This window comes from Ostrea edulis, chromosome 7, assembly GCF_947568905.1.
Source record: "Ostrea edulis chromosome 7, xbOstEdul1.1, whole genome shotgun sequence".
Lineage (NCBI taxonomy): Eukaryota > Metazoa > Mollusca > Bivalvia > Ostreida > Ostreidae > Ostrea > Ostrea edulis.
Genome location: NC_079170.1, coordinates 17,077,826 through 17,288,226, shown reverse-complemented (window position 1 = coordinate 17,288,226; position 210,401 = coordinate 17,077,826). Strand labels below are relative to the sequence as shown.

At 35.7% G+C, this 210,401-nt stretch overlaps 5 protein-coding genes and 2 long non-coding RNA genes across 12 annotated transcripts; 1 reads left to right on the top strand and 6 right to left on the bottom strand.

Moving 5' to 3' along the window:
• Positions 1-4,568: 4,568 nt before the first annotated feature.
• Positions 4,569-114,912, bottom strand: LOC125663541 (uncharacterized). 2 transcript variants are annotated; one of them, XM_056143533.1, is made up of 10 exons: positions 114,683-114,912; positions 112,144-112,302; positions 101,777-101,898; positions 101,413-101,557; positions 100,736-100,855; positions 100,457-100,630; positions 6,575-6,690; positions 5,903-5,990; positions 5,731-5,815; positions 4,569-5,180 (listed from the first exon to the last, which is right to left on the bottom strand). In XM_056143533.1, the coding sequence occupies exons 1-10, from the start codon at positions 114,732-114,734 to the stop codon at positions 4,763-4,765; spliced, it is 1,479 nt and encodes a 492-aa protein (XP_055999508.1). In that variant the 5' UTR covers positions 114,735-114,912; the 3' UTR covers positions 4,569-4,762. The 2 variants fall into 2 exon arrangements, with proteins under 2 accessions (XP_055999508.1, XP_048751751.2); XM_048895794.2 differs by lacking the exons at positions 100,457-100,630; positions 100,736-100,855; positions 101,413-101,557; ... (1 more) ...; positions 112,144-112,302; positions 114,683-114,912 and adding exons at positions 7,875-8,060; positions 8,166-8,285; positions 8,851-8,995; ... (1 more) ...; positions 25,079-25,237; positions 26,661-26,896.
• Positions 56,528-90,470, bottom strand: LOC130047875 (uncharacterized). The gene is made up of 11 exons (XM_056143518.1): positions 90,352-90,470; positions 90,178-90,265; positions 78,371-78,523; positions 77,836-77,951; positions 75,415-75,556; positions 66,215-66,334; positions 65,889-66,071; positions 60,589-60,710; positions 60,123-60,372; positions 58,157-58,247; positions 56,528-57,992 (listed from the first exon to the last, which is right to left on the bottom strand). The coding sequence occupies exons 1-11, from the start codon at positions 90,391-90,393 to the stop codon at positions 57,482-57,484; spliced, it is 1,818 nt and encodes a 605-aa protein (XP_055999493.1). The 5' UTR covers positions 90,394-90,470; the 3' UTR covers positions 56,528-57,481.
• LOC130047876 (uncharacterized) lies at positions 61,352-65,765 on the bottom strand. The gene is made up of 2 exons (XM_056143535.1): positions 63,347-65,765; positions 61,352-62,760 (listed from the first exon to the last, which is right to left on the bottom strand). Exon 1 carries the CDS (start codon positions 65,046-65,048, stop codon positions 64,137-64,139), a length of 912 nt encoding a protein of 303 aa, XP_055999510.1. The 5' UTR covers positions 65,049-65,765; the 3' UTR covers positions 61,352-62,760; positions 63,347-64,136.
• A 5,850-nt stretch (positions 114,913-120,762) lies between the features above and the next one.
• LOC125655769 (uncharacterized) lies at positions 120,763-145,513 on the bottom strand. 3 transcript variants are annotated; one of them, XM_048886283.2, is made up of 11 exons: positions 144,864-145,513; positions 140,612-140,682; positions 140,216-140,374; positions 139,227-139,333; positions 138,812-138,962; positions 138,006-138,140; positions 126,784-126,975; positions 126,238-126,341; positions 123,421-123,562; positions 121,833-121,926; positions 120,763-121,581 (listed from the first exon to the last, which is right to left on the bottom strand). In XM_048886283.2, exons 2-11 carry the CDS (start codon positions 140,655-140,657, stop codon positions 121,164-121,166), a joined length of 1,548 nt encoding a protein of 515 aa, XP_048742240.2. In that variant the 5' UTR covers positions 140,658-140,682; positions 144,864-145,513; the 3' UTR covers positions 120,763-121,163. The 3 variants fall into 3 exon arrangements, with proteins under 3 accessions (XP_048742240.2, XP_048742239.2, XP_048742241.2); XM_048886282.2 differs by having other exon boundaries at positions 126,232-126,341; positions 144,864-145,510; XM_048886284.2 differs by lacking the exon at positions 138,006-138,140 and having other exon boundaries at positions 126,232-126,341; positions 144,864-145,511.
• Positions 133,159-137,183, bottom strand: LOC125661578 (uncharacterized). Its single transcript, XR_007364986.2, has 3 exons — positions 136,753-137,183; positions 135,811-135,877; positions 133,159-133,537 (listed from the first exon to the last, which is right to left on the bottom strand). It is a non-coding gene; the product is annotated as an uncharacterized LOC125661578 (long non-coding RNA).
• Positions 145,514-152,819: 7,306 nt separating the features above from the next.
• On the bottom strand, positions 152,820-207,734 carry LOC125655765 (uncharacterized). 3 transcript variants are annotated; one of them, XM_056143530.1, is made up of 11 exons: positions 207,545-207,734; positions 204,867-205,041; positions 204,583-204,732; positions 166,030-166,151; positions 164,607-164,748; positions 160,957-161,082; positions 156,687-156,881; positions 155,474-155,586; positions 155,330-155,369; positions 154,196-154,283; positions 152,820-153,935 (listed from the first exon to the last, which is right to left on the bottom strand). In XM_056143530.1, the coding sequence occupies exons 2-11, from the start codon at positions 204,979-204,981 to the stop codon at positions 153,434-153,436; spliced, it is 1,593 nt and encodes a 530-aa protein (XP_055999505.1). In that variant the 5' UTR covers positions 204,982-205,041; positions 207,545-207,734; the 3' UTR covers positions 152,820-153,433. The 3 variants fall into 3 exon arrangements, with proteins under 3 accessions (XP_055999505.1, XP_048742224.2, XP_055999506.1); XM_048886267.2 differs by lacking the exons at positions 204,583-204,732; positions 204,867-205,041; positions 207,545-207,734 and adding exons at positions 166,267-166,416; positions 166,552-166,723; positions 168,934-168,989; XM_056143531.1 differs by lacking the exons at positions 152,820-153,935; positions 154,196-154,283; positions 155,330-155,369; ... (3 more) ...; positions 164,607-164,748; positions 166,030-166,151 and adding exons at positions 181,563-182,250; positions 188,465-188,546; positions 194,271-194,310; ... (3 more) ...; positions 203,498-203,648; positions 204,348-204,463 and having other exon boundaries at positions 207,545-207,696.
• On the top strand, positions 178,537-182,272 carry LOC125655792 (uncharacterized). Its single transcript, XR_007362883.2, has 3 exons — positions 178,537-178,664; positions 180,632-180,774; positions 181,145-182,272. It is a non-coding gene; the product is annotated as an uncharacterized LOC125655792 (long non-coding RNA).
• Positions 207,735-210,401: the final 2,667 nt, after the last annotated feature.

Sequence of the window (210,401 nt, the reverse complement as noted above, 5' to 3'; positions counted from 1 at the left end):
TTTATTTTGATATGATGAAAGGAAACAAGGAACATTAAAACATCAAAATATCAACAGCAAAAAACCATTGTAGTAAACCAGTGACAGTATAAGAATTAGATTAGGTAATACAGGAATACGTGCACTGGTTCCAGCTGACAAAGTTTGTAACAATATCGTCTTCGTAACATTCATCATTACAACAGTATTCTATGAGAACTTCGTTTTAATTCCACACTTGGTTCCCAATCTATATCAAGCGTTCCCTCTCAAAGACGAAATTTTTCAAAATCACGCTTCACTTTTAATTAAAATATCCCAGTCAATAAATCGACTGAATATGTACTGGATGCCAAAAACTTCACAAAACCCCTTACGAACAGGGATATATTGCAGTATTGAATAAATGTTCTACCAAGCCATTATATCTACTCCTTAAGAAGATATTTTAAAAATGTGAAGGAGAAATTACAAAGTATGTGAAATATTGTTGTTAGATATTAATGGGTTCTCAAAAATTCCAAAGATCTTTTTGTAAAATTGAAATCAGAAAATTTTCAAATATCACCATCATCAAAACGTACGACTTTTCAACACTTTACAGCAACATTCTTAATGGTGAATTAAAACTATGCTTTTTCGACATCATAGACGGCTACTTCAATAAAAATAAGACTCGGAAATATCAATACATTTTGATCACTCATCTAGAATCTTACATTGTTAAACATCACTCTGATGTCACGATAAAGTACTCTAAAGTTTTTGGAAAAAAAGATACTGGAATTCCTCATTCACCAATTGAAAATATTTATACATGCTTTGGAAATTAGGTATTCCATCAGTCGGTTGAAATCCCCATGGACATCCATTGTGCTACTTTTTTTAGCTGATATGTTTTATTTTCATAACGGGGTATTTAATCAAAAGATTTTACATGATAAGAAAGTAATAGGTTGCTGTGGCCTACAACTCCACATTCAGATGCATCGACGAAGTGTTATCTATAAACAATATTCATTTTATTCATATGTCCATTCGATATCTAAAAAATGAACATTGCTTTTGAGATGTTCATGGTCAGTATGAACGGATTTGGATTTCGCGCTAACGATTCACTAAGAATTTGCCTCAAATCCAAATCCGTTCATACTGACCATGAACAGCTCAAAGGTGATGTTCATTTGTTATATTTGTATTTATTTACTGATTCACCATTTGTTTACATTGCTTCTGTAAGTCATGAAATATTCCTCGGGGGGAGGTTACTTATTGGTACAGCGTCATGGAATGTGAACTTGCACGTCAAAATATAGTGCACATAAAATAAAGAATATGCATTGTTAATTCAGCAAATTTAATGAGTAAGTGATTTCTTAACTTTAAGGAATAGCATTTTAAAAATGACTTCCAACAATAAAAGTATATTTGATATTACATCCCAAATTTTAATGACTGGGTACTGTGTTGTTCGGTTTCAAAAGCGTGGATGTCATTTAGAGTCTACCACGATGCTAGGCTGGCTACTTGGAAGTGAGGTTGAAAGTATATCCCTGAAAAGAAGAGTTGGATAAAAATCCTGGCTTTGCGATGAAGTTGTTATTAGTTTCCATTGAAAAAGTGTCAGTTGTCGGAATTACGGAATCTGCGAAATTGTTGGAAGGGGATGTGGAGACAGGGACAGATTGATTTTCAACGGCTTGTTCGCACATGGTAGACAGTGTGTGACTCAGGGATTTTTTCTGAGAGGTTGATACAGTTCGTGTGTAAGAGCGAAGTGAAGATTCATTCTTATGGGAAGACATAACCATTATGTGTCGTGATTCGTATCCCTCGTCGGTTAACAACTGAATGGCCGTTGCACGTAAACAATGGGGTGTGTAATGATTTTCAACATGTGCGGCTTTACAGATGTCTGGGAGGAATTTTGTAAATGTGCACTTAACAAGTAGTTTTGTTGTAAACCTTATATATCCGAAACCAGGGGATGTCCCAGTGATTCTTTCTTGAATTGTTTAAATAAATGTGTGGCAGCAGGGTCAGTTTTATCCGTAAGAAGACGGAACATTTTCAATTGACAGAAATTCCCCCTGTGGCATACATTCGCTTTTGGAAATTGCATTCACCTGACTGGATACCGCCTTGGTAATTTTTCTGCTGTCATTGCGAAAATCGAACGAATTTAACCGAAGTTGATGGTGGAACTCCATACCTCTGGAAACAAAGTGCACTGGCGGAGGATATTCGGGGAGGAGGCAGCATTTTGAAAGTAAGCTGATGTTTTTTTTTCTAAATCGTGTTTATCAATTATAGGTTTATGGTTTGTAGGTTTAGAATCCCCGTTTCTCATACGCTATTTTAGTATCCCGTCCAGGACTCCGTTTGCGCATCTAAATTCTTTATCTCGCACACTATCTACAGGAGGGTTCCTTTGAATATCTTGCAGGTGTCGATTTATTGCACCCCAAATGTTAATGAGTGTGTTCTTGTGGTAGAGACTGGCTTTTTTGTTTTCGTTTGGTCTCGCTTCGCAATAAAATTTCTTTAATACACCTGCCACCTGGGACGTTGAAATTACATCCCGTAAGTTTCAGTCTACAAGAGAAATGAAGCAAGGTGTCTGAATAATGAATGGGATAGCTTTAGGCTTGCTTATATATACATGCAACAATTTGCATATTTTGATTTATATTTTATTCAGACTGACAATATCAACAAGGAAGTTATACGGGAAAATGTTTGTTTGTTTTTTACCGTGAAAGATTTTTATTCCCCGGGCCGTGTTTTTCGTTGTGCTTTTCGATTGTCTTCTCTCAAATAACTTCTGTATCGATTCCTCGTCAATTGCTTCAAAACGTTTAGATTTAGGCCTACTTGCAGTTGAACACAGAACTAAAGGTGGGGGGAGTTCTACCATGTCAGTGACGGGTAATTTCATACATGTACATATTTCGCTATTTTCTTGGACGTATGGAATGTTGAAGTTGTTGAAATTAATTTCGCCCAAAATGTTGTTTAAATTTTCATTGTTGAAATCTTCATCAAAGTAAATTTCCATAAATTTTGACATTGCATTGAACTGTCCGTAATCGGCCATATTTGCAACTGTGCAGACGCTATGCAGCTGTGCAGACGATTCCGGTACGATTTTGATATTTATCATGAAGAACAAAATGTATAAATACGTTTCAAATCTATTCATTACTGTGAAACATTTTTATTTTCAGTACATTCAGTACATCATTTTCAATTTTTTTGTTTTGATTGTTAAGTAGTTCCGTTACACCTGTTGTATTTCCTGAATTATCACGCCCCAATTTCTGAGATTCGCGTGCTTGAAGCTAGTTCATAATCCTTCATAGTCAATATGAACAGATTGTGCTGCGCGCTGAAATTGGTTGGTTCATAGAGGAAAATATGATTTGTAATATAAATATATCCAACTGAACTTTGAAAAATTATAAAAGACGCCACAGAATTGTCATTATCTGCTTTTATGTGGGTGTTATTAAACACAGATTTTAAGGACAACTCGCATCTCAACTTAATGACAAACATGATTACTTCAGCTCATCAATTTTGCATATCTATGGAGCTATAGTCCATCTGCATACAGTGTTTATTTGTTTAATTTGATTTGATAAACGAAAGCGTGCTCTGCGTTTGGTTGATTTCCACAACGAAACAGGCTACTGGCAAATACGTGTATTTTACCGGAGTTTCAACAGTTTTGTTCAAAGTTAACATTTCGCAAATGCAATAGTGCATGTGCTAATAATGATTTAAATTGCAACAGGCACGAATTGTTCTCCTTTGTTAGCTGAAAAAAATATTTTGATGTTGCAATATTTTATTATCACCTACATGTGGTATTTATATCTCTCATCTGATTCGATACGCAAGAGCTTGTTCTGCGTATGATCAGATTTTAAATCGAGCAGTCTACTGACAAATAAGTTGATGGTGCAGGGGTTTCCACAGTCTCGTTTAAAGTCAGCATTTAGCAAATTCTATGGTCGTTATCAGAACCTAGTTTGTCAATACAACCCAGAATTGAATGAAATGCTGTCTGACTTGTTTCATAGCGATTGGTAGGTCATTCTTGACACACTGATCTTGTCTTCTTTACCTGATTAAGATATAGGGCTCACAGGTGGTGTGACCGGTCGAGAGGGGATGCTCAGTCCTCCTACACACCTGATTCCACCTCTGGTATATCCAGGGATCCGTGTTGCTTATAGGAGTACTGTGATTGATCACCGTTCATTATCTTTACCTTGCATCTTTCGAATCTAATTTGATTTTTTGCTAAAGTCAATTATTCTTGTTAATATTCATACTAGACAAGCCTTAGAAAGCAGCAGAGGAACGATGATAAAGTGTCTTAAAAAATCAGTTATTTATTGGTGTGTCCAGGGGTCCGTGTTTGCCCAACTATCTATTTTGTATTGCTTGTAGGACTTATGAGATTGATCACTGTTCGTTATCTTCACCTTACTACTTCCACTGAGAATATTAACTTCGGTAAATATTTTCATTCACAGAAGCCATCTACAAAATTTCTAGTATCTTAAAGATGATCATGATATTTTAAGAGCCACTTCATGGACATTTATTTTATACCTAATGTCCCGGTATTTGTGAATAGAGAAAAACTGTATTATCAGTAGAGAACATCACATACAAGTTCACAGCTTAAAGGTTGAAAAACTAGAGCAATGGAATGGCTTTGAGGGTTATGAATCTAACTAAATTACAATGTCTGTGGTATAGGGTTTATTACTTATGAGTAGTCACTATTTGTCGGTTTCAAAACTGTTTTAAAAGTTTGTTCGTAACGAGTTGAAAACACAGCATGATCGTAGCTATCATCTAGGTTGTCTTCATTCATTCCAAGACTGATATCGTATTCACGCTCTTTAACAGTCGACGTTTGGTCATACGTGTTTTCCTCCTTATTTGTCATTACTTTGTGATTCTGTAGATGATCGTAGACCCCTTCTCTGAAGTTGGTTTGCATGTACGCATTAGAAGATTTGTCTTTTTCACTATTCGAATGTTCATACACTTCCGCCTGAGGTGCAAGAATGAAATAATTCATATTCGTCGAACGATCGTCATTTATATCAGCATAGTGGGGTTCTACTATTCTTGAAGCATTGGTTTTTCGGTCTCCTTTGGTCGACTTTTGTTTCCACCTCCTATGGAAAATACAAATCAATGATACTGTATTACGTAAAATCTCTGTTCTTAAAGTTCTAGTAAACTAATTGGATTCTTTGATTATTTGCGTAAAACAAACTAAGTGATTGCAGTTTTAAAAGACGTTGTTAATGATATAGAATGCAGTAAGTACCACAGCATGATTGGCGAATGTTGTCTTGTTTTGTTTGTTTTTCGTCCCATTTGAAAATTTTTCCCTTGTGATACACGCATGACCAACGCCACTAGATACTGTCAGACATTTGTATCAAATTCAGGTATACCGTATTTGTTACAATATGACAGAAATATGTGCTGTAGAAGTACCACTTCTATTTCATCAATATTAGTTTAAGGCTGATTTCATACATCGTTGCAACAAAGTACACATATGGCAATGTGTCTGTGTAAAGCATCGTGACATACAATATATCAAATTATATTACGTACTCATGCATCTTATTCATTGAAAATTCCCTTCGATGAAAACAATCGCATACGTCTTTTGAATCAGATTGAAATAAAAATAAAGATAAGTGTCCCACATACCGAATCAGCAGAAAAACAACCATTCCGATACAGACAATGGACACAGCAATCACGGAGACCATGATTATTATCAAATTGTTAGAGTCTAGAAAATAGAACAATGAAATGAATTCTATTTATATATAGGTTTAGAACACAACTGATATTCAATAGCGTCAATTATGTATCTTACCTTTCGGGGGATTTTGGCTTTTTGTTGTTATTGATGACCTTATGACGGGTGTGGAGATTTCGGATTGTCCAGTCTCCCCTTTCAGCCCCTAAATGTCAAGAAAAATCTGTAAAAACTCTATTAATTTCTCATAGGAATGGACCAGGTTCGGATTATTTCGTAAGTAGGCATTAGTCGTGTATATACATTTATAAGTATGTGCCGCAACATACACGTGGTTGTCAAGCAATCGACTAGATACTAACATGCTCGATACATTTATTTGTGTAGAAAATGGGTAATATGATGCTAGAGCTTGAATGCCCTAGAGTTTGCCTTCTTTGGAATGTTGTCTGATATTGTTAAAGTGAGTAAACGCTGTTTCCGTCGTTACATGCTAGTAATATAAAGCATGATTGGTTATCAATGAGGAAATGTCTTCATGATCAGACTTGCATACTTTACTAGGTTATTTATGTTGCGTAAAATTAACCCCAAAAGTTGAAAAGTTTATCTGATACACTTGCGACTACGACAAGTAGTGGTTTTGAGACGGTTTATAGAATGAAACTGCTCAGATGATTGATTGGTTTGAAAAATATAATATTTTTCATTGATATGTGTATGTATGTTGAATTTCAACTGCACTATTCCATTCCATGAAATTATGACATAAGGGAAGCCAGTGTTTACCTCTTTACAATATAATGAATTCAATCTTTCATTGCACTCGGTAAATTCACATCCTGTGCTGCTACATTTTTGACACTGATGGAAGATCTGTCTATCATTTTTGTCTATATCAAAACCTGTATAGAGAATATATGTTTTATCAAAACCACAAAGAACGACTACAACGAACTAGCAATATACATTGATTTGTATTAGATTTGGGATTAGTAAAGCACCAATCTAAATACAACAAAGAAAATTTACATCTTAAAAAAAGTAAATTCTCCGCGAAAATCGAACATTTTATAGTCATCCCTGTGTCCCAATACTCGAATACGTCGTTATGCTACTGTGAATTCCATACAGAAAGTGGTTGGATTCGTATTACTATTTTATTGGATTATAGATAAAGTAGTTTGAATCATAATGTCGTTCTAATACGGATACTAGATGTTATTGAAGGACCGGGATATTTAGAGTTTAATTAGCTTCTCCATTACGATTTGCTTTCTTATGACAATATGATATACTGAATATATATGCATACAATTTAATGTGGAAAAATAGAAACATAGAACATGTTCTACAGATTGCTGGCTCTATATGTAGTGTTCAGTTTCTTGAGTTACGTTTCTTCTCCCTATTTTGCAATCAGAGTCTTATGTGTAACCGGTCGACAGGGGATGCTTTCTCCTCCTAGGCACTTGATCCCACCTCTGGTATATCCAGGGGTCCGTGTTTATCCAACTCTCTATTTTGTATTGCTTATGGTAGTTACGAGATTGATCACTGTTCGTTATCTTCACCTTTCATGTATTATATATATTTCTTAAAATGGAAAACATCCACTGTATGTTTCGTGCTCTTGAAAAAAAGGGCATCGTGTATAATCCAATAATGAATCAAAACATTGCATTTCTTGAAAATATCAATCTCTTCTTAACACACTGAGGTACAATGTAAATTTATGATGCTGTAGAATCATTTACATTCGTGGGGACCATTTTTTGTGGATTGCTGAATTTTTACCGGTTCGTGGGGACGTAATTTCGTGGATTTAAATATTTGATATATATATATATATATATATATATATATATATATATATACATAATATCTATTGTATATTCGTTGAGGATGTAAATTCATGGGTGAGGGGTACCCACGAATTCCACGAAAATTGAACCACCATGAATTCTAATGATTCCACAGTAAGCAATCTGTCAGAATGGAGAGCAAATGGCACAAGACGTCATCTTGAATTTATTGAATATACATACAACTACTATAGTATCTCTCTCTTGAAATAAAGAAGTTGTACCTTTATCTCTTCCCATGTATAGCTCGTTTGCGATACCAAGCCAGAAGGAACCATTTAATACACTGCTTAACGCCTGGCATGTAGATCTAGCGTCACTCAACGAAACGTTCCCTTCTAGATAGGAGGACGGTGATAATGAATTACATTCCTGCATTGATGCAATCCAACCTTGTTGTGTAGGTATATCTATGTATAAAGAATTATATTTCCAAACTTAATAGAACATATTGAATACTGTATATCAACATAGACTGAGATGTTCGTATGGACGTTGAATTTAAATAGGCTTACCAGTTGTCTGACAGACCGCCTGATATGACAATGAACAGTCTTCTTGAAATGTAAATGCTACATTCATTCCACATTGCATGGAGACACATCTGTCTGCTGGAGTTACTTGCCCGTTAAAAACTGACACATTAAAAAAAAAAAAGAAAACTCGTCAATTATTCAAAATTGTTTAGTAATTAATGAATGAAGATACACTCTATTTACAGAAAATTACGGAGATCAATCGCATGTTGCGCACTTGTGATTCATAATTTGTTTTTGTAAGTTAATATCCTTGGTTTTGTTGTTGTTAGTTTTTACGTTGTTTGTCGTCCTGTTTGAGAATTGCTGAGTCATGTAGAGACGTCACCAGCTGTATTTGAAGTGCCACAGTGTTACATATGGATGGACCTTACGGACGTGGTAGCGAGGATTTGTCATCGCGCATAAGTATAACATGGCATAGGACCACCAATTTCATGATAATATTCACGTTCATAAAACTTGAACACTGTATACACGTCTACGAATGTATGACGTCATATTGCATGGAAACATACATGTTTAATAGTGTAATCACAATAATATTAGGATTTTTGGAGAATATCGCTACTGATTGGAATATATTCTTATCACTTTTATGTTTTAATACAAGGTATATATCAATGTATGTACATAAGAGCTCGTGTTACTCTGACACTCCTACCTGATTTATATAAGGTAAATGTTTTACTCCCTCCACATTCTCCAAAGCGTTCTCTCTGTGTAGATTTCGGGCATGCTTTATCACAGTCAACTGATGATACCGGAGCGACTGAAGGCTTCTTTGGAAAACATCTACATGTGTTTAACTGATGAAAAAATGGTGAGAGCATCAAATCATTCCATGTGTGTTAGAGCAAAATTAAGATTAGATTGTCTTGAAATAATGATGCAAAACCTCGTAGAATAATTAAAAAGTTTTTCCCCTAATTCAACTTTGCATGAAAGTATTCATATTTATTTTAATCATGCATGTACATGTTTATTTTAAGTAACTGGAAACTGGATTACCGGGACATATTTCTTACTTGGATGCCAAATATCTCTGAGTCTACTTTGGAACATAGCTCCTGACAAAGTCCTGCTGATGGGTGACTCATATTATAATCCGTCACTTCTCTTTGCTCCTTACCAGTATACTCGAAACACCCTTTCAAAATTTAGAACATTTTTGTAGTCCATAAAACTTGCGTGGAATCCAATGCAATCTCAATTATTATAACAGTCATATCAACATGCAGTTGGTTATCTCTCCATTTTAATAATGATATAAAATACTATTTCAAGAAATCAGTTTTCTCTCTTTTTTTGGCAGTGCTAAACAGAAAATACTGTAAGTGGTTTTAATTTCGCGGTGCTTAAAGTTCGCGGGTTTTCATATTGTTTTAATTGCAGTGGTTTTATTTTCACGAAATTAAAATTCTATGACAAACATAGGCAAACTCTTTTATAATAATGTGAGGTTACATTTGTGTCAGTGGCAAATCCAAGTTGTCTCTGCAAGAAAAGGTTATTACAAAACAATTTGAATCAAATGATTAAATAATTGATGTTAGACAATTTGATGACAATTGAATTGATTGAACAATGGAATGATTATCTTAATCATAAATGTATACAGGTAACATATTACGAAATAAGTATGTGCAAATAAAATGTTAATATTGCAAACGTATTGTGTCACACTTGCAAAGTGATTGCGGTTGTTTTAATTTCGCGTAAAAATCCCCGACCGCGAACATACCGAAATCAAAACCCCCGCAATCATTTCCCCATTTACAGTACATATATTGTTGGTTGAAAAATGTCTTTATCAATGACGATTGTAAAAGCTGAAACTTATTTACAATAGCTATGATAGGGCGATCTCCAATAATCCAAAATACACCTCAGACGGCTGACACTGGGACATTCACTGTTTGTTATCTTCACCTTTCACTGACACAGAGACAAATGAAATTGTAGAAAATACGGATAATTCCTACTCTAAAGTTTGGAGCCTTTGACATTCCATTCCACTTATGAAGGAGAAATCAGAAAAATGGTACCCCACCCCCGGTATATCCTGGAGTCTGTTTTTGCCCAACTCTCTGTCTCGCATTCCTTATGAAAGGCGAAGATAACGAACAGTGATCAATATAGAAATTATGAGATTGATCACTGTTCGTTATCTTCATATTTCATTCATCTTAATTTGAATAAAAACAATGTGCCTTCTTTTTATAGAGAACTAGATGCAGCATTTCTTTTCATTCAATTTTATATCTGATAACTGTCTAATAAAGGAACAATCTAATTAAAATCAGACTTCTTAGATCCGTGACGTATACTTTGTGTAAGAAGATCTGACATAACTCGACTAGTGGGTCATGTTCAGGTGAACTTTGTGTTAGCCAATCAGTGCGTCGACAATAAAATCGTCGGTGTTCATAATTCAAGGAAAATAGCTGCGATTATTTGGTTTGAAAGAAAACACATCGCAGCTAGATGTAACATCAAAATGGACTGTTTACGTCGATTGGCGTTATATTCCTCGCAATAGTTAAGTAAATCATCTTGAAAACTATGCAAATCGTACCCATCCCTATTCATACATAGATCGCAATTCACAATTAATTTAATAAGGGTGTATTTTATATCGTATGCTTTGTTGTTTCTATGAACGGAATAGATTAGGCATTATTGCGAAAGTTTGAAATTCCTTGTGTGAGAATATACAATTTTATAGTATGAAAGATTATTCAACTTGTTTACGAATTGCCGGGAACCATCTAAATAACCAGCATTGTCTGTATGGTGCAATCTGACTGGCTGAAGGTCTTTATGAATATTCCAAACGAAAGGTCATGCGGATGTGAACCCATATAGGATTATGTCAGATCCTATTGTAGCGATTGTGAGAGTATTTTAGGATCTATTTTTAATTAGATTGATAAAGGAATAAAAGTTGTATTTTACGGTTTCCATCTTATGCAAAGTGCTCATTGCCTGGTCAAAGTTAAGTTCAATTTATTAACCCGTGCAGTGAATTTATTTGGTAAGGTGTATAGGATCAAGTTCGGGACTCTTCGGGAAAAGTTCGGGAAAAGCGTTCTCGGGAGCTGCCATGAAAAAATAACTATAATTTTAAAAAGAAATGCAAAAAGATGTGAGGGGCCTCCGTGGCCGAGTGGTTAGAGCATCGCGCTCAAAATCACACGGCCTCTCACCTCTGTCGGCGCGGGTTCGAATCGCGCTCGCGCCGGTAAGTGAGAAAGTTTCCCAGTTTACTTTAGGAAGGTCGGTGGTCTCTTCCCAGGTACATTGTATCTGGATTCTCTCTTCCACCAATAAAAACTGGGCGCCACCATATAAGTACAAAATTGTTGAGTGTGGCGGAAAACATCAATCATCAAAAAGATGTGTAAGCACGTGTTTACAGTGCTATAATGTAGCTACGCCACTGGAAGTGTTTATCTGATAACAAGAAACGATTGTTGGTCTCAGGAGGGAGCCTTTGTTGAATAATATGTATATAAGTGATATAATTATAAATCTATCTTTATAGAATGATAAATATGGGCCTAGACAATACTATTAAAAGTATAACTAACACTGAACACCTACACAATTATATGCTGATCATGCCGCATACCAGTCGCAATTTATCGGCTTACCAGAAAGGCCCGATAATGTGCGATTGGTTGTAGACCTAAGCCCCGCTTCGTTCTGGCAATTTCCATAAGGAGGTATTCTACATCGTCATAATGGCTGACTTCCTTTTTAAACATAGATGAAAATATAAATATCAGCAACATCTGTCTATTAATTTCATAAATTCTCGCGTAGCTGAGTAGCTGAGTAGGTTATCACATCGACTGCTGAACTGTAGATCGTGTGTTGGAGTCCAGCAGGGGTTTTAAAGAATCTGATTCACAAACCCCCAAAATATGGACATTAAAATATATGAAAATGGAAGTAAATTTTGAATAGGAGTATTGGTGTTATAAATATGTATCAGAATCTGGGGTTTTAAAAAACATGTTAGATTTTTAAAATAGGAGCACAACTAAAGCTGTATACATACTAGAACCGGATATGGTACCGTATTTTTGTCATTTTTCACCCAAAACTGATTACTCTGTATAGGTTTTGCAATACTGGTTTCATCTCGCCCAAAATATTTAAAGTATTTTTATAATACACACCTTGTCAATTGCCCATAAATGCAAAAATATTTTAGGACGAACTAGGAGCACTATTTTTATTTTTCAAAAAACGATATTCCGGATTGTTGATAAATATTACGGTTATAATGCACTGGTGGAGGTAAACTTGAATTTTACAGATAATATGGCTGATTAAGTATCGTATGGAGAAACAAACTACGTTTTATATTTCGTGTCATGTATAGGTCACTTTACTTCGGTGTTTATTTTTAAAGCAAGGGGAATTCCCTCACCTAATAATAGTTTTCGGTTGCAGCTTATTTTGCCCTTTTACTGTAGATGTTCAGTTTCAATACCTAGTTGTTTTCATCTTTTAAAGTCGTTCACAATAGGATCTTCATTGCATCGTTGCTTAAAAAACTGTACAATTTTGGTAGTTTTATATTATTATCATACACATTATCATTAAACGAAACGACAGTTACCGAAACTGTTAGGCCTAGTGACTGAAAGGTACATGGCGTCTTCTTTCACTTTGGGATATCGGAAAATATTCAGGCTTCACGCAAGTATTCTTGTATGGTACTGATATCATATCGAATGATTTTTGCTTTATTTATCTTACAAAATTGTTACTACGCAGCTTTAGACTGTTAACATTCGAAATAACTGTTCTATTTAACCTACCTTTACGTAGATTTACATTGTTTACAATATTTTTTTTAAAAGGATCAGGTCCTTTGATTTACAGTATCCAAGTTTCGGGCCTGGTCAGGAAAAAAGGAATTCAAAATAAATGAGTTAAACTACAATATGACTTACCATAGCATGCAGCATTCTCGTCAATTAAATCCGACACAGTAAATTATGTAGGCAATTCATAGATAGCCATCCACCTGTTATCGATGAGACATGACGTCATCTCTTTGTGAGACATGTATGACGCATTTTATGCTTGGATTTAGGCGGATCAAGTAACCCCCATAAGAAATAGCAATTTTGCAAATACCCGAGATACCTTTTTTTTTTATTTCACATATGATATCGTTGTACATGTCAAGAGTTTTTTTTTTTTTTTTTTTTTTTTTTTTTTTTTGTTGTTGTTGTTGTTGTCTTTTTTATGTAACTTTACTTGTAAACAAAGACTGCGTTTGGTTTTTGTTTTGTTTTTTTGTTTTTTTTTGGGGGGGGGGGTCGACAATACAGTATTTATTGTGCACGTTTAATTCCGTTGATTTTCAATTTCATGGCCTAGTTCGAAGGCCTATCAACGTATCAGTGTTCCATTGTCCAATGTAAAATTAGAAAAAGGAAAAGTAGTGTCCTCTTGATTGTCAAGGTGGTGTGTCCCCATACCAAGTTACATTTATACAATATAAACAAATATTTTTTTCCAGCGCGCTCAACAAATCAAATTGCGTGTTACAGGTAAAATTAAATTAAGACAGACGGACTGAATGCTGTATTATATGTGTTTTGCCAATTAATAAACTGGACATGTGTTGTGCTAGTAAATATATCTTAATTTAATAACCCAGCCTACAATAGCAACAGGAAATGGTGCTTAAAATATGTCCAATCTTAAAAAAAAAATTGTGTACATGTGTGTGGTGGAGGTGGTGGGTGGGTGGTGGTCTTCATCAAACTGTCCCAATCCCCCTCCCGAATTCAATTTCTTTTTAAGTGTGCAGTGGATATGTCGCCACATGGACCCATCCAAGTCTACTGTAAGGATGCATGTTTTAAAATTTCGGTGTCAAATGCAACTACTTCACCAAAAAATATATAGACAATTTGCATTTTAGTTGCTTCTATTCATACACGCTATACAGCAGTACTGAAGCTATAACATATAACATCGTGTGTGTGTGTGTGTGTGTGTGTGTGTGTGTGTGTGTGAGAGAGAGAGAGAGAGAGAGAGAGAGAGAGAGAGAGAGAGAGAGAGAGAGACAGAGAGAGAGAGCATCAGTACATTGTATACAGGTACGGAAAGTTTAATCGAATCTTGAAATGTACAATATATTCTTCTTGTTAATTAACCATTCCACTTCATTCTGATATATTTAACTTCCCCTTTTTTACCCGTGTTAAATTTTTCGGCTGGCACGAGTTAGGACCCGCCCCCCTTCTTAAACGATGTTACATGCCTAGCTATTTAACGCCCTCTCAGTCAAAAATAAAATAAATACAAAATCTATATTACTACGTCTTCATTGGATTTAATAGATTTTTTTTTACCACCGTAATACATGTTTATGCAAGCGGACAATCTAGACATTTTTAAAATTATTTTTTCCATCTTCACTAGCAAATGGTATTCAGTTCACAAAGAGCACAATGGACCCAAAACCCATGGCAAGCGAGGATGATTTTTACCCCCGGTTTTCGGGTGTTATAACTGACCAAAAAATAGTATGTTTGTTTTACAACTTTCATTCAGAAGACGGATAAGTTCGTGAGTCACTGAATAAACAAAAAATCGTCCGCATTCTTATTTCAATCGTCGTCAACTGTACACTTTGTGATGTTTCTACACTACCTGGAAACATGTAGACAGCGGATCTAAATCATCTAATATTCTTAATTACAAAAAAACTTATAATTATATACATGTAATATATCATTAAATGATATGAATGTATACAAGTCGCCTTTTTATACGTTTTAATTTTCACCCACTATAATGTTTCGCTTAGTATTTATTTCTTTTATTTCTTTGTTTTTTCACACGAAGGTGCACGGTGGCACAAAGGAGGCACAGGTGTCAGATATCCACGGCGATCATACCTCGCTCAGAAAATTGGGAGTTCAGAGGTGCCGACAATTTTAATGGTCCACCGTGTTTTATTAAAAAAGATATTAGTTTACAAGGGAGATGTTTAAAAAATCCATTTTTCTAATTAGTTAGTTTAAACAAAATTATAGAGTTATCTCTCTTTTTATCGTCAATTAATATCAATTTTAATGGAAATTGATACGAATAGATATGCAACTTGAACATATAAACTCGTTTTTGAGATAGACGGTAGAACAATATTATTTGCTGTGGTCCTTTCATCGCATGGAAGTTTAATTTTTGATCACGATTTTTCAATTATGTCCAATAAAACGAAAAAAAAATCAAAAGTGTTATGTGTGTGTGTGTGTGTGTGGGGGGGGGGGGGGGGGGGGGGCAATATAGCATAGTACTTTTAACAGTTGTGATTTACAACCAGAATAAGCCCCAAAAATATACATATATATTAACCCATGCGTTCATTTTTTGTGTATTACACTGATTTTCATAACGTCAAAAGCATGACGTAAGCATCATGACGTTATATAGTTTTCCTGTTGAAAAACAACATAAAGTTTAAACGACTGTATAACGAAAACTAGAAAAGATATAGTTATAAAATAAATTGTTCTATAACCTATAAATCTTAGAGCATCAACTGTGAAAGTCTCATTTATTTTTGGTGAAAGGGCTAATTTTAGTACTTTGTGGCTCAGATTGCTTTCAACTGAAACTGCAATTTTTGACGAAATAAAATTTTGAAAGTTTTCAACTTTAAAACATTGTTGTACATATCCTCCACTTTTCATCTATATCATTTGTATTTGGTGTGGAACGCCTTCTTAAAAACGTTCTGAAAATTTCTATCAGGCTGATTCAAGACTAAAGTCACGGACTGAAGAAACAAACAGGAATATAATTATCAAAGCTTACTTCTTCTGTAATATCAAACTCAAGTATCGATAAACAACGAATTTACTTCATATCGTATCATCATTAAGTTGTCATTAAAAAACTGGCTTTGATCCGCCAAGCATGTTCGCCCCTCTACTCTCTGTTTGCTATTTCGGGGTAGTTCATCGAAAACGAAAGTAGGTTTTTAATCAATTTTCCCATGTTCACTTTGTTAGTAAGCTTCTAATATAGCTTACAGACTTCACCTCACATATGAAGCAATATTAAAGGTGCAAGCAGTAACTATGGAGCAAGCGTTTAGGAGTTTATTGGGACAATTTGCTAATTTATAAGTATAGATGGATCTTTTTCACACACGTCAAAGGTTAAACAGAACTCATCAGAGCGAATTTACCATTAGCTTTGAATTAGCTCAAAATTATTGGTATTTCTAGCAATGAAATCTATGTATTCTCCTTTTGAATTTTGAGTCCATACATGTATCTTCTGATTGTTACGCCATTGCGGATTTAGTAATTAGGTCTTTCCACCTTTCTGTGGAAAGACCTTTTGATATTGTTCTGTTTATTATTAGGGCTTTCCACCTTTCTGTGGAAAGTCTTATTGTTATTGTTCTGTTTATTATTATTATTATTATTTTCCTGCCGTCCAAAAAAATGTTCGTCTTAAGACTTATCGAAAAACTTTAGAGTCCATCCTATAGCACTTCTTGAGAAACGAATACATTTCACCCTGCGTCATGGAACTTTGACCCCTTACAGAGTTATCGGACCTTTTAGCAGAAATCATTGTTATCGCTACTCCTTTTCAACCGTAAAGGATAAGAGGATGAAACCTTTGCTGAAGCATAGAGGTCAATTAGTAGAAGCGAAGAATTTCAAATGAAGGGATTCGGTGTCCCCTAAAGGGAGTTAATGCCCCCTCATGTTTTGCGATTTGTCCCTTACAAATTGACGACTCCTAAAGTCTTCGTCGTAGAGAGACGGAACCCACTGGAACGGGTTGGGTGACCTTGACCTTGAAAAAGTAGGTCAATGTCAAAGGTCAAGGTCACCCAGAATGGCCAGAAAATGGCACTTTTTATACGCTCTTTCACGCTTCAGATAGCATCGAAATATCACATGGGTCAGCAAGGAATTTTGGACCGGTCTCGGCATCACGAATGTCAACTCTGAACTTTGACCACTCTGCGAATGGCGGCGACTTAACGTCGAAAAGCCCGTTATCGCTACTCTCACTAGACCGCAAGTCGTGGAGAGGCGAGACCTTCGCCGACGAATTCCAGATGAAACACTCTCGCACAGAGAAGTTGACCGAGGGAAACCGAGAACCCCGAAGCACGGTTCTCGCCCCCGAAAGTCTCCGACGTCGTCGTTCGAGCCCACAACTTCTTCACGGATGTAGATAGAGACGCGGGAACACTTAAACGAAGCCCCGTGACCTCTCTGACCTTCAAAATCAGGTCAAGGTCAAAGGTCAAGGTCACACTTTCTCCCCCATGGTTTTTGAAGTTTGACCTTGAACGTGGGTCAAGGTCAAAGGTCAAGGTCACGCATCCAGGGGCCAGTCTCCACGAGTAAGGCCAACCCACCCATCACGCCTGTCGTCCCCAAGGAAGAAATCCCCCACCCTTCAAGTGATCTGTCTGTGATCAGCTGTTTCAATACACTATTTTGACCGGTCTCATGCCATGCAACAATTACAGGATTCTAGCTAATCTGACCTACACCTACACATCTGACCTACACCCATTTCTTCCATTTCTTGACTGTCTTGTCAATCAAACATGAATTCCATTTACATTCATGAAAAGACATAGGCCAGATTCAATTGTCTGCCTGCATCAACATAAAGACTAAGTTTTTTATGATAATGATGATGCAACTTTACTTGACAGTTGAACTCATTGACATTCCATCCCGACTGTCATTGTAAACAAATAAACACTTACCTGCAGTACTCCTATTCTCCATTCAGATATCCTACATGCACTCAGACACTTTCTAATTCACCGGCCGCCATTTTGGTTGTTTGTTGTCAAAGCCTATACATCAGTATATGCATGCCTCCTTGGGTGAAATGACTGAAAGACATTGTCTCCGTGAATTAGAACACATAGGATGAGCAATTACAAACTGTATATTCAATTCCACAATCCACAACACACACGGTAAAATCCAGTGCATCTTCACAACATCTGACAACATGAGGGTTGTAGACTCCCAGCATGCACCAGCAGTTACTACAATCTAGGAAAATGGCACATCCGGTTTCTTTGCACCTCCAAATATCACATCTAACAGGTCTAAAGTCACCCCAAACACCTGCACAAGTCCCATTACACTTTTACCTGATATGTGCATATGTGCTGGCTACCCAACACCCACACCCCTTTTCTCCCTCAAATTTGACGGGTACTTAATGCGAAACCAAGCATTGAACACACCTCAACACTCCAATTTAGGCGGCAAATTTGAATTTCTTTTCTAGCCAAATCAACTTTTTTTTTTGGTGAGGGTGGGGTGGGGTAGGGGGGGGGGAGCTTTTAGCATTTCAACACTACTGAAAAACCGCTAGAAGGTGGGAAGCCCTCTAATTGTTCGCGAACAATTAGGATCACTAGTTAGGTCTTTCCACCTTTCTGTGGAAAGACCTTTTGATATTGTTCTGTTTTTTATTATTATTATTTGTCTTCTTTTCTTTCCGCCGCGAGAAGCTCTTGACGTCTTAAGACTTATCGAAAATCAATGTAGACCATCCTTTTCGACATCTCGAAACATGCTCAGATTTGACCCTGCGTAACTGAACTTTGACCTTTAACGAACTTGGAGGACTTTACGCGAAAAACCCTTGTTATCGGTTCTTCTCGAAAACCGTGAATGATAGGAGCATCCGACCTTTTCCAGAACATAAAGGCGACTTGGTCCAATTGACATGGGAATTCAACCAAAGGATTCGAGGACCCTTTCAGGAAGTTAGTACCCCTCGTGTTTTACGGTTTCTGCGTAAGAAATTGTCGACTCCTAAAGCATTCGTCGTAGAGACACCGAACCCACTGGAACGGGTCGGGTGACCTTGACCTTGAAAAATAGGTCAAGGTCAAAGGTCAAGGTCATCCAGAAAGGCCAGAAAATGGCACTTTTTATACGCTCTTTCACGCTTCAGATAGCATCGAAATATCACATGGGTCAGCATGGAATTCTAGACCGGTCTCGGTATCATGAATGTCAACTCTGAACTTTGACCACTCTGCGAATGTCGGCGACTTAACGTTAAAAAACCCCGTTATCGCTACTCCTGCTAGACCGCAAGTCGTGGAGACCCGAAACCTTGACCGACGAATTCAAGATAAAACACTCTCGCACAGAGAAGTTGACCGAGAACCCTGAAGCACGGTTCTCGCCCCCGAAAGTCTCCGACGTCGTCGTTCGAGCCCACAACTTCTTCACGGATGTAGATAGAGACGCGAGACCACTTAAACGAAGCCCGTGACCTCTCTGACCTTCAAAATGGGGTCAAGGTCAAAGGTCAAGGTCACACTTTCTCTCCCCATGGGTTTTTAAAGTTTGACCTTGAACGTGGGTCAAGGTCAAAGGTCAAGGTCACACATACAGGGGCCAGTCTCCACGAGTAAGGCCAACCCACCCATCACGCCTGTCGTCCCCAAGGAAAAAATCCCCCACCCTTCAAGTGATCTGTCTGTGATCAGCTGTTTATACACTATTTTGACCGGTTTCATGCCCAACAACAGGATTCTAGCTAATCTGACCGACACCTACACATTTGACTTACACCCATTTCTTCCATTTCTTGACTTCCTTGTAAATCAAACATTAATTGCATTTGCATTCAAGAAAAGACATCAATGTCTGCCTCTGAGCTAGTGCATCAAAATAAAGACTAAGTTCAGTTGTTGTTGTTTTTTTATGTTTGACCTTGAAAGTGGGTCAAGGGCAAAGGTCAAGGTCACGCATCCAGGGGCCAGTCTCCATGAGTAAGGCCAACTCACCCATCACGCCTGTCGTCCCCAAGGAAGAAATCCCCCACCCTTCAAGTGATCTGTCTGTGATCAGCTGTTTAAATACACTATATTGACCGGTCTCATGCCATGCAACAATTACAGGATGCTAGCTTATATCTGACCTACACCTACACATCTGACCTACACCAATTTCTTCCATTTCTTGACTGTCTTGTCAATCAAACATGAATTCCATTTACATTCATGAAAAGACATAGGCCAGATTCAATTGTCTGTTTGCATCAACATAAAGACTAAGTTTTTGTTTTTTTTGATAATGATGATGCAACTTTACTTGACAGTTGAACTCATTGACATTCCATCCCGACTGTCATTGTAAACAAATAAACACTTACCTGCAGGATCAGATGGGATGCAGTACTCCTATTCTCAGTTCAGATATCCTACATGCACTCAGACACTTTCTAATTCAGTCCGGCTGCCATTTTGGTTGTTTGTTATCAAAGCCTATACATCCGTATATGCATGCCTCCTTGGGTGAAATGACTGAAAGACATTGTCTCCGTGAATTAGAACACATAGGATGAGCAATTACAAACTGTATATTCAATTCCACAATCCACAACACACACGGTAAAATCCAGTGCATCTTCACAACATCTGACAACATGAGGGTTGTAGACTCCCAGCATGCACCAGCAGTTACTACAATCTAGGAAAATGGCACATCCGGTTTCTTTGCACCTCCAAATATCACATCTAACAGGTCTAAAGTCACCCCAAACACCTGCACAAGTCCCATTACACTTTTACCTGATATGTGCATATGTGCTGGCTACCCAACACCCACACCCCTTTTCTCCCTCAAATTTGACGGGTACTTAATGCGAAACCAAGCATTGAACACACTTCAACACTCCAATTTAGGCGGCAAATTTGAATTTCTTTTCTAGCCAAATCAACTTTTTTTTTGTTTTTGGTTGGCCTCATTTGACCTACTGAGGAATGGATCAAGATCAAAGGTCAAGAAACAAATCCAGAAAAGGTGGAAAGACCTCTAATTGTTCGCGAACATTAGGATTACTAGTTAGACCTTTTGTTATTGTTCTGTTTATTATTATTATTATTCTTATTCTTATTATTATTATTATTTGTCTTCTTTTCTTTCCGCCGCGAGAAGCTCTTGACGTTTTAAGACTTATCGAAAAACAATGTAGACCATCATATTTGACATCTCGAAACATGCTCAGATCTCACCCTGCGTATTTGATCTTTGACCCCTAACGAACTTATGGGACTTTACGCAAAAAACCCTTGTTATCGGATCACCTCAATAACCGTAAATGATAAGAGCATGAAACTTTCACTAAATTCTTTAGTCCATCAAGCTGAAGCGTTGTAGTGTTTACTTTTAAGTTTTCGGTGATCCCTAAAGCGAGTTAATGGCCCCGAAAGTTTACGATTTTTACGGAAAAATTCAAAACTCCTAAAATATAAGTCGTAGAAAGACGGAACCAACTGGAATGGAATACTTGACCTTTGACCTTGAAAATCGGGTCAAGGTCAAAGGTCAAGGTCATCTGGAAACTTTAAAAATAAGCACTTTTCATACAGTCTAAAGCATAGAAAGTACGGATAAAGTGTTGTATGCACAAGTAGTCACAAACCAACTTATTCTAATGCATTGCATTACGACTCTGAACTTTGACCTTTCCTTCAATTTACAGCGATTTGCGTAAAAACCATTGTTATCACTACAGTATGGAAACCGTAAATGGTACGAACACGAAATGTTCACTAAACTTATTGCCTGATCAATTGTAAAAGATGACTTCCTGTTTTTGATGGTTTCTCGATCCGTAACGGGAATTAATGCCCTTGAAAGTTTTCGATTTCGCGTAGAAATTTACAACTCCTAAAGTATTTGTCGTAGGAAGACAGGACCAACTGAAGTGACATCCCTGACCTTTGACCTTGAAAATTAGGTCAAGGTCAAAGGTCAAGGTCATCTAGAAACTTTGAAAATAAGCAATTTTCACACCGTCTAAAGCATATAAAGTACAGATTAGGTATAATATGCACAATAAGTCAAGAACCAACTTAAGTCAATGCATTGCATTACGACTCTGAACTTTGACCTTTCTTCGATTTACAGCGACTTGCGTAAAAACCATTGTTATCACTACAGTATGGAAACCGTAAATGGGACGAACACGAAATGTTCACTAAACTTATTGCCTGATCAATTGTAAAAGATGACTTCCTGTTTTTGATGATTTGTTGATCCCTAACGGGAATTAATGCCCTTAAAAATTTTAAATTTAGCGTAGAAATTTACAACTCCTAAAGTATTTGTTGTAGGAAGACAGGACCAACTGAAGTGACATCTCTGACCTTTGACCTTGAAAATTAGGTCAAGGTCAAAGGTCAAGGTCATCTAGAAACTTTGAAAATAAGCAATTTTTATACCATCTAAAGCATATAAAGTACACATTTTTTTGTATTCAGAGACATTGTTTGAATGTCTGAAAAGGTGGAAAGACCTCTAATTGTTCGCGAACAATTAGGATTACTAGTTATTATTATTATTTGTCTTCTTTTTTTTTCCGCCGCGAGAAGCTCTTGACGTTTTAAGACTTATCGAAAAACAATGTAGACCATCATATTTGACATCTCGAAACATGCTCAGATCTCACCCTGCGTATTTGATCTTTGACCCCTGACGAACTTATTGGACTTTACGCAAAAAACCCTTGTTATCAGTTCACCTCGAAAACCGTAAATGATAAAAGCATGAAACTTTCACTAAATTCTTTAGTCCATCAAGCTGAAGCGTTGTAGTGTTTACTTTTAAGTTTTCGGTGATCCCTAAAGGGAGTTAATGGCCCCGAAAGTTTACGATTTTTACAGAAAAATTCAAAACTCTTAAAATATAAGTCGTAGAAAGACAGAACCAACTGGAATGGAATACTTGACCTTTGACCTTGAAAATCAGGTCAAGGTCAAAGGTCAAGGTCATCTGGAAACTTTAAAAATAAGCACTTTTCATACAGTTAAAAGCATTGAAAGTACAGATAAAGTGTTGTATCCACAAGTAGTCACAAACCAACTTATTCCAACGCATTGCATTACGACTTTGAACTTTTACCTTTCTTGAATATACAGCGACTTGCGTAAAAACCATTGTCATCACTACAGTATGGAAACCGTAAATGGGACGAACACGAAATGTTCACTAAACTTATTGCCTGATCAATTGTAAAAGATGACTTCCTGTTTTTGATGATTCGTTGATCCCTAACGGGAATTAATGCCCTTAAAAATTTTAAATTTAGCGTAGAAATTTACAACTCCTAAAGTATTTGTTGTAGGAAGACAGGACCAACTGAAGTGACATCTCTGACCTTTGACCTAAAAAATTAGGTCAAGGTCAAAGGTCAAGGTCATCTAGAAACTTTGAAAATAAGCAATTTTTATACCGTCTAAAGCATATAAAGTACACATTTTTTTGTATTCAGAGACATTGTTTGAATGTCTGAAAAGGTGGAAAGACCTCTAATTGTTCGCGAACAATTAGGATTACTAGTTCATTGATTTATTCATCGCTGAAGTTTTTGTTATTATAATTGGCTGTGTAAATTTTGCGAATTGGTCAATAGAACATATTTACCCCCAGATTGGTATTATCAAATGTTACAAAACTTTCTTTGTAAACCTTGAAAATGATGAAATATATCTAGCAGGTACATGTACAATCTTACAGTCAAGAACAACAATAAATCAAAGAGTATTGTTAGGCCTCGGAAAACCCCATCCCATTTTTGTTACTGACATTTCTTGGAGGTGATGTTCTTTGCTTGTAAATTGTTTTCTGGCTGATCCACCATTTGAAAAAGAATACAATGTGCCTGTTCAAGCTAGTGAAACATGTTTATATACACAATTTATAATCTTATGTTATTTTCCCATATTCTGATAAAAGTTCATGTGCAATGTATTTAATTCCAGATGCAGAAATGAACGTGACAAATATAGAAATTACAAAACTTTAATGAAAAACTTGAATATTACAATTTTTTGTGGAAATTATTTGTCACAATCCACTTATATAATGTGTAAGTTCCCAAGACGGAAACCGATAATCACCAAATGCCTCCCTCAACTGGCAAAAGGTGCACCCACAGGTGACCGTGATGAGCGGGATCTCCTGGTACATGTACCACAACAACAGAGAATATCACATTTTTGGCGTCCTCCTTGATCAAGCGTGAAACCGTTAATGATTGAATCGGGTTCGGTTCAGGCTTTGATTGCACGGACAATGCGCTTTACATTCTTGGTCTTAAATACGTTTGCGGCTAAAGGTTAAAGTTGCAGGAGTTACTGCGCCTGCCCCAGAATTAAAAGCTTTCATCGAATACAATTGTTAATAAATGCTATTATAAAAGAAACGAAATATCACATTTAATTATGAAAGGTGAAGATAACGAACAGTAGTCAATCCCATAACTCCTATAAGCAATACAAAATAGAGAGTTGGGCAAACACGGACCCCTGGACACACCAGAGGTAGGACCAGGTGCCTAGGAGGAGTAAGCATCCCCTGTGAACCGGTCACACTCGCTGTGAGCCCTATATCCTGATTAGGGAAACGGAGTTATCATGTAGAATAGTACTCTAGTTGTTATAGAAAACGTTCCTATATGCTAGTACTACTTTAACACCTTAAACAGCTCTGCATATGATTCCGCCAGCCTGCATTTGAGGATAGCTGGTGTTCAAAATTAAAACAATGACGTGTGAAAGAATGACTATACCTTAATCAAAATGGTGACACAATTTAAAATTGTGTACCATGAAAGCTGAAGATCTATCTCATAACTCCTATAAGCAACACAAAATAGATAGTTGAGCAAACACGGACCCCTGGACACACCAGAGGTAGGATCAGGTGCCTAGGAGGAGTAAACATCCCCTGTCGACTGGTCACCATGCACTGCGAAAGAACTTACTCTCGTTGTATAGAACTTTTACACTATCAAGTTGCACATCGTGATTATGAGCGTCTTACCTAAAATACCTATCAACGATGAATATCTTTGATAGAATCCCGTCCAATATTCTTCATTTGGTCCGTTCAAATCACTCGATTTAAGTGTGTCTTTATTAGCTTTACATTCCTCTTGCGCCTGAAACCAGTTCCATGATTTTTGTGATAAGATAGTGATATCTGTAAGGAAAACAAGAACGGTGAATATCAACTAAGAGGACCTATTTTTTCTATTCAGTTTCATGTCAAAATTCCTGTAAATGTTCAAAATAGCATTACGGAATGTTTACCCTATCAGGACAGGGTTTATTTTGTTTTCGTAAGATCATAAATTGTGACATAATTTTATCTATTAATAAAAACTTGTCAAAATATTTATATTTTTGTTTGCCATTGATTGAGTAACACTGAATGTGAATAGTCATCACTTTGTAGCCATGATAATTCACGGTTGCATAGAGAAACTGTAAGCATCCGGTAGCAGTATTCTGGTGGTTAGGGCGATCACTTCACAATCAGGAGACTAGGGTGCGATTTTCGATCCCGGTACCGCATCAAATCTATGATAATTCCAATGTTATTTATTGCAATTGTTTTGATAGGACAAAAATAAATCTAAGCGATAATTTACACATCAATCGATCCAAACACGCTAAATTAGTTCATCTTCCTCAATCCCTACCTTCACCCGCCTGTTTATGTACCAACTATTTGCATATTTATGTAAATATTGTGACATATATACAATAATTGTTTCATTTGCTGGGATAAGACTTCATTTCTAGTCGTCCTTATTTTGCAATTATGTAACGCAAATTTTGTCATATTACATGTTCTTGCATAATCTTATCCCAGCCTTTACTTTGTTTTCAAGTCATTTGTTTAAGAATAAAGGACCAAACCTCACTCTAATTTCATGTTGTCTATTGTATAGAAGTTCATCTTATAGGAAGATGCAAAAACAAGCTGCGTCAAACTCAGATAGCTCAAGTTTTCAAATAGTTGTGGATATAGATAAATCCAAAAACGCTATATATACATACGCGCCTGAAAACAAATAACATAGTGCGTGAAAAGTATTCAAATTCTTGAAATTGATGGTACAGAGAACGAATTGAAATTATATGTATAAAAATCTAACATACTGTTTGAAGAATTTATCAATGTGTAAATTCTGGACATTTTACTCACAAACTTAACATTAAAGTGCTTCGAACTTTTATTTAATGTAGTTCTATAACATTTAACACAGGGAGTGGTTGTTACTTCCCTACACGCCTGGCATCAGAAGTGAAAGTCATGGTCATTGGTCTCTCAGATTTGACCTTAAAGAGGAAGGTCCTGTATGACATGATAAAGAACCCTCACTGTTGCGAACTAAGCACCATGTATTTGTAAACATTTGCGGTATTTTACTTAAAGCCGGTAATATCTCTACATGTGTGAACAATTACCGAAGAGGACGTATATGAATTATACAAAAGTTGAGGATTCATACATGTCTGATACATGTATGTTAACAATTTAACCATCTGAAAGCGATGTGTAATTATAGAGCATATGTGATCAAGATCAATCAAATAAAAAACATATATATACATACCTTTTACTGAGAGAAGACACAAGAACACAAAAATAGACCTCTTGTTGTCCATCAGTTTTCTTTAAATGTATACGAAGAAATCACAAGGTCCCTAAAATTCTTTTAAATTAATACCGTGCGTTTACCACATAATACGTTGCAGTAAAGGAAATCGTGTTATTGACGACACGACACTTTCTTGCAGTTTAAAAAAGTCATTGGGTATATGTTATTAATCACCTTTGTTTTTTCAAATGGCTGTGTGAACTAGTCATAATGAACGTGACAATGAAATGCAAATGCCCGTATAAAATGACGGACATCTAATAGAGATTTGTTTTTAAAACATAATATTGTGTTTGTAAATAAATTCTGCATCTGATTTCAATCTACCGGTTTGTTCTTCAATACATTTTCCAACTCATTTTATCAGTTTTAGAGAACCTATGGAACATCAGATACAATGTTTTGTATGAAAATTTGAAATGATATTTATCACACAGCTGTGAAAGGTGAATAAGAAGAGTTGAATTAGGAAGTCATTGTGCAGAACAACATCAGTACTTGACATACATTTGTGTTTATACGGAAGTTTTCTTACACTGTTCCTTCCGGTTAATAATCATGAAGCTGTACGTGTATTTCATTTGTTTTGTACTTGTTACTTAATATTTTCCACATTCTCTGCATATTACCTTACTTAATGAATTATTACATGACAGCATACTCATTACAAGTCCTTCAGTGTGATAGGTTAACGGTGAAACTGTCAGGGCGATCGCAACAAAGGCGAAGTGGCGATCCGAAGAAAAGAAATAAATGTTGAGCAGTGCGTTTTCCCTTAAAAGGAGTTGTCAAAAACTAGATATGGCACATACTTATGTTTTTGTTAATGTTTTGAACTGGAGGGGGAGTGCAAACCTTCTTTAGATCCGCCACTATAAGTTTTAAACATAAAGGCATCGCATTGGTTAAAAATACACTACTGAAAGGAATTTCCGATAGATCTGCCACTAAAAGTTTTAAACATAAAGGCATCGCATTGCTTAAAAATACACTACTGAAAGGAATTTCCGAAGTTGCTGCGACCAAATATTGATTGACCCATAGAACCATATGCAGAAACAATTTAATCCATAAAACAAGAATTATTGTCACATTTATCAGATACTTTCAAATTTCTATGTAGGGACACACCATTGGAGAAACAAACTTTTTTAGAGGCCCTGGAGTAAAGTGTGGGAGTTTCTTCTGTTCAATATACTTTTTGTGCATCAATTAGTGAGGGGCAACTTATAATTAGAAACTGAAATTACCCGCAAAATTATATTTTTGAACCAACGACATCAAGGAAAGGAAGAAATGAAGATATTGGAAGTATGCATGTAACACAATTCACGTCAATTTTTGTCGGCCAACGAAAAGTACAGAAAACACCAATTTTGGCTGTCCAAAATGTGGTTACACATGTACATCAACAATCAACTTCATTTGGTTTAAGATGTGTTTCTGAATGACATTTATTGAAGAAAAAATGATTACGAGTGCGGTATCATTGAGAATATGTTATGGCAAATGCTACCAGAACCATGGTAAGATGTATATCATTTTTTGCAATATGATGAAGATTTATATGGTCCTTAATAAAGGTGTCAGGCAACGCCTTCCCCAAACTGATTAATACATTGCTATAATGTTCTTGCAATTCGTAAAGCTAAAGCAAAGTTTACTGTTCACTTGATTTTATCTTGCTCGATCACGTAAACCACAGGGATTAGTTCAACGAAAACTGATGAAACCACGATATATTGAAGTAAATCATTGATTTAAGAACGGAAGCTAAACCTACTTCCTGTACAGGATGTAAAACAGCACAATTTGTGGCTCGTTGCTATATTAAAAATACATGTTTTAAAGTATTTTTATCAAAGGTATTTATGTGTAAAACATTTTCATAGCATCTTTTTCCATGCTATCGATACTAAATTGAATATGGATGATTATTTCGAACGATCACATTGCCATTTACAAAATTGTAAATTTGATTATTTCAAAGATAGGAATTTTGTTCCAGAATAGGATTAAATTTGCATGATACCATTGTAAGCTTGTGTTTGATAACCATATCTAAGATTTTTGGTACTGGGCGACTTTGGGACATGTTATCCACTGTACTTGTAAGACTTCTGCACCCCAGATCCTTAATGAAGGACAAAATGAAGGACAAAACTTGTCATAAATTGACCAATACTCAAACATAATTTTTACAACCAAACGTGTAAGAAACACTAAATGATCGTCATTTAGAGAGTAAAGCCTCTATCAAAATTGCAAATTTCATGATCCCCTGACTGAACTCAGCTTGGCATATGATATTAATGCGTAAAAGATTTAAATTACATAATCCCCAATGCCCTTAACATTAAATTGAAACTAAATTGAAACTTGGAAAGAGCTGGTTGATCTTTATCAAAATTGTAAATATCATGATGCAAGGCAGGGACTTTGGTACCAGGGTGGGCTGAATAGGTGTAAATGACTAATGTAGGTGTTAACAATTGAAGAATAATCCATACAAAAAAAAAAAAACAAGTTACGATTGTGAACATAAAAAGGCCCGAAAAAAGTCTCTGTTTAAAATGTGTCTTGAATCACGCTTGATCTTTGTATTGAATAAGTTAGATACATGTATATGCTAAGTATCTATCTCAACTTAAATCAAAGTTAGTTTTTATTTGATAGCATTAGTATGTCACGAATAAGAGTTTTCCCGCCTTTTTAAAAAGATCTTGATATCTGTTAGGATTCATTCAGATTATTGCTTTGGAAAAAATGTCCATCCGTCGAACGAAATGAAATAATATACAGCTGTATATAGTGTATTAATATAAGATGAAAAATTAATTTGAATATCAATTTGCTCGACGCAAAAGCTGTATGTTATCTGAAAGGACCCCCCCCCTCCTGAATTGATGCTTTTTTCCATTGATTTTAGCATTTTTGACAATTCTATGCCAGCGTCACGCCCCTGTTATACAACACAAAGTAATTTTTTATCACATTAAACGTAGTTGGATTTATTTATACACTGTATGTTCCTTATTTGAACGTCAGATTTTGGGACTTCCACTGAAAATCATATATTTTCAGGGCCAGATGACTTTAGAAACTGTAACTACTTCTTTAGTACTTTGGGACAGGGGGATATACATTTCACATACCAATACTCCTACACCCGTGGGACCTTATCATATTTTTATAGGACTCACGGCCGGTGTTACCCGCCGAAATGAGATGCTTACACCTGATCCAACTTCTGGTATGTCCTAATCTTAATTTTGTATCCCTTATAAATAGGAGTTCTGAGATTCATAACTATTTCTTATCTTCACCTTTTCATATTTAGAAGGACCAGGTAGCTCTTTACCAAACTGGTCATATGGATTGTTAATGTTCTTATGGTTTGATTAATTTTCCACATACTACATAAAATCAAAATGCATATCAAAGAAAATCAGAAAGGGATGTTCCGAAATTATGAATCTCGCAATCACAGGGTCCTGACTGTACGGCCGGTCCAAAATAGTCACATAGTACCTTAACTCTTTCATCAGTATGGACACTTTGTGGGCATTTCTGTTCAAGAACACATCTTGTTTTATGAAAGGTGAATATCAGAATTTAACTTTGATATCAATGGATATATATGCTTTAGTGTTAAACACTTTTAATATCCCAGTCAATGGAAAGGAAGAATATCAGTTACCGTACCTATACTGGATTCCTAATCTTCACATAAACTCCTACAAATATGCTTTGCTGATTTCAGTAAATGTAACAAGCCTCTATTTATACTCCTCGCGAAACTATTAGCACCTGTGAAGGAGAAGCTGCAAATGCATTTTTGCGCAACATGTGGCCGAAGTGGTGTAAATCAAATATGGATTCTAAAAAATTCTAAAGAACTTTTGATAAATTTGAAATCACAAAACTTTTCTCAAATCAACATCAAAAGATATGGCTTCTTAACACTTTACACGATCACTCCTCACGATGAATTAAAGACTAAACCTTTTGACATTATAAACAGATGTTTCGTTAATAAAACCAGGAAAAGGAAATATTCATATCTAGTGATCAGTCCTTCAAAAATTACTTTATTAAACATCTCTCTGATTCTACGCTCACGTACTCTGAAGTTGGTGTTAAGAATGTGCTAGAGTACCTCATTAACAATATATTGGTGGTCTTTGGTGATCAGGTATTCAAATAGTCTGTTAGAATTACCATGGGCATAAATCGTGCTCCTTTGGTAGCTGACCTATTTCTATATTTCTATAAGGCACATCTTATTTAAAAGCTTCTACACAGAAGGAAAACAAATTTCTTATTAGGACCTTCAACTCGACATTTAAATATATCGACGGCAATTTTTGTTGTTGATCTATTGACGATAATCATGTTCATTCATGTGTCGATTCGATATATCTGAGTGAACTCAAAATAAAAGACACCACAGAATCTTCCACATCTGCTTCGCACTTCGATATTTTATTGAACATAGGTATTAAACTCAAGTGTATGATAAACAGGATCACTTCAGGATACTGACAAGTTGAAGTTACAGGGGTTTCAACTGTCTCGTTAAAGATAAGGATTTCACAAATTCTACGGTGTTTATAACGATCTAATTTACAAACGCAACCAACCTGTGAATAAGTCGATTGCTGTCTGATGTTTTTGATATCAATTACATTGATTTTGATTATGGATTTCTACGTTTACCATGCAGGGCTCACGGCGGGTGTCACCGGTCAACAGTGGAAGCTTACTCATCCTAGGCATCAGATCTCACCTCTGGTGTGTCCAGGGTTGTGTGTTTTCCTACTTTTAATATTGTATTCCTCACAGAAATTTTGAGATTGATAATTGTTCGTTATTTTTACTATTTTATACACTCAACGATGGTGGCTATAAAAGTCATTGTGAAAATGAAGAAAAACCATATCATGCTACATGGAAGTTGTTCAAAAAACTGAAGTAGACTCGAGTAATCCGAACTACTTGACTGATTGGAGTAGCTTTCTATGTTGTACATTTCGTGTTCATGCTACTGAAGTTTATTGAAATAGCTTATATTTGTTGTTTATGCATTTACGTCCGATTGAAAATATTTTACTCATATTGAAACCTCATCAACTGTAAACTACGTGTTGCAAATTTAGGCCCATGCTTAGGTTATCCCACAGCTCAGTAACAGTGAGGGTTATTTAATGTGTCAACGCCTGTTACGACACAAGACTTCCCTTTTAAGTCATATCCGACAAACCTGTGGAACGTATGAAGATCACTACATAGGGGTGCGTCTTATTTTTGACACGGTCAATAAACGAGAAGGACTGGCATTCAACACTTCCTGTTATGAAGCGGAATGTAGATAGGTATGTGTATCTCTGCAGATAAAAAGATACGACTATCGACTAAAATTTATTACAACATGGCTAAACAAATCATACGCATATTTGGAACTAAAATCTGTGATAAACAGATTCAAAATATTTGAATATGCAATTCTGTGGAATGAAACAGGCTATCATTTATTTTTTATTATGACACTGTCATACATCCTTTGTAGGAATTAAAATTAGCTTCCAAAAGAAGAAATCAGAAAAAAAATCATATTTCAGTAAGGTTAGAAAGAGTTTTTGAAGGTACTTCTCATTGAGCATTAACAACAACACCATTTCTCTGAAGGATATATATTGTATTTTGGTTTTTATGGAACTAAGCATTTATCACAATATTTTCAATAGTACTCAATTGAATCGTCATTTTCACACATATTACACATACATGTTGGAAATCATATGATATTCTGAGGAAATAGAAGCCCCCACTGCAGGGGCCCTGATATCTGCCTGATCATAGGCGTTGTCATCTGAGGTTTTCGTGCATGAACCAGATCGGTCATAGATGTTGTCAATACGACTCGTTTGTACCTCATTCATTTCAGCGTAGTTGGATGTAACAATGGTATCATGGTGGTATACATCTTCGGTTTGTTTCCGTTTAGCTTGATTGTTTCTGAAGTGATCATATACCCCATCCTCGCCTTTACTATATGGGCTCTATTTCTCAATGTCCCTCTCACTTTCTAATTTGCTAGACTCTCTTCTTGATCTGACTACATTATAGATAGTTGAGGTTGCTGTCATTTCTGTATTGTTGTGAACAATCGCCATTGACCTCTGAGGGTGGCTCTTATTTTGTCTTTGTCTTGCGTTCCTCCTGAATGAAAAAAAAATGTTGTAGAGTATTTTGTACAGTAATAATCTATTATTAATTTTTCGAATGCTAGTAACGTTTGTATAAACAAGATAGGAAGTGTACAATATCAGGATCATGATTGCACTTGCTTTTTCGAGCGAAAAATTACTTTATATTTCAAATAAAAAGAAGTAAGTAAAAGGTATATTTTAGTAATAGCAACTTCATCGCTAGTTTAATGCATGAATTTCCAGAACAGATACATGCATACCTGAAAAGTACAACAAGCAACACCAATGCTATCACAACAACAACGACTACAACAGCAATGACTGGAAATAAAGTTGCAATGGTTGGTGAATCAGCTACAATGACAAATGTATAGGAAGGTGAGCATGATTTAATTCAATGTAATAAACCATTAGCTTTATAGATAAAGGAAGAAAAAGTTCATTAGGGGAAAATAATTTACATCGGAAATGTGAATATAACCAGGACTGAATTCAAAACTGTTTGTAGCAGTATTTGATGACATTAACCCATTTTTCATGAACATCTATCTATAAAATTTTATCCTGTCTTTTCCGTTTACATGTTCAGAATATTTACATAAACTCCCACTGTGCCATTAAGGTTTTGTAACTATTTCCAGAAAACCATAAAAGATATCATTTTGCGTATTTCTTTTAATACCGGTAATGTCATTTTCATTCTTTTTAAGGGTACACACACGTTGGTGCTTTCATTTTTTCATTGATAATGCAAATGGTATGTATTTGTCGGTGACGTAATGACGTCATGATAAATCAAAGAGTTAGTGTTGGGGAACTCAAAAAAAAAGATATCTTCGTACTGATCAATTATTAAACATGAATAATTTTGACCCCATATTGTAACATAACCTCAAATGGTCACGACATAACAGTCTACTTTGATCCTCATCGAAAGGTTGATAATTTAAATAGAATTACTTGAACAGAACTTTGGAACGTTTGCATTTTGATCTGATTGGTATGGTCCTGCTACTCTCTAAAAGAATTAGCTTTCATTAATTTCCTGTAAATCCCTATCAAATGTTTTTGATTTCCTATTGTGGCCCTACATCTACCAATTGGCGGATCGCCGAATTTTTGAGTGACGGGAGCATTAGCCAATCACAGAGCTCAATTTACAAGCGCTTTCTAGAGCTATGGACGCGACGCCATTTTGCCCGACATCCGACAGATAGTTAGATTGTTTACCTCGGATCGAATTTGGTGAATATATATGGAAATGGGGAAGAGTTGTTGTTTGGGAACATGTAACACAGACAGCCGATATTCCGATTGACTTGAGGAAGGTATTGTATTTATGCCATTTCCGAAACCCGGCAGAAATCTCGAGGAAGCGAGGAAATGGATAAAACTCTGGAAGGCCACGCTGCACTGCATTGTCAGTTAAAGAAGAAATTCTGAAAGTCGAGGAAAAGCCAAACAGTTTTATGTATGTTCAAAGGTAGTATAATAATATAGGGCCTATTTCACATGTAATTACATAGTTGTATGTGTAATATGAATCTAATGCATCTGTGTAAAAAAAAGAGCTCCGTTTACAGGCTTACATGTAGGCCTATGGTAAAGTTCTAAGTAAGTTTATTCTCTTTAGAAAAACGCACAGGCGTAACCTATATCCGTTTTGGTTATTCCTGTACACTTCTTTAAAAGAAGAAACAGGAAGGTGTGGTGATAGGGTGTCTGCAATAAAAAAAAAACCCACCACAGGACAGTGAGGCATATATGCCTGTATAATCAAGACTTGAGTAGAAGGGAGGGGGGGGGGGGGGTAGCCAGAATTGTAGAAAAAAAATTAAAATCGCAAATTATAAAATGAAATAGAATATCTCATGATTAATCAAAGAGATTTATTTAATGATTAGTATAAGTCATCATTTTTTAGATAATGTTACAGCACTTTATAAATGGTAAACCCTCTGAGAAATACCCTGACCCAATTCCAGCCAGCAGCTATAAGGTTCTAACACCTTGCAAGTAACAACCAATTGAAAAACCATTGGAATTGGAGAGATTATCTGCTTTGGAATCCAAACACAAAAATTTGTCAGAAATTTCATCTAATAAGTACAATGTAAGTATCCCATTATCAGTATTGCTACAAGGTTTTACAGAACTTTTATATTATATCTATATTATACACATGTACTATTCATACATTTATATATATAATATATTGTTGCATCATATTTCAAATTTGGGGTTGGACAGTCGGAGAAGTTGTTTATAATTGTCCAGTATTCTTGCCAAGAAAATAGGGGGGGGGGGGTCAAACTTGAAAATCCTAGATCATGGGGGAGGGGGCACATTCATCCTTTACTGCATGGGTTCAATACTTAAAAATTTGAAGTTGACGTTCGTGCCATTTCATGCTACTATGAAAGAAAGTTGGATGGGGGGGGGGGGGGGATAAGCTATTAAACCTTGCTTTGAAAAATCACTAATTCTACATGTAAAAGCAACTAAAACTGATGTTCTCATAAAAGATATATGCCTGATATTTTTACATTTTCTTATGAATTCCATAAAACAATTTACGGATGTATGATAGTGACATCTTGTTATATAGAAATGAAGAAGATGAATGCAGTAGAACACCACTAGATTCCTCTGAAACTGCCCAGGGTTGTTTAGTATCCAATGAAACACAAGGGAGTGATGACGCAGGCTACTTAGATAACACAATGCGCAATTAAATACATGTAAGTTTAATAACAATACTAATTTCATGTTCTTTATAATATATGTGACCAATTAATAATTCATATGCATCTGATAAAAAAAGAAATCCTCAAACCGCTCCTTTGTTTTCATGTCGCTGAATAGAAAATTTATTTGATGTTTCAATCATATCTACAAAATTACAGGCAAGTAAAATTGAAAATATAGAATGGTTGCAATCCAAGATGTTCACTCTGTCCTTGTGTTGACTTCCAACTCGCTTGCCTCACTCTGTGTTATGTTAAGGTCACTCTTGTGTTTGATGTTGAATATATGCAAGGTTATGTATAGGTAGGGTCTTGGGAAATGTAGTTTCTCCACAACTATTTGCTGCACAAGGCTCTGTAATTGGTTGTACCGGTGGTGCCTAAATAGAATAAATACACAAAATGTTGAAAATGTCCTTAATTCTAGAACACATGATATGGGTCATAATAGGTGACGGTCTATTAGAAGAACTGCAAACTCGACCTATAATATTAGTTATGTAGACAGTTATTAGGCATAATATCGTTGTATATAGTAGTGGTTTCAGCCGATGAAATTCCAAGATTTTTATCAGAGGCAGGATATTATTTATTAGGATATATCAGAATGAAGTATATAATTATACTCTGATCCTTTCATTCATGTAATATGACTCGGCGTTACTGTACAAAAATTGTTACGATTTTTATATGATACATATATTACAGGTGTCTCTCAACCCAGCCTTTTGGCCAGTGTTGCTAAAAACAGAGCATTATTGGAAGAAAGAGAAATAGCTGCTGTAGATTTACTGTGATATTCAACAACTGTTACATGTCTTAAAAGAAAAAAGCTGTAGGGGAGGAGATTTGGATGTCAAAGTCTGAATGACAAAGATTATCAGTATTACATAGGTTTTTCTAGGGACCAATTTGATGCTGTATACACATTTCTTGTACCAACAGCTGAAGATACTATCAAGTGCAGCAAGACAATTTTTAGTGCCAAATCATTGTTGACAAAATATCAAGTTCTAACTACTTTGATGAAACTAAGACAAAATTTTGACTTTCAGCACATCGCACATTATTTTGATATATTAATTCTCATAAGACTCTAGTGCAATTTTTAATGATACGCGCCATGTTGTTTATGCGTCGAATGTCGACTAGTTACCGTCGTCATGGTGGGCGGGGCTTACACGAAAATCTGCGATCGGCCAATTCCTAGGGTCCTGAATTGAACAACCTTGAATGTGATCGACCTAAAGGTGCTTCCATATGAATATGATTAACTATGGCTTTGCAATGAAGATTTGTTAAGATGTCTCATTATAAATATGTCATGTAAAACTTCAATCCGCTATCGCGGCCCCACTCTACTCCTGGATACCATAATTTAAATAAGATTAAATCTACACAACCTGGGAACACGTGCATATCAATATGAATAATGATGGTGTTGAAGTTATTGAAAGGAATTTACCTATATATTCCCATGTAAAACTCTAAACTTGTAGGGTGGACCCATCCTATCCCCCAAAGGCATATTTTGACGAAAAAATCATTTTAATTTACTCTATTTCAGGACAATTTTATGTAATTTTTTCCTGACCCACTGGTTCTCGATATGACTTTTAAATAACCGAAGGTAGTCATGGATGTTTCGTCGAAGAGTGCTGTCCTTTCTTTAAATATTGACCGGTCGCGGTACATGTAGCTCAGTGGTAGAGCGTTTGCTTCGTAACCGGGAGGTTGTGAGTTCGAGCCCCACTCGTACCATGGCAGCGTCAAACTTAAGGTATAAGATTAGGCAATGATTGCTCCATCGCCAAACGCTTGGTATTCAGAAGTGAGAATCACGGGTCTTTCGGATGTGACCTTTAAAACGGAGTTTCCGTGTCGCGGCAATATGAGTGAAAAATTCTCAACGAGATGTAAAATCAATTAATCCATCAATACTTGGTTCTTAATTAATTTGGTCAAATTATGTTAAGAATATCGTTCAGGTTCTTAAGGACAGAATATTAATAAAATATTCAAAGACCAGAGTTGACTCGTCCACGATTTCCAACAAAGGGAGGGGTTATATACACCTCTGGTGTGTCAAGGGGTCCGTGTTTGCCCAACTATCTATTTTGTATTGCTTGTAGAAGTTATGAGATTGATCACTGTTCGTTATCTTCACCTTGCATACAGCCCGTCATATAATCTTCAATTCTGAATCCTTAAAGTATGGTAAAACAAACTGTACATGTACTCCTCCTGGACACCTGATCCCATCTCTGGTGTGTCCAGGGGTCCGTGTTTGCCGAATTAACTATTTTGTATTGCTTATAGGAGTTATGAGATTGATCATTGTTCGTTATCTTCACCTTGCATTACGCTTAAGTAGATAGATATGGCATTTCAACGTAACGAACTTGGAACATGACACATCGGTTTGAGGAATTTACCCATAAAAACTTCAAAAGTTGTTTGAATATAAAAGTTCATGATCAAATGTCACTGTCCATGGTAACCAGCCCATCTGCATGGGATGTTCACTTATCGGTACATGCCAAATAGCAAAAGCCTGTCGCAAAAAAAAAAACAAAAAAAAAAAAACAACCCAGAAACAGCCCGTACACAATTTGTATTCTTTTTAATTCTTCATATATCGTGATCGCTCTTCCTTCGTTTTGTTTACATGAAGTATTCTCACAAAAATGTACCACATGCGTATGTAAATGATTTTAACTCGTTCGTTGTTTATTCATTTAAACAAAGCAAATATAGAATTCGTTAATTCATTTCAGATATATTTTCGTCAGAATTCTGCTAGAATAATATTAGTTCAAAATTGCCAAATGATTTATTTCCACAGAAAGTTAAATGGATTATTTCGAAGTCCTTATTCATCTTACCCAATTTATAACCCCTCCTTATATTCATGCGCGATTACAAATATGATTTTGATAGACTTCATAAGTCCTTCAACATTATTGTTTCACTAAAATTTGAATATGTCATTCATAAATTTATCAACCATGTTAACAAATATTAAACTCAATGAAAGACATGCAGTGTCTGTTTTCATATCTGCAGTCTCATATTCTCTCAACTGTATTTAGTTGCAGACATGCTATGTCGATGCTCGATTCCAAAATATTATCACATTCTTTCAAATGCTGTCTGACGTTTTTCATACCGATTGTTAAACCGTTCGTTTAACACTGATTTTGACTACGGATAACTCCGTTACCTGATCAAGATATATGGCTCACAGCGGATGTGACCGGTCGACAGGGGATGCTTACTCCTCCTAGGCACCTGATCCCACCTCTGATGTGTCTACATGGATTTTGTATTGCTGATGGATATATGAGATTGATCACTGTTTGTTATGTTCACTTTTCACAAACAGTGTGTGCATTCTATTGAAAATATTAAGAATTTTATGTTCACGGCAATGATATTATTTAACAAATTAATCAACATAGACTGCTACTCAAACTATATTCAGTTACAAATGAGTTGGGGGGGGGGGGGTAGTGAAGCCGTGAATTCGCAGGACGGACCTGATGCTAAGCGAGTCGACTTAAAAAGCAATTAATGAAAAATGGTTGCTCTTTTAAAAGAGATTTGACTTTGTTGTCGGAATTCCATTAATTGTTGATTGCAAATATAGCGCTTTACATCAACTTGGGTTTATATATCTATTAAATATATTCATTTATCGATTATATATTTATCTTTATATCTATCTATGCATGCATCCATCGATCATTCAACAATCATTTAACACAAAGAAAACCCGAAAGATAATATCGACATTAAACGTAAGAAATAATATCATTTGAACAATATCATATGCAAATACTCTTAACCTAAGATAAAAGTGATTAATTATTAGAGTACAAATACCTTCACTCTCCGGTATCTCCCATGTCTCAGTAATAGTAGAAACATGTGTATACAATGTGGTGAGGTTTCTACTAGCACCCTGGAATATTTACATATTGCTAAATTATGTTTCGATGATTTCGTACATTTTTACAGATATCGGTTTCCTTGCGATAAGTAACTAAATCAAGAAGAATTATCAATACTATGGTAAATTTGAAAAAGCAAAGCCTTTCTCAAATCAACAACACAAAATGTAAGTCCTTTCAATAGTTTACTCGACCAATCTCTACTATGAATGAATGACTAGACTTTTTGACATTGTAGTGGCACCGGAATTTATTCCGGATTTGGTTCGGTTATTAGATTGTTTACAGATTGATCTGGCATAGGCCATGCTTGCTTGTTTTTATACGCAAAAGTTGATTTGTGTTTTGGTGTTTGTGCCCCTAAAGAGTAAGTACAGTGTATATTGTTGTATATTTGTTGTCATATAGCATGTAATTAGTTATAACACATATGTATTTATATTATTAGTTAAGCTCATGACAGTTTTCATGATTTGAAATGTGCGTTATTATTTTTGTTCGAGTATGGTGTGCAATGAATGTCATTATTTTGTTGTTTTGATATTCAGCGTTAGCGTGTTGATTGAATACTGTCTTGTGATATTGTAATATGTAATTAATATTGTTCTTACATGTATGTCTCACTTTCCACCCTCGGTGAGAGAGGTTTGTGAGCACTGACTGACCAATAAACATTTTCTCAAATTTGGTTGTGTCATACGCTCACAGTGGAAATCTTCGGCACAGCTTTGCTCTCTCTTTACCATGGCCGACGGCTTTACTACAGAAACCAATCCAGAGAAGTCCCATGACATACGGAAAAATCGAGAACTCTCCGAACTCAGATCAGAACAATACAGGCAAACTGTTCAGTCATTTACCAAGAAACTATCAAAGTCCAAAGGTGAAATTGATAACATTTGCGAGTTTGTCACACAGAATCCAGTGCATCTTATAGAAGTGAACAGCATCATAAGCAAACTGGAACAGCACGTTAGTGAGTTAGAGAAAGCATATGTAAAATTCAGCACTTATCTTCAGAAAGTAAGAACACCAGACAGCATAGAAGAGAACTCTAAATGGAAAGCACTTGTAGACAGTACAAAGACTCAAGTATGTGATGTTATCAATCGTATTAAGGTTCCAAACAAGCCTCTGTCTGCTAAGACATCTGGGCGACTCAGTCAACACTCAACGTTCTCAACCTTTCTCTCACAGGAAGGCACTAAACATCTAGGTGAAGCTGTGCTGAAACATTCGGAACGCCTCTCCACCAAAAAGGCTCGGCTCAAGCTTGCAGCAGACGAAGCCACACTGCTCACACAGGAGGCAGAACTCAACGCTAAGAAGATGATGCTCAGCACGAAGCGTGAAGTTGAAGAAGCCAAGTGCAATCTTGAAGCGTTATATGATATGTCAGATCTGGGAGGGAGCTATGATCCACCGTCCATTGTTGATGACAACCCATCTGAGACCGACGCTGGACTTCAGTGTGTAGAATCTTACATTGATTCGCAGCAAGATGATACATGTGTACCAAGTCAAGACCATCCTCCTGTTGAGGGTGTACGTGAAACTAGACTACCCCAAAGGCAGTTGAACGTAGAAGCAGAGCCTTATAATCCGCAAGTCAACACAGCATACTCAACTTCTTATTCAAGTCCTTCTGTGAATGGTGACCAAACAAGCACCATGAACACCACACAGTTCAATCAACAAACATCACAGATAGGGCTTACCGATGTGAACACATTTTTGCAAAGGTCTTTGCTAAGAAGGACTTAGTTGCAAAGATACATGTCTTTGATGACAATCCAGAGAACTTTTCCTCGTGGAAAGCCTCATTCAAAAATGCAGTGAGGGAACTTAGTCTCACACCTATGGAGGAGATGGACTTGTTAATTCAGTGGCTTGGAAACACCTCATAAGCGACTCAGGCAAAGAACATCAGAAACGCTAATGCAGCAAATCCAGACCGTGGGTTGCAGGGAATATGGGATCGTCTTCATGATCGCGTTGCCAATCCGTATGTTGTAGAGTCTGCCATCAAGAGAAAACTTGCAAAGTTCCCTAAGTTAGGAAACAAGGACAACTTAAAGTTATATGAGCTCTTTGATATTGTGTCAGAGATTGATTCCTTAAAGGAAAACCCTACCTACTCAACATTGCTCGCCTATTTTGATTCATCATCAGAAGTGAATCCCATTGTGGCCAAGTTGCCTCACTACATCCAAGAGAAATGGGTGACCGAAGCGACAAATTACAAACTGCATTTTGGATGTCCATATCCGACATTTCCTGTGTTTGTCGCATTCTTGGAGAAGATCACGAAGATGAAGAATGACCCTAGTCTACAGTTTGACACCTCAAACGACACTAACAAAGGTGAACAGCTGAGGGTGTACCCAGCAAAGCTATCATGCCGTAAGAGCAACTCTACAGTGTCTATGTTTAAAACACAAGTGCAGAGTTCTGAAACTTTACTTAAAGACAGTGTTTCTATTTTGGATGGGTGTCCTAAACACACATTGAATGAATGTCATTCATTTCGCAGCCGACCATTAGATGAGTGGAAAACATTCATAAAGGAAAATGGCTACTGCTTTCGTTGCTGCGGGCCAAAGAAACATATGAGGTCAAAGTGTCCTGCGACTGTCCTATGTTCTATTTGTAAGGGCTCTGATCACCCATCAGCCTTGCACAAAGATTTCCGTAGTGGTCAAGAAAACCCATGAGGGGGAGAAGCTCCCAGTTTTTAGTTCTAGCTGCACTCAGATCTGTGAGAAGCCATTCAACACCAGCAAGTCTTGTGCGAAGATTGTGAAAGCCATCGTGTACCCGCAGCAGAAACGCGACCTTGCTAGATATATCTACTGCATCATTGATGATCAAAGCAGCAACACTCTCGTCACCTCCAAATTCTTTAATTGTTTCCATGAATACGCTCCAGACCACCTGTATACACTGAAATCATGTTCCGGTGAATCTATAAACAGTGGACGTAGAGCCTGTGGATATATGATAGAGTCCTGTGATCGATCTAATATGTTTAGATTACCAGATATCATGAAGTGCGACGAAAATCCGCAGAATCGGAATGAGATACCATCTCCAAAGGTTGCAGCTAGCTACTCTCACCTCAGTGATATTATGGACTACATACCTACCATTGATGATGACATTTCTATTGCACTACTGATTGGTCGTGACCTTATTGACACTCATATAGTGCTTGACCAACGTGTTGGAACCCCACTAGCTCAGAGACTACCCCTCGGATGGGTCCTGATTGGTAACCCATGTCTCGGAACAGTTCACAAACAGACAATCGTCACTGTCAACAAGACCTCCATTCTAGCAAATGGTAGGACAACCTATCTGGAGCCCTGTGACAGTTCCTTTCATGTGAAAGATGACCATGTGTTTAAGCAAACAGCATACGACGAATGTGAAGGGCTGTCTTTGGAAGACCAGGCTTTCTTGGATAACATGAACTCAGGATTCCAAATGTCTGGGAGTGGTGAGTGGACAGCTCCTTTACCATTTCGGACCTGTAGACCCATTCTACACAACAACCGAGAAGCTGCAATGAAACGAGCTATTTCATTCAAGAACAGTCTTACGCACAACCCGACCAAGGCAACACATGTATGTGAGTTTATGCAGAAGATACTAGATAGACAACATGCTGAACCTGTTCCCGAAACAACCAGAATCACAGTGAAATGGTACTTGCCGTTATTTAGTGTCTTATCATCCCAAGAAGTCCAACAGTGTGAGGGTGATCTTCAATTCTTCTGCTAAGTATCATGGCTATTCCCTGAATAACGTTCTACTGAAAGGACCTCCCCTCTACAACAGTCTTCTAGGAATCCTGCTTCGATTTCGGAAGGAAACAGTTGCTGTCACTGCTGAGGTTGAGCAAATGTTCCATAACTTCCTTGTTACAACAGAACACAGAGATTTTCTTAGATTCCTCTGGCACGGGGACAATGACATTTCTAAACCTTTAATAGCCTATCATATGAATGTTCACGTTTTTGGGAACAGCCCATCCCCAGTTGTAGCCACCCACGGGCTACGCAAGGCAGTCGAGAAAGCAGAGACAGATATCCAGGACTTTATTTACAGGAATTTCTATGTTGATGATGGTTTGATTTCCTGCCGTACATCTTAAGAAACTGTTGGTCTGCTTGTTCTGACACAACGCACCTTGCATGATAATGGGAAACTTAGGTTTCACAAGTTTTCATCCAATAACAGGGAGGTATTAGACTCATTCCCACAAAGTGAGCTAGCCAAGGATCTCTGCAACCTTGATCTTTGTAACGACACATTACCAATGCAGAGACGTGTAGGACTCTCTTGGACATTGAAACTGATCGATTCACGTTTTGTACATGTAAAGACAAGAAGCCATTCGACAGACGTGAAATATTGTCTGTGATAAATTGATTTTACGACCCATTGGGCTTTGCAGTCCCAGTCGTTCTGAAAGGCAATCTTCTGATGAAAGAAATCCTGTCCAGTACAATCTCCCTAGATTGGGATGACCCAGTTCCTGAGTTGTTTAAAAAACCCTGGGATGTGTGGGTACAATCCCTAACTAAACTAGAACAAGTGTATATTCCTAAGCAGTACTCAGATCACTCATATACAGATTCCAATGTTCGTCTCGTGAATGTTTTCTGTGATGCATCCAGAGATGCAATTGGTGCTGTTGCATATCTGTGACTCTTCGGACCTGCTGACTCAGAGTTCACTCTCAGTTTTCTACTTGGAAAGGGAAAACTTGCACCTAATGGTGGCAGCACCATTCCTTGGATGGAACTGTCTGCTGCAGTTCTTGGAGTCGAAGTTGCAGACATAATCAAGGAATAACTAGGTATTCCATCAGAATGTTTTCGATTCTACACAGACGGCCAGATTGTCTTGGGTTATCTGACAAACGCTACATGCAGGTTTTATGTTAATGTGTCAAACAGAGTGAAACGCATTCATTCAGCTTCATCCCCAAGACAATGGACACATGTTGTCACAGAGCACAATCCAGCTGATCTAACAACGAGATCAGTAAGTGCTACTCAACTTTCGAACATTATGTGGTTGACTGGACCTCCATGTGAGATATTGACTAAAACATTGCCAGAACCACTCTCATGTTTTCCGTTAGTGGAACCACAAAATTATTGTGAGATTAGACCTGAAGTTACATACATCAAAGTTCAGACGGATGATATGAAACCTGTTAATCACAAGATCGGGTCAGAGAGATTCTTAAGGTTCTCAACATGGGAATCTCTTGTTCGAGGAATCAAGATCCTGAAGCAGTTCATATATAAATCTTTGAAACAAAGTGGCATTGACTCTAGTGAAGCATATCAACAAGCAGAACTTTTTGTGATACAGACATGCCAAGTAGAAGCATATGGTGACACCATAAGATGCATAAAAAATGGACGTCCCCTGCCGAAAGGACATTCACTAATTGCCTTATCACCATTCATCGACCAACATGGTGTGCTCCGTGTGGGAGGTAGACTCGACAAAGGACAGAAGTTCAGACAAGGAGACGGCGATCATCAGCCTGTGATTATGCCCAAGAACCATTATGTCACCAGACTACTTTTGCGCAAATTCCATCACGAAGTGTTACATCAGGGACAACTGCTGACAGAAAGCGCACTGCGTTCCGGTGGATTCTGGGTAGTTAGTGCCAAAATCTCATAAGATCTGAGATCAAGTCCTGTGTCACATGTCGCAAGCTAAGAGGAAGTTCTGGATGGCAGAAAATGGCTGATCTACCCGAGGATAGAATGCAGCCAGCTCTACCTTTCTCTTATGTAGGTGTAAACACCTTCGGACCTTGGCTTACCAAGCAACGACGGACCAGAGGGGGAACCGTGCATCAGAAGAGATGGGCTCTGATGTTTATATGTCTTGTATCACGAACAGTTCATTTGGAAGCAATTGAAGAGTTGTCCACTGCTTCATTTATCAATGCGTTACGCAGGTTTATTGCGTTGAGAGGTCCTGCTATACAGTTTAGGTCAGATCGTGGTACAAATTTCACTGGAGCCGTGCATGAACTGAACATTCCCTCTGACCTGGTGGAAGACCCGGTATCTAAAAGGTATCTTGAAGAAAACAAGGTTACATGGGTATTCAATCCTCCCCATGCCTCTCACTTTGGTGGGGCATGGGAACGGATGATGGGTGCTTCAAGGAAAATCTTGGACAGCTTACTGTTGAATCATAATGAACCTTTAACACATGAAGTTTTGACTTCCCTTTTTATAGAAGTTAGTGCTATCCTGAATGCTAGACCACTTGTCGCAGTATCAAATGACCCAGATGCACTACAGGTACTTTCACCTGATATGCTATTTCATCAAAAAACCGTACATACGTCACAGTTAGACATTCCGGTGTTTGGGACTAAAGACGCCCCCAGGATTTCCTGAAAGCAGGTACAATATTTGACGGATCAGTTTTGGCAAAGATGGCGCATAGCGTACATGCAAAGCTTACAGATTTGTCAGAAATGGTTGTCAGAAGGTAGAGAGTTCCTGAAAGGAGATGTAGTTCTTATGCGTGACGATTCGTTACCCAGAAACCAGTGGTCCCTTGCGACAGTGATCAAGACCTTTGAAAATAGTGACGGACGCATACGCAAGGTGAAGATTTTTTGTTGTCGTAACAGAACATCTTATGTGAGACTTATTTCTCAGCTGTGCTGTCTCATTGAAGTTGGCTGAGAAATTAAATGTCTCTCCTTTCTTTGTATGGTTAAGTCATTGTGGATTTTCGCTTGATCTTTAATCCTGAGTCAAATTGTATTCATATGTTGACACTTGCACATGCATATCAATTCTATGTTGCATCATTTGTATACACTTTAGTGTTGTTAGATAAAGCATACCTTATTTGAAATGTAACACTTTTTTGATTTTAAATTTGACTTCTTCGAAGCCAGAGGGAGGGGGGGGGTGTAGTGGCGCCGGAATTGATTCCGGATTTGGTTCGGCTATTAGATTGTTTACAGTTTGATCTGGCATAGGCCATGCTTGCTTGTTTTTATACGCAAAAGTTGTTTGTGTTTTGGTGTTTGTGCCCCTAAAGAGTAAGTACAGTGTATATTGTTGTATATTTGTTGTCATATAGCATGTAATTAGTTATAACACATATACATTTATATTATTAGTTAAGCTCATGACTGTTTTCATGATTTGAAATGTGCGTAATTATTTTTGTTCGAGTATGGTGTGCAATGAATGTCATTATTTTGTTGTTTTGATATTCAGCGTTAGCGTGTTGATTGAATACTGTCTTGTGATATCGTAATTGGTAATTAATATTGTTCTTACATGTATGTTTCACTTTCCACCCTCGGTGAGAGAGGTTTGTGAGCACTGACTGACCAATAAACATTTTCTCAAATTTGGTTGTGTCATACGCTTACAGACATCATAGACTGTTGTTTCGTCAACAAAAATGGAAAAAGGAAATATTCGTATCTAGTGTTCTGTCATCCAAACATTACTTTGTTAAACACCTGATCACCAAAGACCACGAATATATTGTCAATGAGGAACTCTAGCATATTTCTTATTTCAACTTCAGTGTACACTGTACTTGTGGATGGAATTAGAGTGGTGTTTCAAAAAGTAATTTTTGGATGACTGATCACTAAATATGAATATTTCCGTTTTCAAAAAGTCTAGTCTTTAATTAATCGTCTTGTAAAGTATTGAAAAGTCATAGGTTTTGATGTTATTGATTTGGGAAAAGTTTTGCGATTTGAAGTTTACTAAAAGTTCTTTAGAATCTTTTAGAATCCACTTTTAATTAACACTACCTCTTGCACATGTAGTCGCACAGTACGTTTGAAGTTTCTCCTTCACAGCTGTTACTATTTTCGTGAGGAGTAAAGATAGGGGCTTGGTAGAGCACTTACGGGATCCAGCATCGTATCTTTATTTGTAAGGGTTTTCATGTAGTTTAGGAATACAGTATAGGTACAGTAACTCATATTCATTCGACCCATTGACTGGGATTTTAAATGTGTCTAAAACTGAAGCATGATTTTGAAGAATGTATCTTTTCAAAGGGCAGTTGGAGTATAAATACGATTACAAAAAGTGGAAGTGATGCCAAGTTCTTTTAAAATACAGTTGTAATAATGAACGTTACAAAGAAAGACACTGTCGTTACAAGCTTTGTCAGCTGGAACCGAGCATATTCTTCATGAAACCTATCTATTTTTTATCACTTCTAGTTTATTAAACACAGAAGGATAGATGATACGTACTTTTGTTTTAATATGTATAATGCGGAATTTTTATATTCCTCTTATGCTTTTAACCCATGATGGCAATGTATCAAGTTCTTCTTTTTCATATTTATCCCATCGTCTGGCATAAACTTCGAAAGCATTCATAATAGAGATGAAGTTCTGTCTCCAATTGAAAGACCGGGGTTCTCTGTATTTAGGACATCTTAAAATAAGTGATTTGATGTCCTCATTTTCAACTATATCAACATCACCAGTTATGACGTATCCAGCTGGACTCTAGTTGAAAGAAGATGAAGAAGAAGATCATGTAGGTGGATTAAGTATAAGATGACCTTTATCTAGGCACTACAAAGTTTCTTTATAATTAAAAAGTTTGGATGCAATAGTAGAAATACATTTGTAGGAAATACAGGGTGTAGACTTAAGCTTGAAGTAAGTTGGGATACATGATTGAACCCTTTTATGACAAATAGTGTTGCTTATGTTGACGACATCTATTCAATTGTTTGTAAATTTGAGCTTAAGAAACTGGCGGCATGATTTGGAAGGAATATCATCCATGACCCGTGGTGGTTAAAAGAGCTTGTGATTGACAACATCAATAATCATGGAGTTCAGTCAATATCCAAGTATAGACTAGCTGTGGCTTCTTCAAATAACGTATGTAAAACTCTCAATGGAACAGCATAAATATGTACGAATATGATGTGGAACCAATTGTCTGTTGACGTAAGGCAAAAGAGAATCAAACGTGACATCATTTATACTTGGTATTTTATATGAATGATGTCCATGATTGCGTTTCCGTCTTTGAGCATTGGTAAAGAGTCCCATCACATTCAGGCTATTTCCTTGTGGACTAGTCAAATTTCCCCACTTCATATACATTATCATTGCATCCATCTGGAAATGCAGTGCCTAGGGTCCGGATCCAGTGATCTCGTTGTCTACGAAAAGGAGTACATAGTATTGGATTGTTTATGTGATGGTAATCCCCCCCAATCCTTACCTTCATGGACAATATGAAGTGGTCCAGTGAATCAAACTAATTGTAAAGAAGATTATTTATTTGAAATATGTGCACCGATATTCTTTTGTTAAGTAAACCCTTAGTTTCTCCCACATAAGTTAAATCACATAGGTTACACTCAATAGCGAATATAATGAAATACCTCTAAGTTGTACGAGTGATACATTTGTCATCGTCAGCATGTACATTATTTGCTATTTATCAGCATTATTTGTCTGTATATTTTAGCGAGTAGTGCTACTGTCTATCAAATATATAGAGATTGTTCAACAGCCAATTTATTCTGGGAGTAAATGAAAATTGAGTGTTCTTAAAGCGACATTGTGAATCATCAATAAAGCTGAAAACTTAAATATACACCTTTGCACATGTACTTTCCCGTCGTTGAACAGTTTACAAATCAGCATGAACTATTGGAGCATTCCTGACATTCCAAGATACCCTGGTGTTTTGTATGTAATTCTGAAAGCAAATGAATGCAAAATTAACTAATTAATATTCATTCACCGTTTCATACAGTATTCAGAAGTAATAGCACAAGGCTTTATCGAGATATATGTGCAGTAATGTAATTTTTTTCGAAGTCTGTTCATATGCCCCAAGTGAGAAATCTAAGAAATACTTTGAAATAAAACAATGACATCAAAGCATAATAGGTTTTATTAAAATATTTTTAAACAAACTAAGCAGGTGTCAATGTGTTTTTCTCTTAACTCTATGATATGAATGATTAATTTAAAAGATGAACAATAAAAACACAATTTCAATGTGAACATTTCGTGCTAATTACAGTATCAGAGCCAGAAAAACTATGACCTTCACCAGACAAATTTCAAATGTAATGAATTTTATAAATTAAAATACTAAGGACATAAAACCAGCAAGAATGTCACACATACTCACCTTTATAAGAACTGCGAAGACAAATTCGATTTGCTATTCGAAACCATGTTCGATCAAATATCGTTTTATTGAATAAACGACATCCTTGAGTTACATTTCCCATATGAAAATCCCCAAGTAGATAGGAAAATGACCGGGCGGATTTACAGTTTTTCATTGGCGACCTCCAACTGGATCCAGAACGTCGACTACCTAATCATAAATCATAGAAATATTCATGTAACCATAAATAAATCATAGAAAAGAAGACTACGACCTCCCGTGGGAATCCGGGTTAGAATAGCTCCCCAGTACTCCTTGCTTGTCGTAGAAGGCGACTAAATGGGACGGTATTTCAGATGAGACTGCAAAAATCGAGGCCCCGTGTCACAGCAGTTGTGGCACGATAAAGATCCCTCCCTGCTCAAAGGTCATAAGCGCCGAGCATAGGCCGCGATATTGCAGTCCCTCACTTTGCGTGCCGTCTCTGTCACCCTCTGAAATCGATTACGGACTGTGAGAGACGTATGCCTCTATTTTGACGTCGCAATGAAAGGTGAAGATAACGAACAGTGATCAATCTCATAAGTTCCATAAGCAACACAAAATAGATAGTTGGGCAAACACGAACCCCGGACACACCAGGGGTGGGATCAGATGCCTAGGAGGAGCACGCATCCCCTGTCGACCAGTAACGCGCGGGTGTCCGCTCCTGAAATGGTCCACCAGTCTCCCTATAGATATAAGACTCCCAACTAATCGGGATATTTTTGTCTCATGAACATCATATTACTGGGCTACATGACTTTGCAAATGCCTCAGCGTTATCACAGCAGTGGCCCTGTCCCCAATCGACTTCATTCAACAGCTGCATTTTGCTCTACAATCGCTTCGAAACGAAATGTTGTGTAGCTGATCTCTACTGTTCCAATATTCGATTTTTAATGATTTACCAACAGATATAGTGCAGAAGTATCCCATTTGCACGCTTTCGTGAAATTATTTTCTGAAATGCATGCAGCGTCGAGTGGGGTTGCGGCCAGCTGAATCATTAATAAAGAACATTTTCACAGTGCACGGAGGTAGCTCAGTGTATAATTTAAAACCGAACTCTAAATATATACATCAACTCCCCATATCTATGTATCAATATTCAAGAGCTTGTTCTGCATATGGACACTTTTTTAAATCGAGGCAGGCTACTGACAAACAAGTTGATGGTATGAGGGTTTCAATAGTCTTGCTTAAAGTCGGCATTTCGCACATTCTATGGTCGTTAAAACGATCTAGTTTGCCAATAGAACCTATCATTGGGTCTTGCGTGTTTCATACCGAATTTTAGGTCGTTCTTGGCACATTGATTTTGAATATAGATTACTCTCTTTGCCTGATCAAGCCATAGGTCTTACGGGGGTGTGACCGGTCGACAGGGAATGCTTACTCCTTCTAGGTATGATTCCACCTCTGGTTTGTCCAGGGTCTGTGTTTACCCAACTCTTCATTTTGTATTCCTTGTGGGATTTAAGAGATTGATCGCTGTGTGTTATCTTAATCTTTCGTTTTTATATTTTATATCAGCAAAACATCTCCATGACTTGCCTTTCCGTGTCCGATTGATGACATCACCAATGACGGTTTCTTAAAATGGTCTAAATTCGATCAATAATTCTCAGAAATAAATCCATTCACAATCCAGCTTTGAAATGCTATGAACACTTGAATATATATAACTTCAGAACTTTAGCATTCTGAAAAAATCCGTTCTGGGCAGACCAAAGAGCCACAGATCCGCAGCGGTAAAGCGTTGATTTACAGCACAACTTCTCACAATTTAGAGGTGGTCTAGAGGTACAGCTAAAGAACCCTCACTGCTCAATGACAGTAAGTGCCGAGCATAGGCCTAAATTGGAAGCCCATCACCGGTCTTGGAGACGTCTACATATGAGTGAAAATTTCTAAAGAGGGACGTTAAACAAGATACTAGCAAACCTTTAGGTCTTATATACCTGTATTTTGAGACATCTAAAACATTTAATTTCGAAAAATTCTTAACATACCTTTCCATCATACCTGTGTCATATCTATACCATCAAACATTCATTAAATGCAAAGTGAAGATAACGAACAGTGATCAATCTCATAACTCCTACAAGCAATACAAAATAGATAGTTGGGCAAACACGGACCCCTGGACACACCAGAGGTGGGATCAGGTGCCTAGGAGGAGTAAGCATCCCCTGTTGACTGGTCACACCCGCCCTGAGCCCCATATCCTGATCAGGTAAACGGAGTTATCCGCAGTCAAAATCAGTGTGCCAAGAACGGCTTAACAATCGGTATGAAACACGTCAGACAGCATTTGACCCAATGCAAGGTTGTATTGACGAACTAGATCGTTATAACGACCATAGAATTTGCGAAATGCTGACTTCAATCGAAACTGTTGAAATCCCTGTACCATCAACTTGTTTGTCAGTAGCTTACCTCGATTTAAAAACTGATTATACCCAGAACAAGCTCTTGCATATCGAATCAGTTGAGATATATAAACACCATATGCAGGTGATAATGGAATATTGCTACATAACTGTGGGAAGTTGACGATGGAGAAGCTGAAATCATCCCGTTTGTCATACAGTTGAGTTGTTAGTTTGCCGTTAAATCCCATTCGAAATAAAGACCCAGACCCCAACAAGCTTCCAAATGTATGACAACGGATGGATCCGAAACCTTATTGTGCATCTTCAAACTAAACACACCATTAATGTGAGTTTTTCTTTAAAGGGACTGATTCATAATTTTCCCCAAAATTTTCTTTTTCACTTTTAATGATCAGAATCTATTGTTTAATGTGTTTAAAAAAGTTCACATAGAAATTAAGGTTATGCATTATCACAGAAGCTCATTTTAGAGAGTTTATTATGTGTTTTGTAAACAGAGATTGCAGTATGTTATTGTTTACGAAATTTTCAAAAGAAATGGATATCGATCTGAATTTATTATACCTATCACATTTCATGCATTTTTGGTGTAAATGTGTCATCTAAAAGTTAAAATTTGTGACAATGCAAAGTTAAGATGCTTTATATTACAAAATCAATATTTCACCTGTTTGTTTGTATACATAAAAAGACTCGGGTTTTTGTTTACATAACACAAATTTAAGGCTGAAATATTATTTTTATTCTTGCATTTAGAAGGTCAAAATGTTGTCCATATCAAATGAGTTATATTTTTAATGTTTATTTACACTATCTGAAAGTTTATTATCGCAAAGGTACCGTTTCGCTGGCAATTCTTGTGGTATGGTAACTTGCAGTTATCAACGTATAGGTATTTGGAATCGCATCCACATTGGGTTGCTACACATGTGTTGTTTTGTTCTGAAGTTACAATTCCGTTTTTAGATGGAGTGTCTGTAGAAAAAAAAAGAATAAAATTGATAAAAGGCACGATAAACTTTCAGTGCAGTAAAGTAAAGCGTAGTCTAAAAGGTCACGGATAGACATAGTGACCAGAAATGTTAATAAATTTAACAAAAAAGGGGAAAAGGTGGATATTCCGTCGTATTTTTTTCAAACCGAATTCTTTGTTGAATCTTAGATGATAAAAAGGTGAAGATATCGATCAGTGATTAATATACACTGTATGTTATAAAGGAAACAAAATCGATAACAGGAAAACACGGACTCAGAAACACCAGAGGTAGGGGCAGGTGCGTTGGAGTAAGCTTCCCATCTTGACCTGTCACATCCGGCATGAGCTTTATATCTTTAGGAGGTACCCTACATCATCATAATGACTGACTTCCTTTTAAAATATGGATGAAATAGATGTATAAATATCAGCAATATTTGTCTATCCATTAAAAAAAATTCTCGACTAGCTGAGTAGCTCAGATATTAGCACGACGACTGCTTAACTTTAGATTGCGTGTTTGAGTCCAGCAGGGGTTTACATTTTTCTCAGATTGCTTTCAACTAAAACTGCATTTTTTGTCTAAATAAGTAACTTTGGAAGTTTTCAGTTTCAAAGTATATTGTGCATATCCACCACTTTTCATCCATATCGAATTTCTACTAAGACAATTACCTGATTTATGCATGTTGAAAGCAGATGATCCACCACATTTATTGAAAGGAAACATGTTCATTTTTGTTTTTTTTGGTACAGTTATAGCTACAGTTCTCCGGAGACAAGGACACTGTATCACTAGGACGTTCTATACAAATACACGTATTCATCTGCAAAAAGGATGCGGTTAATGAACTATGCCTTCACTCGTTTACTGCAAATTGAGCAATTAAAAAAAAATTGGATTCAATTGATTTTCGGCAATATGCACGACAGTTTCAGTAACTGACATATTGATCGGAATTTGTTTCGTCAGTACCTCAAACTGATACAGAATTTATAAGTCATAGATACAAAGATGCAGACATGTTGAAAATTTCTTTAAATTTGAATAAGGTTTGCATTTAGAATAGTAATCAATATTTAGATAAGAATACCTGAATACCAAATGTAGATACATTCTTTGCTGTACAAAATGTTTGACACTCTCCAAGGGCGGAGACACTCCGCTTCATTTCGGATGAAATATTGACATCGTAGCACCCCTAAAAGTTAGTGAGCGAAGTGTGAATATGCTATTCCATTTGCAATGCAAGTGAAATTGCAAATAGAATAAAAGATAGAAGAATACACTTCCCATCTCAAGGGAGGGATAAAAGTAATACCGGTGACTTAATAAAAACCGTATTTATAATTGGTAATTCCTCGCCAGTCACCATGAGTCAACAACTCTACGAAGATACCTCTGTATCTTCTTACTTGATGAATAAAGTACGGAAAAATAGTTAATGAAATTTATTTGAATTTCAATTTTTTATATTAAAACCTTTGTATGCCTGTAAGTACCATAAAAGTTGATATTTTGCATGAAAAGTTTACAGTAACTGTTCTACTACAAATGCGTGTATTATATTTTATTTAATATATTTGAAATTTTCTGAACATTTCCATTTCATATTTATCATAGATTGATTAAGAAATGAATTAAGGTGTACTCACTTTATACGATGTACACCAAGTTAAACCATCGTAGGTAAACCGCGAAACAGTTTATAAAAGAGTGTAAACTTACTTTACAGATGTATATCAGATAAAATGAGACGAAATTACTTTTATTCCTTGTGATTTAATTCATAGAAATGTTTCCATGTATTTCGATGAATGATGCTAAAGAAATAATTGTATGGATTTTATATTATACGGGGCAACATTGCAGCTCCAACAAAAAGGAACTACGAAACGCATTGTGACGTCAGTGTTTGGAGGTCATTTGCCGTAAATTGACAATAACGTAGCATTCAATTTCTCTTTTACAAATCAAATTAAACCATTCATTAATGGATTATTAATTGGATTGCTGTATTTGAGATATCTTTAAAATATCTTATCTATAAGTAAGTTTCTCTCAAATTCACCTATTTTTATTCATGAAGACAATCTTTTTTGATAAGCAGTCCATTGATAAAATCCATCTGGTGATTTTGATGGCTTGATTGGTAACTTTCCACCCAACATTTGACAATTTGTTTGAGCTTCAAACCAGGTTCCATTGAAAAATCCTCTACAGCCTTCTGTAATTAATTTTAAAAGCATTTTCATTACATGTAAATATTATTACTTATGATCAATATTATCTACATGTTATATTTGATTTAGAATATACTTAACTTTTAAAGACGTATCTTTACGTCTTGCAGTGATAACACTCTCGTGAGGATTTTTTTTTTCCATATCTGTACACCATATTGACGACAATTGTTCTTTGCGAATTCTATGTAGATGTAAGTTAGTAAACGTATAGTAATATACCTGCATATGGTGTATATGTATCTCAACTGATTCGATACACACAATCATATTCTGCACATGAACAGTTTTTAAATAAAGGCCTGCTAATGACAAATACGTTAATGGTACAGTCTCGTTTAAAATCTACATTCGTCATAACGATATGATTTACCAATACAAGTTGTTATTGGGTGAAATGCTGTCTGATGTGCTTGTTCTTTAAACAGTGATTTTGACTATGGATTACTCCGTTCAACTGATATAGGGATTGCGACGGGTGCGACCGGTCGACAGGAAATGTTTACTCCTCCTGGGTATATGACCCCACTTCTGTTATGCAGTGCAGTTAATTTTGTATTCTCTGTAGAAATTATGAGATTGTTCACTGTTCTACATTTTCACTTTTTTCATCAGATAAACTTTGGTTGCTGGGGCTACTACCATGAATTTTATATGCTTGCTAGATATCTACTGATCGATCACAGAAATGTCGCACTGTTCGTTATTTTCACATTTTCATGTAAAGAAGGAGACTTTCACGAGTTAAATTATTTTCACTATACGATCCACGTAGCCCCATTCTAGGAGTCCGAACTCTTGTCACAAGGACCAATAATTTCACATTGTGGAGCTCCAACTTAATATAAATGATTTGCTAGTTTTAGTTATAGATGTTCAGGAGTTTAAAAGAATTTACAAATGTGATGATCTTTCATTGTTGGATCCAAATAAACCAGATCTGGGTTAGAGTCTCTTTGACTCTTGTGAAACATGATACTTGTTCCTATCTATTTCAAAACGCGTTTTTTATTCAACGTTCTAAGAAATATAGTTAAATATACAAAGGGCATAAACATCTAAATCTTGGCATTTGGAATTTATTGATTATATTGAGCAAAAATGATATTACAAATTTTCAAGTAACTTGCGTAGGTCCTTCAGAAAATGACCGTTAACCTCATCTTGATAAAAACAACATTATTATAATAATCATATTTTAAGAATGAATCAAGTTGATATGATTCAACATAAAAATAGGAACTTGGCATACAAATCGTGGCGTGTTGTTTATGTGAAATTCCAGCGACTGCGCAATGGATATTCATTTTTTGAATAAGAGACCAAATTATGTTTTGCGCGCAGGTTCCATTCTTTTCACTTATATACTACTTATATATTATGTTGCACGCCCTTATAATTATATTACTTATATTTTACTGAAATGAAACTTGGATATATGAAAGGTGTAATGTTACATTCAGTAACTTTGCTTCAGATGTTATAGTTGAACTACATCCTTTGGTTGAGTGACCTTGTTAAATTTGGGACTTAGTAACCATACATTTTAAGCGATGAAACTTTCATAGATAACTTCATTCATTCTTGATTAAAATGTCGCAAGTGACTGATATTATTCAAACGAATGACGGTAATTTGTATAGGTTAAATACAATGAAACTTAACTATATCATATAATGATGAATTAAACAAAGATGATACATGTTATAGTGCGTTCAATGGCACTATCTTCATGTGAAAAATACATTAAAGTCTTTGGCTTAACAGCATACACCAGGGTGTGAGTATTTATGTCTTAAGGATTTTATCTATTTACATAACAATCTGACGACCCACCCCTCTCTTATGACACATTATCAGTTTAGCGTATCCACCATCTATCTCTTCAATAACTTGATGATGTTAATTGTAATCATAGAACAACGTAGCATGATCGTAGTCATTGTCAGAAGTGTGTTCATTCATTCTGTCATGAGCATAGTGCTCTACATAGTGCTTTCACGACCCATCCCTCTCTTATGACACAGTAACAGTTTTAGCGTATCCACCATCTGTCTCTTCAATAACTTGATTATGCTGTTTGTAATCATAGAATGACATGGCATGATCGTACTCAGTGTCAGAAGCTTTTCCGCCATGAGCAGAATAGTCTTGTTCTGCAGCGTGTGGTGCGTGATCGTAGTGATTTTCCGCTGTGGATTTTCCAAATTCTGTATCTCGTATATGGTGATAGAGTCTCCCATCTGTTTCCTTATACGGGTTACTGTAGTTGTATTTACCATCCTTCTCATTTCTTTTCCTCGATTCTTTATCTCTAAGATGGTCATACACTCCCTCTGCAGTGTCCTTGTAAGGATTGCTTTCATCTGTCTGGACAATATGTGAACTGCTATAATTTGTTTCAGACTGTGGTTCGAGGACAAAATAATTCTTATTCTTCACATCAATATCAATGTCAGTATAGTTATTGTCTGTGTCATTGGGTTCCAACTGCTTGTTGTTTTGATTCTCCAGTATTTTCTTTCGTCTGTGAATAAAGATATGGTAGTTAATTTTTATCCAACTAAATGAATAATTAGTATACGAGTTTTCCCTGTTTTGTGAGATACAAATATTTACATGTATGCTTGAGTGTAAAAAAGCAATGAATTAGACATAATATTTAAAGTTCCTCATATTAAAAATCTATACCGTATATATAGAATTGTTCCTGTTGCAAAACATCCGATAAAAATTGAAGTCATCACCAAAGGAAGAACTATACTCAAAGTATCACTTGAATCTGAAAATTACAGTTATACAACATCATTGCTTGAAATTATTATTATTAATTGTAAATGGTGTTTATATCTCTCAACTGATTCGATACGCAAGAGCTTGTTTTGGGCATGATCAGTTTTTAAATCAAGGCAAGCTACTGACAAACAAGTTCATGTGACACGGGATTCAACAGACTCGTTTGACATCAGCAGTTTGCAAATTCTATAGTCGTTATTATGATTTAGTTTGCCTATACCATCTATTACTTGCTCAAATGCTGTCTGCATTGTTTTATACCGATTGTTAGGCCGTTCTTGGTACACTGATTTTGACTACGTATTACTCCGATTACCTGATCAAGACATAGGGCTCACGGCGCGTGTGACAGGTCGACAGTGGATGCTTATTCCTCCTAGGCACCTGATCCCACCTCTGGTGTGTCTAAGGGTCCGTGTTTGCCCAACTATCTATTTTGTATTTCTTATAGGAAAGGCGAAGAAAACAAACAGTAACATATCTCAGGAGTTATTAGATTGATAACTGTTCGTTATCTTGGCCATTCATATACCGGTATACGATGAGATTCCATTGGCCACGATGTCGACCATTCTAAATATTTTATTTGTCCAGTAAATCATTGCATGATTTGTCATTTCTTTCACAATGAGATGTTAAGGAAATTGTTTTATTAATGAATTCGGATTTACTTTTACTACCATATAAAATGTATTTTCTGCGTTTGTCAAGCTTTTGCAAAAAAGATAAATGTGGAAAATTAACAAAAGAAAAATATTCCAACATAGTTACTCAGTGGTACGTCATTAAGTCAAAGTAGGATGAATAAGGGCTAAACCCTTACTAGATTTTAAGCTTCATCTAGACCTACTCGTCTGATCATGTCCCCAACAGTGGTACTATGACAATTTGTGAACGAAATTTTTTTCTTTTCAATTCTGTTTACAATCAGCCCCCCCCCCCCTTTTGATTACTTTGACCTTCATAACCAATTCCTTATATGTAAAACCCTTTTATCAGTGTCCATGATTCTATGTTTTTGCACATCTACCCTAAACATGATCAGTACAAGAATGTCTGATTTTGATTCAATTTCCAAGGCTGCTTATTCTTTGGTTTTTTTAGTTGGTCCACTCTGTTTACTTATTTATACTTATAATTCATATTATTTTCTCTCAAAGTTTTGTTCATTTCTTATTTCAGTTTTATAGTGTTCATTCATTTACATAGTTTATTTTTATTGTTAGTTTTGTTTTGTTTTGTTGATTTTTTTCTTATCCTTATCTTTTATAAATTATTTATTCTTAATGCATAGTTAAAATAGAATTTCTCTGGGTACGAGATCGCTGTACTATTTGTCAAGGTAATATGGTTAACTCGTTCCACTTGAGATTAATTGGCCCTATTTTTATAACTTCGTACATTTCGGATCAGCTTTCATGTCCTAATTCGCTCCGCTTTTAACATTGATTTGCATGCCTAAAAACCATGTAGTCTGCGTTGTAAATACGTTTGTAGATTAGTGTTGTTGTAGTGCTAGATGCATTTATATACAATCTGGTTGTTCGTGTCGTTGGTCATTTTTGTACTCTCTCTCTCTCTCTCTCTCTCTCTCTCTCTCTCTCTCTCTTTCTTTCTTTCTTTCTCTCTGTGTGCGTGTGTCAGTGTTCTATTCTTGCTAACAATAATTAATGTTTGTCGTGTTTTTATAGTATTTTTATTAATACAAATGTCTTGATAAAAACGCGCCATATATTAGAATCATACTAGTACTTGTGAATTCTAGGTGTAATTTCACACTATGATTATGGTACATGTACATATCAATATGGAAACCTTTAACCTAATTGCATATACATTTTAGCTATGAAGTATTGCTTACTTGTTACATCTCGTTTATTGGTGTGAAATACTGAGGAAGTTGTGGAAATAGGCAGCATGTCTTTTATAGATGTTTCTGAAGTGTATATGGATGTTTTCAAAATAGACGTAAACGTCTGTGTTGTTCGAGGTCTATTTCCGGCTGTGACAGACTCTGAGGTTTGTGTAGATATATCGGAAGACGGTGTAATAGAATGTGTTCCAGTTTTGTGTGGGGCTGTGGTAGGTTCTGTGGTTCTAGTACTGAAACCCTAAAATTCGCAAAATGGGTAATAAATTTAACAATATCGATAATGGTGTACAAAGACAAAAATAACTACACGCTACATCTCCGAAATAAATTCACATTATTTATCCCCTTTATTTCATGGGGCCTCTTTTTTTTTTTACATCAATATGTATGTTCTCAGTTCATTCATATGTAGCTAAGGCTAGTCTGTTTTAAATCATGTTAGTGTGATCTATACCTTTTCACAGAGAACAGCGTCTACACGTTCTGTACATTCAACAAAGCTACTACAGTCATGTCTGTAGTCACATTGACCACAGCCTAAAAATGATCCTGTTTCTTCTATGTGGATAGGGATGCCTGATGGTAAAAAAAAGTATCACTAATTAAGGATGTTCTCTCCTGGTTTGAATTTTTTCAGAAGTATCAAACTTTTTTGATAAACCATTTTAATTGATACATCTTTATCCGAAAGACATTTAAAACATAAAAAAGAGTCTGTTAGTGTGGACTTTAAAGAATTACAGCCTTCAAAGTTGCCCCTTTGCTTAAACTTAATTTTTCATGAAAATCACCAATTTTCACAAACAACACACTATAAAACAAATATTAAGGACAGAATAATCTTGGTTTTCTTTTATTTTATGAAAATTAAGCATAATTGATTATTTCAATAACTTTTACATAAAATATATCACCAATTCTACAAAAAATGAAGTATTAATTAACATAATTGTATAAAATATCACACAAATTTGAAGACCTATTTCATAAAAAAATTCAACCTAGGGAGAATATCTGTATCAAACTTTTTCTGAAATTACTAATGTAGATTTGAATCATATTTTTTCTTAATTTAAATGAAACAAATGTGTGGGGTAGTGTGCATTGGAACAAAGATTTGAACCATTTTTTGTCCCCACCCCCCTTCTTACACTGACATACATTCTAAACAATAACAATATACGTTTTGTTATGAAAGGTGTATTTTTCAATTCATATTTACAAATTTTATATATTTATTTCATTATATGATAAATAATCAGACAACATAAATAATATATGCATATATACAATACTAATTCATTTACAACTACAGAATGTGTAAAACATATGCTCCCGCATCGGCATTTTCTACTCGGGTATGTTAAGGCAGGTCATGCTTCATTTATGCACGTAAACTGCATCATTTTTAAAATCTGTCTTACACAAAAAGAGGGAGCTACTAACTCTTAAGAACTATTTTGGTTGTTTACATGAGAACATCTTGTATCATAACAACATGACAAACATGCGCTTCCGTATGACGTCATTGCATGACTGTTATAAATAGATCATGGAGGTGCCTTAATAGAAAATGTAAAAGTAACACATTATCCCAAGATTTAGATATTGGTCTAACTGGCGATAATGACGGTAGGATACCCATAGTATATCAGCATTACTGATAGAATCCTACCACTTTCAATAAGAAATAATTATTGAACATTTAAACACGAAACCATCTAGCCCATGTTTTACATTTTGCACTGATGCTATGCAGTTTTCCTTAAAAGTTTTCTTAACAGACGATTCTATCAGTAATTGCCGTGTACATTAGTTTATGACCTTTCAAACAGTGCATAAAAAGTCTCTAAAAGTATGCGACCTAATGTGCTACTTTTGCAGTTTTATTTCAGTGTGTGACAGAGGAAAATCTGATCGACATGCTAAATGGAATGTTTTCTCCTTTAAACAAAATTGTCAATGAATGATATCATCATACCTTCTTAATATCAATAAATTCTCATCGTTTCACATATATATTCCATATATCCCATGTCATATATTTCAAATACTCCACATTTTGTCGATATTTGCATGACACACATAAACAAATTCCTTGCATGTGTCAACGTCACTCGATGTATAGTCATGACGTCATCAGTTTACTTTCATATCGATCAGACAGAAATTACACAAGAGCAGTATAGCATTTCGAATTTCGTTGGATTTTAGTTGCTGCATGGTTTATTTTATGCATAAATAAAACTTAAATAAAAAATAAAATCGGAATTTCATATATACTTAGTGATATACTTATTTCAATTATGACGTCACATTGTTTCGCGGATTTTATCCCAGTAAAAATTTTCAGAACCTGCCTTAACGTACCCACGTAAATTCCATGCACTGTGATCTTAATCTTTGACCTTCTGATCCCAAAATTGATAGGCATATTCCTTTCTTTGTATGTATCTTTATGTCCAAATTTGGTTTGAATAGAATGCAAAGTACTTGAGTTATTATCCAAAAACTAGTTTTAACAGTCAGCTTCCATGTGGCCATGCACTTCCAGGTATGATTCTTTATATGATGATAGCACGACTCATCCCTCTCACTGTGGTTACCAAATGGATGTAGCTAAAAGCTAAAAAGCAAACATTGGAACTCAATTTCTATCAATACTGTAAATTCTTAACAATAGAACAGAATATACTATTAGCTTTACCACCAGACTGCTAATACACCAACTTTTTTAGATTATCAAAACTTTTTGACAATTACACTTTGTAGGAATAATTAAAATAAAATTTTGATAAAATAACTTAATTTTCCAGAACTGATTAGAAACAGATTATCGATTTAGTAGCCCCCCCCCCCCCCCCCCAAAAAAAAAAAAAACATATCTATACATGTATATGTAGTCAACAAAATTATCTTTTGTTTTAACTAATTTGTACACGAATGGCGCGCCATAATTCTGTAGATTGGAACCCCCCCCCCTTTCCCTTTGAACTCTTTTTAATGAATTAAATTCGCTGTATAATTTGACGATTTTTTTAAAACAATGATCTAGATTACACTTTTTAATCAAAATGATGCTTCAATAATGATACATTGAACGTTAGGAGAGAGATTCGTTCATGACCGACTAGGCGGGATCGGGAAGATCGCATATCAATTTAGGTACAGATCTACATTGTTTGTAGATTTTTGAATATTGAAAAACTTACGAATTCATACTATATCAGCAGACTTTGATTCGGGTACTACATCGCTAACATCCTTCTCGTCCGACACTATGTACAGTACTGTAGTGTGTCACCATGTGCGTGGTTGTGCCTGCTTGTCTGTAATTTTCTTTGTCTGCCACTCACTTGTGAGAATATCGGATGCAGACTGATCTATAACTGCCCTTTTACTTCATGTATGTTTCTGGACTGCTTTAGAATAGACTAAATGCGACATCATACAGTGTGCGTCTTCGAGCTCGAGTTTGTTTACAATCGCAACGTCATCGTGAATGTCGTAAAATGAGAAAATAAGTAAAAAATTGTCATGTTTTAACTAATTTTTGTAAGTTTATTAACATTACTTACAAATAAAAACAGATATTAATGTTCTTCTTTGTGCATACAAAATAAAACACACGTATTCCCATAGTTACGACTTTAAAAAGTATGGAGACTCATTTGCGGTAACAGTACCACGAGAGTACACCCTTAATGTACGATCAATTTGCTGTCTAAATGTAGTACTTGTAGCAAACTTTTTATCTTGATATAAGGTTCTCAGCACAACAGGTGTTACTATACGCCATACCTTTCACGAACCAAATAAATTGTACTGATGGGAGTGTACATTAAAGGTGAAGATAACGAACAGGGATCAATCTTATAACTCCTATAAGCATTACAAAATAGATAGTTGGGCAAAGACGAACTCATGGACTCACCAGAGATGGGATCAGGTGCCTAGGAGGAGTAAGCATCCCCTGTTGACCGGTCACACTCACCGTGAGCCCTATATCTTGATCAGGTAAACAAAATTTTCTGTAGTCAAAATCAGTGTGCCAAGAACGGAATAACAATCGGTATGAAACACGTCAGACAGCATTTGACCCAATGATAGGTTGTATTGACGAACTAGATCGTTATCACGACCATATAATTTGCGAAATGCTGACTTCAATCGAGACTGTTGAAACCCCTGTACCATCAACTTGTTTCTCAGTAGCTTGCCTCGATTTAAAAACTGATTATTCACGGATCGAACTTTTGCATATCTAATCAGTTGAGAGATATAAAAACCATTTACAGGTGATAATGGAATATTGCTACATAAATATGGGAAATTGACGACGGAGAAGCTGAAATCATACCGTTTGTCATACAGTTGAGTTGTCAATTTGCCTTTAATGTCTACTTTCAATAAAATATTGAAGTATGAAGCAGAAGTGGACGACTCTGGGGTGTGTTTTATTTCGAGTTCACAGGGATATATCGATTCGACATATGAATGAAAGTTATTATCGTTAATAGACAAAACGTCGTCGATATATCTAAATGTAGAATTGAAGTCCACAGCAAGAAATTTTCTCTTCTCACGTAAACGTTTTGGAATAATTTCTGCTTCGTATGAATATACAAACAGATAAGTTAACAAATGAACACAATTCGTGCCCATGGGAACTCCAACAGACTGTTGGAAGACCTGATTACCAAAGACCACGAAGATATTGTCAATAAGGAACTCTAGCACATTTTTTATTTCAACTTTGGAGTACTTGAGCGTTGAATCAGAGCGGTAATTAACAAAGTAAATTTTTGGATGAATGATCACTAAATATGAATATTTTCTTTTTCCATTTTTGTTGAAGAAACAACTGTCTATGATTTCAAAAAGTCTAGTCTTTAATTTATCGTGATTTGCCATATTTTCTAATAGATATCACAGTTGGTCGTGTTTGGGCAATACGGGTAAAATGAATATGCTGATGTATAATATATTTTTAATTGTAATTGACTCATTTTCACATTTAATGATTCTGAACCTTAAACACATCAGCTGCTTTGTAACATACCAGAGAGAACTGGTTGACTACCATGAATAAGGAACTAACTTCTAAGTTTTCTAGTGGCATTGCAGCAAAGAAATATCGGTTTTCAGGGGTCATTTGGATTATTTGAAATGTCGTACTTATTGTGAATTTTTCTTTACAACTCCTCCAAGGCACCTGATCCCATCTCTGGTGTGTCCAGGAGTCCGTGTTTGCCCAACTATTTAATTTGTATTGCTCCATGAAGGCCTAGCCCGCATATTTCATTTATTTGAAGAAAAAAACATGAAGTAGTAAACATGTGGTTTAGATGTTGTAAACTATCTAGGTACATTCTGTAGATGGTGCTGATAGATCAAGATAATAAGTATCGTTTGAAAGGTTAGTCCTTTGACTATTCGTGTGTGGGGTTTACAAAGTATGCGATGCATTGGTGATTGTATATTGTTTACCGTCCCTCTCGAGAATATTTCACTCATATGGAGACGTCCATACCATGTGTTTGAGTTAAATTATCATCGCTCGAATCGCTAGGTGTATGATGTTAGCTTTTGGAATCAATGACACTATTCCTATTGAAATGAATTAAATGTGTTACTTTCGTATTCATACAACCTTTAACATTTTAACCTATATCGAGCTGAAAAGTACATTTTATGTATTAAATATCAATTCGCAAATATGGCGGGTTTAAGAAATAATGAAAGCTATCTTACCGCGGTCATATCCGTAGTATACTTCTTTTGCGACACCTATCCATGAAGGGCTGGTCAATGATATGTCGAGTCTGTCACACGTCTGGTAAACGTCATTTAGGGAAACATTACCCACCAAATAGGAAGAATGTTGATCTTTACATATCTCCATTGATGACTTCCAGCTCTGATTGCTTTTTGAAACTTGAAATGGAAATATCATGGTAAAGACTTACTGGAAATACATGTAACATGTAACATGTTTATGTAATGCAGGGATCCAATAATCTATTTCTTACATCTATCTACATTTTCAATCAGAGTTATTGGTATTCTAGAGCTTTTACCCGCGTTTTTACAAACAGCTTGGAACGGCAACGAACAATCTGAATGAAAGTAGAATTGTTTCTTCTCCTGACATTGTACAGCAACACAGGTAGTTGCACCTCTTTCTGTGACGTTGAAATCTGGTACAGAAAGAAAGACGTTTAATATTCAAAACTGTATATGACTGTTGTTATTAATCTTGAGAGTAAGTAAATGCAAATAAGTGTGTTTCAGTACAGTTGAATCATTATCATTCGAAATGGTTCAATTTCTCGTGGGTTTCGTGAGTGTAATACATGTACATTTATGGTCTCAAATTACCTTCCCCAAAAGAATTTAATATGAGAAAATGTTGTCTTTCTTCTTTTTTACCAACTTATATTTTATACATGTAACTTGGTTTCAGACAGTTTGAGCATGACACACCGCTGTTTTGATATTGTTTACAAAAAATATAAATGTCGTCAGAAATACCATTATGGTAAAATTTTATGATACATAAAATTAATTCTTCATAATTCAATCACTAAAGATTTAATGGAATTTATTTCATCATATCAACACATAAGTCTGTTGACGTAATGCGGAACAATGTTTTATAGCAAAATATAGGCAATTTATACAGTGGCACATGTATGATCCGCAACATCGTATGACACGATTTACCTATTGATAAGTTCAGAGGTTGACTCAGGGTTATACGCAAAAGCATAGAAGCCATTTGTATTATACGATATTCGATAAATTGCAAGTAAGAACTAAAACATTGATAAGCAATAGTTAAAAGATGAAATTGTGATAGATACACGGATTTTATTTATAATACAAATATACCTGTAATTTGCGAAAATTGATCTGACTAAAAATAAAAAGCAGCAAATTTTGCAGTAACTATTAAAACATCTTTAGCGAGACGCCACAAAACTCGACAAACTTCCTCAGCACATGGAACATGTACTCGGCATTATAAGTAATACCTATGCTGCTAGAGAAAAATTGATTCCTTGAAGTTGAAAAAAAAAAAGAAAATCAACAGGAAGCAAATCTAAGTTTGAAAATCCACATACTGCCATTGTTTAGATTAGCATTTAGGTTTACTGTCAAATGATTGAGGATTATATACATACATGTAGATTTTTAAATCAACTGTAAATATAGCAGCTGAACCCAACCTCTTGATTGATTTCAAAGCAGAGATTTAAGGTAGAAGCAAATGAAAGGAAAGGAACATTGCCTTCAAAATCATCAATCATATGACCCGAGTAAATATTTGATATTGATACATGTGTTTATTGATCTTGATCCAAAGTAGAAATGATAAACATAAATCAGGTAGATGAAGATATGAATGATTTTATGAAACTATGACATGCCTGTACAACAAATCACCTTCTTGGAGAAATCCCCTCTGCTAGCGATTTTTTTATCAACCTTTTTATAAGCAATACAAACAAGTGAAATTGCTACACAGCTTTGTTCAGAAAAATATTAAATCCATGGTGAATGCTAGTAGTTACACATTCTCCACAAAAATCTCATTTTTTCTAATTCTTTTGGATTTTCGCTGTCATATCGTTTCATTATGTTTTAAGTACAATCAAGGTTCTTTTTACTTTCGTTCTAAGGATTTTATTTTAAAACTTGAATACCACCTGAGCTGTCATAGAGAAAAGATGACTAGGAACCGAGTTATCAACATACCGGTGTAAATTTTCGAATAAAGACTCTGAAAACAGGTTGAAATTGACTGTACTCACCAGGCACATCGGTGGGAGTTTTAAAATATAAAACCAAATGCCCACATACCTCATCGGTCAGCTGAGCATTATTTAAAAGTATCAATAGCCCTACGAGCTACAAAATCTATATTATTTTCCCTGTTTTTTATAATATTATATGGGCTAAATTTTTATATTCAGCAGCAGTATAAAACAATATGTGTGTTCATTAAAAACACCACAAAGGCCCCAAAAAGTGTTCTTACTGATGACAGATTTTACACAATACGTCATACATGAACGTTTGATGATTTCAGCTTTTCCATCGTCAACGTCCCATATTCATGTAGCAATATTTCATTATCACCTGCATATGGTGTTTACATCTCTCAAATGATTCGATATGCAACAGTTTGTTCTACTTATGGTCAGTTTTTAAATTGAAACGGGCTACTTACAAACAAGTTCATGGTGCAGGGATTTCAACAGTCTCGTTTAAAGTCAGCATTTCTCAAATTCTATCGTCGTTATAAATGTCTAGTTTGTCAATACAACCTACCATTGGGTGAAATGCTGTCTGACGTGTTTCATACCGATTGTTGGACCTTTCGTGGCACACTTATTTTGACTTTGGATAACTCCGTTTACCTGATCAAGATGTATGGCTCATGACGGGTGTGACCGGTCGACAGGGGATGTTTACTCCTCCTCGGTACTTGACCCCACCTCTGGTATATCCAGGGGTCCGTGTTTGCCCAGCTCTCTATTTTGTATTGCTGATAGGAGTTATGAGATTGATCACTGTTCGTTATCTTCGCCTTTCGTAACTATTTTGGATCCACCCTTGGATTGCAAAAATTCCCAATCTTTGTATACCTCTTTCTGCTTTTCCTAAATATGCCTTAAGTTTGCATACAGTATCACCAAAATTAAAGAGTTTTGAAATGATAAAGACATTCAATCACTTTGACCATTTTGGCTCCACCCTGGAACCATAACCCACTCCTACCTCTATGAAAATGAAATCTACAATTTTGATAAATGACAACCTCTCCTTCAAGATATCCATTTAGTTTCAATTTAGTATCAATGACGTTAAAGAAGATACTATTTAAATGTTTTAAGCATGAACAGTATTTGCCAAGTTTGGTCTCGCCTTTTAAGTTACAGAACATCTACTCCGGGAGCCTGAAATTTAGAAATTTGGCAGAAGCCTTCCTGCTCTACATCAAGTAGAATGTTATGCATTTAGTGTTTCATAAAGATTGTTGTAGAGAAGAATTTTTAAATTGGTCAATATTTGCACATCCGCAGACCCACTGGGTTCAGAAGTCCTGAAATTTATCATTTATGTCACCCTTTTCCCAAAGATATTTCATACCAAATTTCAAAAGATATTGGAAATGCAGTTATGAAAAACTGAAATTAAAAAGTACAATTGTTACGGACGATATGGATATGGACGACACGGTGACCAATTGCAACTGGTCACCCGAGTTTACTCCATGTTTTCGAGACATATACTGGTCAATTTGTTTCAAGAACTACATGTATCATCTCTTTTAAAGTTTTCAATTACTCTTTAAATTGCAAAATTGTCATCTCATTAATTGTTGATCTCTCAACGTAGTTCCACCCCCTGTGTCATCATAGATTTTGCAAAGTCAATGATTAACAAGATTTAGGCATGACGGAAACATAAATTTTGTTGGAGTCTTTTTCAATCGTTATTGTAAAAATTCCTGCTAATGCAAGGTGAAGATAACGAACAGTGATCAATCTCATGACTCCTACAAGCAATACAAAATAGATAGTTGGGCAAACACGGACCCCTGGACATACCAGAGGTGGGATCAGGTGCCTAGGAGGAGTAAGCATCCCCTGTTGACCGGTCACACCCGCCGTGAGCCCCATGAGCCCTGTCAGCTAATCATAAAACATTTCAAAAGTCTAAGTTATTTATGAATAATCAATTATATGTTTCAAAATATTGATTCCAAGGGCAATAATGCTGTTTTCATTAAGTCGTTTTATCAAGTCCATTCTGCGATATATTTCCTTTATTTTTCACAAACATGTTGTACATTCATTTAATTTCTTCTAATTGTGTTTTAGCGTTGTATTTCTTTTCTTACCTTGTAAAGTACCTTAGAATAGTTCTTTTTTATATAAGACGCTACATAAACTTTATTATTATAATTAATCTAATCCTGCAAATCATTTGATTAAAGTTACATCCCTTGTTACATCAATTGTTCAACCCTTGCAAATCATATTAATAATAGAATTGGCTACATGACCTTGATCTGGCCTGAGACATATTATAATTATTGGAGAAACTAATTTGACTGTAACGTATATATGTATACAGCACAGCCATTTGTGAGACATTTGACTTACTACCTGTATTGAATGTGACATTGACCTAATAATAGTATGATGAATTAACGAAGTAGGCATGTTCGCACTTAGCTTGCTGCCCTGTAATCCTTGATAAGCTGCTTAGCAGCAGGATTAACAAGAATGATATAAGTTTGAATATTTATTGAATTCATCAGAAACAGGATGCAACAATAACAAACATGGTGGAAAAGGTCGCATACAAAAATTTTGTGTGGAACTGGTGATGCGGCCAGTGCACCAGTTTAAGTACCAAAGTAGGGGTAAGACCGGGGGCCCTATGTGAACATAGGTACCCAGCCTGAACGGGTGATCACGCTCTAAGGGGGTAGATATCTCTGCGCATCTCACCTGGCTCCTGCGTGCTACCCGATTTAATTTGCAAGTGCGGAGCAAGCTTTAGACCCTCCTACAGTTGTCGCAACATGCACCAGCCTGTAGCATCCCCTCCCTCAGTAGGAGGTGGATGTGACACAGCTATGAACTAGCTGAGAACCCCATGAAATAAACTTTACCAACTTATTCAAGAAATTAATATTTTCATGAATATTGACTGACCTTTGACCTGTTTTAGTAGTCATCTGGAGGGTATACCTTAACTACCTGTCCCCTGCTTTAGTAGCAGGTGGGGTGAGCCAGTTTTGACGCAGAATTAGTGATCAACTACTCCAACGCACTCCCCAGTCCCGACCCCCCTAGAAAGATGCGACAAATAAACAGCTTTGCCCAAATTTTAGTATGTGGTTAGCAAAATGACGAAAATGGACATAGTGGTAGCATCCTGGCAGCATCTGAATACAGGCATGTTATCTTGTGGTAACACAGGAAATATGTCTGCAATATAAAAAATATCGCATCAATATCCGTCATACACAAGGCTTTCTAATAAAGCAAGAAAAATGAGTTTGGTATACATTACTTGTGCCCTGAATATGTGAATTTAAACTACTTAGTAAGCCAACCTAGGCATGTATGTGAATTACTGTTAAGAGTAAAAGTAAAAATTGACTGTCTAAGCCAGACCATGGAAATTAAAGGGTCAGTGAGGGGAATGGGTGCTGTTTTTATCTTGGGAGAGGAAATAATGTAACACTGCCTGTAGATTATTGAGAAATACGTGGTTTCCTAAACTGGATAAATGAGTGCCATCTTGACGGAATAACTGCATCTCTGAGAACTTGATATTATGATCATGATCTATATAAAAACCCCGAACTTCCTTGACCATGAACTTTAGCATTAGTTTATTAACCTTAGACGTTTTTTTGCTGATTTTGTGCCCGTCCTTTACGGGTACATGATGCCGATAGCGCTTAGCAAGTAAACCTGACCAGTTGAGTTTGGTTGTTAGCCACAGAACATCGTATCTATATAAAATGCAGGTGTTGGCCATAGAGCATTGTATCTATATAAGGTGCATTGAATCATGTTGGCAAGGGATTTGGAAGTGGTGATAGGGAGGGGGGGAGTAAGATTATTTGATCCCACATGAAAGATCAGGATGTCTGGAGGGGCATTATTGACGATGTTTGAGATTGTCTCTTGAACTTGATTCCACTTAAGGCCCCGAATACCGTTTCAAGTGATCCTTGTTGGTAGGTTGAGGTCGGAGCCCCCTGGTTTGTGCTGTGCCGCCAACCCAACCCGATATGAAATTGATGATCCGATTATCCAGATAGACACATCTGAAGTACTTGGTTTATTAATTGATTGATTATTGTTTAACGTCTGGGGAAGAAACGACAATCTTTACGCGTATTACAAGCAATGCAAATTTGTTTGTTAGAAGGTTATTTGGTTGGGGGATTAGGTTGGGCTTGTGAATTTTGTGTAGGTTGTTTGTTGCCAGCAGATACATGGAGAAGCCAGAATTCAGTATTGATCTCCCTCCCACGAGCTATACGGTGCAAAAACTTTATGAAGGCGGAATTGTTCATCGTATTTAAACCAAGAACTAGATCTACTGGCTGCAAGTCTGATATCCCTTGCGTATTTTAGTAGTTCTTGAGACTTTTCGGGATATTTTTTCTAACATCACGCTAGTAAGGATAAGAAATGCAGAAGTCCATTTTTCAATGTACTTGAAAGAATTGGGTCTCGAGTTTGATATGCAGAGTTTGCCATTTTGAATTCGCAGACTGCCCTGAGAGTCAAAATTATCGAGTTCAGCTGCGGATTTAAGCAGCAGGGAGAGGTCAATAAATTGACCCTCCCAGATCTTGAGCTTAAGTTTGTTCGGTATATGGCTTCCTAAAGCTTCATCAAAGCTAGATTGAGTGTTTGGATTGACTTGTAAATAAGGAATTTGATTAATAAAATTCAATGACTTACAGGGTTGACTTTGAAGGGGGGGTCGTTTGTCCAGGACTCTACTTCTATAGCCGTCTGAACGGTGGAAGAATGGATACCCTCGGCCTCGGGGGGGGGGGGGGGGGGGGGGGGGGGCACTGTGATGGTGACTCCGAGAGGGATTGCTTGTGAGTCCCTCTTCTACGGGATGGTGCTATAATGCCGTTGTCATGTTTTGTTGCCTTGTCTGGCATGCTGACATTGCCGACTGGACTGCTTCCCTCGGACTCGGCTCCTGTTAGGCCTCAATATGTGTCGCTGGACGGTAAAAAGGTGGGTATCTGATGGAAATAAGTCGATGTTATGACTCGATGGCAATGGACTCTCTCTGAATTTTTCCCGATGTGAACAGGGGAGATTTCCTGCTAAATGTAAAGTTAACTCGTTCCGCGTTAGGCTTGTGGTGAGATAGTTCGAACCAGGTTGTTTCTTACACTGTAAGAATTGCGTTGGCCAATCTTAATTAACTGTGGACTATTTGATATACATCAAATAATCTTGATTAATGTTTTATTTCTTAATTTTTCACTTTTGTAAATGATGTGAGATTTCATCTCTTGAATTCACTCATACTTTTAATCCATCCCCCCCGATAAGCAATACCTGTGTGCACCTCTCAAGTGCAAGGTGAAGATAACGAACAGTGATCAATCTCATAACTCCTACAAGCAATACAAAATAGATAGTTGGGCAAACACGGACCCCTGGACACACCAGAGGTGGGATCAGGTGCCTAGGAGGAGTAAGCATCCCTTGTTGACCGGTCACACCCGCCGTGAGCCCCATATCCTGATCAGGTAAACGAAGTTATCCGCAGTCAAAATCAGTGTGCCAAGAACGGCTTAACAATCGGTATGAAACACGTCAGACAGCATTTGACCCAATGCGAGGTTGTATTGACGAACTAGATCGTTATAACGACCATATAATTTGCGAAATGCTGACTTCAATCGAGACTGTTGAAATGTTTCTTGTAAAATGTTATACTGGGCATTAATATGATAAGAAATGCGTGATTGAATTATTAAGCTTTCTCACTTTTACATTTTATCTCAAATTGAAACGCTGTTTTTCTCTACTACATTTGCTCTACTACCTAACTACATGTACAATAACATATTTTTTTTTCTAATTCCACGGGACGTTGAAATATCCCAAACAATATTAATTTCTTTTAAAAAAAAATCTTTCTAGGGGAGAATATTTTTCCCAAGTGACCCGCTTTAATCATTCTTTCTAAAGCTGTGTTCCGTAATTTCAAGCTTCACACAAAATTGCTTTGAACAATCAATGTCAATATGTAAAAGATAATGCAACTGAATTTATACGGACGTGACCTACTTCAAATTGGTCAATAACCCCGATATCTATCCTGTCTATTTTTGTTTACCTTTTATTAATTGAATAACCGGTAACGGAAGGGACGTTAAATATAATCGACAAATGACGATAACTTATCGAATATTTCTTGATCTGTCAGCAACTTAGAACGGGATCAGCGTTTCTTCCCAGAATACTCTTCGAGGTAGATAAACAAACACACGTGTAGTTACTAACTATCGGATGGATACCTATATTGCGTATACAATGTAACCGATTTTCATTTTTTGTTTAGAATAAACCATAAAACAACGGTAACAGAAAGGGAGAAAATGCAACGGACCAGACCGGGATTCGAAACCGGGCCCCCTGAATCTCTAGTCAGGTGCTCTACTAACTGAGCTAACTGACCACCGGCGATCGAATACGGCTGACCGCTACATTCCTCTTTCCTTAAATGTCTTCACACCCAGGATCTGTATCCCCAGGCAGGCATTTTCACCTGTCAGTCCAAGGGGCTGGTCTACGGCACCAAATATAATGCGATCGTACCCGGCTGACCGCTACACGCCCTCAAAGACACACAACCCAGATTCTTTTACTCTTGGCAGGACTTTCATCCGCAAGTCTAAAGGTGGTCAACGACACCAAATGTAACAGGTAGGGAGAAAAATGAAACAAGCCAGACCGGGATTCGAACCCGGGCCCCCTCAATCTCTAGTCAGGTGCCCTACCAACTGAGTTAACTGGTCACCGACGATCGAATACGGCTGACCGCTACACAACATTGACTAATTGAAAGTTTTCTCTTCGTTAGAAAACATCTATATTCGGAATGAATTATTACATTACCCTATGAACTCTATTTTCAGAGCTCATGGACAAAGGTAAACAAATAAGACATTGGTAATTTCCTATCTCTTTATTAAAATTAACAGGGGCAAATCCTATATCAAATTTTACAGGAGTTATGAGTTGATCCCTCTTGTTATCTTCGTCTTTCATCTCAGTATAATGAAGTTGTCTATCATTATACATTGGGAGATGAGTTGGAAGAGAATATTGGCGAAATGAAAATCGTAGCAAATTCGCAGGTCCACCATTTGAAAAAGATGGTGACTATACGAGGTTGACTAGGTCACCTCATAAAACCTGTAGCACTTCACCGAAAGCTTCTCTACATGCCCACCGCTGAACAAATTTCGAATGGGGCGTAAAACAACATAAAAACATAAAAACAAACAAAAACACCCTTATCTCTATTTAAAACCAACATACCAGATATATTTGAGCTGAGGAATTGGTCATTGTTAGACGAAGGAAAATCACAAGTATTTCATTATCCCCCCTCTTAAACGCCAGTTTTTCATATTCTTTTTCCCTCTTTCTAGCTATATAATTGTACATGTATATGAATGCGTGCTTTTCTTTACCTGATTCGTATAAAGTGTAAGCAAATTCACCCCCACGCTCTGCAAATTTGATTTCCTTATCAGTCTGAGGTGTCACAGCACATTGTTTCTGTTTAACAGGTTTGTCAACAGGAAGCGTTTTGAAACATTTACATTCTTCATCCTTTAAGAAAAATATCGAACATTATTTTAAATTCATCATTTATCATTTATTATCATCATTATTATCATTTATTTTACCGATTGTTAGACCGTTCATAGTACTCTGATTTTGACTACGAATAACTCCGTTTACCTGATCAAGATATAGGGCTCACGGCGGATGTAACCGGTCGACAGGGGATACTTACTTCTCCTAAGCACCTGATCCCACCTCTGGTGTGTCCAGAGGTCCATATTTGCCCAACTATCTATTTTGTATTGCTTGTAGGAGTCATGAGATTGATCACTGTTCGTTATCTTCACCTTGCATAAGCACATATATGAAATCATAGTTTTTTTTATCTTAAATAAATACGTGTATCTATGGATTATCCTCAGTATACCTATGGATTTTTTAAAGTGATCAAATTGAATTCGCAATCGACCTCTTTTTTACTCTCTTTTTACCCCCCCCCCCCCCCACATACATACATGTCTAGCTACCGACAGGCAGACACCAAACAGACCCTAAAGCGTAATACTATACAACTTTTGAACCATTCCGTTCTGTTTCCACTGGAATTCCGTCCAGACTGTTCAGCGTTTTGTTTCCAGCCCAAAGCATTCCACATCAGTCCATTATTGTAGGTCAACATGGCGCTTAGTCAAGATGGAAGAACACTATCGCTGTTGATTCGACGCAATAATTGAAAGATGTACAAGTGTGGAATATTCTGCAGTTTAAATCCGTAAAAGTTTAAAGACAAACTACCAGTTCATTACGACACGACAGAGTATATGTTTAGTTTGGGGTAAAAGGCAAATTTTCTTTACCAAGGTTGTGAACGGAAATCAACTAACTGTGAAGAAGAATAAATGAAAAGATGAATGAATAACAATAATGTTACTGTTGATGAAGAGAAGAAATTCTTGCAGTAACATTGACTTCCTTGATATTCCTCGTAAATTCTGACAGGTGTCTTCAAATATTTTAATGTACGTGTGTCGAATTGGTACCATCAATCAACAAAAGTCACCATGATATTGAAAAATGCCTTTTTTTCCTATAGGACTTACATGTAAACGCAAAGGGAAAAAAATGTTTATTGAAAATAATCATTTTAGCGATTTTTAACTTTAAAGCTTTTATCATTTATTAATTATCAAATTACATGCACATATATCATTCTATCCATTTTGGCGACTTTTATTCTGAATAATAAAGCAGTCAAATGAACAGCGAATGTCGATTCATGAATCATTGTCACCCATTCAGTAATTTCTGCTCATAATGTCCGATGTACATTGAACTCGGAGGTCACTAGTTCAAAACAAATACGAAAGACAGACACTGAGCACATATCAGATTTGTAACATGCCAATTTTATAGAAAATCCACTATCAGAATTTCATTTGTGTGGCACATTTGCGTAATTATTACTTTCTTACACGTATAGCTCTCCTTGTAATTCACAAAACGATATGGTATTTTAAAACAAACGAAACACGCGTATAGTTACTCACGTAAATTTCCGTCTTTGTACATGACCTCGATCTCAGCAACCCGATTATGTTCGACAATCATCGTTCCCATGTCCGTGTACACGACGCAATGGAGGTTTATACGAAATGTTAATTGTAATTGTAAGTATGCTCTCTGTAAATGTAAATATCCCCATATGAAATTTAAGGCACGTATAACTGTATGTATTACTTTCCTTCCATTCCCCTTTCTTACATTTTAGAATATTCATAATTTTGATTAAATCAAAATTTTATTTTAATAATTATTTTCTCTCTTTCCTGCATGAATGAAAAGTAGTGAAAGTGTCTGAAGTGCAGATTTTGAGTGTGAGTGTAGGCCAAACCGTTCATTCCCATCTTGGACTTTAGTGTTCCGTTCTCGATGAGAACAATTCGTTCTCAATTTCAAAGCGTTCCGTTTCCAATAAGAACTATTCCTTGAGAACCATTACATTCAAACCGTTCAGCGCTCGTTTCCCCAATCAAAATCGTTCGTTCCCAATGCGTTCAGCAATCGTTCACCGTACCACTGTTGTAGTAATACGTTTCAGGGTCTGTGCTTACATACATACTTACTTACATCAATACACATTTACTTACATGCATACATACATACATACATACATACATACATACATACATACATACATACATGCATGCATACATACATACATACATAAATACATACATACATATATACATACAAACATACATACATATTGTATATTCATACATACATGCATTTGCATGCATATCGTAAAAAAGTAGTAATTTTACTTTAATTCCAAATATAGACGAATTCATAGTTGCACATATCTCCTGACAGAAGCCTGCCGATGGAATATCCATCTGAAAGTTCTGTGTAGCATCATTACTATGTTCCTTGTAGCAATCTATAATTAAGGGAAAATGTTAGCAAGTGCCAAATGCAATATTGTATTTAGCGATGGAATTCTCCATCTCTAAGTTATGTTTTAATATGGTATTGAAACAGAAATCGTTATGTGGTTCTATTCATGTTTTCACAGATTGTATAATATTTGATCACTGTTCGTTATCTTCGCCTTTCATGATTTAATTTCATAGGGTCAATTTTAAAAAATGATTTTAATGGTATATACATATTTGTCGGGGACTTTATTTCGTAATCATGTTTTTCTTCATTCTAGTTTTGTCTTTTTTCGTGGATGCTATTAGTTCGCGGGGTATGGAAATACCACAAAATAATATTTGATAGCATTATTTTCTAACGTAATGTTTGACAGTCATTCACTGAATATTACCCAGTATATCTTTAATAAATGTAATATACCTAAAATTTTGATCCTAAATGAATACCGTCGATAATCACCGGTCCAGTAGCTGTAGTTCCGTTTCGGTAAATTGTGCATACGAGGATTTAGTAGGCTGTCATTGTTTTCTCTACATAGTTTCTGTGCCTCAAACCAAGTCCATGCTTCTGCCGCTGGAAAATCAAATAATATTATAATCAGGGTTAATACATAATTTTCTTTAATGAAATGAGCTAATATTTGACAAACTGCATTTTCTATATGTTAGTTATATATCGTCTTTCTGTAATGGAACTGTTGCATTCGATTGTAATGTATTAATCATGATTGTAGCTGCATATTATATTGCAAGTCATATGCATCCTGTGATTATAGCTAATGTTCAACATTGATTAAGCATACACAATTAGATACTAGATAACTCCGTTTACCAGATCAGGATATAGGGATCACGGCGGGTGTGACCGGTCAACCGGGAATGCTTGTTCCTCCTGGGCACCTGATCCCACCTCTGGTGTGTCCAGGGGTCCGTGTTTGCCCAGCTGTCTGTTTTGTATTGCTTGTAGGAGTTATGAGATTGATCACTGTTCGTTATCTTCACCTTGCATTAATATATATTGATGAAAGGTGAATATAACAAACAGTGATCAATCTCTTAACCTATAAGGAATAAAACAGATAGTTGGATAAACACGGACCCCTGGACACACCAGAGGTGGGATCAGCTGTCTAGGAGGAGTAAACATCCCCTGTCGATCGATCACACCCACATTGAACTCTATATCTTGATGAAGTAAATGGAGTTATCTGTAGTCAAAATCAGTGTGCCACAAACGGTCTAATAATCGGTATGAAACAGGTCAGACAGCACTTGACCCAATGATAAGTTGTATTGGCAGACTAGATCGTTATAATGACGATAAAATTTGCGAAATGTTGACTTTAAACGAGACTGTTGAAACCCCTGCACAATCAACTTGTTTTGCTGTATCCTGCCTCGATTAAAAACTGATCATATGCAGAACAAGCTCTTGCGTATCGAATCAGTTGAGAGATATAAACACCATATGCAGGTAATAATAGAATCTTGCAACATAAATATGGGAAGTTGACGATAAAGCTGAAATTATCCCGTTTGTCATAAAGTTGAGTTTTTAGTTTGCTGTTAATATTTATTTTCAATACAAAATCTAGGTATGCAGCAGAAGAGGACGACTCTGTGGTGTCTTTTATTTCGAGTTCGCAGGGATATATCGAATCGTCTATAATACGAATGAAAGTTATTTTTCTTAATAGATAAAACGCCGTCGATATATCTACATGTAATTGTCGAATTGAAGGCCACAGCAAGATATTTTTTTCTGTTCACGTAGACGTTTTTTAATAATTTCTGCTTCATATGCATATATTTAAAGACAACTAACAAAGGAGCACAATTCGTGTCCATGGGAATTCCAACAGACTGTTGGGAAACCTGATCATGAAAGACAACGAAGATATTATCAATGAGGAACTCTAGCATATTTTCTATTTTAACTTCAGAGAACTTGTGCGTGGAATCAGAGTGGTGTTTAAGAAAGAATTTTTTTTATGACTGATCACTAGATTTGAATAGTTTTGTTTTCCATTTTTGTTGAAGTGGCAACTGTCTATGATGTGAAAAAGTCTAGTTTTTAATTTATCGTGAGGAATAGTTGTGTAAAGTGTTAAAAAGTCATACTTTTTGATGTTGTTGATTTGGGAAAAGTTTTGCGATTTCAAGTTTACTAAAAGTTCTCTAGAATGTTTTATAATCCACATTTGATTTACACCACTCCTGGCATATGTAATCGCACAGTAAGTTTGAAGTTTCTCCTTCACAGTTGTTAATATTTTTGTGAGGAGCAAGGATAGGGGCTCGGTAAAGCAGTTAATGGATCCAGCAATGTATTCTTGTAAGTTTGTTTTACGTAGTTTAGGAGTCAGGTATAGGTATGGTAACTTATACATTGCATTCATTCTAGCCATTTACTGGAATATTGAATTTGTCTAAAACAGAAGCATGATTTTGAAGAAAGTCATCTTTTGAAAGAGCAGCTGGAGTATGAATACGATTACCAAAAGTGGTATTGATATTACACAATTAAGATGACTACAATATGATGATATGAGGCATTTCGATAAGAATACATATAATACTGTAAATCATGACATTAGTGATGGATAAACAATTACTTGGATATACATTTCAGCTGCTTACATTTTATACGTCTAGAGCGGGAAAAGGGAGGACAGTTTCGAGGAAGGACACAAAGGACAATGGAAGGTAGCTGCAGAACTGTAGCTCTCTAAGAAAATATTAGGACAGATCAGAGAGCTACAGATCCTTCCTTATGAAATCCTTCGATTTACGGCGCACATAAATATGCGCACGATTGAGGCCTCCATCCGTTGTATTCTTAAATTGCCGTCTGATAAATTTAATATAAAAATATTTGTACTCAAATATATTTTCAAACATTCATTAAAACCACATACGACCGCTCACAGCTTCAAATGATTCGTTTGTTGACGAAGCCAGTTTGGAAGAGAAATATAGTAGCAGAACATTGGGAGGAAGACATAAGTGGCCAAGAAACGAATGGGAGACATGTACCTCGAAACATGGCACATGACCGCACGTGTGGTTTCGGAAGGCAGACTACCTCGATGCACAAGGCAATGCACATCTTTTGAAGGAAGCCCCATTTTATTGCATTAAAAACACGGCTACACAAGTGGTTGATATTGGACCTCAAGGATACAGTTATGCATCTATATTAGGATCGGTGAGCAACATGACTACCGATTGTTTGACACACATATGACAACAGCTCACTCGGTCATTACACTAACATTTATTTCGTTCTTGCAGAGCAGTGGGGTGTGGCCAGGTGAATTTCCACAGCAGTCCTACTGGTCCATCCAGAGAAGGAGGTATCAATGCAAAATGGTAATAATCGTAATGGTATTAGTAGAGGAGAGAATCATTCAACAAATTTAAGTATTGTAATAGGTTTTGGATAATGCAACACCTAATACTAGTCAAACCATGAACAGTCGTGTACTAACATCAATATGTCAGTTTCAAGACAAGAGCTCTTCTGTATAGTAGCTGCATATAGTGAACTTCGATGGCCTAACTGGAAAAGAGTAGACCTACAGTCAGTTTACATTTTAAATGTATTAAAAGCAGATTTTCTTTAAATATGTAAATGTATGAAATACAAAACATTATCAAAATGTTTGTTTGTAAGTTTATTTTACTTCCCGTCGAGAATTTTTCACCCATGTTCAGAGGTCACTAGCTGTAAGTGAAGTGCCAACAATTTTGACCCATGCTTAGCGCTCAGGGTCGTAGCAGTGAAGGTTCTTGAGTATACCAACGCCTGCTGCCATACGGGACCTCCGTTTTTAAAGTCGTATCCAAAAGGCTCGTGATTCTCACTTCTCAATGCGGAGCGTTTGCTGAAAGAGTAATCACTACCTATGTTAATGTCTTTGGTTTGACGCGGCCATAGCACAAGCGGGGCTCTCACTCACGGCCTCCTAGTTACAAAGCAAACGCTCTACCACTGAGCTATCGCGACCGGAAGAAATATCTAACTAAACTGGCAACATAAAACAAGTAATATTCTGGATGAAATTTGGAGACAACAAATATGATCAATCTCATAACTCCTACAAGCAATACAAAACAGATAGTTGGGCAAACAGGGACCCCTGGATATACCAGAGGTGGGATCAGGTGCCTAGGAGGAGTAAGCATCCGCTGTTGAACGGTCACACCCGCCGTGAGCCCTACATCCTGATCAAGTAAACGGAGTTGTCGGTAGACTTAATCAGTGTGCCAAGAACGGCCTAACAATCCGTATGAAATACGCCAGACAGCATTTGACCCAATGATAGGTTGTATTTCCAAACTAGATCGCTATAACGACCATAGATTTTGCGAAATGTTGACTTTAAACGAGACTGTTGAAACCGTTACACCATCAACTTGTTTGTCAGTAGTCTGTCTCGATTTAAAACTGATCATACGTGGAAGAACCTCTTGCGTATCGAATCAGTTGAGAAATATAAACATCATATGATACACACGAGCAACGAAATAATGTGACAAAATAAGAATTTAATGTATCTAATGACTTCCTGAATCATTATTTACATAGTTTCTTTCACTCACATGTAGACGTCACCATTGCTGGTAAAGGGCTGAAAAATTTAGGAGAATGCTCGATGCTTATTGCCTTTGAGAAGGGAGGGACATATATCGTGTCACACTTGCTGGACTTAAGCACCAAAGCATTGGCCTAAAGTTTGCAGCCCTTCAACAGCGATGTTAAAGTCTCTATATGAATGAAAAATTCTGGAGCGGGATGTTAAACAATATATAACCAAGCAACCAAACGACCAACCAACCAAACAACCGACCCATTTTTCTGGAAATACCAAGACTGGGTACATGCGTGCTATTATCTGATCACTAATTCTACGCTATAAATCTGTCTCTCCGGCTATAACTGTACACTTTTCACATTTTCGAAATCTTCTACAACTTAACAAAAATCATCCTTGGGTAAGGGGGTTCAAGTTAGTTGAAATGGAAGATAATCACAAAAATACCAAAATAGGGTGGGTCATTTAAAAATTTAAGAACCATCGGACCAGACAAGTTAAAAAATTACATGAAAATTTCCGAACATAGTGTAGATTTAAGTTTGTGAAAATCACAGCCTCTGAGAGTAGGATAGGTTTTTAAAAAAAACCATTGAGCGAGAAGAGTGGATAAAGATTTTTTGAAACAGGATCTTTCATTTCATATGACCTTTGATCTTAAGACCTTACAGTTTAACTTACTTGTAAGAAAATGTAAAATGTTAAATATCTTCGGAACTATTCAAGATAGAGCTTTCATATTTCATATATAGATTCTTTATGACAGAAACCTTGTGATGACATCGTGCTTGATCTTGTGACTGGACGTACTTCTTAATAAGCTGACCTAATCAATATCTCCTGAACTATTTAAGATTGAGCTTTCAAATTTTGTTTATGCATTTCTGATGGTACGATCTTTCAGTTCATACCATGATGTGTGACCATGTGAATTTTGTCTTCATCAGAGCCGCAAGGTTATTGTAGTCATTAAGAAATAAGATCATTTTTGAATGCTATTGAAATATGTCATGCAGTTGGTCACATGATCAAATTCTATAACGCCCAAAAGACTAAAAAACGATATTTTATTTCTTATATTTATATTTTCTATTTTGATTTGTGTTCTTACCGAGCTTCCATGATTATGTAGCAGATGACGGAAATAACGATCGTAGAACACAAAATATAGTTCGTTAGAGTTTTATCGATTAAAACATTAGGAACAATATCGAAGAGAATATAAGATATAGATATTTAATTGAAAAGGTTAAAAAAAAAAAGACGAAACAGGTGTAAAAAGACAAGAAGAGCGGAGTAAACTACATCTGTGATATGATTTGGTCGCTATCAGCGATGGAGAAACTGGCAATGGTCTAGCGTACAAAGTTGAAAACGCAATTATTAACTCTTTGCTTATCACGCCACCTATGACGTAACAGTAGCATTTGCTTTCGCTGCTGAATGATGACGTTACCCTTTTCCCCACAGCGCTTTAGAGTTGATTTGTGAAAAGTCGGAATTTTTAACACATTTCTTCACTACGTTTTCCATTGTTATATATTCTGTTAGTTTATCGCGGATAATTCTGTTAAAGGCTCATACTTTAAGACTGTCGAATCGGGAGTGAAAGCAAGTGAAAATTACGATAAATATGGGACAAAATATTTTCTTTTGAAAAGATATATAGTCCAAAGTTTGCCATTTTTAATTATTTAATTTATTAATTATTCTACATGTATGTTTGTACAACAAAGAAATACCACGAATGAATACTTTTTTTTTTATCTCCTAGTATTTTTAAAAATCATATCAATATACATGTATCTACATTTCCAATGGGTTTTTCCCCTTCGATATGTTCTGTATATATTATTTGTTTTAATTCAAACAATCTTATCATAAAATTTCATCTTGATTTCAAAGAAAAAAACGTAATCAATTCAATTTTAGACAAGGTTTAACATATTCATTTGTACTGACGACTGATTCAAAGTTTACTTAATAAAAATAAACGAATATAAGTATATTCATATAAGTATATATAAGTACTACATCATGTTCTGTAAATAAGAATTATCCTAAATAGTTGAATTTTTTTTTTACGCATGCATAAATTATCTTCAATGTTCAAAACAAGATGTGGAAAAAGCAAATCACTGCTGTATATTACACAGTCCGTATCCGTATGCCGCGCCCTACCTTTTTTGGGGAAGGGGTGTGCTTTAGAACAGAAATTACAAAAATGCACTGTAGCCACCTTGCAATTGTGTTTGTGGTAGCCTGCATGTTCCGATTAGGACCTGTGTCAGTGCGAGGCCTACAGGCACGTAGCATCGTCTTTTCCACAACATAAAAATGAAAAGGGGGGGGGGGCGAAGATGTCTTGTCTAAAATTATTGGCAAGGAAATAAAATTAGGGGAGGTTGTCCGAACTTCAGGTCCTAATTCGTGGAAGGGGATGAGTGTTCATCTACTAAAACTGCCTCAACCTCCGCCCGACTGCGATTAATTAGATAGTGTGTGTATGTCAAACATGTTAATGTCTCGAAAAAATGATTGATCTGAACAGAAATAAGAACATGTAGTAACTTATCACAACATTTGTAATTGTATTAAAATGAATGTAAAACTACACCTATTTTCCTTCTATTATAAAAATCGGAGGAAACGGCCCATGTCAAGCAGTCATAATGTGATAAAAGAAAATATGAAATTTATGATATAATAATAATTTGATAAATACTTACATGTACACATTGTACTTAACAACTGATCCCATGAACCACTCAATTTAAGTATATTGTCTCTCTACATTTAACATTTATGTCAACTAGCTAGTGTACCCACTCTTAGAATTGGTTAAAAGTAATGATTACATAAATTTGAACCAAAACTCAGTCTTTAGATGTTTGATAAATGAATCATCATAATTGAGTGACTTATGAGAAAAATAGTTCAAATTCTCGATGAATCTTCTCGTGTTTATTTTGACACCATTCATTTTGCAAATCATTTTATGCGCTGGAAGATGTGCATTTTACTGGTAATTGTATCTTAATTAAATGGTAGAATATTTACATATGTGTATTTGCCTTGTTACAGTGTATCTATGTATGATTGCGCACTATTTCCCGTCTACCAGTGCGCCCGAGTCTTGATAATTATATCCCGCGGTTCGCTAGTAAAAGCGGGACAATGCTGTATTCACGTTATAGTAGCGTGTTGTGATCAAGTTGTTTTGGTCCATTATGATACTGACCAATAGGGGGTAGTATACTGTCACGGGGAGTAAGCGGGTTTGTTAGACTGGTCACTTTCTAGCCGGCGTTCATGCAGATAGGACAACTTTTGCTATTTTCAGTTTTCATCTAGCATTTTATATATTTGTAAAGTGTGAGGTCCGTCACACTCTCCCTGCATCCTGGAGCAATGGCATCAGATACAGGTTACCTAGAGTTTTTCACGATTATTATCGTTTTATTTCTAGGTTTTTCCTGTCCGACTTCGGTGTTCATAAAGGGGATTAACGTACTAGGAAATGCAATTGTACTAGTATAATTGTGTATTTTCACTCACATTTGTGTATTAGTCTGAATGATAAATGTGCACGTCCTCCAGCGTACACGGCTGACTGTATGCTATGTACTTAGGTGTTGAGTTATATTAAACAGTGTTAAATACATGTAGGTAGTAAAGTTAATACTTACACGAGCTTTATTAACAATCGATACACTACATGTGGCCAGACTGGCAAATATATTTTATTGGGACTAAAATTGATGGGCTGGTGTTCTTTTCCTTAAACATATATTTCTTTTTATTGAATCTTCAATTTAAAAATAATAATAATAATAATTGCATATGTCTTAACAAAAACTCGACCAGTCTTACTTTCGTTTGTATCTTCTCGTGTTTTTTTTTATATAGCAGATTCTGTTGCATAGATCGTTTTATTCTTTGGAATATGTTCTGACAATGGTAAATGTAATTTTTTTTTATTTCATCCTTGGCTTTACTCTTCTCGTTACATTTAATTTTCATTTTATACATATAATTAAAACGTCTAGAGCTTGTGTTTTATAAGCAGTGTGGTTTTATGGTTACGTAATATTTCCTGTCTTCACGTACGTGTCCGATCCGAGTTTTAAAATGCACGGGTTTTACGAGGAATTGTCAGTTTGAAGTGGCATGGTTTATCTGCAAATTCTACCTGAAACTTGGCCAAATTCAAGGCGCACCCCCTCCCCCTTATATTAAGAATTGCTACTTATTCTGTCATTCATCTTTCATTTATTGCAAAGTAAAAAAAAAAAATCAATGAATTCACTTGGGAAAAATAACGATAAACAAAAAGAAAGATTTTGGGGCGAGATCAAAAGTTCAATGTCTGACAAAAAACTAAATTCACATATTTTTTTACCGACACCCCCCCCCCCCCCCCCATAAATTAAATATGATGACTGTTGAAACTAATCGATTAACAAGTAAGGTCAAACTAGTATAAATAACACTCTGTATACCCTTTCCACTGTTTATTCACAAAAGAAAGTGTACATTAAAACTATTTTAAAATGTTCATTAAAATGTGATATTATCATGTAGTTTTTACCAGACACTTGTTTTTTCTCTCTTTTCACTAATATCTAATTGATGTCGGATGACAGAATCCTACGAAAGTTTTCATCCCCCTCCCCTAAGCTAACTATTTGAATTTAGATCTTTATCCGACATCGCCCCTTGAATATATACTTCATTTTGCCAATCATTTAATTTAAAATCAATAAAGTGTTAGATTTCATGTCCATTACTGACTTCATTTGTTTTAGTAAATTTTTATGTAGTATGATTTTTTAAGGTTGCGTAATCTGTGCGTCCGAGTTTTGAAAGGCACGGTTTTGACTAGGGTCTCTTTATCAACACTACAAATGACCAAATTGAAAATGTACACACATTTACTCTCTCGTTTAGAATAAGAATGTTGTTGTGTCAATCTCGCAGAAAAATACATATACATATGTTTTTAAAAAAATATTTTCCCCATTTTCTTTTATACTTTGTTTGATATACATAACTTATGCATACCACGAAATTCATGATGTAAGTTGTGTTGGATTTTTAATCTCCACCCCCTACCCCCTCTTTCTGATGCTACTTTAAAATAAAATGGTCATTTTCCTGACGATCAGTAATATTCATAACCCTGTAGATTTATAATAAAATGAAATAATCAAATAAAGAAATAAAACCAAACATGAATAATTCCTCTACAATACCGCGTTAGATATTCCCGTCAGTAAACAATGGAGCTGCGTTGCAGTGGTGTATCCCCTAACCTATCTCTTTGCTACTGTTGGAACTATCAAATAAATCTGGCAAATCGCTCATTTTATCACGTTTTTTCTTACAACCCAAGATATTAAAAAAAACTTTTCACTGTATCAACGATAAAACGCAGTAAAACAAATGCGCATTGAAAGTGCGTTAAAGTGCGTGATTGTGGGGCAAAGGTATATGCGTTAAATTCGTGATTGTGGGGCAAAGGTATATGCGTTAGAGTGCTTGATTGTGGGGAAGGGGGTTAATCACAGATTTCGACAGAAATTCAAAGGATCTGGATTGATGGAGGATATGATGGGTCAAGTTAACGTTAAGCTCTTAGTCAGGTTTTTGGAAAGAAACAACGGCATGTTCATCGTTGGGACTTGCGGTTGTAGCCATGCAGAAGACGATTCGAGACAGTAGGACAGATATAGACGAAGTACAGGTAGGTTGCTTCTTTTATTTACCTTCAGTGCGTGTAAGAGAAAATAAAAACGAACTGACGGAGTTTTTGTTCATTTGAAAGATTTTTGCTGTAGGATTTTTATGAAGACTTGCATCAATACCCTGACATAAATATAATTTTTCGAGCCTTGAAACCAGCCTCGCTTATGATCATGTCGAGTCATAGGCATGATGGCAGTTGCCAGGAAACAACACGTTGACTTATCATCATAAAGTAAATAGGTTTATAACTCTGCCTACATTTTTTCGCTTTCAATATCATTGAACTTGCCATGCAGAAGTTGCAATTTAGGCCTAGTTGCAGATGGTATTTAAAACCTTTTGAAATGAAACAATTGAACGGCATGTCTTAGTGTTTCTGTTTTATAAATTGATGAAATGCTTGTTTGTATAAATATCCTGCTGTGTTTGTTTCTGTTATGATGTCATTGTAGTGGCGAATCCAGGGTTTATGAAAGGTTGTCTGTGAAAGGCAAGTATTAGCCAAAATACTCAGCCAATTTGTGTGCCAATCTGGACTTTTATTCACACTATTTCCATTACATGTATTTGAATTTGTAACAAAAGGAGGGAGTCTAAATCCCTCACTGCATTGCATAAGCAAGAAGCCAGGTGAAAGTACGGGAACTGGCTTTTGAAGCGGTGATTGTATTGATACGCAAGGAAAGACTGATCACTTGATCAATTTCATGCATGTTACACGAAATTGAATCTCAATTTCATTAGTATTATCATACATTGTATAAGGAAGTGCATTCGCAAATGTAAATATGTTGATGTATTGAGACATATCAGTGTCATATGAATTCATTTTCAGTTATGTCGTCAATTGCCACAATTTTGTATGGAAGGCGGGACGGGAGTTTCCGATCTTTGGTGGGCAATATCATTGTTGATATCATAGAATGGTTTAAACGTTTTTGTAATTCATATATATCTTGATTATTATTAGCTGTATTTACAAATACACATTATCTGTCCTTCACTGTTCGATATCTTCACCTTTCATTCACATTAATAAATGGAAATTTTCAACATCTGCATGAAAGGTCAAGATAACCAATAGTAATTAATCTCATAGACTTTATTATTCAATATGCAATGTATTGAGAAAAATATTTACATTTCCAATGTTTTCGCTTCGATATCGTTACAATTTGCAATAATAGCCTTTCCCTCATATATTTGTGAAACATGATAATATAACAACAGATTCCGACAGAAATAAAAGTAGAAATCAATTCAAGATTCTAAAAATATATTTATGATCCTTAGCTCAAAAGCACTAGCCAAGTGGACTGCACTCGTTTTTTACTCAAAGCAGGCAAAACAGAACAAGTTTGAGAATAGAAAATGTCATTTATTTAGTAAATGATGAAAAGTATATACAGTACAGGGGGGGGGGGGGGGGGGGGGGGGGGGGGGGGGGGGGGGGGGGGGGGGGGGGGGGGCGTGAAATGTCGCAGTTCATACCCTCGTGAAATTATAAACTTCTTACATATATGTAATGTATGCAAACATTTTAAAAAGGAAATCGTACAAGAAGAAAACAGTATTGTATCATTTGACATAACACAGATTAGCATATACTAGTACTTCCTTATTGTGAACATTCTTGATAATGACACTACAGATTACAAAATAAATCACAGTCATACGAAATTGTAAATGCTTATAATGTATGTCTTAACGTCTCCAGACAAACTGACCCAGAACCTTGGGCATGACCTATTTACCACCATCATAACCTTGTTTTTATCTCTTTTAGGTTAATAATCAACTAATTCCTTGATTTGGCATTGTCATTATATGAAAATATTAGATAATTTAAAATATTTTTACAATTGGTAAAAAGGAAGCAAACCATGTAAAACTGCAAGCGACAGCCATAACACAAGACTCCACCCATCTTTATTCGTATTCATTCTTTTTCTATCTTCTTCGGGGACACACTTTAGATACAAACGAAATTTATTTAATTCTCGTTATATTTTATAATCAAGCGACAAAATATATTTGTTTAACAAATCTTACTTACAGTATTACATCTGTGTGGTCGTTGATAATCTGAAATCACCATCAATTAAAATCATAACCGTAAAATTTTGTCAATTTAAATAACTTCCTTCTTTGTTACAGAGGACCCTTGTTTACAATGAAGTTTAAATTCTTAAGTTGAAATTATAAACCACAAAATACATTAACGAATTTTTAAAGGCCAGCACATGGCTATATAAAGATTTGCACGTTTAAAAGAAAATGTGCGGGTGTTTGTTACGGTCCATTTCTTATGAATATAACTTTTGCAAATAGCTATCATACAAATACTGGTAAGTGCATAAGATTTTTGCGATTTAATCCAATAATTTGTAATTGTTTACGAAAAGTATATAAAAAATAAACAATCATTTTACAACTTTCATAGGATATGGAATGGGACGGTCATATGACTAAATCAGTTTTAAGATGTGGTTATTAATTACTTATAAAATAATACGCCAGTTTCGAGATGAGAGCTCTTCTGTGTAGGGGACACATTTAGTGGAACTTTAATTGTTTGAGTGGGACAGAGTTTACCTACAGTCAGTGACGAAGACGATAAAATGTATGAAAAGCGGATTATCTTTAAATATGTAATTGTAGGAAACACAAAATACTATTGAAATATTTTTGTTTATTAACGTAGAATAAAATTAATGCCATATTTACAACTCATAACCTATATATGATACGTACGAGGATGATACAGTAAGAATTTCATGTAATAAATTACTCCCTGACTACTTATAATTTACTTAGTTTGTGTATCAGTTGAATTTGGTTGATAAAACTGCGTATGAGAAACTTACTGAACCCATTCACTTATGCAGTGATGAATGTGTGGTCATCCCCGTATATAAACAAGTTGTTTCACACCTTACTGTATATGTACGAGAGTTCTTAACAGGGAAATAACTGGGACGTATCTCGAAGCCGGCGTTTTTAGAGATAACTTATTAATAAAAGAATTGGCTTTATGGCCATGACCTGACCTAGGGTATGTTAAATTTACCTAGAGAAGCAATTGTGCTAAAATAAACTTAATATACAGCACAACCAGCCGCAAGACATCTGACCTACTACCTGAATTGAATAGTGACCTTAACCTAATATCTGAATAGACCAGTAGGTGTGTCGAAGCTTAACTGGCTGCCCTGTAATCCCTCATAGGCTGCTTAGCAGCTGCAATGACAAGAGTGATACAAATTTAATATTTATTAATTGGATCAGAAACAGGATGCAAATTTACATATATGGTGGAAAGGGTCGCATGCAAACTTTTTGTGGGGAACTGGGGAGGCGGCCAGTGTGCCAGTTTGACTACCAAAGTAGGGGCAACACAGGGGGCCCTATGTGGACATAGGTGCCCGAACCTGAACGAGTCCCCACGTTCTAAGGGAGGTAAAGATCTCTGTGCATCTCACCGGTCTCCTGCGTGCTACCTGGTTTAATTAGCAAGTGCGGAGCAAGCTTGTAGACCCTCCTACCGTTATCGCAACATGCACCAGCCTGGAGCATCTCCTCCCTTAGTAGGAGGTGGATGTGGCCCCAGCTATGAACTAGCTGAGAGCCCCACGGATTAAACTTTAGCAACTTATGCAAGAAATTAGTATTTGCTATGAATATCCACTGACCCTTGACCTAGTTTAATGGTCGTCTGGAGGTTACACGTGAAATACCTGCCCCCTGCTTTAGTAGTAGGTGGGAGGAGAGCCGGTTTTGGCGCAGAATTAGTGATCAACTACCCTAACGCAATCCCCAGTCCGCCACAGACATTGGAACAATGTCCCTCACAAAAATTGATATTTGTATCTTTGTTTCCTTTTTTCTTCATGCATACTTGAAATTGGAGGCACTTAAACAGTGAGGTGGGCGACGTTCACCCTCGTCATCGCCCAGGGCCCGCAGGCGCGAGGGGAGAGCATTTATCTCTACGCTCCCCTCTCCGAACCCCCTGTGCACTCTCAAGCAATGGTTACTAAGACCAAGTTATCACCAAATTGACACATTTCGGTAATCACTCTCAACTTGAAGATTAACTGCATTTCCTGTAATTTTCGTGGGAATATTCAAAACTTTCAGGATTTCCGACCAGTAATTAGATTGAATTCTGAAGTTGATCATTGCAAAAAGTGTAACCTCGAAGGTAATAAATTAACAACAAGGTCATCTCAATTCTGCGGGGTGGGCGACGTGCACTCTCGTCCGTCACCCAGGCCCCCTGGAGGCACAATGGGAGAGCGTTTATCTCTATGCTACCCCCTTCGAACCCCCTTGCGTACTTTCAAGCAATGGTGACTTAACCAAGAGGTCACTGGTATCACCAAATTGACACATTTTGATAGTGATTATGAAAGTTGTAAATTATTTGAATTTCCTGGATTTTTCAAGGGAATAGTTAAAACTTCAGGATTCCTGACCAAAATTAGACTGAATTCTGAAATGACCATTTCAAAATGTGTAATCTCAAAGGCGACGTAAGATTAACAACAAAGTGGTCGCAGTTCAGGCGGACTATAAGACTTGTCATCTCTGAATAACTCCTATGATGGAAAGCAAAAATTGGACAAAATTTCCAAACACCAATTTAGCAAACCATCTCCCAGCCCTACTGGAGGAAAATTACGCCCCATAACTGAAACTGGTATACCTCTAAAGGATTTCGATTGATTCTGAAGAGTTTCAGCAGAAAATTCTAGAATAATTTTGAAGTCTGAATTCCGTCAAAAAAGATCTAACTACAAGTCCCAAATACTTCCGTAAAAACTAAGGTAATGATAGCAGAATGGCACATTGCTAAATACCATTTTCGACGATTCCTAAGATAAAACAATAAACTGTAATGGATCAAACTTTTTCGACCGGAAATTCCTCATAAATTCGTCAAACTAATCCAAATGTTCCAGAACCAGTGAGAATTAACCCAAACTCAGCTAAGAATTAAAATTAAGACCGATTACTCGAGCCAAAATACGAAAATTACCCAGCCCATTAACACCCCTAAACCTCTACCCTCAAAGCCACGCCTCCTCGGAAAAAGTTGGATAACAAAACATGACACTTCCTGACGTGGTATCTCGACTGCTGGAACCATACAAACTCCAATAAATGCCTATTGAATGAATTATGGAAAGAGAAATTCAACGCCGAATACATCTGAGACAAAACCAGTCAATTACTTACATGAAAATGGAATGAAGTGTGATTGACTTAAACTTAACCAAACAATAACTTTTGGTTAGGCTTGACATTGAGAATAAACAACAACGAACCGATCAACAATCTGCAAGTCCGAACTTAAATTGAGATTGTGGACAATTATCGGAAACAAAAACTGCAATTAAATGCAACTAATGATATGGAACTAGGGTATCTGTGCTATGGAAATTCCTAAATATCAAAAGAACGACAAGGTGAGAATATACTGCGACTCGTACGCTGTGATGCTGGTTCTAGCACAAACCTGAAAAGTGTATACGAAATAGCATATAGCGCTCCACGTCACGTACGTTGTCGGAATCATCTGTAAACTACATAAAATAAAAAGAGGCAAATGGCTGAAATAGCAAGAATACCACGTAATTGCATAGGGATGTTAATAATAGATAAGTACTATGAAGTTAATAACTCTGCATAAATTGACCGGTGAGGTCCTTGGTACCTAAAATTGTGATCGTGCGTAATAAAAACCCGTGAACCCCTGAAACCGTGAATAGCAATGCCTACCCTGAAACTTGGGCCCAATAATGCCTAGCAAGTAAACCTAGCGAGATAATGTCGTGGTTGGCCACATTGCAAATTGAACCTCGTGGTAGGTTGAGGTCCGAGCCCCTGGTCTATGCAGTGCCGACATGGCACAATCAGGTATACCTGAACGTTATCCAGGTTCATCTGTGTATGACATGTAATTGAATAAATACAAGTAACGCGACATAATGAACTGATTACAGAATGGGACGAATTAAGAGTAAGCAAGCCTTGGAATTTGTAGCATGATCTGACTATCTGGTGCCCTTTGCTTGACCGACTCGCTAGCCATGCCTATGACAGATCATGAAACCTACGTTAACCAAGTACCTTGAATCATGAATGGCATTTTGGCCAAATAGATACAATCAAAATTGTGCCATAGGTTTGCCAATGGGATACATAATAATAGAGCACCGGCAATGGTATATTAGGTGGTGTAGGACATGACCAGGATATGAATTTACATATGGCGGCTGCCATAGGATACATACAGAAACTAAGTATGGTATCGCCCTATGGGCTATGTTGTGCGAGTGCTTTACGACAGCCGGTAGAATTTGAGCTAAGTGAATATTAAGGAATATCAAATAAATGTAGCGACTCACCATGTTGACCTTGAGAAGGGATGGTAGCCTTTGTCAGAGAGTAGACGACAATCGCGGGCTGAATAGGTACCTCCTGTCTTCAGGGGAGGGGGAGGACCAGCGTTGTCGTGCTTCACTGCCTGGCTGGTATGCCGTCCTTGTATCGAGCTCCAGTCCCGTGGAGATCCCGGTTAGAAAGGTCCGTGTGTGGTGGCACGATAAAAATCGCTCCCCGCAAAGCGGCCGAGCACAGGCCAAAATTTGGAAACTCATCGCCGACAGTGGTGACGATTCTATTCAGGTTGACCTTGAGAAAGGCGAGTAGCGTTCGCCCGGGATTAAATCTCCATCACCGGCTGAATGGGTACCTCCAGCATTTAAAAGAGGAGGGGGGGGGGGGGGGTGATCATAACGTTGCCGTGGTTCACTGCCTTGCCCTCCTAGTCTCGGACTCAAGTTCCGTAGGAATCCAGGATAGAAAGGTCCACAGCACCCATCGCAGTTGTAACAGGTCGTCAAATTAAACCGCGGGTCCGAGTCACAGGTGGCACGATAAAAATCGCTGAGGCTGAGGCTCCCCGCTAAGTGGCCGAAAACAACGCCTAACTCAGGCCAAAGTTTAGCAACCCATCGCCGACAGTGGTGACGATTCGATTGTTGGAAGATATGTTTTATTGTATTGCTTATAGGAATTAGATAGGTCACAGTTCGTTATCTTCACCATGGACAAAACAAATCAAAAACCAATCGATCGGTATTGCTTCTATCTGTCCCCCCTTTTTTTTGGCTTCATCCTGTTGCTGCACTGGTAAAGGATTGTTTGGCTGCGTATACGATTGCACGATGTTAATAAATTAGCTCGATGGCAATGGATTGTCATTAAGAAAAGCATTTTCCACAATGTGTTGAATCTAAGGTTTAAGCAGAATGAAAAGTTAACTCGTTCCCCGTCAGGCGGAATTGTAAGAGGCAAGATAGTTCGAACCAGGTTTATTTCGTAAACGGTACGAACTGTATTAGCCACTCTTAATTAATTGTGGACTATTTGATATGTATCAAATAATCTTGATTATTTTAAGAGATGGCACTAGCAATCTGCCCTATTTCATGATGATCGAAGTGGTGACCCAGTGATTTTGTGATCATTCAATTTGTAGTTGAGTTTTGTTTCCTCACTGAGAACTTCGGTCATCATTCATTTTTATGGATTGACTGGCTGGGAAGAGTTGTACTTCATCTCTGAGCTACTGATATTATCTTGTACGATAAACATTGGCCGTATATTTTTCATGATCGATGTACATTCTTCGAACTAGCGTTCATGGCCTTTGACCTCCCATAAACTTGATTGAAGCGATAATCTTTTGGTATTTCCTTTTAAAAATACCCAACACGCTTGTGTTTGCAATTACACGCATTACACATTGCATTCAATCTCATAATTTTTTTTTTATAGCAAAGTGCTTTAGCTAAAAAAAGCATAATTATTGTGTTGATACGCTACGTGTACCCCACTCATACAACCGGCAAGAATAAGCTTTCAAATACATGTATATAATTTAAGTTCAAAGCTATAGGCTTATGTGCAATAATTTGGAGAAATGTTTTGTCCAAACTAAGGTACATGTATTTGTGTCAACGAATAGACAATATGGTTTAATCTGTTTAGACAATACTGAATGACATGTTTGCAAATCTCTTGTGGTTAAAAAGTTTTATCCCCAAATCCTTTTTACCGTTAATTTATCAAATTACTTATTCAATTTTTACTATTTTGGGGCTGCAATCCCCTTTCTATAGTTGGCAAAAGTACTATCTGAGGTTGCACCTTCACTGGAATGGCTTTGGATAAGACCATATCAGCACATCTACTGTATAAATACAAAATGACCCCCGTTCGAAACATAAATTGATAAATAAACATCAGTTACATATTTACATTTGTCTCGATGAATTCCGTTATTTAGTTAGGTAGGTCACATGGTTAACGCATAATATTCTCGATCTGTAGATCGGGAGTTCGAGTCCTAAAGCTTTCATATTTTCCCCTGTGGCGTTTTACTAAAACAGCTCGTTTTCACTAAATAAGGTAAAATTCAAACTTTTCAGTTTTAAAATATCATTCTGTTTGACATTCAATTTTCATTCAATGGAATATGTTCATGTTATACCACCAGTTAAATGCCAAAATCTTTTAATTATAGGGTGCCTACATATTTATCATATGATAAAAAGTATAAGACAAACACGCAAATCTCTTATTAGACAAAATAAAAAAGATATCATCTATTCGTTTGTAGAGGAGATGGAAGGAATTAAATAGTAATGTATTTTAACTGGATTCTATTAGAATTTTGCTTTAATTCCATATTTGGTGATCCAAACTTTGCCAAACATTACCTCTTAAAACACAAAATGCTTTCAATCACATTTCACTTTTAACACATCTAATATGCAAATCAGTGGGGCGAATGAATACAAGATACCGTACCAATAATGAAATACAAATTTTATTAAAAAAAATCCTACAAACAGAAATACGTTGCAGGATCCAGTAAATGTTCTGTCAAGCCTCCATCTTTCTCCTCTATCAAGTTGATATACAATAGAAACTTCACACGTATAGTGCTACAATGATATAAATCAAATATTGATGTACAAACACTCCAATGGACATTTAGTAAATCTGAAATAAAAAAACTTTTTTCAATCTCAATAGCATAAACATATATGCCCTTTCAATGTTTTGCACTATCGTTACTCATGATGAATTAAAGATTAGGCTTTATGACATCATAAATAGCTGTCTCGTCAATAAGAATGGAACTAAAAATATTCATATCTACGAATGACTCCATTTATGTGACCTCGATATAGAGCTCTCGGCGGGTATGGACGGTCAAGAGGGGATGCTTAATCCTCCTTGGCACCTGTCCCTACTCTGGTATGTCCAAGGGTAAGAGTTTGTCCCACTCTTAAGTTTGTATTCTTTCGATCCCTTTAAAATCAGCATTTCACAATTTCTATGTTCATGATATGATTTGCAGATACAACTTGTCTTTAGTTCGAATACTGTCTGAGGGTTCTCATGCCAATTATTAGGCCGTTCTTCATACCCAGAATTTAAACACGAAATACTTTTGTTACTTGATCAAGATAAAAGGTTTACGACAGATATCCCCAGTCAACAGGAGGTGTTTACTTCCCCTAAGCATCTGATCTTTCGTATTTCCAATGATCCGGGTTCGTCTTGTTCTCAATTTGTATTTTTTCTGATTGGATTTATGAAATTGATCAGTGCTAGTCATCTTCACTTGTTCATACCAATTGACACAAACTTTTTTGTCCACATGATTTGCTAATTGAAATCAATTTGTCATGTTGATATTCAAATTTTGGAAACAGCGTATATTTGTTATAGATAAAAAACACCATCAAACATTGTGACTTTTGCTAAACTTTATTGAATGTTTTGTGTAAAGATCGCAAATGTGTTCTTAAATTCTTTAGATAGACCCTACAATGTAGCAGGAAAAAGAAAACAATAGAACTTTCAAAACATATTATATTAGGTATTTCAATTGAGTTCAATATTAGCTGTGGCTTTTGTATATATTTTCACAAACTCGTATACATGTACAAAAATTCTCCTTGCTGAAAAATAAACATGACATTCTATGAACCACTTTATGACCATGTATGTTACTCCTAGTGCCACCATGTTCATGAACGTCGCAGATGAGAGACAAACTATACTATCAGTCAGAACATCACATGTTGGTCTTGGGATTAGGTTCATGTACGATATCAACTGATATTTAAGGTAGAAAGACTAAAGCAATGAAAAAGGGTTCGAGGGTTATGAATCTACATGTAACTAAATTACAATGTCTGCGTTATAGGGTTTATTGCTTATGAGTAGTCACTATTTGTCGGTTTCAAAACTGTTTTAAAAGTTTGTTCGTAACGAGTTGAAAACACAACATGATGGCAGCTATCATCTAGGTTGTCGTCATTCATTCTAAGACTGAGATCGTATTCACGCTCTTTAACAGTCGACGTTTGGTCATACGTGTTCTCCTCCTCATTTTTCATTACTTTGTGATTCTGTAGATGATCGTAGGTCCCTTCTCTGAAGTTGGTTTGCATGTACGCATTAGAAGATTTGTCTTTTTCACTATTCATTCACTTCCGCCTGAGGTGCAAGAATAAAATAATTCATATTCGTCGAACGATTGTCATTTATATCAGCATAGTGGGGTTCTACTATTCTTGAAGAGTGGGTTTCTCCGTTTCCTTTGGTTAAGTTTTGTTTCTTCCTCCTATGGAAAATACAAATAAATGGTACTGTGAAAGGTGAAGATAACGAACAGTGATCAATCCCAAACTTGGCACAACACATCCTTGGGTGAAGGGAATTCAAGTTTATTCAATGAAAGTCCATGTCCCTTCAAATGGGAGATAATAACACAAATGCAAAAATAGGGTGGGGTCATTTAAAAATCTTCTCAAGAACCACCGAGCCAGATAATCTGCAATTTACAAAAATCATGACCCCCCCCCCCCCGGGTATGTGTGGGCCACAATAGGGGATCAAAGTTATACATGTAAGGTGAAAATAACGAACAGTGATCAATCTCATAACTCCTACAAGCAATACAAAATAGATAGTTGGGCAAACACGGACCCTGGACACACCAGAGGTGGGATCAGGTGTCTAGGAGGAGTATGCATCCCCTGTTTACCGGTCACACCCGCCGTGAGCCATACATCCTGATCAGGTATACGGAGTTATCCGCAGCCAATGTAAACCGTTGAATCACTTTTGTGGTTACTGTAGTCAGGATGTGATCAATCTCATAACTCCTATATGGAATACAAAATAGAGAGCTGGGGAAACACGGACCCCTGGATATATAACAGAGGTGGGATCAGGTGCCTAGGAGGAGTAAACATTCCCTGTCGACCGGTCACACCCACCGTGAGTCCTATATCTTGATCAGGTAAACGGAGTTATCCGTGGTCAAAATCAATGTGTCAAGAACGGCCTAACAATCGGTATGAAACATGTCAGAGAGCTGTATTATGTAAAATTTCTTGTCTTAAAGTGCTAGTAAACTAACTGGATTCTTCGATTATGTGCGTAAAATAAACTAAGGGACTACAGATTTAAAAGATTTTATTGATTAGATAATATACAGTAAGTAAAACGGCAGGATTAGTGGATGTTGTTTTGTTGTGTTTGTTTTTTCATCCTATTCGAGAATTTTTCACTCATGTAATACAGGCAACACCAACGCCGCTATATGCTGTCAGACGTTTCTATCAAATTTAGGCATTTGTTACAATATGGCAGACATCTGTGCTGTAGAAGCACCACTTTCATTTCATCAAGATTATATTAAGGCTTGTTTCTTACATCCTTGCAACAAGGTACACATATGGCAAGTTGTCTGTGTAAAGCAGCGTGACATCAAATTATGTTATGTATTCATACACCTTATTCATTGAAAATTCCCTTCGATGAAAACAATCGAATGCAAGGTGAAGATAACGAACAGTGATCAATCTCACAACTCCTACAAGCAATACAAAATAGATAGTTGGGCAAACACGGACCCCTGGACACACCAGAGGTGGGAATTCTAATGATTCCACAGTAAGCAATCTGTCAGAATGGAGAGCAAATGGCACAAGACGTCATCTTGAATTCATTGAATATACATACAACTACTATAGTATCTCTCTCTTGAAATAAAGAAGTTGTACCTCTATCACTTCCCATGTATAGCTCGTTTGCGATACCAAGCCAGAAGGAACCATTTAATACACTGCTTAACGCCTGACATGTAGATCTAGCGTCACTCAACGAAACGTTCCCTTCTAGATACGAGGGCTTACATTTCTGCATTGATGCAATCCAACTTTGTTGTGTATATGTATCTATGTATGAAGAATTATATTTATAAACTTAATAGAACATATTGAATACTGTATATCAACAGAGACTGAGATGTTCGTGTGTACGCTGAATTTAAATAGGCTTACCAGTTGTCTGACATGCCGCCTGATATGACAATGAACAGTTTTCTTGAAATGTAAATGCTACATTCATTCCACATTGAATGGAGACACATCTGTCTGCTGGAGTTACTTGCCCGTTAAAAACTGAGAAATTAAAAAACAAACAAACGAAAACTCGTCAATTATTCAAAATTGTTTAGTAATTAATGAATGAAGATACCCTCTATTTACAGGAAATTTCGGAGAACAATCGCATGTTGCACACTTGTGATTCATAATTTTTGTTTTTGTAAGTTAATATCGTTGGTTTTGTTAGTTTTTACGTTGTTTGGCGTCCTATTTGAGAATTGCTGAGTCATGTAGAGACGTCACCAGCTCTTTGTGAAGTGGCACAGTTTTACCTATGGATGGACCTTACGGACGTGGTAGCGAGGATTTGTCATCGCGCATAAATATAACATTTCATGGGACCACCAATTTCATGGTAATATTCACGTTCATAAAACTTTAACACTGTATACACGTCTACGAATGTATGACGGCATATTGCATGGAAACATACATGTTTAAAAGTGTAATTCCAATAATATTATGATTTTTGGAGAATATAATTGGAATATATTCTTATCACTTTTATGTTTTAATACAAGGTATATATCAATGTATGTAAATAAGAGCTCGTGTTACTCTGACACTCCTACCTGATTTATATAAGGTAAATGTTTTACTCCCTCCACATTCTCCAAAGCGTTCTCTCTGTGTAGATTTCGGGCATGCTTTATCACAGTCAACTGATGATACCGGAGCGACTGAAGGCTTCTTTGGAAAACATCTACATGTGTTTAACTGATGAAAAAATGGTGAGAGCATCAAATCATTCCATGTGTGTTAGAGCAAAATTAAGATTAGATTGTCTTGAAATAATGATGCAAAACCTCGTAGAATAATTAAAAAGTTTTTCCCCTAATTCAACTTTGCATGAAAGTATTCATATTTATTTTAATCATGCATGTACATGTTTATTTTAAGTAACTGGAAACTGGATTACCGGGACATATTTCTTACTTGGATGCCAAATATCTCTGAGTCTACTTTGGAACATAGCTCCTGACAAAGTCCTGCTGATGGGTGACGCATATTATAATCCGTCACTTCTCTTTGCTCCTTACCAGTATACTCGAAACACCCTTTCAAAATTTAGAACATTTTTGTAGTCCATAAAACTTGCGTGGAATCCAATGCAATCTCAATTATTATAACAGTCATATCAACATGCAGTTGGTTATCTCTCCATTTTAATAATGATATAAAATACTATTTCAAGAAATCAGTTTTCTCTCTTTTTTTGGCAGTGCTAAACAGAAAATACTGTAAGTGGTTTTAATTTCGCGGTGCTTAAAGTTCGCGGGTTTTCATATTGTTTTAATTGCAGTGGTTTTATTTTCGCGAAATTAAAATTCTATGACAAACATAGGCAAACTCTTTTATAATAATGTGAGGTTACATTTGTGTCAGTGGCAAATCCAAGTTGTCTCTGCAAGAAAAGGTTATTACAAAACAATTTGAATCAAATGATTAAATAATTGATGTTAGACAATTTGATGACAATTGAATTGATTGAACAATGGAATGATTATCTTAATCATAAATGTATACTGGTAACATATTACGAAATAAGTATGTGCAAATAAAATGTTAATATTGCAAACGTATTGTGTCACACTTGCAAAGTGATTGCGGTTGTTTTAATTTCACGTAAAAATCCCCGACCGCGAACATACCGAAATCAAAACCCCCGCAATCATTTCCCCATTTACAGTACATATATTGTTGGTTGAAAAATGTCTTTATCAATGACGATTGTAAAAGCTGAAACTTATTTACAATAGCTATGATAGGGAGATCTCCAATAATTCAAAATACACCTCAGAGGGCTCACACTGGGACATTCACTGTTTGTTATCTTCACCTTTCACTGACACAGAGACAAATGAAATTGTAGAAAATACGGATAATTCCTACTCTAAAGTTTGGAGCCTTTGACATTCCATTCCACTTATGAAGGAGAAATCAGAAAAATGGTACCCCACCCCCGGTATATCCTGGAGTCTGTTTTTGCCCAACTCTCTGTTTCGCATTCCTTATGAAAGGCGAAGATAACGAACAGTGATCAATATAGAAATTATGAGATTGATCACTGTTCGTTATCTTCATATTTCATTCATCTTAATTTGAATAAAAACAATGTGCCTTCTTTTTATAGAGAAATAGATGCAGCATTTCTTTTCATTCAATTTTATATCTGATAACTGTCTAATAAAGGAACAATCTAATTAAAATCAGACTTCTTAGATCCGTGACGTATACTTTGTGTAAGAAGATCTGACATAACTCGACTAGGGGGTCATGTTCATGTGAACTTTGTGTTAGCCAATCAGTGCGTCGACAATAAAATCGTCGGTGTTCACAATTCAAGGAAAATAGCTGCGATTATTTGGTTTGAAAGAAAACACATCGCAGCTAGATGTAACATCAAAATGGACTGTTTACGTCGATTGGCGTTATATTCCTCGCAATAGTTAAGTAAATCATCTTGAAAACTATGCAAATCGTACCCATCCCTATTCATACATAGATCGCAATTCACAATTAATTTAATAAGGGTGTATTTTATATCGTATGCTTTGTTGTTTCTATGAACGGAATAGATTAGGCATTATTGCGAAAGTTTGAAATTCCTTGTGTGAGAATATACAATTTTATAGTATGAAAGATTATTCAACTTGTTTACGAATTGCCGGGAACCATCTAAATAACCAGCATTGTCTGTATGGCGCAATCTGACTGGCTGAAGGTCTTTATGAATATTCCAAACGAAAGGTCATGCGGATGTGAACCCATATAGGATTATGTCAGATCCTATTGTAGCGATTGTGAGAGTATTTTAGGATCTATTTTTAATTAGATTGATAAAGGAATAAAAGTTGTATTTTACGGTTTCCATCTTATGCAAAGTGCTCATTGCCTGGTCAAAGTTAAGTTCAATTTATTAAACCGTGCAGTGAATTTATTTGGTAAGGTGTATAGGATCAAGTTCGGGACTCTTCGAGAAAAGTTCGGGAAAAGCGTTCTCGGGAGCTGCCATGCAAAAATAACTATGATTTTAAAAAGAAATGCAAAAAGATGTGAGGGGCCTCCGTGGCCGAGTGGTTAGAGCATCGCGCTCAAAATCACACGGCCTCTCACCTCTGTCGGCGCGGGTTCGAATCGCGCTCGCGCCGGTAAGTGAGAAAGTTTTCCAGTTTACTTTAGGAAGGTCGGTGGTCTCTTCCCAGGTACATTGTATCTGGATTCTCTCTTCCACCAATAAAAACTGGGCGCCACCATATAAGTACAAAATTGTTGAGTGTGGCGGAAAACATCAATCATCAAAAAGATGTGTAAGCACGTGTTTACAGTGCTATAATGTAGCTACGCCACTGGAAGTGTTTATCTGATAACAAGAAACGATTGTTGGTCTCAGGAGGGAGCCTTTGTTGAATAATATGTATATAAGTGATATAATTATAAATCTATCTTTATAAAATGATAAATATGGGCCTAGACAATACTATTAAAAGTATAACTAACACTGAACACCTACACAATTATATGCTGATCATGCCGCATACCAGTCGCAATTTCTCGGCTTACCAGAAAGGCCCGATAATGTGCGATTGGTTGTAGACCTAAGCCCCGCTTCGTTCTGGAAATTTCCATAAGGAGGTATTCTACATCGTCATAATGGCTGACTTCCTTTTTAAACATAGGTGAAAATATAAATATCAGCAACATCTGTCTATTAATTTCATAAATTCTCGCGTAGCTGAGTAGCTGAGTAGGTTATCACATCGACTGCTGAACTGTAGATCGTGTGTTGGAGTCCAGCAGGGGTTTTAAAGAATCTGATTCACAAACCCCAAAATATGGACATTAAAATATATAAAAATGAAAGTAAATTTTGAATAGGAGTATTGGTGTTATAAATATGTATCAGAATCTGGGGTTTTAAAAAACATGTTAGATTTTTAAAATAGGAGCACAACTAAAGCTGTATACATACTAGAACCGGATATGGTACCGTATTTTTGTCATTTTTCACCCAAAACTGGTTACTCTGTAAAGGTTTTGCAATACTGGTTTCATCTCGCCCAAAATATTTAAAGTATTTTTATAATACACATCTTGTCAATTGCCCATAAATGCAAAAATATTTTAGGACGAACTAGGAGCACTATTTTTATTTTTCAAAAAACGATATTCCGGATTGTTGAAAAATATTACGGTTATAATGCGCTGGTGGAGGTAAACTTGTTTTTTTTACAGATAATATGGCTGATTAAGTATCTTATGGAGAAACAAACTACGTTTTTTATTTCGTGTCATGTATAGGTCACTTTACTTCGGTGTTTATTTTTAAAGCAAGGGGAATTCCCTCACCTAATGATAGTTTTCGGTTGCAGCTTATTTTGCCCTTTTACTGTAGATGTTCATTTGTTTTCATCTTTTAAAGTCGTTCACAATAGCATCTTCATTGCATCGTTGCTTAAAAAAACTGTACAATTTTAGTAGTTTTATATTATTATCATACACATTATCATTAAACGAAACGACAGTTACCGAAACTGTTAGGCCTAGTGACTGAAAGGTACATGGCGTCTTCTTTCACTTTCGGATATCGGAAAATATTCAGGCTTCACGCAAGTATTCTTGTATGGTACTGATATCATATCGAATGATTTTTGCTTTATTTATCTTACAAAATTGTTACTACGCAGCTTTAGACTGTTAACATTCGAAATAACTGTTCTATTTAACCTACCTTTACGTAGATTTACATTGTTTACAATATTTTTTTTAACAGGATCAGGTCCTTTGATTTACAGTATCCAAGTTTCGGGCCTGGTCAGGAAAAAAGGAATTCAAAATAAATGAGTTAAACTACAATATGACTTACCATAGCATGCAGCATTCTCGTCAATTAAATCCGACACAGTAAATTATGTAGGCAATTCATAGATAGCCATCCACCTGTTATCGATGAGACATGACGTCATCTGTTTGTGAGACATGTATGACGCATTTTATGCTTGGATTAGGCGGATCAAGTAACCCCCATAAGAAATAGCAATTTTGCAAATACCCGAGATACCTTTTTTTTTATTTCACATATGATATCGTTGTACATGTCAAGAGTTTTTTTTTTTTTTTTTTTTTTTTTTTTTTTTGTTGTTGTTGTCTTTTTTATGTAACTTTACTTGTAAACAAAGACTGCGTTTGGTTTTTTTTTTTGGGGGGGGGGGGGGGGGTCGACAATACAGTATTTATTGTGCACGTTTAATTCCGTTGATTTTCAATTTCATGGCCTAGTTCGAAGGCCTATCAACGTATCAGTGTTCCATTGTCCAATGTAAAATTAGAAAAAGGAAAAGTAGTGTCCTCTTGATTGTCAAGGTGGTGTGTCCCCATACCAAGTTACATTTATACAATATAAACAAATATTTTTTCCAGCGCGCTCAACAAATCAAATTGCGTGTTACAGGTAAAATTAAATTAAGACAGACGGACTGAATGCTGTATTATATGTGTTTTGCCAATTAATAAACTGGACATGTGTTGTGCTAGTAAATATATCTTAATTTAATAACCCAGCCTACAATAGCAACAGGAAATGGAGCTTAAAATATGTCCAATCTTAAAAAAAAATTGTGTACATGTGTGTGGTGGAGGTGGTGGGTGGTGGTCTTCATCAAACTGTCCCAATCCCCCTCCCGAATTCAATTTCTTTTTAAGTGTGCAGTGGATATGTCGCCACATGGACCCATCCAAGTCTACTGTAAGGATGCATGTTTTAAAATTTCGGTGTCAAATGCAACTACTTCACCAAAAAATATATAGACAATTTGCATTTTAGTTGCTTCTATTCATACACGCTATACAGCAGTACTGAAGCCATAACATATAACATCGTGTGTGTGTGTGTGTGTGTGTGTGTGTGTGTGTGTGTGTGAGAGAGAGATACAGAGAGAGAGAGAGAGAGAGAGAGAGAGAGAGAGAGAGAGAGAGAGCATCAGTACATTGTATACAGGTACGGAAAGTTTAATCGAATCTTGAAATGTACAATATATTCTTCTTGTTAATTAACCATTCCACTTCATTCTGATATATTTAACTTCCCCTTTTTTACCCGTGTTAAATTTTTCGGCTGGCACGAGTTAGGACTCCCCCCCCCCCCCCCCCCCCCTTCTTAAACGATGTTACATGCCTAGCTATTTAACGCCCTCTCAGTCAAAAATAAAATAAATACAAAATCTATATTACTACGTCTTCATTCGATTTACTAGATTTTTTTTTTACCACCGTAATACATGTTTATGCAAGCGGACAATCTAGACATTTTTAAAATTATTTTTTCCATCTTCACTAGCAAATGGTATTCAGTTTACGAAGAGCACAATGGACCCAAAACCCATGGCAAGCGAAGATGATTTTTACCCCCGGTTTTCGGGTGTTTTAACTGACCAAAAAATAGTATGTTTGTTTTACAACTTTCATTCAGAAGACGGATAAGTTCGTGAGTCACTGAATAAACAAAAAATCGTCCGCATTCTTATTTCAATCGTCGTCAACTGTACACTTTGTGATGTTTCTACACTGCCTGGAAACATGTAGACAGCGGATCTAAATCATCTAATATTCTTAATTACAATAAAACTTTTAATTATATACATGTAATATATCATTAAATGATATGAATGTATACAAGTCGCCTTTTTATACGTTTTAATTTTCACCCACTATAATGTTTCGCTTAGTATTTATTTCTTTGTTTTATCACACGAAGGTGCACGGTGGCACAAAGGAGGCACAGATGTCAGATATCCACGGCGATCATACCTCGCTCAGAAAATTAGGAGTTCAGAGGTGCCGACAATTTTAATGGTCCACCGTGTTTTATTAAAAAAAATATTAGTTTACAAGGGGGGTGTTTAAAAAATCCATTTTTCTAATTAGTTAGTTTAACCAAAATTATAGAGTTGTCTCTCTTTTTATCGCCAATTAATATAAATTTTAATGGAAATTGATGCGAATAGATATGCAACTTGAACATATAAACTCGTCTTTGGGATAGACGGTAGAACAATACTATTTGCTGTGGTCCTTTCATCGCATGGAAGTTTGATTTTTGATCACGATTTTTCAATTATTTTCAATAAAGCGGAAAACAATTCTAAAGTGTTATGTGTGTGGTGGTGGTGATGGTGGTGGGGGAATAGGGGGGGGGGGGGGGGGTAGCTGCAATAATGTAGCCCTATCCAATTTTTTTTCATTCTGACGTTTTCGGGATAGGGCTACAATTCCATAGGATCTCCGTAATGGTGCAAAATAATTTTATGAATAACCGATTAATAAACTCTGTGTATTAGTCCCAAATGTTGTTTACACCAAAAGGAATACCAACTTTGTGCTCGGGTATGTCTAATAAAGGTGTTTTTCATTAAATATAATGTACAGCATGCAAAATTCTTCGTCTGCTCCGCCATGCTTGTTATCGCGAGATCTCGTAGGTGGATCTAATGAAAAACCTAAACATTGACAATCAGCGCGAAAATGTAGTTACTCGAGCCACTTCGACAAAGAAAGGAAAATCATATTGTTGCAGAAAGAATTTACACTCTGCTGTTCGGTTTTTAACTTGATATTAAATTCAAACCTTTTCAATACCGACGAAATAGCTTTCGCCTCCATACTTGTCCATTGATGTAAATACAACCTTATATGGCATATGCAAATGATTTGACAATCGGAAGTTGAAACTTCAGTACATCAAACATGGCGCACAAATATGAATCGAGAAATTGGAATTTATCGAAATTGTTGAAAACGGTAGAATAAAGCCTCACAAATCTTAAGTTGCAGGTTGTAAATTTATATATTGACCAAGAAACATAAATAGAATATCATTTTATTTACGTAAAAAAAGTCAGGAAATGTTTAGATTGAGCGCAAATGTTGCGGGAGTGAATCACTCCCGCATTTGCACCATTACGGAGATCCTAAGGAGTTGTAGCCCTCTCCCTGAAAAAAAAAATGAGAGGGCTACATTATTGCAGCTGGGGGGGGGGGGGGGGGGGGGGGGGGGGCAATATATCACCACAAATTTAAACATAGTATTTTTAACAGTTGTGATTTACAACCAGAATAAGCCCCAAAAATATGCATATATATTTTTTGTGTATTACACTGATTTTCATAACGTCAAAAGCATGACGTAAGCATCATGTCGTTATATAGTTTTCCTGTTGAAAAACAACACAAAGTTTAATCAACTGTATAACGAAAACTAGAAAAGATATAGTTATAAAATAAATTGTTCTATAATCTATAAATGTTTGAGCATCAACTATGAAAGTCTCATTTATTTTTGGCTAAAGGGCCAATTTTAGTACTTTGTGGCTCAGATTGCTTTCAACTGAAACTGCATTTTTTGACGAAATAAAATTTTGAAAATTTTCAATTTTAAAACATTGCTGTACATATCCTCCACTTTTCATCTATATCAAATTTATCTGGTGTAGAACACCTTCTTAAAAGCGTTCTGAAATTTCTATAAGGCTGATTCAAGGCTAAAGTCACGGACTGAAGAAACGAACAGGAATATAATTATCAAAGCTTACTTCTTCTGTAATATCAAACTCAAGTATCGATAAACAACGATCGATTTACTTCATATCGTATCATCATTAAGTTGTCATTAAAAAAAATGTTTTAGATCCGCCAAGCATGTTCGCCACTCTATTCGCTGTTGGCTATTTCGGGGTACATGTAGTTCATCGAAAACGAAAGTAGGTTTTTAATAAATTTTCCCATGTTCACTAATTTAGTAAGCTTCTAATATAGCTTACGGACTTCGCCTCACATATAAAGCAATATGAAAGGTGCAAACAGTAACTATGGAGCAAGCGTTTAGGAGTTTATTGACAAAATGTGCTAATTTATAAGTATAGATGGATCTCTTTCATACACGTAAAAGGTTAAACAGAACTCATCATAGCGAATTTACCATTAGCTTTGAATTACCTCAAAACTATTGGTATTTCTAGCAATGAAATCTATGTATTCTCCTTTTGATTTCCATACATGTATCCTCTGATTGTTACGCCATTGTGGACTTAGTAATTCATTGATTTATTCATCGCTGAAGTTTTTGTTATTACAATTGGCTGTGTAAATTTTGCGAATTGGTCACTAGAACATATTTACCGCCAGATTGGTGTCATCAAATGTTACAAAACTTTCTTTGTAAACCTTGAAAATGATGAAATATATCTAGCAGGTACATACAAAATCTTTCAGTCAAGAACAACAAGTGTTAGGCCTTGGAAAACCCCATTTCCTTTTTGTTACTGACATTTCTTGGAGGCGATGTTCTTTGCTTGTAAATTGTTTTCTGGCTGATCCATCATTTGAAAAAGAATACAATGTGCCTTTTCAAGCTAGTGAAACATGTTTATATACACACTTCCTATTTATAATCTTATGTTATTGTCGCATATTCTGATAAAAGTACATGTGCAATGTATTTAATTCCAGATGCAGAGATGAACATGACAAATTGTATAAATTACAAAACGTTAATGAAAAACCTGTGAGAATTATTTGTCACAGTCCGCATATATAATGTATAAGTTCCCCCGGCGGAAACCGGAGAAACCCCAAATGCCTCCATCAACTGGCAAAAGGCGAACCCACGGGTGACCGTGATGAGCCGGTTCTCCTGGTACCACAACAACAGAGAATATCACAGTTTTTGACGTAGCCTTGATCAAGCGTGAAACCGTTAATGATTGAATCAAGTTCGGTTCAGGCTTTGATTGCACAGACAACGCGCTTTATATTCTTTGTCTTAAGGCCCGGTCCCACTGGGGAGAGGAATAATTGCGCATGAATTGAGTATACACATTTCGGGCGTTCGTTGTCGTCCGGAACAAAATTGGCCAATAATGACAAATTTCTTAGTATGAATTACGGATATATTAATAATGTATAGCGAATATATGACGAATAAAAGCGGATATTTCACGAATAGAAAGTGAATGCGATTGCGGATGCTCTCCCATGAGGGATACAACTGGTAAATGACTGGCAAATATGTCGATTTCTGTCACATTTATATAGAAATTTGGGCTTACGTGAAGTATTTGTTATGCATTCGCAAATTGTTCGCAAATCAGATGCAAAGCAGACGTGATACAAACGCATTATTTGTGGGCAGTCTGTATACATTCACTACAAATTATTTTAGTTTGTGACGTGGACGTGATGGGCACGCTATATATCCGTTTTACACTCTGTTCCAGTCCGCTGACAAGCCGCAATACCCCGTCAATAGCGGATATCAGCGGATATACAGCTCATAAATTGAGTATGCATTGCGTATGTAAGGCGGAAGTCATCCGCAACCAAAATTTTGTGCAGCTCAAAAATCCTGGGAACGGAAAAATGTGCCTCTGCGGATAATTGCGAACGTGTGCGGATGTCGGCCGACTCATACAAGCATGTTTCACGAATATTGCGGATGTTTAGCGAATATAAACCAATTTTGTGCGCAATTCATACGCAAATCTTCCGAAAGGCCAGTGGGACCGGGCCTTTAAATACGTTTACAGCTAAAGGTTAACAAGGATGCAAGAGTTACCGCGCCTGCCCCAGAATTAAAAGCTTTAATAGAATACAATTGTTGATAAATGCCATTATAAAAGTAACGAAACATCACATTTACTCATGAAAGGTGAACAAACAGTGATCAATCTCATAACTCCTATAAGCAATATAAAATGCATAATTGGCCAAACACGGTCCCCGGGACACACCAGAGGTAGGATCAGGTGCCTAGGAAGAGTAAACATCCCCTGTCGACCGGTCACACCTGCCGTGAGCCCTACACTGTATATCCTGATTAGGGAAACGGAGTTATCATGTAGAATAGTACTCTGGTTGTTATAGAAAACTCTCCTTTATGCTGGTAATACTATAACACCTTAAACATCTCTGTATATGATTCCGCCAGCCTGCATTTCATAGCTGGTGTTCAAAATTATAACCTTGACGTGTGAAAGAATGACTATACCTTAATCAAAATGGTGATACAATCTAAAATTGTGTACCATGAAAGGTGAAGATCTATCTCATAACTCCTATAAGCAATACAAAATAGATAGTTGAGCAAACACGGACCCCTGGACATACCAAAGGTAAGATCAGGTGTCTAGGAGGAGTAAACATCCCCTGTCGACTGGTCACCATGCACTGCGAAAGAACTTACTCTCGTTGTATAGAACTATTACACTATCAAGTTTCATATCGTGACGTAGCGATTATTAGCGTCTTACCTAAAATACCTATCAACGATGAATATCTTTGATAGAATCCCGTCCAATATTCTTCATTTGATCCGTTCAAATCACTCGATTTAAGTGTGTCTTCATTAGCTTTACATTCCTCTTGCGCCTGAAACCAGTTCCATGATTTTTGTGATAAGATAGTGATATCTGCAAGAAAAACAGGAACGGTAAATATCAACTAAGAGGACTCATTTTTTCTATTCAGTTTCATGTCAAAATTCCTGTAAATGTTCAAAATAGCATTACGAAATGTTTACCCTGTCAGGACATTGTTTATTTTGTTTCCGTAAGATCATAAATTGTGACATAATTTTATCTATTAATAAAAACTTGTCAAAATATTTATATTTTTGTTTGCCATTGATTGAGTAACACTGAATGTTAATAGTCAGCACTTTGTAGCCATGATAATTCACGGTTGCATAGAGAAACTGTAAGCATCCGGTAGCAGTATTCTGATGGTTAGGGCGATCACCTCACAATCAGGAGACTAGGGTGCGATTTTCGATCCTGGTACCGCATCAAATCTATGATAATTCCAATGTTATTTATTGCAATTGTTTTGATAGGACAAAAATAAATCTAAGCGATAATTTACACATCAATAGATCCAAACACGCTAAATTAGTTCATCTTCCTCAATCCCCACCTCCACCCACCTGTTTATGTACCAACGTTTTGCATATTTACCTGGTATGTAAATATTGTGACATATATACAATAATTGTTTCATTGGCTGGGATAAGACTTCATTTCTAGTCGTCCTTATTTTGCAATTATGTAACGCAAATTTTGTCATATTACATGTTCTTGCATAATCTTATCCCAGCCTTTACTTTGTTGTCAAGTCATTTGTTCAAGAATAAATGTCCAAACCTCACTCTAATTTCATGTTGTCTATTGTATAGAAGTTCATCTTATAGGAAGATGCAAAAACAAGCTGCGTCAAACTCAGATAGCTCAAGTTTTCAAATAGTTGTGGATATAGATAAATCCAAAAACGGTATATATACATACGCGCCTGAAAACAAATAACATAGTGCGTGAAAAGTATTCAAATTCTTGAAATTGATGGTACAGAGAACGAATTGAAATTATATGTATAAATATCTAACATACTGTTTGAAGAATTTATCAATGTGTAAATTCTGGACATTTTACTCACAAACTTAACATAAAAGTGCTTCGAACTTTTATTTAATGTAATTCTATAACATTTAACACAGGAAGTGGTTGTTACTTCCCTACACGCCTGGCATCAGAAGTGAAAGTCATGGTCATTGGTCTCTCAGATTTGACCTTAAAGAGGAAGGTCTTGTATGACATGATAAAGAACCCTCACTGTTACGAACTAAGCACCATGTATTTGTAAACATTTGCGGTATTTATAACACCAATACTCCTATTCAAAATTTACTTTCATTTTTATATATTTCAAGGGCCATATTTTGGGGTTTGTGAATCAGGTTCTTTAAAACCCCTGCTGGACTCCAACACACGATCTAAAGTTCGGCAGTCGATGTGATAACCTACTCAGCTACGCGAGAATTTATGGAATGAATAGACATATATTGCTGATATTTATATTTTCATCCATGTTTAAAAAGGAAGTCAGCCATTATGACGATGTAGAATACCTCCTTATGAAAATTTCCAGAACGAAACGGGGATTAGGTCTACAACCAATCGCACATTATCGGGCCTTTCTGGCAAGCCGAGAAATTGCGACTGGTATACGGCATGATCAGCATATAACTGTGTAGGTGTTCAGTGTTAGTTATACTTATAATAGCATTGTCTAGGCCCATATTTATCATTTTATAAAGATAGATTTATAATTATATCACTTATATACATATTATTCAACAAAGGCTCCCTCCTGAGACCAACAATCGTTTCTTGTTATCAGATAAACACTTCCAGTGGCGTAGCTATATTATAGCACTGTAAGCACGTGCTTACACATCATTTTGATTGCTTGATGTTTTCCGCCACACTCAACAATTTTGTAGTTATATGGTGGCGCCCAGTTTTTATTGGTGGAAGAGAGAATCCAGATACAATGTACCTGGGAAGAGACCACTGACCTTCCTAAAGTAAACTGGGGAACTTTCTCACTTACCGGCGCGAGCGCGATTCGAACCCCCGCCAACAGAGGTGAGATGCCGTGTGATTTTGAGCGCGATGCTCTAACCACTCGTTCACGGAGGCCCCTCACATTTTTTTGCATTTCTTTTTAAAATCATAGTTATTTTTTCATAGCAGCTCCCGACAACGCTTTTCCCGAACTTTTCCCGAAGAGTCCCGAACTTGATCCTATACACCGTACCAAATAAATTCACTGCACGGTTTAATAAATTGAACTCAACTTTGAGCAGGCAATGAGCACTTTGCATAAGATGGAAACCGTAAAATACAACTTTTGTCTGATACATGTATGTTAACAATTTAACCATCTGAAAGCGATGTGTAATTATAGAGAATATGTGATCACGATCAATCAAATAAAAAACATATATATACATACCTTTTACTGAGAGAAGACACAAGAACACAAAAATAGACCTCTTGTTGTCCATCAGTTTTCTTTAAATGTATACGAAGAAATCACAAGGTCCCTAAAATTCTTTTAAATTAATACCGTGCGTTTACCACATAATATGTTGCAGTAAAGGAAATCGTGTTATTGACGACACGACACTTTCTTGCAGTTTAAAAAAGTCATTGGGTATATGTTATTAATCACCTTTGTTTTTTCAAATGGCTGTGCGAACTAGTCATAATGAACGTGACAATGAAATGCAAATGCCCGTATAAAATGACGGATATCTAATAGAGATTTGTTTTTAAAACATAATATTGTGTTTGTAAATAAATTCTGCATCTGATTTCAATCTACCGGTTTGTTCTTCAATACATTTTCCAACTCATTTTATCAGTTTTAGAGAACCTATGGAACATCAGATACAATGTTTTGTATGAAAATTTGAAATGATATTTATCACACAGCTGTGAAACGTGAATAAGAAGAGTTGAATTAGGAAGTCACGGTGAAGAACTACATCAGTACTTGACATACATTTGTGTTTATACGGAAGTTTTCTTACACCGTTGCTTCCGGTTAATAATCACGAAGCTGTACGTGTATTTCATTTGTTTTGTACTTGTTTCTTGGTATTTTCCACATTCTCTGCATATTAAAGGGACTGGTTCACGATTTTTGATAAAAATATTTTTCATTTTTGATGTTAAACATTAGAAATATAGCTCATTTAATGTTGACAGCCAAAATTTTGACCTTCTGAATGCAAGAATAAAAGTAATATTTTAGCCTTAAATATGTGTTATGTAAACAAAGACTCGAGTCTTTTTATGTAAACAAACAAACAAGTGAAATATTAATTTTGCAATATAATCCATCTTAAGTTTGCATAGTAGCAAATTTTAACTTTTAGATGACACATTTCACCCCAAAAATGCTTGAAATGTGAAAGATATAATAATACTTAGATCGATATCCATTTCTTTTGAAAATTTCGTAAACAATAGCATACCGCAATCTTTGTTTACAAAACAAATAATAAACTCTCTAAAATGAGCCTCTGTGATGATGTATAACCTTAATTTTCATGTAAAATTTTTCAAACACATTAGACAATAGATTTTGATCATTAAAAGTGAAAAACAAAATTTTGGGTAAAATCGTGAGTCAGCCCCTTTAACCTACTTAATGAATTATTACATGACAGCATACTCATTACAAGTCCTTCAGTGTGATAGGTTGACGGTGCCACTGTCAGGGCGATCGCAACAAAGGCGAAGTGGCAATCCGAAGAAAAGAAATAAATGGGGAGCAGTGCGTTTTCACTAAAAAGGAGTTGTCAAAAACTAGATGTGGCACATGCTTATATTTTTCTTAATGTCTTGAATTGGAGGGAGTGTAAACCTTTTTTAGATCCGCCACTATAAGTTTTAAACATAAAGGCATCGCATTGGTTAAAAATACACTACTGAAAGGAATTTCCGAAGTTGCTGCGACCAAATATTGATTGACCCATAGAACCATGTGCAGAAACAATTTAATCCATAAAACAAGAATTATTGTCACATTTATCAGATACTTTCAAATTTCTATGTAGGGACACACCATTGGACAAACTTTTTTAGAGAGCCTGGAGTAAAGTGTAGGAGTTTCTCCTGTTCAATACATTTTTGTGCATCAATTAGTGAGGGGCAAATTATAATTAGAAACTGAAATTACCCGCAAAATTATATTTTTGAACCAACGGCATCAAGCAAAGGAAGAAATGGAGATATTGGAAGTATGCATGTAACACAATTCACGTCAATTTTTGTAGCGCACATTGTCGGCCAAAGAAAAGTACATAAAACACCAATTTTGACTGTCCAAAATGTGGTTACACATGTACATCAACAATCAACTTCATTTGGTTTAAGATGCGTTTCTGAATGACATTTATTGAAGAAAAAATGATTACAAGGGCGGTATCATTGAAAATTTGTTATGGCAAATGCTACCAGAACCATGGTAAGATGTATATCATTTTCTGCAATATGATGAAGATTTATATGGTCCTTAATAAAGGTGTCAGGCAACGCCTTCCCCAAAATGATTAATACATTGCTATAATGTTCTTGCAATTCGTAAAGCTTAAGCAAAGTTTACTGTTCACTTGATTTTGTCTTGCCCGATCACGTAAACCACAGGGATTAGTTCGACGAAAACTGATGAAACCACGATATATTGAAGTGAATCATTGATTTAAGAACGGAAGCTAAACCTACTTCCTGTACAGGATGTAAAACAGCACAATTTTTGGCTCGTTGCTATATTAAAAATACATGTTTTAAAGTATTTTATCAAAGTTATTTATGTGTAAAACATTTTCATAGCATCTTCTTCCATGCTATCGATACTAAATTGAATATGGATGATTATTTCGAACGATCACATTGCCATTTACAAAATTGTAAATTTTATTATTCCAAAGATAGGAATTTTGTTCCAGAATAGGATTAAATTTGTATGATACCATTTTAAGCTTGTGTTTGATAACTATATCTAAGATTTTTGGTACTGGGCGACTTTGGAACATGTTATCCACTGTACTTGTAAGACTTCTGCACCCCGGATCCTTAATGAAGGACAAAAACTGTCATAAATTGACCGATACTCAAACATAATTTTTACAACCAAACGTGTAAGAAACACTAAATGATCGTCATTTAGAGAGTAAAGCCTCTATCAAAATTGCAAATTTCATGATCCCCTGACTGAACTCAACTTGGCATATGATATTAATGCGTAAAAGATTTAAATAACATAACCTCCAATGCCTTTAACATTGAATTGAAACTAAATTGAAATTTGGAAAGAGCTGGTTGATCTTTATCAAAATTGTAAATATCATGATGCAGGGCAGGGGCTTTGGTACCAGGGTGGGCTGAATAGGTGTAAATGACTAATGTAGGTGTTAACAATTGAAGAATAATCCACACAAAAAACAAGTTACGATTGTGAACATAAAAAGGCCCGAAAAAAGTATCTGTTTAAAATGTGTCTTGAATCACGCTTGATCTTTGTATTGAATATGTTAGATACATGTATATGCCAAGTATCTATCTCAACTTAAATCAAAGTTAGTTCTTATTTGATAGCATTAGTATGTTACGAATAAGAGTTTTCCCGCCTTTTTAAAAAGATCTTGATATCTGTTAGGATTCATTCGGATTATTGCTTTGGAAAAAGTGTCCATCCGTCGAACGAAATGAAATAATATACAAGTGTATATTGTGTATTAATATAAGATGAAAAATTAATTTGAATATCAATTTGCTCGACGCAAAAGCTGTATGTTATCTGAAAGGACCCCCCCCCCCCCCGAATTGATGCTTTTTCCATTGATTTTAGCATTTTTGACTATTCTATGCCAACTTCACGCCCCTGTTATACAACACAAAGCAATTTTGGATCACATTAAACGTAATTGGATTTATTCATACACTGTATGTTCCTTATTTGAATGTCAGATTTTGGGACTTCCACTGAAAATCATATATTTTCAGGGCCAGATGACTTTAGAAACTGTAACTACTTCTTTAGTATGAAGCATCTTTGGGACAGGGGGATATACATTTCACATACCAATACTACTACACCCGTGGGACCTTACCATATTTTTATAGGACTCACGGCTGGTTTTACCTGCCGAAATGAGATGCTTACACCTGATCCAACTTCTGATATGTCAAAGTCTTCATTTTGTACTCCTTACAAGAGAGATTCATAACTTTTTCTTATCTTCGCCTTCTCATACTTAAAAGGACCAGGTAGCTCTTTACCAAGATTATAAATTTCATGATTTGATTCTAAGGGTAGGTATTATTATAGTGGGGTGGGGCCAAATTTGTCATATTGATTGAGAATGTCTTTATGATTTGACCAATTTCCCACATACTACATAAAATTAGAATGCATATAAAAGAAAATCAGAAAGAGATGTTCCGAAATTGTGAATCTCGCAACCACAGGGTTCTGACTGTACGGCCGGTCCAAAATAGTCACATAGTACCTTAACTCTTTTATCAGTATGGACACTTTGGGGATATTTCTGTTCAAGAACACATTTTGTGTTATGAAAGGTGAATATCAGAATTTAGCTTAGATATAAATGGATGTATATACTTTAGTTTTAAACACATTTAATATCCCAGTCAATGGGACGGTAGAATATCAGTTACCGTACCTATACTGGATTCCTAATCTTTACATAAACCCTTACAAAGATACATTCCAGTAAATGTAACAAGCCTCTATCGATGCTCCTCGCGAAAATATCACCACCTGTGAAGGAGAAACTGCAAACGCATTTTTGCGCAACATATGACCCAAGTGGTGTAAATCAAATATGGATTCTAAAAAATTCTAAAGAACTTTTGATAAATTTGAAATGAAAACTTTTCTCAAACAACATCAAAAGGTATGACTTTTCAACACTTTACACGATCACTCCTCACGACGAATTAAAGACTAAACCTTTTGACATTATAAACAGTTGCTTAGTCAACAAAAACAGGAAAAGGAAATATTCATATCTGGTGTGTCCAGGGGTCCGTGTTTTGCCCAACTATCTATTGTGTATTGCTTGTAGGAGTTATGAGATTGATCACTGTTCGTTATCTTCACCTTGCATCTAGTGATCAGTCATTCAAAAATTACTTTGTTAAACATCACTCTGATTCTACGCTCACGTACTCTGCAGTTGATGCTAAGAATGTGCTGGAGTTCCTCATTAACAATATATTCGTGGTCTTTGGTGATCAGATATTCAAATAGTCTGTTAGAATTACCATGGGCATGAATTGTGCTCCTTTGTTAACTGACCTATTTTTATATTCTTATAAGGCACATCTTATTTAAAAGCTTCTTCACGAGAAGGAAAAACAATCTGTTATTGTGACCTTCAACTCGACATTTAGATATATCGACGGCATCTTTTATCTATTGACGACAATCATTTTCATTCATGTGTCGATTCGATTTATCCCAGTGAAAATAAAAGACACCACAGAATCTTCCACATCTGCTTCGCACTTAGATATTCTATTGAAGATAGGTATTAAACTCAAGTGTATGATAAACAGGATCCCTTCAGGATACTGACAAGTTGATGTTACAGGGGTTTCAACTGTCGCGTTAAAAATCAGCATTTCACAAATTCTGTGGTCTTTATAACTATCTAATTTACAAACGCAACTAACCTGTGAATAGGTCGAATTCGCTCTGACGTTTTTAATATCAATTACATTGATTTTAATTATGGATTTCTACGTTTACCTGATTAAAATATATGGGAGTTATGAGATTGATCACTGTTCATTATCTTCACCTTGCAGTGCTCACAGCGGGTGTGACCGATCAACAGTGGATGCTTACTCCTCCTAGGTACCTTATCTCATATCTGGTGTGTCCAGGGGTCCATTTTTCCCTACTTTTGATATTGTATTCTTCACAGAAATTTTGAGATTGATAAATGTTGGTTATTTTCACTTTTTTATACACTCAACGATGGTGGCTATATAACTCATTGTGAAAATGAAGAAAAACCATATCATGATGATACATGGAAATTGTTCAAAAAACTGAAGTAGACTCGAGTAATCCGAACTACTTGACTGATTGGAGTAACTTTCTGTTATACATTTCGTGTTCATGCTTCTGAAGTTTAATAAAATAGCTTATATATATATATATATATATATATATATATATATATATAGGTATTGTTGTTTATGCATTTGCGTTCGATTGAGAATATTTTACTCATATTGAGACGTCACCAGCTGTAGACAAAGTCTTACAGGCCCATGTTTAGGTTATTTCATAGCTCCGTAACAGTGAGGGTTCTGAAACATGTGGAGCGTATGGAGATCACTATCTAGGGGTGCGTTTTATTTTTGACATGATCAATACATGAGCAGGGATAGAACTCAACACTTCCTTTTAGGAAGTGAACACTCTACCATGGAGCTACCGTAAGCGGAATGTATATAGGTGTGTGTATCTCTACAGATAAAAAGATATGATTATCGGCTAAAATTTATTACAACATGGCTAATACAAATCATACGCATATTTGGAACTAAAATCTGTTTCAAAATATTTGAATATGCAATTTTGTGGAATCAAACAGGCTACTATTTATTTTTATTATGACACTCGTGACAAATGCTGTCTCTCTGCACGTCCTATCATACGTCCTTTGTAGGAATTAAAATTAGCTTCCAAAAGAAGAAATCACAAAAAAAATATATTCATGAAGCTACTTCTCATTGATCATTAACAACCCCACCATCTCTCTAAAGGGTACATGTATATATTGCATTTTGGTTTTTATAGAACTATGCATTTTTCACACAATTTTCAATAGCACTAAATTGAATCATCATTTTCACACAGATTACACATACTTGTTGGAAATCATATGCTATTGTGAGGAAACAGACGCCCCCATTGGAGGGGCCCTGATATCTGCCTGATCATAGGCGTTGTCATCTGAGGTTTTCGTGCATGAACCAGAGCGGTCATAGATGTTGTCAATACGACTCGTTTGTACCTCATTCATTTCAGCGTAGTTGGATGTAACAATGGAAGCATGGTGGTATATATCTTCGGTTTGTTTCCGTCTAGCTTGATTGTTTCTGGGGTGATCATACACTCCATCCTCGCCTTTACTATATGGGCTCTCTTTCTCAATGTCCCTCTCACTTTCTAATTTGCTAGACTCTTTTCTTGATCTGACTACATTATAGATAGTTGAGGTTGCTGTCATTTCTGTATTGTTGTGAGCATTCGGCATTGACCTCTGAGGGTGGCTCCTATTTTGTATTTGTCTTGTTTTCCTCCTGAATGAAAACAAATGTTGTAGAGTATTTTGTACAGTAATAATCTAGATTATTAATTTTTCGAATGTTAATAACGTTTGTATAAATAAGATAGGAAGTGTACAATATCAGGATCATGATTGCACTTGCTTTTTCGAGCGAAAAATTACTTTATATTTCAAATAAAAAGAAGTAAGTAAAATGTATCATTTAATGATAGCAACTTCATCGCTAGTTTAATGCATGAATTTCCAGAACAGATACATGTATACCTGAAAAGTACAACAAGCAACAGCAATGCTATCATAACAACAACGACTACAACTGCAATGACTGGAAATAAAGTTGCAATGGTTGGTGAATCATCTACAAAGACAAATGTATAGGAAGGTGAGCATGCTTTAATTCAATGTAATAAACCATTAGCTTTATAGATAAAGGAAGAAAAAGTTCATTAGGGGAAAATAATTTACATCGGAAATGTGAATATAACCAGGACTGAATTCAAAACTTCAGAATTTGATGACATTAACCCATTTTTCATGAATGTCTATCTATAAAATTTCATCCGTGTCTTTTCCGTTTACATGTAAGATATCATTTTGTGTATTTCTTTTAATACCAGTTATGTCATTTTCATTCTTTTATGATAAATCAAAGAGTTAGTGTTGGGGGAATTCAAACAGATATCTTCATACTGATAAATTATTAAACATGAATAATTTTGACCCCATATTGTGGTACTAACATAGCCTCAAATGGTCACGACATAACAGTCTAATTTGATCCATCCTAAACGAAAGGTTGATAATTTAAATAGAATTACTTGAACAGAACTTTTGAACGTTTACATTTTGATCTGATTGGTATGGTCCTGCTACTCTCTAAAAGAATTAGCTTTCATTAATTTCCTGTAAATCCCTATCAAATGTTTTTGATTTGCTATTGTGACCCTACATATACCAATTTCCAGGGCCCCTGACTTGAACAACCTTGAATGTGATCGACCTAAAGGTGCTTCCATATGAATGTAAAACTTATATGGTACCAATTTTGATGCACCAGATGCACATTTCGACAAATAAGTTCTCTTCAGTGATACTCAACCGAAATGTTTGAAATCCGAATGACAATGAACCTTTAGAGCTATTATAGGGAAAAACAGTGTGCCAAAAAGTGGAGTCAAATTCGTCTAAGGATAAGAGCTATGCGTGAGGGAAATAATCCTTAATTTTGAAATGAAATTCTAAATTTTATAACAGCAATTTAATATACATCCTTATCTTCAAGCTAGTAACGAAGTACTTAGCTACTGGGCTGAAGAGACCCTCGGGGACTAACAGTCCATCAGCAGAGGCCTCGACCCAGGGGTCATAATGTAAAAGTTATACGGTACTAATTTTGATGCACCAGATGCGCATTTCGACAAATAATGTGTCTTCAGTGATGCTGAACCGAAATGAGTTGGGGGTAGTGAAGCGGTGAAATCGCAGGACGGGCCTGATGATATGCAAGTCGACTTAAAAAGCGACAAATGAAACACGGTTGCTCTTATCGTGGTAAAAGAGACTGACTTTCTTGACGGAATTCCATTATTTGTTGATTGCAAATATAGCGTTTTACATCCAAGTGGGTTTATCTATCTATCTCTCTATCATCTATCTATCTATTCATTTAACGGTTATCTATTTATCTTTCTATCTATGCATTCATCCATCGATCCTTCAACAATCATTTAACACAAAAGAAACCGAAATATAATATCGACATTAAATGTAAGAAACCACATCATTGGAACAATATCAGATGCAAATACTCTTAACCTAAGGTAAAAATGATTAATTATTAGATTACAAATACCTTCACTCTCCGGTATCTCCCATGTCGCAGTTATAGTAGAAACATGTGTATACAATGTGGTGAGGTTTATACCAAAATATACTGTCGGTTGAATATTTGTTTTCACAAAGGCTCCTCTAGATGTCGGGCTGCTACTAGCACCCTGGAATATTTATATATTGCTAAGTTATGTTTCCATGATTTCGTACATTTTCACAGATATCGGTTTTCTGGTGATAACTAACTAAATCAAGAAGAAGAATACTATATTTAAAACAAGTGAAACGTCTAACGATAATAACAATATACTGATAACGTCATACAGTAATTTATTACGTCAAGAGATAATCAAATGTCACAATTGTACCAGTGCATTGTTATGTCGCAAGCCAGGCAAATAATGCACCGGTGTATTGCTACATATAAATGCATAAAACATATCATTTACAATAATATCACTTTATGCCTTCTATATGATAAATCGAGAAGTTAAAATATGTTTCCCGCAGCTAGTTAATTTTCATCTCAACAAACAAGCAATTATTGTAGTTGTAAAACTTTTCTCAAATTAACATCAAAACGTACGACTTTTCAACACTTTATTCGACCATTCTTCGCGATGAATGAATGATTAGACATTTTGACATCATAGACAGTTGCTTCTTGAACAACAATGGAAAAAGGAAATATTTGTATCTAGTGTTCAGTCATCCAAAAATTACTTTGTTAAACATCTGATCACCAAAGACCACAAATATATTGTTAATGAGGAAAACTAGCATATTTTTATTCAACTTCTGAGTACTTATGCATGGGTTTAGAGTAGTGTTTTAAAAAGTAATTGTTTGGATGACTGATCACTAGATATGAATATTTCCGTTTTCAAAATGTCTAGTCTTTAATTTATTATGAGGAATGGTCATGTAAAGTATTGTGAAGTCATAGGCTTTGATGCTATTGATTTGGGAAAAGTTTTGCGGTTTCATGTTTACTAAAAAGTTCTTTAGAATTGTTTAGAATCCACATTTGATTAACACCATTTCTGGCATATGTAGTCTCACAGTAAGTTGAAGTTTCTCCTTCACAGCTGTTACTATTTGCGTGAGGAGCAAAGATAGGGGGCTTAGTAGAGCACTTACTGGATCCAGCAATGTATCTTTGTTTCTAAGGGTTTTTATGTAGTTTAGGAATCCAGTATATTCATTCGACCCATTGACTTGGATATTAAATGTGTCGAAAAACTGAAGCATGGTTTTGAAGAATTTCATCTTTTGAAAGGGCAGTTGGGGCATAAGTACGATTACAAAAAGTGGAAGTAATGCCAAGTTCGTTTAAAATACAGTTGTAACAATGAGCCTTACAAACAAAGACAATATCGTTACAAGCTTTGTCAGCTGGAACCAAACATATTCCTCATGTAAACTATCTAATTCTTTTTTCACTTCTAGTTTATTAAACACAGAAGGATAGATGGTACGTACTTTTGTTTTAATATGTTTAGTACGTAATTTTAATATTCCTCTTATGCTTTTAACCCATTCTGACAATGTATCAAGTTCGTTTTCATATTTAGCCCATCGTATGGCAAAACCTTTGACAGAATTCATAATAGAGATGAAGTTCTGTTGCCCATTGAAAGACCGAGGTTCTCTGTATTTAGGACCTTTTAGAATAAGTGATTTGAGGTCCTCATTTTCAACTATATCAACATCACCAGTAATGACATGCCCAGCTGGACTATAGTTGAAAGATGAAGAACAAGAACATGTAGTTGGATTAAGTATAATATGGTTGAAATCTAGGCACTGTAAAGTTGTTTTATAATTATAATGTTTGGATGCAATAGTAGAAGTACATTTTTAAGAAATACAGGGTGTAGACTTAAACTTGAAATAAGTTGGAATACATGACTAAACCCTTTTATGACGAAGAATGTTGCTTATGTTGACGGCATCTATTCCTTTGTAAATTGGAGCTTAAGGAACTGGCGGCATGATTTGGAAGGAATATCATCCATGACCCGTGCTGGTTTAAAGAGCCTGTGATCTATAATCATAGAGTTCAGTCTATATTCATGTGTTGGAAATTCCAATTATGGCCTAGCTGTGGCTTCTTGAAGTAACGTATGTAAAACTCTCAATGGAACAGCGTAAAGTTTTGTACGAATATGATGTGGACCTAATTGTCTGTTGACGTAAGGTAAAAGTGAATCAAACGTGACATAATTTATACTTGGTCTTTTATATGAACGATGTCCATGACAGCGTTTCTGTCTTTGAGTATTGGGAAAGAGTCCCATCACATTCACGTTACTAGTCAAATTTCCTACATCATATACATTACCATTGCATCCATATGGAAATATAGTGCCCAGGGTCCTGATCCTGTGATCTTCTCGTTGTCTACGAAAGTTGGATTGTTTGTGTGATGGTAATCCCCCCCCCCCCCAAATCCTTAACCCATAAACAATGACTGGTCAGGTAAATCAATCTGCTTGTAAAGAAGTTGGGTACCACCATTATTTATTTGAAATCTGTGCCTCGATATTCTTTTATTAAGTTACCCCTTCGTTTCTTCCACATATGTTACACTCAATAGCGAATACAATGTATAATAAAATACCTCTAAATTGTACGAGTTATACATTTGTCATCGTCAGCATGTTCATTATCTGCTATTTATCAGCATTATTTATCTGTATATTTGAGCGAGTAGTGCTACTGTCTATCAAATATATAGAGATTGTTCAACAGTCAATTTTCTCTGGGAGTAAATGAAAATTGGGTGTTCTTAAAGCGACATTGTGAATCATTAATAAAGTAGAAAACTTACACGTACACCTTTGCATAGGTACTTTCCCGTTGTTGAACAGTTTACAAATCTGCAGGAACTATTGGAGCATTCCTGACATTCCACGACTTCCTGATATTTCGTATGTAATTCTGAAAGTAAATGAATGCCAAATTAACTAATAAATATTCATTCATCGTTCCATACAGTATTCAGAAGAAATGGCACAATACTTTATCGAGATATATGTGCAGCCATGTAATTTTTTCGAAGTCTGTTCATATGTTGCAAACTAGAAATCTAAGAAATACTTTGAAACAAAACAATGACATTAAAGCATAATAGGTTTCACTAAAATATTTTTGAACAAACAAATCAGGTGGCAATGTGTTTGTCTCTTAGCTCTATGATGTGAATGATTAGTTTAAAAGATGAACAATAAAAACACAATTTCGAATGTCAACATTTCGTGCTAATATACAGTATCAGGGCCTGAAAAGCTATGACCTTCACCAGAAATTTTCAAATGTAATAAATTTTATACAATTAAAATACTAAGCACATAAAACCACCAAGAATGTCATACATACTCACCTTTATAAGAACTGCTATCATAAATTTGATTTGCTATTCCAAGCCTTGTTTGTTCAGCCATCGTTTTAGTGAATAAATGACATCCTTGAGTTATTTTTTCCATATGGAAATTCCCAAGTAGATACGAAAGTGACCGAGAGATTTTACAGTTTTTCATTCCCTGCCTCAAACTGGATTCTGAACTTCGATTACCTAATCACAAATCAAAGAAATAATCATGTAGCCTTAAATAATTCATAGAAAGCAAGACAACGACATAAATTCATTTCCTTTTCCGAGGAAGTAGTGATTCAGATGGCCTAAGCGGATTTCCAATGAGGGATTTATTCACCAAACGAAGCAAGACCTAATTACCAAGATCACCCCAAGCAGGAAATGGAGTTTGGTTGAACACACCCTGCACAGAGGACCCAACAACATCTCACACCACACATTGGATTCGAACCCACAAGGGAAAGGGGACGACCATCACCTGGAGAAGAACTCTACAGGCAGAGTGCAGGTGACATAACATGGGGTGAAGCCAAGAGAACAGCCCAAGACAGAAAACGAACGGAACTAAGTAAGTAATACATATAACTGTAAACCAATATAAAGCCAAAAATATGAGACTTATTTTTGAAGTAGTTGCACTGCGCGGGTATGTTAAAGCAGGTCATATACAATGTATCCATGTAAACTGCACAATCTATAAAATCTGTCCTACACTGAGGGAGGGAGCTACTAAGTTTTAAAACTATTTTTGTGTTTACATAAGAACATTTTGCATCATACCAACATGTCAAATATGTGGTTCCGTATGACGTAATTACATGACTGTGTTAATAGATCATGTACCACAAGAAGATAATTCTGAGGAAAAGCATCAAATCGGACTCTAGAATTTTAGATATTCTAAACTATTTCCAAGGTAACACACAAGGAAATTGCAATATGGATATATTTTATTTAAAAACGGAAACAAACATCAACAAACAATTTAATTTGAATACTCACTTTAAAAGAGCGCTATCCATTTTTATATCATCATTTATGTAAGAACACTTAAGAATTTCTAAACAAAGATTATGAACATATGAACTGTCATTCTTAAGGTTTCAACATTAAATATGTCCGGTTAGAATTGCAGAATACCTTTCAAACATCATTTTAAAATCAGCAGGTGCCCCTCAAAAGGTCTTAAACTTACAAGTGCCACAAAATCTATATCAAGGATGTTCAGAGAAAACATATTAAAAATAGGGACGTCACCCAAGCCTGTCAATTAAAAGGATGCTATACGCAGGGAACATATACCTAGTAATGTGATCCGAAGCTTCACGTTTGATCTGATGATCTGCGCCTGCCAACTCGATCAAGTTACTGTAGTAATAACAAATTTATCATATATCCTCTTATGTATTTTAAATCCACGTTTATAAGATATTTTATGTTCGCAGTTTTGTTTGTGACGCGGTTGATATTTCCAATAAAAACGTTGCGTTGATGCATTGTGACGTCACCATTTTCTGAGGATTCTGTTACGGAATCCGAAAACCCGTGTCGTGATACGGAAAATCGGATCACATTATGTGAAATCAACCGAACAAAAAAACCGAAATATTGATGGTTATATAATAAAACAGCATTATCAAACATACGGAACGTTGACGCACTTCATAACCCTCCGGTCCAGCTCATTCCACAAATGCTCGATTTGGGACAAATCTGGACTGTGTGGTAGCCAGTGAAGAACTGGGACATTGCTTTGAGTCAGAGAGAAACGACATACCCTAGCATCATGCGGGTCTTGCGTTCTTCTGCTGCAACGTAAGGTTCCATTGATGGATAAGAGTAAGGGCATGTGATTGATTGAATATTGTTTAACGTCCCCCTCTACAATGTTTCACTCGTATGGAGACGTCACCACTGCCGGTGAAGGGCTGCAAAATTTAGGCCTTTGACCATTGAGCAGGGAGAGATCTTTATCGTGTCACACTTGCTGTGACACAGGACCTCGGTTTTTCCAGTCTCATCCCAAGGACCTCCCCATTTAGTGGCCTCTTACGACAAGCAAGGGGGTACTGAGGACATATATTCTAACCCGGATCCACACGGGACTGGAAGGGCATGTGGTTTCAAGACTTGATCAGATATGTTATTGCTGTAAGATTGCCATGGATAAGCACGAGATGTGTTTTCACTCCTTGAGATATCCCCACCCATACCATAACAGACCCTCCTCCGAATCAGTAGTTTTCCGTTATGCAAACGTCAGAATATCGCTCACCACGACGTGGATAGACGCATTGTCATCCATCTGACCTTGAAAGCGTGAGGCGAGACTCGTTAGTGAACAACACACGTCTTTAATAGGTCAAACAAACCGATTAGGTGAATGTGCAAGAAGCCACTGCATTCGACATTGAGTTCGCCTTTGCGAAAATGGTAGAACTCCCGCAACCGATTTCTGACCTTTGTTGGACACACTGCCAACCATGAGTGCCGACAACTTCGCGTGCCGTCCATGTCGTCGTCTGAAATCGATTACGGACTATGAGAGACGTATGCCTCTATTTTGACGTCGCAATGAAAGGTGGAGATAACGAACAGTGATCAATCTCATAAATCCCATAAGCAATATAAATAAGATAGTTGGGCAAACACGGAACCCTGGACACACCAGAGGTGGGATCAGGTGCCTAGGAGGAATATGCATCCACTGTCGACCGGTAACGCGCGGGCGTCCGCTCCTGTGACGGTGAACCAGTCTCCTGTAGTTATGAAACGCACAACTAAGCGGGATATTGTTGTCTCATGTACACCATATTATGAGGCTACACGACGTTGCAAATACCTCAGCGTTATCAGAGCAATGCCCCTGCCCCAATCGACTTCATTTAATAGCTGCATTTTTCTCTACAATCGCTTCGAAACGAAATGTTGTGTAGCTGATCTGTACTGTTCCAATCTTCGGTTTTTAATGATTTACCAACAGATATAGTGCAGAAGTATCCCATATGCACGTTTTCGTGAAATTATTTTCTGAAATGCATGCAGCGTCGAGTGGGGTTGCGGCCAGCTGAATCATTAATGAAGAACATTTTCACAGTGTACGGAGGGAGCTCAGTGTCTAATTTAATTGCATTTCGTCCACGTGTCTAAAAGTTATATTACAAAAACCGAACTCTAAATATATACATCAACTTCCCATATCTATGTAGCAATATTCAAGAGCTTGTTTTGCCTATGCCCACTTTTTAAATCTAGCCAGGCTACTGACAAACAAGTTGATGGTATGGGGGTTTCAACAGTCTTGCTTAAGGTCGGTATTTCGCAAATTCGATGGTCGTCATAACGATCTAGTTTGCCAATATACAACCTATCATTGGGTCTTGCGTGTTTCATACCGATTTTAAGTCGTTCTTGCCACATTGATTTTGAATATGGACTACCCCCTTCACCTGATCAAGACAGGTCTCACGGTGGATGTGACCGGTCGACAGGGGATGCTTACTCCTCCTAGGCATCTGATCCCACATCTGGTTTGTCCAGGGGTCCTTGTTTACCGAACTCTTTTGTATTCCTTGTGGGAGTTATGAGATTGATCGCTGTTCGTTATCTTAACCCTTCATTGCTTCGCCGATTTTGTCTCAGCAAAGATCTCCATGATTTGCCTTTCCGTACTCGAGTGATGACATCATAAATGACCTTTCCTTAAAATGGTCTGGATTTGACCAATAATTCTCTGAAATAAATCCATTCACAATCCAGCTTTAAAATACTATGAACACTTGAATATATATAACTTCAGAATTTTAGCATTCTGGAAAAAACAGTTTCTGGACAGACCAGAGAGCTACAGATCTGCACCTATAAAGTGTCGATTTACAACACAATTCTAACCATTTAGAGACCGCGGCAGTGGTCTAGAGGTACAGCGCTCGCCCTGCAAGCGGAAGGTCGGGGTTCGAACCCTGGCCGCGACAGACCTTAGTGGTTAAAACAGGTAGTGACAGTTCCATCACCAAACGCTCGGCATCAGCCATGAATGTCACGGGTCCTCGGAGATGACCTTAAAACGGATGTCCCGTGTTACAGCAGGTGTGGCACGCTAAGGAATCCTCACTGCTCAATGGTCGTAAGTGCCGAGCATAGGCCTAAATTGGGAGCCCATCACCGGTCTTGGTGACGTCAACATATGAATGAAAAATTCTCGAGAGGGACGTTAAACAAGATACTAGCAATCATTTAAGATCAATTCTATGTAAAAATCAAAGAAATCAGATAGGGTCTGGCCACTCAATGTCACAGATTTCTTTGATTTTCACAGTATTAACTTTACTTGCACCATCTTACATAATTTCAACCCCACCACCGAATTTCTACCATCCGTTGCCATGGAAACCGACAGCAGTCTATGAGGGCTAATTGAACTGCAAAATTCAGCCCGTTTTGCCCATGTTTTGTCCTTGTGGTATATAAAAAATTGAAAAAGACGACTAATTTTCTCCATAAATCTCGATTTCCCATAAAATTCCCTCCTTATTTATGATACCTATATCCACCTATGGTAAAGAGTGTGTTACTGACCGCTGTACCAATGTATTATAATTTGGCACTTTGCCAAAAAGTGATTTTTTGTTGGATTTCATTGATGAATTTAGATAATTTGGAAAATACATACAGCATAATCAACTGTCATCAAAGGATGTCCATATCAAAGACTCTTAATATATATAAAAAGCTTAATGGTGAAACGTAGTGCAATTGATCTGTAGTAACATGAAAACTGTACATTTGGGCATTTTGCCAAAATGGGATTTTTTGTTGGATTTCGTTGATGAATTTAGATAATTTGGAAAATACATACAGTATAATCAACTGTCATCAAAGGATGTCCATATCAAAGACTCTTAATATATATAAAAAGATTAATGGTGAAACGTAGTGCAATAGATCTATTGTAGCACGAAAACTGTAGATTTGGGCAGTTTGCCAAAACGGGATTTTTTGTTGGATTTCGTTGATGAATTTAGATAATTTGGAAAATACATACAGCATAATCAACTGTCATCAAAGGATGTCCATATCAAAGACTCTTGATGTATATAAAAAGATTAATGGTGAAACATAGTGCAATAGATCTATTGTAGCAGAAAACTGTAGATTTGGGTATTTTGCCAAAACGGGATTTTTTGTTGGATTTCGTTGATGAATTTAGATAATTTGGAAAATACATACAGCATAATCAACTGTCATCAAAGGGTGTCCATATCAAAGACTCCTAATTTATATAAAAAGATTAATGGTGAAATGTAGTACAAATGATCTATTGTAGTGCGAAAACTGTAGATTTGGGCATTTTGCCAAAAATTCATACTAATGACAAATAATACAACCTACACCATTTTCAGTTAAAATGAACAATATGAGCAATTGATATTTAAAGAATAAACATGGAGAAGTCTAACATATTATTAAAAATTAGTTAGAGTGATTAAAAAAAACCATGTAAACATAAACTGTAATCCAGTAGGACCCCCCCCCCCCCTCCCCAAACACCAAGTAGATTTTGCAATCATTTCCATAAACGAGCTATATTACATGTACTGTATTGTCATGTAAACTATTATCAATAACTATAAAAAGTCTTCTCAAGATATTGGGTAGATACCAATAAATTGTTCATTGTACTGCCTTGTATTTGTTGACCTTTGACCTGGAAATCATTAGGGTCATCTACTATTCATAACCAACCAACATATGAAATATCATAATTGAACAACAGGCCCAAGATATTGGGGGGACACCATTGCATAGAGTACTAGCTACATTGCACCTAGTCATTTTTAATTGATTGATTTATTGATATTTTCCGCCACACTCAACAATTTTTCAGTTTTCTGATGGTGCCCAGTGTTTATTGGTGAAAGTGAGAACCCAGATAAAATGTACCTGGGAAGAGACCACCAACCTTCCGAAAGTAAATTGGGAAACTTTCTCACTTAATACCAGCGCGAGCGGGATTCGAACCCGCGCCGACTGAGGCCGTGTCATTTTGAACGCTATGCTCCAACCACTCGGTCACGGAGGCCCCTGCCATTTTTAATCTTTTGACCTGAAAATCAATGGGGGTCATATACTACCAGTGACCAACCCCTGTATGAAATATCACTATCAATCAAAGGGTTCTGAAGAAACTGGTCAGACATCAATTGTACAGAGTATTGTATTGCACCTGGTGAACTTTGGACCAGAAAATCGATAGGTGTCATTTTCTACTGCAGAAACTGCATGAAACTTTAAATGTATTGAAGTTTGTTCAGTGTTACTGTAATCTATGTTGACATACCATTAATTAGTAAATTTATAATATTAACACAGAACAACTAATTTTTGCAAAGTTGTTTATTCAACAAACATGGATCACAATGTTATCCAAACAACACAATCATCTTTTTAAAAAAATCATTATAATAGTGATTTTCCTTCAACTGTTCAGTAATGAATCCTTATTCAGTAGGCTCACATAAGACACTTGCAGGTTAATTTTGCAATGTTTTAGTTACATTAGTCTTCTGACACCAAAACTTGATCTTAACTAAGTCATGGTGTTTCCTTAGAAGAACAGTTTACTGAATCAGGATGGACTTGTGTCGTGAGGTGTGTTCATTGACTGTAAAACTCGCAGTTTTTTTTCCATTCTCAAGAGCTCTTCTTTGTCTTCTATATCACATAAGAGTCATGGAATGCATCTTCTGCTCTTCAAGTTCTAAAAAATGTGTTGAACAAATATTGAAAAGTTCATCTTATTTTTCACATTTTCATACAGTACACACCTAATTCAATTTGATTAAACTAAATTTACATGTACAAGATCATTCCTGATGCTAGAATAGTAATTTTACCACTTAATTAATTACTTAGTTGATAGATTATCATGCCTGCCCCGTGACCCGCCCCTCAAAAATCATCTGTGAAATAACATAGATTTATATATCTGGCATTAAATTATGCACTTCTGTTGACAAAAACTCGTTTGTCATCAATATATTTCTCAGAAAATAAGAATTAAAAAATTGAAATCTTCCCACAGTCTGCCCCATACTTTTTGGTGACCCAGGATGATAATCTTACTAATTAAGTTGAATTGGCCTAAAGGATGTTATGTTTTGATACAGTTTGTATACATGTGTTTATGCTGTATTGAAGAACTATTAATAATGTTAATACTCATAAATTAACAAGATGTCCACAAACCTTATTGGTTACCTGAGTATTAATCAAATTTCAAAAAATTCAAAGTATCACTATAGCTCTAAGGGCTATGAAATCCATGTTATACACTATAAGACTCTTTTGGACCCACATTCACAACCCTGTGTTTTCGAAATTCGTAATTTTGGTACCCCTTTCTGTTTTTCCTTCATAAGCATTCAGCTTTATTTAAGGTAGTTCCACCCTCCTGTGACGTCATAAGATTTTGCGGAGTCAATGATTTAATAAGATTTATGCATACCATGAACATAAATTGTGTTCGAGTCTTTCTCAATAGTTATTGTAAAAAATCTTGTATAACCATAAAATATTTCAAACGTATATGAATAATCAATAAGCTACATTTTTCACAATGCTATACGAGTTATTTCCCCCTGATTACAGGGAGCGCGCATCACATTACTGTCATTCGATGGTGTCAAGTAAGGAATAAATAGAAAATTTGCAATTTCTGATTGCAATCAATTGCCAGTTAAGGAATTTTTCTAAGAATTAAGTGTAATGGCTTGAAAACAGTATAACTGAACAAAATGTCTTAGTCACTGATTACATGTATGTGGCCCATGTGTGTTTTTCTTGCAAGCAATGTATGGTCATGATGTAACAAAGTATGTAAATATTAACTAGTCCTCAATTTCTTTAGATCAGATTCATGATGTCCTTAGTATATCAGCAATTCTTCATTATCAATTTCTATCAATATTTTCAACAACCAAACACAACAAAACATGCAATAAGATATGCCTAATACACATGTACAATAAACGCATACATGTACATTATCAATTTATCGTTTCACAATGAACAACACTACTTGTTGCTAAATGTACACCAGATGCCAATAAACAAAGCATGTTAATTATCTTGAATTGGCATCTCTAGTGTAAAATTTTTGTTAAAATTTAATTGTTAAGAATTTTCAGGCATTATTATGAAGTCACCCCCCCCCCCCCCTTATCACATGTATGCTTTCATTGTGCTCTTAATTCTAGGTGTCTGTTGTTTTAAAAACAGACTACTACTGAAATCCTCAGTATTAATTGCATAATTTGGACACAAATAAATGTCAAATACACTTATACCCCCCCTCCCCAACTCTACAATTTAACGAAGTGTATATCTGAAAAAGTTTTCTCCATAAAATTGAAGAAATCAAACCCTGGTTCTAAAACAAAATTCTCAATTTTGGTATAGAGCATTTTTAAAAGTACCGTCAATCCAGAGTCCTTAGATTTACAATCTATGTTAATTCCCCCCATGTCCCAAAGATGCTTAAAAGAAATTTGAAAAGAATTGAAAGGGTGGTTATCAAGAAAAAATATTAATGTTCAATTAACGTCTTATGATGACTGACGCACACAAATAGCAACATGTAGGTCACTTGAGTGATTCTCAACATTGACCTAATTAGAATTAATCATTTTTACAAATGATACTGAGCTCATACACATGTGTACATATATATGTGCGTCATTGACAACAAAACAACTAGTCTTTTTGAGTATGCTAATTAAGTGAAGTAATAATTTTTTTTTAGGAAGTTGTGATGAAAACGTTTCAAGTCATCATGTTGCATAAAAAATGGATGATCTCCTGTGATTATTCTAGAGAATTCAGTTTCCATGCAGGCTCTATAACCAAGAAACTAAACCCAATGTACCACATTCCCCACATCTATTAATTTGTTTTAGGATTTATAATACTGGGATTCAAATTTGAATTTCAAATTATGTATTCAATGTGTATGTATTAATGCTGAATATTTACCTCCTCAAAGTCAGCAACTTGGTCAACTCCATCTTTAAGTGATTTGCACAGTATGATGCTCATACAGCTGAAACACAGAAAAGCACACATTAATTACATAAAATAGTGGTCATGTACTTTGGCCAAAATATGTGATTATTGGATGAAAAAGTAAGAATTTAAAAGTATTTGAATATTTACAATTTACATTTAATATTTTTTGATTTACTTCAGTTGACAGGACCTACATGTATTAAAATTTGAGGGCCCAGTTACAGGACCCAATTCAAAATCATCAATTTTTCATAATTTAATTTTTCCAAATCAAGTGTCCTAAAGTTCATAATTACAGATATGAGAAAACTTTAAATCATAATAGTATTTGTGTGATTTCTTCTGTAGATTAGAACCATCACATATTAGTGGGGGTTACCACAGGTAAACAAACTTGAAAGTAGCCTGGCTCACCAATATATATATGATTTTAACAATCTTTATCTAGAATGCACACAGGCATTCACATGTTTGTTTTTATTGTAAACTTGACAGTCAGAGAGAGAGAGAGAGAGAGAGAGAGAGAGAGAGAGAGAGAGAGGAGTCATCACTTAGTATTACATAAATTAAGCCTAGTCCTTTTGAAAATTTCAACATGAAACATGATTTTAAAAGTATTCCCCAATTTTTACAGATCCTGAACTATGTGTAAATGTGATAGGAAACTCCCTGAGTGAATGTTAGGTTGGGGACATACTTAACTAGTATTCTATATTGTACACCCATGCAGTAAATGACAGGACTACTTACAATGTTCAGTCTACATGTATACCACTATAGCTGACTAGCCTGGCTGGCAGTATAAAATAAATTGGGGTTCTCATATGTTTACTAAAAGCCAAATTTTCTGATACATTTTATTCAGCCTTTACTTTAGAATTTGGATTCTAAATCAAATAGAATACTTACGTCAATACAAGTTCCAACACGACAACAGGCAGGGCTTTTTCATATTTTCTATGAATATGTCTGTCAGCCTTCTGTTTCCTTGGTAATTTTTTTAGTCGGATGTGATGCAATAAAGCGTTAAATTCCACAACATTTACTTTTTCTACGAATACGTAGACGATATTGGATGCTAGAGTCCGGTGACTATGGCAAAGATCAAACGGATTTGTATTCCATGAAATAAACCGGAATCCTTTAGCACAATTGAAGATAAAGATCGTGGTAGTGAATTAAGTGAACAAAGAGCATCTGATATTGATAAACTTCTGAAGAACAAATTGAATAAAAACTCAATTTCCACCTCCTGCCATACTGAAAACAAATGAAGGCTGTTCATATCTCCAATACAAGAGAGTGTTACAAAGGGCAATAACTCTTTCTGGTGTATTTTGGTTTGTGCACCAGAGGAAACCACTGGTTTATGTGTTTACCTTTGGTTTCTCCACAAATGTGTTTTTGTACTTTTTTAAAGTAAGATTCAATACATTTTACTAGCATGTGAGTTTACACCAAATGACTGGGCAAATATATTTTATCCCTCTCTAAAAAATTACATATATCAAACCCTTATACATCATAAAAATAATTATTTCTATTGTTTCCAAGGATTAAATAAATACAAAAAAAATTCTAAAAGCTAGAACCTAGCTCAAAATAATTTTTACAATTGTTGTTTTTATAAACAATAGGTTTAATTTTTGATTATTCAAAATATAACATACATGTGCATATCTTGTCCAGCTGTTGTTAGAGGATCGGTTTCCATGGCAACCGTTGCTAAGTCAAACCTTTGCATGTCCTTTTTGTTTTATATCTATCATAATATTGTTACACACAAAGTTTCATAAAAATCTGTGACATACCGTGGCCACTGAATTTTGATAGTTACATAGAATCAGTCTTAATTCTTATATACCTGTATTTTGAGACATCTCAAACATTTAATGTCGAAAAATTCTTAACATATCTTTCCATCACACCTGTGTTTTATCAATATCACCAAACATTCATTAAATCCTATTAGAAATGAAGATCCCGACCCCAACAAGCTTCCAAATGTATATGAATGACAACGGATGCATCCGAAACCTTATTGAGCATCTTCAAACTAAACACAATATTAATGTGAGTTTAATGGATGTATGAATATATGTTTTGACACAGGTATAGTAGACATATTTACTCTATTTTAAAGTTCATTATCGCAAAGGTACCGTTTCCCTGGCAATCCTTGTGGTCTAGTAACTTGCAGTTATCAACGTATAGGTATTTGGAATCGCCTCCACATTGGATTCCTACACAAGTACTGTTTTGTTCTGAAGTTACAATTCCGTTTTCAAATGGAGTGTCTGTACAAAAAAAGATAAAATTGAAAGAAAAAAACCCACGATAAACTTTCAGTGCTTAGAGTAAAGCGTAGTCCAAAAGGTAACGGATAGGCATAGTGACCAGAAATGTTAATATATTTAACGAAAAAGGGAACAAGGTTGATATTCCGTCGTTTTGTTTTCAAACCGAATTCTTTGTTGAATCGTAGATGATAAAAAGGTGAAGATAACGAACAGTGATTAATATACAATGTATGTTCTAAAGGAAACAAAATCGATAACAGGGAAACACGGACTAGAAACACCAGAAGTGGGGGCAGGTGCGTAGGAGTAAGCACCTCTTGACCTGTCACATCCGACATGAGCTTTATATCTTAAGGAGGTACCCTACATCATCATAATGGCTGACTTCCTTTTAAAATATGGATGAAATACATGTATACATATCAGCAATATTGTCTATCCATTAAAAAATTCTCGACTACCTGAGTAGCTCAGTACGTTAGCACGACGACTGCTGAACTGTAGATTGCTTGTGCGAGTCCAGCAGGCGTTTAAATTTTTCTCAGATTGCTTCCAACTAAAACTGCATTTTTTGGCTAAATAAGTAACTTTGGAAGTTTTCAGTTTCAAAGTATATTGTGCATATCCACCACTTTTCATCCATATCGAATTTCTACTAAGAAAATTACCTGATTTATACATGTTGAAAGCAGATGGTCCACCACATGTATTGAAAAGAAACATGTTCATTTTCGTTTTTTGGGTACAGTTATAGCTACAGTTCTCCGGAGGCAAGGGTATTGTATCACTAGGATGGTCTACACAAATACACGTAGTCATCTGCAAAAAGGATGCGGTTGATGAATAATGCCTTCATTCGTTTACTACGAATTGAGCAATAAAAAATATTGGATTCAATTGATTCTCGGCAATCTGCACGACAGTTTCAGTAACTGGCATATTGATCTGAATTTGTTTCGTCAGTTTGTCAAACTGATACAGAATTTATAAGTCATAGATACAAAGATGCAGACATGTTGAAAATTTCTTCGAACTGAATAAGGTTTCCATTTAGAATAGCAATCGATGTTTAGATAAGAATACCTGAATACCAAATGTAGATATATTCTTTGATGTACACAATTCTTGACATTCTCCAAGGGATGAAACATTCCGCTTCATTTCGTATGAAATATTCTCATCGTAGCACCCTTAAAAGTTAGTGACCGAAATGTGAATATGCTATTCCCTTTGCAATGCAAGTGAAATTACAAATAGAATTAAAAAATAAAAGAATACACTTCCCATTTCAAGGGAGGGATAAAGGTAATACCGGTGACTTAAGAAAAACCGTATTTATGATTGGTAATTCCACGCCAGCCACCATGAGTCAACAAGTCCATGAAGATTCCTTTGTATCTTCTTATTTGATGAATAAAGTACGGGAAATTAGCTGATGAAATTTATTCCAATTTCCATTTTTTATATTAAAACCTAGTTTGTATGTATACCTGTAAGTACCGTATCACAGTTAATATTTTGCATGAAAAATGTACAGTAACTGTTCTACTACAAATGCGTGTATTCGATTTTATTCAATGTATTTGAAATTTTCTGAACATCTCCATTTCATATTTATCATAAATTGATTAAGAAATAAACATAAGGTGTACTCACTTTATACGAGGTACACTAAGTTAAATCATCGTAAATAAATCGCGAAACAGTCCATACAAGAGTGTAAACTTACTTTACAGTTGTATATCAGATAAAACGAGACGACATTTCTTTTATTCCTTGTGATTTAATTCATATTTTTCCCCCATGTATTTTGATGAATAATGCTAAAGAAACAATTATATGGATTATACGGGGCAATATTGCAGCTCCTACAAAAGGGAACTACGAAACGCATTGTGACGTCAGTGTTAGGACGTCACTTGGCGTAAATTAACAATAACTTGGTTTAAATTAAACGAAGCATTCAATTTATCTTTTACAAATCAAATGAAAATATTCATTAATGGATTATTAATTGGAATATCTTTAAAATATCTTATGCATAAGTACGTTTCTCGGATTATTAAATTCACCTAATATTTTTATCCATGAAGACAATCTTTTATGATAAGCAGTCCATTGATAAAATCCATCTGTTGATTCTGATGGATTGATGGGTAACTTTCCACCCTGATTTTGACAATTTTTTTGAGCTTCAAACCAGGTTCCATTGAAAAATCCTCTACAGCCCTCTGTAATTAATTTTAAAAGCATTTTCACTACATGTACATATTATTAATTATGATCAATATTATCTACATGTTATGTTTGATTTCGATGATACTTAACTTTTATAGACGTATCTTTACGTCTTGCAGTGATAACACTCTCGTGAGAAATTTTTTTTGCATATCTGTACACCATATTGAAGACAATTGTTCTTTGCGAATTCTATGTATATGTAAAATAGTAAACGTATAGTTCCATACCTATAAACATCATTATAATGAATAAACTTCTCAGCCATCCGGTCATTTTGTTTTCTCAGTATGTATACAACCTGTGAAGAAATGTCTATGATCATTTTTGTTAAAGAGCAGTGAAACCGACTATAAATAGAAGCTGTTTTTAAATATGCTTCATAAATCTATGGACGTTTAAAATTTTTAAGATAAAATAGACGAAAATGGAAACAATACGTATGATTTAAAAGTCGTAATATCACCAAACTCCATCTGTTAGAGTAATTTCATAAGAATTATCACACACCATGCTGATATCATATTCTTATAAAAAGTATCCTATCCCCTGGGGGTCTGGGTAAGAATAGATCCTTAGTACCCCTCGCTTGTCGTAAGAGGCGACTAAATGGGGCAATCCTTCGGATGAGACCCCCCAAAACTGAGGTCTCGTGTCACAGCAGGTGTGGCACGATAAAGATCTATCCCTGTTCAAAGGCCGTAAGCGCCGAGCATAGGCCTAAATTTTGTAGCCCTTCAACGGTAGTGGTGACGTATCCATATGAGTGAAAGATTCTCAAGAGGGACGTTAAACAACATAAAATGAATCAATCAATCAATCAATCAATTCGTTCTTATTCAAGGATGAATTCTTATCATCAGTCAAATAAATCAAATGATATGCACAATAGTCTTCAAAGTAAGAGGGTACAGTGAATTTACATGCTATGCTGAACTTACTAATCCGTGGGCCATTTTAATTGCCCTATTCCTAATGGGGAAAAATTTAGAAAAAAATATTTTCACTTTCTTATAAATGATGTTCCAAAAGATATGATAACATTTGAAGTTGTTTGTTTGTTTTCGGCTGATTTCCGCCACACTCAACAACTGGGAAAACTTTCTCACTTACTGGCGCAAGAGGGATTCGAACCCGCACCGACCAGAGGTGAGAGGTCGTCTGATTATGAGCTCAATGCTCTAATCACTCGGTCACGGAGCCCCCTCCTCCCCTATGTATTCGAAGTAACCTCTAGAAAGACGCACTTTCATCAACTCCTTTGACATATGTCTCGTCTGATAGTTGAATAAATGCAATTTTATAGCATCAAAGTGCTGCAAGAAAACGCGTCACTTATTTGGAATTTGGGATTCACAAAATTACATTATGATTTTAATAAAATTACCTTCCAATCAAAAAGTAGTTATGCTCATTTTAAAACTACATTACCAAACCCAATTTCCGGTTATTGTTATGAGAATTTCCCAAAAGAAAACCAAGTCACCAAGCAGCAAATTTTAAGGATAGTGAAGAAATTTGGGAAAACAGGATATATTCAGGACAGTAGACAGAGCAATTTAAACAGTCAAAATGTCTGTTAGAAATCGAGGGACGTCTCAACAGTGCAAAGGGTCATAAAGAAACACCGCAGAGGCATATTAGGAATTGTTTAAGGATGTGAGAAACAATACCAGTGTACCATGTAGTAGATCGAGTGTTCACGGAATTTTAAGATTTTATTTGCATATCGAATAACTGCAAGATCTAGATGAGGGAACAAAATGCATGTGTCATGGCATTTGGTTTTCCTATGCAGCCTCTCTCTAACTTGAAGGGATACAATACAAGAGGAATTTTTGATCTTGAGTTAGGGAAAACCAAATCTTTTTCTTGGCCATGGAAATCTTGGGCCTTCATGAGTTCTAAAGGGATAATTGAACCTTTTTGCATTCAAGATGGATTTATTGGTTCTGCTACATGACAGACCTAAATCGTTAAAACAGGTAATGACAGTTCCATCACCAAACGCTCGGCATTAGGTGTAAATGTTACGGGTCATCGGGGATGACATTGAAAACGGATGTCCCGTGTCACAGTAGGTGTGACACGCTAAAGAACCATCACTACTCAATGACCATAAATGTCATGCATAGGCCTAAATTTGAAGTCATGCACCGGTATTGGTGGCGTTTCCATATGAGTGAACAATTCTCGAGAGGGACGTTAAACACGATACAATCGATCAACCAATGTGATTTCAAGGTTCTTTGGTATGTAAGGACGGTGACCTTGAAATGACCTTGATACAAATCACGAACCTTGTCGCCCACTTATCTGTATGTCAAAAGAATTTAATGCATTTGTTGCATACAGAATATAACTTGTGCAATAAATTTGAGATGAATACATCCTTTCATTTCAAGCAATATACCCATTGGATGTGGAAATTCAAAGATCATTACTCCCAGACGGTTGTCTTAGCATTTTATAGCCCCAGTCATAATTCAATGTGACGACTTTTACTGTTAAATACTCAACCCAGCTCCATATTATCTGACAGAAAATATGCCATTAACGCTAACATTTATATAATGTTCGCTAGATGTTAACAGGAAGTGAAACCTAAGTTAAACTTCCGTGCAACTGGTTCAAGATTTAGAGTATTCCACGCCTCAAATGCGAAAAATTATGAACCGTGGCGTTTATATTCGTCATATGGAAAAACTCGATCACAAGAAAAATGATGTGTTCTTCAAGTATTAATGGAAAATGGAAAGCCGTGAATAAAATGTAAATATTTTACTGACGTTTTTCAAAGCGATTGTTAGGTCATTCTTGGCATATAGACTGATTTTGCCTACGGATTACTTTGTGTATTTTAATCAAGACACAGGGTTCATGGAGGGTGTGACCGATCGACAGGGGATGCTTACTCATCCTAGGCACACGATACCACCTCTGGTAATATCTAGGGGTCCGTGTTTGCCCAACTCTCCATTTTGTATTCCTTATCGGAGTAATGAGATTGATCACTGTGTGTTATCTTCACCTTTCATATACAATTTATTTATATCTTCAATTTTTAATATTCGATTCCTCATGTTAGCAATCTTTGAGTTATATTTCGTTCTTAATGCATGGTAAAAATGCATTTTTATGTATATAAGTACATCAGATTACCTTCCTGGTTCAGTGAAAGTAGACGAGAATGCATGCAGCGATAAAAGAATAGATCAGGGAGATAAACAATTATGTACATACAGTTTCTTAAAAGGGCATCTTCATCAAACGTACACCTAACAACACCTTTGTCACATTATGAACTGGGAGGGGGTGGGGGTGGGGTAATGCTTCTCTCAGCAATGAGGAAAACATTTTCTCTCTCTAATCAACACATTTATTCAAACAAAGAAATCAATTTAATGTATGATCTAGCAATGTAGGTCAAACGAATATTAATATTTAAAATGTTGCTAGATGACATCTCCAATATTGAGCACTCCCTAGCATATTCGTTTTTAAATTTGATTTCATAATCATCATACACATTATGAAATACAGGGGATGCTTACTCCTCCTAGGCACCTGATCCCACCTCTGGTGTGTCCAGGGGTCCGAGTTTGCCCAACTATCAATTTTGTATTGTTTATAGGAGTTATGAGATTGATCACTGTTCGTTATCTTCACCTTTCATACACGTATTTATGTCATTACTATCGGGAGAGTGTCATGATATGCATGTATTGATGTCATTACTATCGGGAGAGTGTCATGAAATACATGTATCGATGTCATTACTATCGGGAGAGTGTCATGAAATACATGTATCGGTGTCATTACTATCGGGAGAGTGTCATGAAATACATGTATCGATGTCATTACTATCGGGAGAGTGTCATGAAATACATGTATCGATGTCATTACTATCGGGAGAGTGTCATGAAATACACGTATCGATGTCATTACTATCGGGAGAGTGTCATGAAATACATGTATCGATGTCATTACTATCGGGAGAGTGTCATGAAATACATGTATCGGTGTCATTACTATCGGGAGAGTGTCATGAAATACATGTATCGATGTCATTACTATCGGGAGAGTGTCATGAAATACATGTATCGATGTCATTACTATCGGGAGAGTGTCATGAAATACATGTATCGATGTCATTACTATCGGGAGAGTGTCATGAAATACATGTATCGATGTCATTACTATCGGGAGAGTGTCATGAAATACATGTATCGATGTCATTACTATCAGGAAAGTGTCATGAAATACATGTATCTGTCATTACCATCGGGAGAGTTTTGAACTTGGGCCCGATCCCTTTGTAATTTTAATTTGTATTGCAATGAATACGTTCAAACCAAACCAAACCAAACCAACGCCATATTCAGCAGATAAAATCAATTTCAAGAATTTTTTAAATGATTTACACTGATGGAATTCCTTGAAATACGAGCTTAATGAAATTGAATATGAAAGCAGACTTACTGTAGTGGAATAGTTCTCCGATGTATTTACCACGTCTTTGTTTCCGATCGAGAGAGAATTTCCCCCTCGTTAATTCATGGGAAGTTCATGCTATAGTTAGAATTATCACAGTTCTGGATGACATCCCCTAAAATAACTATTTTAGGTACATGTAAGTACTTGACTATCACGAAATCCGAGAATCAAGGAAACATGGTTTCCCGTCTGATATGCGAGAAAATTATCTTAGTTTGTATGAGGAAAAAACAAAGATTTTCCAACGTATCATACTCAGTGTTTGGAATCACGGGCACTTATATCGCTTGGGGGCCTAATTACTATATAAGAGTACTCTTATATAGCTATTATCCTTGGACGAATTTGGCTCCACTTGTTTGGCACGCTGTTTTTGGCTATATTTAGATTTAAAACTTCATAGTTATTTCGGATTTCAAACATTTCGGTTGAGCATCACTGAAGAGACATTATTTGTCGAAATGCGCATCTGGTGCATCAAACTTGGTACCGTATAAGTTTTACATTATGACCCCTGGGTCGAGGCCTCTGCTGGTGGACTGTTAGTCCCCGAGGGTCTCTACAGCCCAGTAGTTAAGTACTTCGTTACTAGCTTGAAAATACGGATGTATATTTAATTGCTGTTATAAAATTTAGAAATTCATTTCAAAATTAAGGATTATCTCCCTCATGCATAGCTCTTATCCTTGGACGAATTTGGCTCCACTTGTTTGGCATGCTGTTTTTGGCTATATTTAGATCTAAAACTTCATAGTTATTTCGGATTTCAAACATTTCGGTTGAGCATCACTGAAGAGACATTATTTGTCGAAATGCGCATCTGGTGCATCAAAATTGGTACCGTATAAGTTTTACATAGTAATATAAGTGCCTGTGTTTGAAACTCACTGTAAAATTAGACATGCAGGGCTAACTGATTGTAAAAGTTATCAGCCCTGCCAAAGACCTACTAGCCTTGAGGAAATAACTGTCATTTCTAAAATTACTTTTCTTACTGTCTAATAATTAAGGACAATTCTTCAAATTTTGATACACTATGAAATATGCATCAATGAATTAAAATCGATGAAAAAATATACGTTCACCAACTTTTATTTTCGGCGGGGGTGCTTCAAAGTTAGGCAGTGAAAGATGCATGATTTTAAATAAGATAGTGGGAAAATTCCCCTGTACAATATAAAAGTATGGCAGCAAGAAAATATTTATCTTAAAAATCAGAAAAAAATATAGGTCGTCAGCATAGACTTTTCGGGGGAACCTGTTAAGGGGATTTGTGACCAATGTTCAAAGAAAGGAAAAAGATTCTTTACTTGCATTGTGGTTCCATACTTTTCTTTTATACTGAATAATATGGATTTGGAAGAAGGTTTATCATTTTGATATATATAAGTGTTAAATCATCTTATGACATTCCAACAGTGGTATCAAAATATATGATGTGTAAACTGTCACAGATATAAAGTATAGATATAGAGTATAGATATTGGAGCTTTAAACAACAGCTTTATGATATATCTAGTGTGCACATGTTTTTCCTTCTTTTCAATTTCATAATCTTTAACCTTTTATAACAACAAAAGGGTGTAGATTTTCTTTCATTTTGTTGTACATATGTACGGCAGTTTGATTCGTTTCACATGTACGGCTTTATGCACAGAAGCGAGAAAAAAACCCAAAAAACACTATTATATATGTGACAAGGACTCAGCTCACATGACTTCGATTCCAATCATACATTTAATTTGAAAAAAAGTTCTTTGGCTTGTTACAAATTCATTACCGGTAAGGTAATATATTTGATTCATTTAAATTTTATTAAGCGAATTTTTTTTTAAAACACGTCAAGTTGGGCGGCTATACCATTGATTGGTGGCGCCTAGTTTTTATTGGTGGAAGAGAGAACCCAGATACAATGTACCTGGGAAGAGACCACCGACCTTCCGCAAGTAAACTGGGAAACTTTCTCACTTACCGGCGCGAGTGGGATTCGAACCCGCGCTGACCTGAAGTGAGAGGCCATGTGATTTTGAGTGCGATGCTCTAACCACTCGGCCGCGGAGGCCCCAATGTCTATACCAAGACATTTGTTTGCCTGTGGTAAAATTTATGCGCCTCGGGCGGTCAGGCGCACGGTTATTTCACACACTGACACACTGTTCTTACAAGAAACAGCTCACCGGGCTTATTAAAACCTTACAAACATACAATCTTACCAAATATATAACTACATGGCTTGACAATGTAAATGGATTCCTCCCCGATAAGTTATCCTGGAAAAATGATATCCAGAAATACTGTATCATTGTATCACCAAGACCAGCGGCGATTGAAGATGAACAGTCCGGATTTTCATTTATTCAGACAAATATTTTCAGCCATAAAACCTGCGACAATTTGGAAATTAGGTAACATTGAACTTTGCAAATTCATATGCAAAATATACACATATATGCATGTAGCTGATCTTGTTCATTTGCGTCATTTATGTGGTAACTCGTTCACGAATGTTTTCTGTCATTCGTCGTGTTCATATCCAAGTACCGCCAACATACGAGAAGAGTGGTGGAACGCCATCGTTAATGGCTTCAATGTAGAACTGTGTGTAGAACTCTGTGGACTCTCGGAATTTGAATGGTAGCTTGTTCCTCTTGGTGGCCAAATATCTACACCTTTTAATCAGATGGATGCCACATCATTCCGTCTGCTGAACTTTAAGTTGGTGCGCATACTAATGTACACGATTACTGTCTAGAAGTATAACGCGGGAAATGTAAATAAGGCAGTCAGAGACAGTACTTTTTGACATCATAACAGCATAATGCAATGAAAGTATGAGCAAATTTGTCTGCTTATTGAAAAGGTTTGTGGTACTTTCCAAACAATTCAATAATATCTATTTTTTCCACGATTTTTTTTCTATCGATGAAACACTGTAGTCTTGTAGTCTTATGTGTTTATTCATAGAATCTCACGAACTCGTACATCTATTTAGTCATATTACTGTTTTCGTTTGGTCTATAATCATTTATTAAGAGCTATGACGATAATAATTATACAGATTACAAACTGAACACCAGTCTTATATTTTTGGCAAACCAAATATAAAACTCGAATAGCTGTTGTAACAACTAATGAATCGATTATTCGGAACTCCTTGTGTGGCTTCCTACAAAGTAAAACAACGACAGCTGGGAAATCAGATAGTTGAACAAAATTGCAGCTCCCACACGGCTCATATAACTTTCAGTGCACGGAGTTTAGCCAATTTTGTCTTTTTTCTTTCACATATGATACCTGAACGCATTACCTTTAGAACCTTGCCTCGAGGACGGACCTGCTCGCCCACGTTTTGCCCAGTGTAAAATTTTGGAAAGGAAATTACATATCATCTGTATTATAAGTCAATATATGTAGCTATTTTTAGCTCTAAAACTTCATAGTTATTTCGGATTTCAAACATTTCGGTTGAGCATCACTGAAGAGACATTATTTGTCGAAATGCGCATCTGGTGCATCAAAATTGGTACCGTATAAGTTTCACATACATACAGCGTTAAGGTGTTATATGTAAACAACGGATTCCGACGAAAATGAAACTTTTGGTATTCTGATAAACCTGTGAAACACAAAATGTTCTCTGCATTCATGCGAGATATCTGCAAAAAAGCCCACTCCTTGAGGACGACTGTCACAACAGCGATAAGTGACGCAATATTGACGTTAAGAACATAACTATAAATGTACATGTCAGATCATAAGTGTGAGGAATCCCCTAAATGTTGCTGCTGGCACTCTAGCAAAATGCTGAGCCATTTAATAATCATTGTCTTTTAATTGGAATACGTCAATGTTACAGTCAGTGCATGGGTATTATTCGATGATTTTTCAATATCATCACTGCTTTGCTATAAATACATAGCGATACCTGATTATCATTTTTTAACCAACTATGCGATTTTCAATACACTACCGATTGTTCCCGTTATCTGTTGAATTACGTATCATGATTCCATTAATACAATGTATTACCGAGGCTATGTCAGGCATCTAATATACAAATGTATATATGGAGGGATGGAGGGTCCAAACCCACCACGGCTAGGTTGCCGCCCTAATTGTAGCTCTGTCAACCTATATTATCATCTTAGAAAAAAAGACTAACACAGATCCACAGCTTCATGATTAGTTACTCCTAGTTGTTAAACACGAGTCGGTGCTCTGTACTGAATTTCTCAAATCAGCTGTCCTTTCACTTCGATCCAACCTGTCTATTGAAATTCACAAGTAGAAACGAATATAACTCTCGTTTTCAATCAATAAATGCCAACTGAATTACATATTTGACTCTTTGGCCCTGGCTCACTTTGCGTCTAGGGCATTGCCTCGATCATAGTGTATGGCGGATGGTTAGTGTCATAGTCTAAAATAGCCCGTTTGTCTTTAATACATGTGTAAGTAATCAACGATCGAAGCTAGTGTTGCGTATTGACGCGACGAACTGGCTTCAATGATTACACCTGTGAGTCACGTGTTTGCTTTTTGTCAGCTGAAAAATGATGGGGATTACCGAAAGTGCTCTGGAAAAATGGCACTGGCATTACGGAAATATCAAGTTTTCACTCCATATTCGTTTTAAGAATACCCTGTGAATTCTGTTGTTTTTTTTCGAACCACAGATGGCGTGTTATTAAGCTCTGCTACCGACTATAGCCAGCCCGCGCAAAGCTCTAGTGACAAAGCGCGCGCAAAAGTCCTAACTGGAGGGGCGCCTTCCTCTAGAAAGTATTTGTCACCAATCGCAGAAGTCCATTATCAAAACAGCTGAATATCTGTCACCAATCCCAGAAGTCCATTATCAGAACTGCTGAAGCAGTGATGGGTCTAAATTAGGAGTTGAAGGGTGAATTTAGTATGCACGCACATTGTGATGAATATCAACCGCTTATACGATGACAGAGAAATTAATTATTGTACAAACCCATACTGTGAACTACGCTTATGCGTGGAGTCCACGTTATCTCCAGAAAAGTTTCAACGAATTGTTTTAACTGACTGTCGTTCATTCAGAAACGTAGAAGGCGGAGTCTAGACATCACCTAATCGCTCAGCCAGAATTGCTGTCTTTATTTCAAAGAGAGAGATGCACTTACCATCGTTTCATTTTTAAGGGAGGAGGAGGGCAGTCGGAAGAAAAATTGGCTCTTCTCACTCAACTCTAAAAAAAATCTTGACATGGAAAAAAAATAAAAGAGGACGGAAAAAAACCCATCACACAGTAATCGAGGTATTTAACACGATCTTCAAAATTCAAAATTCTAGTTCGTTGAGGGGGGGGGGGGTCAATTAGAATTCTCTGCTGTGTATGCCTGAACAATTGTTTTTTCAGTCATCAAGGTTTTAAATCGTGCGGAATGGAGTGGGAAGTAAACTTTTACTATTAATTCTCATGCATCGCTTAATAGTTTCTATGGGCCTCAGTGCCCGAGTGGTTTGAGCATCGCGCTCAAAATCACACGGCCTCTCACCTCTCGACGGCGCGGGTTCGACTCCCACTCGCGCCGGTAAGTGCGAAAGTTTCCCAGTTTAGTTGCGGGAGGTCGGTGGTCTCTTCCTAGGTACATTGTATTTTGGGTTCTCTCTTCCACCTATAAAACCTGGGCCCAACAAGATAACTGAAAAATTGTTGAGTGTGGCGGAAAACATCAATCAATCAATTCTCGACATGATTTATCAATCAATCAATTCTCGACATGATTTGTAAGCTTACATTCCTCTCATTCACCACTGTTAAACAATAGAGAGGAGGGGTGGGGGGGTGTCATTCACCCAATGTATATTTTACTTGCATCATTACAAAACAGAACAAACTTGCATCTATACATGTAATTGCTAATTTCAAAGTTTGGAAAATGATTTGGTGAAATCTTCTTTTAGTTATTTTTTTAATCCGATCTGTATGTTCTGATTCTATCCCTGGAGGGGGCTATATACGTGGATTTCAAAGTAGATAAAAATGATTACATGCATTGCATACATGAAAAAAGGAGGAGGCAAACATAGAAATATACTAGCGGAAAAAAGAAACTGTGCATCATAAAATTTAGTATAATTTTTCTATATCTATTGTTAATATTTATAAAATCTAAACAATCGATAAAGGTGATGTTTTTTTAACAATATCGGATAGTACCCGACTCAGATGCACGAACTTTTTCATGCTTAGTGAACACATGTTGTTTATTGAAGTGTTCTTACGCACGAGGTTTACTGGCCAATACTGTTTGGAGTAAGAAGTGTAAAAGGTTTCTTTGGACGTTAAGGAAAGCACTTTAGTTTTGACAAAATTTACCCTTCTGTCATGCCACGACCCAGCGAAAACCAACGTAATCGTTCTATTGGGATGCTTCAAGCTGGAATGGCACAAAATATCGTAGCATGACACTTTGGAGTTCATCTGAAAACCATCCAGTTATTATGGAGACATTTCTAACAATCTGGTAACACTCAGGATTGACCACTTTCTGGGTGTCCTCGTGTGACGTCGCGTCGACGGGACAACCACATTAGACTTTTGCACCTGAGAAATCTTTTCCAGACAGCAGGTTTGACTGCTCGTAGCATTCCTGGACTTCAACCAATCAGTCCAAGAACTGTGCGTAATTGTCTGCGCGAGCACAACATCAGACCAAGACGTCCAGCGGTGCGCCCAATACTGCTTCAACGTCATCGTATCGCTAGACTAACGTGGTGCAGACGACATCTGCGATTCAGAATACAGGACTGGGCCAATATTTTGTTTACTGATGAATCCAGATTTCATTTAGATAGCAGTGACGGCCGTTGTAGAGTGTATCGTCGCGTTAGGGAGCAGTACCGGGACGCTTGTGTTGTGCAACGTCGATGATTTGGTGGAGATAGCGTTATTGTGTGGGGTGGAATAACAGCACGTGGAAGGACCCCTCTGTAAATTGTCAATGGAAATCTCACCGGCGTACTCTATCAAGACGAAATTATTCAGCACCATGTGATACCCTTCATACAGAGACAGCAAAATCACGTCACTCTGCAGCAAGACAACGCAAAGGCCACATGTTGCTGGTGTGGTCAGGGACTTTTTTGTTCAACAGATTGTCGATGTCTTGCCTTGGCCTGCTGTTCCCCCGATTTATCGCCGATCGAGCACGTCTGTGATGAAATGGAACGACGTCTTCGCCGTTTACCAAAGCAGCCAGTGACATTGGCTTATATAGGCCAGGCTTTAACCAACATCTGGAACAACATCCCTCAAGCATTTCTGAACACTTTAGTGACATCAATGAGGCGCCGTTGTCAAGCATGCGTGAATGCAAATGGTGGTCACGCACGTTATTAGCTTTGTAAACTCAAGTTCGAATACCAGTGTCTTTCGAGTGTGCTGAAATTGACGTTATTCGACGTTAACATTAATGGATTATGAAATGTAACGAATACATTTGTTAACAGTATAAACAAAATAAAATTTGTTCATTGTTATTTTTTATTATTTTTTCATATATTAAATAATGCAGTTTCCTTTTTCCGCTAGTATATAATTACTATTATGTGAATGATGACATGTATATTCAATTATTGCATGTTAAATTACTATGCTTCATTGCTACATGGGGATTATTAGATGAATTTTCAGGATAAGCACCGCCTTGCCATAGAGTTAATTGCTAGAATCGACCGAAACTGAAAGTAAATTGCCAGACATGAATTCTGACGGACTGTTCCGAGATTCGTTGAAGGCGCCAAGTTCAAATATTCAGCCCAGCCGAATCTCAGCCGAGATTACATGTTTTCATTTAATTTGATCGTTAGTTCCTTCTAATCTAAAGCACTGAAATTATCTTAAAATGAATTGCTTCCAAAAACTGTCTGCAAAGAAATTGTCCCTCTCTTATATGCATGCAAAAAGTGTTTTGACCTTTGTAGTTTTATTGCTTAAATTCCTCACAATTGAGTAAAGCCATTCTCACACACTATCTATTACGGAAAATGAGCAAATTCAACATGCGATGATAAGTGTACATAAAATTATATCAATAAATGTAACGCATTGAACGGTACATTGAACTTAGTATATATAACCCCAATAGTCTTAAAATGTCCACAAACACTTCCACAAAGTTTCAGTAATAACATACTTCTACGGATTTAATCTCCCTAATAAAGTTTCGTATAGAAGAGGAACATACTTTGATTCCAAGAATGTTATAAAATTCATTGATGAACAACTTTAGTTAATCGCAAAGCAAATACATTTGATTATGAGTATCGCATGATACAGCCACTCATACAACTTCCGTAATCGAACAAATAAGAGAAAACGATTGCTGAAACTTTGTCGAGGCCTCTGCAGAATTGGTAGAAACATTAAAGAGTTGCTATGCCTGGTCATTTACAAATATAATTTTATGTGCATGCATCACAGCTTGGTAAACGTGACACATCAATAAACATTACACGAAAAGAGATGTGCTCGGGTAACGTTGATATCCGTGTATAACGAGATGATTAAGTACAAAAATGTCTTAAATCTGCGATGCTGTGAAGGTTTTATCGTAAGGACTCTCTTCATTATTAGGTAACATTTTGTTGTATCCATATTCTGAATCTAAATTGTTCCCTCCGGTTTTATCATACATGTTTTCTGTTTCCTGGTCATACTTCCGTCTGGTTACGTCATAATCGGATGAATCTCCGACGTGCACATGCAGGGCGTGGTGATATGTGTCATCTGTTTCTTTCTGTCTCGATTTTGTCTCTCGGAGATGATCGTAATCTCCTTCCTCTGCGTCATTATAGGGGCTGCTGCATTCCCCATTATTCTCGTCTGCTACTCCATGATTTGGATATGATGATGCAAGATCAAAATAACCATCCCTTTCTGAAAGATCGTGACTTTCAGTATATTCTGCATTTTTGTTTTCAGTTCGTTTTGTTTCTACATTTTTGCACACTTTGTTTCCAGCATTATTAGAGGTATTGGGATATTTATCCCTGGTTTCATTATTTGTATGGTGTCGTTTCCTTCTGAAAGTTTAGAAAAATCAAAATTGAAAAATATCAGGTGATTTCATTTCATTTTACAATGAATATCTTTCATCATGGACTTGCTTATTGAACACCTCGCGAACTTTTATTTCAATGAACACGGAAAAAAATCTCGCATTTTAGAATGAATTATATTCAGCATAACAGACGCTAGTAAAGGTATGTTTAAATCTAATTGGATTTTGTTGAAACTGTCAATACTTGTTTTAAAGATACTGAATGATAATATACATATTTACCTTATATAGATAAACAACAATACACCTCCTATGATTCCAACAATAGTAATTGTGATTATTGGTGCTATGATACTTCCAAGTGATTCATCTAAAACAGTAAAGTGTTGTTATATGCCGTGGTCACAAGAAGAATCAAATTCGTATCAAGCCTACGTTGATTAAGAAATGTTCGCATTTTCGTGTATATGTTGCAGAATAACCTCCGAGGTCGAGAAATGTTGTTTTGAAATATAAAAGCCGATGTTTTTATATTTCGAACAACATGTCAAGACCGAGGAGGTTATCCTGTGTCATTTTACTAAGAAATACTTTACCTACAATGTATATAGCTACGAATTAAGTCACTTCGTGACGTCATGGCAGTTTCCGAAACAAACTAAACCTACATGATTTTGCTAACCAAAAAAAAAAAGTATACTAGATCAATTTGAAAATATATTTCAAGTATTTAGTTGTTGACTGAATATACATGTAAATCAACTGCTTTGAAAATTGAATGAATTGCAAGAAAATTGCATATGCGTGGGAGAGTTAACTTGTATGTGAAAGGTGAAGATAACGAACAGTGATCAATCTCATAACTCCCAAAAGCAATACAAAATAGATAGTTGGGCAAACCTGGACCCTTGGATACACCAGAGGTGGGATCAGGTGCCTAGGAGGAGTAAGCATCCCCTGTCGACCGGCCACACCCGCCGTGAGCCCTATATCCTGATCTGTGCATCGAAATGTTTTACATATATATCGATCTTGAGATGCGTGGATTGGTTTCTTTTGAATGACAAATGTTCTTCATTCATTTATAAATTTGTTTTGCAACATATGAAATTCTTGGATTACCGAGGGAAGTTCGGACGGGCCGAAGGCGAAACAAGGTAACATGTATGTAAAACAAATTGAGAAATTAATTCAATACGAACTAAACTTTAATGCGCATCTGTGTGAAAAGGGCACACTATTATACAAACATACAAGTCAAACTAAGGAAACTCTACTTCAGATAACTAACCAATTGCAATTAGTAAATGTGTGCTTTCCCGAGACGTATCTAAACACGTTGCTAATTTCTAAATATAAAAATTTAAACGCTAGAGTAACAAAACGCCCCCACAAATAGGTAAATGCATTAATTACCGTTTTCAGCCAAGCCTTGAGGTGAAATAGTTACTGTCAACTGTAAATAATACAAAATCGATTTACGTTTAATGGATTCTACATTGCATTTATTAACAAAATAAATGTCAACATTGGAATTTACTGATGAAATAAACTCCTTACCGTTTTACAAAATACTGTATTGTGTAATTTTTCGTAACAATTTGTGAATATACATCCATCTCTATTGCATTTTTGACACAGTAAGGCTCGGTTTTTGGATATATTGCCTGGTCCTGCAAAAAAAAAAAAAAAAAAAAAAACCAAACAAACAACATATTACAAAATGTTGATATATCGTATGTTACATTTACATTACCTAGCCCGCAACGAAATGACGAATAATCAGATTTATCAGATCATGAACTCGAAATGAAAAACACCAGTCTTCCACATCTGCTTCATACTTAGATATGTTCACGGTAAACTAACAGCTCAGCTTTCTGACAAACATGATTAATTCCACTTCTCCATCGTCAACTTCCCATATTTATGCATCAATCTTCGATCATCACCTGTATATAGTGTTTATGTATCTCAACTCATTCGATACACAAGAACTTATTCTGCATATGATCAGTTTTTAAACCGAGACAGTCTACTGACAAAAGTTGATGTTACAAGTGTTTTGATATGTAGTCTCCATTGAAGTCAGCATTTCGCAAATTCTATGGTTGTTATAAAGATATAATTTACCAATACAACTTATCTTTGATTCAAAAGCTGTCCGACGTTTTTCATATAAATTGTTAGCCCATTCTTTGACTACGGATTACTCTGTTTACCTGATTGAAAAACAGGGCTCACGGCAGGTGTGACCGGTCGACAAGGGGTGCTTCACCCTCCCACCTCTGATATATCCAGGTGTCTATGTCTACCCTACTCTTAATTTTGTATTCTTTACTGGAGTTATGAGGTTGATCAATGTTCGTTATCTTCACCTTTTTATCATGACGAGAAATACTTTTTCTTTTTAAATGTTTCACCATATTTTTTTTAAATGAATATTATATGTATAGAATTTTTATCATTTTCATACTCACCAAAATCCCTTTGGTTATTAAATATATAGTGCTTTGTAACGGAGCTCAAGTTAGGGCGTAAAAACTGCTATTTCATGTTGCACACACATGTAGTATTTACATATGACAAATTTCGATATCAGAATAGCATTGGTGTTTGCTTGCTGATGTGTAATGAAATTTATATTACTTATATTTTGCCTATTCTGTCTACTTGAAATCAAAATATGATAGATAACAGCATAAATGAAAACATGATGTAAGGATAAAAGAAGAAAATTTAATTGCGAAAGCTTTAACGTTAAGAAGATCACCTGATTTGCTTCTGTCTTCCGATTGATATTGCTCTCGCAGGACTCCTATCCAATTAGGACTTTCAAATGACATAGCTATGTTCCGACAAGCTGCTGGAGCACCTCTTATATCAACGTTTCCATAAAGATAGGCATTATTCCTAGATTTGCAGTTTTCCAATTGGCTCCTCCATCCACTATAGTTATCTCTTATAGCTAGAACATACGATTATAATACAATTAAAAATAATGATAAAATATTCATTCTATAAACTTAACATCGAACCCAATGCGTTTTATATTAGCTTTGCGCATGCACTCATCCACACGTGTTCACCACTGCATTACTGTAATGATCCTATCCAACTTTGTTGCAAGAAATCATGTATCCAGAAAGCATCGCCAAATACTTAATCAAATAAAACTCAATTAAACACAACCTGTAATTAGTATCTTCTTGTAAATACAATGTAAATGCATATTTATGATGTACAACTCGTTTGTTATAGACATAAAGAAAAATATGAACTGTGCAGTGGCAAATATTTTTCATATTTTTATCAGTAAAAGGATGTACTGTGTAATATTGTAGTGTATCACACCGATATTGTGAAATCTTTAAGGGGGGGGGGGGGCACTTTAGGATTTCATGACCGACTCACGGTCTAAGATATATAAAATGAAATAGTATATTTAGCTTTCATTCTCTAAAGGGCGTTATTACAAGTAGGAAAAAGTAGATTCCATGACCATAAAATGAGAATAGATGTAAGTTAGACATCCTTGGCCTCTTAGAATTAAGCAAATACTATACTGGCATTTTGAATCATATTGATACATGTATATGCTCTTGACATGAAATTTATCGACTTTTAATTATCAATACAGTTTAGTTACGTATCGTATAAAGCGTTCGTTTTGTGTACTAAGCGTGTGGAAAACGTACGACTTATAACATTAAATTATTGATACTGAAAGCGTTTTTGGAATCAAGTCGTAATAACATTTTGTACACTGTCCGAAGTCGCGAAATGAAGATGTCAGAAAACATCAAATGAAATTCGAAATCGTACCTTAACCAGTCCCTATAATCATATTTTCAGTTGATGTTGAATTTACGGTTAGGTATTGAAATATTTTGATTTTAAACTGAATCGGATGTTTGGACTAATAAATAAGTAAATAACCAGACCCCGAATTGAAAGTAAACCAAGCACGTTAGACTGACAAGAGTCACAAACTACAAATTGATGTTTTGCACTTTGAAAAGCCAAAAACGTTAACATTAGTATACGAGTACGACATGATTGCGGGAAATTTGCTAGGTTCATATATGTAGAGACTTATCACGTGGGTTTTGTCTGGCCAAATCATTGTGAACTCTGAAGCAATGCAAGATTTCACGTGGATTAGATCAATTTGAAACGTTTGAGTTACTGAACATAGACATTAATGGAAAAATCACAACTCAACTTTATCACTTACGGAATGAACTTCTCCACCGTCAACTTCCCATATTTATGTAGCAATATTCTATCTTTACCTGCAGATGGCAACTACATTGTATGTCTCTTAACGTATTCGACATGCGATACCATATTCTTCCTATTATCAGTTTTTATACCAAGGCTTGTAACTGATTGATGTGGAAGGGGATTCAATAATCTCATTTAAAGTATCAAAGATAGAGATGGGGAAAGACACTTGCGTGCTGAAAAATATTCAATGATAGCCATGCGTTTAGGTCTTTCTCGGAATACTGTATATACTGCAGTAAAACGTTATTTGACAAGGGATTTGTGGAAACGCCTTCAAGGTCTGGTAGGAAGAGAAAGCTTGATGCCCGAAATGGGCGACAACTTTTGCGTGTGACAAAACAGAACAGTGTGTTTCCGTGAAAAAAAAAACCCACATTACATACATGTATTCATTTAACCGGGGTAGATACTCAACTGTTTCATCAAGGACTGTTCAGCGCCGATTGTACGAAACCAACAAAAACAGAAGGGTCATTCGGAAAAAAATCAGAATCACTGCAATGAACCGGAAAAATCGTGTTTTCTGGGCTGGGGTAAAATCAATTTGGACATTGAAAGGACACTGGAATAGGGTGATATTTTCGGACGAGTGTAAAGTCGTAATTGGGGACAATCGTAGTGTTTATGTGTGGAGACATCCTGGCGAAGTTTGGTTACCACAGTGCATATGTCCTGGTGCTCAGGTCAAGGTCAGTTTGATGATTTAGGCGTGTGTAGCGTGGAATAGTGTGGGTATCTTAACTGTTGTAAATGATAATAAAAATGCTCAAAAATATATTGAGATACTGGATTCAGAACTGTGGCCCGTTGTTGCAAGGCATTTTTCTCTAAACAACCTTATTTTACAGGATGGCAATGCCCCCCATCCATCGGGCACTATGAAATACTAAGTTTCAATTACTTCATGTGACCACACGGCTGACCCCAAGAGTCAACAGTTGAAGAAATTTAAAGATACACTGTATTAATATGTTTACGCGCAAGTCTATTTTTTCTAAATGGGATTCTTGGGAAGATTTTGAAAAGTCCCTTCCTCTTCCACAAATGACCCCCCCCCCTTCAAAAAGTTACGGTATGTCAATCGAACAAACTTGATTCCACTTTACCCAAGTTTACACAAGACTGGCATACCGTCAACGAAAACCTGAATGTACATTATCTTACGTATGCTTTCAATAATTGGACACATGTATGTTTATGGTTCGTGACGGAAGTTCAAAAGATTTTCTCTAAATATCCCTTAAGAATACCATGATCCTTGTTCTGTATTGCGAAAAAATCTATTTCTACGCAATATGAAGATTCGTGTATATTGATATCATAAATTGTAATCAAGTATTAAAATATTGAGTGAATAGATTTATAAAGAGATAAACAACAACAAAAAGGGATAATTTCGACGTTAATACACATTTCGGGATGCTTCTTCTGTCCGCATACCCCCAAAATACAAGAAAGACGTTTTTTCCTTAATTGAAGGCATCTATCACAAAATCTCTGTTTGATTGATTGAGTCGTTTGATTTTTACGTCCCGTCGAAAATTTTTCACTCATAATGAGACGTCACCAGCTCTAGGGACCACAAATTTAGACCTACATGTATGCTTAGATCTCAGGGCCGTAGCAGTGAGAGTTCTTTATCGCGTCTCCGTTTTTAAGGTCATATCTGAACGACCCGTGATTCTCACATTTAAATGTCGAGCGTTTGGTGGAGGAACAATCACTACCTATGTTAACGTCTTCGGTTTAACGCGGCCATTGCACGAGTGGGGCTCGAACTCACGACCTCACGGCTACGAAGTGAACCCTTTACGACTGAGTTACCGCGACCGGTATTTTCTGTTTGAGAGAAATATCGGTCGACAGGGGTGTCTGGGTAGCGCAGAGGTAGCACTCTAGATTCTCACCGCTGCGACCCGAGTTCGATCCCCGTGATCGGCAGTGGTTGTATGTGAGAGGGTATGGCGGTCGTTCGCTCGGACACGTGGGTTTCCTCCGGGTACTCCGGTTTCCTCCCACATAAATGACCCCCTAGCGCAAACATCCGTGCATCAAAGGACCCCTTTGGAAATAAGCTATCGAGCTTTCATGGGTTATCCTTGGTATTTATCTATGTATGTTTGTCTGTATGTATGTATATACCGAATATATATTTATTTTATTTTACTTACTCCTCCTAAGCACATGATTCCACCTCTGGTATGTCAAGGGGTTCGTTTTTGTCCAACTCTATTTTGTATTGTTTATTGGAGTTATGAGATTGATCACTGTTCGTTATTTTCACCTTTTATCAAAATACCTTTAAAATGAACATAATTGAGTATTCAATTTCTGAATTTCATAGGGGAACCATCTATATATACTGATTTTAGTTGTTGAAGAAAATGCTTCACAGTGTAAGTTATTTAGATGAAAGTTGAATATAACGAACAGTGATCAATCTCATACATGTAACTCCTATAAGCATTCACCTGAATTCAAACGCATGGATATCACATTTGATGCGTTATAACCAATTGGTGAACAACAGGATTCAAAACTATTGGGAATGTAAATCACTTCGCTGTAAGTGTGAATTCAAAATAAGCGTGTTCGCTGTAAGCGTAGTTTGCTGTTAAATTAACGCGGGTTTCCATGTGTCCATGCATATATATATATATATATATATATATATATATATATATAAGCGCCCGACTTTTCTGTTACAAAAATTGACATAAACAATTGAAAATCAAATTAGCATATCTACTCACCAAGGTTTTCCCCACAAATAGCATGTAAAGCATCACTGCAATTTTCTGTTTTTAAGATTTTACTGCTATTGCCACACTCCAGGTTGAGACAATTATATTGTAATTGATCATGGAATTCCTCTTCACCTGAAAAATGTATAATAATATAGATAGAAATTATCAAATCAATTTGTGTGGTATTTCATTTTCGAAGTACAAGTAATATTAATATTTTGCATTCATTTTGCAATGACTGATTAACTGTGCTTTTTGGATTTACAAGTATTGTATAATGTGTAACTGTATCGCCTTTCATACATTAAATGGAAAAAAATTGCAGGGACAAACTAAGCATACATTCATGTTACTAATATGTTACTAAAATTAAAAAGGTGAAGTTACCAAACTGTGGTCAATGTAAAACTTATACGGTACCAATTTTGATGCACCAGATGCGCATTTCGACAAATAATGTCTCTTCAGTGATGCTCAACCGAAATGTTTGAAATCCGAAATAACGATAAACTTGCTAGAGCTATTTTAGGGAAAAACAGAGTGCCAAACAGTGAAGTCAAATTCGTCTAAGGATAAAAGCTATGCATGAGGGAGATAATCCTTAATTTTGAAATGAATTTCTAAATTTTATCACAGCAACAAATCCTACAAAGAATACAAATTCGAGAACAAGGCAAACACGAACCCCCGGAAACACCAGAGGTGGGATCAAGTGCGTCAGATGAGTAAGCAATGTTATCCGGTGTCACCCGCTGTAAGCCCTATATATTGATCAGGTAATATGTAGTCAAAACCAGTCTGCAAAAACTGTCTAACAATTGTAATTGTCAGTCACGCCCACTAACAGGTTGTCTTTACAAGGAAGATTATTATAAAGGCCATAGAAATGACAAAATGCTAACTTCAAACGAGATTTTTGAAACCCGTATGACATCAACTTCTTTATTGATAGCCTGCCTCAGTTTGAACATCGACAATAAACAGAACTTACTCTAGCGTATTCAGTCAGTTATGAGACTTAAACACCATAAGCATGTGATAATGGAGTATTAATTGCTACATAAACGTATGATCAGTTTTTAAATCGAGGCAGACTACTGACAAACAAGTTGATGGTACAGGGGTTTCAACGGTCTCGTTTAATGTAAGCATTTCGCAAATTATATGGCCGTTATAACGATCTAGTTTGCATATACAGCCTATCACTGTCAAGCCTTTCTTGTCAATAAAGATTTATATTGATTCTAATTATTCAAAATTGTTCGTTATCTCATAACTCTTAAAAGCAATACAAATTAGAGAGTTGGCCAAACACGGATCCCTGCATATAACAGAGGTGGGATCATGTGCCTCGGAAGAGAAAACATCCCCTGTCGACCGTCACACACACCGTGAACTCTATATTTTGATCAGGTAAGCGGAGTTATTCGTAGTTAAAATCAATGTGCCAAGAACGGCCTAACAATCAGCATGAAACAAGTCAGACAGCATTTGACCCACTGAAAGATTGTATTGGCAAACTAGATCGTTATAACGACCATAGAATTTGAGAAATGCTGACTTTAAACGAGACTGTTGAAAACAATGTACCATCTACCTGTTTGTGAGTAGCCTACTTCGATTTAAAAACTGACCATACGCAGAAAAACTCCTGCGCATAGAATCAGAACTTCTGCTTCATACTTAGATATTTTATTGAAAGTAGACATTAACGGCAAACTGACAACTCAACTGTATGACAAAAAGGATGATTTCAGCTTCTCCATCGTCAACTTCCCACATTTATGTAGCAATATTCCATTATCACCTGCATATGGTGTTTATATATCTCAACTGATTCGATATGCAAGAGCTTGTTCTGGGTATAGTCAGTTTTTAAATCGAGGTAAGCTACTGACAAACAAGTTGATGGTACAGGGATTTCAACAGTCTCGATTGAAGTCAGCATTTCGCAAATTCTATGGTCGTTATAACGATCTAGTTCGTCAATACAACCTCGCATTGGATCAAATGCTGTCTGACGTGTTTCATACCGATTGTTAAGCCGTTCTTGGAACACTGATTTGACTGCGGATAACTCCGTTTACCTGATCAGGATATGGGACTCACGGCGGGTGTGACCGGTCAACAGGGGATGCTTACTCCTCCTAGGCACCTGATCCCACCTCTGGTGTGTCCAGGGGTCCGTGTTTGCCCAACTATCTATTTTGTATTGCTTGTAGGAGTTATGAGATTGATCACTGTTCGTTATCTTCACCCTGCATAAATAAACACCATATACATGTGATCATGGAATATTGCTACATAAATATTGAGAGTTGACGATGTAAAAGCTGAAATCATCCCGTTTGTCATACAGTTGAATTGTTAGTTTGGTGTTAATATCTACTTTCAATAAAATATCTAACTATTAAGCAGACGTGGACGACTCTGTGGTGTCTTTTATTTCGAGTTCACATGGATATATTAGTTAAACGAGTCCTTTATGACGTCACTTTCGTCGCCATCGTCACACTTAATCCAAGAAATCATAATATCTTAAATACATCTAAACAATCCAACAATATGAAAAATGTTGTCAATTATTAACAGCCGATGTCAGGCACCATGCCTAAAATCTCCTAACTAGAGCCATTTTTCAATGAATAAGGTTAAATGCGTAAGAAAAACCAACAACACAAAAACGTAGTAACCCATCCTGCGGGATGTGCGAACACATAGAAGAGTGTAATTCCATAACTTTAAAATTCGGGAAAATATTGAAAGTCAATGCCATCATGAACTGCAAATCCGAAAATCTTATTTACTGTGCTATTTGCCCAAATTATGGAGAATACTACATAAGACAAACTTAGAAACTAAATGCGAGTGAGGGTGCATCAACAACAAATTAAAGATCCTAGTGTGCAGAAGACACCATGTAGTGAACATTTTGCAAAATGCAGGGGTGATCAATTTAAAGTGCTTTCGTTCTCCAAAATGTGGACTGAAAATGAAATAACTCGCAAAGTCAAAACTTTCTAAAACTTTTTAATCCAAGTCTGAACAGGACATAAATATATTAACAGTTCAACTACACTTTAACAATGATATTTTTACGAAATATGTGGAAATTATAGACAATAACAAACTCTACCTGTTAACGTTGTTGTGACGTCATAAAGGACTCATTTAATTGACGTCATAACAAAGACGTTGTTAAACAATGTTTGTATATTTAAACTATTTGATGAACGATGTAGACATGGAGAAAGCGCTCGCAGTAAATGTTTTTATGGAATGTGTCATTCTGATTTTGATTACCTATTTACAACAGTCCCGAATGAACTTCTAAGATATATGAAAGGTGAAGATAATGAACAGTGATCAATCCCATAACTCCTATAAACAATACAAAATAGAGAGTTGGGCAAAAACGTACCCCTGGATATACTAGAGGTGGGATCAGGTGTTATTCGAAGTTCCAAACACCGGAGATCTATATATTGTAACTGTATCGTCTGAACCTGAAATACTCGGTTGTAAAACCTTCGAAATCACATGACTGTGTTGTGATAATTTAGAATAAAACAGTGTTCCGGAGGTAACTAATAATGATAAACTAAGTGCCCAAAGTTGATTTTTGTAAATATATACATATTCTTGTTAACACTTACTTGTTGCAAAAACATTAAAAGCCGTATCTCCTCCACACTCAGTCGATAATTTATCATCAAATTTGTTGTCACAACCAAAGCTGCATAACGGTTTCGTGGAATGAGTAGTTGGAAGAACCATTAAGCAATGACAACGTCGAGACTGAAATCAAATCATTGAATGACTAGTTTATTTTCATAAATACTTTTGAAGATTTATCTCATTTTTAAACTTGAAATTTGATGAAAAGTATGTTATAATTTCTGTGAATAATTATATGGGTGTGTATTCATTTGCACTGTATATCATGTTTAAAATCAAAATACCATTTTCAGCAGATGGTCCACATTGCTATGTCCTAGAGCTCAAATCCTTATAAATATGTTTTACTAGAGGCCTCTTTGTTAATTACAACTATGTACACATCAAATAAAGTCTCACTGAATCACTGATTAATGTCGACTCTCACAAGAAAAAAAAATTTTAAAACCCGGACTATATTTTAGAGGTTTAAAGGCCTAGAGAAGAAAGAAAGAAAGAGAGGGAGATCATTGTAATTCATATATTTTATTCATCATTATCTGAAGATGCTATTATATAATCTTAAATTAAATGTTTTAACGCTTGACAAACGAGGGCAGACGGGAGCGGGTCAAAATCATGTGTCACCCGAGCGACACAGGTGACCTAAAACCACCCGTAAGTGATATAACGTTATCTCTAAACATAATTTTTGTACCGCCAGAAATCAAAGGAAGCTGTATGGGAACACTGAAAATGATGCACTTATCTCCACCATGCAAGGTGAAGATAACGAACAGCGATCAATCTCATAACTCCTATAAGCAATACAAAATGGATAGTTGGGCAAACACGGACCCCTGGACACATCAGAGGTGGGATCAGGTGCCTGGGAGGAGTTAGCATCCCCTGTTGACCGGTCACACCCGCCGTGAGCCCTATATCTTGATCAGGTAAACGGAGCTATCCGCAGTCAAAATCAGTGTGTCAAGAACGACTTAACAATCGGTATGAAACACGTCAGACAACATTTGACCCAATGCGAGGTTGTATTGACGAACTAGATCGTTATAACGACCATGGAATTTGCGAAATGCTTACTGCAATCGAGACTGTTGAAACCCCCTGTACCATCAACTTGTTTGTCATTAGCATACCTCGATTTAAAAACTGATCATACGCAGAATCATTTGTCACCTGAGTGACACAGATTACCTAAATCCACCCGTAAGTGATATAACGTTATCTCTAAACATAATTTTTTGTACCTCCAGAAATCATATGAAGCTGTATGGGAATACTGAAAATGATGCATTTATCTCCATCATAAAATGCTAGATGTTTTAAAATACTTTGATATTGATGTAGAAGATATTTATCTATTTATCTATCCATCTGTCTATCTATTAATATATACCACACCTTTACTGCAAAATACGCATATCCGTCCGATGTGCAATACTCCTGACATAATCCGGCTGATGAATTGAACATATTGAAGTGTTTGGTGTTCTTGTTAGGTATATCCTGGTCAGAGTAGCAACCTACAAAGAATGTGGTATAACACACTGTCATTTTTAAAATGACTAACTTTTGAAATACAAGATTCATTTTAAGTGATATTTGCATTCTTAATAAATATCAATAAATTTTCGAGACCAATCAATTTGATCCAGCTTGAAATCTTTTTATGATACCCCATCCAGTAGTACTCATCAGATTCTGTTTTCTGAATGGTCAAACTATCGTTTTTCTCTTGACATGTTTTCTGTGCTCCATACCAGGTGTAATCAGCTGGAATACTACGAACTGGTTTTGAAGAGAAAGTGTAAATTAAGAGTATATATTTTGGAACTCCAAAAGTACTAAGTTTTCTATGTAATATGATCACAATTCTTTGATAAACCCCACAAAAATGTTTTGTAAATTATTCAATAAAAATACCCCTTGAGAGTGACGTGCATATGACAATCAGGAAGATGTTCCTCGTGGTAAAATGTTTATTTGGCATTGTCTTTGACCTCGCATTGCATGGGCTAATCAAAGCAACAAGCATATTTGTACTTGGACAATTTTATGGTGAAACAAAATTCCTTGTAGTATTGCCCACGTATTCCTAAAATAACAAAGAAATCATTTTTTCATACAGATGAATTTGAAGCAATTACAATTCCTTTACGAAATGTCTCATTACAAAATACAGACATATCGAGGGCTCTATATACTCGGACAAAGATATTGTCACAAAACTTCACCATAATTCCTGAATCAATGATACAGACGTGAATATATCTGCGTAAAGAAACAAAAGGGGCGTATAGTGACAAGGTAAACATATTCGGCAAAACTTATACATTAATATATTAAATATTGCCAATCGTATATCATATGATTTCTATGGTCGTTATAACGATCTAATTAAGAAATACAATCTGTCGTTAGGTCCAATACTGTTTGATGCGTTTCGTACCACTGTGTTAAATTGTTCTTTACATAATGATTTTGACTATGGATCACTCCGTTTACCTTATCAGATTATAGAACTCACGGCGGGTGTGACCGGTCAACAGGGGAAGCTTACTCCTCCTAGGCACCTGATTCCACCTCTGGTATATCCAGGGGTCCGTGTTGCCCTACTCTTAATTTTGTATTCTTTATAGGAGTTATGAGACTGATCACTCTTCCTTATTTTCATTTTTGATGATAAATTCTGCTCACACATCAGCAGATACAATGTAAATATATTATACAATTCATCGTGGTCCATAGAATTAGCGGAAACACCGAAAACACCAGGTTTAGTACACAATGAATACAAATACTTGATGTTTGAATATTCACATGTACCTTAAAGCGGTATGGACACGATTGAGCTTAAATTTTTGCATTTCCATTTTTATTGTTTACAACGTTTAACTAAAGTATTTCTAATGGTCAACCAAAATTTGAATATTAGTTATTAAGTGATATACAGCACTCACAATTCTTTGTTATGTAAACAAGGCTCGTGCCATGTTTTTGTTTACATATAGATTGCTTGATAGAAAATAGCATGTTTAAAACAAAATGACATGTGCTAAACACTAGAAACTATTAAATTGTGTTCAGAATTAACTTGTAAATTGAAAATTTGCTTTAAACGAACTTTTACCAGTATATTCAACCCATGCAATCAAAAACATGACACGAACCTTGTTTACGTTACAAAGAATTGTGAGCTCTGTATCTTCCATATACCTCGACACCTGACATTCAAATTTTTGCTGATCATTAGAAATAGCATAGTAGACATTAAAAATGGAAAAATGAAATTCGAAAACATTTCGTCTCAAAACGTTTCCATGCCCCTTGAAAGATGATACTATGGCACGCCAAATTCAAAAAAATGAGCTAAACATAGTTTCACAGTTGATAAACTAGGTTTATCGATTTTAAACTATAGTTCACGGACCGTAAAATATAGTTAACGACGTTAATCTATATTTCACATCTGTAAACCATAGTTAACAAATAATTTATGTTTCACAAGGGTAAACTATAATTAACAATGAAAACAATCATTAGCGATTGCAAAACAGTTTACCTGATAAAGACGGTTTCACGATTGTAAACTACGGTTTACAAGTCTGATAAATATAGTATCACAATTTGTGAAACTATAATTAACGAATGTAAATTATAGCTTACAAATGTGAATCTGTATTTATCAGCAAAATCTATTGTTAACGTTTATTTAAAGACAGATAAACTTGGATTAGCATTTGTAAACTATAGTTTACAACCGTTAAATATAGTTTTACGGATGAAAACTATAGTTAACGAATCGTTAACTATAGTTTACAGTTCGTAAACTATAGTTTACAGTCGATAAACCTAGTTTATCAACTGTGAAACTATGTTTAGCTCATTTTTGTGAATTTGGCGTGCCATAGATACATGTTCATGAACCTTACTTAAGATCTATTGTTATCAGAACATTTTCCTTTCATATCCTGTGAAATTCAAGGTCTAAACAGCGTACTTTGTGTATCATTTATGGTAAGGAGATTTGTGAAAAATTATATAAATTTGCCCTCCCCTTTCCCCAGTAAACCTTGAAATGGCCTCCTATGCAGACCTGATTCTGGTTACGCCATTGTACTGACAGACGCAGTAACACCGGGGAATTATTGATAGACTAAGTTGTATACGTTTTAGATTAACTCAAAATAGTACATGTATCCACGCATATTGTGCGTACTATTATCTCCAATCTACCTGTCATAAGCCATGTTTGTTTTAAAAATGAGGTAAATAGTTGAACATGTCAACAAACATAAGACCTACCTGTGCTTCTTGATTTAAATTCCATTCTCGCATGGCTGGTCTCGCCGTTACACGATGCGTCACATTTACTTCCTGTTTGGCCTTTTACACACACAACGCGGGATATCCCCACAGACAGTGGTGTCACTATCAATGTAAAAGTATACTCTCCATGGGATTTTGTAAAACTACTGTACGCGACATGAGATAAAGTCAACTAGAATTCACAGTTTATGCTGAATTTTTACAGTCTTAGAACAATCGTTGATTTTATTAAAGTACACCCTATATGAACAAATCATTGCCACATTTTATAGATAAGTAAGTATTTGTTGACGGCAGCCGATTGACTCTCACCATGAAATTAACGTTGAACTAATTTATGATACTGGTAATATGGAAAAAGTAACTTTTTATGACAATGCAAGCTCTACATGATTAAAAAAGAGACATATTATAGAACCTGGCCTGGCTCTATTGGCCTGTCAAGGTGTTAAAGTTGGCCTGACCCCAATTTTGGCCTCTAATTTCGTCCCAACCGAAATTTTGGACAAGCCGCAAAAGTTGACCTGGCCTCAGATTTGACTTCTAAAATGATTTTGGTCTCAACCAAATTATGATTTTTTTTTTAGAAGTGTGATTTATTTTATTAACTTATTACTGGTTTTATTTTTTCAAAGTTGAAGTAGATATATATGTTAATGTTGTTTTGTAAATGTGCACATGTAAATGATAATGTACTACTACCAATCTGATTGATTTAATTAAATATCTATTAATAAGGTTTTTTATAGAATGATTTTTCTTTTCTATTCTTGAATTATGCACTAGTACATACCAAAAAAAAAGTATACACTACTGATGAAATGATATATTTATTAACTGTAATGCAGATAATATCAAAGTTTAATCCATCGTGAAAATATCACAAATATATATGTCTTTACTTAATTTTAATTTCCAATGATTTTATCAAAAATCAAAATAAGCACAGTAAAACGTTTGCTAGGATAAACTTAAATTACTCGTGTCAGAGTACAGACAAATGTAAGCAACCAATAAACTAAATAGGATGTCAAATTTGTATTTTTAGTGTTTTTTTTATTTTGTACTTTTCGTGGACTAGAAAGATGTTTATCTCAGCATAGTAGATTCAATAGGATAGGTAGCACAAAATGTGTTTTCGATGCATATCATATTTCTTCATTTTCTATTCTGCTGAATTAATCCAACCTAAATTTCCTTTAATTTTGTAACTAATTTTCAATCCCCTATAGAAAAAGTGACACATGCTCATGCATAGGAAACAACAGAATAATGTTTACTTTATTTATAACAACTGTAACTGTCAAATATGAGTTCCGATGCCCGTATGAGCACAAGTTGAACAGCATCACCAATTCTCTACCGTGCTTTCGTCTTGTGCTGCTTAAAAATCATGTTGGTTTCCAATTCATTATAACTGTATATCTGCAAACTTTCTTTCATAGACTCCTCATAAAAATGCTATTTTAAGATTAATAACGATATTAACTCGAAGAAATTGAAATGTAAAGGTAGTCGGAATAGAAAATCATTACCCGATTATCGTTCCTGATTTCCTGAATTTGTGACGTTATAAAAGACCACACTCTGATTTGCGAATCAAAACAAAAGCACACCCATAGACGATTTATTCGCAACTGGGAAATTTTTTGAATGAGGAACCATAGTTCGTTATACAAAGGATATCACTTTGAACTCATAATCAATGCAAATGCCAGCCACATCGACGATTTTTCATCGGAGGACGAACAAGAAGATTGATCAAGGTCCTATTTATTCCAAATCGGTTGAAATAATACTGACTGGTTAATGATAAATGTATGATAATTTCAGAGTACATTCTCTGATGACAATAAGAGAAATATAAATAGTTATTTCTTGCGCAATTTTTAACCCCATGTAGACACTCAGCATCGGGTCTTTTTCCAAAGGGGGGGGGGGTGTCAATTAAATTGAAGGTTGACTGACAAAAAAGGTGGGCACCCCCTCATCCCCCTTTGGTTTCATGTGCCCAAGTCCCACCCTGACTCAAATATATTCTATAGCCAAATCGGAATTTCCTTTGCACACATCGTCAACGCCGTATTTTGAATTTATTTTCATAGGAATTTTACAAATATCGTGTGCAGCTATTCTAGTTTAACAGGTGAATATAATAATAAATATAAATGGCTACTTGACATTCTTTTACAATAACATTTGCGACATTGGGGTCTATACATATGATGAATAATTTACTATCACCATATAACGTTTTTTGTTTTAAATTTTGTTCCTAATAAGAAAACCAACGTGCAAATTAGTGCTTCATTTCAACAACAAAAAAATCTTCCAACTCTTGCATGACTGTAAAAATTGGTTTATTTTATTTGATATAAAAACTTGTAATTTCATGATCGCTCCACTATTTGCTTTGAACATTCTTTTTTCAAACAGAAAAGAGGGTGGGGGGGGGGTCTGATAATGCACCTTTAAAGATATAAAGCTTGGACATATTCATATTCAATTTATTTACTTATATATTCAGAGAAAAAGATTCTGATCAGAAGAGCTTCATTTGACTATTTCAGGTCATATTCATATACTAAATTAATTATGAATTTCTGTACTATCGTCGCGTCATTATACAGTCAGCGTTTAGTTTTACAGGATTTTATCGTCTTCACCGTGCTTACAGTTGGTCTGTAGTCGAAAATAGTTAAAACTGCATCTGGTCCAAGATTTAATTTCATAAACCCATTAGTTTTTGCCAAAGTAGAGTGTATACGATAACAAAACTAATCCCTATCAACCCCCGTAATCGCGTAAAATGATTGTCAAACATCTTCGAGTTCTGTGTTCTAGGTGTAGATTTCACACCCAAGTCTTTCTGAACGTTTTATGGATTACTTAGACAAAAGTATATAGAAATACTAGACTTGCTACATTACAGTTTAATGCAAGCACATTGAACATTTTGACAGCTAAAACCCGCAGAGGTTAGTATAAACAAATACACATTTGCGTCAGCCTGGTCTCTTTTGACGTCATCAAGCAAGGGCGATAAGTCATCTTACTATTTTGATACTTCACACCACAGCAACATTTGACGATCTGTAGCGTTTGTTACCTTACGATTTTTTCTGAATGACTTATTTACATATATTAAGTAATTATGGAACACATTTTCGTGCAAAATATTTTTTTTTGAAAATCGTCTCCTGTGACCTTTAATATCTTCATGTGAATCTTTAGATGAAACCATACATGCTTTGATTTATTTTGATCGTCAGATCCTTCTAATTTAAAATGATAGGATCATTTCCAAATAATTCATTTTGAAATGTTTTGGCAAGCACATATATTTTCTATCTCTCTTCCCTCTATCTATCTCTTACATGTACATACACATAAGAAGTGGTGTGACTTTAATACTTCTATTATTGTAGCCCCAAAAGAAAAGCCTGCAATTTTCTAAAACCATTTTTCATTGATCATCACCATGTTAAATTTGAGATTGTATACCACAATACTAGTGAAAGAGAAGTACATATAACACCATTGTCAACTGTAAACAGGCTCACCAGCTCACAATGAAATACCCTCCTCACAATCAAGTATCCTCCTCAAAATCAAGTACCCTCCTCACAATCAAATACCCTCCTCACAATCAAGTACCCTCCTCGCAATCAAGTACCCTCCTCACAATCAAGTACCCTCCTCGCAATCAAGTACCCTACTCACAATCAAGTACCCTCCTCATAATCAAGTACCCTCCTCACAATCAAGTACCCTCCTCACAATCAAGTACCCTCCTCACAATCAAGTACTCTCCTCACAATCAAGTACAGTACCCTCCTCACAATCAAGTACAAACCCCTCCTTACAATCAAGGACAATACCTATTCACAATCAAGGACAGTACCCTCCTCACAGTCAGGTACCCTCCTCACAATCAAGTACCCTCCTCCCAATCAAGTACAGTACTCTCCTCACAATCAAGTACAGTACCCTCACCACAATCAAGTACCCTCCTCACAATCAAGTACCCTCCTCACAATCAAGTACCCTCCTCACAATCAAGTACCCTCCTCACAATCAAGTATAGTACCCTCCTCACAATCAAGTACCCTCCTCACAATCAAGTACCCTCCTCACATTCAAGGACAGTACCCTATTCACAATCAAGGACAGTACCCTCCTCACAGTCAGGTACCCTCCTCACAATCAAGTACCCTCCTCACAATCAAGTACAGTACTCTCCTCACAATCAAGTACAGTACTCTCCTCACAATCAAGTACAGTACTCTCCTCACAATCAAGTACAGTACTCTCCTCACAATCAGGTACCCTCATCACAATCAAGTACAGTACCCTCATCAGAATCAAGGACAGTACCCTCATCACAATCAAGTACAATACCCTCATCACAATCAAGTACAGTACCCTCCCCACAAGCAAGTACCCTCCTCACAAGCAAGTACCCTCCTCACAATCAAGTACCCTCTTCACAATCAAGGACAGTACCCTCATCACAATCAAGTACAGTATCCTCATCACAATCAAGGACAGTACCCTCCTCACAATCAAGTACAATACCCTCATCACAATCAAGTACAGTACCCTCCCCACAAGCAAGTACCCTCCTCACAATCAAGTACCCTCCTCACAATCAAGTACCCTCCTCACAATCAAGGACAGTACCCTCATCACAATAAGGTACAGTACCCTCCTCACAATCAAGCACCCTCCTCACAATCAAGTACAGTACCCTTCGTACAATCAAGTACCCTCCTCACAATCAAGTACCCTCCTCACAATCAAGTACCCTCCTCACAATCAATTACAGTACCCTCCTCACAATCAAGTACAGTACCTTCCTCACAATTAAATACCCTCCTCACAATCAAATACAGTACCCTCCTCACAATCAAGTACACTCCTCACAATCAAGGCCAGAACCCTCCTCACAATCAAGTACAGTATATTGTTTATTACGAGGGGAGGAGCAAGTTTACCACACCTTAATAAATGGATATGAATATATATATATATATATATATATATATATATATATATATATATATATATATAAGGTCTTCATGTATCAAATATCGAATGACACATTTTACCTAGTTCAACTTTATAAATAAAAATTCGACAGTCCTGCTATTTCTGCAAGCGTTGTTTGCATTTAGTCTGGTTTTTCTGCAAAGAACTCTTCCTTTATACTTTTACGTACATACATGTAAGAAGAAAGAACACATTTTGATTGCAAGGATATTATAAAACTTGCCGATGAATGACTTTGGATGACATTGAATGATTAGCACACGATACGACCATTGCTAGGAGTTCCGGAATAAAAAAGACAAGAGAAAATACAATTGCTGAAACTTTGACTAAAAATTTTCAGAAATGATAGAAATATCAGGGAGTTGCTGTATTTGGTAGTGTAAAAAAAGAATTTTATGTACATGTATCACTGCTTGGTAAATTCACTCTCTTCCACCGTTATAACATTACGCGAGAAGATATGTGCTTGGATAACGTTGATCTCCTTGTATAACGTCATGATTTACAGGCATAATATATTTCAATTCTGGGATGTTGTGAAGGTTTTATCGTAATGACATTCTTCATTATGAGGTAGCACTTCATTGTATCCATATTCTGAATCTAAATTGTTCCCTCCGGTTTTATCATACATGTTTTCTGTTTCCTGGTCATACTTCCGTCTGGTGACGTCATAATCGGATGAATCATTGACGTGTACAGGCAGGTCGTGGTGATACGTGCCATCTGTTTCTTTCTGTCTCGATTTTGTCTCTCGGAGATGATCACAATCTCCTTCCTCAGCGTCATTATAGGGACTACTGCAATCCCCATTATTCTCGTCTGCTACTCCATGATTTGGATATGATGATGCAAGATTTAAATAATCATACTTTTCTGAAAGATCGTGACTTTCAGTACATTCTGCATTTTTGTTTTCAGTTCGTTTTGTTTCTACATTTTTGCACACTTTTTTTCAGTATCATTAGAGGTATTGGAATATTTATCCCTGGTTTCATTATTGGTATGCTGACGTTTCCTTCTAAAATTTTAGAGAGAGAAAATCAGGTAATTTCATTTCATTTTACAATGAATCTCTTTCATCATGGACTTGACTATTGAACAACTCGTGAAGTTTTGTTTAAGTAAACACGGAAAAATCTCGCATTTTAGAATAAATTATATCCAGCATAACAGACGCTAGAAAAGGTACCGTTATGTTTAAACAGAATTGGATGTTGCTGAAACTGTCAATACGTGTTTAGAAGATACTGAATGATGATATATATATATTTACCTTATATAGATAAACAACAATACACCTCCTATGATTCCAACAATAGTTATTGTGATTGTTGGTGCTATAATACTTCCAAGTGATTCATCTGAAACAGTAAAGTGTTGTTGTATGCCCTGTTCACAAGAAAAATTCAATTTGCGTCAAACAAACGTTAATTAAGAAATGTTCGCGTTTTCGTGTATGTTGCAGGATAACCTCCGAGGTCGAGAAATGTGGTTTTGAAATATAAAACGCCTTGGCTTTTATATTTCAAATAAGATTTCGAGACGGAGGGGGTTATTCTGCAACACCCGTGAAAACAAGAGCTTTATTTTTTTATATTCTACTACAGCTCAGAAACAAACAGGCAATCGTTTGTAAACTATACAGCTACGAATAACATCACTTTGTGGCGTCATGGCAGCTTCCGAAACGGACAAGACCTACATGGGTTTTTTTCCGCAAACGAAAGGGGTGGCATGGTAGGGTATACTAGATCTATTTTGAATAACATTTCAAGTATTTAGTTTGATGTTGATGAAATATACATCTATATCTTTGAATACATAGTGCAATAAAATTAAATATGCGTGGGAGTTAACTTGTCTGTGCGTCGTCATGTTTGTGGATAGGTGTATCGATCTTAGGATGCGGACTATTGATTTATATTGAATGACAAGGATTATTCACGCATTTATAAATTTGTTTTGCAACATATATTGATTTTTACGATTATAAAATTAAATTATCATAGACTTTATTGTTCTGTTAGCAAAACAAGAAGTGTAAGTGAGATGTTTACATCAATATTCTCATAATCACTTATTAGATATGAAGGTATACCGCAGAATACTGACCGCAACATTCCTTTCATCATTGCAATGACCGTGGAAGAACGTGTATTAAGGTAGCTCATTACACTAAATTTTTATTAAATGACTCGTTAAAACACCTTTTATGAAGTATGATTTCATCATCGAAAAAGTGATAGAGACTCTGATATATTTTATACTCATCCCCAAGTAATTCACGGTTAATTGAACTCAGTTTCATTACAAGCTCTCGTGTCTACGAGAAATCAATATATGCAAGTATATTTGGTAAACATTCATTTATTATTTGGTAATGTAAAATTTAATTCATATGAAGCGTAAAGCACTTACATGTATCATTATTTTAACAATATTAAAGTGTTCATATCAAGATATCAACGATTGCCCGTATTCTTACATAAGAGCATCTATTTTTCATATAAAATAGATGCCTTTATTTTAGGAGAAATACTCGCATTAAATTCGGGTGCGGGCTATTGGGGCCCCAATAAATAAGTACAAATGTGCATCCCATCGGGATCGGCCTCCTTTCTGATGCTGACTTCAACCAGAGCAGTCGAAGAAATAATTTGAGAAGTATCTTTTTGTGATAGCCATTGTATTATGGCATCTGTTCAAAATCCCACCCACCCATCCCATATGCTATAGGGACAATTTTTAAGGTCTGGATACTGGCTTCTGTTTTTTATGTTTTTTCAGATACTCGTTCCTTGCCTTAGTATACGAGATGGTAGCTGTTTCAGGTTATGTTGTCGTGGCATATCTTTTGTGATGGAGGCGTTTGTGCACATCAAGTCAACTGATTCTATATGTATTGATGTATTGCCAGTGAATTTGAAACTGTTCTGTGCAATTGAACTGTGACTGAATTTGTGAAACTGTGACTGTTGTCAAATGATTGCTATTATCACAACTCCCATGATCCATATCTATTCACAATTGTGTTGCCAGTGAATCTGAAACTGTTCTGTGATTTGGTGAAACTTGCTGTTGAAAAAATGAGTGCTTTTATCATAATGCATTGCATAATTGAGCTAAATATTGGGTGAATTTAACATACTCTAGTTAAGTAACCATCCGCGGTTAACCCGGGGTGGTCATTTCTGAACTTGTTGATTATGTTGCATTTTGTGTTGATGTTGCTATTTGTGTGGGTTTGCCCATATGAGTTGTTATTGAATGGCATCCCACAAATTCTTGCTTTATGCCACGGCCAATACTCGCCAAATAAAGTTTAAACTGGTTTTGCTTGTCTTTTTCTCTGTATAAATAAATATACTTGGCTTAAACAGTTAAAGTTTTATGCTAATGATGTACAATCATATCCTGTATCATCAGTTGGTCATTATCTCTTGCAGAGAATTACCTCACATTACTGCAGTTAATAAAAGCAGTAGATGAAACTCGTGTCGTTGAAGTATATTATCGGACGAGCCGACATAATTGTGCACACTCATCCGCATGAAAGTACCGTTGCCGTAGCAACTCATGGTTTCTCAATTCAAATATTAATGCGCACTAGAAGACGACAACAACTGAGAATCATAACAATCAGTGAAAAATTCATTTCATTTTTGCAACAATTTAACTGAAATATGTGATCTTTTTATCAATTTAAAACTTTAAAGTACTTTACATTGAACATGTGGTTTTGAAATTTTGTTACATGTAGTTCCGAAACCCCTCTGCGATCTTATTCGGAATAAAATCCTCTACTCTGCAATATTTTTGTGCATATCATCAACACATTATTTTTTTTTTTTGACTCCGACCTACATATAGCACCATGCTGATTTACAATGACTCAATATGATGCTTACTAAATATCGATTAAAAAAAGTATCACTCCAACATTCGATAACGGAAGCACAATTGTAGTCAACCGAATTTTCGCTGTCATTTGAGCGAACGAGTCACGTGACTCAAAAGAAAGCTCGACATTTTGTTAAAATGTTTTCAAGAGACTGTTTATGTGATGGAATAACCCATAAAATCGATATTGATAAGTAGAAGAAGCATACTTTAATTGATTAATTATGAGTTTAACATTGAATTCGACTTTAAAGTATTTAAAATTGGCCGGAGAATGTCGCCTCCAACTGGAGGCGACGAATTTCCAGTTTACGTAATGGCGCCGGTTCTGACGTTTTCCTGGCATGGTAAATATTAAAATCATAAAAAAGCAATGAATACGGCATATATTTCGGACTGACGTGTTACCTTTAGAGACGTGATTCGCCAACGGGCCTTCAGCCCATCCGAGCTTCGCTCGGTGTAATTCATTGAAAACGACCACTTTTCTAGAAACACATTTATGAAAATTAAATGTTTATGCATTGTGATATTTTTCTTCATTTCAATTTGACACCTGTTCTTAACTGTACAGTTTTATTTATGTTGTGTGCGCATGTGCACGGGGATAGCGTCAGTCGCCATTTTTCTATTTGTTGATAACAGAAGTGTCCTTGTGTATTGTTTAGCAGATATTCACCGAGAAACCCCGGCGTAATCTAGTGTTGGCACGACAAAAAGACACAAGGAAGTAGCGAGTACGACTCAAGGTAACACCTTCAACGGAACAATGTCATACTTACTCTTCTGATGTTTTGTGTGTTTTGCACTGGGAGTTCCTCTGATCAGGAGAAGACAGACTTTCTAAGTAGATACGCACGAATTTGAACGTCCGGAATCATTTACCTAATTTGAATTCTTTCTTTTCACGTTACATTATTGATGTAAGAACAGGGACCAATATATAAACATTGTTTTGTCAGAATGCGTTTACATGTAATCACGTGACTCTCCATGACCAGTGTCGCATATTTTCAATTTTATGCTTCAGTAGCTCCTATATCCGGCGTTTTATTGAGTATCTCTGTATACCTTCTGCATCGAGCGTCTTACCCAAGTAAATTTCTTTAGCATTAGTGGAACCACCTTCAGTAGTTTAGTTCTGCCGTGGTATACCAGAGGCCAGCTAATTTCATTGTTCACTCTAGGGGTTATGACCTGGATAGTAGAGACGACCTTTGATGTGACCATGTATGGATTAATTTCTTTTGTTACACAGTTAGAAAATCGAAACATTCGGTCACGATTATCCGACCCTTGCCTAGACGATAAACGAGGTATATCAGTGCTGCTCCATATAATACCCGGATTATCAGATCTAATGCCATCTTGAAAGAACAATGTCTCAGTTCGAATATAGAGTACTGGCGACTGAAAGGATTCACAAATTATCCTTTCAACGTCTTGGCGGATGGCGTTCCCCATAACACATTTGTAATGCGGAAATATTTCAAATAATTAAGAAACATCATTCTGAGAAACCATGCTAGTGTTGCTTCAAAACCATGATGTCAGATGCGTCTGACTAATTAAAAGAGCTTGTTTATTAGCATACAATGTGCGAAGTACAGTGTAACACCTATGACAATCGCATGCAAAGTTTTAGAAGTTTGTGATAATGTGTTATTATCTTTGTTTTCCTTATTTATGTTTTTAAAGCAATGTTAAAAGCCCGGTGAGTATTTAGTATTTCATATATGCTATATTATCTACCTGCACACGTAACTATTGGCAAGATATACTACTGTATCACCCAAATTAGGTAGGCTGGTACAAATTATAGCAGATCCCCAAAAGTAGCCCAACATAGTATTCGTGTATTTCGTGTATTTACGTATGTCCTCTACAATTCTAGACTCCATGCCTGGACTGAGATGATATCTTTGGGTGACACATGTCGGTTAGGTAACTATAAAGACTTGATCTTTTAAGTGGCGATAACACCTGAATGACTATTACCTCTGGCTATGTCAATGTGTAGCCCTGGCTGCATGAGCGTATTACCACATATGGTGTAGCTCTGGCTACAATTAAACTAATGGTACAAATGGTACCTCTGGCTACAAATATCCATGATTCAGTAGCTCTGGCTACAAAATATCATTAATAACCAAACCTTCATCCATACATAGTTATATATTTCACATAATAGCCATTACCACATTCTAAAGTGAAAACAGAGTCATACATGTAGCAGCGCGGGCTGCTAATTGCTGATGACACATTTATTTCTCACATTATCCCCGGTGTGATATCGACTTTACCCATGTGAGATTTTTCTGTCTCACACTGCTGCGACGTCATTTGAACGTGACGTCATATTTCTTATGATTTATGTTACACGGTAAAGTAAAAATATTTTGCATTGTTATCTTTAAATTTTAATGTATGTAGCTTTCTGTCGCACAACCTTGGTTTTTTTAGTTTACACTTACAGTGTAAACCATTTTCAGGTATGCTCTTTCTGCCTATCTAATTAGTTTTTGCATCGAATTTCAAATGAGGATTTTGATAATTTAGAATTTTCTCAAAGCTCATAACTTTATGCACTAAACTATAGGTAAAATGTGAGAAAGTTTATCCTTCATTATTTACTCGTGTGGGATAGGGAAATTCCACCTCTGGAACAAGATTCGGCAAAGCCTCGTCCTAACTGCGAATCTTTTCAATTTTTCAGTTATCTGGAGGCGCCCAGTTTTTATTGGTGGAAGAAGGAACCCAGTACAATATACCTGGGAAGAGACCACCGACCTTCCGAAAGTAAACTAGGAAACTTCCTCACTTAGGGCGCGAGTGGGATTCGAACCCGCACCGACAGAGGTGAGAGGCCGTGTGATTTTGAGCGCAATGTTATAACCACTCGGCCACGGAGTGGCTACTAATGAAGGATTATGTTTGTATGAATTGCTATCATAGCCTCGGTATGTTGGCTATGATCATGAAGTCATAACTAAAAAAGTATGTCAATGGTGGAAATAATGATAATAATAATAACCTTTATTTATCCAGGATAACACAAATTAGCATATAGCTAGTTTCCATTGTGGCCCTGCATTAAAAGACATACACAAACATAACATTAACATCTAAAATTAGTATATAAACATAAATACGATATAAAAAGAAAAGGGGAAAAATATATATTATGACATTTCGTATTAAAATACTTTACATAGTCTCGTTTTTACAGATATATTTCACCCCTAAACGATGAAGGAGACCGCGAAATTAGCTAATTGAGCCTCCGGCAAACCGCTAAAAGGAGAACCATTAGCTGATGGAAAACTGCACGGCAGCCACTCTACCCTTAGTGCAAGAGACAGTATAGATATGTACACCCAACTACAATAGCTTAGAGTCAGCAAGCAGTGTTCAATTAGACAGTACTCAACATGGAGAGGAAACCAACCTACCATCAGGGTCATCATCCTAGTGGAAACCACGTCCACAGATATAACCCCTGCTCAAACGACCACACATACCTCAGCATTATTTGGGATTGCTAGACCAATAGGCCTAGGAATCGACTCAAACATTAAGGCAAATGTATTTGCTAACGAGTACATTAAACTTTCTTCATTGACAACCAAAAATAAAAAAACACCCACTGAAGAGTCCAAGTTTAAAACAGTAGAACAAAATGATCAGTTGATATTTATCAGAACAAATGGCAGTCAAAAAATCAAAACTCTGTCACAGTGGATAGAAGCATTCCTTGTGTTTGTCGATATATATTGTTGAATATTCCCCGAGGAGACAAGTCTCCCTTTAACCTACATGTATGCCCAAACCGTTCAAGGAATCTCAAAATCGTATGGCGATGAGTTAGCCATTGACTAGGAAGTAAAAAGTTAGACGGTGGCGTCAAGTCGAGCCCCGCGCTTGTCCTTGGAATCATAAAAATGTGTTAGGTAAACGTTTTTGATAGAATTTATACCTAGATGTTTATCAATAAATATTTCAGATTTCACATTTAAATTTGAGCAATAATGAGTTCAGAATAATTGTTCAAACAAAGTATCTTTTTCAAGATACATATAGTATAAAACGTAAGAGTTGATTCATTTATTTTGCACATTGCTGTATTCTCCTTCTGCTAGGTTATAGTAAGGGTTTTCTGACTCCGACTTTGTGGTATTATCCAACTCAGAAATATGGCTTTCATGCTCCAACGCAAGATAAACATTATCGATGATATTTGAATTATCCACACATGCATATTGATGTGATTCGGAATTTTCTGCTTCCAAATTTTTACTGTTTGTAGATTCATTTGTAGCATTTCCTTTGCATCTCCTTGGAATAAATAGAAAATATATTTGATATACATTGTAATAGAAAATAGCATGAAGGCTCGGATATGTACAACATCAATACGTTATATGGTGTTTGAGATAATTTGGTGACCTGAATATGTTAATGATAATATAAAAGTGTTTTGATTTAGGATTAAGTTTGAACGCTAAAACTCATAATTTCCAGAAAAATTTATTAACACTTTTGCTAATCGTTTGTACTAGTAATCTAAAATGGCTCATTTGAATTGATACTTAAGAAAACGAAAGCGGTATTCTTTTATCTTTAAGAAAAACTGAGTATTCTGAATTATATTCTCCATAATGTCAGCCAACTAGTGTGTGTATCTACACAAAAAAAAACCTTACTTTTCTCTTGAGATTTCTGTCGGTCAGATTATATTAATACATACATGATATAAATCACTGCATATAGAAAGCTTGACTTTTTGAAAAAGAAACCCCAAATTACTCTTAGACGAAACACCATTTAAAATGTTTATAAATCTTTTGTCTGACCCCATCAATAATATGCTCCATTTGTCTGGGATGGGTATAAACCTTTTGATATAGATAAAGTAGAGTACGTTCCGCTAAATCCAGTATCTTGCTATATTCAGAAGCGGGATATAATCCTTTTTCAACAAAATGAAAAGCAAAGTTAACAACTTATCAAATTACATAACAATTCGGTTCCTAATTACATTAAAGTAATTTTCCTCTCCAAATACCTATGGAAATAATTCATCATAGAATTTAAGTAATTTTGAAAAATACTGAATTCCCAAATGGGACTCGTGGTTTGGGGGTAAGAGAAGCAATCGCTTTCAACAATTAAAAACATATACATCTTCTCTAAACTGCCTTTGCATATTTAATGCGGGAAACGATATTTAAATGCAGTCCATACAACATTAAGACATAATTGGGTACTTTTAAATGTACATGTAAGACCTACACGTTTTATCTTAATTAACGATGTTCATTTTCCTTCACATGTAGATTCGATATATCCAATGAATTCAAACTGAAATACACCAAAGAGTCGTCCGTATGAAACCATATTTGAATAATTGCATTGAACATAAATGTAAATGGCAAACTAACAACTCAACTTTATTACAAACGGGATGGCTTGACTTCAAACCCTTGTAACAAGTAACATGAACTTATTTGTCGATATCGTGCCTCAATTTGAAAATCGATCATACTCACAACATGCCTTCACTTATATAATCCGCTGAGAGATATCGCACCACATACAGGTGGTAACAGAATATTTCTACATAAATAAAAAGTGACGACGGAGAGACTGGAGTTATCTTGTTTATCCAATTTCCAATTATAATATGTCCTTAGATTGAATGCTGTCTGACGTCTTTTATATTAATTAGTTCACCTCTTGATCAGGATATAGGGCTAACGGCCTGTGTGACTGGTCAAATCCTTCAATAGTGTATACAGGGATCCGTGTTTGCCCTACTCTTAATTCTGGATTCTTTACAGGATTTATGAGATTGGTCACTGTTCCTTATATTACCTTTACTCAAAATGGATGAAAGATGGAGGAAATACATTATCCTACAACAACAATAAGTTGTTGCAAGGGAGTTACACATGTAAAAATATTGGTATCAACTGAATCACAAAGTAGATGTTAACTATAAAAACAGTACCATGTATACATCCCATAAAGGACCAGAGCCACAACCCCCATATTATGGCCCTTAAAATATATAAAAATGAAAGTAAGTGTTGAATAGGAGTATTGGTGTTATAAATATGTATCAGAATCCGGGGCTTAAAAAAACATGTTAGATTTTAAAAATAGGAGCACAACTAAAGCTGTATACATACTAGAACCGGATATGGTACCGTATTTCTGTCATTTTTCACCAAAAACTGGTTATTTTGTAAAGGTTTTGTCATACTGGTTTCATCTCGCCCAAAATATTTAAAGTATTTTTATAATATACACCTTTTCAATTGACCATAAATGCAAAAATATTTTAGGGCGAGCTATGAGCACTATTTTTATTTTAAAAAAAAACGATATTCCGGATTGCTGAAAAATATTACGGTTATAATGCGCTAGTGGTGGTAAACTTGAATTTTACAGAAAATATGGCTGGTTTAAGTATCTTATGGAGAAGGAAACTACATTTTTTATTTCGTGTCATGTATATGTACATAGGTCATTTTAATTCGATGTTTATTTTTAAAGCAAGGGAAATTTCCTCTCCTAATAATAGTTTTCGGTTGCAGCTTGTTTTGCCCTTTTACTATAGATGTTCATTTTCAATACCTAGTTGTTTTCATCTTTTAAAGTCGTTCACAATACATCTTCATTGCATCGTTGCTTAAAAACTGTGTACAATTTTGGTAGTTCTACATTATTATCATAAACATTATCATTGAACGAAACGACAGTTACCGAAACTGTTAGGCCAAGTGACTGAAATGAACATGGCGCGGCGTCTTCTTTCGCTTTGGGATATCGGAAAATATTCAGGCTTCACGCAAGTATTCTTGTATGGTACTGATATCATATCGAATAATTTTTGCTCTATTTATTTTACAAAAGTGTTACTACGCAGCTTTAGACTGTCAACATTCGAAATAACTGTTTTATTTAACCTAACTTTACGTACATTGGGAGCAAGTCCTTCTTTGATTTACAGTACATCCAAGTTTCGGGCTGAATATTAGCATGACCTGGTCAGGCAAAAATGAATTCAAAATAACAGATTTAAACTACAACATGACTTACCATAGCATGCAGCATTGCCGCCAGTTAAATCCGACAGTAAATTATGTAAGCAATTCATAGATAGCGATCCACATGTTATCGATGAGACATGACGTCATCTGTTGTAAGATATTCATGACGCATTTTATGCTTCGATAGGCGGATCAAGTAACCCCCATATGAAAATACTCGATATACTGGTTTTGTTTTGTTTTGATTTCACATATGATATCGTTGTACATGTCATGAGTTTTTTTATTTTCTATTTTTATGTAACTTTACTTGTAAACAAAGACTGTGCGTTTTGTTTTTTGTTTGGGGGGTTGGGGGGGGGGGGGTAAGACAGTACAGCATTTATAAATTGTGCATGTTTGATTCCGTTGATTTTCAATTTCATGGCCTAGTTCGAAGGCCTATCAACGTATCAGTGTTCCATTGTCCAATGTAAAATTAGAAAAGGAAAAATAGTGTCGTCTTGGTTGTCAAGGAGGTGTGTCCCAATGTCAAGTTACATTTAAACAATATAAACAAATATTTTTTTCAGCGTGCTCAACAAATCAAATTGCGTGATACAAGTAAAATTAAATTATGACAGACGGACTGAATGCTATATTATATATGTTTTGCCAATTAATAAACTGGACATGTGTTGTGCCAATAAATATATCTTAATTTAATAATCCAGCCTACAATAGCATCAGGAAATTGTGCTTAAATTGTCCAATCTTCAAAACCTTAAATTGTGTACATGTGTGTGGTGGCGGTGGTGGTTTTCATCCACTCAAACTGTCCCAATCCCCCTCCCAAATTCAATTTCTTTAAGTGTGCAGTGGATAGATCGCCACATGGACCCATCCAAGTCTACTGTAAGGATGTTTTAAAATATCGGTTTCAAATGCAATTAGTTCACACACAAATATATATAGACAACATTATTTGACGATTTGCATTTTAGTTGCTTCTATTCATACACGCTATACAACAGTACTGAATCTATAACTGAGAGAGAGAGAGAGAGAGAGAGAGAGAGAGAGAGAGAGAGAGAGAGCACCAGTAATTGTATACAGGTACGGGAAGTTTAATCAAATCTTAAATGTACAATATTATTCTTATTAATTAACCATTCCACTTCATTCTGATATATTTAATTTCTCTTTTTTTCCATGTTAAATTATTCGGCTGGCGCGAGTTAGGACTGCCCCCCCCCCCCCCTCCTTTTTTTAAACCGATGTTACGTGCCTAGCTATCTAACGCCCTCTCAGTCAAAAATGAAATAAATATAAAATCTATATTACTACAACTTCATTGGATTTACTAGACTTTTTTTTACCACCGCAATACATGTTTATGCAAGCGCACAATCTAGGCATTTTAAAGAAAATTTCCATCTTCGATAGCAAAATGTGTTCAGCCCACGAAGAGCAGAATGGACCCAAAACCCATGGCAAGCGAAGATGATTTTTGCCCCCGTTTTCGGGTGTTATAACTGATATAAAAAAATAGTATGTTCTATAACTTTCATTCAGAAGACGGGTAAGTTCGTGAGTCACTGAATAAACAAAAAATTGTCCGCATTCTTATTTCAATCGCGTTGTCAACTGTACACTTTTTGATATTTCTACACTACCTGTAAACATGTAGACAGCGGATCTAAATCATCTAATATTCTTAATTACAATGAAAATTATGCATTAAAATACATGTGGTGCACTAATATAAATGTCAATCTTTTAAAATAATCGCACAAATAAACCAATGCTTTTACTTGTCATTTTATGGTCCACATTTCTTTGAGCTGATATAATTCATGCTATTTAACAAATTGAAATCAATGCCAATTTATACCATGTGATATTCGTTTGTTCATTTTCAAAGTCAAATGATCCTTCTCTTGGTGAACTCGTGCTGCTCATGCAGTGAAACAATGTGCGACTAACACGTACAGGTGTTTGTGTACGGGATGTCGAGAATTTGGGCGTTTCATAAAGGTGTGAACGTCTGCGGGGAAGTCTGCATACGGATATATATCAATATCTTGATATATCTATATACAAGAAATAATTCCGATTTACAAACATGTTGAGGTTTCTACTTAGAGATAATTAAAATCCATTTAGTGACACTGTCCACTCTATATCTGCTTCAAACATATAAACGTGGAAAGTTAATACAGAACGGACGTCATAAGTTAAGGGTAATTAAGATGAATTGTTTCGAATAACAAACTCCAACATGTAAACAATTTAAGTAAGTTATCAAATCAGTATGGTAATCCTTTAAAGATAGACAGTGAAGGTACATTTTTAAAAATTAAATTACTATTTTAAATTTACAATAATATATATCATTAAATGATATGAATATATACAAGTCGCCGTTTTATACGTTTTAATTTTCACCCACTAATATTTCGCTTAGTATTTTTTTTTATCACACGAAGGTGCACGGTGGCACAGAGGAGGCACAGATGTCAGATCTCCGTGGACTTAAATGTCTACCTCGCTCAGAAAATTAAGACTTCAGAGGTGCCGACAATTTTCAAGGTCCACCGTGTTTTATTTAAAAAAAAAATAGTTTGAAAACTCCATTTTTGTAATTAGTTACTATAATAACTCAAGTTTAATCAAAATTATACAGTTGTCTCTCTCTTTTTTTTTTTATCCTCAATTATATCAATTTTAATGGAAGTTGATACAAATAGATATATATATATGCAACTTGAAAATATCAACTCGTCTTTGAGATAGACGGTAAAACAATACTGTTTGCTGTGGTCCTTTCACTGCAAGGAATTTTAATTGTTGATCACGATTTTTCAATTACAAATGTATGTCCAATACAGCGGGGAAAAAATTGTAGTGTTATGTAGTGGGAAGGGGGGGGGGGGGCAATATATCACAAATTTAAACATCGTGATAGAAAATATACAAGTTCCTAGTATTTTAACAGTTGTGATTTACAATCAGAATAAGCCCAAAAAATATATATTAACCTATGCGTCCATTATTTGTGTATTACACTGTGATTCTCATAACGTCAACATCATGACGTTATATAGCTTTTCTGTTGAAAAACAACACAAAGTTTAAACGACTGTAAAACGAAAACTAGAAAAGATATTGTTATAAAATAAATTGTTCTATGACCTATAAATCCTAGAGCATCAACTGTGAAAGTCTCATTTATTTTGGTGAAAGGGCCAATTTTAGTACTTTGTGGCTCTGGTCCTTTAAATGAGTTTGAAGACAATGTCATTCATAAACAAAGCAAAAGGTAGCATTCAATTGAAAATTCTTAGTAGCAGATTCTTACATATCTGATAAACATTTACATTTGTAAAGTTATCCATGTTTTCAAGATTCATTTTTCAGCAATATCAAGAGGATTCAGTTGATTTATGACCATGGAATCCTGACTTCTTCATCAATTAGAATATATTTCAGTAGTTTATATTATCTTATCTTACCTAAAGTAAATGATTCCAAATGCAATCACTGCTCCAAGAACAACGATCGGAGTTACAATTGCAGCAACAATTTCCTTATTATCTAAAATCAGATGAAAGCACATTAAATTTATTCCCCCGTTTATATGTTTAAAGGAAAGGGGGGGGGGGTGGGGTTATGAATATATCACAATAGGAAAATACTTCAAAATTTGATATTAAAGAGCAAGGCAGTGATAACCTGAATTTCGATAATAATCCCCACGTAGTATTGACGTATTCTCTTAAAGAACAATCAAATTAGAACAAATGCATATCATATAAAATCCTGACCTTTAATATAATTATGAAATGTGTCAGAATTCCTAAATAGTTAAAACAAACCATTGTTGTTAGTCCCTCTTCTTGTTTCTGTTTTTTTTTCTTTCCGTTTGTTAACGACACATTGAAATCAATTAAACTGATCAGTCATTTTTAAAAAAAATCACAGCTACGTATTTTCATAGACACCAAAATGCATCAAAATTGGTACCGCATAAGTTTTACATTACGACCCATGGGTGGAGACCTCTGCAGGTGGACTGTTTGTCCCCAAGAGTCTCAACAGCCCAGTAGCTAAGTACTTCGTTACTAGCTTCAAAATACGAATGTATATTTAATTGCTGTGATAAATGTAGAAGTTCATTTCAAAATTAAGGATTATCTACTCATGCATAGCTCTGATTCTTAGACGAATTTGACTGCAGTCGTTGGTACTCTGTTTTCCTTTTAGATCTTACAAATTTATTGCTATTTCGGATTTCCTAAATTTCGACTTGAGCATCACTGAAGAGAAACCATTTTCGAAAATGCGCATCTGGTGCATCAAAATTGATACCGTATAAGTTTTACATGAAAGGTAAAAAATAAAGAACAGTGATCAATCTCATAACTCCTAAAATCAATACAAAACAGACCCCTGGACACACCAGATTATCGGTTTGAGAAGATGCATGATTCGTTTTCATCTTGAGAGTGCATGCTAAACGTACACCACGAAATTAAAGGGAGAGGAGAATAACACATTATTTCAAGAATACCATGGACATGAAATTGGAAACTCGAGTTCTTGCTAATTTCAGATGTGGGAAGACAAAAGGTTTTTATTGTTGTTGAACAAAACAGTCGCCTTAATTCAAGTAGATCCATCGCTTATATTATGGCTTCAAAACAAAGACTTTCACTTCACATCTATCGGATATGCTTGATATTCCACTTCATGACATACATATACAACTCATTTTTAATAGACCATAGTCCCCGAGGGTCCCTACAGCCCAGTAGCTAAGTACTTCGTTACTAGTTTGAAAATACGGATGTATATTTAATTACTGCTATAGAATTAAGAAATTCATTTCAAAATTAAGGATTATTTCCCTCACGCATAGCTCTTATCCTTAGACGAATTTGACTCCACTTTTTTGGCACACTGTTTTCCCCTATAATAGCTCTAAAATTTCATTGTTGTTTCGGATTTCAAACGTTTCGGTTGAGCATCACTGAAGAGACATTATTTGTCGAAATGCGCATCTGGTGCATCAAAATTGGTACCGTATAAGTTTTACATACATACAGTGCCAACCAGACCAAACCTGACACCCAAGCAGTCCCAGGAAGCAGTCCCTCGGGACTTATTTCTGGGATTGCTTGGGTGTCAGTTTGGGTCTCGTTGGTACTGTAAGATACCCTAGCGTTCAAATTTTGCTGTAATTTCATACATAAAATGAATACCTAAGAAAACATGACGATTAACGTTCTAATTTTTTAAATAAAAAATATTTATGAAAATTGTAAACGTTATTTGCTAATATTTTTTTTTGAAATCTATTGCTTGCAAGAGATTCTAGAGTAAAACTTTCACTGTGATTTGGTGCATGATATAAATATCTAATAACACATGCCTAAAAGATTCAGATATAAACCTTCTAATACTTTAGGAAAAAAATATTAATGAAAATTGAAAACGTCATTTGTTAATATTTTTTAAATCTATGGATAAAATCTTTAAAACCTTGCTTATAAATAGGATAAAAATAAACCATGACAATGTGTATTTTTGCCGTTTTTTGGTTAAATTTAATATTATATGACTTCATTAAAGACCTGAAATACGTGTCCATAAAAATCATGTCATACATAATTCTGATGTGTTAACTGGGCCCATGAAGATTGATTGAATGCTGGTCAGGAATTTATAAGAAGAAAATACATGTGTGTAGATCAATTAAATGTACATTATGTAAGTACTTTGAACGATAGATTCATCTCTCTATATATCAACATTGAATTGAATGTACATGAAATATATTGCATTCTTTTATTTTGTGCACCCGTTAATTCGGAAATACATACGTATTTAATGTGCGTTGCATTATTTCGCATTACCGCCGTGTGAACGCTATTGAATTTGGATTAATCTAATGGGCATTATTTCATTTCGCATTAAATTTAATGCGAAGTAAAATTTAATGCGCATCTGTGCTAACGGGACTGGGTTGCTAAAAACCTTGGTTAAGCTTAACCAGTGATTAAATCCCTTGTCCACCGGTTAACCTTTAGCCATTGGTTAAATTATGTTGCTCAAATGTTAACCAGTGGTTAAATTGCCTAACCAATGGTTAAATATTGACCAAAGTTAACCAATCTGCAGAGGTGGGTTAAGTCATTTAAACAGTGGTTAAACATGACTGCTTGCTTGGTTTTTGATGTAAACATGAGCTAATAACACAAGAAACGGGGAGTTTAGAGACATTCTAAACCTGATTTCACTGAAATAGAGTAAAAAGAAAGTTGAACAATTTTCTAAAGAATCAGTCAGTTACATCGCACATCTCGTAGAGCCCCAACTGTGCCGTCTCACCATGTTTTCATTGTTAGATATTGTTTGGTTTCCTACAACATTAAGAAAACATATAATTATCATGTAATTCAATGCATCTCTTTCTTTAACAACATGAATAAAATTTAAAGATTTAACAAATTCGTAAACAGGATACATAGGTGCAGTGATCGGGGTAATGGAGGGGAGGAGGTCACGGGGGAAGGGGGGGGAGTAAATTGAGCCCCTTTATTCCTAAGTTTACTGCCGCAGTGCACCAATTCCTAACCATGCTTTTATGTTTGCCCCCTCCCACCATACGCTAAAGTCAACTGTTTATTTATAGACCCATTTCAATTACCTTATTGAACTAATCAAATCATATCATTGTTTATTTTCAAAAAACAAATACAATTTTAACAAGAGGCCCAAGGGCCACATCGCTCACCTGAGTCACTTGGCTCATATTGAACGATTTTCCCTAATATATTTGTATGCAAAACTTTATTATGGCCCCATCCAAACCCCGGGGGCCATGATTTGAACAATCTTGAATCTGCATTATGTCAGGAAGCTTTCATGTAAATCTCAGCTTTTCTGGCTCAGTGGATCTTGAGAAGAAGATTTTTAAAGATTTTCCTATATATTTGTATGTACAACTTTGATCTCCTATTGTGGCCCCGTCCAACCCCAGGGGACCATGACTTAGACAAACTTAAATCTGCACTATGTCAGAAAGCTTTCATGAAAATTTCAGTTTTTCTGGCCAAGTGGTTCTTGAGAAGATTTTTAAATGACCCTACCCTATTTTTGCATTTTTGTGATTATTTCCCCTTTGAAATGGACATGGCCCTTCATTTCAACAGACCTGAAAGCCCATGACCTAAGGATGCTTTGTGGTAAGTTTGGTTGAAATTGGCACAGAGGTTCTTGAGAACAAGATGAAAATGTGAAAAGTTTATGACGACGACGCCGACGACGACGACAGACAACGGACAAATTTTAATCAGAAAAGCTCATTTGAGCCTTCGGCTCAGGTGAGCTAAAAACTACGCAATTTTTGATAAACTGGTAATTAAATTAATTTAAGCTAAATTGAGTTATTAATCAGGTACACACATATTTTGTATTGTACATAGTTATTCATTTATTTTATCAATTCTATTTATTTATCTTTAATATTTTAAAAAGAAAATTAAACATTGAAATTAGGATTTTATTTATGCGTTTAAATTAACTGAAGGCAAACAGGTAGTCTTAGTAGATTAAAAACAGGTTATACACCTGTGATCACTCAATTAGGTGTCAAAAACACAATGTGGACAGATGGCGTTGAGAACTTGAGAATTTCAAGTCGTTGTCTAAGTTAAGTAAACCTTAGAGAAATAATACATTAAAGAATGTAGCAATCATCAATATTGTCACAATCCTCACGGATAATTTTTACTTCTGTGAAAAAACAAACGCCCCCTCCTAAAAAAAAGCACAAAAAAAACCAACAACAACCCTCCAGGTACTTGTTATGAAATAGCACACATATTAGATAAGATAACTACATGTGGATGATCAAAGAGGTAGGGTACAGTAAAATAGTCTTTTTAATTTATCATGTTTATTTGGACAAAATTATCTATGGGGTCAAAAGTGGTGGAGGCGATAGTTTTCCTGAAGAATATTATTGCATATATGTTATGTCAAGTAGAAATAATTAAATGGGATTGAAGTTAAAAAAACATCGAATTCAGTGTATTAAAATTTATGCAAATTATTTTTCTACTGTCGAGATTGAATAAATTCTATGAGGACCCAAATACTACAGGAGCTATTTTTTAGATTACAGTGACCTTCACATTGTGGGTATGTCTACGAATAGATCGACTTGTTTTAGCTATTCCAACATTATCATGTACGTGTGCAGATTATGTTAATTATGCCTACTTTATGTGATGCCTTCACTGAAAATTTATATTGTTGGATTAAGTTACAACTTCGTGTTAGGTGTACCAGAGGAAAAACAATTTAGAAGCCGGTTTGCAAATGAAATACTCCACTTGTATTTCAATTCTCGGTATTTGTATTAGGAAAAGTGCAGTTTTGGTTTAGTTGAGTTTAAATAATACAATAATGTAGGCCTACCGTGAATACCGAGACCTCCATCCTCAACTCCTCCTGAAATCCCGATGAATAAAGTCACTGACACCCGGTGGATCTATATAATTTTCTCTGAGACAGGGTCGAGTAACAAAGGAGATGGACCCCCTCCAGTCTATATTCAGTGAGTTTTCTGCATACAGTTTCTTCTTTTCCTTTCACACAAATCTTCCTGTATATCTCTTTCACATTCTCAACTCTTTACCCCTCCCCTCTTTTTTTTTTTCCTTTTCGAGTTTACTGCCTCGGTTGACTTCAGAAAATAACTTGTAAAACTAAGTTAGGTGAAAAGTTCTCTGTCCGCTTCATTAACATTCGCAGCAGCCATTATTGTTTACATGTCCAGACGACTATTGTTGAATTACGGGATACTAACTACTAGTTAAATGTACTTGACCGATGGTTAGTATGCACTAGAGCTAGTTTCTGTGGAAACGAGGGGGTTATTTATATTCGGTAAATAACCCCCTCGTTTCCACAGAAACTACCCTAGGGCTAAACTCACGTTGAGCAACATAATTTTGCCCAGTGGTTAGTTACTCAGCGGATAGTAAATTTAACCAGTGGTTAGCTTAACCAATGGTTAAATTTAACCAAAGTTTTGAGCAACCCAGTCTTGGGCGCAAGGTTATACAAACACACAAGTTAACTAAGGAAAATCTACTTAAGTTAACTAACCACTGATATTCGAATGATAGCTTGAAAGTAGTATATGTTTGCTTTAATGAGACGTATCTAAACACATTGTTAATTTCTAAATATCAGAATTGAAACGCTAGTACCAAAAAAAAAAACCAAGTATGTAAATGAATTAATTACCGTTTTCCGCAAAGCCTTGAGGTGGAATAGTTACTTTCAACTGTAGTTAATACAAAATCTATTTGAGTCTAATGGATTTTAGATTGCATTAATTGACAAAAAAAATTTCACCATTGGAATTTACTGATGAAATAAATACCTTACCGTTTTACAAAATACCGTATTACGTAATTTTTTGTAACAATCTGTGAACATACATCCATCTCTATTGCATTTTTGACACAATGTGACTTGGGTTTTGGATATATTGCTTAGTCCTGCAAAAACAAATAAAACATATTACAAAATGCTGATATATCGTATGTTAGATTTACATTATTTAGCCCACAACGATTCTGAAATGACGAATAATCAGATATATCAGATCATGAACTCGAAATGAAAAACACTAGTCTTCCACAGCTGCTTTATACTTAGATATTTTATTGAACATAGATGTTCACAGCAAACAAACAGCTCAAAGTTATGACAAACACGATTACTTGACCTTCTCCATCGTCAACTTCCCATATTTATGTATCAATCCTCCATCATCACCTGTATATAGTGTTTATGTATCTCAACTCATTCGATACACAAGAACTTATTCTGCGTATGATCAGTTTTTAAACCGAGGCAGGCTACTGACAAAAGTTGATGTTACAAGTGTTTTAATATATAGTCTCGACTGAAGTCAGCATTTCGCAAATTCTATGGTTGTTATAAAGATATAACTTACCAATACAACCTATCTTTGGTTCAAAAGCTGTCCGACGTTTTCATATAGATTGTTAGGCCATTCTTTGACTACGGATTACTCTGTTTACCTGATTGAGAAACAGGGCTCACGGCGGGTGTGAACGGTCGACATGGGGTGCTTATCCTTTACACCTCTGATATGTCCAGGCGTCTATGTCTATCCTACTCTTAATTTTGTATTCTTTATTGCAGTTATGAGGTTGATCAATGTTCGTTATCTTCATCTTTTCATTATGACGAGAAATACTTTTTCTTTCTAAATGTTTCACCATATTTTTTTTTTTAAATGAATATTATATGTATAGAATTTTTATCATTTTCCTACTCACCAAAAGCCCTTTGGTTATTAAATGTATAGTGCTTTGTAACGGAGCTCAAGTTAGGGCACGGATTTCATGTTGCACACACATGCAGTATTTACAGATGGCAAATTTTGATATCAGAATAACATTAATGTTTGCTTGCTGATGTGTAATGAAATTTATATTACTTATATTTTACATATTCTGTCTACTTCAAATCAAAATATGATAGATAACAGCATTAATGAAAACATGAGGTGAGGATAAAAGAAGAAACTTTAATTGCGAATGCTTTAACGTTAAGAAGATCTCCTGATTTGCCTCTGTCTTCCGATTGATATTGCTCTCGCAGGACTCCTATCCAATGATGACTTTCAAATGACATATGTATGTTCTGACAAGCTGCTGCAGCATTTCTTACGTCAACGTCTCCATAAAGATAGGTATTATATGTAACTATGCATTTCTCCAATTGGTTCCTCCATCCACAATATGTATCTCTTATAGCTAGAACATTAGATCACAATACAATTAAAAATAATGATCAAATATTCATTCTATAAACGTAACATCTAACGAAATGCGTTTTATATTAGCTTTGCGCATGCACTTATCCACCCGTATTCATCACTGCATTATTGTAATCATCATATCCAACTTTGTTGCAAGAAATCATGCATCAAAAGAGCATCGCCAAAAATTTAATCAAATAAAACTCAATTACACACAACCTGTAATTAGTATCTTCTTGTAAATACATGCATATTTATGATGTATAACTTGTTTGTTATAGTCATAAAGCAAAATATGAATTGTGCAGTGGCAAATATTTTCATATTTTTATCAGTAAAAGGATGTACTGTGTAATATTGTAATGTATCACACCGATATTGTGAAATCTTTAGGGGGATACTTTAGGATTTCATGACCGACTCACGGTCTAAGATATATAATATGGAATAGTATATTTAGCTTTCATTCTCTAGAGGGCGTTATTACAAGTAGGAAAAAGTAGATTTCATGACCATAAACTGAGAATAGATGTAAGTTAGACATCCTTGGATTCTTAGAATTAAACAAATACTATACTGGCAATTTGAATCATATTGATACATGTATATGCTCTTGACATGAAATTTATCGACTTTTAATTACCAATACAGATCCTAAAACGTTCTGCTACACATCAAAAGCGTTTTAGTTTCGTATCATATAAAGCGTTTTGTTCCGTGTAGAAAGCGTGTAATTTCCGTGTAAAAAGGCATCGTTCCATGTATGAAACGTATCATATTGTGTGGAAACCGTTTCGTTCAGTTTAAGAAAGGTATCGTTTTGTGTACTAAGCGTGTGGAAAACGTACGACTTATATCATTAGATTATTGATATTGAAAGCGTTTTTGAAATCAAGTTGTAATAACAGTTTGTACACTGTCCGAAGTCGCGAAATGAAAATGTCAGAAAACATCAAATGAAATTCGAAATCGTACCTTAACCAGTCACTATAATCAGATTTTCAGTTGATGTTGAATTTACGGTTAGGTGTTGAAATATTTTGATTTTAAACTGAATCGGATGTTTGGACTGATAAATAAGTAAATAACCAGACCACGAATTGAAAGTAAACCAAGCACTTTAGACTGACAAGAGTCACAAACTACAAATTGATGTTTCGCACTTTGAAAAGCCAAAACGTTAACATTATTATACTAGTACGACATGACTGCGGGGAATTTGCTAGGTTCATATTTGTAGAGACTTATCACATGGGTTTTGTCTGGCCAAATGATTGTGAACTCTGAAGCAATGCAATATTTCACGTGGATTAGATCAATTTGAAAAGTTTGAGTTACTGAACATAAACATTAATGGAAAAATCACAACTCAACTTTATCACTTACGGAATGAACTTCTCCAACGTCAACTTCCCATATTTTTGTAACAATATTCCATTTGTACCTGTAAATGGCGATTGTGCCTGATTCGACATGCGAGAGCATATTCTGCCTATGATCAGTTTTTATACCAAGGGTTTTAAGGTAGTTATTGATAGCTAGCTCCAAAAAAAACGCTCATTGAATTTTTTCAATTTTATTTATTATAACATTTTGACTTTATCCTAAAACATATCAAAAAACCAACAAAAGTAATCAGGTTAATTTTCGAGGAAAGCGAGATTGAAATCCCCTCTTTTGCAGCCCCAAAAGGCAAAAAATGCCAAAATTGAGCAAATTAACAAAGAAGCCAATAAAATTTTTATTGACACCAGAAATATTGTTTGTCATATATAGTTATGTAAATTAAACACAAACAGACAAATAATCAACATTGATCAGAAATTCAAAATGCATCTAAGGAAAACATTGGTATGATTCGACTTGGCAAATGGCCAAATTTACCCTAAATATGGCGTTTCTCAAATACTACCAGGCATATATTTTCTGACAACAACAAAATTCTGCTTATGAAATTTCTGATTTTATTTCATTTTTACAATAAGTCAAGTAGTATCTAAAATATTGAATGGAAAAAAATATACCAAATGAGGTTTAATCTGAAACTATGTCAGATTTTGTAACCCTACCCCCTCCCTTCTACAAATGAATTTTAAGAGAGACAGTCAGCAGAGATAAACTATTGACCTTAAATGATTAAGCATTCCCAAATTACCACATTGAGCATTCAAATTCACAATACTAGAAGTTTCTATGAGCCATTTAAGAATGATATATAGTGTGTGCTATTGCAGTTGACCTTTTTGCACTCACAATGATTGCCTAAATATTTAGTTATTTTTCATACAATTTCTTGTAATAACTGGACCAAATCCATTACCTATACATATTTTTTTATAGAAATGTATATCACTATACAGTATAATACACCAAATATGTTTAAATAACCATCTCATATTTCAATAAATAATTAATATCAATGGAAAGAGACCCATGGACTGGCCATGGATCACTACATGTAAGTCCATCTGAGTCATCTTGCCCTCACAGATAAGTGTGTCTTTCATAAGTTTAAGATTTTTAATTGTAGTTTCACAATGAACCAAAAACTCACTATTGGATAACTGAGAATGCATGTACATGTATATTGCATTAACTAACAGTAGATTTCCCCAGGTGAAGGTCTATGTTCACTGTATGTATAAGGGGGGGGGGGGGGTGAATTAGTTCCATTATGAAACTTTTATAAAAATTTGATATACATTAATGTATCAATGATGTATGTTTCAACTAAATTTTGAATTACAAGGAAAATTCGAACACATTGATTGAAGTTATAAAATTGATATTCTATCATGTGCACATTTTTTACTAATATATCTAAGAAAGAATAATCAACATTGAAATTTCCTTTACATCTATGCAATATTATTGTCTTTCAAAAGACATGTACATGTAATACACGAGTACATGTACTTGTTTTCCCTCAAATTCACAATTTAGTTTAAAGTATGTTGTACAACATCCACTGCTCTGAGCTCATATAAGTGAATTAATGTTTTTCATCCAAGTCCCAAATTTTGCAGTAGTTCTTTAATCTTCGGAACTTGATCAAACAATTTTAAATTTGTGGAGTTGTGGGGGTCCAGGGGATATGTCATCATCACTGTAAATGGAGTACCTGTTCAAAATATAGATAAATATATTTAAATATAGCAAAAAAGATGAATATCTGATATACTCAGAATTGTCTTTACAAATGTTTATCAAAAGAAAATATAGTACCTCTCTTGCTGTTATACTTGTTGACTCGAAATCCACATCAACCTGCACTGGTCCTATCTAACCTCCCTTGGTCCTCAGACTGATGCCTAGAAAAAAGATCATCATAATTGATATTTGCACAGTTAGGTCTATATTATACCATTGAGTAATTAGACTGCGTCAGACAATGTGAATTTTAAAATTGTGTCGCAACACATATTCAGTGAACATTTTTATACTGATGTTTCAAAATTATAAATTGCAATATGAGATGACATGTATATATGTTTTCATAAACTGCCATAGACTTATCATATCTGTTTTATTTACAAAATGTGGGTCAAGAGAAGGGCATACGTGTAGTATACATATCTTACTTATACATACAATGCATACCTTTGCCTATGAGAGGGCATATGCAGACTTGTGATTAATTTACATTATTTTTAAAAAGGTTTTGCCAACCTACATGTTTGTGTGAAACACGAAACCTCAGGTTTGATATATTTCTTAGGTCACTGAAATTTCAAAGTAATAGTATATGTATATACACTATAGTCGAGGGAATTATAATTCAACACATGCCCCCCCCCCCTCCACTTTCTATCCGGTTCCCTCATACCCCTAGATAGTAGGTATATACAGATATTTGTTTTTCATTACTTTTATACATGTAGTTCAAGGTATGTTATTTTCGTAACGGTTATTTTCATAACGATATTTTCTTAATAAAAGAGTTGTGAGAGCCCATGTTTACAAATGTGGTATACATTTACATGACATCCGTTCGTTTACAATCACATGCACAGGTGGGGGTTACATTTTAAGCACACATGGAATACATATATACATACAAAATAATACATCTACTGTGTATGTCGTGTGTTTAAACTTAAAGATGTTATTACAAATCGCGTTGTGAAATAGCAGAGGAAATGTGAGTTGAACTTTTGAATACAAATTTATGGCATTTTTTTCACTCACCAAACGAAACTATGATTTCGTTGTCCAAGTTGAATGCATCCACCAACTTCCTCTTCTTGCAAGAAACTTTGTTTAGCCTCTCAATGACTGTATAAACGGTATTTAATCTCGCAGCATGCTGCACTCGGACATTACGATGTATCAACCAACAACTTTGTTTACGTAGCGCATCTATGTACATGGATTGGTGGTTGGTTTAACATTTCGATTAGCAAAAAGTTTCACACAGATGAAACATTTCATCTACCATTATTACAGATATTGACGTATACTTATGTGGTACGTGCATATTTTCTCTAGGCGAGTCAGTCACAGCAACAAACACTTTCGGAACCCCTTTTTGTTTTTCGACTATTCTATGACGGAGTAAGGAATTCCGGAAAATGAATTCACGTGAAAATACACAATTTTTACTGATCACGTGGTTGCTATCCGTCGCTACCTTAACTGAAAAATTAATTGATGTAACAGGTGGTTCAATAATCTCTTTTAAAGTCAGCATTTCGCAAATTTTATGGTCGTTATGATGACCTACAACATTCTGCCACATATTTATGAACAAACGCAAATAACGCCATTCCCCATTTAAAAGATGCACAGTATTATCGCTAGCATTCATGATTTACAATATGCCCTATTGACGTAGATATTCATTTTTAGCATAGAATTTCCCATATTTGTGACGTGTGTAAAATGACGATATTGTCGTCTGCTCTCGATATGGGGAAAATTCCTGATCTGTCGACACCTGTAAAAGAGTTGATATTGGAAACATGTTTGCGTGGAGAACAATATTCAATGATAGCCATGAGTTTAGGTCTTCCTCGGAATATTGTATATAATGCAGTAAACCGTTATTTGGCAAGGGATTTGTGGAAAAACCTTCAAGGTCTGGTAGGAATAGAAAGCTTGATGCCCGAAATGGGTGACAACTTTTGCGTGTGACATTACAGAACAGTGTGTTTCCGTGAAAAAAACCCAACACATTACATATTCATTTAATCAGGGTAGATACTCAACTGTTTCATCAAGGACTGTTCAGCGCCGATTGTACGAAACCAACACAAACAGAAGGGTCGGGGAAGAAAATCAAAATCACTGCAATGAACCGGAAAAATCGTGTTTCCTGGGCTAGGGTAAAATCAATTTGGACATTGAAAGGACACCGGAATACGGTGATATTTTCGGACGAATGTAAAGTCGTAATTGGAGACAATCGTCGTGTTTATATGTGGAGACATCCTGACGAAGTTTAGTTACCTCAGTGCATATGCCCTGGTGCTCAGGTCAAGGCAAGTTTGATGATTTAGGCGTGTATAGCGTGGAGTAGTGTGGGTACCTAACTGTTGTAAATGATAATAAAAATGCTCAAAAATATAGAAACACAGGATTCAGAACTGTGGCCCGTTGTTCCCTCTAAACAACCTCATTTTCCAGGATGACAATGCCACCATCCATCGGGCACTATGAAATACTAAGTTTCAATTCCTTAATGTGACAACACGCTGAGCTGACCCCAAGAGTCAACAGTTGAAGAAATTTAAAAATACACTGTATGAATATGCTTACGCGCAAGTTTAGTTTTTCTAAATGAGATTTTGGGAATGTCTTCAAAAGAGTCTTCCTTTTCCACAAATGACCCCTTCAAAAAGTTATGATCTGGTAATCGAACAAACTTGATTCCTCTTTACTCAAGTTTACATAAGACTGACATACAGTCAATAAAAATCTGAATCTACACTATATTAGGTATGATTTCAATAATTGGACACATGCATGTTTATGGTTCGCGACGGAAGTTCAAAAGATTTTCTCCAAATATACCTTAAAAATACCATGATCTTCCACCTTTAGTGTAAAAAGTCTAATTCTACAAAAAATGAAGATTTGTGCACATTGGTATGATAAATTATAATCAAGTATTTGAATATTGAGGAAAAAGATTTATAAAGAGAATAACAACAAAAGAAAGGGATAATTTCGACGTTAATACACATTTCGGGACGCTTTTTTTGCCCACATAACCTAAGACATGAAAGACATTTTTTTTTCCTTAATTGAAGGCATATATCACAAAATGTCTGTTTGATTGATTGATTCTTTTGATTTTTACACCCCGTCGAGAGTTTTTTACTCATAAAGAGACGTCGCCAGCTCTAGGTGAGGGACCACAAATTTAGACCTATGCTTAGCGCCAAGGACCGTAAAAGTAAGGGTTATATATATATATATATATATATATATATATATATATATAATAAAGAAAAATTAGAACGCCGAAAATAACTCTACCGGTTTCATTTTCAATTTTCAAGAATTATGACATTATTGCTTAGTTACACATTATAGATTTAACTATGACGTCAAACCTGACGGATTATATTGTCGCTTTAACAAAGATCATTATGACGTCATGATATAACATTATGAAATAATACATGAGAAAAGAAAAAAAAAAGTAAAAGAAAAACACAGCCAACTTTTGGTCTGTGTAAGATAAAAAATATACAATATGTACAATAATTATGACAAGTTTGTTTACATAGCAGTTGACTTCTGACCTATGTGTTAACAATCAAATGAAACAGATTTATAATGTGTGAAAATGTTTATAAATTATATAAAGTTTTGTATTTTATGGAGCGTTTAATGCAGGTTTGTATCCTCAAATAAATACCGTTATTTTCGACGTTCTATTTTTTCTTTATTATACTATTACTTGTGTGGATATTTACTTATATTTTAGATTATATATATATATATATATATATATATATATATAAGCGCCCGACTTTTCTGTTATAAAAATTGACATAAACAATTGAAAATCAAATTGGCATATCATCTACTCACCAAGGTTTTCCCCACATAGTGCATTTAAAGCATCCCTGCAATTTTCTGTTATGAACCTTTTACTCTTATTGCCACACTGCAAGGTGAGACAATTGTATTGTAATTGATCATGAAATTCCTCTTCAACTGAAAAATGTAAGATAATATAGATAGAAATTATTAAAACAAATTTTGTGGCATTTCATAGTACAAGTAAATTTAATATTTTGAATTCATGTTGCAATGACTGATTAACTGGACTTTTTGGATTTACAAGTATTGTATAATGTGTAACTGTATCGCCTCCAAACACCGCAGATCTATACACTGTAACTGTATCGTCTGAACCTGAAATACTCGGTTGTCAAACCCTCGAAATCCCATGACTGCGTTGTGATAATTTAGAATAAAACAGTTTTCCGGTGGTATCTTAATACTAACTTATTGGAGTAAGAATTTGAAAAATATTCCTATAAAATGGCACATAATTTTAGATAGCATTATGTTATTGATTTATACATCGGTTAAACTGGTTTTAACTTGAACATACATGAAACGAATTCAAGTGAATCAGTATGGCGTTAATGCCATAATAATAAACTAGGTGCCCAAAGTTGATTGCTTTAAATATATACATGCTCTTGTTTACACTTACTTGTTCCAAAAACATTAAAAGCCATATTGCTTCCACATTCAGTCGATAATTTATCATCAAATTTGTTTTCACAACTAAAGTTGCATAACGGTTTGTGAGGTATCGTGGAATGAGTAGTTGGAAGAACCATTAAGCAATGACAACGTCGAGACTGAAATCAAATCATTGAATGACTACAGTTTGTTTTCATAAATATTTTTGAAGATTTATCTAAATTTTTTAAAACTTGAAATTTGATGGAAAGTATGTTATAATTTCTGTGAATAATTATATGGGTGTGTATTCATATGCACCGTATATCATGTTTAACATCAAAATACCATTTTCAGCAGATGGTCCACATTGTTATGTCCTAGAGCTCAAATCCTTATGAATATGTTTTACTAGAGGCCTCTTTGTTAATTACAACTATGTACACATCAAATAAAGTCTCACTGGATGATTAATGTCGACTCTCACAAGAAAAGAAAAACAGATTATAAAACCCGGACTATATTTTAGAAGTTTCAAGGCCTAAAGAAGAAAGAAAGAAAGAGGGAGAGCATTGTAATTCATATATTTTATTCATCATTATCCGAAGATGCTAATATATACTCTTAAGTTAAATGTTTAAACGCTTGACAAACGAGGACAGACGGCCCGGGGTGGTAACCACCAGTAAGAGATATAACGTTATCTCTAACCATAATGTTTGTACCGTTATAAATCAAATGAAGCTGTATGGGAATACTGAAAATGATGCACTTTTCTCCATCATAAAATGTTAGATTTTGAAAACACTTTGATATTAATGTAGAATATATTTATCTATTTATCTATCCATCTATCCATCAATAAATATATAGCATACCTTTATTGCAAAATATGCATATCCGTCCGATGTGCAATACTCCTGACATAATCCGGCTGATGAATTGAACATATTGAAGTGTTTGTAATTAACTATATCCTGGTCATAGTAACAGCCTACAAAGCATGTGCATGTATAAGATACTGTCATTTTTAAAATGACTAACTTTTGAAATTTAAGATTCATTTTAAATGATATTTGCATTCTTGATAAAATATCGATACATTTTCGAGACCTATCAATTTGATCCATTTTGAAATCCTTTCATGATATCCCGTCCAGTAGTACTCGTCAGATTTTCTTTCCTGAATTGTCAAACTATCGTTTTTCTCTTGGCATGTTTTCTGTGCTCCATACCAGGTGTAATCAGTTGGAATAGTACGAACTGGTTTTGAGGAGAAAGTGTAAATTAAGAGTATATATTTTGAAACTCCAAAAATAATAAGTTTTCGATGTTATGTGATACAATTCTTTGATAAATCCCACAAAAATGTTTTGTAAATTATTCAATAAAAATACCCTCTGAGAGTGACAAGCATATGGCAATCAGGAAGAGGATGTTCCTCGTGGTAAAACGTTTATTTGTGATTGTCTTTGACCTCGCATTGCATGGTCTAATCAAAGCAACAAGCATATTTGTACTTAGACAATTTTATGGTGAAATAAACTTCCTTGTAGTATTGCACATGTATTCCTGAAATTAGAAAAAAAAAAATCACACTCAATTTTTCATACAGATGAATTTGAAGTAATTACAATTCCTTTACGAAATGTCTCATTGCAATATTATACAGACATATAGAGGGCTCTATATACTCGGACAAAGATATTATCACAAAATTTCACCATAATTTTTTATTCAAGGATACAGACGTGTATGTATCTGCGTAAAGAAACAAAAGGGGCGTACAGTGATAAGGTAAACAGATTCGGCAAACATTATACATTAATATGTTAAGTATTGACAATCGTATTTATTATATGATTGAATAATTCCTAGCTCTCTCATTGGATGAGATCCAACAATGTAGAAATCATTCTACGTTATGTTTACTTGAAAGTGACCTTCCAGGTGAACATAAGGAATTATTTTTTCCACATAGCACCAAAAAATAGGTCGTTGAAACATACAATTAAAGCAAAGAACAATCTTGAAGGGGTTTTTAATCATTTAATCATATAATAAAACAATTATTGCTGTTTTTGAGGTCAATACGATGATTTAGCCACCTTCGAAGTACAGTATTCACCTCGCCCTTCGGGCTCGGTGAATATTGTACTCCTCAGGTGTCTAAATCATCGTATTGACCTCAAAAACAGCAATAATTGTTTAATCATATTATGATTTCTATGGTCTTTATAACGATCTAATTTACAAATACAATCTGTCGTTAGGTCCAATGCTGTCGGATGCGTTTCGTACCAATGTGTTTAATCGTTCTTCACACACTGATTTAGACTTCGGATAACTCCGTTTATCTGATCAGGATATAGGGCTCAAGGCGGGTGTTACCGGTCGACAGGAGATGCTAACTCCTCCTAGGCACCTGATCCCACCTCTGGTGTGCCCAGGGGTCCATGTTGCCCTACTCTTAATTTTGTATTCTTTATAGGAGTTATGAGATTGATCAGTTTGTTATCTTCATTTTTGATGATAAATTCTGCTCACACAGCAGCAAATATAATGACATTTATTATACAATTCATCGTGGTCCATGGAATTATCGGAAACACAGAAAAAAAAACAGGTTTCGTACACAATGAATACAAATATTTGATCTTTGAATATTCACATGTATCTTAAAATTGATTGAGCTAAAATTTTAATTTTTCATTTTTATTGTTTATAACGCTTAACTAAAGTATTTCTAATGGTCAACCAACATTTTAATATCAATTTTTGTGTTACAAGTGATCTACAATATTCACAATCCTTTGATACGGGCATGTAAACAAAACTCGTGCCATGTTTCTGTTTACATATAGATTGCTTAATATAAAATACACTGTAGCATGTTTAAAACAAAATGATATGTGCTAAACACTAGAAACTATTAAATTGGGTTAAGAATTCACTTGTTAATTGAAAATCTGCTTTAAATGAACTTTTACCAGTATATTCAACCTATGCAATTACAAACATGATACCAGCTTTGTTTACATAGCAATCAATTGTGAGCTCTGTATCTTCCATATACCTCGACACCTGACATTCAAATTTTTGCTGATCATTAGAAATAGCTTAGTTAAGCATTCTGAAATTGCTCTAAAAGGTTGTTGTTCTTTCAGATTTCAAAGATTTCGGTTGAGCATCAATGAAGAGACATTATTTGTGGAAATGCGCATCTGGTGCATCAAAATTGGTACCGTATACGTTTTACATTATGACCCTTGGGTCGAGGCCTCTGCTGGTGGACTGTTAGTCCCCGAGGGTCTCTACAGTCCAGTCGCTAAGTACGTCGTTACTAACTTGAAAATACGGATGTATATTTAATTGCTGTTATAAAATTTAGAAATTCATTTCAAAATTAAGGATTATCTCCCTCAAGCATAGCTCGTATCCTTTGACGAATTTGACTTTTTTTGGCACTCTATTTTCCCCTAAAATAGCTCAAAAAGTTTATTGTTATTTCGGATTTCAAACATCTCGGTTGAGCATCACTGAAGAGACATTATTTGTTGAAATGCGCATCTGGTGCATCAAAATTGGTATCGAATAAATTTACATTCTAAACATTAAAAACGGAAAAATGAAATTCGGAAAAAAATTCAGCTCAAATCGTGCCGATGCCCCTTTAAAGATTATACATGTTCATGAACATTACTTAAGATCTATTGTTATCAGAACATTTTCCTTTCATATTCTGTGAAATTCAAGATCTAAACAGTATACTTTGTGTATCATTGATGGTAAGGAGATCTGTGAAATATTATATAAATTTGTCCTCCCGTTTCCCCAGTAAACCTTGAAATGCCTCCTATGCAGACCTAATTCTGGTTACGCCATTGCACTGACAGACGCAGTAACACCGGGGAATTATTGATAGACTAAGTTGTATACGTTTTAGATTAACTCAAAATGGTACATGTATCCACGCATATTGTACGTACTATTATTTCCAATCTACCTGTCATAACCCATGTTTGTTTTAAAAATGAGGTAAATAGTTGAAAATGTCAACAAACATAAGACCTACCTGTGCTTCTTGATTTAAATTCCATTCTCACATGGCTGGTCTCGCCGTTACACGGTGTGTCACATTTACTTCCTGTTTGCCGTTTACACAAACAACGCGGGATATTCCCATAGACAGTGGTGTCACTATCAATGTACATGTATACTCTCCATGGGATTTTGTAAAACTACTGTACGCGACATGAAATAAAGTCAACTAGAATTCACAGTTTTTGCTGAATTTTTACAGTCTTAGAACAATCGTTGATTTTATTAAAGTACACCCTATATGCACAAATCATTGCCACATTTTATACATAATTTGTTGACGGCAGCCGATTGACTCGCACCGTGACATTAACGTTGAGCTAATTTATGATACCGGTAATATGGAAAAAGTAACTTATAATGACAATGCAAGCTCTACATGATTAAAAAAGAGACACATTACAGAACCTGGCCTTTCTCTATTGGCCTGGCAAGGCGTTAAAGTTTGCCTGACTCCAATTTTGGCCTCTAATTTCGCCCCAACCCAAATTTTGGACAAGCCTCAAAAGTTGGCCTGGCCTCAGATTTGGCCTCTAAACTTTTTTTGGTCTCAACTAAATTACGATTTTTTTTTTTAGAATTGTGATTTATTTTATTAACTTATTACTGGTTTTATTTTTTCAAAGTTGTAGTGTACTAGATATATATGTTTATGTTGTTTTGTAAATGTGCATATGTAAATAATAATGTACTACTACCAATCTAATTGATTTAATTAAATATCTAATATTAATAAGGGTTTTTATAGAATGATTTTTCTTTTCTATTCTTAAACTATGCACTAGTACATACCAAAAAAAGTATACACTACTGATGAAATGATATATTTATTAACTGTAATGCAGATAATATCAAAGTTTAATCCATCGTGAAAATATCACAAATATATATGTCTTTACTTAATTTTAATTTCCAATGATTTTATCCAAAATCAAAATAAGCATAGTAAAACGTTTCCTAGGATAAACTTAAATTACCCGTGTCAGAGTACAGACAAATGTAAACAACCAATGAACTAAATAGGATGTCAAATTTGTATTTTTAGTGTTTATCTTGTATTTTTCGTGGACTAGAAAGATGTTTATCTCAGCAAAGTAGATTCAGTAGGATAGGTAGCACAAAATGAGTTTTCGATGCATATAATATTTCTTCAATTTCTATTCTGCTAAATTAATCCAACCTGAATTTCCTTTAATTTTGTAACTAATTTTCAATCCCCTATAGAAAAAGTGACACATTCTCATGCATAGAAAACAACACAATAATGTTTACTTTATTTATAACAACTGTAACTGTCAAATATGTGTTCCGATGCCCGTATGAGCACAAGTTGAACAGCATCACCAATTCTCTACCGTGCTTTTGTCTTGTGCTGCTTAAAAAATCATGTTAGTTTCCAATTCAATATATCTGTATTTCTGCAAACGGACGCTCGTGAAAAGTTTATCTAGAAACTGCTGAAATTTCAGAGTTCAATGGTGATCGATTTTTATTACAATAGGACCTGAAATGACCTCGACATAATTTTGTGATAAAAAATCATTTTTACGATTTCATATTAAAGGTCCCTTTCTCTCCATAATTATCAACTTTGTTTCATAGACTCCTCATAAAAATGCTATTTTAAGATTAATAACGATATTAACTCGAAGAAATTGAGGTGCAAAGGTACATGTAGTCGGAATAGAAAATCGTTACCCGATTATCGTTCCTGATTTCCTGAATTTGTGACGTTATAAAAGACCACACTCTGATTTGCGAATCAAAACAAAAGCACACCCATAGAGGATTTATTCGCAACTGGGAGCTTTTTTGAATGGGGAACCAGGGTTCGTTATACAAGGATATCACTTTGAACTCATAATCAATGCAAATGCCAGCCACATCGACGATTTTTCATCGGAGGACGAACAAGAAGATCGATCAAGGTCCTATTTATTCCAAATCGGTTGAAATAATACTGACTGGTTAATGATAAATGTATAATAATTTCAGAGTACATTCTCTGGTTACAATAAGAGAAATATGGATAGTTATTACTTGTGCTATTTCTAACCCCATGTAGACACGCAGCATCGGGTTTGTTTTCCAAAGGGGGGGGATGTCAATTAAGTTGAAGGTTGACTGACAAAAAAGGTGGGCACCCCCTCATCCCCCTTTGGTTTCATGTGCCCAAGTCCCACCCCGACTCGGATATATTCTATAGCCAGATCGGAATTTCCTTTGCACACATCGTCAGCGCCGTATTTGGAATTTATTTTCTTAGGATTTTTACAAGTATCGTGTGTAGCTATTCTAGTTTAACAGGTGAATAAAATAATGAATATAGGTGGCTACTTAACATTCTTTTACAATAAAATTTGCGACATTAGGGCCTATATATATATGAAGAATAATTTACTATCACCATATAACGTTATTTTTTTTTTTTTTTAATTTTGTCCCCAATAAGAAAACCAACGTGCAAATTAGTGCTTGATTTAAAAAAAAAAACAACTCCCAACTCTTGCATGACCGTAAAAATTGGTTTATTTCACCTGATATAAAAACTTGTAATTTCATGATCGCTCCACCATTTGTTTGAACATTCTTTTTCATACAGAAAAGAGGGGGGCAGGTGGGTCTGATAATGCAACTTTCCAAGATATAAAGTTTAGACATATTCATATTCAATTTATTTACTTATATATTCAGAGAAAAAGATTCTGATCAGAAGAGCTTCTTATGACTATTTCAGGTCATGTTCATATACTAAATTAATTATGAATATCTATACTATCGTCGCGTCATTATACAGTAAACGTTTAGTTTTGCAGGATTTTATCGTCTTC

Coding starts and splice junctions, on each gene's coding strand:
- LOC130047876 (XM_056143535.1), bottom strand. CDS start 65,048: ATGGCAAATCACGATAAATTAAAGACTAGACTTTTTGAAATCATAGAC.
- LOC125663541 (XM_048895794.2), bottom strand. CDS start 26,712: ATGGACAACAAGAGGTCTATTTTTGTGTTCTTGTGTCTTCTCTCAGTA. Junction 8,286..8,850: donor ATTTACCTTATATAAATCAG/GTAGGAGTGTCA, acceptor TTAATGTGTCAG/TTTTTAACGGGCAAGTAACT. Junction 6,691..7,874: donor ATACATGGGAAGAGATAAAG/GTACAACTTCTT, acceptor TTCTCTATACAG/GTTTTGATATAGACAAAAAT.
- LOC125655769 (XM_048886282.2), bottom strand. CDS start 140,657: ATGACCGGATGGCTGAGAAGTTTATTCATTATAATGATGTTTATAG. Junction 126,976..138,005: donor CAAGGATTGCCAGGGAAACG/GTACCTTTGCGA, acceptor ATTTGTGATTAG/GTAATCGAAGTTCAGAATCC. Junction 123,563..126,231: donor ACCTATGCAAAGGTGTACGT/GTAAGTTTTCTA, acceptor TAAATATTCCAG/GGTGCTAGTAGCAGCCCGAC.
- LOC130047875 (XM_056143518.1), bottom strand. CDS start 90,393: ATGGTGATTTCAGATTATCAACGACCACACAGATGTAATACT. Junction 77,952..78,370: donor ATTTAGGATCAAAATTTTAG/GTATATTACATT, acceptor CCTTAATTATAG/ATTGCTACAAGGAACATAGT. Junction 75,557..77,835: donor CGTCTATATTTGGAATTAAA/GTAAAATTACTA, acceptor TTTTTCTTAAAG/GATGAAGAATGTAAATGTTT.
- LOC125655765 (XM_056143530.1), bottom strand. CDS start 204,981: ATGCTTGTTGCTTTGATTAGACCATGCAATGCGAGGTCAAAGACAATC. Junction 161,083..164,606: donor TTTTAATGTTTTTGCAACAA/GTAAGTGTTAAC, acceptor TACATTTTTCAG/GTGAAGAGGAATTCCATGAT. Junction 155,370..155,473: donor ATACAGTATTTTGTAAAACG/GTAAGGAGTTTA, acceptor TATTATTTACAG/TTGACAGTAACTATTTCACC.